Source organism: Lytechinus variegatus, chromosome 2 (assembly GCF_018143015.1).
Source record: "Lytechinus variegatus isolate NC3 chromosome 2, Lvar_3.0, whole genome shotgun sequence".
In the NCBI taxonomy this organism is placed as follows: domain Eukaryota; kingdom Metazoa; phylum Echinodermata; class Echinoidea; order Temnopleuroida; family Toxopneustidae; genus Lytechinus; species Lytechinus variegatus.
In genome coordinates this window covers 9,793,973-10,007,763 of record NC_054741.1, presented here as the reverse complement: position 1 = coordinate 10,007,763, position 213,791 = coordinate 9,793,973, and the positions used below count along the sequence as shown (strand labels likewise).

The 213,791-nt window shown below is 36.0% G+C and overlaps 7 protein-coding genes and 1 long non-coding RNA gene across 11 annotated transcripts; 4 read left to right on the top strand and 4 right to left on the bottom strand.

Annotated features, from left to right (window-relative positions):
- Positions 1-10,692: 10,692 nt before the first annotated feature.
- LOC121407276 lies at positions 10,693-60,392 on the bottom strand. The gene is made up of 23 exons (XM_041598255.1): positions 60,204-60,392; positions 45,907-46,254; positions 45,365-45,526; positions 43,861-44,359; positions 40,554-41,098; positions 39,216-39,248; positions 32,210-33,130; positions 31,260-31,644; positions 30,526-30,885; positions 29,861-30,148; positions 29,291-29,445; positions 24,172-24,359; positions 22,618-22,729; positions 19,966-20,166; positions 18,949-19,149; positions 18,049-18,222; positions 17,337-17,435; positions 16,702-16,909; positions 15,947-16,065; positions 15,138-15,251; positions 14,147-14,301; positions 12,863-13,031; positions 10,693-11,864 (listed from the first exon to the last, which is right to left on the bottom strand). The coding sequence occupies exons 2-23, from the start codon at positions 46,207-46,209 to the stop codon at positions 11,811-11,813; spliced, it is 5,445 nt and encodes a 1,814-aa protein (XP_041454189.1). The 5' UTR covers positions 46,210-46,254; positions 60,204-60,392; the 3' UTR covers positions 10,693-11,810.
- A 12,316-nt stretch (positions 60,393-72,708) lies between these two features.
- On the top strand, positions 72,709-103,442 carry LOC121407274 (glutathione synthetase-like). 2 transcript variants are annotated; one of them, XM_041598254.1, is made up of 11 exons: positions 72,709-72,785; positions 76,788-77,095; positions 81,032-81,107; positions 85,291-85,436; positions 86,486-86,602; positions 88,162-88,326; positions 89,248-89,317; positions 92,075-92,266; positions 93,272-93,353; positions 94,655-94,850; positions 103,065-103,442. In XM_041598254.1, the coding sequence occupies exons 2-11, from the start codon at positions 76,809-76,811 to the stop codon at positions 103,186-103,188; spliced, it is 1,455 nt and encodes a 484-aa protein (XP_041454188.1). In that variant the 5' UTR covers positions 72,709-72,785; positions 76,788-76,808; the 3' UTR covers positions 103,189-103,442. The 2 variants fall into 2 exon arrangements, with proteins under 2 accessions (XP_041454188.1, XP_041454187.1); XM_041598253.1 differs by lacking the exon at positions 72,709-72,785 and adding an exon at positions 75,646-76,077.
- Positions 103,443-112,056: 8,614 nt separating this feature from the next.
- Positions 112,057-134,173, bottom strand: LOC121407272 (glutathione synthetase-like). Its single transcript, XM_041598252.1, has 10 exons — positions 133,784-134,173; positions 120,129-120,204; positions 119,471-119,619; positions 118,385-118,507; positions 117,708-117,875; positions 117,129-117,198; positions 116,309-116,500; positions 114,870-114,951; positions 114,238-114,430; positions 112,057-113,818 (listed from the first exon to the last, which is right to left on the bottom strand). Exons 1-10 carry the CDS (start codon positions 134,044-134,046, stop codon positions 113,668-113,670), a joined length of 1,467 nt encoding a protein of 488 aa, XP_041454186.1. The 5' UTR covers positions 134,047-134,173; the 3' UTR covers positions 112,057-113,667.
- LOC121407273 lies at positions 121,105-128,298 on the bottom strand. The gene is made up of 4 exons (XR_005968900.1): positions 128,235-128,298; positions 126,835-126,981; positions 125,746-125,870; positions 121,105-124,376 (listed from the first exon to the last, which is right to left on the bottom strand). It is a non-coding gene; the product is annotated as an uncharacterized LOC121407273 (long non-coding RNA).
- Positions 134,174-138,340: 4,167 nt separating the features above from the next.
- LOC121407271 (glutathione synthetase-like) lies at positions 138,341-166,593 on the bottom strand. The gene is made up of 11 exons (XM_041598251.1): positions 166,511-166,593; positions 153,405-153,704; positions 151,674-151,749; positions 149,711-149,862; positions 146,651-146,773; positions 146,017-146,184; positions 144,891-144,960; positions 143,882-144,073; positions 142,961-143,042; positions 142,124-142,316; positions 138,341-141,829 (listed from the first exon to the last, which is right to left on the bottom strand). The coding sequence occupies exons 2-11, from the start codon at positions 153,668-153,670 to the stop codon at positions 141,655-141,657; spliced, it is 1,497 nt and encodes a 498-aa protein (XP_041454185.1). The 5' UTR covers positions 153,671-153,704; positions 166,511-166,593; the 3' UTR covers positions 138,341-141,654.
- A 2,427-nt stretch (positions 166,594-169,020) lies between these two features.
- Positions 169,021-178,082, top strand: LOC121407270. Its single transcript, XM_041598250.1, has 2 exons — positions 169,021-169,157; positions 175,208-178,082. The coding sequence occupies exon 2, from the start codon at positions 175,340-175,342 to the stop codon at positions 176,978-176,980; it is 1,641 nt and encodes a 546-aa protein (XP_041454184.1). The 5' UTR covers positions 169,021-169,157; positions 175,208-175,339; the 3' UTR covers positions 176,981-178,082.
- An 8,605-nt stretch (positions 178,083-186,687) lies between these two features.
- Positions 186,688-197,562, top strand: LOC121407268 (zinc finger protein 616-like). Of its 2 annotated transcripts, XM_041598249.1 has the most exons (4): positions 186,688-186,790; positions 189,444-189,924; positions 193,139-196,789; positions 196,830-197,562. In XM_041598249.1, exons 2-3 carry the CDS (start codon positions 189,522-189,524, stop codon positions 196,759-196,761), a joined length of 4,026 nt encoding a protein of 1,341 aa, XP_041454183.1. In that variant the 5' UTR covers positions 186,688-186,790; positions 189,444-189,521; the 3' UTR covers positions 196,762-196,789; positions 196,830-197,562. The 2 variants fall into 2 exon arrangements, with proteins under 2 accessions (XP_041454183.1, XP_041454182.1); XM_041598248.1 differs by having other exon boundaries at positions 193,139-197,562.
- A 4,578-nt stretch (positions 197,563-202,140) lies between these two features.
- LOC121407267 lies at positions 202,141-211,235 on the top strand. Of its 2 annotated transcripts, none has more exons than XM_041598246.1 (2): positions 202,141-202,329; positions 207,388-211,235. In XM_041598246.1, the coding sequence occupies exon 2, from the start codon at positions 207,541-207,543 to the stop codon at positions 208,222-208,224; it is 684 nt and encodes a 227-aa protein (XP_041454180.1). In that variant the 5' UTR covers positions 202,141-202,329; positions 207,388-207,540; the 3' UTR covers positions 208,225-211,235. The 2 variants fall into 2 exon arrangements, with proteins under 2 accessions (XP_041454180.1, XP_041454181.1); XM_041598247.1 differs by lacking the exon at positions 202,141-202,329 and adding an exon at positions 203,007-203,187.
- The last annotated feature ends 2,556 nt before the right edge of the window (positions 211,236-213,791 follow it).

Sequence of the window (213,791 nt, the reverse complement as noted above, 5' to 3'; positions counted from 1 at the left end):
TGGTTTTGTACCACAGTATAATTGAAACCTCTTGAGAATGCAGGCCAGAGAGTTTGTATGAATTTCTTTTATACCAAACAATTTGGGGAAACTTATGATTAAAAGAATTAAAGAGACAAAGTCACATTTTACCGGTATTTAGGGAATTAACTGCATTGGTTGGCGATTATGAAGATTTTTGTGGCTCTATGGTTCGAGTATGAAACCCATTGGAGGCACATTAGATAAGAATGTGAGAGTTCAGCTTTTAAAATTAATTTTCTACTTTTCAACTTTTGTGTGAAAATCATTTGTACTGAAGGTAAAATGGCTTGAACCTTGATGTCGGTATAAGGAAAGAAAATATTCCCTCTCCATCCCTGCAAAGGGTAGTCTCTTCCTGCTTTTGAACATTTTACTGATGGCATTTTTTCAAAGTGAAAGCAGGAAAATAAGGTATTCATGATAGTTTCAGAACCCCCCCCCCCTATTTGGTAGCAAATAACATTTCACCAAAAGCTAAAATAAGACTGATAATTTACATTTACATGAACAGAAATAAATTTCAGTAATGTATCATACATGTTCAGCTACATACATATTATATCACAAATGTTTTGCAAATGTCCTTTGATTTTGATAGGTATTACAATTAGGCCCCCCTCCCAAAAAAAAATGTTTGCTGTAATCCAACCGACTTTTGCAAAATTTTATATCTTTATTCAAATTTAACCACCTCCCCCCCCAAAAAAAAATTTATAGACTGAACCCAATTTTTATTGACTTGCCTCTTTATTTTCAACCCTATCTAGGCCGGGGTATTTTGGGAGTTCATATGGCCGGGGGGGGGGGGGGGGCTCCCAGGCCCCCCCTAAGATCTCAGCCGTTGACCGCGCGATCGCACCGAAAATTGGCACGCGGGTTGCCTGGGACATAATCTACAAGATTGCATAGTATTTCATGCGAATCGCTATTAGTGCTTATGCTAATTTATGCGTAATTAGTATGCAAAATCATACTTTTTCCTCTAACTCCCTAAAAATATCTCCAAATGTACTTATTTTTGGTATAGAAACTCTTTGTGGTGTTCTTAGCAAGTGTACATGAAAAAAATAGCGATATCAAATCATTTTCTTATGTATTATATTGTTTTTTGCAATTTATGTATTTGTTTTTTTTACTTTTTGTTATTGTTTTTTCAATGAAATTTGTTGGGGACTCTTCTGTGATCATTAAAAGCATAAAATAAATGTGCAAATCAAAAATAATCATACATTTATGAATTTTGGTTGAAAACACAATTTGCATTGACTTTGTACACAAAATCATGTTTTTGAGCAATTTTCGGTCTGACATAATGTTGCGTAATTTCGGAACCATGTACCCGGGCAATGCAAAGTTGGTCTCAAAAGTTGCGCAAGACTTGGAAGTATAACGTCAGTGAGCGGCGCGGTCAAAAAATTTTGCGCTGCAAAAATATTGCGTGATAGGCCTAGATAGGGTTAAGTGGCAAAAGGCCAAAAAAAAAGAGAAAAACCTGACTGACCCATCTTTTTTACATCCATTACAGCAATCAAACACTTATGTTAGCTTTTAATCACTCAATCCTTCCTCTTTACAACTCAGCCCCCCAAAATTAAAAAAAAAATTGAGGCAATATTAAAACAGAGAATATTATTCTGATTTGTTTTTGTTTTTTTTTCTTTTCTGGTTAAGTTTTTTTTCAAATATTTTATTCTGTTCCTGTAAATCAATAAACACAAATAGCAACACCTGCAGATACCATTTCACAGTAATTTACAAACTGTTAATTAAAACTTAATAAAGTAAATAAAATATGGAAATTAACTTGGCAAACAATGTAATATAACAGTCTACAACTACTTATCAACACTTAGAATACAAGTACATGTATATGCGAATTATGATATCCTACACTAGTTTGAATTTTGATTAACACACAAACTAATATAGAGTGCTACAAAAAAATTGTTGAGCTATACACATGAAGCTTTGCACTAATACACTATCCTATCGTGGGTACATCTAGTAAAGTAGGTTAAAATGCATAAATCTAAATCAAATCAAAGACATTACAAGGGGAAGACAGGACACTTTAGTTATTTTTTCGCTTATGGGGAAGGGTGCCCACTAGCGTCGAGTAAGTAAACCTCTAAAGGCAAGCGGCTGTGTATAAAACATAGAGGGGGTTTGGAAAAGGGCACAGGGGCGGGGCACGAGGATAATTCCACCTTTTCTCTCCAAGAAACCTTGAGATATATTCATTTCTAATTTTAGAAAAAAAAAACTTGAAAAAAATCTTAGAATGTCAAAAAGGGGGAAAAATAATCACCTATTCCTTCACCCCTCCACCATTTTCCTTACATGTTTTGTACACAACCAACAGTGGCGATACATGGATGTCTTAGTCTACTCACTCAATGCTGCTGGGCGCTCTTCCCAAGCATTTCACAGTGCGCTTTGACTGCCCCGTTTTTCCCTTGCACTGAAATGGTCTACCAAAATGTGTATAAATTAATATTTGAGATCTCAATCTAACCTAAATGATGTGACCAAGTGGACCCATTTTCTCTCTCCAATGGCTGCCAAATAATAATGTGTTAAATTTTAGTATATGATTCATGATTTGGGGGAAGTATTATGAATAGTTCATGGACTTAACTTTTCACATGGAACTTAAAAATCCAAAACTAGTTCATGCGTGAAGTGTACCCGATATGTAGGTAATGTAATGTATGTATGGAAGCATCATGGTGTAGTGGTTCGAAATCTTGCCTTGAAATCAGAGTGTCATGTGTTTGAATCCCACCACGGCCTAGCATCTTTTGGCAAGGCATCAATCCACACTTTGCCACTCTTGCCACTCCAGGTGTTAAATGATTTTACCTGGATGCGAAAGTCTATGTAGCATGCCTAGCAATTGAGTCTCGGACTTCTTGTTGAAATGCTCCCCAGAGAATGGAGAAATTACATAGATTGTGTATAGGCGTGCCAGGATCCGATCCGAAAAATCAGAAGTGTTCACACGTTTTCAGAATGTTTGGTGCCGTATATGAGAGTTGACTGAGATTTCCATGTTTTCATAAAAACCATTTCCCAAATCATATATTTTCTTTCTTTGGCAGCCATTTCAAGAGTTTTGGCACACACGGTATTATGGTTGGACATCTTCTAAAAAAAATAATTGACATCCTAAGATTAATAGTTTAGCTTAGGTTCATTATCTAATTAGATAGCAAGTGAACTTCAACTCTGAAGAAAATAAGATGGGATGAGAGTAGTTGTTGTCGACTGATGCTGGCCTATACTCCAATCCAATGCTAGATTTTGATGATGCCATTAGAAATCTGTGAATAATAACTCAATATATTATTAGGTATAAATGAAAGTATACAGAATTGATTAATCATGTACATGTGCATACTACCAGTAATTAGAAATAGTTTATAATAGCAGAGACCTGTGTAATGAACCAAAAATACTGAGAAGGCCAGGCATGGTGTATCAGCCAAAATTTGGTTGCGAGTGAAGTGACAAGCAAAAATTTTGGCATTTCTTATAGCGAAAATCTAATTTAGTGATAGATTTTGACATAATATTCAAAAAGTAATGTCATATTTCACCCTTCTCTCTTCCTTTTCTCTTTTTGTGTATTGGTCATGAATTTTTATTTATTTTTTTGGGGGGGATCCATGGCCCTCCCAATCTGTATGCCAGTGCTGATAACTAAATCCTAAACTACAAATATGTGAATTCTCGTCGTTTATCGTAAATAAATAAGGTAATAAACCTTGGTTTATATACTAAATTTTTTGTTTTAAATGCCTCTTGTCTACAAATAGAGGTTTTATCCTAAGAAAAAATTCTTTTCAAAATTCATGAAATTTTCAATTAAAGTTTAAAATATATCAAATAAAGATAAAAACCTAACATTCCAAATATGTCCACCCATTTCTCAAATGAGATTCTTCTCCCTAATGAATACCTTGGAGAATAAATTGAAACTAAACTACATTCAAATATCTTCTAATCAAGTGGGAAAGGGGGAAAACATTTTTACACACTTACCTGTAAATGGTTGGGGTTGATACATGATTGGTATTTCATTTACAAATTAATTAAATTTATAGGCGAAACAGCCCTGTACTTCTTATACGGGTCAAACTATGTATACTTAAAGATTCATTATGTACTACTAAACTATTTGCAATAACATGAAAAAATATCTAGTTTCATGACAGTTTCTGAAATCATATGTAACAAAGACACTAAACTTTTTTAATAAGCCCCCTTATTTGCGGTATTGCCCATAAATACAAAATCACAGAAATCTCTCGCACTTATACTCCAGCTCTTCTTTTCATTATGCTACAGCTACATGTATGAAACTAAAACTACAAAGCACTATAAACTAAAAATAAGCCATGAGTGGATCTATGTGAACTACAAAACACAACAATATTTGAATATACAATTCATACACAAACAAAATTGATAGAATATACTTTTTAAGAAGTTTTAACGAGATCATGAATACACAGAAACTAATGTGTGAGCGTCAGATTTTTTATGAAGCATCTATGAAACTACATCTACCAAGCACTACAGAATCAAAGACTACATGTACATATATAGATAGCAAATATAGTTTGAAGCAGAAAATAAATGATTTTAACAATGAAAGAAATAATACCATAGCACCCCAGATGCAATGATGGAGGTTATTAAGACCTTGGTCACATTTGTTCTACGGCAGCCGTACAGCGAGTCAAATACAGCCGTTTTAACATTTGTTTGTACCAGTTACATATAGGTGGTTTTAGTAAAAATGCATAAAACAGCTGATTTCGACTCGCTGTATGGCCGCCGTAGAGCAAATGTGAACATGGTATTAATCACTTTCCATTTTTTCTTTGTTAATAAACATATACATTATCTATGAAGTGCTAAAATATTAGTGTACCCTGCATCTTTAGAGTTGTGGACAATTCATTCACATGCTTCACATTTTACATATAAACAAAATCAAATTTGATATTTTACATCTGATAATAGCTAAATCAAAATAACATCTTGATAAATGGCAATTTACACATCTTGAAAATTGTAGTTAAACTCAAGGGAAATATTATATTACAAACTAATTCATGTTTTATGCAAAGAATCATTAGACACTTGTAAATTATTGAAAATATTAGCTAATGTCAGATTTGCATTGAAAATAAATGCTTTTATGAAGGATAAGGAAGCCTTAGGTTAATAGCACAGGTTTATGCGGTGTATCCATATATTTGTGGGATATATATATTTTGTAGTACATAAATGCATGGTAAATATGATGCAATATGATTTTTTATTAAAAGCTGTATGGGACTTAATTAAATGCACAGAAATAAGTCTCCTTCTCCAAGCCATTAATCACCCCCCCCCCCAAAAAAAAAAAGATAAATAAATAATAAAAAATAAAAAAAATACATGTTTAGAGCTTTGAAAAATTAGATGAAAAAATGGAATTGGAAAGCACTCTTCCAGCAACCAGCTATTTGCCATAGACTGAACTAAAATAGAATACTAGTATGATCACATCCCATTATTTTTTGATAAAAAAACAAATTTCAATTTACCCATCTGGGTTCAGTAACAGTTTTCACAGCAGAATCTTTTCATAAATACAGTATAATTTTACAAGATTAACATCATTCAGCATACCATTATGTCTGATGAAAGACACACAAAACATAAACCATCCTATATTACAGTACCGCAGTACTACGGATGGTTCCTTTATCACTGCAACACGAATGATATTGGCCCTGTAAAAAAAATACCTTCTAACAACGCCATCTAGCTCCGTCTAACCATTTTTTTCATGATGGTGTTAGACGTTGAAAATTCAAATTGAACAGGTCTATAAAGTATTTCAAAATTGCTGTCTACCAATATCTAGATATTTCTATAAATAATAATAATATATGTGATTTGTAATGCACCAAATCCACTCGGTAGAATGCCCAAGGCGCAGTGAAAGAAGAAAGAAAGAACGAAAGAGAACAGGTACAAATATAATAGTAATAGATCCAGGAACAATTAAGAGTAAGAGGCATTAAATAGACGAGTCTTAAGGTAACATTGAAAAGTATCAATGGACGTGCATTCATGGATTGTCAGGGGAAGACCATTCCATAGAACAGGGCCAGCATGCGCAAAAGCCCGAGCCCCCCATGTCTTAATGGATTTAGGAATAACTAGGGAACCAGAGTTTGATGAACGTAGGGACCTGATTGGAGTGTATATGCTGATTAGATTAATATTGTCAGTTGAAGAACATATGTACATAAAAATTTGAATAAAAACATACTTGTATCTCAGACAGTATCGTATTAGACAATAATACATATTTAGATTTTTCAGACTGAACGCTCAGTGTTATCATGAAGATATCATCGTAATGGAGAAGTGCACTGAACACTGGTTTCAATTTTTAAAAAGTCAATAAAACAGCATTCAGATTTAAATACCTATTCATTCTGTTGGAAGGCTAATATAGCAAATATGTCTTTTCAATCTTTACAGGTCATCACAACCCATCTGTCATTCAGAAATCATGGAGCACAAATACCTGATAAAATATGCATATATATACTAATGAAATATATCATAATTCATAATAATAAGAATACATGACATAATTGACTAAAATGTTATGTTTACGGTCAGGTGTTAGTTGCATATTATCACTCTAAAGGCACAATTAGTTTTATGCTGGGCTTGTAATCATAATGTACTCAAATACTGAGATTTTTTTCAAGTACTGTCAAAATAATCATACTCATACAACACTTTTACTTATTAATAGGCTTATGGCTTTAAGATATACCTTCATTTGAAACAAAGTTATGTATACAGAAAAATACAACTTATACATGAGAACATACAAAAATAAAGATTTTTTTTCTATTCTGGGTGAATCAACTATAGTACAATGACTATTAAAGTTTATATAGAAAATAAATTTGATGCATTCTCAAACTTACAACAAAATTGTTGAACAGATGTACGACATATTGCACAAAATAGATTTTGGTACTTGATGTTTTTTCCTCTTTTTCTTGTATTTAATCTTTTTTCTGGCTTTCAGAAAGCCTAATTTTGTTTTTTTTTGTTCAGGATTTTTTTTTTTTTTTTTTATTTGTTTATTTATTTTTTATTATTTGCTTTCTAGAGTAAAGCCTACTTTTTCTTTTTTCTTTTTATTCATGGGGAGTTTTTCCAATTATTTTTTTTCTACTGATTTTTCTAGATTTTTTTTTCTTTTTCTTCCACACATATATATTTTTGTGTATCTAGCTGTTTTCCACATTTTTTTTAGTAATGGATAATAGAGTTATATACATGTATATGCATGATGCAATGGCACTAATACCCCTTTACAAGTACTAGAGAGGAACATTATGAAATATGAATACAAAAAAAAGAGTAAACTTGTCACTTCTTGCTTTACACATGAAAAGTGAATGAGAAAGTATGAAATATACAACATATAATTTTTCTATTTTTTTTGTCTTGAAAAAAAAAACAAAGTATCATGATGTTCACAAGATGTATATGGTGGTCTTGGTATTTACATTCACATGTGAACAAGGAGCTTGAAGCAATATTTGGAAACACATTGGCATGCATATCATTTGCTCTCTCCCATTGATTGGTAAGTTAATGAGTCATTTAGAGACATCCTTAGTCACATGGTCAAAGTCCTGAGCAAAATTATTCAATTCAACCTACGTTTTCTCCTCATCAAGCATAAAACATCTCCCATTTTATGTTTTTTTTTCTCAAACTCTTACCCTGAGCATTTTATGCAAGAGTCCTCTGTTTGAAATCCAAGTAAAAATTAAGCTGTTTACATGACCATTTTAGTGGTCAATCTTCTGTTTTAGAGACAATACATTTTGGTCATTTGTGAAACTAGGTCTAATGAGACCATGAAAATGAGTATTTACAAATATATAGTAATATGTCCATTCCATAGGAAATAAATGTTTCTTTATAAGAAAGGGAGATATATATCATATTACCCTCAATGATCAAAATTAGATGGTTCCACCTTTGTATGTATGTACAGGTTACACATGCTTTGAGTGTTCTCTTTATGAGATCAATTCCAGATATCAAATGAATCATTTTCAGTCATGTTATGTACAGTCTTTTGGAATTTGCCAATTTTCCATAACACATGAAACAAATTGTTCTATATACAAATTTACACTTGACATAACTTTCACAGTGTGTGACTTAACACTGTCACATGTTCTATACATCGTACTTTGCAGATATTCTATATGTTCATTCAATTATAAGCAGAAAATTGACATGTTCGATATAAAAATAAAAATAATCTAGTATAATAAAAAAAATACAATAAAATAGGATATAATAGAGGAAAATGGCATAATAATAATTCAATAACATTTAAATGTAATGTATACAACTAATAACTATTTGTATATATTTAACTCTTGCATTTTATCTTGTTTATGCAAGATTTAGGTTATAATAAGTACTTGCAGCATATTGACATATTTGTTGTGGCAAATTTCTCATAATTAAAAAGTTTGATCTATAGTGATACACAAAACATAAAACAAACTAATATTAAGAAAAAACAATGATACAAATATAAATCTCTAGAGCTCTAGTTGACAAAATCAAGGCCAATTCTTGTACATTGAAGAAAGTGGGGATCATGATTATAGACTATTGCATTGTAGTGTGATGTGTTCAGGCAGTATAACATGAAAATGATTGGCAAGAATCAACTTTTAAGACAAAAGTTTGAAATAAAACCACAGAAATATTGCAGGAAACAAGTTTCGTCCATGAATGTAATGAAGAGGCACATAAAAAATAAAAATAAAAACTGCAACCGACGCAGGACAATAATTTTCATAAAATCAAGTAAACGTAAGTAGTCCACTGTTATCAGTGGCTTGTAAATGTGACTGAAATACATGTATGCATTTCATTTTTATGTATAGAGCATATGAAGGAGTATACACATAAGCCTTAATGGGTGAAAAAATACCATACATCCAATTTCTTGGCATGATGAAAATACATTTATGTTGAACTGAAATTCATTAATGAAAGAGATAAGGGAAACTATCAACCAGATTGCCAATGTCAAAAAGATTACCATTTATGATGTAAAGACATTATTGGTATGTCCCCAGAAAACAGGTTCATAAATGGTTTGTTTCTTTACAATGTGAAACTCATTAAGAGGTTGAATGATCAGAATAGGGGAATTATCCACCAAATTTCTGATAATTTTCTGACAGCTTGTCATTTCTTTCAAAAGAGCACAATTCCTGTAAGACTTCAGCCTTTACCTCTTATTTAGAAGTAAAAGTCCCATTCATGTGCCATGTTGAATTTCCATGACAACCCCGTATATACAAATATCAATAAAATAAACACGGCTTCTTTGAAAGGAAGCACATAGATACATGAATCATTTTAAAACTTATGTCATTAATAACATGGCTTCTTCAGCAATCAATGTACATCATATCAGAAAATTGTATTGTTTTTCTCTCATTCAAATTCAAGTATACTTTTTTTCTTTCATAAATGATTAATTCAAGAATTTTAGACAAAATATTCAAGCATACACTTGACAAATTCTAAACGGTGTATAACACAATCATTTTTTTTTTATTTTGTCTCGTTTTGATTAATTGGATGGAAAAGGTAAGTGCAATCTACCGGTAGTTAAAAAAAAAAGAAAAGAAAAAGTCAGGTTATGTATAGAGCAAATATTAACATCACATACCCTAGTGACTTCTCCATTAACATCAACTCATCACTAAAGAGTATGTCTTGATTTATAAAACATGTATATATCCAAGTCACGTGAGTGTATACCAAGTGTTCATTATGTTGGATATCAGTGTATGTCTTTAATATTTCATAATAGTTCTATAAAAAGCACAATTAGAGGAAAATATTTTGTTTGCATTTCATGGAAAGAATAGGTTTTTGTTCTGATTACAGAATACAGTGTCTTAACAGTTTTTTTTTGTTGATCTATTTCATTTCATATTTATAAAGACACATATTTTAATTTTCTATAGCACAAAAACCATGAAAGCTTGCTAGAGAAACTGATAAAATGAAGTGATGATTGTCATCATACAAATCGCTTTTATAATTGTTTCTTTAGTTCCTCTGATGAATTTCATTAAAAAAACAATTATTAATTTATCACACCTTGTTTTTACTGATTCAAATTCCTGACTCTGATTTAAGATGTTTCTGTTGAATGAGTTTATGGTAAGATGAGCACATCTTTACAATATTAATGATATATTATAGTATTATAAAGAATAGCTATCAGTCCTGTTAAAAGTGGTTTATAGCCACTTTCTGTTGTTAAATTGAGATAAAATATAAATCTCAAATGATGATATTATACTTCACATATATTTTTTTGTGATAATCAAAGATAAAACTCTGTACATTTTCAAATTAAATTGTGGAAATTGAGATGATTATCTTATACAACTACATGTACTTTCTTCTACCCTCTGAAAGTAGAGATCACTGGACTGGCAGTCATCAAAGACCGTCTGTCTAGCATGATTTTCTTTTTCTCATTATCCTTGTTAGTGTCATTCTCAGATCCGCCTTGAATGACCCCATTTTTCCAGTCCCATTATGTTGGAATCATTCCCATTCTCCATATCCACCTCAGACCATTAGCATAAAGTCCCCAAATTTCTGTGTTCTAAAATGCAACCTCTGTGCCCTTCACAAAACATGTGATAATGTAATTGTAGGCCTAGAAAGTGAAATCTCAGCATAATGTTAATTTTCTATCATAGGCCTATACAAACAAGCACAGCAGTATGCAGATAAAGCTTTGTGAACAAAGTCTAACAACCCATTAGATATGTAGATTTCATTGGTAGATTTTACACTGATACATAGTTTTTTGTTGCATTGGATTTTGCTTTGATTTTCACTGCATTTTCTAAAATTAAATTTTTGGTATGAAAAATTGTGTTTCCATGGAATTCCTTGAATTCTGTGCTTGGCTAGAAATTCCATGAAAATGTTATATTCAGTATGTCAGGAATCTGGGGACTTTGTTCCTTATGATATTTTTCTCCTCTAGCTTCTCTAAAGTTATTCATCTTTCTAGTGCATCCCTTGAACATCACAATCCTCAATTCTGCTCAATCCGGCACCTTCTGGAACTCTCCTCTTTTCCAAAAATATCTTTCATGCTCTCCCTAACCCCGTACTTTCATCCATTTTTCTCCAGTGATGATCTAGCATCTTCTGACGATTAATAATCTTCCCTTCCTTCCCTATACATGTAAGCCCGCTGATCCCCATCACTTCCACAGCTTCTAGACCACTCCATCTTCTTCCCACGAACCTCCTCTGTTCCCTCTAGTCCGAGCCTTCATCACCCCTACCACCACTCCCCAGCTGCCTCCGATTGTCCCCAAGCTCTTCCCCATCTCCTCAGCATCACTGAAACTCACCAACAATCGTCCATGAATCCTTCCTCCAGCTTCATCTTTGCATGCAGAGTGCATGCACTCCATGCATTCCTAGAGCAATCCAACAGGAATGTCATGGGCTCTTCCACTATTCCTCTCTCCTCCCTGCCATCTTGAAAGTGTAATGAAAGTTGCATTCCACTTCCAAGATCACCTATTTTCTTCATCTTTGCTTCCATTTTTCTTTTCCCTTCTTGTGCTTCTCTCTTTCTTCACTGCAGAATGTTGTTTTCCTTTCCTTCATCTTGCTCTGTCTCTGGATAATTTTTTCAAAGGAAGTTTAGTTTGCACCTCCTTAAGAAAAAATAAAAAATAAAAACAATTCATATTAGCCAATTTTTTATATAGCGCTTTTCCCAGAACGGCTCAAAGCGCTTTACAGCATATAATTACCCTGGTCATTGGATTAAATTCAATCCCGCACACAAAGTGCACAATTTCCACTCCCTGGGGAGCATTCCTTGCATTCATCGAAGCCTCATTATGGCGCTGGCAAATTCAAACATACAATATCTTTTGCATCCTACCAAGTACCCATTTAGCACCTGGGTCAAGAGTGGCAAAGTGTGGATTAAAGCCTTGCCAGAGGACGCTACACCGTGTTAGGATTCGAACACATGACCCTCTGTTTACAAGGCGAGAGTCAGAACCACTTCACCACAGCTCTTCCATATTGCAAATATATCCAATTTGTTTGGTGCTCGATGTACTCCTGTCCTGTGTTACAAATGCTAGGCCAGGCAACTGATTCCGGCCCTCACATCTTATTGAGGAAATCCTACCTACTGCCTGTACCCATTTACCGGTACCCTACCTGGACTTAGTGCAGCAATGTGTATAGGAATATTTTACTTTTTTCATTCACAAGGAAATCGCTTTTATGGAGCGTTTCTTTATTAAAGATGAAAAATCAAATGCAATGTGTTTTTTTTCAAGATGAAATCACTCAATACAAAATACTCACTAGAAAGCTCACTAGATAAAAGTTTTTATGTCTGTCTAGATATAGCTTTGCAATTGCAAACTTTCTGCACTAACTCCTGCTTTAAATAATTATTGATGGCTAAGAGTGTTTTCTGAGGCATGGGGGGGTGTTTGTTTTTCTACGGGGGTAGTTAAAGATAATGCATTTATCATAAATATTACAATGTCCTTCGTATATGGCTTTCAGCCTATAACAAAATGGATTTTAAACTTGAAATACATACATACCCATGCCTAGAAAACAAATCTAACATTATTTTGTAGATCTACATGTAGAGAAATGACATCTAAAATCTCATAACACATACCTGAAAGAGACGCCTCCTATAATCAGGATCTGCTTCCCCTGGCCGCCTAATTGGAACTGCTTTCTCTTCACGGTTCAAAATGGCCTCTAGCTGTGCAATTGGGAAATTCTTGGCAGGATCAATGTTTTTGCCATTGATCAATCCAACCAGGTACTCAATGTAGTGAATCCTTGAAGAGACAAATGAAAAATCATTTCATAATAGGAACAAAAATATATATTTTACAGATAATGCCAATTTGAAGAATGTGTTCTGATAACAAAAACATTAAAATCCTATGACTTCCTTCTTTAAACCTGTTTTTGATGAAACATTATGCTTGTTCTTCTTCCAGTCTTATCCTAGCTTGATTTTTATAGGTGACCCAAACATCAAATTCAATTGAATATGTAGATAAAAAGCAAACAAGCATCTAACACTGAAAGCTTACAAATTCATGAAATCTATGAGTTACATCTTTTCTCATAAAAAAACATGATAATCACAATGCAGGCAATGTGGATATGAGCGAGTCAAACTATTTCATTACATGGCATTTCAAATTGAACAAGTTTAAAATGTAAAAAATAAAACAGTAATGAGAACGAATGATTTCTACAGATCCGTAAATAAATTCAAAGCAATAAAATGGTTGCTAAAATGCATCTTCCTACTTCAATGGTCATATATTTATTTTATCATGTCCATTGCATTGTACCGTTATCACGACCAAAAAAGAAAAATCTAACATATGTCAGGTACAACGCTATTACTATCGAAAAAATTAATCTGAAACCCTCTTATCTTGTCAATATTTATAGTTTATTTATGTTTATACCATGATGGTAAGAGGCTACTATGCATTTTAGTTTGCCATGTTACGGCAAATTTCATACTGTATATTGCATATTGTTGGTATGTTATGATGAAATGCCTAAAATACAAATGTCCTGAGAAAACCACTAAATATATATGAATCTGAAAATAGATCTGTAAAAGTGTTATGTAAATTTCAGAATAGTAAGAATTTCTACAGCCTCATCAAATATGCAGTAAAAATAAAGCTACTACTGTATCACATTTCAAATTGGGGGGGGGGGGGGTTGAGACAAGACTTACTTCAGAAATATATAACTTTCTTTTCTTCTTCAATGGTAAAACAATTCTTTACTTGTTTCTTTTAATTACACAATTTATTTCTCATCTGTAATTAATCTCTTAAGTTTTGAATAACTAAATGGAGGAAGACAATTTCCCTTTCAATTCTTTGATATAACAGTGGAGAAAAGGAAGAATTTGACCAACCTGCAGAGACCAGCATTCCCGGGTGTGACATTCCTCCCGCACTTATTATCTTCTAGGCCATTAGGTCCTTCCTTCTGCTCCTGGACTCCACATTTCCCCTCCTCGTTCTCGTCAGCTCCTTGTGGGGGCTCCTTGTTGAACTCCACTCCTTCATCCTAAGAAAATATATCAGCCATCTCAATAAATTGCATGGATCCTTCTCAAAATTATTAACATTCAAAATATCTGAATATAACCATCTCTGTGCCCATGTGAATTACTAGTACTACTACTTGTCTTCTTCTACCACCACCACCACTACTTCTACTACTTCTACTACTTCTACTGCTGCTGCTGCTACTAACAACTACTACTGCTACTACTACTACTACTACTACTGCTACTACTGCCTACTGCCTACTACTACTACTACTACTACTACTACTACTACTACTACTACTACTACTACTACTACTACTACTACTACTACTACTACTACTACTACTACTACTACTACTACTACTACTACTACTACTACTACTACTACTACTACTACTACTACTACTACTACTACTACTACTACTACTACTACTACTACTACTACTACTACTACTACTACTACTACTACTACTACTACTACTACTACTACTACTACTACTACTACTACTACTACTACTACTACTACTACTACTACTACTACTACTACTACTACTACTACTACTACTACTACTACTACTACTACTACTACTACTACTACTACTACTACTTCTACTACTACTACTACTACTACTACTACTACTACTACTACTACTACTACTTCTACTACTACTACTACTTCTACTACTAGTACTACTACTTCTACTAATTTGATTACTACTGCTACTACTACTACTACCAAAACTACCACCTGCTGCTGCTGAAACTACCACCACTACTCTACAACAAAAACTGAACTACTTGACTGCCATTTTCTTTGGATGGGAGAGGGAAATGGGGGAGGAATGACACTCACTTCAAGAATATTTTGGAGATAAGCGATTTCCTCATCCCGGAGATAGAACAGACAGTCTCTTGGATGGTGAGCATGGAGACCCTTGTTGAGACAGGAAGCAAACTTGGCACAAGCCTGAAAAAAAATAGGTCAAAAGTACCATTAATATGCATAGTTCCACTCATACAGATGATCAATAGCAAGCAAAGCATTTCCAAAGGTGAAAGTCTAGGGAAAACCACCATGTTCAAAATGACGTGGATAAAGATAAAAATATCTCTCATTTTCTTTTTCTTTCCAAAGAGAAACTGAGAAGGATAGTTTACAAGAAAGAAATAGTTTTTCTAATTGCCTGGAACCTAGAGGTGATTATTTGCTATATATTCCACATCTGAAATTATTCTAAAGAAATTTCTCTAGATGAAAAGACCTAGTGGCCTAAATCTTATAGTGTGAGTCATGCTCATTCACCCTTATCTTCAAGTATAGTGACCATATTGCACAGTACAATACACCTTTATGTAGCACATGCATACTAAAAATAGTCATAAATCAAGTGAAGTATCAAAGCTATCGATCGTAGATATTTAGAAGAATTCTGAACATAGAACATTTTCAGTTCTTTTCAGAATGTAGCTTAACATGGTACAAAAAAAATAAAGATATTACAAGTCACATAAATGATATCTTGCTAATTTGGAGCAGAAGAACACATTTTTTACAACTAATGAAAACAGATTTTCAAAGTCAAAACTATCAACACAAAAAACAACACTCGACTGCAGAACAATTGTGTTCTTTCACAATACATGCGCATCATTTGAACTTACTTCTCCTCTTTTGATTGGTTGATTGCATCCACAGCAGAATTCAAATGTACATTGTGGACATTTAAAATGCATACATCCTCCCTTGGCCAGCTCATACCTCATCTTACAACGAGGGCACTCTGAACAGACAAAGATGAACGAATATACAATATATAGTACTGTCACTATCAACACTGAATGCAACAGCAGAAACAATGACTGATCATTCTTGTATAAATTGCAGATCATATTATTAGGAGTCATAAGTGGATCCTTGTAATAGTGATATTTTTGCACGGGCTCAAGTGGCCAGGAAATTTATTTTGCAGAATGTGTAAATAAACTGATGACCAGGGATGAAGTCATATATGAATTATTATGACTTTGTTCCTTGTTTGGGATGAGGATGGTTCATCACAATATAGGATCAATATCACTATTTTGAAAAAAATATACATGTATAATACACTTCATTTTGCATCACCATAAGAATAATTACTCATACATGGTGTGCCTCCGAAACAGTCAAAACATCCTCCCTTGTGGATGCCTTGGGCATGTAAGAACTGTTTCACCAGTACCTTTTACCAAGTAATTCTTACTAATATCCACACTGATGTGCAAATTTGTATACTAACAGCTCCATGAGCATCCAAAGATGTTTGGATATAATAACCATAGTTTTGACTCTGGCCACTGACATTATTGGTGCATTACAAAAACATAAAACCTGTTAAGGGAACAATACCACTGAACAGAGACAAATCTGAACTTACCAATGCCGTTTTCATTAAGATGAGCAGCCAGACCCTGTGCTTGTAGATCAGGGTCGTTGTTCTCCTTCCATTGCTGGAAGGCCTCACAACTGATTCCCTCATGCTGTTCCATCCATTGCTTCCTGCAGACGAAACAGGTCAGTTTGTTGCATTCCGGGCATCGCATCTTGCGCCTGTCTGGTGCTCCGTTGATAAAGCCAGAATTGCACTGCAAGAGAGATACAGTGAATTCACAGAGTTACAAATATTTTGTGTGATTCTGATGACGAACATATATTGATGCTGATGGAAGTAAACAGTCTGTTACACAGTGGACGTTGCATCTTGATGAAACCAGAATGTTAAAGGACAAGAATCAATATCATATTGATAACAGAGAAATACAAGTAGTTTGTTCTGACAGCTGCCCTTCAAAAGAATAATATTGCTCTGTACACATATTAGCAGTTAGCACACTCTTTCTAAAATAAAGGGGTGATCGGTCAGTATTTCACAACAAATCAAATTTCAGTTGCTTTACTAGCTTTTTACGCTCATGACACTATCCCTAATTGCTTGACAACCACATGGTCGCAACTGTACTTTATCACCGATTTTAAAAATAAGAAAAAATACAGAGTAGAGATATGACTCACATGAGCACACCAGCAGAAATTTTTATCCTGCATCAGGTTCCAGTCCCGTAGCTTCCTCTGGAACAGCTCAAACACTTCAGCAGTCAGCATCTCCCGTAGCTGAAAATATACAATTAGTAGCAAATAGGGATCGTACATGGTGCAGTTGATAATACACAGTGCAACAAACTTTCACTCAAAATACTAGCCTTATACAGTGCATCAAACTCATGTTCTTCAGGGACTGACACATGCAAGTTATATCTAATCATATCATGAAAAACAGTTCCACAAAGTTTTAATCAATCATAAAGCAATATTCTGAGTATGTGGAATACACAATCATTTTTTTTTTTTCATTTCTATATGTCAATTATCTGGGTAGCATTTTTATAATATACTGGATATAAAACCAGCTTAGTCCACACGTTTTTGGAGAGCGTCATTTGTGGATTATCTTTATATCATGAATACTGAACGAGGGTGAAAAAAATAGCAGTCAATAAAAGAGTAAACTAAAGTCAGATTAATTTTTATGGGAACACCGCCAATTGACTTGTGCTCACCAAGGTACAGTAGAAGATAAAGAATGGTTTGTATCAGTAGTCTTATCAAGGGTGGCTAAATATGATACGAAACACACAAAAAAAGCTATTTGACTTGTCAGCATTAAAGGTATTCAAATAACTAAATGATTATAAAAGAATGTATATATTCCTGAAAATATGCTCACAAGTATATCCAGGAATGAAAAATAATTTGCTGCCACCGCAGGATCATCTAGGTCAGGTTGGTCACATGTCGGACATTTTCCTTTCATGATACTCTGGTCCTTGGCAATGATCTCAAAATGTTGGATGACACAATCCCGACACATCATGCACTGGCAATTGATCAAGGATATCAGCTGAAAAAAAATAATTAGCATTTGCAAAATTACAATGGGTGGTAAAACCCCTGAAATTGTTCTTAGGGAAAGCCCCTAAAGACGATTATAGAGAAAGTTCCTGAATTGACTTCATACAAAATAGGAGAAACAGAGTATAGGCAAAGGGGGAGAGAAGGGAAAGTCTACCTTCAGGACACCGTTCCTAAATGACATCTCTTCTAAGTACAAAATGTTAACTGGTCGAGTTTTCCGAGACCCAAGAGAGATGAAGAATAAACAGAGTCATGGGATAAAAAGTAACAGGAAAACGGGAATATGGGATAGGCACGGGGAGGAAGGGTGATAGACAGAGCAAGACAAATAAAGTGAGACAGACAGAGACTGAGAAAGAGACACACAAAGAAGGGGAGAGGGGCAGGGCAGCGTCTTATGCAGGTCACTTGAAGTTTAAATCATACGAGAGAGTATATTGAGAAGATAAGATGGGGTAGAAGTTCATGAGAAGGGGTAATAAGAATTAGGAAGCTAAGAAATAATGAGTGACGAGCAAAAGGAAAAAAGGAGGGAGACCGTGAAATTGATATTACAATAGGAGGAAGACAAATAGAATGGAGGTCATGGGAAACAGCATGAGAAATGACTTTTTTTTGTAATTTAATTATTAACAATTTGCTCCCTTCCCTAATACTCAGACACAAACTAAAGTGTTCTTGACATAAAACCCCAAATATTAGAAATTCTGACCTTGTTTCTTGGTAAATCATCAAAGCAAACAGAACATTGCTGCTTCAAGAACTCTTCTGAACGTCGAATATCTCCGCATTCCTCTGCAGCTGTCACCACGTCGTCCACTGAAAACTCTTTGCGTATGATCAGCTTAGCCGCGGTCTGGGCGCGGCCCCAGCTGCGCATGTTATATTCAACCATCAACATCCTGATAGAGCGCTGTCAACAGGTACAATGGAGGTAACGATGATGATTAATAACTTTAAACAACTTACCAAGCAAACATATAGGACACTACAGCATAAATACTTTGTCAGATAGTCTTTCAATGATCGCATCAAATGTCAATAAGGTAACTATTGAAAGACAACTTCCTGACTAAATAAAAGAGTAATAATTTCAAAATTACTGACAGTTCCAGGTTTATAACAGAACAAGTTACTTTGAAAAAGTCAAAGTCCCTTTTGGCGACAAGAATTCTTATGCTGGAATGGGAGACTTAGACCGGAAAAGATGCGAAGAGGGATTCCAGATGCCAAAATAGTCTCTTAACCAGATGACTAATATATTCAGTAATTCCCATTGGCTTTGTACAGTGACAACCCGATTCCAGGAGGCAATGTCTTAACCGGTTGAATACTGAATTATGGAACTCCCCTACGCATTGTACAGAAACAAGCCAGATCCAGTATGCAATGGGTTAACCTTTCTTATTTGTAATCCAAGTATGCTTTGTACAGGAGCCACACTGTTCAGTATAGTATACAATATGGCATCCAAAATCAACATGAAAATAGCATAAATCATCCAGAATATTCAATGCAGTGTAAGATGCTTTAAAACTTAGGACAAGGGGGTGTTTTGCAAATAGATAAGTGTGACTTAGATGTAACACACAATCTTATTGTTTAATATGCAGTAGTGCCCATCCTCTTTGTGATTTGACCAATGCGGTGCTGCAGTCTATACCACGCACAACTGGGATTTCAGGTCACACTTAAATCTTGTGAAACACCACCCAGAGGTTGAGCTCACATCGTCATTTTTGATGGCCTGTTGGAAGTATTCATTGTCATCTCCATGCATTGGCTTCCAGACCCTGTCTGCATACTCAGCCATTGCCTTGGCCTGGAGGGCATCAAGGGCCTTCTCAGGATCACCCCGAACATCGGCCTGCTTCAAAATGGCAACAATGTCATCCACGGAGTAGCAACCAACTTCTTGGATTTCTAGGATCTATGGAAGTGCACAAAGATAACGGTTCAGAATTAGAATCATTGTCATTATCATTATCATTTTTTTGTGTAGAGAGGAAATGGATGCCTAAATCCTTTGCCAATTTTGCACTTTTTCTCTGCTAACAAGGATACGTATAACTTTTATCTGTGCTCATCCTTTTCTGTATAGGTTTTGTCGTCATATTAGTATTTTATCCAAAATTTTGAAAAACATCTTGAAAAACTTTCATCTATCAGCTATCATTCTTAAGATATACGATATGTAACTGTTATTTCTATTGATACTGTACATTTATACTAAGTACTGCCCTTCATAGACAGTAATGAGGCATGACCTGGACTTATCTGAATCTTTATTATGTCTTGTATATGTATGTATGAGCTTTGTACACTTCTTTCCTTTATTATGATCCCAATAATGTGATATCAAATCAAATCATAATTGCTTGAAATTAAGGGGGAAAGTTTGGGTCTAAAAAAAATTATGGTACAAGTCTAAAAGGAAGGATAACATTACATGTAATTTTCGAATTCTTCAGTTCCATTATGTGACATGGCTCTGTATTACGCAACATGAAATTTCATGATATCTGTGTTCTGGCAAGGGTACAAGGTTACGTGCTTCGCTGTGGCAATCAAAGATCAATGTTTCAAGATTCGGTATAAGCCACATCCTGAACAAACTTCTTATTTAATAAAGAGTTATGATAATGATACCAACCACATGTAAACATAGTATATGCAAAGAAAATCCTATTCCTATCCTAGTTACAAATCTTTAAGGAACTATGTGAGGATGATAACAAGGGGATATACTGTAACTCAAGCTATCAATATATCACAAGTCATCAACCTCCTGATTTAGTACTAAAGTTCATATCTGTTGTCCTCTTATCTACTCTTCATTGTTTGTTCGATTGTAAATATGTAACTTAGCATTAACACAACATGTCACATGAGCTATGTATCATGATTACTGCAATGTTACGTATAAAATAACTGTAAAGTCGGTAATGTTGGTAATCAATTCTTGCAAGAATTTCCTAAAAGTAAATATGGATTTTATATCACTAGTGGTTTTTATCAAACACTAGTGCTGGTTGATATTTTGATATTAAAAAAAATCAATTTGATATTGAAAAAATATTGAATATTCGATATGATTATGTTGATATACTATCATGGTAACACAATATGACCAAAATATTGTTTACAAAAAGCTTATCATGATATTGACCAAAAACCCTGCTCTGTATTGTTTTAAATCAACTCTGATCATCATGAGTTGGTACTCGAATGCCTGTTCTTCATGTACAAGCACCAATGGAAGCCTCAGTCTATGCCACAGAACCTCAAACTTTATAGTTTATCAGAGGTTAAACTTTATACAGGGTATAGTCATAACATACACTTCCTGTCATCTGGCCAAACTTTGCTGGGGAATATTTCAACATCACACAAACCATCGAGGAAATGCTCCAACTGTGCTCAGTTTGGAGCTATACAGGAAGATTTTCAATCTAGAGATAACAAATACATCTATCTATCTAAAACTTGACTAAATTTCCTGGATTTGATACCAAACTTCCTGAATTAATAGTTTGCACAATCGTACAGTAGAGTGAAGCTACAACAGAACCATACCTCATTCAGAAGCCTGTTTCATAAACTTTGTCACAAATTTGAATTGAAAATTAAAAGCTACTGAAATCCTTCCATCTGATTGGCTAATTTTAAATTTGTTAGAAAATTTGGGCATTTGCTTTTATAATGAGTCTTCATAAAACAGGACCCAGATGTGATCAATTTTTCATTGTTTAAAGTTGCAGCCCCGGTATTATTCATTTGTGTTTCATCTATAGTTATGCATAACAAAACACCGACAATTAATACAGAATGGCTTTAAAAGTTAGAAATTGAACGTATTACACTTTATAGTCAATCAGTCTTGAGCTTTCATTTGGAGTAAAGATGAAAAAAAAACCCTCTCTTTAAAAGTTGTATCTTTGGGGCTCAGCCAACCATTCACTGAATTATCACATCAAATCAAATCACACACATTCCTTTGACTGCATCAGGCATTACTCGCCGAGTGATAGTGATATCAGAGATGGGGAGGAATATAGCATAAAACATCAATTGTCATATATAGAGATTCAGCTATGGATGACGTACACATCTGTCACCAGGGGAGAGTTTTGTGAAACACTTGACAGAGATTTTAATTCAAACATTTCCTATGAGCCAATCAGATGCAAGGATTTCAGTAGCTTATAACATATAATCAGTGAAAATCACTGACCATTTGTTTTATGAAAAGCTCCTCAGGTGTCCAAATCCCCATGAAAGCTAACTCTACAAAGTCTTTTATATTGGCCATTGTCTTTGTGTCAATATAATGCTGTGATGAAACTAATGGTATCCTTGAATCATCAATGTTAAGACTTACCCTTTCCTGTATCGTCTGAGTGCAGTCTTTGACAGCTTCCTGTATGTTTCCGGAGCAATCCTCAAGGCACTTCTCTGCTGACTCCACACTCAACTGGACAAGATCAATTATCCTATGATTGGAAAAAGTTTACAGGGAATATCAATTTTCAGACACAAATTACTCAAATAGGGGTTAAAGTGATTATATTTCATTATTTCAAACATAATTCCACATTTTTACTTCTAAAGCAATAGTATAATTCTATGTTTCTACATTTACTTCAAAAGCTGCATATTATTCTTCTTTTTTTACTTCAAAGTAGCATCTGATTCAATTTCTTTACTTCATAAGTGTCATATGATTTCATGTTTTTACTCCAAAAGATGCATATGATTCAATGTTTTTCACATGATGTACACACACATGTGTTAAAATTACCATTAAGAGCACAGGATACGAAATATGATTTTGATAGAATTAGGATAGAACGGATAAAGATAGGAGTAAAATGATTCAAACACCAATATAGAGAATTTGAGGTCATACTGACATCAGCAACAAGCGGCTTTTGCTTATAAGCTAATGCATGATATGTGCCCCATACTTCTACGGTGTAACCCCATACCTTTAAGAAATGCTATGGAATTATAAAATCTGAATTTTTTTTTTTTCATAATTAGAGAGTGTTTAGAGTACATTTTCTGGAAGTGCGATTTTGTAAATTGTTAAACTAGACTACCAAGATACTTCCTATGCAGTTATAACAGCTGCTGAATCTTAAGAATTTTATTTAAAACAAGGCAAAAGCGATTTTGTGTCTTGCCCACTTATGAAAATAACCAGAAATATCATGATTTGTGAGGGCACGCAACAGAATTGTATCAAAACTTCTTTGTGAAATGACTGGAATGAAATAGCACTTGTCATAGTGTGACCTCCGACTGCAGCATATCATGCAGGTCCGCAAAGTCCATCTACCTTCCAAGTTTGGTTGAAAAGCGACCTACGGTTGCGGAGTTAGGTGTCATAAGAGTCTTGCATGTAAACTTTAATGTTGACCTCAAAATGAACTTTGACTATACCATGTGACCTCCCAACACAATAGCATGCAGGTCTCCTAAGTACATCTACCATCCAAATTTGGTTGAAAAGTGATTTACAGTTGCAGAGTTATGTGTCATAAGAGGGTCTTGCAAAGAAACTTTAACGTTGACCTAAAAATGACCTTTGACCTTACCATGTGACCTTCAATGGCAGCATAACATGCAGGTCCCCCAAGTCCATCTACCATCCAAGTTTGGTTTAAAAGTGACTTACAGTTGTGGAGTTATGTGTCATAAGGTTTGTGAATGACGGACAATACTAAGTCTCGCCTTAACCTCTGGTGTACGAGACAAAAAAACAGAATTATTATGAGATTAGTTTGGTAGTATGCCTATGTAAATTGTAAACCAACACAGATAATGATATTATCATTATCTGTGTTAGTTTATAGCGAAAAAACATTAATATCAATTATATATTGAAAACAAAAAATTATTTCACTTGCCTTTTGCAGAGTGTTATACATACCTTTTGTCGACATCCACTTCAAGATTTTCCTTGAGTTCCTGGGTAGCCTTTTGTGCAAGATCATTGACAACATTTGTCCAGTTTGCATCAATCCAGGCTATCGGGTCAGCAAGGTCATCGCCTTGTTCCTCCATCATGTAGAGGGCGCACTTGATGCGTCCAGGAAGTATTCCTTGAGATTCAGCCTCCTGTGCATGTGAGAGAGAAAGAAAGATGCATACAGTCTTCATGAATAGCCATTCTACAAGTGTAGTTCTGGGTGTAGTGCTTAGTCCCCTATAATCCTGGACATAAGTAGAAGAAATATACTTCATCTGAATCATCCTACTAATTAAGATTGGAAAAATAAGCACTAAACCGAACACAGTTGAACACAGCTGATGCAGCTGACAATTCTATATGAATCATTCAGCTCTTAACAGTTCTACATCTGGTGTTTGCTCTGTTGGTCATTCTGGTGTTAAGTCCTAGATCTCATCAGCCTCAGGCCAGTTGTGAAGGGATTCAGGCAATGCTTCATGATGCAAAAAGTGATTTTCACTGACTAATTTGTTCTGGGCCAATCAGATGCAAGGATATCAGTAGCTTATAACAGATGTCAGTGAAAATCACTGACATTTTGTTTCATGAAATGTTTCGCTGGCATGGAAAGTCATGTCCGTTCTGTTAGTTAATATTACATGAGCATAACTTACCACAATGCTCATTAACATTAAAACTGATAATTGCTATCTCTTACATTTCATCCCATTTGAACTTCACAGGCAAACCTATTAATATCAGAGAATGTGTAGAGTTCTGATGGGATAATGAATGCAGTAATGTAACTTGCAACATGCAATGAATGAAACTAAAGCATTCAAACCTTGCATCGCCATGTTGTTAAAGAAGCAAAAACATAAAAAAATGAAAATCGATCATGTGTGGGAGAGCTTTAAATTTTGTTCATTGATAAGGACGTCTTTAAAGACTTCTCGAGACAAATAACTTCACTTTCGTTCTCCATTTCAATTAAAGCAGAGATAGATAAAGAGAAAGGAGTAATCATAATAATCATGTTAAGTTGTTAGTAATCACTGCAAACCAATGAAAAAGAGAAGTGCAATTTCCTTGTAGAAATTCATAAAGGCTCTGAATTAACCTTTATACAGACAATATAATTACACTGTATATAATCATTCTGTAATTCTATAATTTTGACAGATGTTGTTTCAATTGAGTAACAGTAGAGGATATCTTGGGGCTGCACGATACGATTGTAATATTGAATTATTGAAGACTTTGAATTGAAAAGACATTACCTTATAGCCACACTTATATAAACTAGCTCATAGTGAATTCAGTTACAGCAGGCTATGTACCCACATATCCCCAACACACCAGAGCCCATAGGAAAGGGTCTTACAAGTTTTGACACTTAATACCCCCCCACAAAAAAAAAAAGTAGCAAACAAGGAATGTTGATTTAATTGATCATTTATTGATGGGGACACAATGTTTCAACTTACTAATGTATTTTCTATTTCTGGGATAAATGAATCCCTAAATAGTGATATCGTGCAGCTAATGAAGATCTCATTCCTCTTTTGTTATCTTACGATATGAATCACATGTTTTATGGCCATCAAATTAAAAGCACAATTTAATGTCCATAATGTAAACTACAGGTGCAGTACTATGCTAAGTGCTGTGACCCATTTACCCACAGGAATGTGCTCTATAGCAATAATATACAGTCAACCTTTCATAATCGGAAGTACTTTCTTGGACTTACCTTTGACATGCAATTGCCACTTGATATAATTCTCTAGTCCTGAATGGTGTTATAACCCATTCTAAGTGGTCCAATCTTACATCAGGGCCCCATCTTACAAAGAGTTACGATTGATCCAATCAATCACAACTATGGAAAGCCAGCATCAACATCTAAATTACTTGTTTCTTCAAGATATGATGTATATTATTACATTCACTGTATTCTTGACAATTCAGTATGCTTCTCTTTGTTTTCAAAGGAAATTGTTCCAATTTCCTAGAGAAAAATTAATGACATTGATGGTTTTCCATATAGTTGAGGTTGATCGGATCAATCGTAACTCTTTGTAAGACGGGCCCCTGGACAACCCATCCAACTAAAAATTTAGTGATTTGTCAGATGGACCATACCTACTTTGGTCTAAACATGTTGCAAGGTGAAGGATTACAAATTTCAATTGTAATTGATCAATATTAGAGGTAGGGGAGTCAGAACATCAATCAAAATGTCAATTCTGATACTTGTGATTGATGTTAGGTCCCTAAGTTGATCCGGGATTTAATGCAAGTCTCTTCAAGCACCCTATTTGGCTATCTCATTAGACAAAGTGGCCAGTCTTTATAAATCAGGTGGGCATTAGACAAAATGAGGAATTTTCTGTACAGAAAGGCAATCATAGCATTTGGAAAGGTTGACTGTACATGATCTTTTACTAACAGAAGGAACTGGTCGCAAAGTAGAGATAGATGATAATAGCGAGAAAATAGAGATAAAAAAGGATGAACAAAGAAGAACAGGAATGAAATATGAGAACCGAATGAAGAAAACTAGGAATGGTATTTCAGTTTCACAAATTTTGAAGTCCAACTTAAAGTTGCTCTTAAATTGCTAGTAGTAGCATGAGGTATATCCCAATCATCTCACTGGTGTGGGGTCAGGTACGACGCGACTCAAAAGAATCAAGCACAAATCCAAATTTTCGCTTCTGATTTGTTGAAAGTCAAGTTGCGTTTGATTTTCTAGAGTTGCGTTTGATTGCAACTTAATTGCGACAGGCCCGAGAGGACATGAAGACATCAATGAGAATATGAGTCTAATACCATGTGAGAATTAGCATGACTTTAAAGTCTCACTTTAGTGGTACTCAAAAGTTGATGAAAGAATTGACAATTTATGTAAAGAAAGATGGCAAGATGATGGACAAGGAAGACACCTATAGCAGACCTGCCAACCTCTGGGAATGAAATACTGTATTCTGTGTTAAAAAAAATGTATTTTTCCCCCAAAAATGTGTATTTCACTCAAGCAGCATGCAAGCTAAAATGCGCACTGCTCTTGCAGATGAAAATAAAACATTGAAACATGTGTATATCTCACCCTGGTTTTAACAACATGATTAAAAAAAAGGTTACCTAAAATTACATTGATCTAATAACCATATTTGTGTAAGTTGTATGAAATAGAGACATTTATAGAGATGATTTTCTCAATAACTTACGATTTTGTAAAAAAAATATATATATTTTTTTAAAGAAAAAAAGTACTAAATATGCCAAAAACGTACTGGTTGGCAGATCTGCTATAGGAGTTCAGAAGGATAATTATTTTGTTAATAGAAAGATATGATAATAGAGTAACAAGAAAACAGACCAAATGGGTGGATTAGAAAGAGATGCTTGATAAAGAAATGTTTTGGGACAGAAATATGTATAAGAAGAGATGACAGTTACAGATGAGAACAAAAATTATAAATCAAAAGTCAACATAAATTTAAAAATAATCACTGGAGAGAAACTCTCAATAAGCAATGCAGATTCACACAATTATGTTTGCTTCTGGATATATACTTGCACTTATGAAATATACTCCTACCTGACATATGGACATTGCACCCCTATAAATGGGAAGGGTGCAAATTACAAACAAAAATTAAAGAATATTAAGAGTAAAAGGGCACAGAAAATACAAATATCACAAAATAAAACATTCTAGGCTTTTTCACTCCAAATATATTCAAATGAACAGCAATCAATAGAATGGTACGAATTACATCAGACAATTCTGAAAAATTTCATTAATAGTTTTCGAGCTTTTTGCCAAGTTTCATAAAATGCACATAAAGGAATAAGTATCAAAAACTTTTGTTCTCTGATTTTCACCAAAGAAATATTGAAGTGAAATGTAGAAAATTTAATAAATATTTGAATTGAAAGTCAAAACAGAGCTAGAATAGTAGAAATTGATATATCTACACAGTACACAAAAGATTATGAGGAAATCTAGATTTGAAATAATGGAATCATGAAATGAGGGACAGTTATTTATGAAAATAATCATTAAAGATGCCAGCCAGTATTATAAAGGGTAAGATGCTTCAAAAAGATGCATGCCACTTCATTCTAAAATAAGAATAATGTTGTGTATATGGAACACATGATATTACAATCAATAAATAGTCTTTGCAAGTTAGAATATGAGATATAAAATCTAGCTTCACCCTACCCCCACCTGCCTCACTTCCCTTCCCCTTCCTGCACATTAGAAGAAGGCTGCACATGGATCTATGTTCTTTGGGATTATTCATTTGTGTGGCACATATTTTGCTATAGCAATCTAAAGCACATACCAGCTCAGCAACAATATTTATGTGCAAGCTTCTTGTAGTTGTATAAACGACATATTATTTTGTTTTTCAGACATTTTGGTGCTTTTGCCGTAGATAACACATTTTACGACACTGACTACATGTACATTGTATCTCAAAACGTGTACATGTGAAGACGTACCAGGACACAGAAAAGTACCATCCTTGCATCCATTCCAATTTACACATCGAAGTACATTTTATAGCCCTTACCAAACAACCAACACCTATTCTCCCATATACCATATCCCTCCTCCAAGAGCAATATTCAGTCAAGATAAGCTCACTTTCATGCATGATTCATGGAAGTATCAAGAACAGATCAGGGGTTTGTAACACAAAGGTTAGCAATCATTGCACAAGGTTTACGATTGATTTCATTGATCATAATTTACGTTCAATCATGAAAATCAAGCATACGATCAAAGGCTAACCTTTTTGTTACAGGACCCAGGATGGCAAAACTGAGATTCTGCATGTGAAATAAGACCAAAGCTACATCCACCAACAAAGTCGTAAGACTTTGATAAATCAAGGAAGCATGCAAAATTGCACAATAATTCTCTCTATGTACCAAGTACAATGACATCTCATTTGACCCCCCCCCCCAACACGCTACACTGTAAACATATTCAATAGAACAAAACCGCAAGTTGCAAAAGAAGACATTTTCTGCATCACATCAATCCATAGGGTTTAAGCTTGGAAACAATACCTACCCTCAGCTCAGCAATGAGTTTTAACGACGCTGTGCGCTTCTCTTCATATTTCATCTTGACCTCATCCTTTACATGAGACAGATCGCCAAAACTAGTGGCATGCGACAACTGCTGCTGTAGGCTCTCTTCAAAGGTGTCAAAATGGTGAGTATATTCTGTAAAGATAGTAACGATTTGTTGGTCCACTTATTTTCCCTCTTTTAAAACACATTTTGACAATCAAATTCAGGTTACAGGCACTACTACATGTTTATTAAGCATCAGGTATACAGACGGGTCAGGTCGGAAATCTTTCCTTCCCTATTCCGATAGTGTCTTACCAGTCTGAAACTCTAATTCTGATAGACTAACGTCGGGAACTTGAACACATTACAAACCAATAAATAAATAATAATATACTTTTATGATACCATCATAAAAATTCCTTAATCTATGTTCTAAGTATAGATCACCATAGCTGGCAAAGGCAGATGCATTATTTAGAAATGAATTGGAATAGCAACATGTACTTTGACGGGGGGATTTACTAAACTAAAGATAGGTTTTGAGATTGACACATGGGTAACACACCTGAGTATGTCCTGATCTTCTCTCCAAGGCGCATACAATCGATTTGGTCCAAAACGTTGGCGAGACACTCCCTGTGGTCTATCTCAGGTTTTTGTTCTATCCAGTCCTGGAGCATCTTGACCGTTCCTTCCCGGGGTGACCCCATGGCCGCTTGCTGCTGGTAGCGAGATATAGCTGCCATACCAAACCCTAGATACATCCCAAGCTTCCTGATATTGGAAGCATTCAAAGAGTCAGCCAACTCCTGCAACTCCATGTCTGTGATGCCTCTACGTTGCTTGGTTACATCTGCAAAAACAATACAGTGAATGGTAACAAAAGTCACACCCATGATATTACCACAAGGGATGTAAACTAAGGCTTTCCCAATCCCCTATTGCACTGTTTATAGAGAAATTTGAGGATTAGTATTGGAAAAACATTGAGGAAATCCAAGCAATCACATGGTTAAGACTTTTATTAAGTTATCTTCAGTGATGTGTGTCTTAAAAAAAAGGCAATTAATCTTCATTCATTTCAATTTTAGCTATGCATACTGAATACACATCTTATGGTCTAGAAGTCAAACCTGACAGCTATTGACAAAGATATGGGTCCATATTCAATCTAAATGATATGATCATTGTAAGGATTATCTAGATATGGTTCTTGGAAACAAACTTTACCATTTGGTATTGGAACAGGCTCAGATAAGGTCAGACCACCTAATTCAGAATGAATCAGGGCACTGTTCAACTCTCGGCGCTGACCTGAGGTCCGCATTTTCCAATCCTGCAGCATATTACATACGGCATGATATGAATCCATCCTGTTATACTGCATGAGGGATCGTACTTTCTGATATGAGAACCCAAGATTGAACCCAAGCTCATGTGTCTTTGAGACTGGAATCATCCTTGCTAGCTGCATGAGTTCTTTATCAGAGACTGCATCAGGAGACATTCCACTGGGCGCGGACATTCTGCTTGGTCGAATTGACATGTCACCCATGGTCTTTGGTCTGGGAGAAGATACCAAGGGTTCATCTGCATATGAGATGAAAAGTGATGTTAGAGATTTCGGGAGAATACAAATGGATAGTGGCACCATGCGTACACACAGTGACATGATTTCTTCAAGTTTACACATTTATTATTTGGTGGGAGAAAGCAAGAACTGACAACACTTTCAAAGTTACAAAGGAGGATGAACCTGAGGGAGTTTTAATCCCCTTCAAGGATTTCAAGTGCAATTGCCCATTCATGCTTTACTTCTGTTTTTTTTCAATTAAGTTTTAAGGATTGGCTTTAAAATCATTTTTAATTCAAGCACAACCACCTACATAACATGTTTAATCAAATAGTAAAATAAAGAAACCATCATCCCGCTGTTCATTTCTCTTGAAAATGTGAGATCTTACCTTGAATAAATCTGTTTTCGTCGAGGAACTTAACATAGGTGCGTAGTCCTGCATTCAACAAGACCTGCTTCAGCTTTGGTCTTTGCTCCTGACCCCTCACATCACCTGTCCACATCTTCAGCATTTCAAAGGTGGCTCCCCCAATAATGCCCCTTGGATCCTTCACTTGAAGTCTGCTCAATTCGTCGTGAGAAAACCCCAGTTCAATTCCAAGCTTGGTGAAGTAACTGGTCGGGATTGCCTGGGCGATCTCCAGGAGGTCGGTATCTGAGAGTGGCTTGGACTTTGCAACTGTTTTCTTTGGTTCCTGAATGGCCAACTCGGTTTGGGAGCTTTCAGGTTTGCTGTGGAATTCTTGTTTGGCCTGCCGTTTCTCAGCCAACATCTTTTTTTTGTTTACAGGAAACAAGTGTATTGAGATAAATAATGAAATTTCAGGTTATAAACTAAGTTTTTATATTACAGAAGTCTAATATGCCATCAAACAGGAATGAGAGTGTCTGAATTTGTAGCCTCCTAGTAGGGATTTATGCCTTATGTACTGAAAGGCTGAATGTTATTTACATATTTTTTTTATTCATCTATTTATATAAAATGGTTTTATGAACAGAAAATTATAGTGAAAAAAAACACCTTGTCTCATGTAGCCAACTGGCCGAATCGTAAATTTTATTCAGAGTGAAACATAAAAAACTTTTTCAATATAAGGTTTGTCAGTGGTTTCATAGCTGTTGCGACTTATAATTTTTATGTCATTTCATTTCAACATTTCAACTCATTGGCAGGCATATGCTTGATATGGGGCACAAAACTTTCTTTGAGCCTCGATCCTATTCTGAAACCTACCATCACAAAGGGAAGCACAATTTAAAATCAACAATTGTAACCAGATATAAAATCACACTGAAGTAAATACAAGGTATCACACCCTAAAATTAATCTAATCTTACCTCAGCCTCTAGCTGCTGAAAATACTCTGCATTCTTTAGCCTAGTTTCTGCTTTAGTAAGAGGTTGGACCTTCACTTCAGGATTTGAGTGTTCAGATTTTGTTTCCTTTGGTTTCTGCTTTTGCTGGAGCTTAGCATTTGGGAAGGATGTTTTGTCACACATTTCACAGATGTTTGATTCCATGTTAGTGTTGAGGAAAGTGCAGTGTTGACAGGTCCATCCTTCTTCTTGATCACCCTGGTCAATGTCTCTGGAGTTCTGCGCCTGTGGTTCAGCAGCATCTGGAAACTTTTGTCTGATCTCTACAGGATTGACCGATGTAGTCGTGTTGCCTTCTGAAATCACAGAGGAAACAACCTTACCTTGAGGTACCAATGTATTTGCAGCCCCTGCTGATCCTACAGCAACTGCAGCACCACTTTGAACACCTTGCGGACTTGTGCCAGGAGTGACTGATGACTGACCTTGAAGTGCATTCAACTTCCTCTCTAACTCTTCATGCTTCTTTGTGAGTTCTTGCTCTTCTCGCAACAATGCTGCTTTCTTACCCGGATCCATTTCACTTTCTCTGAGACCTCGCACACTGAATAATTTCTCCATGGTAGTAATGTCTTCAGCAGTAATCTTGCCAAGTTCTTCTTGGAACCTGGCTTCTTGAACAGCTCCAGATGAACCCTGTGGTGCCATTCCTCCACCTTGTAAACGAGGTATGAATTCACCGGGTGATTCCTTAGTTTGGGGTGTATTGTGTCCTAGCTCAGTATGGACACCCGAATCCACAGTGGCCTTTCCCACTGGCTGAAGATACCTGTCACGAGGAGGTGCTCTGAGATCCAGATCTTCCTCGCTGTTGATGAAAGAGGCATCATCACAAACTACCCCAGGGGCTGAATAGTAGCTTGATACCATTGAACCAAGGTCCTTGAAGAGACGGTCAAAAAATCATCATTTTATAAAAAGAAATCAAAATCTTGAATAAAGTATAATCACTCACTTGGTTCAATGTAAGAAAATCCATATAAGGTTATTTCATGAAATTTTGGTCTCTTTCAATGCGTGAAGTGTTTTTATACTCCCCAAAACGAGTAAACTGTTAAGGGATTCAATTTTCATAATTCATGTCAGTTGTAATTCATCGTAAATTGAATTGGCCTACATTAAATAAATACATAGATCAAACGAATACAATCCTCGCAGGGAGGGGATGGTGGCATATGTTAACCCTTCTGTCTATCTGTCTGTCTGTGTGTCCTTGTAGTAATTGCCTGATTTTAGTTTTATACATTCATACCAAACTTGAAAACTTGTGCATTATCTACGGGTTAGAATCACTCATACAAGCAATGGAATCCAGTCACAACAATGGGCAAAAAGAAGGGGTCTAGACCAGTCTGGGTGGTTTAATCCTAAGTCCTGGGGCCAGTTGCATGATTGAAATAACTTCGCCACCTAATAGTAACTACCATGGTAACAATGCTAAATAACCAATCAGAATCATGGATTCCAGGGAAGATACAATTAGATGGCAAAGTTACTATTTAAAGGTCAAATCCACCTCATAAAAATGTTGATTTTAATAAATAGAGAAAAATCAGGCAAGCAAAATGCTGAAAATTTCATCAAAATCGGATGTAAAATAAGAAAGTTATGACATTTTAAAGTTTCCCTTATTTTCAACAAAATAGTTATATGAACGAGCCAGTTACATCCAAATTAGAGAGTCGATGACATCATTCACTCACAATTTCTTTTGTTTTTTATTGTTTGAATTATACAATATTTCAATTTTTATGAATTTGATGATTAGGACCTCATTGCCTGAAGCACAAAATGTTAAAATAATGCAATTCCACTTGTTCAGGGAGGAATTAAACTTCATTTCACATGATAATGACAATAAAATAAAAATATTTCACATTTTATATAATAAAATACAAAGGAAATACTGTAGTGAGTGAGTGATGTCATCAACTCTCTCATTTGGATGTAACTGGCTCGTTCATATAACTATTTTGTTGAAAATAAGCGAAACTTTAAAATGCCATAACTTTCTTATTTTACATCTGATTTTGATGAAATTTTCAGTGTTATGCTTGTTGAATTTTTCTCTTATTATTCAAATCAAGTTTTTGTTGGGGTGGACCGTGGACTTGTCCTTTAAGCAACAGACCCCAGACTTTAAGCTGACAAAATGTGTCATATTCAATATTCATCTAAAAGATTGTCTTCAATATTGAAAGTTGAAATGCAAAGTAAATTCATACCCTCAGAAGATTCCTATTCCCTTTTCATTGCTTTAAGAAATAACAGAATTAATTTCATAGCAGGATTACATTAATCTAGCTCTGACTTTTGGCAAGGCTACTAAGTAGAGCAAGAATGAACCTTAACAATGTGTACTAGAGTTTTAACAAATTTATCACATATGCTAAATTAGAATCTGCATGATGAATATTGCAAAAATTTGGCTTCGTCACATGAGAAATTTAAGATCATTTTAACATGTGATTAAATCAAACAATGCCAACAATCAACAGCAGAATGGCAAACAACCGTTTCAGATCAATATTTGACTTTTATATACAATTTCCTTATTCTACAGTATATTAGACCATCGAAGCACGAAGGCATTGTGGTGTGCAGTACAGACTTTTCAATGCAATATAAACTGGTGGCAATTAATATGACTAAAATAGCTCATCAAGGAGATGATAGCAGCCGTCATTTCCTCAATTACTATTTATCATCCTATCTTAACTTCATTTCATCACAAAATCACTACAGGTTTTCAATTTATTAATGACATAGGGGAACAAAGGCTGTAGTAAGAGGTCAAATTTTTAAGGTAGAAAATTTCTGTTAGAACTGTGCTACTATACTAAAAAAAATATTAATTATTGACCTAAATGGATTATTAAAAAAATGGAACCTATAAATAACCAATGGCATCTCCATGAATATTAGGGTTATTTAACAAATAGGGGGACAAAGGCTGTAGTAAGAGGTCAAATTTTTAAGGTAGAAAATTTCTGTTAGAACTGTGCTACTATACTAAAAAAAATATCAATTATTGACCTAAATGGATTATTAAAAAATTGTACCTATAAATAACCAATGGCATCTCCATGAATATTAGGGTTATTTAACAAATAAACAAATAGATATAAAAATATAGTATAGGGTACTTTAAAAATATTACAGAGCACTCAATTAATTGCAAAATATATTTCAAATCATACCAATTAATGCCATGAGGAGAACATGCAATATTAGTGGAAATTCTTAAAGGGGGTATCCCTTCAGAAACTAAAATGTGAATGTTTGTTTAATAAATGTAATGGTCAGATGATCTACTAGAAAACCAGGATGTTAATAGGATGCAATTATTATTTTGCTATTTTGCAATCATGTTTCTGGTAAGAATGCTTGAAGTGTGGCTGATCAAATTTGTTTCCATTTTTGTGGGTGTACCTATATTACAAGACAACCAAAATATTGCATTGTGGGTGCTATTCAAAGTGGCTGTGGCGAAATACCCTTTAAAGCACTAAATGCTTGAACCCAAATCAAATATGGTTATATGATCACACAACAGCTATATGGCCATGAATAAAGACTATAGACTCATACAGCCAATTATACAGCCATAATACAATTCTTAGAAAAAGATAACTCAAGTCTGATTGATACCACACATACTTGTAGTTTCCTTTCTCATTATTTATTTTCAGTATCATACAAACTTCATGATACTTCAGGCAGTTTCATTTTCTACAAAGCTCTTGAGCTGTTTGATACAAATCAACTTTGATCAAGATTAACAAAAACTAATGTTGTGCACATTTGGTGTAACAGAAGCTTCATTTCTTCAATTCAGGGTGAATTGATATCAATGGAGATACTGTAAATAAAGTATTTTAATGTGAATAATGATGATTTTCCTACATTTAAAGATGTAATAATTATAATTCAGGTACTCTCAGCATGATGAAAACATTAACCCACTCAACAACATTTCATTTTAGCCATTTGATTTAAATTAAACACCATACATGTTCATTTTTCAACTGGGTGTGAGTCAAAATAAAACTGAAACAAAATAATTTTACATGTTTCTGAAAATAATCATTGAATAATGATAGAGTACTACAATTTGATGCTTTTGGACCATATGGTTGTAATTTAACATTCTCTAACAATTTTGAATTTCAAATGTAACAAGTATGAGTAACTATTCTCATGCCTGAGCGAAATGATGTGTATTGCACTATATGTTGTAAAAGACAATGATGTGGATTGTGGATCCTTATCATTTGATAAATCATTCTCACCTCAAAACCATGACTGGCCAATAAAATTAGTCGATACGGGGTTTAGTTTTCTGTGACGTGCCATGTGGATGTACGAGATTAAGGAATTTTGGGAGCACTGCGCATGCGCGAAGTAATCTGTGACGAGCCTTCTCGTTCACTGACCAAATCTGTGACTCGTATTTGAGGGTTTTGACGTTCGGTGTCATAATGCTCGAACAAGCGCTAGTTCGTACATGATGACGTCATCCCAGCTTGGCAAAAATGAATGAAACCGCATCAACACTCGAGTTTCGTTGATTCCGCAGGGCTGGTAAACTGCAAATTACTGCTTGTTACCAGCTTTTCCATTACATTTAGTGTGTCCTGTTTTCAGACACTACATATCCGATAGGTAATTGATGTTTTATTTCCAAACAACCGTGTTTTTTCGGCTTTTTGCGCAAGAGTGCAAATGTTGCACCCACAGTCACCCCACTGGTTCGTAGCGTGATGCTACGCCTGATTCTCTGGCCAAGCATCGGCCCACGGCCCGCTCGCTATCACGCTGGTATATGCTGTGGCGTGGTACGGGTACGTCGACTTAAATCGAAACTGTTTTCATCAATGTACGAACGTGATACTGAACGAGCGGTGTCACCTCTTCCGGTGAACTAGGAATACGTTGCAGTCGCAGACAATCTAAAGCCCCTTAATAGCACCAGCCAGTCATTAGCAACTTTTTCCTGTTAGCTTCAATAAATGACTGGCGACATGATAGATTTCAACCAATCCCTTCAATTTGGATCCATACCTCCATTTTATAATGTAAACTTTGAAACCACCTGTCAATGTAAATAATAAGAACAATGGCAAAAGTTCCCCCCCCTCCGGGGCATTATGTTACTTCAGGCTATCCATTGTCTGGATGTGATGATTTATTTGCAAAGGCTGTAAACTTTTTTTCTAAAGATTCATGAATGCACATTAACATGTATCCAAAGTACAGAGGCAACAAAATAAAATAAAACCACCCCTTTGTCAAGAGCTACACTGTAGTGCTATTATCTGATTTTTGCCTGTGCTATTGAGAAGAGGGTAAATCTATCAAATTATTGGCAGCAGAGCCAGAACAAGAAGTGGAATATGGAATAAAAATCTTATCTATGATAAACCATATGTTATCTGATCTCCATTGCGCAATTTCCCTCATGCCTCAACATAATAGAATGCAACATATGCAATATCACAGGTCCAAAGTCCAACAAACATGTTAACAAATTATATTGCAAATCTAAAGTGCAACACAGTGCCATTATATCAGCGGATTTCTTTATCTACACTTCAGGCATTCTTCAAATGGTACTCATAGGATAAATATTTCACTTTTTATTTGAAAACTTCCCACATATTGGTCATGTGATGATTGTAAAACACTTGAGTATCAAAGCCTTATACTTCTCAAAATCTCCTAAAATACAAGGCCTCAATATCTACTGACAAAAAAAATACTAAAAATAGAAAATATTATAGTGATATGACACAACAATTTTGATTGTGCATATTCTTTTTATTTTTTTTAACTGTTAAAAACCAATTTGAACAAAAAAAAAACCATGTGCAGATAAAAAAATTACTACCAATCATTACAATATGTCACAAATTCCTGTAAGCACCGTCAGGCAGAAAACTTTTGTCTAGATACAAATATTAACAAAAGATTGTTTTGTCATGCATGACATAGTTCAATCTCAAGGCAGCTTTGAATAGTTCTAAGGGAATGAGTTTGCCATTATTCTTTATTCTTCCCCCGCCAAAAGCCCCATGTAACAGGAGTGGTACAGACATTCAGAGGGGATATATGTTTGGAATGATCTTTGAACGCATTTCATTTTTTATCTTTTTTCGCCTTCTTATCTTTACCAACACTCTAAACTGCTATAGAAGTTTATATAAACAAAGCATCAACACTACGATCACATTCAATGATTGCCAAACCTCAAAACCTTGTAAAAACAAGTCTTTAAACTTAAAAAGGTCTTTAAACTTAAATTAGGGAATTTTAATTTTCAACAGCTAGCTACTTCCTTATTATGTATAGTCTGGTCAATATACAACCAAATTACCTATACCCAAAACAAATTGCAACAAATGGTTTTTCAACAGTTTTTGGTAATCTTTGACCCTTTTTTGGACATAATAAAAAGCTACCAAAATCTGTGACCAGGAAAGTGGTTATTTTCAATATATTTTCCAAGATTGCCTACATTTACTGATTATCTCATTATCCACCTCAGAAATCTTATTTTGGTACATATTCAATGGTCTTGATACAGTTTAGAGTGAATATAAGCAGTCCAGGGTACCTGAAAAATCAAAGATGGCGCCAAAATAACTGCAGTAGGCTTTAAAATGCACAATTCATCTATTACTTAAGTAGCTTTAATTTGATTTCTATGCAATAGGTTTAAGGGTGAAGTTGTACATTGGGACAAGTTACAAGGACAGCCAGTGGTCTAGTAGGTTCAAAAATCCTGGATGGCTTCCAAATTGATTCTAAAATGGCTGCTGATACTCACAGTGGACCTAGGTCATTTCATATCAGCCTGGGAGATATGATTTTGGTGTCTAAACCCTTGTTTCAAGGGTCAAATAATACATTAGGAAAGTTACAAGGACAGTTGAAACCATATATTGATCTGACTAGTATAACTTACCTGATTGCTAGGCAAATTTCCTGGTTGAATAGTCTAGACAAATAATATTTTTAAAAAGAAATAGAAAGAAAATCAACACATTAATGTACATATCAGGAAAGAATATTACTGTTACTCTAAAGTTTAAACAAAAATCCTTGATTGAGAAATTTATTGATTTATTTTCACACTCTCTGAGATTTTTCCTCAGTGTTCTATTGGTTTTGGAATTTTCTTTGCAGACTCACAATATTCACCAAGATAGATAATCATGCAAAAATGAACTACTTAACATTCTACAATGCCCCACATTTCAACTTTCCACAAATTTATGACAGGGGCCGCGGAATTAATTTCAAAGTGTGTGTGTGGGGGGGGGGGGTTACCATGCAGAAAATCACAATCATATGGTAATTTTTATGTTTTTGTACATGGCTTCCACGGCCCCTGTATGATATTTTGATATATTGAACATGATACTTTTTACTCTCATTAAATTGCATTTCGAAGGAAGTTCGTGTATTTCTTTGTAAATTTCCAGTATTATCAGAGTGTTGCAGTGATAACAAGGAAACTTTTTGGGGTAAATAAGTCAAAATGTATTATATTTACTATTGAAATAATAATCCCCTTCCAGTACTAGTCACTCTAAACCAGGAAACAAGCATTTTCATTTACTTTTTGGCTGAGAAACCAAGCACAACTGAAACTGTACATAATTGTTCTAAATAAGGAAACTTATTATACAAGATTCTGTTTTTAAAATAAATCATATTCCCAACAAGTAGTAATAAGCACTGTGGTAACTTGATTGTTAACATCAAAACATGTATTACAGACAAATTTTGATCCAAAATAAGATCTGTTATCTCACTGACAACAAACCTAACTTTGAAGAACTCATTTCCAAAATCATGAAACTCAAAATCAACAGGATAACGATATCCCACAAATTAATTTTCATAAGACATCAAATTGAGTTTACAATTATTATAACTCTGCAAATCAATGGCAAATACCTTGGTGACATTTCTAATCAACCAATCAAATAAAACAATTCTATGTTTGTTACCATTAATAATGATAAAACAAATATGCAAGGGGATCCAAAAAAGACAGCCAAAAATGGGTGCAATTGTGTTCAGTGCGGAGGACAAATAAAATAATATATTTGACCAATTTGGAGAAAATAATCATAAGGAGAAAAAAAATATTGCTCGATTTTAAAATGTTAGTTGAAGTGAGATTGATTCTCTCTGTGGTCCAGTTCTTTTGTTATGGTCAACTCTTACTAGACTTTCTTGTTTGGTTCTATGGATTTTTTTTAAATTTCAAATTCCTCAAGATTGATATACATGCCTGTGTTACATCCTGTCTAATGTGATTCTTTCTGTGTTGATTGCTGTGTCGCTTATCATCGCATTCCAGGCAGTATGTCTCCCCACACGATGTGCATCTCTTCTTTCCTGGCTTTGTCCCGCAAAAGTCACAGTTCACCAAAGAAGTTTCTGCTATGAGCTTCTTGCCCTGTAGGAATGGTGGCGAGTCTGATGGGTCATTGGTCCTGGCTGGTCCATTTGTCTTTCTGGACAACGGTTCTTCTGGAAGAGGAGATAAGTTATCTGTCCTTGCAGCACTGCCTCCTGGCAGATGGGCCTTCCTGATGGCTGCCTTATCAATGACTACAGGAAGCACACGTGCTCTGGAGTCTGCAGCAGGCTCTGATGCCTTTGGATATTCACCAAGTTCTTCCAGAATGATTGGCTCTCGTTTGTGGCCCTGTCTCTGAGGATGTTTGTGCCATAGCTCATCACATCGCTGACACCGAGGCTGGGAGCACACATTGCATCTCATGTTTGCCGGGTTCTGCTTGCAGATACCGCATTTTGTCAACTTGATATTCACTTGAAGATCAAACCAACAGCAAGAAAATGGTTAGATCAAGAAGTTAAATGCCGCAATTGAGTATGAAACGCAGGAGTTTATGGAAATGAGCATCTGGAGATGGAGTTATGATCTAATTCTGTTACAAAATGAACTCTTTAAAATCAAGAATATTCTATGCATGCTCCAAAATTATTTTTTGTATCATGAACAATGCCTTGTGAGCTGAATTGAGAAAAATAATCTTTTTTTTCCTTCTTGTATAAATCTTCAGGATTCTTTGTAATGCTGTAAAGTCTTCTTTTCTTCTGTTCTCTCACAGCAGCTCCTCTTCAAGTGTTTCTTCTTTTTTACAAGATCTTCTTTATAATTCTCATTCTTTGGAAAGTTTTCAACATGTCATTTCCACTATTTGAGTATATTTCCTCTTTATCATAAAATATGATCTGTTTTTAGTTTATCCTTCAGTCTAAGTTTATTCTTGGACACTTTACATGTAGTTACACATCTGCTTGGAGTAGAGGTTGAAAAGTCCACGCAAGGGTTATTTTCACGTTCACGAGTCTCGCTTGATTTGGCAATCAATAGAATATGCAATATGATATTTTTAACCTTAGATGACCTCTGATCTTATCATCCTCATGAATATACATGTGATATTACCCAAGGATGATTTATATCAAATGTAAACACAATTGATACAGTTCGTAAATAAAGAATTGAGAGGAAGTTGAACAATTTAGAATTGTAAAAAGGATGGACAAGACCTCATATTATTTGACCTTTTAACCCCTAGATGAAATTTGACACCATATTCCTCAACAACACACATGTGGCATTACCCAGGAATCATTTGTACCAAGTTTAAACACAATTGATGCAGAAATAAAGAAATGAGATTTAAGTCGAACAAAAACTTTGTAACAGATCGACTAACAGATTTACAGACCAACGGGAACGGTGATCAATAGATCTCTGCCCAACTTCGTTCAGGCGAGACAAAAAACTCAAGGGTACAAACATTAAGCTAAATGTTTTATTAAGTTAACATAATGTATAGAGTTACAAGTATACAGTGTTCATGATTTGTGAATCAAAATGAAAAGATGATGAATCATAATGTGCAAAAACATATGTAATTAACCACACTAATGACCACAAAACCCAATGTTTATTTACACGAGGCCTCAATAGAAATAGAAGACAATGTATACGACTTGAGTAGAAACTAAATGCACTCTGATCAAATGACCTGCCCAGGGGCAGAAATGTTGCCTACTGATTGCAACAGTCCTTTACAAATCCAAGATTAAATCAAGATATTACTAAATCTGTCAGTGACATTTGAACAAACTTGGAAGATCCATTCAAACAACAAAATATTTCAGTTTTTCAAAGTTTGATCTATGCCTGCATACGTGCAAGTCTACTAAAATCAATCCTGTTACAAAGCACAAAGGAAAAAAAATAACAACATGTTATGGTAGAGTGACTGTGATTATGAATAAGCCATAAATATTAGGTTAAATTTGTTATAAAACAAGATGTGTAAAAAAGTTAAAACATTGTTAAAACCAAATAAACTTTTCAAAGCACACACATTTTGGACAATTCTATCTTAAATGATTTAAAAAGAAAATGGCTACAACCCCCCAAAACAACAATAAAACACTTTCATTTCAAAAATAAAAAAATGACAGTAAATTACAAATTAATAAAATAACATAGAGTGCTTCAAACGAACAATGCATTATTGAAAAAAATCACAAACAAACATCAAACCAATAAAGAGTAAAATAATCAATGACCCACAACCCAGAGCTTCTAGAGATTTGTAGTAGGGCAGACATTTACAATTGAAAACACAGATAATCGATGTAATCAATTGTAAAAGAAAAATCATCAGTGCAATCAATCACTCAACTATATGTTTACAAGGTAATGTTAAATAACAAACACACGTGTTAGAAACTGCATACACTACCCGTACACTGATATCATTATTATTAGTTATCTAGATTAGATGTGGACTTTCCTTAGTATGAAATGCAAAATTTCTTCAGTGTTCTTTAAAATTGTGCTAACCTATAAATGTATGACTAAATTTCCATTGCTGCACTGTACTGTAATTTGTATATGGATTTTGCCCTGATTTTTCTTGATTTTCACTGTATTTTAAAATTTCAAAATTTGCTGGTTTGAAAAATTGTGTTTTCCACAAACTTGGCAAATATTGTGTTCTTAAATCCTGTGACTTTTTTCTGTTTTTTAAAAGCAGAAAACTGGGGACATTATTACCCTTAATAATCAATTACCAAACATACGAACATTCAATTATGGTACATTTCCCCTTTTCACTCACCAAATTAAAGTTGGGTATGAATGATTAATTTTCATGAGTTATAAAATTGAAAATAAATACCTCATCTAGGCCTAGGGTAAATAAACAAATAATTACCTTGGGGTGAAAAATTAAATGTACAATGTAACCACACTACGTTTTAAAACCAACACCCGCTTCCCTCAAAAAAAAACAAACCATTTACTGAGTGATCAAAAGGTAGTCCCAGTTACATACAGTATATATGCATGAACTATTAAACTGCAATTTATGAAATCTAGTGTACATAACATGTTTTTACAGCTAGCAAGAACAACATGAAATTGATGAGTATGCCTAAAATATAGTGATTTAGTGGGAATTAGTGGGAACTTATACAACTGTTTCTGTTGTTGAATATGTATGCATTCACATTTAACAAACAATTTTGAAACAAATTACCTTGGTTGTAAAATGGCATTGATTGGGATGGTGGTGGTGGCAATATGGTTTTCCCTGATACATCATCAATGCTAGACTGCTTCTCTTGTCCAACACTTGCAGTCAAAACTTTAGGTAAGTCCTCAGGTTCGCGCACTGGGTAACTACTTTTAACATGTGAAATAGCTGCACTTCTTTTTGTCTGTTGCATTATGGGCTCATCTGGAAGCGAATTCTTAGAGCTGTAGCTTCCATGACTTGGATGGGTGATGAGAACATGTTTATTAGGGTAGTTGAACGTTTGTGTCCTATTGGGATATTGCGTAAACCAATTGCCAATTCTTCTTGGGAATGGATGTTTGCCCGTAATGTACAAATCAATTTCAAAGTATGCAATTGCCAAATCTGCAGCGACCTTTGCAACAGTTTCAGTATTTGGAGAAAGTGATGCATCTGGGTAGCTCAGTCCATAGCTCATTTCTTTTGTGTACCCATAGAGAGATAGTATTTTTTGGTGACCCTGGAGATATTTAATAGATTAATAAAATAGATAAAATGCATGATGAACAGCAAAGGAAACACATAGGGGCAACGGGTGATTTTGCCCTTTCACAGCCTGAATCGCCCCTAAAATTCCCTGAATGAAAGCATTTTTGGCAACCATAATTTTTGACAATTAAGGTACTATTACACCCACATAAGAAAATAGCACCCAGATAATGACTGAATTCCCATCCTGATGATGAATCATACACATTATGTGATACAGTCATATCCAATAAATTATGTAAATCAGGATATTTCTGTACAGACTATGAAACAGGATCATTCACACATTTCATTCTCATTGTATGAATACATTTGAGCCTGTGTGAAAATGATACCTTAACAATCATCTTTTCTGATGAAATTTTTTTACAGGGTATTTTTTCTCACATACAGAAGTATACATCAATTGTATGAATCGAAATGTGCATCAAACAATGCATTTCATTCAAAATTTCTGTTGGTTTCCAGTGCTTTGGTATAAATATAAAGCTATCCATTCATAATTCATCTTGAATTTTATTTGTTCAAATTATTACAAATGTTCTTTACATCTTAAAGGTATATTTTCCTGGCATTCAAGAAGGCTATCATGATTTTGTTACGTGCTACACTCGCAAATTAATTTGTATGCATTTGTCAACGATCAGCAAGTCTCATAGCACACTACATATACGCTGTGCTGCTTTCTGCTACATTGGCACTGGCCCAAACATCTCCTGACATCACCTCACTGTTCACACAGCAGGAGTTGGAGCCAGCATGCCAGGATGTTCAAACAGCAGCCGAAGCATTCGCGGACTAATCATATTTTGAGCATTCAGAACATGGCATCTGCGTTAATGTCATATAAATTTAATGTTGGCGTCAATGAGTACTTTTTCCACATGCAGTGCATAGGTACGTCAGACAGCGCCCTCTTGAATCTCGGAAACGTATACCTTAAACAGGTACAAGTATGAAAGTCCTATGAACTCACCTTCAGGATTGAAACTCTTGAGCTGTACATTGGATTGTCGAAGCTGATCACTCTCCAAGTTGAGCTTGATGTAACATCAGGTTTTAATAGGTTTACACCATATCGAAAGAGAATCCCAATAGCATCTTTCAATGCACGCATTTGGACAGTATCTGTACATGCCTGTAAGTGACAAAATGATAACATGATCTCATTGTCACCTGGTAATGGTTGTGTATTGTTTTTTTATTACTAGGCTAGCCCACAACTTTGTTTTGAGGTTTTTGAAATAGACTACAAAGTCTGTCTGTTTCATTTATAATTCAACAAAATTTGGATTTGAATCCAGCCCATCCAGGCCCTTTGATCTGTGAGTATTATGGATTAAACCACATAGTCATACGACTGAGCTACGAGGCAGCCTTGAGCATTTCTTAAATGCATATCAAATGGATTTTATTACAAGTATTTACTATTCTTGACTGAATTACACAGACCATCAAATTAACTTTTCCACACTACTGCAATTTGACATTTAAACAGATGAAATAAATTGAACTAACCTCTTCATTTTGTAACAATATTTCCGGTACAGGCACAATCATATAAACCAACATCAAGCTTGAATCTTTCCAATCCAATTGAATAATTTCCAAACACAGAGTCTCGAACATCATGACTAACACAACTCTAATCGTCCTGTTCTTGGAATCATTTTCAATTTTTTGCTCTAGTTTGTAGTGAAGATCAACTATTCTCTGATCCATGAATGTGTTATCAGGATAAGATGAGCTACCTTTCCTTGGTAGCGGAGACCGGAGTGGCACACGACTGTTATAGTCATATCCATATCCTTGATTTGCCATGGTAATGTTCCAGATTCTTTACAATGGTATTTTCAGATTTCTTAGCTTGAAAAAAAAAGGAAAATGAGAAACAGATATTAGACAAGGCTCGACATTAGCGGTGGCCCGGTGGCCCGGGGCCACCAAAAATTCTTCTCGGGCAACCATTATTGAAAAATGTTAAGTTTTGGTGGCCCGAATCGGGCAACCAATAATTTTCAAAGAAGTAGCGCAATTTTTCTCCCGATTTTGCATGCATTTATCAACTTTCTACAGTTCAAATTGCAAGTCAATTCGTAATGCGCCTTTTTTGTTAATCTACACACAAATACACACACACAGATTGCACAGTCATGACAGTATGTAGGCCTACCGCTAGCATACAGTAACTATTATTCAGCCGGCCGTGCCGGCTGTCTGGCTGAGCTTTGCATGCGTGAAACCACTGCAGCTGGCTGTGCACTAGCAGACTATTCAGACTCAGGGAGCTGCGATGCGAAATGTTACTGCTAAGAAATCTTCCCCAGAACTTTGAAAATCTACGTCAAAGTCACATTTTACACCAATGAAATGCCCTTCTACTGTCCATATTACTGAAACCTGATAATTTGCAAGCATTAAAAGGAGGAATTATGACCTCTCTTTTGACTCAAAAAGACCGATTTCCAAATGCATTAATACACATAGGTGAGTACATCACAGTCCCACATGTGCATTTGTATGTATGTTGATATTTGGTTTATTTTCGAAGCTGTCTTGAATAGACAGCTTCTTTCTTTCTTGTTTATAAATGACTTCTTAAACCACTCTTAAGGAAGTAAATATCTTGGGAAGGCATTTTATTGATATGAAATGTGAATTTTTTCCATCATTTTGTCAAATATAGGGAAGGAATATTCTCACTGTTTTTTCCAGATAACTTGCCGTTTTCTTATTTTTTTCTGTCATTTTTTTACAGTGATTAAACCACTTATACCCCTTCCCATTGAATATGCCTGATTAAAGAACATGTTTCTACTGAATAATGATAATTTTCCCCATTTTTTCTGATAATTTTGTCTTATTCATTTTTCTTACATTTTCTTTTTTTTTCAATTTTTTTTCCTGTTCTTTGTTTTTTCTTACTTCATTTTTTTGTCTTATTTCACTTATTCATTTTTACAATTTTTGCTTTTTTTTTCAATATACTATTCTAAAAATTATTTTTGTTTATTTCCCCCTTTTATACATTGTTCTAATTCTGCAGCATATTTTCTGTGATTTTCTCCTGCTATAATATGCTGGAAAAGAGAAAATAAACTGGATTTGGGGCCTGCATTTAGGTTTTACGATCAAAAAGGAAGGAAAAATCATTGTTTTGTAAATCAATCTGAGTTTGCTATATGCACTATTTACTTTACCATTATGAGTGTGTGTCTATACGGAGATTAAAAGTCCACACAACCTGGGAGCAACACAATTCTTTTATTCTCTTTCAATCATTTCATATTCACAATGATACATTGTAGAACAATTTATATATTACCACAAAATAAGCAAAGTAAAATAACAGCAAGCACGATTTATATACAAGATGTACAAAGAATAGTGGTACGTGGTAGTGACTGCAGAATATTTCAGTTTGTTTTATTCATTTTTAATTAATGTTTTTCTTTATATTTTTCGGGCCACCAAACTTTACTAATGGGCCACCAAAAAAAATTATTTGAAGGTTTTGGTGGCCCGAATGGGCCACCACCAAAAAAAGTTAATGTGGAGCCTTGTATTAGATGTAAAAAAAAAACATGTCCACCATGTAATGACAGTCCCCTCCCCCCCCCCTAACTTCAATTAATTGTTATGTTTATAAAAATCATATAAAAATGGGACAGGGGGTAGCCTAAATAGTGAAAGGCAAGGAGTTGATGGTTGAATATGTCAAATGAATAAAATCTAACTAATTGTTTGAGTTATGGAGGCTCACTTTAATGTGTCCATTTATACAGCGCAGTTACTATGTGCATCTATACTCAACTGCAGTTCAATACCTGGTATCATTACCTTGTTGAGCCGCCATATCTGTGCTAAAGCATCAAATAATTAATCTTTCTGCGTACCCATTCACCTCACCTGGGTCGAGTGCAGCACATTGTGGGTAAATTTTGTGACAGAAAACATGCCATGGCTGGGATTCAAACCCACGTCCCTTTGATTCAAAGACAAGAGCCGTAACAACAAGACCAAAACGCGCACATAAACACTAAGATTACAATAAGGATGATATTAACCATCTAAACAAATCATAACATAACCCTAAGTCCAAGGCCAACAAGAGACTATCATCTGCACATAAAATCAAGAAAAAAAAAAAAAAAGGTTACTCTTTATGGGCACAATCATATACCATAATCTAAACACATTTCTGAAAAATCATACTTTACAACCATTATAAATTCACCATCTTGTTTGAGCTCCCTTGCAAAATTCCAGTTATAGCTCTCAGTGGACATTTCAGTAACTGTGAGGAGCACAAGGTATAATGTAGGTTAAAACTAGTCAAGGGCAATATATTGAATATTTCAATACTACACTCTAGGCTATCTGCAAACACATTGTAAAAGAATCACATGACCTGTCATAGTTATGGTGTACATACATGTACATGGTACCTGCACTTTTTTCTTTTCTTTACACTGCAAATCTATCATGCACAATATTTCAAAACACAAATCAATCATTGCATATAAATATCCATGACTTGCAACAGCTGGAGCAAGTCCACCGAGCATCATGTTGGCTTACGACATGCCCCGGACGACGTGCACCAAGGTGACCAGATGTCCCATATTTCCCGGGATCCAAGCCTTGAAATAAGCGGGTGCTGAGCACAAATTCGCGCTCATAATGCCATCAATTGCGCCCATAAAGCCCCCAAATCATCAAAATTTGACGACCGGGCGCAAATATTTTCCAGGTAATTGCGCCCGCCGTGAGTGAGCAGTGAAGCCGTATCATACATGTAATTTAAATATCTGTAAAGACAAAATCAAGTAACTTTTAATTTATGATAAACACAGTTTAAAATTGCCAAGTGCGTCTTTTTTCTGTACCATAAAAAGTGAGCTACGTTCATCTTTTTTTCCTGTAATACATGTGCGCGATTGCTTCCGGTAGCGGTTTTTCCATACTTCACCATGTGCAATTTCTAATGCTCACATTTCCAGTTGGGATATCACAATTCTGCGATATAGTAATTCGAATTGCACAGGAGATAAATCCCTGTTCACAGCACATACGATGTGCGAGTCTTTTATCCTCACAGTCGTCGACCTTGCTTGTCAAAATGGAGCCTTAATAATCCAAAATCACTTGGCTTATAGTTCTAACACTACAATGTTAGTATCCATGCTCTTAATCGATCATGGCATTGGATTGTAAAGTTGCTCTGAAATTTACTCTAGGCCTACAATAAAGTTTTTCAACATGTACATTACTGTGAGATGGATAAAGAATAAAAAGACCCAAAATTTACAACTGCAATTTTTAAGAATTTCAATTCTTGTATCATATAGACGACTGTTTTCATGGAGATGACAGATGGAAAATTAAGAGCCTAGAAAAAATTGGGTAACTTATGGTCGATAATGTAAATTAGTATTCGCAATCACAAGTACGACCACTGTTGTGTAAAATTGCAATAGTAATGTTTTCAAATCGGCAGTAGGCCTACATTTATATGTGAAGGAATACGTACGGGTAGTGTTGTATAATGGGGGGACCTAAAGGCTGCACACTTTGTTTACAAACGATAAATACTATGGCATTTTTAATATTTGAAAAGATTGTCTTGGTGTTATTTGTTGTAAATATTCTAAAGATCATTAACCAAGAAGAAAATATCACAGAAGTCCTACCGTATATTTCGAACACCTTGATATCGCCGCCCGAGGTAAGGAGGGGTACGTAAGCTCTTAAAAGCTACATACTCAATTTCTAAAATATATTCATATTATTGTAGGAAAATATGAAATTTAAATGACTTCAAAATTCGAAACAGATGCTGTTTTTCTGCATTTTAGTGATTTCTTGCAGCCTTTTAGGAAAAATTGAATAGGAAATCAATCGTCACACTGCAGTCACGTCACCGTTCCACACACAGAATGAGCATTTGACATTAATAGCATTAAAAACTGCATGTGCGATGACAGCCGATGAGTGGTGTGTAGCTTTAGGACCCCCTACCATAAATTGATGGTGTACTCATAGTTAAAGGTCATCACCTGTTCAAAGACAAAGTAACTTGGTAAATAGTTGGTTAATTAATAGTTGGATCAGCTCAGCAGGAGAAACAAAAAGGCCAGTATACCGTAGTAAAGATCTAACATTATATCGAAAAGAGTAAAGAAATGTTTAACAACCTCTAGACCAAAAGCTCCAGTCTCTGTATTTTGTTTGTTCGGCTGAACTGCATTGGCTCCACTCACCATTGTCAGAAATTGTTAAATAAATCCCCAGAAACGATGGTTATTCCTGTCTAAACAACCTCCTCCTCCAAACAAAAGATGGATCTCACATCTCTGTTCTCAGGTGTCTGATCTCAATTAACAGCATCTCTAAGTTAACTTATTCTCTTTGCCCACCCCCCTAACTCCCGAAATTGAAAACTGGTAGTCTATTCCCTATATTCATGCCATGGTATTGTTGGAATTCAAGTTGTCAGGACAGTAGCTAACCTTATTATGATCAGGCACTGGCAGAATAGCAGATGGCGCTAGCCGATAGTCTAGACCTACATGTAATTGTATTACCGGACACTATCATGATTCCGGACGTGCATATTACTGAGTGCGAAAACAATTTCGTACCGTTAGACTTGAACCGCAAATCAATTTCACAGAGCAATACAGTACATAAAACAAGATTGGAAAAACAAGGCGAAAAATCCAACTTTTACCTTATTTATCTCTTAAATGATAGAAAATGCTTAAAAAATAATATAACCTAGTTTTGCATTAAAGGGATGGTCCGGGCTGAAAATAAGTATCTTAATACATAGAGTAGAATTCACTGAGCAGAATGCCGAAAATTTCATCAAAATCGGATAAAAGTAATAAAGTTATTGAAGTTTAAAGTTTAGCAATATTTTGTGAAAACAGTCCTCATGAATATTCATTAGGTGGGCTGATGATGTCACATCTCCACTTTCCGTTTTATGTTATTACATAAAATCATAATTTTTTCATTATTTCATACTTGTGTGAATAATGTCTCCCCTATAATAAAATAAGTTGCAGCAATAAATATCTAATGCACTAAATCAGTTGTCAATCCAATTTTTCTAGTTCTTGGAGGAAAAAATTTTAATAAACCTAATTTCATATAATAAAATACAAAAGAACAAGTGGAGATGTGACATCATCAGCCCACCTAATGAATATTCATGACGACCTTTTTCACAAAATATTGCTAAACTGTAAAATTTAATAACTTTGTTTCTTGTTATCCGATTTTGATGAAATTTTCGGCATTTTGCTCAGTGACTTATCCTCTATTTATTATGCTATATATACTTTCTGCCCGGACCATCCCTTTAACAGTTAATACATTTTCTGATGGAAATAAAGGCCTGATCTGCCGAATTTCAATCTCCTCCGCTCCTTCGATCAAATGTTCAGGTGTGGTGTATTGTGGGTGATCATCGACGCCTAAGGTAACCCGTGCGCAAGGTTTACCATGATTATTAGAGCCGTCGACGATCGACAGCACATCGATAGAACTTAAGTTGATGGGCATCACGATACGAACAAGCATAATAATATTGGAAAGTGCTATGGAACATAGAGCTAACAAGAAAAAAAAAAATTAGCAAACACAAATTTCTTACCAACATCTGCTCAGATTCGATATGAAAAAGCAAACAAAAACTTAGAATTTATGCATGATATGATATATGAAGAAAAAAAAAATCACACAAATTCTTTCTTACATCATTATGATGAAGAATATCTTTACCCATCCAGCGCGCATCCGGAATCATGATGTAATTTGTCACAACAAAAATAATAGTTTTTTTTCGTGGAGGGATATACATTGAAATTTTTCTTGTATTTCCTCTACGTCATTTTTAAAGCACTGAATAAAGGTTTGATTGATTTTATTTGGCAAGTTACCATAACATATATATATACAGTAGCATTAAAACAACAGGCTTGCACAGGATGACCCACGAAAGCTTATTTCCAATGGGGTCCTCGACATACTGAATTAAGATAATAAAATGGTAAAATTATACTATTTACATATAAAAAAAATGAAAAAAAAATCAGAATGTACTATTACCAATAAATAAGATATTTAGAAAATATATACAAGAATATAACGAAGAAGAAGAAAAGAAGGAGAAGGAGGTGGAATAGAAGAAAAAAGGGGGAAAGGAGGAGGAGACAGAAGAAAAGGATGAGGAAGAAAAATAATTTATAAGGAGAAGAAAAATGTTCAGCAAAAACAGCAACAAACAATAAAAACACGACTTCAGAGGAGAATAGAAGGAAGAGATAAAAGAAATAGAAAGAATAGAAGAAAGGAAATATCGAAATTTCAATCAAACTATGTAAAATAGATATTATACCTGGTAGAAAAGAGAAAAGAACGTGGACAGTATTCAGGCTAAATCAACTGTATAACATATGATTTGCATCTTCTCTTTGACTCTCAATTGAAAAATATTCTTTAATTTCCTCTTAAAATGCAAAAAGTTTCCTATTTTCTTTATATCATTGGGAAGGGAATTCCAATGTTTAATAGTGCTCATTGTAATAAAAGTAATTACCAATACTACCAAACATTTTAGGTAGGCAAAAGTTGAAATGGCTGTTTCTTGTATTACAGTTATGTAATTCGATATTAAACTAGATTAAAGTTTGATCCAATATAATGATTTGATCTATTGTGATAGATTTTATGCACATGGTGCAAAATAAGCTGTTTTGATCTTTTTTGACTTCAAGAAAACCTGCTCCAGAGAGTTTGGTGTAGCCAACATGGGTTCTGGGACCAGAACAGTTCATGAATCTAACCATTTTATTCTGTATAATTTTCAACTTCTTTTTATTGAGTTCGCTTATGCCACTAAACCAAGCAGGATTAGCATAGTCAAATAAACTCTGAATAAGAGCAAAACAGAGAATACGCCTTGCTTTCTGATCCATACAACTTTGATACCTGTACAGAAATTTCAAACGGCATTCGCCTTTTTTACGATTGATTCTACTAAAGATGAAAATGAAAGGGAGCTAGTCAACTCAATGCCCCGGGGGGCCACTTCCAGTGACGAGTGGATACCATGCGCGACCATGGGGTCTCGAAAAGCACCCTAAACACGTAATTTCAATATTCTGAAAATGCACCCCTTAACAAGTATTGGCATGTGAAACCCTACCCTTAACAAGTATTGGAAACAAAATGATACTCTTGGCAAATATTTCCTGAAATGAACCCCTATTAAAGTACAGGAATGTTTTATTGTTATGTCACGGGTCCTTCGGTCGTCGGTTTTACCTTTTATATACACATCATTTGGTTTAGTACGACCCCACCTTTTACACCTCGCGCAAATCGGACTCTAAACACGTAGTGTTGGGGCAAAAAGGACATCCTTTATAAAACATTTTGATTTTGTTTTATCATCCCCACAAATATGACCCTAAACACATAATTTTCATAGCGAAATAGATATCTTTTTTCATTATTTTTGTGTTTTTGACACCCTTATCACATTACGTACGTAACGTGCCCTATCTTGAAAAAGACATCCTTTTTACATGTTTTTTTGGTCGCGCATGGTATCCACTCGTCAATGTAAGTGCCCCCCCCCCCCCCCGGGCTCAATGCCTAAATACTTTACAGATTCTTTTCTCTGAATTATCTTATTATTGTATGATACTTTAAATTCAAATGAAGTTTTATAATTACTTTTAGAACAAAATAGAATGCTCTCGGTTTTGCCTAAGTGTAAAGATAATCTATTATCAGTCATCCAATCGACACATGTAGACAGCTGTTCGCTAAATTTTTCCTCAACAAATTTTGGGTTGGAATTTGAACAAAGTAGTACACTATCATCTGCATACAGTAATAATTTACAGTCAGCTTTTATACAAATAAACATGTCATTAATATAATTTGAAAATAGAAATGGGCCTAAAATACTTCCCTGTGGAACTCCATATGTTATAGGCATAATTTTGGTCTTTGGAACGAAAAATCAAGAATAGCCACTACTTGATGTCGATTCAACAAGTAGGATTTTGAACCATGCTACAGTAGCCTGGTTAAAACCCATTATTTGTAATTTTTTCAATAAGATGCCATGATTAACTGTATCAAATGCTTTTTGAAGATCTGGGAGTACCATCCCAACGAATTGTCCCTTAGAAATATTAGTTCTCCTGTTCATAAGAAGATAAAACTGCTATTGAAAACTATAGACCTATCAGTGTTTTAAACATAGTATCCAAAATTCTAGAAAACGCGATATGTGTTCAGGTCGAAAAATATTTTTTTTTAAATGATATGATTTACGAATATCAGTCTGGTTTTCGACATGACTATTCGACTGAGACATGCCTTATTCACTTGACTGATTGGAGTTACTTTTGTAATTTTCATATCCTCTGGGATAGTGCTAGTAAAGATAAATAGATTTATCAAGAAATTTAATGGTTTGTACAAACTCTTTGCTCCTTCTAGAAATTTAGCAGGTATCAAATCTAACCCAGTGCTTTTTGATACATTTAATTTAAACAACTCATTAAAATTGCATAATGAATTGATCACTAACAGGTAATAATTCAAATTTATCTTGGCTTATGCCTTTTTTTCATAAAATTCACGAAAGTTCTCACTGTCTGCTCTGAGAATGTCTTTGCGAGATGGAAGTTTATCTACCAACGGAGCTGCGACATTTGTAAAATAGGAATGAATTCATTGGAAATAGTTATCTTATTTCTCTGTCAATTGAAACAACTAATTCTTGGTCCTTTCTATTTTTCTTTTTTCATTCCAAAATTTTTAGATTCTGCCAAAGTCTTTTCGAATCATTTTTATTTTCTTCTATTTTATTTTGTAGGTATTCTAATTTGGCCTTTTTCACCTCTCTTTGAACCATATTTCTTAATTTCTTGTATCTTTTGGAAAGCGTGTCATAATCCTCATCGCTTAGATTTTTCTTCATTTTTTTATACGCCACATTTCTTTCTCGAATAAGAGAAGTTATCTTTAGTCATCCAGTTTTCTGATCTCTGTTTAATTCTAATCCGTTTTTGAGGCGCTATCATATTCAATGTTGAAATAAAAGTATTTTGAAAAACTGACCAAGCCTTATTTACGTCAGTGCATTGGGTTAAATCTGACCAATCAACGTCAGACAGTTTAAGATTGAAAGATTCTTCGCTATATTTTTTCAACGATCTAATATCAGTGGTTCTGTGAACACCTATAGCCAGCCTAATTTTCTTTCGTGTACAGAAAGTAAAAGAATGGTCACTTATACCAAGATCAATAACACCACTTTAACTTATTTTTTGTTTGTTATTACAAATAACATGGTCCAATAAAGAAAAACATGTGTGTGTGACACAGGTGGCATCTTTGATGAGTTGGCTAAATCCATGAAGACTCAATAAGTCATATTTTGTAGCCAGTGGAGATTTCTGAAAAAAAAAACATTCATATCACCTAAAACTATAATTTCATCATCTTTCTTTCATGTATCGATAATACTTGACATCTTCTCAATAAATTGATTGCTTTTCGGAGGCTTATAAATGACGCCATAATAATAGGTTTTGATCTTGGTAGAAGTAAATTAATCCACAGTGATTCAAAATCACCTGTACTTAAAACATCTATGATATTGCATGCAATATCATTTCTGACATAAAAACATACACTACCCCTAGAACCTGATAATCTATCATTGCATATTATTACTTTGTATCCATCTATATTGATTTCTTCATCCTTCACCGAGTCATTTAGCCATGTTTCTGTGAAAGCAATGACTGCAAGATTCTTTCTCTTAAATAGAATTCGAAGTTCTGAAAATTTTGGTAGAATAGATCTAACATTTAGATGTACAAAGTGAAGACCTTTTACAGCAAATATCTTTTTAAAATCTTAAATACCCTTTTTAGACAGGCTAAAATTTCCTTAACCCCGTACTATTGGTGGGGCTAAATGGCAATTTAGCCCCACCTATAGTACGGGGTTAAGCTTAGCCCACTTTCGTTTTACACAGCGTTTTTGGAAAGTGGGCTAACCCCACCTATAGTACGGGATTATTTGGCCCTGCAAAAAAGCAGGGTTATCCCACCAATTGCGGTGCTAAGAGCAATAGTACGGGGTTAAGATCGCATGTGTAAAACGAAAGTGGGCTAAGCTTAACCCCGTACTATTTGGCCCCACCTATAGTTCGGGGTTAAGGAAATTGTAGCGTGTGTAAAAAGTGTACGAGTGAAGCACTTGTACTACGAATGATCGACAAAAACCACTAGTCCGGGTTAGCGAGTTTCGTGTGTAAAAAGCAAGCATTCCTTATCCGGGTTAGCAATAACAATTTGGCATAAGTGAAAAGGAAAAAAATAGTACGGGGTTAAGGATAGTACGGGGTTAGCGATAGTCCGGGGTTAAGAAAATCCTGTGTAAAAAGGGCAAAAGTAAACTTGAATCCTTCGAGATTTTTTGGTGGAAATTTGGCTCTGGAATGTTTTTCGGGTACCCGAATTTCTTTCTCACAGTTCACAGTATCGTAATCGTCAAATGAAGATTCACAGAAAGATGGTTAAAAAACAAGTTGAACAAAACCATTCTTCATCGGGGCTCAAATATAATTTTTAAATTTGAATATATTTTTAGGCTTATTTCTTGACAGTGAATATTACAAGTGAAACAAAGAAGGCCACACCGATTTGATTTTACTGGTTTTCGGTGTCCGGTAATCAAGCATATACTGCCATTTGTAAGGTTATATTGGTTAAGAATATGAAAAGTGCACTACGCCTCTCCAAGGTGAATATATCGCACACACACAGTGCAACTTAGTAGCAGAACCAAAAGGATGACGAAGCTGTACAGGGGGGCATAGCCTGGCCTAGACAGCTGGCAGCCGTCTGTTTCGAGGAGTTTTTTTCCATTTTTTTTTTTATTTCTCCTCGTACACAGGCGGCTCGCTATCGTGCAGCCACCATTAGGGGACTTGCAATGCAAAATCCCCCCGTTGGGGCTCTTCAATTTTTGTCTATATAATAAAAATTTTGAAAATTAATGCGACCAAAATGCAAATTAATATTCCCTCTTGGCATTGCCAAAAAACTGAAAAAAATCAAGTTAAAAGGAACAAAAACAGTGACTTACCTCGGCTGCCGCGCAAATTCACTTCCCCGTTTTATCCGATCTTAAGTACATAAACATATGGCCATTGAGTCCCCTTTACAGATCGCGCTAGAACTTCGGTCTCTGTATTTGGTGAGTGAAGCCAACGGAATTCAGCTGAACAACCAACATAACAGAGACTGAAGCTTTTGGTCTAATCCTGGCCCTGGTGTATGGTTGGAACTACCCCTTATTGACCACCTAATCTTCTAAGCGAAAATATCTGCAAAAATATTCATCAATTTTATCAAGTTTTTGTCTCATTTGTGCAGAAAATTAAGCACATCAGATTCTCACGTTTCGCTCGGCGACTGCGATTCAATCTGCGTATATATCGACGAACAACGAATACGACAATTTTACATTTGCTCATTTGCACCCGTCTTTTGAAATCGACCACCTGAGGTACACAAAGTTTACGGCCGATTCTTGTCGCGGTGGCAAAATATCTTTACTCTTTCAAATCAGTTCTATGATTTCAACATGCTAACTGATCATCTCACTACTTCTACTGCAAGCTCCGGCACATGATTCGATGATTGACGACGGATATTTGTTCTAAAGCCGCTTCCTATCGGATTTGGGGGTTTTTCAGCAGGGTTTGGGTCTGGTCGATACAATTTTGTTTAATTCTACTAAAGTTTTACTTTTTGTTGCATCTTTTTTTCTCGTAAAATTGATTATTACTGTTTCAATGGACACTGCACCTACTCTCCTGCACGTATCGTTTGTAATACACAATAATTTCAACGTGTGCAAGGTGGTCGGTTTCAAAAGAGGTGGTCGATATAATGTGGTAGTCTCACTATCACCTTACATGTAAATCATGATCGATATCGATGGAATAGCGCCGTCATCTAAAACCAACCAACCAATCTAATAGTATACCTAACCCAGGGAAAAAAACAAAAAGTTCTCTCCTTCTACCCCAGTCTCGATCGGCCATTTTGTTACGATTCATGACAATGGCCAATCGAGACAGGGTAGAACTAGAAGTAGGAGAGAACTTTTTGTTTTTTTGAGGTTCCAGTCTGTCTGTGCCCAGATGTCAGGAAACTGCCACTCGTTAGACCTTCATCCATATAATCGTGGTAAGTGCATAATTTCTATTTTCACAATTCATTTGGAAAAATATTTAGACCATAAATCACGCTAGTTCCGTGAGTACGGTCAAATGCACGGTAAGCCCCTGGCCTGGGTTATAACTTATAGTATACGGTAACCCAGGGAACTCCCGCCCACGTAGTGGGCGGGAGCCCAGGAGCTTACCATGTAATTGACCATACTCACGGGACTAGCGTGAAGTATGGTCAAAATAATTCTCCGAATAAATAGTTAAAATATAAATTAAGCACTTACCACGATTATATGCATGAAGGTCTAACGAGTGCAGTGGCAGTTTCCTGACATCTGGGCGCAAACTGGAACCTCAAAAAAACCGAAAATTTCTCTCCTTCCACTCCAGTCTCGATCGGCCATTTTGTTACGATTCATCACAAAATGGCCGATCGAGACGGGGTAGGAGAGAACTTTTTGTTTTTTTGAGGTTCCAGTTTGTGCCCAGATGTCAGGAAACTGCCACTCGTTAGACCTTCATTCATATACCGTAATCGTGGTAAGTGCTTAATTTCTATTTCAACTATTTATTCGGAGAATTATTTTGACTTCACGCTAGTCCCGTGAGTATGGTCAATTAGGCTACAAGGTAAGCTCCTGGGCTACGGTACGTTACTGTGTCTTTAATACGACTTGTACCGGTAGGCGGTATTATTATTAACTAGGCAGTGTATACAGCCACACGCGTGTGTCTTTACCATCCAGCCACACGCGTGTGGTTATATCCAGAACACCTATCTGTGGATACCGCCACACGCCGCCAGTAATAACAGTAAAACACGTACCGCGGTATGTAGGTCTGACCGTCTATATCACGATCAAAATAACCTCATTTCTTCATTAAATTCTTACATTCTAAACTCCTTTGATTTCTTTAAATCGTTTCAATTTCATTCTCACCGTCTTCTTTCCTTGCTTTTCTTGTCTTGTTACAAAAGGCCGCCTGTTAAATAGCAAATTTCCACACTTTTTCTACTTGTGTTGATTCTACTGAATCTAGGCTATGTACGTACGAAACCCAAACTGTGTATGTCTACTACTGCGCTGCGCTAACGCTGTATGGGTCTGCCACCGCGAAGGAAGCCAGAATCGACACAAGTAGAAAAAGAGAATTTGCTGTTAAACAGACGACCGTTTGTAACAAGACAAGAAAAGCAAGGAGAGAAGACGGTGAGAATGAAATTGAAACGATCTAAGGATATCAAAGGGGTTTAGAATGTAAGAATTTAATGAAGAAATGAGGTTATTTTGATCGTGATATAGACGGTCAGACATACCGTACGTGTTTTACTGTTATTACTGGCGGCGTGTGGCGGTATCCACAGATATGTGTTCTGGATATAACCACACGCGTGTGGCTGGATGGTAAAGACACACGCGTGTGGCTGTATACACTGCCTATTTTCTATTAACTATTACTAGGCCTACTGTACATGCTGTAGGGCCTAAGTCAAGTGTAAACGTTAAGAATAAGACTTTAGTAGGCCTACCGTAATGTTTTGTTATCCAACTTCGTAGCTAGGCCCGGCCAACGTCTGGTTCACAATTGTCATGATTATCCCTCGACTATCTCGATATACCAAAGTTTCTATGTAAATGCAGGAATCAAGCTATATAAGTATAACTTTTTTCTAAGGTCGTTATTTTTAGAGTTGCGATGTCCGGATTCGAGGAAACAAACACAATGCGCTTGCGCAGAAAAGTAAAATTTTAAACTCCCAAAATCGGGGAATCCCCACGCTGATCGACATGTCGATATAATATAGACCATGGACAGACTAGTCCACGTCCTGGACGATTTTTACTGATTGGGCAACACACACACGCCCGGGCCCACACCCTCCACTGATTCACTTACCCCCAGTGATTCACCTTACCCACTGATTCACTTTCCCCGAAATATGACTATTCAGGGTGTGTGTATGCGTGTACTGTTATGGGGTTGTAGTGTGCTGGGTGTTTGGTAGTCGTGTCGTACAAAATAACAACAGTCCAGGAGGTGGACTATGTATAGACCAGCCCGGGGCTCCTAAACAAGTTGTTGCCATGACCCCGGGGAAAAAGCTAGAGGGAAAAAAACATACATACAGTGGCCTCACTACGGGGGGGCACGTACCCCCCTCCCCAATCGGCTGACTAAAAAAAAAAAGAAAAAGAAACGGGGAAAAGGAGAAAAAGAGGGAGAAAAGAAGAGAAACGTAGTGGCAAAGAATACATTATTGTTCACTATAATGTTGTAGTACTAGTATATCATAATTATGTTATGTTACACTGGCGTAAATCCCGGGGGATGGGGGGTATATCCCGCCGTATATCCCCCGCCCCCCCCCTGCTTTTTACGAGGGAAATTAAAATAAAAATCACAAGAGCTAGATAATTGTTTTATTGGTGAAAATTCTTTCTAAAATACAAATAACACAATATTATTGAATCATAAAATGCAAATAAAGAGCAAGTTCACCATTTCCAAACGAAATACTTATGTCCTAGCTTATCATAACATTGAAGAGAAACCCCCGAATCGATCTTCCAATTCATCAATGTTTGGGTCTTTGGGAAGGGATTAAGATGGAATGGTAAAAAAAAATTGAATGTATAATCTCTCATAAAATCATTAAACCATCATGGGGTAAATATTTGATATATATGCACATATACAGTGACGTAACTACGGGGGCGGGGCATGATGGGGACACATGCCCCCCCCCCCCCCATCGGCTGACAAAAAAACGGGGAAAAGGGGAAAAGAGGGGAAAAGGAAGAGAAACGTAGTGGGAAAGAAGAAAATATTTTTCATCATAATTATTAGCGAACCAGTCCGCTACGGTTTTTGGTTATCAAATAATGCAGTAAACGTAGATGGCGCTATAGTTTTTATGTCAATATAAACGGTAATTATATTTCCTATTAGCACTTGAGTTATATTGTTATCCCGGGGGGGCCACTTACATTGACGAATGGATACCATGCGCGACCAAAAAAACACGTAAAAAGGATGTCCTTTTCACGATAGTGCACGTTACGTACGTAACGTGAAAAGGGTGTCAAAAACACAAAAATAATGAAAAAAGGTATCTATTTCGCTAATAAAATTACGTGTTTAGGGTCGAATTGGCGGGAATGATAAAACAAAATTAAAATGTTTTATAAAGGATGTCTTTTTTGCCCCAACACTTCGTGTTTAGAGTCCTATTTGCGCGAGGTGTCAAAAGTGGGGTCGTACTAAACCAAATAAGGTAAAGCCGACGACCGAAGGACCCGTAACAATAAAACATTCCTGTACTTGTTTAGGGGTTCATTTCAGGGAATATTTGCCAAGAGTATCGTTTTGTTTCCAATACTTGTTAAAAGGGTAGGTTTTCACACGCCAATACTTGTTAAGGGGTGCATTTTCAGAATATGGAAATTACGTGTTTAGGGTGCCTTTCGAGACCCCATGGTCGCGCATGGTATCCACTCGTGAATGGAACTGGCCCCTCCGGGATTGTTATATGCTTCTTTTACATGACTAAAAAAGTGATTGCCCCATGTCAAGGTCTTCGTATATGTGAAACATTTCCTGTCCGTGATTACGTTCGCATTAGTTGATTGGTGAGATATGTCTGCTCTTCATGAATTCCTAAAATCAGTCCTTGAAATGTCCCTTCTTCTCAGTGATCTGAATATCAAAAATTTTCAGCTCGCACTTCGCGCTCGCATCATTTGGTTCATGAAATATGTATGGTCCTAGTTAATTCCTACAAAAAAAACCTTAGAATGCCCCACTTCAAGTCTGAATTATCTAAATTTTCAGCTCGCGCTCGCAATATTTGATAAGTAAGATGCGTATGATAATCATGATTGCAATGACTAGAAAAAGTGTTTCATGTGTTCAGATGTAATCCTAATAAAATCAGCAAGCTCTTGGCACTCGCATTAGATGACTATGGTGAGATATGCATACTCTTAAAGGATTCCTGAAATATATTCATTAAAATCTTGCTGTTTGGGATCAAAATATGCGAAAAATTTCAGCTCGTGCTTCCCGCTCGCATTGTTTAGCGAGACAGGTACCTATCATGATTACACAAATTTGATTATAATGTTCCTTTTTAGGTGTGAATATAAAAACTTCAGCTTGCGCTTCGCGCTCGCATTATTTGATCAGTGAGATATATATCCGTTTAATGACATTGCCCTTAAAATTTCTCTATTAGGTCAGTATAACTGGCAACTGAGCGCGCCAAAAAATATGCTGGTGCCCCCCCCCCCCCATTCCTTGACCCACGGTACGCCACTGTGGACATATCAATGACAATTCCTTGCATATCTAAAAACATGATTGCAATTCAGTCATCCCCCCATCAACACGGATTTACGCCAGTGTTATGTTATGTTACGTTACATAAGAAACTTTTTTTTCATAACTTTATGAAACATAATTTTCTCAGAGCCCACGTCTTCATATTCATTGTTCCTGGTTCTCGCATTTGTCTGTTTACCGAGGTATATAATCATGTTATACTAAAACCTCCCGTTTTCAAGTCACTATACACCGAACTGCCAAATATACTTTCCTCGCACTTCGAGTTATTATTATTTTATGTACAAAAGTATGCTTCTTTTTCATGACTACTTAAAGTGATTGCCCCATTTTAAGGTCTTAATATAAACATTTCCTGTCCGTGCTTACGTTCGCAGTAGTGGATTGGTGAAACATGTCTGCTCTCCATGAATTCCTAGAACTAGTCCTTAAAATGTCCCTTTTTCTAATCTGAATATCAAAGATTTGATTAGTGAGATGGGTATGTTAATCATGATTACACGTGCTTTACGTGCATGTTTAGATGTAATTCTAACAAAACCAGCAACCGCTTATTGGCACTCGCATTAGATGACTGTGGTGAGAGGTGTATACACTTAATGGTATCCTAAAATATAGTCCTTAAAATCTTCCTGTTTGGGGGTCAATATTTACGAAAATTTCAGCTAGCGCTTCGCGCTCGCATTATTTAGCGAGACAGGTACGTATTATGATTACAAAAGATTGATTTTAATGTTCCTTTTTAGGTCTGAATATCAAAAATTTTAAGCTCATGCTTCGCGCTCCAATCATTTGACCATGCAGTGAGAGACATGTAATGGCACTGTCCTTAAAATGTCTCTATTCTTAGGTCAGTATACCTGGCAATTGGGCGCGCTTCGCGCGCTCACTTAATGACTCAAAGTTTTTTTCTGGTGCCCCCCAATGCCGTGACCCACGGTACGCCACTGCATACATACGTTTGACCCTGCGATTGACCATTGACCAGTCTTTCAAAACTACCCCTTTTTGGACAATTTGTGGTTTTTGATACCCAAAACTACCCCTTTTTGGAAAATTTGTGTTTTTGATACCTTAACGAGTGCACTTTTTCACTCTTATTCAGGAACCACCCCCTTTTTTCTTACAGAACATCCCTGATTTTTTTTACCCTTTCATCCTAGCTCCCACTCCTCCATGTACACATTAACTGCTGCATGCACTCCTCACACAAGTTTTATATTAAAGGTCAAGTCCGCCCCAGAAAAATGTTGATTTGAATCAATAGAGAAAAATTACACAAGAATAAGGCTGAAAATTTCATCAAAATCGGGTGTAAAATAAGAAAGTTATATGACAGTTTAACGTTTCGCTTATTTTTCACAAAACAGTTTTATGCAAAATTCGGCAGCATTTAAACAAGAGAGTCGATGATGTCCCTCACTCACTATTTCACTATTTCTTTTTTTTATTGTTTGAATTTTTTATTTTCATACAGATTTGACAATATGGACAAGCTTAGCTGAACCACAACACGTTAAACAATTAGAATTCCCAATGTTTAGGGAAGAAGAAAACTTGTTTCACCTTCTTATGAGGAGAAAATTTGAATATTTCACATTTCATATGATAAAATGCAAAATAAATAGTGAGAGAGTGACGTCATCAGTTCCCTCATTTGCATACCGACAGGATGTGCATATAACTGTTTTGTGAAATTAAGTGAAACTTCAAAATGTCATAACTTTTATTTTACATCCGATTTTAATGACATTTTCAGCGTTATGTTTGTTCGATTTTTCTCTTTGTGTTTAAATAAACTTTTTGTTGGGATGGACTTGTCCTTTAAATCACTCCACCATATTCATGCAGCTTTCTTCACTCCCCCCCCCCCCCTCTCTCTCTCTCTCTTTTCACCTCTGTCATCTTTTCTGATTTACATGTTGATGCCGCTTAGATAGTAATTTGCATATAATTTGATTATAAAGTCCATATATATCTTTTATTTGTATATAATGTGATAGATCTATACTTTGGAGCATTGTGGCCCTGTGGATTAGTCTCCGGACTTCGAAACAAGAGAGTTGTGAGTTCGAATTCCAGCACTGGCGTAATTTGCTTAGGCAAGACATTTATCCAAATATTGTGCTGCACTCGATCGACCCAGGTGTGGTGAATGGGTACTAGCTCGGTAGGATTTATTCCTCGAACGCTTCAGCGCCTATTAATGATGGCTCAGCTCAGCAACGGCCAGGGTAATAATACCACTGAAGTATCAAGTCGTAATTGAGTCATAGGCACAAAATTATCTGCGCTATATAAATTTATTTGAATTTATATGAATATTGATGTGCCTTAACTAATTTTCATGGAATGTTACCAAGAATTCAACAAGGCTCTGAGTCGAATATATATATATATATATATATATATATATATATATATATATATAGAGGAAAAAATGACTACGAAGTGGTCGTTGCTCCTTGCTTCTCCATTTAATCAAGCTTTCGATCAATGCATGATCTTCCTCAGGACTATAAATGTATAAACAAAGTACAAATACAATACAATAATATAATAATACAATATGATGGCCACTAAAATAATCTAAACATGCTTCACGGTTACTTATAATTATTAATTATTTTACACTATATAAACAAGAGAACATATATATATATATATATATATACAGAGATTTATTATAAATGTATACATGTGTAGGAGTCAACATATCTGAGGAATTATAAACAAGAGAACATATTATATGATATAAAAGGACTTATTTTGACAAATACCAGATAAAGATATATATTTATAGAAAGAGATATTTATGTAATATATATAGATTTGTTATAAATGTGCCAACATATCTAAGGAAATGCAGACAGAAAACATGTTATATGATAAGAGACTTATTTTGACAATTGCCGTATAATTGTATATATACAGAGAGAAATATTTATTATAAAAGATTGTATGTGTATAGGAGTCTCTGTATAAATAAATCTCTGTATATATATATATATATATATATGTTCTCTTGTTTATATAGTGTAAAATAATTAATAATTATAAGTAACCGTGAAGCATGTTTAGATTATTTTAGTGGCCATCATATTGTATTATTATATTATTGTATTGTATTTGTACTTTGTTTATAATATTTATAGTCCTGAGGAAGATCATGCATTGATCGAAAGCTTGATTAAATGGAGAAGCAAGGAGCAACGACCACTTCGTAGTCATTTTTTCCTCTATATTGACCCTCACCACTATGAATGACCGCCAGTGTTACGAGGCTTTTGGAAAATTTCTTCCGCTATATATATATATATATATATATATATATATATATATATATATATATAAACGATATTGGCCCGAAAGTTCTCAACATATGCATGCTGCCGGATAAGAGCAGACAAAAATTGTCTGCTCTGTTGAAGAGTCCTAGAATGGAAGGCTCATTCCAGCCCAGCCTAATTTTCATACCCTTTGTTTCAGTGGGCAGTGCTCGCTCAAGCATGAATAGTTTTCCAACTTTTAGGTGTCATTTCATTTGAAAGTTGACTTTATTGGCTTCCATATACAATTGATTTGCCCCAAAATTGATATTTTTTTTTATTTGGCAGCCATTTAAAAAGTGCAGAGACTCCAACCCCATACACCTTCTGATCTGAAGTTTCTCCCGCCTGGATCCCCAAGCAACAGTAGCGTACCTAGAATTTTCCAAAGGGGGGGGGGCGGCAAATTCTTCCGCCAAAAAAAATTACCAATCCTCCCCCCCCCCAAAAAAAAAGGTCTTCAACCACAAATATAAGGATTTTGTACCAGAAAAAAAATTGACAAGCAAAAAAAAAAGAAAGGTCTTCAAGTTCAATTATGCCTCGTCAGGAGGGGGGGGGGGGCAGGATACGTCCCTTGCATGGGTTGTGACTCGTCAGGGGGGCAGTCTGCCCCCTTTGCCCCCCCCCCCGTAGGTACGCTATAGTGCCAAGCAAACTTCAACTTGATTTGCGCGCGCCTAGCGCACATCATGAGCGCGAAGTCCCTTGAGGCCGGGGTGTAGCTTTATAGGGTCCAAGATGCTCTCCCGTGCTATCTCAGGCTTATTTTCAATATTTGATAAGTAAATAAAAATCCAATGATTCAAACCATACATTTTGGCTTTATAAAACTTAATATCATTATTCACGCATGCATATGAAATTGATAAGCATCTACAAAACCATACATTTTTACGATATGTTTATTCGTATCAACCAGTAAAGACCACTAGCGTACCACTAGGGGGGGGGGGGCAGTCACAACCCATGCAAAGGACGTTCCCCCCCCCCCCCGACCGGCTTGAAGACACTTTTTCTGGTACGAAATCCTTTATTTGTGATTGAAGACCTTTTTAGATAATCCTCTGTGGCCAGGTCCCTATGCAAGTCCTTTATGAAACGGGCCCCTGATGATAATTTCTGGAGTAAGATTGCTTAAAGTTGGTTATCAGCAATTACACTGCTTCTCTATAATTAGGCCTATTTCACATAACCAAAATGGAGGAATTTCCTCACTTTTTTTCTTTCTAATGATATATATAGTCATCAATTCATGTCATGTCATGTTATCAATTCTTTATATGCAACGGAGGAGGCGCTAACTCTATGGATGATGCTATTATGATGGCTCGCGCCTGCTTAACGAGCTTGCGCACAGCTTTGACGCTCTATATACTTATAGCCCAGGATAGAGAGGCATAACCTTGTTTTTTCATATATACAATATTTTTTAATGGTTTCTTGTCAATTCGAGGTTGCTGATTACGAATCTGAATGATGCTACTCGTGTAACTTTGAGCATTTTCCGCAAATTGGCAAAATCCAATATGGCCGCCAAAATATGCAAATTACCCATGAAAATCATAAAATTACCCGCACATTGGTTATAAAATATATTATTTGCGTTGCAGGAGTGAAATACTCTCTAAAAAAAAACATTTTTGACAAAATATTTATTTCTTGATATTCAAAATGGCTGTCACAGACCTCTGTATACCCTATCATGTACTGAGTAGGGAAATCAATTTTTCACAAAAATGATCAATAAACTGCAAGTACTTGTGATCTATATATGGACGAAGTAATATATGAAAATCATCACTGCTAGCATGATAATCATTTATTATGTCATGGGAAAATTGCTGTATTTAATATTCAAAATAGCTGCCACTGGCCCAAATAGTATTATTTTCTATGAAGGGGCCAACAGAAATCGCAAGAGTGAGCACTAAAATGCATATTATTACGAGAAACGAGTGGAATACTGACTAAAAACACAATTGCTAACAAAATATATTATTCATTATGCCATGTATGATTGTGATAAATGCTATATTTTGATATTCAAAATGCCCGCCAAAGGCCCTCAGTATTATGTACAATGATAAAGAGGACCAAAGAAATCACAAGAGTGAGCACTCAAATGCATGTATTTATGAAGAATAAATGTAATACTGTCTAAAAAACCGAAATATATCATTCAGGTTTAAAGTTGTGTTTAATACTGTAATTTGACTTTCAAAATGGCTGCCATAGACATTGATTGTATTATGTGTACAATGCGATCTAGGAAATAATTTTTCACACGACTGAGCACCATAAATGCACGTAATTATGATATATGAGTAAAATGTTGTCTGAAAGCATAATTTCTAACATTATCAGTTCTTCTGCCAGGTAGGTGATTAATACTGTATTTTGAAAGTCAAAATGGCCGCTACAGCCCCCAATTATGTACAATGCGAATGGGGACAAATGATTTTAACAGATTTTGGCTTTGCTTGAATGACTAAATGGTTTTGTATGAGTGAAATATTGTCTGAAAACATGATTACTAACGAAATATATCATATCATCTAAAATTTAAATTCAAATGGCCGCCATACCCCCTTTTGTGAAAATTATATGTCCTCATTCAAATTGTACATAATACAATAAGGACCCATGGCGGCCATTTTCCATTTCAGAATGCAGCACTTATCACCTTAAATGCACCGGATATGATATACCTCGTTAAGAACCATGGTTTTAGACAATATTTCACTCTTACATCACTCTTATATGCAATACTTATAGTCAAGCAAAGCCAACGGTCCAGATTATATGTCCCAAATTACAATGTACAATACTTTTAGGACCTAGGGCAGCCATTTTTGAATTTCAAAGTACAGCATTTATTACCTCCATGACCAATAAGTGATGTATTTATTTAGAAATCATGTTTAAGACAATATTTTTACACATACATCACAGTTACATGAATTTAATGATTCTCACTATTGTAAAAAGTAGATTCCCTATATACGCATGTAGCATAATAGTTAGGGCTTGTATCAGCTATTTTGAATGTCAAAATACAGTATTTATCACTTACATGGCAGAAGAAATGCTACATTTCATAAAATCATGTTTTCAAATAATAATTTATCATACAACAGGATTTTATGGATTTCATAGTCAAGTAAATCCAGATTCTTACAAAATACATGTCTCCGATATAAGTAATACTATTAGGGCCTATTGTGGCCATTTTGAATTTCACAATACAGCATTTGTCTCATGCATGTTTTGCTAGAAAACATGTTTCAGACATTATTTTACTCTGTGATCACAATTACATGATTTTTTTAGTTCTTACTCTTGTGGAAATTAATTTCTCCAATCGCATTGTAGATAATGTATAATGGGTCTATGGCGGCCATTTTGAATGTCAAAATACAGCATTTATCACATAAATTGCATTTATATTTCGTTAAAATTGTATTTTTAGCCAGTATTCCACTCGCTTATCTTAATACTAGTGCTCACTCTTGTGATTTTCTTTTGTCCCCATCAGCATTGTACATACTGTCCTGGCGTTTGGTGGCTCTTTGAATATTAAAATGCTTCATTTATTACATACATGACATAACAAAATAATGATACATTTTGTTGGCAATTATGTTTTCATCCATTAATTCACACACAAAAAAATCACAATTACGTGCATTTAGTGCTCACTTTTGTGAAATTTAGTTTTCCCCATTCATATTGTACATAATATAAAGAATACATGTGTCTATGGCGGCCATTTTGAATATCTAGAAACTATTTTTTTTGTCAAAAATAGTTTTTTCAGAGAGTGTTTCACTCCTGCAACGCAAATAAATATATTTTACAACCAATGTGAGGTAATTTTATGATTTTCATGGGTAATTTGCATATTTTGGCGGCCATATTGGATTTTGCCAATTTGTAGAAAATGCTGAAGGTTACACGAGTGGCATCATTCAGATTCGTAATCAGCACCCTCGAATTGACAAGAAAACATAAAAAAATATTGTATATATGAAAAAACAAGGTTTGGTCAATTTTCTATGGGGCATATAGACCAATTTCACAACGTGAGAGGGCAGCAGACTGGTCGCCATGCTGCGGTGGGCGAATCAACTTTTATAGTACACAAGTCAATAGGGTATTTGGTACATTCGTTCGATTTTTTTTTTATTTTGGACCAATTGAGCAGATTTCTTGTAAGATTCACAATGAGCATTAATCGGAGAAGTTCAGGTCGCAGCTGTGCTGTGTTCAATTGCCACAACAATTGGAGAAAGCTTCAGGATTGGAAGCAAAGTGAATGTGAAATTCACTCGCCTTGGACTCATGAAGCCTGTTTGTGTGTGAAGCCGTACTCCCTGCATAGGTTTCCAGGCCGTGATGAAGGAATGCGTCGCCAGTAGCCCTCTCTTCCCCTTCCTCCTTTCTCCTTCCTCTCTGTTTTATTCTCTTGCCTTGCTCCCTCCTTTTGGATACTTATAGGCCTGCATAAAATGTGGTGGTGGTGGTGGTGGTTTTTTTGTGGGGGGGGGGGAGGGGGGATTTATTTGATCATGCTTAGATGGAAATATCAGTCCCTCTCTCCCTCTCCCTCTCTATCTCACACTATCTCTCTCTCTCTCCCTCTCACTATCCCCTTCTCTGTATTACAACATCCCCTCTCCCCCCCCCCCTTTCTCACACACTCTCTCGCTAGCCCCCCCTCTCTCTCTCTCTCACTACCCCCCCCCCCCCTTTCTCACTATTCCCCTCTCCCCTCTCACTATCCCCCTCCTCTCACACATACTCCCTCTCCCCTCTCTCATCCTCTCTCTCTCTCTCTCTCACTCTATGTCTCGTTCACTCTCCCGCTACTCTAACACAATTTACTAGCAACAAGAAGTGAGCTCCCTGATGAAAACCAACAGCGATTCTTGGTCATCATCAACTCACTTTTACTGACAAAACTAAGGGGAAAAAGTATAATAGCCAAAGTGCAAAAATTTATCATACCTTCGTCGGTCAGATATGGCCATTGTCTTACATCGTCTACCCAGGTGTCCATGCTTTATTTTATTGATTTACGATGAAGTTAATGACACAATATCAGAGCTTATCTGTAATCTTTCATTGAATTTGTACACAGAGCCAATCGCGGTCAGCGCACTTGCCCACCGCAGCAATGGCGTCGCCGATAGAGGGCCAAATACATAAACGGCCGTGAAATTGGTCTATATCCTGGACTATTACCTTGAAATCGGCTTGGATATGAAAATCTAATTCCAGTTTTTAAACAGGTGTTTGGGCAGGAGAAAGACCATTTTAAGGGGAAGAAAATACAAGCGGGAGAAACAGAGCCTGTGCGGGAGACATTAAATCTCAAGCGGGAGAACGGGAGATTTGGGGAAAACGGCCTTTCGGCGGGATATCTCCCGCCGAAAGCGGGAGAGATGGAGTCTCTCAAAGTGTATATTTTTGGGGGGACGCAGTGTATTCGGTTCTCTTTCATTTCCGAAGTTCTCTTTTTCTCCTTTTCCCCCGGGGGTTTGTTGTTGTTGTTGAAATTCTACGGGAGTGCTCCCGCATGCAGCTAGCCCCCATCTGATTTCATTGCCTTAGACAGCAATCTGCTTCCATTAAAAATGTTAAACTTGATTCCTGAACCATTTTCACCCCCACTTTATATACTCTGCCCCCCCGGGGGGGGGGGGGGCACTTCCATTCACGAGTGGATATACCATGCGCGACCATGGGGTCTCGAAAAGCACCCTAAACACGTAATTTCCATATTCTGAAAATGCACCCCTTAACAAGTATTGGCGTGTGAAACCCTACCCTTAACAAGTATTGGAAACAAAACGATACTCTTGGCAAATAGTCCCTGAAATGAACCCCTAACCAAGTACAGGAATGTTCATTGTTACGGGTCCTTCGGTCGTCGGCTACTCCCCACCTTCTTCACCTCGCGCATATCGGACTCTAAACACGTAGTGTTGGGGCAAAAAGGACATCCTTTATAAAACATTTTGATTTTGTTTTATCATCCCCGCAAATTCGACCCAAAACACGTAATTTTCCTAGCGAAATAGATACCCTTTTTTCATTATTTTTGTGTTTTTGACACCCTTATCACGTTACGTACGTAACGTGCCCTATCGTGAAAAAGACATCCTTTTTACGTGTTTTTTTGGTCGCGCATGTATCCACTCGTCAATGTAAGTGGCCCCCCCGGGGTCGGGACTCGGGGCCGTCGTTTTCCCCCATATACCGCGTAGCCTGCCCCCCCCCCCCCTTCCTAGGCTATAGGGGCTAGGCCCTAAACGCGAGTGGGATCGGACCGTACTTATATATACAGCGTTTCGTGATTACGTCACTGAGCTGCATGATCAGTCACATAGCATAGACCAATCCATCGGCCGTCTGGACTCCACTGCTACATATCGGTATGAAAATCGTATAATTTTATTTCATTAGGTCATTAATTATTTATCGGAAAGGATGTGCCTGCGAGTTTTAACAAAATAAATAATTTTCGCATTTGCGGCCTGTCTTCGGTCTTAATAATAACTTCTTATTTGGAAAATTTGTAGTGTACGGTCCCGCCTGCTTATATTCACGTTTGTTTTTGTAATTGTATTTTTAAATGACAAATTGACATGAGCAGGGGCGGTATTCTGAAAACCGTGTTATTAGCACGAAAACGGTGATACTGTTAGCTAACATGATTGGTTTTCTGAAAATGATGTTGGCATGAAAAACAGCTGGCAGCCGTCTGATTCGAGGATTTTTTAAACATTTTTAATTTTGAAAACAATTTCTCCTTGACGGCTCGATCGCTAGCGCTAGTATCGTGCAGCCACCATTAGGGGGTTAACAATGCAAAATCGCCCTGACGGGGCTCATTGATTTTTGTCTTTATTTCTTAGAAATATGTAAAAAAAGAACTGTATGAAAATACAGACTATTATTATTCCATTTTGGCCTGAAGCTCACCATAACGGGAAAAATAAATTTGAAATACAAGGGGAAAAACCACTTGTTCACTGCTACCACCCCGCCTGTGGGGAATCTACAGGTAGGACTATGGTATGCCAATGTTGTACAGAGCACACACATTAAAAAATCATTAAAATATCACTTTTGTGACCAAAATTACTAATTTCCATACAGTTGCAATTTATTTTTCATTAGTAACTTGTGAATAATTTTTGTATTCACCAGAGCGCTCAAAAAATGAATTTGGGGCATATTTTTTGGTACGCCCTCTATTGGTGGAAAGTAATATGGCAAGAAAATTTTCATTTTTTGATCTCTATTTTTAATTAAGAAAAAAATAATTGAAAGAATCAAATTTAAATAAGAGTTACGTTGTATGAATAATAGGTGTAATGGAGACTGTCAGTGTAAAAAAATCAAGCATTTGCCCCAAAGAAAAAGAGAAAATAAGCCAAACATTGCCACCCTTATTTTGCCACACATGGAGATATAAGTGAGAACAAGGTTATATCATAACCTTGTTCATTGAATGAGTGGGAAAAACAGTGATTTACTTCGGCTGTCGCGCGACTTCACTTCCCTTTTTTATCCGAACTTAATAGATAAACATATGGCCATTGAGTCCCTGTACAAATCGAGCTAGAACTTCGGTCTCTATTTGGTGAGTGGAGCCAGCGGTGGCGAGGAAGATAACACAAAATTTGGTATTCTGAAAATGGTGTTGGCTAAAATTTTGTTCAAAGATAACACATGATTTAAAGAACAAGTCCACCTCAACAAAAAATTGATTTGAAAAAAATTGAAAAATCCAACAAACATAACACTGAAAATTTCATCAGAATCATATGTAAAATAAGAAAGTTATGACATTTTAAAGTTTCGCTTAATTTCACAAAACAGTTATATTCACACCCTGGTTGGTATGCAAATGAGGAGACTGATGACGTCATCCACTCACTATTTTGTATTTTATTATATGAAATATGAAACATTCTAATTTTCTCCCCATTGTCCAGTGAAGCAATGATTAATTTCTCCATGAAATTTGGAATTAGCATTGTTTAATACTATATGATTCAGTCAAGTCGCTCCCTTTGGTCAGATCTGTAAAAAATGAAACATTGTATAATTCAAACAATAAAGAACAGAACAGAGAATTTAGCCAAGAGGGGGTTGAACCAAGGCCTGTTCAGACTTTCTGTACAATTTGCTTCATTGAGCGGGTATACTGAGAAAGGTTCAATAATGCACATTAAATGCTCACTGCCAAACTTACTGAATCATGGCAACAACCATACGTACATGTATAGTGCCCTTTGCCAAAAAAAAAGCATTTATTTTTGTTCATTTCTCATTGAATGTGTTGAACCAAGTGCAATAATACACAAAATCTGCATTGTCCATGGTTTTATCCCATAAACATTTTATTCTTTAACATGTATTAAGAGCTGAAGAACCTGTGTTCTTATTCTTAGCAAAACTACTAAGAACTGCCAAATACTAATTTCAGGTTGATTGTACTAAAAGAAATGATTTAGATAAATTTGCAACTCTTTCCGTAAAAGTCACAGCTTTGCCAATCAATGCTTTAAACAGTCAAAAGTCTCCAACCATGGCTCAAATAACAAAGGAGGTTTAAACAAACAAAAATGTAGTTTCTTTAACACATGACTTTCGGTCTTTGGCTTGAAAATCAAGAATTTCTCTTTACAAAATGTGAGTCTCTGAGTCATGGAATTCTTCCACACTGATCCTCATTTCATGTTTGAAAAGGAACACTAACTTTGCAGTATTAGCTATACAAAGGCAGTTCCTCAACTTGGACCAAACCAGTCAGCAGGAGCTAAATACCCTACATGAGAAGATGCAGAAAACAGCATCTTCACCATGACTTATATAGTCTATATGAATCATATTTTGACTGGATTTAATTATGAAATAGAAGTTAATGTTTTTAGTTTTAAAATGAATGATTGTGAAAATGATTTCAGTGTAAGGGTTGTATTTTTTCTCGTTTCAACTTCGTATCAGAAATTTTTGTTTAATATTTTTTTTAAACCTGATTTAGATTTTGAAAAATCTGATTTAAATCAAATAAATCTGATTTTTTTTATTAAAAAAAATAAAAAATCGCCAGCCCGGCTTTCAGTCTCCTCTCAAAGCAAAGATTGTGAATGGAATGGATTTGGCGTGTTGCTCTACGTAGTACTTTTTCTATTTTGGAGATATCCTTTTTTTAAACCTGGATGCCACATTGTAGCGAAGTACTCGAGGCTAGGCCTTATGATTGATTTGTACGAATGCATTCTATCTAAGGTAGAGAAAGTACGCTTGATGATTCCAAGCTTGCAATTTGCAGTTCACTATTCACATGCTGTGAAAATGTCATCTGCCGGTCAAAGGTTAAACTCAGATCAGATTCTACTTCAACAGAAGGGATAGGTTAACTCATGTCTGTCATGTAATAGTTGAAGCAAGGATTTTTTCTACTGGAATGAATGACCTTGCACTTCTCTTGGTTCAATGGTAATTGCCATTTGAGAGATCATTCCATGAGTCTTGTCAAGTCTGTCTGCAGGTCTTCGGCATCAGCCTTAGAGTGAACTGGTGCAAAAATGTTGATATCGTCTGCAAAGGGTGACCTTCCCCTTTAACTTCTGTAACTTGGAGTCTGGGAGCACCATCAAAGGCGGCAGAGCTCCAACGTCTGATAAGAGACAATAATCCCAAGGGTAAAAGGTAGCAAAATTGATTTGGTGATGGGTTGGAGCCTCTAGATGATTGTCTGAAGAATAGATGTAACTTCTATGTTTTTTTACTCTTCTTTGATTAAAAAACAAACATTTTACCCGCTGTGATCCATGACACTTTCCCTGATCAGGTGCCTAACCTCTGATACCTTTGGTGGCGAAAATCTACCCGAGTTACATGTAGATCTTCTTAAGCCTCTGCCAGGCTCCAGGACAATATTCTGACTAAATATTCATGACACCTACGACCGACCCTGTCTGCCTGTCATATCTTTTCATTCCTAATGCAGTACCATCACATGTCTCTAATTGGCAAAATATTTACATGCATAAAAACAGGATATTATGAAAATCATCTTAGAATTCCAATAAATGTTAAGCTGGCTAAAATAAATCAATATTTCTATGCACAGAACTATCAAAAGAGGAAAAATTATATATTTGCAACAATCAATTAGAAATTGTAAAATTATTGAATTAAGGAATACTGGTAATCTGCCACTTCTTTGGACCCCCCCCCCCACCTGTTGTGGCCACCATAAGTTATAATGCTCTAAAGTTTGTTTCCTCTCTTGATGCTGATTTTTGAAGAGGCATCCATCCCTACACATTGTTTCCATCTTAGAGAACTTTTTTTTCTTGAGATTTATCTTTTGCTTCTAATGAAAATAATGGTATTGTTAATGCTTTTATTTACAGAGAAAACAAGGTGTGAACAATATGTCTGATCCATCACTGGACCCCATCATGCCATTGCCCTTAGACCAGGCACTTCTGAAAGATATACAGGACCAAGCCAGGGACTTTGCATTAAGCCATGGTGTGGTCATGAGGATGCCCCACCGACCAGAAAGGTCAGAGGTCATCTGTCATGCTCCCTACACACTCATCCCTTCTCCATTTCCAAGGGTGTTCTTTGAGAAGGCAAAGAGACTTCAGGTGGCCGTTAATTTGCTTTTGTACAAAGTTAGTCAGAACAGAGAGTTCTTAACAAGAACGTTGTCAAGGTAAGAAGGATCTTATATTATCAATGGAAAAGCTCACCCTTATATTAATGAAAAGAATGAGAGCAGCATTTGATGGTTTGGAAAAAAATTATCAAAGAAGTCATAACAAAGTTATGGATTTTTTAAATTTTGAGATGTGAAAATTAAAGTTCTTGTATGGTATATGGAAAGATATTTTCAGTCAATCATGCACACAGAATTAATATTGCATGGCCAGGCTCTCAACTTTTTCCTTGGTTGTCAGGGCAAGCTATACAATGTTTTTAGGTTGCCAAATGGCATTTTAGGTGGTCATAGTGTTTATTGTACACAGAGCATGCAAACCATTCATAACAAACCCCTTTGAAATGTTGCCTGCTTCAGCAAAATCTCCATATCATGCTCGGTTTGCACTAAAGCTTTGTCGAGAAATTACAGATCTTATGAAATTGTTTAATATACTAGCCAATTATAGATCTGCCAATTTATATTGCTCAGCCACTGGGAGCATTCCAAGGTTTTAAATCCAAGTGCACGGAATGTAGAATTTGAGAGAAAAGGGGGTGGGGAGGTGGGAATATCGCTCTCTTTAAGGTGTTTGTTATGCCCTCACAGACGAAGTCCGGAAGGAGCATTAAGCGGTGCCCCTGTCCATCCGTCCGTCCTTCCATCCGTCCCCCACTTGGTTTCTGCGCAATAACTTGAAAAATATTTGATGGATTTTAAAAAATGTTGGTGTGTAGGTAGATGACACCAAAATACAGACTAACATCGAACTTGGAATCCGTAGGTCAAAGGTCACAGCGTATTAAATATGCGAGTTGGTTTCCGCATGATCATTTATGAGATATTCAACAAATTAAAAAAATTTAGGTGCATAAGTAGATGACACCAAAAAATAGACCAAGTTCGAATTCAGAGTCTGCAGGTCAAAGGTCACAGCTCATTAAATATGCAAGTTTGTTTCTGCATGATAACTTATGAAATATTAAATGTATTTTTAAAAAAAATTTGGTGTGTAGGTAGATGACACCAAAATACAGGCTATGTTCAAATTCAGAGTCCGCAGGTCAAAGGTCACAGCTCATAAATATGCAAGCTCAAAGGCCACAGCTCATTAAATATGTGAGTTGGTTTCCGGATTATAACTTCTGAAATATTCAGCGGATTTAAAACAATTTGAGTGTGTAGGTAGACGACTTCAAAATACAGGCTAAGTTTGAATCCACGGGTTAAAGTTCACGGCTCATCTTATATGCGAGTTTGTTTCCACATGACTTTGGAAAATATTCGCCTGATGTCGAAAATGTTTGATGTCTGGGTAGATGACACCAAAATACAGTCAGGTCACATCAAATGATGTCATATCTTCTGTCAGAGATTATAATGGAAAGGGTGAGTCTTTAGGTCAAAGGTCACATATCCATATTGGTTTCTGCATGATATTAAGTTCAATCATAATGAATGAATTTCTGATTGTATCCTTTGGAATGTACATTAAAGGACAAGTCCACTCCAACAAAAACTTGATTTGAATAAAAAGAGAAAAAATTAAACAAGCATAACTCTGCAAATTTCGTCAAAATCGGATGTAAAATAAGAAAGTTATGACATTTTAAAGTTTCGCTTATTTTTAACAAAACAGTTATATGAACGAGCCAGTTACATCCAAATGAGAGAGTCGATGATGTCACTCACTATTTCTTTTGTTTTTTATTGTTTGAAATATGAAATATTTTGATTTTCTTGTCATTGTCATGTGAAATGAAGTTTCATTTCTCCCTGAACATGTGGAATTCCATTATTTTAACATTTTGTGCTACAGGCAAGGAGGTCCTAATCATCAAATTCATAAAAATTGAAATATTGTATAATTCAAACAATAAAAAACAAAAGAAATAGTGAGTGAGTGACATCATCGACTCTCTCATTTGGATGTAACTGGCTCGTTCATATAACTATTTTGTTAAAAATAAGCGAAACTTTGAAATGTCATAACTTTCTTATCTTACATCCGATTTTGATGAAATCTTCAGCATTGTGCTTGTCTGATTTTTCTCTATTGATTCAAATCAACATTTTTCTGAGGTGGACTTGACCTTTAAATTTCTGATTTTTTTTTTTTTCAGAGGGAATTTTCTCCTAATTCTCTTGCTGATAGGTCTGTTTACTAAAGTAAAATTCAGAATATATTATGCATACTATTTAAACAAAATTTCTTCTTGAAAACAAGGAAGTTTGCCTGGGGCCTTCCAGACATACCAACAAACAATGCTTTCGACTGGATCAGAAGTATTATAGCTTGGTACATGAACTAACACAGTGTAGCTTACTGGGTTTCTAGGGGAAAAAATGAAATCCATATTTTTTTAACAGGCCTGTTGAGACATTCCTTGAAAAGTGTTTACAACAGTCTAACAAATTGGAACAGAAATTATTTCAATGGTTTGGGCTTTTTTCATATATTCATGTTGAGTCCTGACAAATCTGAGTGGTGGTAAAAAAAAAAAATATCTGCCCTTTTATTTTGCTTTTGACCAATAATTATGGAGTTAGTCCCTGGACTTTGTGTGGGTGCTGTAATAAGGGAATCCCCAGTGTAGCAGTCCACTTGCACATCCTAAACTTTGCTTAGAACAGAAGGAGGGACCTGTGGGTTTCAGTGATTCAGTTCACTTTTTGCCACCAAGGCACTTACCTTGCCATTGAGTTTCTTTCAGACTCTTTCATACTGAATTGTATATGTCATTTATCAGAAGTCAAACATTTTCTGTGGTCGTGTGAAACTTGAAATGTCTTTATTCCCACAGTCTGTATTAGTATAAAAAGCATTTTTGAAGCTTTTTAGTTTTCATTCAAACTGTAAAAAATATTTGTAGTCGAGTGGAAACTGTGAGTCACCAAACTAAACCACTCTGGGTTCAAAGATCTCTGAGTGCTATTATGGCCATAATTTACAAGGAATTTACCTTCAAAACTTTGACCCAGATGAGGTTTAAGTGGTTACCTGGTTGGAGACCTTGTTTAAATGTTGAAAACCTCTAAGGACATGCAACTATGTCATTATGGAGTTGATTGTTAAAAGAATAGAGTGGCATATTGTGCATCATATGAGTCAGTTCTTTATTTTATTCATAAATCTATAAAACTTCTTTAACGAGTTATAATATTAACAAGTAATTGATATTAGCTATGTGCTGTTTATATGATGATCTTGCCTACATTTTTCTATTATAGAGGAAGAAGGTGGGCAATAGGTGGTTGAGCCGTGGTGTAGTGGTTCTGACTCTCGCCTTGTAAATGGAGGGTCGTGTGTTCGAATCCCACCGCGGTCTAACGTCCTTTGGCAAGACGTTAATCCACACTTTGTAACTCTCGACCCAGGTGCTAAATGGGTACCCGGTAGGATGCGAAAGATATGTTTGAATTTGCCAGCGCCATAATGAGGTTGCGATGAATGCTCCCCAGGGAGTGGAAATTGTGGACTTTTCGCGCGGGATTGAAATTAATCCAATGACCGGGGTAATAATATGCTGTAAAGCGCTTTGGGCCATTCTGGGAAAAGGGCTATATAAAAATTGGCTATTATTATTAATACAGATAAAAGTGTAAGTTTTGCATAAGAGAACACAATTAAGTTTATGAACATAAGGAATAAAGAGAGTGACCCAAATAAAATGTGAGAGAAAGGGGGAAAGAAAATATCATGGCGAACAAACAATATACACACCTAGAGAAATAGATAAATGCTCGAGTCGATTTACAATAGTAGTTGCCAGGTCAGGTGGGTGTATCGTGGGTGTAGTGAATTCATTTGGAAAAAATTTTGTTATTTAGAAGAAAAAAATGAATAACATCGTACATGGCTTTAACAAAGATTTTCATTAAAATTACAAAAAATCTGTAATGACTAGTGACTTAGGGGTTTTAATTTTGTTTATTTTGTTTCTTTTGCAGAACAATAGAAGGGGATGATTTCACAGGCAGACTATTCAAGATATATCAACAAGTACATGAGGAAAAGGCAACGAAAGTAAGTAATATCCACATGATCTCTAACATTTTCCTGTTGTACTGTCATTTTTATTTGCACATACGGGAAAAGAAAAAAATGTACAAAATATGAGTTAAACGAAATTAATGATGGTGACTTTTATCTGCCTTTTCTTTTTCAGGCTTTTTAAGTCTATGTTTTATAGGTCAATCACTTTTTTACTTTGATATAATTTGCCTTATTGACAAATGTTATGTTACTAATGTTATTATGACATACTTATTGGGAACGTAGCCATGTTTAACCCATGTGGAATTTATTACAAAAATTAAAAAAAATATCAGAAAGTTGTAAGGTAATGATAGTAATATTGGGTTCTTAAATTCTCATGTCTGTTATGTGCATACATGTATATGTGAATGTCTGCAGAAAGGGGGAGGAGAGGGATTATGCATGACTTGCAAGTTTTTAGCAAATAATTACTGTTCTTTTTCAGTTATTTTATTTTTCAGTACTCAAAGTACATTCCACTTTATTGCCAATGTCTAGTAGACTTAGACATATTATAATTCTTACAAGATTGAAAACTGATGAAAGATATTTCTTAGAAAAACAATCTGGAATTCCATTTGATACGTCTCATTCCATTCAGTTGTAAAGTTAACTAGGAGCTTACAATGATACACACCCATGACATAGTCATAAGAATGTTATTCTAGAATGACATCATAATTGAGAAGTTATGGATGGATGACATGTTTGGAGGAAGAAGTCATGCCTTTAATATGGTAATCTGAATTGAGTGGGTGTATGGATAAGAAAATGTCATGCGGCCTTGCCCCCTCTGGGAGTAAACTGGAAGGGCTACCCCTCGTTCATGGTTCAGGAGACAGAGATATTGACATTGTAGTAGTTTCTAAAATGTGAACTGAAAATGAAAGCCGCATTTTATTGTGAGCTGCATATTCAGCGGTGACACTATATACTTGCCAGCTAAGCCAGCTAACAGTAACAATACTAAACCGATGATCAATATCTCATACTGTTCATGGTTGATGAATGATTAACTATGATGTTGTGTTCACATCTGCCACATGCCTGATGAACAATTTCATCTAAAGAAAAGTTCCCCAACAACTCATTATTGTATTTGAGCAGGTGCACTGTCTCTCTAAGTACTATTAATTATTCTTTTTATTTTGGGTTATCAAGTATATTTATGACGATTTCTATGCATTACAAGTACATGGTACACACTGCAAAATGAAGGAACTGAACTGTTCAAAAGTAGTTGTAAAGCAATGTTTGGAATCTGTCAAACTTCAAGAAATTATCAAATAGATAGATTTGTTTAAAAAATGAGAAAGTTGCGATTTTCCAAAATTCTTTTTTTTTCATTATTGATACTTTGATTTGTATTACATGTATGTACAGACTTCAGATCTTTTTTATCTGTTCAGAACTCTTATTTTCCAATTTTGATTTTGTTTTCTATATTTTACGGTTTACCTGAGTATTCATATAATTATGGTACATGATATAATAAATAGAAAGAGACCTCACCAGGAAGAAACAGAGATTTCACTTTATGTTTGATAATCAGATAGATACATGTAGAGTGTACCAATCCAAGATAAATTTCTTGTAAATTCTAAAACTGAACATGAATCAAACTTATACTCACCTGGTCAGCTCTGGACTCTCCTCCCGAAAAAAAAATCAAATTTTTCACAATTTTCACTCGACTGTTTGAAACTCACTTGGACTAGAGGACTCGCAACCTTTGAATGTATTTTTCAGCCAGTCTGTATGGTAACATGATGCTGTGAATCATTTTTACTCATCAACTGAATATCTTGTAGAAATCAATGGATGCATGTCTTTCAATTTGAGAGCAGCAAATGAGTAATGTGACAAAATTGAGAGCTGTTTGGTTATTGTGCAATATCATTTTATCAAATTACAATATATGGGAGCCATGGTGAAATCCTTTGAAATGGGTTTAAAGGGTAACTCAACCCTAATAGATTTTTTATTTTATTTTTTTAATATAAAAAGCAGATATTGATCCTATCACATTTATCACATGGGAACAAGTTTAACTTTCATGGGGAATTATTTAGATATTATGCAAATTCATGACCGTATTTTGTCTGTCTTTATCAATACAGGAAAGTAACTTAAGTTGAAATTTGTGTTGGAATTTAGAAAAAGGCATAACAATGCTGATTCATTGTCTCTTTTTTTTCTTCAAATTTAGTAATTCTGTTTTTAGTATTTTGCCTCTTTCACACAAATTATCTTTAATCAAGTTGGATATTCATGGCAGGAGGTCATTGGTTTATTGCACATAGTTGCTTGTTATACAAAGACAGAAAGACTAGATAATGCATGGGGAAAACCCAGGCAAATTTTGGAAGGGTAGTCTCCTGAGAGGCTCCGGAGCCAGAGCCGATCAAGGGGGAATAGAAAGTAGGGGAGGGGGAAGAATGGAGGGGGGGGAGATACTTGTACATGTAGATCATAGAGGATTGTTAAAAGATAGGGGAAGCCTTGGTAAGATGAGCCATTTTTGCTTTTTGGATAATCTGGTAGTTATAAGTACCATACTTTGAAATTTAATGTTTGGGAAACATTTTTTACCTATAATATTTAACATTGTACCCCCACGCTAAAAGTCACTGTCATCTTTGGAAAAAAAGTCAAATGGCTCAGCTTGCTTTACCCATGGGGTAAGTTGAGCCACAAAAACTACATGTATGTGCAAAAGTACAAAAGGTATGGGACGAGAATCAGCATGGCAATTTTTTAAGAAGTCTTTTCACTTGCTAATTCTCTAAAAATACGAACATCCTCAAAAAGTAAAACAACAATCATGTGGATTTGGTCCTTTCTGCCTACATATCAATGGCTTTTTAATGTTTATAATATCATGTAAAAGACCATGACAAGAAGGAGGATCCATACCGATTATCAATAGTGCTCTTATGTCCTTATTATATTTAAAGATGTGTGTGGGTAAAAAGCATTTATCTATTTCACACCTTTATTACTATTTTGACTGAAATTTGTATTTTTCTCTCTGAAAAATTACCTTTTGTTTCAACGTTGAAAAAAATGCAGTTGGGTTATGGGTTATGCAATGGGTCATCAATATAGATTGTATGGCACCACCACAATGTCTGACTCGTTTATTATTGGCCTGAGGTGGCGGCTCAACTTACCCCGCCTTCCCCTACTCAAAACATACTGAAGAGATATACATAGGAAAAAATCTTTCAAAATCATGAAATTCTGTAAATTTTTTTCAATTTTTTTTCATAAACTTGATATTGGTAAGAATTTTGGTGTTCTTTGAAGAATGATAATGGTGATTCTAGTGCTCTTGACATATCACTGATTCTAAGACCCTGTTCTCTTTACCATCCTAAAACTACTTTGCTGGAAACTAGATTAATGTGTAATGAGAATGCCCAAAGTGGTCTGGAAAGTATTCTTCCAAACCGGTTTGGAAAACCACATCAGGATGTAGTTTTTAAGATCGCTTTGCCCTGTTAAACTGGTTTTTAGCTTAAGCGAGGACACAACCGTTCTTCGGGAAGCAATCGCCGTACATTTTGAGTGTGCTACTCTAAACGACAGGTGTAGAAAGTCTACACTGTGGTTTCAAATTTTATGTGAAACATGTCACCTCAGTTTTTCCATAGCAACAAGACTGTTTTTTTTTATACTTTAAGTTTAAACTGCTTTTGGGTGATTGGATGGGAGTGCTAGCAAAACAATCTTTCAAACTGGTTTCCTGTAAACTAGTTTTAGAAAGTATAGTGAGAATGTGGTCGAAGTCCACAATTATTATGTTTTGGACTACACTTGTCAAGAATATCATTTTTATATAGTGAAATGTAAATGCTGAATAAATTCAGCTTTCAATATAGATTGTCAATTTGTTATTCATTGGTAAATTAAAATTTCAAGGTTTGCAATTTCTTTTTTCATCATTTTATAACTTGTGAATTTTCTATTCAGAGGCTTGAAATTCTGCTATTTATTATTAGGTCATTTGGTGGCGGAAGTTCAAATATTTCTTTCATAAAATTTTGAAGCTTGTTATTCTGTAGTTTATACATATATTTTCCTGGTTTATTTATCTACAGCCTATAAAATAAAAAAGATTCATAACATCTGAAGCTTTTCTATTGATATTGATTTTTTTTATTTACAGGATATTGAATTGGGTCTGTTAAGAACAGATTACATGCTTGATACTGCTAGGGGAGAGTCTGGTAATTTAGCGCTTTCCATGGTTGAAATGAACACAATAGCTGCTTCGTTTGCTGCCCTCGCTGGCAATGTTGCATCATTACATAGGTTAGTCAATGGTGCTGACATTTCATGGGTTTTTTTTGGGGGGGGGGTCATTTATTTTATTTCAAATTCAATTCTGATTAAAAAATACAATAAATCAAAGTTAAAATACAGATTACTGTGTAATATTGAGGAATAGTATTAATTAAAATGACTGCAAGTAAAAAAAAGGATAAACAGGAGGAAAATGAAAATATGGGGGAGCAAGCATAGGCCAATGGCATTTCAAAGGCCGGACTTCAGAAACGGTAACTGAATAATTATAATTGTGAGAGGGACAAAAAGAGAAGTTTATGAAAGAGAATTTCTATTACTTTTCCAATCAACTTTATAAATCACTGTGTAATATTGAGGAATAGGTACAAGTATGAATTATGAAGTATGAATCCTAGCTTAGCCGGGTAATATAGGAGCGCCTTGAGCACCTAAAGAGGTGGATATGTGCGCAATATAAATTCCCTATATTATTATTATTATATTATAAATAATTTACACTGACCTACGCCTCATAATCAAGGTTTAGCAATTGATTACAGAACAGATTTTTTTTTAAATAATGGTCTTCCCATGCCAGTAGAGTCCCCTGTGCGCTGTATCACAAATGTTTGTAATCAACCACATAATTAATATTGTCCAGTCATGACCATGGTTTCATGCATGTAGTAAACCTGTTAAAATTTGTCTTTCTAATTTGCAATTGATGACAACCAGTGGAATCCTTGATGACAACCTTTATGCAATGGTTTCCAGGTTTCATGATATTTAGCTTAAAACTAAGCAAAAATTGTTCCAACATTCAGTTCACCCCAATTTATTAAAAAAAGGTTCTCTGCAAGTTTCAAATTTTCATTAGGAATGAACAAAAGTAGGAAAATTATTTTGTTTCTGCCTACACTAATATAGAAAGATAACTTCATGATGAGTATTAAATAACTTACTCTTGTATAATGAAAATCAAATTGACAATAAAGTATACTGCTTTGATTTTGAAGTGTAAAGTTAATACTAAAGTTGATAATAATTAATATCAAACTATATCATCTTTGTTTCAGATTTCTTCTAGGGTTATGTCACAAAGATTTTGAGCCTTCATGTATACCAGATAATCAAGCAATTGAAGGTTTGGCTGAAGCCATTGTCAAAGCATTCCACCTCTATGGTCAACCTAGGTGAGTTTTAAATTAAGTTACAATCAAAGGCCTGTATTATGAATTCGGCTTCAATTCAAACTCCGGTCTAAAGTTGTGGTTTAACTATGGAAAGCCACATGCGACAGGTATCTCAGACTATAAGGCCCGAATTCACAAAGGTGGTTTTGAAAACCCACGGTTGAGTCCATGGTTTATGCAGATTTCCTGTATAAATTACGCTTAATTTAGCGCATATCGGGCGCGTGTATAAAACATGTCCAATGCTGACGCGCGCTTTCGTCACAGTGCGCCAAATTGACGCCTGTTACCATGGTTATCTACGCTATTTTATTCATGAGTCCACTGTTTGAAGAGTGGACTCATGAATAAAAACATTGGACTAATGAATAAAATAGCGTAGATAACCACGGCAACAGGCGTCAATTTAGCGCACTGTGACAAAAGCGCGCATCGGCACTGGACATTTTTTACACACGCGCCCGATACGCGCTAAATTAAGCGTAATTTATACAGGAAATCTGCATAAACCATGGACTCAACCGTGGGTTTTCAAAACCACCTTTGTGAATTCGGGCCTAAAAGTCTTTTGTGTCAGCTTATTTGACACTCAAAGCATTCATAACTGGTCAGACTTGGAATAATTATATGAAATGGTTCTCTCTATCATTAAAACATGATCGATGAGCCAATTAAAGATTGGAAAACATATAATGTAAATGCAGTTTTGAATTTTTTTGCTTCCCATAATTTTAACACAGAGTAGGACCATGGGCCTAAGTTAATCCGGATTTCGGAACACAGGCCAGAATGTCAAAATTCTTGTGAATGCTGCCTTGTATGATTATGTACATTCTGCACTCCCTATGGAATATTATAGCTGGTCGTGTGAGACACACACAATGCTGGGGCTAACCACAGTGACTTGCATATTTTCAAGTTACCACCGAGGAAGATTGGAGCTAAATGTAGACAAATATTCTGACAAAGGAATTTAGAGCTTCAGTGGAATTTGAACCCTGGACTTTGTGATTCAAAGTCAAAGGAATTATCTGCAACTTTTCTAGATTGACATTGAAACTTTGAGTGACATGGGCTAAAATCCTGAACCACTTATTACAGTTAGTGGTTTATTTCCCAGAATGCATTATTTCAACTGTACATTTATACTTACTACATGTGAACATAATTATGAAGGAAAGAATCCTACCTTTTTCATCATTTTTTTGCAATGGGAAGACAAGATTGTAATGGTAGTCTTGTGTTTGATGAAAAAAAAGGGATAAAATTGCCATAATGTCTTTCTTATTCTTTAATTGTTTTTTATCATTTTACCAGGACTTGAAATATTTTTTTCAGTTATTTGTTGTGTAAACACTTGAAGAAGTATAGTGTGATTTTGCTCAGAGGGGGGGGTACCCCTTTAGGAATCATGTTATTTCTTTTCTTTCTGCTCTTGTTCTCTTTTATACATAGTGCCTCAGTAATGTTCATCGTCACATCCAAAGAACCCAACTTCTTTGATCAAATGTTCCTGGATTATTTATTTCCTTTCTGCTCTTGTTCTCTTTTGTACATAGTGCCTCAGTAGTGTTTATCGTCACATCCAAAGAACCCAACATCTTTGATCAAAGGTTCCTGGAATATGCAATCACAAAGTGCGACCACAGGGTAAAGGTCATCAGGAGAACACTGGGTGACATCGGTCAAAGGGGTCAACTCACCAAGGACAGGAGGTTATTCATGTGAGTTTTAAGGCTTAAAGGTTAGAGTGGGCAGGGGAGTATTTTTCCTGATATTCAAGTCTATTTTTTTCTTGCATCCTGTGAAAAGATGTGTTTGAGAGCTGCACCCTTTAGAAATTTCAAGCTTAGCAACCCCCCCCCTTTAAAGAAGGTTATCCATATTTTGTTGCCAATTAGCTTCTTTGTCCTCTTACACAAAGGCTAACTATTGATCAAAGAACAATTGTATCGACCCCCATGTGCATTCAATTGTGAAAATCCATCAAACGATCAATCACTATTCATTGTGTTACAGGACCCCAGAAGTGGGTATTAATATGGTATCACAGAGTTTGTTCCTGTGCCAATTGCTCTGGGCTTAACCTTTAAAGAGCTGGGTCTCGCATCCGGGGGGGGGGGGGGGCAGAATCCACCTCCCCGGGCCTTTTAGGGTTAATTTTGTCGAAGATGTGGGGTTAGGGTTGCAATGGGGTTTTATGTTAGGTTTAGGGTAGGGTAAACTGTTAAACCCATGGTTGAAGTTGGTCTTATTTGAATACCCGCCTAGATGTAAACGATCAGATCTCACACATGTCTATATTTATATATAAATTAATGAAGATTAGTGTTTTTCTTTCATAAAAGAAAAACACTTGCCGATGATGATACAGCTGACAGATACAAATCTTCATTAATTTTTGGTCTCTGTGTGAAGATGGTCTCCAGGGTGGAGAAAGTGGTTGTTTTGATGAGATTTCAATTTAGATGTGATTTCTTTTTCATAACGCCATGCATCCTCAGCATAGTTGATGATACGAAGTGTTAATAAAATGCATTACATGTAGATGCTCACTTCTGTATGCTCCCGTTATGAAACCGATAATGTATAAATGTAATAGATCTTTGATGAAATTCATTACCAGTATTTTTCTTTTCTTTCAGAGATGGTTCAGAGGTTGGAGTTTTGTACTACCGATCATGCTATGTCCCCACTCATTTTCATTCAGAATATGTAAGTAAAGGATTACTTTAGAACTACAAATTAAGACAAATACCTATTGGGACCCTTTTCATATACAGTTGCATTGACATCAAACCAAAAGTCATGATGACATGAGTGATTAAAAACAAATTGAAGAAAGGATACCAAAAATTTGCTTGGTTAAAAAGAAAATTACTTGTCTAAAAAGTGCAATATCTGGTCTGTAATTTTATTCCTCAATGGTCAAGAAATAACGAAGTTCTGTTTCTTTGAAATAATGGTTGTTGCGCCTCCCTCATAAAACAAGAGGATGGAGACCTTCAAATTTTGTTGATAACGTATGTAGGGATACAAATAATTTATCACATGATTTACCAACTACCATGTCAGATTGCAAAATCTGGCGTACCACTATTCATTCTTGGATGCATCTAATTTGTAGGTTAGTGTATTTCCTTAATTTCATTAAAACAATGTTTTCACGGAACTCCCACAGTAGCTGTTGCACAGTTAACCAAAATTTTATGCATGGCTGATTGTCAACATAACAGAGTGTTGAGTCTAAAGACTTACTGTTAGCATGTAAAACCTTTTCAGTTTATAAAATTATTGGAATTTAAGCAGGGCGCGACAAACCCGCTTGCCCGATTGCCCGGGGCAAGTGAAAATGACGTGCGGGCAAGCACCTCTCAAAGTCAATTGCCCGATCGGGCAAGTGGTTGTTGCGTCTTTTTTTTTCTGTACCGTACCTCGTTTTTCCATAAATCATCCAAAATCCACACTCAAAATCATGAATAAGCCTTAAAAAATAGGAGTAGCGCCGTTTCAAATTCCGAAATTGCGTTATTTTTTCTGTACCACGTATTTCCATACATGGTACGGTGTGGTACCAGGTATGAAAAAAATCAACGCAATGGCCGGGAAACAGTTGAATGTAGTATAGGGGTCCATTATGACTACCACCATGTGCAATTTCTAATGCACATTTTCCCCCTTCCGATATCACAATTCTGTGATAAAATAATTAGAACTACACAGGAAATAAATCACAGAGTCTAGTAACTTCGCATTGGTGAGTTGTCATGTCATTCGGCTTTGCTTTTCAAAACGGCCTATTAACATCCAAAATAACTTGCCGTATTTGTTAATTATAACTTAGAATTCATTTGTTTCCCTTTTTGAGGGATGAGGTAAATATCAGACAATAAATCATCAAACAAAGCTCCATCTATTTTACAAGGCCGGCGGGAGGCTCACACACGTGCGCATACTAGCTAGCCAGTCTGAGCTCTGTCTCTCTGCCAGAGCTCTGGGGGACAATTCGCTCAGTAAAGGCCACAATGATGGTGATTTTCTGTTTCAGACAGAGTTTACATTTCGGGTATATTATTCAAAACTTCCAATAAAGTTTGATGATTTCTTCATTGTCATGTATATTTAAGTTATTAATGAATACATTCTCACCAAATTTAGACTCCCCCATAGAGAAATGCAATTTTCGTAGAAGTCTGCGTTTTCAAAGAACTTCAGGAAAAGTTAGGGTATGTGGGCCTTTATTACACGGCCGAGTACAGGTTATTGTACTGGAAAAGGCGAAGTAGAAATTAGATATTGAATTCATTTATATCAAAGTTCAACTCACAGTCACACCCACACAAACACACGCGCGCGCACACACACACACACACACAAGATTCTAAGCATAGTGAAAAAAAATACTTAAAAATCATACAATATTAAACAATGTTACTAATAATTCATTAATAAGTGAACAGGTATTCCTCAAAATAGAAAAAAAGTAGCATGTGAAAACATGTAGATAAAATTATTGACCGAGTGGAACATCATAAAATGATGAAGAAAAGACTTGATGGTTTCCAACTAATTTTTTTTTTTCAAGGAAATATGGAAAATAAATGACCATTTCATGGATTTTAAGATTCAAAATGTGAAATTTTAGCCACTCCACTTTTGATGATAAAATAATTTTTTCCGAGTCAATAAAGAGCTGAACATTTTTCACTGGCTTTCTTTATAGTTTCCAACTATGGTAAATGAAAGCAATTCTAAGGAAATATGTTACGCAGGTAGCCATTTCATGGATTTAAAGATGCAAAATATGAAATTTTAGCAACTTTTGTTGAAGGGTTTTTAAAACCTTAAATACCCATAAAATATCGATTTTTTTTTCTCCAAAATAAACGTAAAGACTCAGGCCTACGTTGCTGAAAATATCCTTTTCAATGTGTGTTCTTTTATACTGGACATGATTCTCAATTGTTATTTTGTATACCTTAATAAAAAATAAAAGTAGTGCTGTCATAATGAAAAAATTATTTAAAAAATTGGGCAAGCAGTTTTTTCTATCGGGCAAGCAAATTTTTTCACCACTTGCCCAACAGGGCAAGTGACGAAAAAAAATTTTGTAGAGGCCTGTTTAAGCATTATTTCAAATAAACAAAACTTTGGTATTTCCTGACCATTATCTGTGATTGAGGTATCAAATATGGAACTTTTTAGACATGTGATTTTCTTTTAAAACTCAGATACCACCGTCCAAGTGACTCGTACATGAATGAGGACTTATCTTAAGTTATATCAAATGAAAGAGGAGGAGTCTCTGAGCTTTACAATCATTATTGTATTTGTGATTTAGTTATGATAAAATCACATATGTTTCTTGGTTACATTTTTTGGGGATGTATGTTAACTGTATGTACTTTGGCTGCTATTTGCATTTTGTTTTCAATGAACCATTTCAGTCAAATCAATTCCATCAATTGACAGGAATGGAATGGCAAGCTGATGGGAGAACGGTCTAGAGCTGTGGTCTGTCCGTCAATCTCTTGGCATCTCGTTGGAACTAAGAAGGTCCAGCAGGAACTGGCCAAGCCGGGTGTCCTAGAACAGTTTGTCGATGACAAGGAGATGGCAGATTTCATTAGGTCCTCGTTTGCAGGCCAGTACACATTGGATCTGGTTAGTAGTTCTTGGTTTTCTATATATGTTCATCTATTCCTTTCAAGATGGGATTTGATACATTTTATAGAAGGGGAAGCAATTACTGTTCTGTAAAATGGAAATAATACATTATTTTAATTAATATAACAGACCAGGGTTGTAAGTCCATTTTAATATTTGGATTAAGAAAAAAAAAATTCTTTTTATTTCATTCTAATTTTTTGGGTGGACTTGGCTGTTAAATCTTATTTAATTCAGTTCCGAGCAGTTTACTGACGTTAGCAGAATCCCAGTAGATGTGAGCTATCCAGGACTTTTGTTCATAGATTTACATCCAATTTATAATTAGTATATTCAACTTATATGCAATAAAATAAAAAGTTTTAGTGAAATTCTACCAAAAAAACATGTTAATTATGTCTTTCTGTGTTTATGCGAACATAACATTGAAAAAAAAATGTTACTACAGCCAAATTATTACTATTAATTTATTATTATTTTATTTATTATATTAATTATTATTACGTACAAGTCCAGGTTGGGTGGAAAGCCTGCAGGCTACAGTAATTTGTTTTACTTTTTTCTTTCCCAGGCATTCTGGACTTGTACTGTAAAAATCCTTGCTCCTTTCCTCTTTTATGCTCATGTATTTGCTTTGTAACTTGTTCCTTGTTGAAATGCCGAATAAAATAATTCCTATCACAATCATGCAGTCCATCACTGAGATCTGTCTCACCAGGACGATAATAAAAACACCTTTATTAGGACTACGCTATTTTGCTATTAAGCTGATTCATTGTTCATTCCTGGAATGTTTTCATTATTTTGAGTACCAAATATTACGATGATAAATCAAAATTTTTAAGATAGAGACAAGAAATTCGTGCAGTGTCACATTCCATATGTAGCTTTGAATAGATGACCTTAGGTTTAAATCACAGTTTAAAAGTGAGCTTATGTTCATGAAAGCAGGTCATTCTGAAAAGGTAATTAAGATTGTAATTGTCTTTCCTGTCTTCCTAGACACCAGAGGGTGATGAAGCTGCCCTCAGAGGGATTGAAAACCCAAAGAAATATGTCATGAAACCACAACGAGAGGGCGGAGGTACGTACACCATATTATTTATGATTGGTCTAATCAATTTGAAGGAAGAATACCTAAAATTCGCTTGGCGGGCGGTATATGATTTTCAAAAAGAAAATCACATGTCTAAAAAGTTCAATATCTGCTATTTTTGATATGTAAATCAGACAGTGTATCAGACAGTAGTTCACTGTATAATATTCTTGGAATTCAAGCATTATTTCAATTAAACAGAACTTATCTGTGATTGAGGTTTCAAATTAAACAGCAGATATTAGACTATTTAGACATGTGATTTTCTTTTTGAAACTCAGACACCACCTGCCAAGTGACTTGTGCATGAATGAGGAAGTGCACCATTTTATTCATGATTGGTCTCAATTCACTTTGTCTTAACTCTTTTGGTCTATGCTTCATTTTGTCGAACTTGCCCTTGGTCTTCTATTCAGAAGGTCTCATGACCACTTGGTGAAATTTCCAGCCTGATGATCACTACATCTAATTTCTAGATAAATGGCCACTGGGTTTTATTTTCAGTCATATGACAAATTCATCTATTGCCAGATGTTCTCATGAATGTTTTATGTTAAAGTCTTATCATGACCTCGTCTGATTACTAGTTTGTCTAATAACCATTATTTTTTATAGTTGACAGGAAAATTAGCTCACACTTCTTTGTAAGATATGGAGTTAGCCAATTGTATGTTATAAATACATGTACATGTATCTAAATAGGAAAGATGCTTTATAGAGAAGAATGAAAGGATAAACCTGAAAAGGTGATTAAAAGCCACCAAACACCTTGCGACTAGTCTGCAATCCTATATTGGAACAAATCGCATTTTCATTATTTTCTGAAAATATGGATGCGTAGTATCTTTCTATTTGAGGTTCAAATTAATTTTCAGAATATTGATATCTTCATTAATATTTTGGATAATTGCAAGCCTTTATTCTGGAGGAAGGTAAAATTTGTTTCAAAACATAGCCTATCGTAGGATTTATCTGATATCATTGTAATTAGATATTATTAGATATTGAATTTTCTTTTATTTAACCGAAAAGGACAGTTATGCCATGTTCTTGAACAAAAGTGTACAATGTGATGATTTAGAATTTGCAGAGTGAGATCTTCTATATTTAGAGATTTGGCACAAATGTTAAAATGCTTTATTCCAAAATCGGGTGGCAGACCAATCATAAGGTGTGCAGCATCCTCAATGGAGAAGTATTAGGAGAGTAGATGAGATGATTACCTTGCAAGAAACCACCAGGTGACGTAAGAGAATACTGATTTCACATCAATATTTCTCAAACATCAGGTAATAACATCTATGATGACGAGGTGCGCACCATGCTTGAAAAGTTGGCCGGCCAACAAGAGAGGGAGGGCTATATCTTGATGGATCGCATCCTACCCCCCATCCATCAGAACTACCTGCAGCCATGTGGGGGATTCGACGACATCAAACTCTCAAAGGTCATGAGTGAGCTTGGAATATTTGGAACGTTCATAAGGTAAGGATGTATTTCTTCATTTTGCTTGAACCGAATCGTCATTGGCATATTCACCTTATTGAAATATGATACCCAAAACATCATTACATCCCAAAATCATGTGCAAACATGATCAGGGTAAAGCAGGAGTTTATTGGCTTGCCCTATGGCTCCATCATGGATCTGATTTGATGTTATATTTTTCGAGTCAAGGAAAGGATTCTAGAAGCATCAATAAGTTCAGTCTACATATTTTTGTAGTCTAACATTAAATGAAATTTAAAAAAATCAAACTTTCAAAGTCAATGAAAAAGGGAATTTTTCGGTGTTTTCTTGGTACATGTAGGTTCCAACTAAATCAGGATTCTTGCAAGGAATTATGGACAATAGATGGGTATTTCAATGATGTAAAGATGTAAAATTTGAATTTTCAGCAATGAGATGAGTAGAGAATTTTCTGAAAAAGCATTTTCTAGCATATTGTCAAATGGTTGACAATGGAGCAAAATGGGTTACTTTTTAATAGGGGTCATTTGGACAATGATTAAACAGTTTGATAGCCCTGCTTATGCCTTCAAATTTTCTCTCTCTTCAGCAAAGTAGTGCAATCCCTTTCATTGTTCAATTACTCAATGAGAGTAAAAGCACTTGGTTGAAGTATCCTCATCTAATCACGTATTGTTTATAATCTAATCAAAACTTGCAATTCTCAGGATGGCCTGGTTTAAAGCTAATTCAGGTTTATTGCAGTGATAAATAATTGAAGGAAAAGGCTTCAAAATCTTTATTACATATTATCATACCAAGAGAGATACAGATCAAGTAAAATCTGGGCCCTGTTGTACAAAAAGTTACGATTGATCTGATCAATTTAACTCTATGGAAGTCCATCAGTGTCATAATTTTTCTACAAAAATTTGCACAATGTCCTTTTTATGCAAAGAGAAGTGCAGTGAATTTTCTAGAAAACAATGAATGCATGAATATACATCATAGCTAGAAAATGAACAAACATGCATAATAGATGTTGACGTTGCTTGCCGTCCATAGTTGCGATTGATGGGATCAATCATAACTCTTTGCACAACAGGGCCCTGACATACAGCTCATTCCTGTGAAATTATGTAATCTAGGTTTTACTGTCAGTTGCACTGAAATTACCAACACAGATAAGCTCACATTAGCACATTTTATATAGCTTGAAAAAAGATTGACTATCTGATAGAGTTCCCAGTTTATTTGCTTATCACCCCATGGGTACTTACCAAAATAATTTTTACTTATTGTTTTCATTCATAGAAACATTTATACAAACACTCGGCATATGGTTAGATTGGTTGTCATGTTATGGAATTCATGTTTAAAGTGAGATAAGGAAGTACAAGTATATACATGTAAAAAAAATATGTAGGACAATATGAGATATATTTACAAAGCAATGTTTGATTTACAATCAAATGTATAACAAACAAATGTATAAATACTTGAATGAATCGAACATTTTAGCGCATAATCAGTACGGGTTTCGACCAAATTTTTCAACTTGTCATGCTTTGTTGAATATGACAGAAGATCTAAATAAAGCAATTGATACAGGTCATGTCATTGGTTTAGTAACATTAGACCTGGAAAAGGCATTTGACATGGTATCCTATGAAATCCTTTTAAAGGAAATGAAATGTTATGGTTTCGATGACACTGTTCTCAAATGGATAAAGCATTATTTTTACCTTAGAAAACAGGTTACAATTATCAATGGAAATAGGTCGAAAGAATCTTTTGTAACATGCGGTGTGGCTCAAGGGAGCATTCTTGGCCCATTGATGTTTATTGTCTACATGAATGATATTCCTCGTGTCACCAAGTACAGCACAATGTCGCTTTATGCTGATGACACGTGTTTGTATTTAGCATCCAAAGACCCTATTCAGTTACAAACAATGCTAAATTCTGACTTGCAGTCTATTCATAATTGGTTGTTGCATAACGAACTCTTGCTAAATGTTAAAAAGTGTAAGGTCATGTTATTAGGTACAAGACACAGACTAAAATCGTTTAGAGATGTTTTCTTTCACATAAATGGTCAACCATTGGAGGTTGTCGATGAATGCAAGTATTTAGGCATTGTGATAGATAAACATTTGTCCTGGAAAGGCCAAATAGACAATGTCAAGTCTAAATTGCTTCGAAGTTTTTTTATGCTCAGAAGAGCAAGACCGTACATTGATGAACAAACTGCGATGATTCTTTATCAAACAATGATACACCCGCATTTTGATTACTGCAACATCATATGGATGCATCCAAACTCCCAACTGTTAAAAAGATTACAAATAATCCAGAACAGAGCCTTGCGTACTGTGTTACAAGTAGATTTCCAATATAATATAGTTGAACTATTCAAGAGGATTAAGGTTGACTGTCTAAATGTTAAAATAAAAAAGGACTTAGTAACTCTAATTTTCAAACTTTTAAATAATCTAGCACCAGTTCTTATTTGTTCCAGACTATGTACCAAAACGAGCTCATATTCACTAAGAAATATTGAAAGAACCCTAGTTTTAGATAAACCCAACACAAATATTTTGAAATTAAGTACACTGTATAATGCATCGCATATTTTCAATGAACTTCCTCAACTGGTCCGGAATGAAGTAACTCTTTCTTCTTTTACCCGAAGCATATCAAATTTATTTCCCATGACATTTTAGCTTTATCATTAAACTACATGTGTGTATATTTTTTGGTGGTTTAGGGGGGGGTTGCGTGTGTGTAATTAAGTTGCAAAATATGTTATTCTAATGTCACTTTGCTTTTATTATTCACTCATGTATAAATTTGTTTTTGTTGTTTTTATATTATTGTACTATGTTCTACGGACTTGCTGAAAAACAGCCTGACGGCTGATAGCAGGTTTTTTACCGTATGTAAATAAATAAAACAAACAAACAAAAACAAACAATGATGTCTTTAAGATAACAGGGGAAAAGTGTTAACTTTAACAGCTGAAATGCACAACAACCATTAAAGATACATTCAAGTTGTAACAATTTCAATGTAATGTAAAAGTACCAGGGCCCCGTTTTATAAAGAGTTATGATTGATCCAATCAATCGTAACTCTATGTAGGAAATTTGCACAATGTCCTTCGTAAACAAAGAGAAGCACAGTGAATTTTCAAGAAAACAATGAATGCATGACTATGCATCACAGTTAGAAAATATTTTGAACAAACATGAATAATACATGTTGATGTTGCGGGTGGATCGATCTTAAATCTTTGTAAGATGGGGCCCAGATCTAGATCTACAACAAATTAACATTGGTTTCACAGACTTTCTCATGAAATCAGTGTTTGCTGCAAATACTGTCATTCATCTCTACACTCTTCATGAGCTACTAATACAACAACTTATCAGAGATATCCAGTTTTGTATTGGCATCTGTAGTAGCAGACACCATATTTATACTGTTTATATCTAAGCTGCAACACCTTACATGTTATAAAAGTGTACTATACAGTGTGTCTTGACAAATTCATGTCAAAGGTGTCATCATGTGCTTTTATGTGAAAATGTGGAAGTGATGTGAATTGCAAGATAATTTTTTTTTTCATAGAAAGGATCCTGCAGAATAGTTTTATGAATTGCATGATTCAGTCATATGGCTTAATGATACCATTCATTGAGAAACCTTCATATTCTGAGCTAATCTTTCTATCCTTCCAAACCGCTGTCAATGTAAAAACTGGAAGAAAATATTTGTTAGCTCCCACATATACCATTCCCTTATAAAACAACAATCATGCATTATTTCAATACCGATCTTCATCTAGCACCAAGTTTTCTACAGATGCGTACTGGTCCTCGGCTTCCTTTAGGATCGTCTTGTAGGCTTCGTAAGCCACCATGGCTGCATGAAGCCCGTACAAGGTGGTGAATGGTTCTAGTAGGGTGCCTACGGCATTTCCTGCATTCTCACCATAAAATGCACACTGTAGGTACCAGTTCTTCATGATGATGCTCTCACACAGCCAGCGGGCTCCGTTGCATAAGGATATGTTGATGAGCATCACCAAGGTCCACTTGATTTCGCAAATGTTTGTCATGTGAATCCCTTGCACCTGCAGTATGAAAGCTGTCATCAGCCATATCATGATGATGATCGCCAGGGAGTAGACGATAGCGTAGATGGACAGTGCCGTTAGGTGACTCAGGTTGGGTTCTGATTCATCACCAAGGAGTAGTCCGCAGCCAGCTGCAAGTCGCATGATAGAATGACAGAAGATTCCACAAGAACACAGCAAGAGTAAGATATCATGGGATTCCGCTTTCCTTGGGGAAATGGAAGTGTATGTCTCTTGGGAGTGACGCGAGACGTATGACTGATGCATGCGTAAGATAAAGAAAGGAAGAATAAATACAAAGTCTATGCTCCACACTATCTCTGCTTTATATTGAGGGTTTTCTTTGAAAGGGTCAACCAGATCACTGTAAAAAATTACAATGACATATAGACTAGAGAATAATGTGGTGAGTATCCAGGTCCTCCTCAAGCACTTGTGGAGGTCTTGGATTGACGGATGCAGGAAGGTGTTCTGATGAACCTTGCAACGTATCATGTAAGCTCTGCAATGGAAGAGGTTGTTCTTGATAAGTTGAATACAGTTATCACCTTGGAAGATATCTGTTTGAGGCATACTGGCAGAGGCAAGAGGTAACGAAGCCCTGCGCACAAAAGATAACCATATATGCCACAGAATACAAAGAGCGATTATGGCACATTCTGCATTAAATGGCGTCAACATGAGAACCGCTCTTTGCTCTATTTTCGCATAAGTGCCATTCAGTTCGCATGGTTCACCTGGTAAACTGTAGGGAGACTTCAAGAGCGCACTTACTGGGTTCGCTATCTTAAAGATAGAAATCCATGCTGCTCCGGACACAAACAATACCACAGTGAAGACATTCTCAATGGTTGTGGCAAACACTGCATCATAGTAATTTACAGCAAACTGCATTGATACAGGTATCAAGGTGATTAGTACTAAGCTTTGGAGAGTTGAGCTTGCCATTGATATTTTACTAACGTTTTTCCCTTGGAGATGAAGGAAACAGGTTATACTGGAAATTAAACCCAAAGCTGTACCAAGTGATGTGAAGATCAATAATACTCCATACATTATCAAGAAAGATCTGTTTCTCTTGCAGTCCATGAAACTATTCTGGGGAAGTTCAGATGGAATGGTGTCCAGAGCTGACTGCTGGTTTGTGTCAAATGGATTAAAGCTTGATGAACATTGAAGATTTTCTTCAGAAGAGAACACAGGGCTCAAGGAGCCATCTGAAATTTGAGGACTGCTTGGTCGAACTGATAGCATGGGAGAGGTTTGTCTGCCAGTGCGATGTCTAGGACTTTGGAAAACAGTATTTTCATTAAGATTACTGCTGTTCAGGCGTAGCATTTGGACAACAGGTGACCTGTGGGAAGATCTGCTTGTGGACAAACCAAGGATTGCTGCGCAATGGGTGCATCGCAGTGGCCAGAAGATTGTCTGGTTTTTATGATGTTTCCCTTTGTCCTTTACAAATCTGAACAGCTGCACAATGATCATCAAGGTAATGATAGTCAAGCTTAACTTGCCGGTGATGTAGAGCACCTGAGGTGGCGCTTCAGGACCCAAGGGAAGAAGAGACATGAAGGTGATACCAACCCCAGTACTCGCTACCAAGCATAGGGATAATAGACCACTCTTATCTGTGTCGCTATTGAGCATTTTGCCTAGCCACCCACAAGACATTGTCCTCAGAATTCTCACTGTTAGGTCTCTAATATCTTGCAATATGGCTGTGATCTTGGCACTGTCTGCAGGGTTCACGCTGTAGGTACAATCTTGGAGACCAACTTCTGATCACCTTTCTGTTCAGCTTATTATGTCAGTTTGATGTGGTTCTTTCTATTTCCAGCAAGTGTTAATGAAGTAGTTATTATAGGAGTTTGCAATGAAAACTCTTGAGGAATTGAGTGAAACTAAAATGAAAGCCCTTTCTTGATTATACAGCTTTTATTTGTGCTTTAGTATTGTAACAATTTTTTTTTTATGTTTGTAGTAATGGTGAGTTGTTGTGTTGTCAACTAAAACTGTGGACAACCTCAAACTCTGCTGATTGAAACTGAGAGAAATTTGCCCTTTTTAGAGGTGCAATTTGCAGCTCTCATGTTCAATGGAGTGGAAGAAAAGGAAAAAGTTAACGAGGCATAATTGGTTTGGAAAGTAATACACACCACGTTTAATTGAATCTGAAGTACATTGCAGTACCATTTAAAGGCCAAATGATAATAATAATAATTAATTCCCATTAAGCACTTTTTCAAAAGTTACAAAGCACTGTACAAATGACAAAACAAATACAATCAGTGAAAACTTATACCAAACCTACGCAAAATGAAACACTACTTGCAATATATTAAACATGTTAAAACAAATGAGATTTAAGCATATTCTTAAACACATAAATAGAAGAACATTGTCTAAGTTTACGGAGTAATCTATTCCAATATTTTGGGGTAAACACAGAAAATGACCTATCACCTACTGATTTGAATTTCGGGGGATGTGAAGAGGGATATGTGATGATGATCAAGTGTTTGATTGGCAAACTGTTAGGAGGTCTGACAGGTATGGTGGAGCTTGATCATTAAGACATTTGAATGTGATAGTCAGAGACTTATGCTCAATTCAATTTTTTTACTTTCAGCCAATGTAACTCTCTTATCAGGGGGGTTGTCTGTGTATATGATGGTTGACAGTAAATGACCCTTGCTGCTCAATTCATTTTTTTTTCATACCAAATACACATATATGCATCAATGAGTTTGATAAAAGTGCAATGTATAAAGACTGCAGATTTCATCAGGTTTAGATGTTGGGTGTGAAAAAAATTACTGCATAATGTGCATTTATAAGTTTTCCATTTTGTTATAAAGCAGTGATACATGTGCAGTATTTAGTTTCAGTGATGTACGCATGTATCATTGTAAGCAAGCCAATGATGTCAGGCAAACACTCAATATCAGATACTTCATTTTTTTTTAACTTATAAAATTTTTATTATAAAAAAAATCTCTCCATTGTAAGTTAATCATTTACAATGAAACTGCATTTTATGTTCCATGAGGGGGTTCAACCATTTTTCAAGTTATGGAAACTTAAATAGTATTAATTACATGTAAGAAATGTGTGTGATGTCATTGTCTCATTCATTTTTTCATACCAAACATGTCATGTGACTTGTACCATTGTATTATGAAAACAATTCAAAAACGTAAATGTTAATTTCTTATTTCACACCAGATTTTGGTAAATATTTCCCCTTTACCTTTGGTTCTCTTTATCTCTATTTATTCAAATCAGTTAAATGTTCGGGGTGAGACTTTGCCTTTAAACATAAAGCTCTTATGATCATGTTAATGTAGCAATGGAGAAACTAATTGAGCTCTTTTAGTTTCCAATGTAATATATAACCTCGAACACCTCTTGCTCCTTTATTTTTTTATCGAGCAGAGGCATTTCCTCTGTTTTAAATCATGAAAGTTTAGCTTATCGCTCCAGCTATAATTAAAGTATTAAAGATTGTTCACACACGGGAGATTACAGACAATTAATACTAATGCATGCCAATTTTAATTTGCATAGAAACTTATGTTAGAAAATGTGTTCACCCTCAGATTAGTTTGAAATAGGTAATAAATAATGCAAAAGATATTCTGATGAGCTTTCTTCTGAAATCTTGTATCCTTAAAAATCCAGATTCACAACTACATGCACCTTGGTTTTGAAGTTGATATTTCAAATTCTTATTGCTCATCTTTGAGTGAACACTTTAATATCATATTAGGTAGCAAAATAAAGAAAATCTGAATTTTAATTTCATCATGATGTAAATGGAATACCACAGATAATTTGTTGGAAAAATAATTGGTAAATTCTGGTTTCTTTTTTCTGAGAATCACTTTATGATACAATACATTTTTTCATTTAGAACACAAATTCTGTACTACTCCTCTCTCACTCCCTTTATCATACCATTATATGTATATAGCATAGGTTGGGCCTTTGTGTAAATCATTGTTTTAAAACCACCAAAGAAGCTTTCATGTATAACAAAAAGACCTATTAAATAAGTATATTTCTTTTCAATTATTTTCTTTTTCTTTTCATATCTTGTTTGACAGTCATAACGGTGATGTTGTGCTGAATGAGAGCAAGGGTCATCTCCTTCGGACCAAGAGCACCGATGAGAATGAAGGGGGCGTGGCTTCAGGATCATCCTGTATAGACAGTCCTTTCTTAACTTGATGCTCGATGGTCACCTAGATTATCCAGGTTCCTGTTCAGTATTTCTTGATGGTCACACGATTCGTTCACCAAAATCACATTGAATCATAAGTATATAGCACGTGTGTATTGCATTTCATTTAATTTCTCCGACCTGAAATTGAACAAATTTTTCACCCAGTCATTATTCAGGGGTACTCCAGGCTGAAAATAATATGATTTGAAGAGATGAATAAAAACCAGACAATCAAAACATTAAAAAAATGTTCAAAATTGGAAAAAGAATAACAAGGTTATGAAATGTTAAAATTTTGCATTATTCCGTTGAAACAGGCATGTCTTCATGAAACTGATGATGTCATATCCCCATTCTTTGTATGTTATTATATAAAATTTGGTTTATTCAATTTTTTTCCTCTAAGAACTTAAGAAATTAGATTGACAACTGATTGAGTGCATTAAATATTCATTGCAGCAACTTATTTAATTACATGGGAGACACATCATCGCACATGTATCAAATAATGAAACAATTATGATTTCTTGTAAAACCACAAGAAAAAGGAAAGTGGGGAGGTGACACCATCAGTCAATCTAATGAATATTTATGATGATGTGCATGAATTATAACTGTTTTCACAACATATTGCTAAACCTAAAAATTCAATTTTTTGTTATAAGATTTTTATCCAAATTTTAAGCATTTTTCTCTGTGAATTTAACTCTTTATTTAGATGTAAATACTTCCAGCCTGGAGTACCCCTTGAGGCATCTTTATGATTATGGTTTCTGAATGACTTGTTATAAAATACTAAATGATGATGTCACGATCATTTATCACATCATAGCCATGGGCCCAAACAAGAAATCCTTTAGGAAGTCAGTGGGTTAGAGCCAGAGACTAATATTAGAGACATTGCAATCTGAGACCCCTTGGTTGGTATTCTGAAAGTTAGTTTTATCTTGTATCTTATTTTAGTACCAGAGTGAACAGAAATGAAGGATGCCTTAGTTTAATATTACACATTTTGAGTTGCTTGCACCAGAATATTTTGATGGGGGGGGATGCCCTAAAGATGATGTCACTTTTTTTCAATTGACTGATTAGAGTAACATGGCCTTAAGTTATCTTTTTATATAATTTTTGTCCTCTCTTTATGCTTCTCCTTTTTTCATCTTTATTGTGTGTTTTCTTTATTAAGAAAATCATAGGGGGCAGTCCTGTCCCCCTTGTGGCACTGTCCATGTGATGAATGGCTGTGACATCACACTTCTGTAATTTACAACATACTCCTTAATTAAAATTGCTAACAGGTTGTGTTGGTTGGAATATAAGCAGGGTTTGAGCAGGTGTATACCTTATTTACATTGCTATAAACTTCAATGACCAGGGGCCCATATAGCAACAATTGGTTATATGGCTGCTCTTTTTTTATGATTGATTCATCATTATATTCAGTTAATCATATTAGTCAAATGTGCAATCTATCACTAAGTTTTGTGATACATACCCCACAAGTAATGTATGGATTGATGACATTGATCATTATGTGCAGTTAATCATGCAGATCAATTGTGTGATTGATCACTAAGATATGTGATTCATCACCCAGAAGTAATGTGGTATGGAGGATTTTCTATGAATAATCACATTGATCATCATGTGGATTTACTCATCTATGCAATCAAGTGCTTAGTTTTGTGATACGTACCCTAGGAGCCATGTGATGTTTTGTGTGGCATTGTACACATATCAGAACATGCATGTCAAAGGCTATATTTCAGTGTGATTTGGCGAAACTAAGTCCTAAGAAGGAGCAGTTTCACAGAGCGTTAAGTGTGACATAAATTCATGCTTGCACAAAACTGTGCATATTAATGTGTAATCTGAACATGATCTAAACATTGCAGTGATTTGTTACATATGTAACTGGGAATTTCAGTGTTACTGCCAATTAAAGCATGATTATAAATCACACTTGACTCTTTGTGAAAAAGCCCCATTGTTTCATTGAAATGCTGCCTCTTTGTGCTTCCAAATATGATTTCTTCAATGTTGTTTTATCTCTAACCTCATATAAAAGACAGTATTATAACCTTGCTTATTAGTCCCACAATTTTCCATTTTTTGCAAATCAATTTATTAACAAATCATTGTTATGATAGAGAGATGGAAGGAGGGAGTGTCATCATAGCGGGAGAGTCAGTAACTCTTCTTAAGAGGGAGAATGCTGACTGGAATAAATAATTATGATCAGACTAAAAATAGCTTGATAGAGCGAGAGTCAGTAAACCTTTATAAGAGGGAAATTGTTTACTGCAATAAATGATGAGAATCAGACTAAAAAATAGCTTGACTGGGTATGATCAAGTTTAAAGGTTGTTACCTCAGTGGAAACCAAGCACAAATTACATGTAGTTAGTATTATAAAAACTATCTGGCCGCATCAAACTCTAAGCGATTTTTTTTATACTGGGCCACAGGATGGTCTGGCCAGAAAGAATCTTTAGTTATATATTGTTTGTAGTTGGAATTAAGATGTGTAATCACTAAATATATGTGTTGGAATCACTACAAACAATATACATATATATATGTGTGTAAAGAGCGTCCCAGAAAAAACGAGACCGAGATTAAGCGATGATTTATCATAACTTATTCACAAATACAATAGACAAATGACCTACCAATGTAAAGCTTAGAATGTCCTCTTTTATCTGATATTACTGAGATTATTCCTCATTCACGCATGAGTAAGCAAAAACAATTTGAAGAAAGGATGCCAAAAAACTCGTTTGGCTGGGAGTATCTTTATTCTAAAAAGAAAATCATATGCCTAAAAAGTTCAATATCTGCTCTTTTATTTGATACCTTAATCACAAAAAATGGTCACGAAGTAAAAAAGTTATGTTCCCTAAAAACAATGCTTGTATTTCCATAATTTCATTAAATACATGTGTTGTCACCAGTTTCCCACAGAAGCTATCGTATGGTTAACAAAGACTTAATGCATAGCTGATCATCAACAAAATGGAGTGTCGAGTGAGTTTGAACGCTAGCCTATAAAACCTCTTCTTCATTTTATGAAATTATTGAATTTCAAGCCTTATTTCAAATAGCCAGAACTTTGTTATTTCTTGAACATTTTCTCTAATTGAGGAATCAAATTAAAGAGGAGATATTGAACTTTTTAAGAATGTGGTTTTCTTTTTGAAACCCAGATACAACCTGCCAAATGACTTTTTGGTATCCCCTCTTCAAATTGTTTTTGCTCACTGATGAAAGAGGTGATTCTAAGTTTTACATTGGTAGGTCATTTGTCTATTGTATTTGTGAATAAGTTATGATAAATCTCGGTTTCGTTTTTTGTGGGATGCACTGTAGGCAAGGCTCGACATTAGCGGTGGCCCGGGGCCACCAAAAATTCATCTCGGGCAACCATTATTGAAAAAATGTTAAGTTTTGGTGGCCCGAATCGGGCAACCAATAATTTTCAAAGTAGCACAATTTTTCTCCCGATTTTGCGTGCATTTATCAACTTTCTACAGTTCAAATTGCAAGTCAATTCGTCATGCGCCATTTTTGTTAATCTACACACAAATACACACACACACAAAGATTGCACAGTCATGACAGTATGTATAGTAGGCCTACCGCTAGCATACAGTAACTATTATTCAGCCGGCTGTCTGGCTGAGCTTTGCATGTGTTAAACCACTGCAGCTAGCTGGCTAGCTGTGCACTAGCAGACTATTCAGACTCAGGGAGCTGCGATGCGAAATGTTACTGCTAAGAAATCTTCCCCAGAACTTTGAAAATCTACGTCAAAGTCACATTTTACACCAATGAAATGCCCTTCTACAGTCCATATTACTGAAACCTGATAATTTGCAAGCATTAAAAGGAGGAATTATGACCTCTCTTTTGACTCAAAAAGACCGATTTCCAAATGCATTAATACACATAAAACACATAGGTGAGTACATCACAGTCCCACATGTGCATTTGTATGTATGTTGATATTTGGTTTATTTTCGAAGCTGTCTTGAATAGACAGCTTCTTTCTTTCCTGTTTATAAATGACTTCTGAAACCACTCTTAAGGAAGTAAATACTTTGGGAAGGCATTTTATTGATATGAAATGTGAATTTTTCCATCATTTTGTCAAATATAGGGAAGGAATTTTCTCACTGTTTTTTCCAGATAACTTGCCGTTTTCTTATTTTTTCTGTCATTTTTTTACAGTGATTAAACCATTTATACCCCTTCCCATTGAATATGCCTGATTAAAGAACATGTTTCTACTGAATAATAATAATTTTCCCCATTTTTTCTGATAATTTTGTCTTATTCATTTTTCTTACATTTTCTTTCGTGTTTTTCTCAATTTTTTTTCCTGTTCTTTGTTTTTGTTTACTTCATTTTTTTATTTGTCTTATTTCACTTATTCATTTTTACATTTTTTTTTTCAATATACTATTCTAAATTTTTTTTTTTTATTTCCCCCTTTTATACATTGTTCTAATTCTGCAGCATATTTTCTGTGATTTTCTCCTGATATAATATGCTGGAAAAGAGAAAATAAACTGGATTTGTGGACTTCATAATCTAGGTTTTACGATAAAAAAGGAAGGAAAAATCATTGTTATGTAAATCAATCTGAGTTTGCTATATGCACTACTAGTATTTATTTACTTTACCCTTATGAGTGTGTGTCTATACGGAGATTAAAAGTCCACACAACCTGGGAGCAATACAATTCTTTTATTCTCTTTCAATCATTTCATATTCACAATGATAGAACAATTTATATTACCACAAAATAAGCAAAGTAAAATAACAGCAAGCACGATTTACATACAAGATGTACAAAGAATAGTGGTATGTGGTAGTGACTGCAGAATAATTTTAAGTTTGTTTTATTCATTTTTAATTAATGTTTTTTTCTTTATATTTTTCGGGCCACCAAACTTTACTAATGGGCCACCAAAAAAAATTATTTGAAGGTTTTGGTGGCCCGAACGGGCCACCAGCAAAAAAAGTTAATGTGGAGCCTTGCTGTAGGCCTATATATATATATATACTAGTTAAATTATGAAACTGGACGCATTAACATCATTATGTCATTGTTTTTGCTTTTATTGAACTGTTTCTCAGTTATACATGATTTGTTATTAATGACAAAAATTAATATCTTCTTGTTATTCATGAAAATGTTTTTTTACCATTTATTTAATTGCCAAGTTAATGCATAGGCTTACATCTCTATGAAGTGACAAGAATTGAATGACATACAACTGTAATAGATGATTTGTATTCAGTAATCTCAAATGTAATCTTTATCTCTGAGTGTTTGGTTAGAATTGCCAAAATATTTGTCAGTGAATAATTCTTTGATAAAAATGCATAATTAAGGAAAATAGCTCATTCCTTATCATTTCTTTATTTTAATTTTAACAAAAAATATTTTGCATATATTTATTCAAGTATATGTGTAAACATTGTTCCTTGCATAACTGAAAACTTCTTTATGATTTTTTTGTGTGTCTATACTTTTTGTTATTCATTTACAAAAGAATTAATAATTGAGAAAGAGCAAATATAAAATAGCCTTCATATAAGACTTACAACAAAATATTACATAAGTAAAGGTACAGCTTGAAACATAGACATATTTTTTTTTATTTTTAAAAAAGAAAGACAATAATTATATACAAATCTCATATGGGGCATTGCAAGAAACATACATCCAAATCTAGTGTAAGTGCCTAAATGCAAATCTTTAATTAAAAGCAAATTTGTAGTTGATTCCCATTAATTTTTAAACCCATCATGCTTGATTGTATGTTAGTTTATTGCAAAGCCTTGTTGATCTGAAACAACTGAACAAGATTTTAAAGTTTTAAAGGTAACATTCTTTTCGTACAACCCTAGTGAAGACTAATTTCCTTCAATTAGTATACAAATAATGCATGCAGCTGAGTGCGTTAGTGGAAATGCAGACCACGCGAGATTTCCTTAGATAGATGCTGCACTGTGAACGAGCTGCTTGCGTCGAGTGCCCAGTGTGCATCATCTGAAGAAACCGAGATTTCTCTGCATTTACTTTTACGCATGACAGAGCGAGTGCATTATTTGTTTTATAAAATAGCAACACAGAAACAAATTTTTAAAAAGTTACAGTACAGTTCTTTTGGACTTCTACCGCACTGGTTTGCTCAAGCGTGCAATATAAATTTTTGTTGCGCACCTTTTGCACTACCGTGCAGTGCACCAAAAAAGTTGGATGTCATGTGACGTGTATTGGCCAATCACGATGCTTAAAAATACAGAGCTATTTTATAAAAATTAATATATAAACCACTGTTATGTTTGAAAAACAAATAAAGTGTATCACAACCACCACTCTGTTGCTCAGATGACAACAAATTATTTTTTTTAAATTTGTTGAATTAAAAGTAAGACATTTACTGTAAATCCTTACTGTACAATATTTGAAAAATATGGAATAGTTATTATGTGGTAAAGTATCATATGTGATAGCAAGTGTATTATATGATACAAATTTTATAATGTGATACCATGTGTATCATGTGATGAGATCATTTTTGTATAAGAATGTTATCATGTTTTTAATGGAAAACAGTACTTCTCAACTACATGTGTATTGATAATATTTTCTAATAGTATTTTGACTGAAAAAGCACAATGTACTGCACAGAAATTACGATTTCGCTTTTTGTTTCTCTAATTATTTAACCCGGTCACATAAAAAACTTAATTTTTTTAAATTTAATTTCAATTTTAATTTATTTTAAGAACTTTGCCATTATGATAACTAACGTAGAAACTGAAAGTTTGATTGGCTGCTGAGCCCTGTTACCATGGAAGTTGCTTTAATGTAACGTTACCATAATACAAGTTTTTATGCAATGCAACTCATTTCAAGTGAAATTTTTGAGTAACTGATTTGCCCGGGGGGGCCACTTACATTGACGACTGGATACCATGCACGACCAAAAAAACACGTAAAAAGGATGTCTTTTTCATGATAGGGCACGTTACGTACGTAACGTGATAAGGGTGTCAAAAACACAAAAATAATGAAAAAAGGGTATCTATTTCGCTAGGAAAATTACGTGTTTAGGGTCGAATTTGCGGGGATGATAAAACAAAATTAAAATGTTTTATAAAGGATGTATTTTTTGTCCCAAAACTTCGTGTTTATAGAGTCCGATTTGCGCGAGGTGTAGAAGGTGGGGTCGTACTAAACCAAATAAGGTAAAGCCGACGACCGAAGGACCCGTAACAATAAAACATTCCTGTACTTGTTTAGGGGTTCATTTCAGGGAATTTGCCAAGAGTATCGTTTTGTTTCCAATACTTGTTAAGGGTAGGGTTTCACACGCCAATACTTGTTAAGGGGTGCATTTTCAGAATATGGAAATTACGTATTTAGGGTGCTTTTCGAGACCCCATGGTCACGCATGGTATCCACTCGTGAATGGAAGTGGCCCCCCGGGCTGATTTGATATTCATGATTAACCATTTATGATTTATGATCGAAATAAATTTCAAAGACCAAGTTCATTATGTAACATGCTGACATCAAAATAAACTTTGTCATGTTATTCAACATGTTTCAAGGGAAAACACTTTTACATTCTTACTGGAATGTTTGATTTTATTTGTTTATTCAAACAATTTGATATTAGAATGGACTTGGGCCTGTTTGAAAATTGTAATTTCTTACCATTATTTCCATCATGGTCTGATTCTGTTACTTCTGTGCAAATATTTTATAATTACTATTGGGAGTCTTTATATTGTATTTGATTAACTTCTAATATGTATATCTGATTCATAGAGTTATGAATAAAACATGATATATTTACTTAACATACTGATTCTCTTAAGTTGTCTAAGTTATCATCTAGTGTCTTCACTGTGTTTGATATATCAGTTACACAAGTGATGTAACTCATTAAGGGCGTAGGCTGCTTTGAGCATGGGGGTGAAACTAAAGTGGTATGGGGGTGCACATCTTGGGGAGGTAGAACTTAAGGTTGGAAAAGCAGCTATTGATTGCAGCAGAAAAATTTATTTTGCTTGCCAGTGTCGGAAATCCTCTGTCTCAGCGGGAGGGTGCGCATGCACCCAGTGCTTGACCACTTTTTTTTTTAAACTTCTCAAAACAATTTTTAAACAATCTGTTGATGTCGACAAGTGCATGATTTGTAATGTAGGTGTGAGATGGACAAAGAGATGAATAGAAGAAAGATGATTATGATTTGGAAAAGGATAAGAGGAAGATAAAGATAAAGAAATACACTGAATGAGAACGGAGAAGATGAAGAGGAATAAAGTGGAGGCAAAGATGGAGGCTTGACAGAATCTTTTACCCTTTTTATACAGGCTAAAATTTCCTTAACCCCGTACTATAGGTGGGGCTAAATTGCCATTTAGCCCCACCTATAGTACGGGGTTAAGCTTAGCCCACTTTCTTTTTACACAGCATTTTTGCAAAGTGGGCTAACCCCACTTTTATAGTACGGGATTATTTGGCCCTGCAAAAAAGCAGAGTTATCCCAGCAATTGCGGTGCTAGAGCGATAGTACGGGGTTAAGATCGCTAGTGTAAAACGAAAGTGGGCTAAGCTTAACCCCGTACTATAGGTGGGGCTATATGGCAATTTAGCCCCATCTATAGTACGGGGTTAAGGAAATTTTAGCGTGTGTAAAAAGTGTACGAGTGAAGTACTTGTACTACAAATGATCGACAAAAACCACTAGTCCGGGGTTAGCAAGTTTCGAGTGCGAAAAGCAAGCATTCCTTATCCGGGGTTACCAATCACAATTTGGCATGTGTGAAAAGGAAAAAAAATAGTACGGGGTTAAGGATAGTCCGGGGCTAAGAAAATCCTGTGTAAAAAGGGTATTTGTCAAAGTGTACCAAGCCCGAGATATCAATGTTTCTCTCTCATTGAAGATAAGACTTTGTTTCCTTAAACATGCACTCTGACAACGAACAAAGCATTTGGGAATCGAATCAACCACAGGCTTGGTTTCTGTTCACGAGAAATATCTAAATCTATTCAAAATAATTAGACTTTATGTGAAAATAAACTGAAAAGAATGTATTGATTTTGATTTTGTCTCCCATCAAGCTTGAAATAGAGTCAATAATGTGGTCCCAACAGTTGTTGAACCATACCCATCTATTACAATACTATACAATTGATAAATAGTATTAAAACGATAATAACAGACTATTCTACCCACTTCAGCTAAAAACTACCAGCGGGCCCTGTTGAACATGATAATGTTATCATTAATATCATAATTCATCATACATGATGATCAAACACTGGAACAGTAAAGTCTTTGTCTTTCACAAGGGAATGTATACAGCATGTTTTGTTTTTGGAGGTATTAATTGATTCTTTGGTAACATAATATTCTTTCTGCATGTTTTCCTAACTGGAATAGACTAAATCATTAAATGATTACTCTTCTGCACTAAAATGTGCTTTCAAAGTCTGAATGCATGTTGGAACTAGTTAGGGTAGTCCCTGTAAAAAGACAGTGGGACTTGAGACCTTCCTTGATGACTTCTGAGCTGCCCTCAGAATCCTTGGGTAATATCACATGTGTGTTAATGAGAATGATGGGGTCAAAGGTCATCATGGGGTCAGAAGGTTAAGTTTTGTTCAACTTGCTCTCACTTCTGTATTTTTGCATCAGTTGTGTTTACACTAAGTAAAAATGATCCTTTTGTAATTCCTAATTTGATTCTAGAAGATAATTGAGTCAAAGGTCACCTAGGGGTCAAAAGGGCAAGTTTTTGTTCAACTTGCTCTCATTTCTTCATAAATTATGATCACAGAGTACAAATGATCCTTTGGTAATACCACATGTGTGTTCATGAGGACAACTTCATCTATGGGTCAAAAGGTCATATGATATGAGGTCATATGTCCAGCCCTTTATCAAGTTTTGGTTAAACTTGCTTGTATTTCCTTATTTTTTGCATTAGTTGCATTTTCACTTGGTACAAATTAATCATCACTGGGTGATACCACATGCTTTGTTCTGAGGATCATTAGGTCAAAAAGTCATCTAGGGGTCAAAGATCATATTGCATATTTCATTGATTGCAAAATCAGGCAAGACTTGTCTATGAGTTGGAACTATTCCATTGAGCCAGTTTTCACTGGAAAAAAAACGCTGTTTAAGATTTCAGGCACGTCTAGCAACTATCATTTAAACTTTTGTTTAAAACTTTAGACAAGTTGTTACAACTTATAATCAGAACGTTTGTAAAAAATATAAAACTCAGGTTGTTTAAAATTTTGAACAATAGTTGTTAGAGTGATGGGCTTAAACAATGTGCTTGAAATTTAAGACTACTTTGGGAAACTCTTATGGATGTAGTGACCAAACTCAGTCAAAGATAGTGTATGTGTCCACGAAGTGAGTCTATTAATTTCATGATTCTGTCTACTCCATTTGCACAACTTGGGGAGGAACAGATAGATAAGGTGTGTCCAGGAATCCAGTTCCGGTCATAAGCCCTCCTTCGTTCAGGCTGATGTCTCTGGCTCGGTAGAGATATCCAGTTGTCTTATTGAAGACCACTTCATCGTTATGGCTGCAACAAAATTGAGAAACTGTTAACCTCTGAAGTAAACACTTTCAGAGTTCATTGAAATATAAACCACATCAACATTTTTAAAGTTAGAGATTGTATCTTATCAAACCTGGTGTTTTTTTATTTCAAAATCAAGAGGTTGAAGTCATCCTTTTTAAAGGTATCTCCATTTGTTTCTTACCATCAAAACCCTGCTTCATGACGACAAACATGACAAAGGTTTTATAATTTCATTTTAAAATACAAGTTTGAACTTTTCAGTACTTCTTTGTATTTTTTTAAATCTTTCTTTCATCGAGGAATAAGTTGTGGGAGCCCTTTTTTTATATAAAATCAAAATGATCAGTATTTTTCTATAATTGTAGGTCTGAGCTTGATGTTCCTGTTTAGAGAGTTTTTTTTCCACCGATTATACCTACCTCACTAATGTTCCGAAGGGACCAAATTCACTAGCCACTTTCCCAAGTTGAATATCCGCGTTTCCATACTTCATGCAATAATTCAGATTGACTGGCGGATTGAACTTGTCCATCAGCATGTAGGCTGCCCTCTCTGGTGTTCTGCCAAGCTTTTCTAAGGCTTGCTTTATCTCCTCACCGAACAGATTATTTCCTGAATATACAAAATCCATGTTATGTGAAGGAAAAGAACACTACATTTTTAGTGGAGTATTGATACAAATTAAATAAGTTGTATGGTTCTTGGCCATTAATCAGAAGACAATTTACTCTAATACTCATTTGATATGAAATTGTGAAGAGCCTTTAACTGTTGTAGATCGATATCACACTATATATAAAAGCCTTTTCAAAAAAAACATAAGTGCACACCTACTTACCAATTACGCATACAGCATTTTGATTTATTTGAAAGCAAGGGCATAGGTACCGCGGCCGGGGATCGAACCCCGGAGTTCCCATGTATAGCCTGGCGCCTTAGACCAGTCAGCCACGGCACCTCCACCTGCCACCTTCAATGCCCTTGCTTTCAAATGTTATCATTATTAAAAGGTACGAAATAATATAAGTCAATAAAGACGTTAAATAATTACCTCCACCTTCCCTCTGTGGCTTCATAACATACTTCATTGGGTTTGCAATAGCATTCTTTGCCGCTTCGTCACCATCAGGTGTCTACATGAAAAAGATTGGGAAATGCTTCTATCAATTATATGGATGATGTTGGCGACACTATGAGGTAATTTTACAATTTAATAAAAATAATATTGGTCATATAAGATTTTAGCTGTAAAACTGAATTGGTGAAAACAGAACACTTCATGTCTGACGTTCGGTCCTTTGGGTGTAAATAAGATTTCTCATCATGCTTTTTAGAGTGAGGAGATATTTTTATATAACTTTCCAAATGTCACACTGCGCTCTAAAACATATTTTTGGGTAAATGCTCCTTGAGGGTAATCATGTGTCCAACCAACATTAGGCATTTCTTTTTTGGGCATTTTTATTTACCCAGTGTGATGAATTTTTTCCCATTCTAATAAGTAACTTCTGTTTATTTTTTTTAACCTTACTGGAATATGCTTCCCGCATTTGGTAAAATACTGCCCAAAATTGGTTAGACAAAGAATTACTCTCATGCTGGTTACAATTTTACCCAATATTTTTTTACAGTGTGACATTAACCCTCTCCCTGGAAAGTATTGCTGCTATATACTATTTGTAAACTATAATAAACCGTTGCCACGCTCACTGATAGACGAACCCACACCAACATCTTCCACTTGGAAGATGCTTTTGTTTTTGTCAATCCAAGGTAACAAACTATTCCCACACTCGACCCACCCACACCCACAACATCACCTTGGAACATATCACTGCTTGATTGCATTAATTAGTCTTCCAAAAGGAATTGCCCTACCCACGAATAGACACATCCACATTACCACTTTGAACGCATTGAATTCAAGGTTTAACCTGCCATACTTACCAACAGCCATACTAAAGTATACACTCACACCTATTCAATCCAAGATAATAAACATTTGCCACACGACACCCACACATACACATCTCCCCCTCAGAATACATTGCTTCAAATGAAACAGTCAATCCATTAATCCATCACCCCCTTGGAAGGTATTTCTGCTATTGTATTAGCTAATTAATCCAAGGTAGGCCCATTACCATGCCCACCGATAGACTACCCACACCCATAAACACATCACAACTTGGAAGGTATTAATTCAAAGGTAATAAAACAACTGCCTCGTTCACAAATATATACACACCAACATCATCACATCTGAAGATATTACCGTCACATTAGTTCATCCAAAGTATTTCCTTGAAAGGTAATAACATATTTTACCACGCCCACTGATAGACACACCCACATCTTCCCTTCGGGAATATATTTCTCCTAAAGAATTATTAAATCCCTTCAGTTAATAAACCATTAATACGCCCACCAATAGACTTGCCCACGCCTTTCCCTTGTACAGAAAAAATGTTGGGGTGCGGAAAAACTTACTAGATCCAGCGTGTAATGTCCTGAGAAAACGCTCCGTATATTGTCCACCCTCTCCTTTCCATCGATAAAGTTTTCGACGGAGCCAGGCTCGGCGAGTACTTGTTGAATCTTTTTGGTCCCAGCTAGCTGTTCGGACACAGAAGGACATACAGCAGCCCTGGATCGCTCACCTAACAACCTCGCCTTCCACTCCTTGGGGAGATTGAATATAATGAGACCATGATATTATTGATAATAATCACATTGCTTTTAAAAAGGATAGCGCTTATCAAATGGGTATGATTCAAAGTGTCTGACGGATTTCACCTTTTCCACCAGATTTTAGCTTAATTGAATACAGTATATGCTCAATCCCCACTCCCTGGGGAATATCTTAGCATTGAGCAGTCAAGCCATTGTATATTTTCGGAGTAATGTGTTTCAATGCAGCTTACACAATCAAATCATATCAAATCATATCAAATCAAATCAAATCGTGTTTCCACAATAATATTAAGAAGAAAACCAAATTTTTTAAGACAGACGTCCTCGATGTGATATTTCCATGAAATAAGTTCATACCTAATCCTGCATGATGAAGGATAATGAAGCTCTCGGAAATTTACAATTTTGATGAAAATAGAGAGCAGTAATTAAAAAAAAAGAGAAATGAGAAAAAATGAGAGGAAACCTCATGAGGTAGACAAAATTTTTTCATCTTTTTAAATAAAGTGATCCGTTTAACATCTATACCCACACCAATAAAAGACAATACCTAACTAACATTATCTTTTTCAATAATTGGCATAGAAAAGTAAACAAAATCTTATGGCAAACCTACCAATTCTGTCGGATAATCGATGGGTGAGTATCCAGTTCGATAGTACAGAATTGCAACTTCCATATCATCTCTACAAAAGAAACAAGATGACAGTCATTTTCTAATACGAGGATACTTTCGGCTTTCGTGGTGCGTTGCAACGAGGAAAACAATGATACTTATGGCTTTCATGGTGCGTTGCAACTTGCAAGATACTTTTTTTCAAATTGAGTGTAGGGCCCCCCAAAAAAGCTGAATGAGGAGTTGTAAGAACATTGCCAGTTATGCCAGTTGAAGAAGTCACTACAAATTCCTATTAAATGAAATTGTGTTCAATTTATGGACTATGACGATTAATCAAACGAATAAATTGTGTTCAATTTATGGACTGACGATTAATCAAACGAATAAATTGTGTTCAATTTATGGACTGACGATTAATCAAACGAATGAATTGTGTTTAATTTATGGACTGACGATGGATTTGGAATTGAACCTATAGGCCTATAAGATTCTTACAACGGATACAATACATTAAGGGTTTCTTGGGTTCAGCCAACATATTTCATATTTTAGTTGTCTGATGACACAGAAACTCACATGAATAATCTTCTTTCGTCTCCCCGTAGTTCGGCTCGTTCGCCTATCTCTGGTAGTGTCCTTCTAATGACCTTCACCCGATCATCCAGGTCCTTGATACCATACTCCATCCATCTCTGATCAAATTTGTTGCTCTCTTCCGGTCGTACAACAAATAGTATGACTGCTCTATTCATGAAAGGGGAAAGGGTAAACATGTTTATGCGCATACATTCATTCAGTGTGTGACAAAAATGATTCCTTGCTCAAGGTATCTTGACCTGGAATCAAACCGCAGACCAGACTTAATAGAATTACACTCGGGCATACAACACACCTTCGCAATTATGACAATGTTAATAGAAAGACCATTAAAGATGAAGCAAGAAGCTAACATTTCTTTTTTTTCATTCATTTTTTACTACCATCATGTCGAAGACAATTCGAGGAAACTGGTGATTTCCGGAACTCATTTGTTTCAGGTCTATACTGAAGATATGAAATCATTAACTATACTAGGAAGAAAAATATTCCATAATTCATCAAACCATCACCCTCAGTTAATAGGTTCATTCGTGTTTTAATTTGATTAATCGTCCTCATCGTTCAAAGTCCAGACAATATATTTTTTGGTGAGAGTATCAATATAACATTAAATCTAATATTCATTCATAATATATTGTCCTCTAATCACTTACTTTGTTTCTCCGTATAATCGCCACGTGGTCACCATCCCATCAGCTACTCCTTCCATTCCGTAGTTACCCGGTACACGATCTAATACCTTCTCTCTACTCATACCAAGCTGCTCTAAACTAAACCTTTATTAAGAACAAAGTAAGAAAAAGGTGAAAAGCATGTGTGATTATTTTTAAGAGGACTGCAGAGCAATATTTTTTTGGTACGAAATTATTATATTTTTGAACAAGTAAACTTACTATATTGAAAACAAAACTGGAGGAACACTTCACATAATTTTTATTTCATTTTCATAATCATGATGGGCCTACATTGAATTATTTGCAAACAAATAAAGAAATAAAATCAGGATGACAATCACAAATGTGCATGATTGGAGAACGTACAATTAATTCTGGAGAATCGTAATGTTTATGCATTTCAGCTGATCAGTTTTGTCGTTATAAATTCACTTGTTGACTTTGATACTGTCTGCCTGACAGAATGACCGAAAAAAACCCCAGAATGACTGAAAGCATGTCTTAGTTGATTAATCAGATACTAAGTTAGTCACTTAATTAATGAGTTAGTTAAATAGTTAGTCAATTGATAAGTCAGTCGGTTGGTAAGTTAGGCAAATAAGTTTTAAGTTAGTCATTTACTAAGATATTCACTTACTAGATAATTTATTAGTTACTAAGTTAGTCAGTTAAAAATAAGTTAATTATTTTGTCGTTTAGTCAATAATATTTAAAAAAAAGTTAATCGGTTGGTAAGTTTGGCAATCATTGTTTAAGTTGGTGTTTTACTAAGTTAGTCCCCTAGTTAATTAACTAGATAATAAGTTAGTCGGCTGGTAAAATAGTCAATTAGTTAATCAATATGTTCCTCAATTCATAAGTTATTCATTTAATGTGTCAGTCGGTTAGTTAATCAATTAATAGGTTACTCATTTTGATTAATTTTTGTGTATATCAGCTTTATTCGATATGAAAACAAAAGTGAAATAATATTCCTAAATTCCATTGCATATTCCATTTAATTCCAATTAATCTAAACTTATTTCTAATCGTTCCAATCCATTCGATAATAATCCACTTCCTTACCTATGTACATCTACTAATCTTGTACTAAGAGCTGGACACCCTGCAGCTATGGTGTTAATCTCAACCATGGATAGGTCCAGGAAAGGTTCGCCATCTTTCTCCTTGCAATCCACCATATAGTCCGTCCGGTTGATACAAAGTCTTAAAGGCTTTATTTAAAGAAAAATAATTATAATTTTACTTTAAATCCGATAATCTCAATTAGGCCTATTTGGAATTCGTTTGGAAAGCATATGATAATACTATAGTAATAGCTAACATCCCGCTCCGGGATATTCTCCATCTTAAAAAAATAAACTCCATTCATTAATACAATGACTGCACCATTAGGATCCAGTTCTCATCCCTTCGAAAATTTTAAACCTTTAACAAAATTTTAAATTGGAAAAGAAAATCATCTGACGCTATATATTGTATAGTGTTTGAGAAAGAAATTGATTAATGTATATTGGTGATAAGCTCCTTTAATTACTTTTTTTTTCATGAATACATTTTAAACCTACAATATATTAATCATATAATTTTAGACTTGCATTAGATTTCTTTTTTGGCCCATCCCATTTAATTCAATTCCATTTCAAATATACCATTCATTTCCATTTTCCTATTTTCATTTGTACATCTAAGATAAAATGATAATGACATTGACTCCACTCACCTTTTTGTATCCTTCTCTTTCAACTTGTTGATGCATTTCATATAGGCGCCTTGTGAATTCATCAACGGGGAATACACTGGGGAAGATGGATAAAATCGACACCGTTTTTACGAACCGGCCTGGAGGCCCATTTTGCGGATAGAATGAGTTTCGAGATAAATGCGTTTAAAGTTTATACTTTGTTTCTTCGCTATTTTCATCGGGTAAAAGTAAATAATATCTGTTAATTTTGGATTTCAGGAAAGAACACTATCAAAGAATTCATGTGATATGATTTTTTTATCGATATAACCCATTTGTTAATGAATAATAATGCCTCATTCGTCCAAGCCCGTTCGTAAAAACGATAAAGTTGAAATCCCCACTGAAGCCCGTTACCACGAACTGGCTTCGCACAGTGCGGAGCCGCGTCTTCACAGTGCAATGTGACAAATGTCGTTTTTACGAACCGGCCTGGATGATGCGCGCTCGACGCACCGTACGCGCTCGTCATATGCTTGTGTAATAAAGATTGCAGCGCGCGCCAAGCGTTGCTTTGAATACCCTTTCCAAAATTAATATTAGACCTACTTCTCATTTTTGCGGCTATTCGGTGTACTATTTCAATCCAATTCATATTGGGAATTAAATACAAACAAAACCAGCCCCGGTTATTGTACAATATAACCTTATTGGCAAGAATAAAATTGAGATAATTATGGTACATTATCAACTATGATGGGTATTAACTAGAAGATGATACATTCCAGGTGATTGTCACAATATGAACTATATTGTCCAATAACCGGGGCTGGTTTTGTTTGTATTTAATTCCCAATATGAATTGGATTGAAATAGTACACCAAATGGTTCCATGACATTTGCTCCTGCGACATTGTTCCGCTATAAATTCCACACACTAATCGAATAACTAGCTTCAACCCTGGATTTAACACTATACCCTATCATAAACCTAACCCTAAATCTAACATAAAACCCTATTGCTACCCTAACCCTATATCTTAGACTAAATAAAACCCGGAGCAATTGTCGCAGGAGCAAATGTCGTTTCACCGCCAATGGTTCCATTCCTGGACAAAATGTCCATCACCCTTTCCATATTCTGCATTATATACACGTTTCCTTTGTGCTCTGCCTTCCATCTGCATATCCTATATCTCAACTTAATTTCAATTCAGAACTCTACCCCCCCCCGCTAATTTCTCCCAATTTTGTTTATTCCCTACAGTCATGACAGTAGCTCTTCTCTCTTTACTTAGATGCCCCTTTCTCGACTCTGTAGATGTTTTCTCCCTTTTCTCCTCACCTATTCACATCCTTCTCTTCCATTCTCTCATGAATCATTTCTATCACCCCTCATTTTTTCTCATTCCAGTCTTTCCTTTTCTGTCCCGACGGTCAATCACTCCCCATCCCAATTCCTGTTTTCTGCTCCCCTCCTCTTCTCCTGTATAACCCCAGTCTTTTCCTATCCCTCACCCTCTTTCCTCTTTTCCTGATATCCCTTGATCCATCTGTCAACCTTTGTTTCAGGACAACTCTCTTCCTCTTCATAGCCCCCTCTTTACCTCCTCAACCCCTCTACCTGTTCATTTGCCCTCTCTTTATCACCTTATTCATAATCATCCCCTCTCTTTTTCCTGACTGCTGTGTCCCTCTCCATTTCATTCACCCTCTCTTTTGGTGATGCATAACAACTAAACTATCCTTTTTTTTCTTTCTAAATTTACTATTAGGAAAATTCAAGTAAATTCTAAAACCTTTGAATAAAAGATGAAAATACACCTTTAATTGAAATTCCAAACATAGACAACACAAGATCATAGAAATTTGTTTCAATTATATCAAATGTTAATAGAAAGGATACACAATGAAAATACTCATTAAAAATTCATATACATGTAGATAATATACCTGCATTTACAAAAACCATGTCAACATCCACAATGAGACATATAAAAGTACATCTTCATTTTCTTTAACATTAACTAATTCATCAGTCTCCTATATACCAACTTTACATTAAATGTACTTCAGGAAATTACACCAATTTGGTTAAGTTTTATAACTGAGATTCTTATAAGAAAATTAAAAGAAGCACTTCATATAAACATAAAACTCACATCTTATCAATTAGATTAAAAATGCCCCTGCCTAACAAAGAAAAACACCCCACATTATCACCCTCATTGCCATTGACACAAGGATATATCTGTGTACATATTTGAATGTACAACGTATGACAGCGTACTGCATTTGAAAACCTGTTTTTCAATAAATTTGTTTTATAAGTCTATATTATCAAAATGCACTTTTATTATTTGCATACAGTATAAACATTTATGATTTTATTTCTCTTACCTGGATAAAAGTTTATTCTCTTCTGTTTAATGAATATCTTAATAATCGACTGCAGGTTTGATTATTCAAATACAAAAATGGCAACAATCATTTCCATTTATTTTGTAAACTCACTTAAGAAGGTGAAAGATAAACCATTTTATGAACACATATTATTACTAAGCTTCCAGTTGAACATTTTTAAACATTAAACACTAATCTTAAAACATTAACCATTTTTAAAAATAAATCAAACTCCATGCATCACTATGTACAGTAAATTGATCACACTATGTACAGTAAATTGTACATAATACACAAATGCATGATGGTGTCCTAGAATGTTCTCACCATGTTCTGTGTAATCTAAAAAATCTCTTGCCTCTTACTGCCATTTTCTTTTGTGTGTGTTGTAATGTTACAGTGTCTGTTCAAAATTATAAGTTTAGCAGAAAGATTTGCATGCCCATTATTCTATTTTGTTTTCAAATCAAGTTCCAAAGTGGTTCCATATTGAAAAAAATGTCTTTTTAATAACCAGTTTAGAATCTTTCAGACGTGTACACCAATTTAAATTTAAACTGACCATTAATACATGAAACCCAAAGGGTCATAATCTCATTTCTAACAAACAACACCTTTTTTAAATAAATACAAAACAATAATAGATAATCTCAGAGTTTAACAAATAAAAACAAATGAAAATATTTCATGAATTGCAAACTAGTCTTGAAAGACGGATCGTGAGTAGTCATTATACTATTTGGCAAGTACATGGCAGAGGATAATATATAGAATTTCAAGCATGAATATATTACGATCTGTTCAAAGCACCATAAATAAAATCAAGCAACATCAAGACTGTTAATTGTACTGCAGTGGATTTGATTGCAAATAAAATATGACAAGAAAAATCAGATCTGTAGCAAGTTGTGTCTGCAAAACTTTAATTGTAAAAATGACACTTATTTCATAACCTGAGTTTCAAAATTTGTTGTGAAAAGAAACATGCGATAAAAATATTTGCATGAATTTTTTCCCAACACACATATGCAATTGTGACATTTATTCCTAAATGAGAACATAAACCAGTTTAGGAAATCAAGTAGCTATTTCATCATATTAGGTTAAAACAAAAACCCACACTTCAAGCAAACTGCATTTTGACAGTCTTTCTAACAACATATGTATTCTGATCTAAGCTATTGTTTAAATATCGGAGTCTTTCATATTTGCTAAATTTAACAAATTTGTACACTTGCTCTGGACAAAAAAATACTTCTTACAGTCTTGACAGAAAATACAATCTCACAGTTAATCTGTTGTACATGTATTGTTTTGAGCTTTGGTCTACCTAAAGTGTCCTTCTTGGTGTCTAAATGCAAAAAGAATTTACCAATTGCCCTTGACAGAAAATACCATCTCACAGGCAATCTGTTATACATGTATTCTTTTTTGAGCTTTGGTCTACCTAAAGTGTCCTTCTTGGTCTCTAAATGCAACAAGAATTTACCAATTGCCCTTGACAGAAATTCACAGTTAATCTGTTATACATGTATTCTGTTTTGAGCTTTGGTCTACCTAACTGTCCTTCTCTGGAATGAAAACATTTTAGACCATATCACGTGCTCTTTACAGACAATACAATATACCAGTCCAAATAAGAACTGATATATTGTGTTTTGAGCTTTGGTCTCTGAAGCAACAAGAGTAGTTATCACATGCTCTTGACAGTAAATACAATATCAGAGTTATTGTGAAGACTGATGTTTACTGTCTTGAGATCTCTCTATCAATATCCCAAAGGAAAACAAGTTCAGTCAAACCACAAGAAATGTATACCTTTATCAGAAGAGATCGTGATTTTCCTTCATCTTCAAAAGTGGAGTCTCCAAAAATCTCTGAAACCTGCAATTGAGTAAGCAAAAAAAAAAGAAAGAAACAAAAGATTATTGAATTTACTTGTTTAGAGCAATACAGTGCAATGTGTCATTAAAACATTATCTACACATATATTATTTCAAAGTTACATTAAAAATCATAACTCATTAAGCAAGTTGAGGTGCTTAGTGTGGCAGCATACGATAGAAGGCCTGATATTCAGGATGAGCAATGACTGCTGTTTCACCAATGCAGAGGGTCATTAAGTCTGTGTACTTTCCTTGGGAGAGCTTGGGGTTTCCATTTCTGCAGCATTTAATTTACGCCATTTTGCATAGTAATGAAAATGGAGAATACTTGTTTTGCTCAATTTGGATGCAAGCAAAGTTGCCAATATTGATAAATTGACAATTGAATATAATTATGAATAATTTTTTAAATTCTATTTTACTACTTACTGTTCTTTTTGCCTTATAAGCTGAACAGCTTGACAAATCAAGTTTGTAAATTTTTACTGATAATCAAATAGAGATAGATATGTTCTATTATCAAAAGGTACTTAGACCTATATATAAACATTAATGAAAGCCACTTTTTTGGGGGGAAGGGGGAACTTAATATACATTCGGTATATAAAGTGTGGAGACTAACATTTCTATATCAAAAAATAAGGTAAATATAACCATTCCAAACCTTCCGTCCATCATTCTTCATTCCTTTGTCATCATTTGATAATTGAGGTCAATACAAAACATTTCAAAGATTCATTTTTGCAATATGTGACTACAACTTCAAACTTAATATCAATACTTGCATGAATGATTCCTCGGGCTGGCCTGGGCTATTCACACTTAATAGAGCTTGATTATGCACCACAGACATTTGTTCAGAATCCGCCATTATTCCCCTATACAGTGTGATGTTCTAAAAGACCCTCTTTTAAATCTTTCACTTCTTCCATCTTCATGTGTTCCAGGATGACCTACATACATGTACTTCTTATGACCTACATACATGTACTTCTTATGAAAACTACACTGCCCAACTTTGGCAAAAGGAAGTAAGTGACACATCAGTCAAATTTGAGTTATTGTTGTTTCTGAAACACCCTTTGTATGCTGCACATTCAGGCAAAATTTGGGGAAGAAATGATTGTTCTATGGTAAGATATTGAAGAAAATATGCTGTTAAATTGCATGGATGCCCATGTAAATGACCAACACACATTGCTCATTTCCAACAAATAATACTTTTGTAACTTGATTCCTTTTGCCAAAGTACAGCAGTTCAGATTTCATCCAATTGGCCAACATCCTTCTGGTGAAGATTAGTTTAATGGTTCTCAAATTTAGAAAATCTTGATCAACACAAATGAGTACAAAATAAAATCACTTACATCTTTCACTCCTGGAATGCTTCAATTTATGGAATTTCAGTAGTAGCCCTTCACCAGACAGTCAGACACTGAGCATCTCGTCCCCAGTAGAATGAACAATTGGAATAGAAAGTAACAGTCCACCACTGAAAAGAAATATGAAAAAAAAAAAAATTTGACAACTTTTCAGCAACTTTCTAATATTACTTAGTCATGGAACATTGGGGGAGTAGTGATTCGGACTCTCGTCTCTCAACCAGAAGGTCATGGGTTTGAATCCCAGCCATTGCATGTTTTTCTTTAGCAAGAAATTAACCCACATTGTGCTGCACTCAATCCAGGTGAGGCGAATGGGTACCCGGCAGGAATACACTGAGTGCTGGAAGGCAGCTCATGCTAAAGCTCAGAAGTGGTATTGGTGCTGTTTGATTTCAGTGCGACAATGGATACAATTGATTACTTTTACAAAGAACGAGGACTTATTTTGTAATCAGAGGAACTGTTATTCCCATATAGTATTGATAAGTAACTGGCAAATGTTTTTCTTTGCATGATCAATTTATAAGTCATGCCTTAAACAGGCTTATTTTTGTTTATATTTTTATACATATTTCTCTCTACTATAAAGCGGATAGAGAAACATGTTTTTTATATAGCATACTACAAAAAACGAGGAGATTGGTGGGGCTAAGAGGGGCCTTAGCACCACCAATTCCCCGGGGTTAAGCTTAGCCCACTTTGGTTTCCCACTGCATTTTATGAAAGGAGGCTAGCATGGTAAAGAATATTGTACTATCTAGCCCTGCTAAAAAGCAGGTTTAGCCTGATTATTGTAGTGCTAAGCAATGCAGTGTGAAACTGAACAGGGCTAAGGAAAAAGGTGCTAAGCATTATCACAGATAAACATACAAAAAATGTTCAAAAACAAGTCTGTTATTTCTTCGAGTGAGAGTTTGAATTCTATTCCAAAAGGAAATTTACATTATTTTCCTTTCAAACCCCTACCCCCCCCCTCCCCCAAGTGTAATTTGGACATTGTACAATGTCAATTCTCCCATATTGATGTGGAAGTAAAGACAATAGCCAAATCTTTGTTGATGAAATACTCACCAGATGCGTTTGAAGAGGTAAGAATCTGTTCACTCTTAAAATCAGGCAACAGCTCTGGAAATCACCAAACAATGAACGGCGAATTAACTGTCGAAGGTATGGTTTGATGAGACACCCATTGGTCTACCTGAAAGCAACAGTTTCCAGCTGAAATACAAAGAGTATTTATAAGCATTTAGGCCTAAACTCTTAGCATTTAGAAGATATATTTATTCCTTTGCTATCTAACTTTAGTCTGTAGATCTCACATTAGACTAATAATGACAGTTAGGCACAACTTTAGGCCTACTATCCCACTCCAAGTACCAATGGGGTCCGAATATACATGTACGGACCTCATAGGTGACAATAGCACATGAACGGGTCGATGAATTCACCCGCGGTAACACACTGTGTTGGCGAGTGGCGACACAGCTTGTGGCGGGGTAAGCTGTCTAACTTAGATCTCTAAATCTACGACTAGTGACTTTAATTTTTTCTCTCTTTTTAGTTCTGCACTTTTTTGAGTGAAATTAGATCTAGTTAATGTCTAGACTGTCTAGATAGATCTATCACAAATTATATCTAAAGTGAAAATTTTGATGAAATATCTTGGTGCTTGAGTGTGAATAGGTCTAACTTAACCATTGTAACTGTTAGATTTAACTTAAAGTTCGAGAATCTACATGTAGATCTACTACCACTGCCAGCTTTTTTTCTGGCAATGTTCCCTAGAATTTATTATCCTACAGAGTGGAGTAGCCTAGATCTAGTGTGAATCATTGCCAGTTAATAATACATAGGCCTACATAAGGTTACATAAGGTTCAGTTCTGGATGCAGGATCTCCTGTTCCAGGGCTGCAAACTCTCACTCATTTAGAGTGAGACTCACTCATTTTGGTCTTTTCTCACTCTCAAATTTAGTTCATTTGCATGTGTTTCTATTGATCTCACTCATTTTGACCCCAAAATATATCATTGGCCTATGGGAGTCTCACTCTAAACTATTTTAGTATTTATCCGATGTTGGCAGCCCTGACTAGAGGTCAACGTCTATCGAGGCTAGATCAGCATAATTCTAACAGCAAGTAGATCTTACTTAGTCAGGAGACTTCTAAAGAGTAAAAATCATTCACTAACATGGGCTTACTCTTTAGAAGTCTCCTGACTAAGTCGATCTAGGCCTAGCTCTGTAGACACATATTCTACCGTTACTGCTTCATAGTAACACAGATTAGTACGCATGGGGCTGGACTATAAAAAAACTTAATGTCAGTTATTTAAGTGGTTTAATTTTCGTCTTATTTTGATGATTTTTAAACAGAAAATTGTTTGATTTTGATCACAAGTATTAAAAGATAACTACCAGCTATATTTCTCCAAATGTTTCCTTTTTAAATAAGAAAAATAAACAACTTACCTGATGCAAGTTTGAACAAGCTGACGCCTCAGGCCAGATCGTAAAAACGAAGTTTCAGCAAACAGATCAGACGATGCGAGTCGGCGAGCTTGCTGCGGCGCGCGTATCAAGCCGGTTCGTAAAAACGGCATTCGTCCATTCTCATGAACCCAGAGCGTCTCATGACGTCAAAAATGACGTAACGAAATGGTTTTAAGACCTACAAATTTGTGAAATAAAAGATATTTTACTATTGAGTCGAAATACTAAAAAAAGTCATTTTATATTTTTTCATCGATTTTGGCTCCCAGGCCGGTTCGTAAAAACGGTGACGAAATGATGAAACAGTCGAAGGTTTGATTTCAAAATTCTCTAAATCATTTAACAATATATACCACCCCCAATGGTGTCGATCCGTGACGTCATACTATTCAGGTTGGGGGGTAAACAATAGATCACCCCCTTGAACAATAGATTCACAACATAAATCGACATCCATGCCACCCCCCCCCCCCCCCATTTGTAGTAGACCGATAGCTCATGCGGTACTAGACTAAAAAGTAGCCCAATGCTCTTAGACATATAGGGATAAAGTTATTTTTTTTGAAAATTTCTGTCGAAATGATACTTGTAATTTTCATCAAAGAAAGTCATATATTCATGTGTCTTTTTGGATTTTAAATCTTCAAAGGAAGATGATCATAATTATATGACACATTTTGCATAGGCATATCACCTCTTGTGATTCTAGTCTTATAATATGTGTTATTTATGAATCAAAATGATAATGAGATAATCAAAATAGTATTATGAACCTTGGAACACGCATGGCTGAATTTACATTTAAAGTTCAAAGGATAAGCTTTAATAAAAACAAATAAAGTTCAATAAGGCGGACACAGGCCTACTAAAAAACAATTACAATGTTCAAATTTTTATCACTTTGTAATAAATGACAACCAGTGCATGTGTTCCTGATAAGGATTGTTTTTTTATAAGGCTTTCATCCTTTAGCGATAGCTGCAAGACGGACCCATCCCAACCCTCTTTCTCTCTACACACACACACAAAACCTCACCCACACACCCTCACACACGCCATCCACACAATTTTCCATTCCTTACATAATAAAAAAGAAGGGAAATAAGAAAGATAGGTGAAATGAGACGAAGATGGAACGACAACTAAAACAGTAACCATAATAATTATTTTCTTTTAAAAAGAACAAAATTCACCTTTGAGCCGTTTTGCCCCCCCCCCCCTCCACACCATTAAACTACATTGGCGCCTTCCATGAGCGATACTGAGATCAACGATGAGATTTCTGCTGAACCCATAATCAACTTATTTCAAATAGTAACTCATGTTACGGATGGCTGGCGTATGCTACTTAACAGTCTTTAATTGTGAATATATATACATTTATTATATTCCTACGTCCGCACGGCCGTTCCGTATTGACTCATTTGCACTTCGCAATTCGTGCCTTGGCAATGATCAAACATCAATAATATTCTTTACAAATAGAAACTACATGAGCAAACACCCTCAGAAAAATGTATGCATGAAGTAGACTACATATCAGGAAATATCCTTTGTCATGCTTGTACAGAATCGTACGTAGACACAGAGAGTACGTTCATCTCCATGACAATAATGTAAGGAGCTACGAGGGAGAGGGGGTGAATGGAAATCAAGTAATAATAATAATAATAATGATAAAAAAAAGAATGGCTTCATGCAAATGCAGGTTTTGAGAAAAGAATAATATGGTTATCGATTTTTAAGTTTAAGTCATGTGAAAATCTATTTCATAACATACGATTTTGAGGGAAAATTGAAAATAATCAACATGTCCATCCTATATCATCATGCAAACATGCTTATAATTATTATTATCAAAAAGTTACAATTAATCAATAATCATTGAATATGAATACAATTTTTCTTCTCAAAATCCTGCCCCCCAAAATCACCCTTTTTTATGGGGGCAATTTTTTGCAAACACTTTACAGAACCGGTGTGTTGGCTCAATTTGGTAGAATCCGTCTCACAACCGGGAGGCCGGGGGTTCAAACCCCGGCCGCGTCAGACCAAAAGACGTTAAAAGATGGGAGTTGCTGCTACCCTGTTTGGCGTTCAACGATTAAAGGGATAGAGCCTCGTCGATCTGGCGCTGCACAGCGGCTGCCGGGCCCACGATCAATGGGCAATGAACATTTTCGGAGTATTTCTTTTCATATCTATTTCGAACAATAAATTATGGATTTTTATTTTTTTTCGATATCTATTCCTTATTTTTGTCAAAACCACCTTAATAGAGGCATAGATGCGGGGTCTACATGCCTTTGTTCCCATGGTATCTATTTCTATTGAAATTTTATCTTTTTCGTACTATTCAAAACTTATGCGCAGTCATGTATGCGTATGCATCGAATGAATATATTTTGAAAATGGTATGAGAACTATATACCCATTTGACCATAGCATAATGACAATAGGTAATACTATGCATTGTTGTTTCCGACTGCTCACAGCAGGCTCTGCCTATTATTCGTCCAGCCGCGTTTGCTGGGTCTATTTTGTTAGGTGGGGGCCCGGGGTGGGGGCTATTACCTCAACTGGAGTGATTTTGATTGATGAAACAGTGGTATTGTATTATTTCAAAACCAAATTATCTCTTGTCATGCTCCTTTTTCTTCTATTTTTATTCATCCCCTTCTTTTTCCCTTCGTATTTTCCATCTTGATTTATTCATTATTCGAAAAATAATGATCATCCCCTCCTTCACCCCTAACAGTACCACCCCTCAATACTGCATGAGCAATTTTATTATTTTACTGAGGCAGGATTTGTTTCCATGATACAAATAATCCATAACCTAAACCGCTGATAAGAACTAATAATATAATCAATTGGTTTTATCGCTTTTAGTGTAGATTAATTATCGCGTCCTTGTTTTGTGGGTTTTTTTTTAAATCCTATCATGCCTATTGTGACATCCATGAAATTACGAAATTCGAATGTGGTCTTGAAAAAAATTCAATGATGGAAAGGGTGAATCAAGGATCTCATTCACAGGAAGGGGAGCCGACAGTCGATTGTTTTTTCCAGCGATATTTTGTTTAAAACTAAAAAGATCGTTACTGCGACAAGGACTTCTCAAAGAGAAATATAGAAATGCCCTATCCCCCCGCCCCGATTCGCGCCCTAAGGTATCTGTGATGAATTTACAGAGATGAACATAATACGAAATGGGTCAGTCATTATGTCAAAAACTATTAACAGATTTGTTATGAAGTTTGATAATTATGCTGCAGCCACTTTCCCCTACAAGACAGTGTCCACACGTCAAGTCGAAATGGAAGTTTTCGGTAATTCTGCACGAGCCCTATATTGGACAGGAAGAACAAAAAAAAATGGGACTTTGAGACAAGAAATATTATTGAAAAAATACAGACCATATATCGGTAGGCTTGTTGATGAAGTTACATGTAATTCGAATCTTTCGATGGTTCTTTTTCAAGGAACATGGTAACGGTGGATTCATTGAACACGATTATATCAGGTGAATTGATTATATTGATGAAAACAGCTTTCTTCTGATCTTTTGTACCTATATATTCTTCAATCCATCATTTCCGTACTACATCCATCACAATAACATTATGATTTTTTCTCGTTCTTGCATTAATACTCATACCTACAAACCTGTGTTTTAACTTATTTTTTGAGGAATCCACGCTCAACAAGCCCTGCTTTTGAGTGGATCCCTCCATTTCCTCAACATTTATTTAAATAGTAAAGATGAATAAAAGAATATGCAAAATGCTTTATCATGAATAGTCTACATTTATTATTATGATTATCTAGTTCATTGTAAATATCATTATTAATATGGTTATATTGTTTAGTGTCTATTGTAAATGTCTATTTATCTATGTCTTGTCATACTGTATATACATGTATATTCATTTATATCTTTGTAATGATTTTTTCTACTGTTAAATTGACTTGAGTTGAAATGAAAATAAACCAAACTGAAACTGAAACTGAATTCTAAGGATAGATAAGTAAATAAACAAATATATTGGAATCGAATTACTAATATTGTTGTTGCTATATCTGGGAAATTTCCGAGTTATCTTTCAAGTTGTAAAGATATTTTTTTGCAAAAGTGTGCATGGAATTTGAATGTTCAATCATTCACAACAAAAACTGTGGCGTTAACCAGTGTACAGAGGACCACACCAGTTATTTTACACCGGTGTTGAATTGGTGGTGTTAGTTTTACACCTATAGGTGTTATTTCAACACATTTGGTTGTTAAATTTACACTCTTTGGTGTTATGTTCAATCTTTAGGGTGTAATTTAACACCTCAGGATGTGGTCCTCTGATCTATTAATACCAATTGGTGTCAGTTTTAACATCACAGTTTTTACAGTGTGCATGGTATGCATGTATTTTCTACCCCCTCTCTTTTTTACTGCATATGGGCTGGACTTCTAAGATCCATGAAAGATCTTTAATGCCAGTCCACACTCGAAGCCTGTTTTGTAAACTATTTACTGTATTATCATTTCGTTACTTTGTTTTGTTCTTTCTTGTCATTATGTATTTCTTATCTACCTGTATATATTTTATCGAGTGAAATGAATGAATTGAAATGAACAATCACGAACACAAAATACAATCATTACTATACAAAATACAATTCAAAATAATTACATTGTTATCACAATGGTAAATAGGAACAAATTTACATTAGTTTTTGCTACAAGCCTCTGGTAAGCTTCTTGGTCATGATTTCAAGAACAACCATTGTTTAACAAGGTTGAATCAAATTAATTTTGAATATGATAGTTACAAAAATAAGTCAACCATAACGCATAACAGCTTCATAACTGCTTGTCGCGTGTGATGGTCAGTGTATAGCCTTTCGGGACATTGAGGTATATCATATCAGTAAGGTTTAGTAATTAATTAATTGCGTGTTTATGACAAAGGAGGAGGTTTCCTGGCCTTACACTCTTATAACAAATCAGTCAAATTGACTAGACCAGTAGTCAGCTGGGAGCAACTGATATGGCAATCCGCTGATATTCACATTTCTGACATATCATTCTAGTCAGAAATCTGTTCTAGTAAAATATGACTAGAAAATAGTCAAATATAACTAGAAAATAGTCAAATATGACTAGAATAACAGTTGCACCCAGCTGACCCTATAACTAGTTATTTTTAACTGATTTGTTTTTAGAGTGTAAAAGACCAAATGATTTACTGTACACCTCCCCACATGGCGTACAGGGAAGCTGCATGCATGGGGCCATGGACCCTTCAAAATGTTCACGACCATGAAGAAAAAAGGAGACAAAGAAAGAAAAGGAAAAGATTTTCTAAATATTTATTTTATCAAAATTTGGCACGAAAGAAGACTTTTGTATAAAGAATGTTTATGTTTTTTTCTTTCGCTCGCTCGCAGCTCTTTGCCCCACACGCGACGTTTTGACCCAACAAGATTTTCCGATTATTACTTCACTGCAGCTCCTAGTAGTAAATACATACCTTTTAAGAGCTGCTTTGAGGAAACCATCGTCTTTGCTGATCCCCAGCATAAGAAGATTGATGTCGGTCTGTAACTGCATTGCTTTGTTGTAGAGAAGTCTTGGGAAGGTGGATGGGAGCAGCGTAATGGGTCCATGTACCGTCTGCTTGGAAGGACGGAACAGTACCCCCATGGCATACGCCCGATCCTTCATGTCTTCAATTAATTCCTCTAATTTCTCTTTTGATATTGGAAGCTCAATCGCCGGCTGAAATTCGACCATTTTTGCAGATATTCCAGAAAGCCTCTGTGGAAAACATAATACGACATGGGAACTGTATAGGGATATATATCTCTATGCTCGCATCGCTGTGGATAGCAGACGACACAGGTGAGTGGGCCGTGTGCACAAATACATGTACCGTGTGCACTTTTCCCCCATCACGATCACACGGTACTACACTCCGCTATTGCCGTGATTGGCGAATCGAGAATGATCTTTGCACCAAGTCCCAAAGTCTCCAATTTCCATATTATACGCACTATGCATATGAATACTGTTCCACTGAAAATTATGATTTCTAGAACGGCGACTTTGTGGAAGGTGCCGTGTGCAAAACCCCAGGAAAGGAAAACGATCGAATTTAGACATCCATAAGCTGGATGAAATCCACCAGCTGGATGAAATCCACGTCCTGAATCAAAGGAAAAGCTATTCAAACACATTTAACAATATATGGGGCCATACAAACGCGTCCTAAGGAGCACAGTCACTGAAAAACTCCATGCATGCGCACACGCAATAGAAAAGAGTGCTGGTGTTTTAAGGGTAGTGTGGAACTTGTTTTGGGCGCCCTGACCTTTTGGAGTACTTTTTTTGGCCTCTAAAGAGCGTTGTAGCAGCTCTATCCAACTAAGTTTATATCGATGGTTGATATACTCACTGGCTGTTTCTTTCTTTCAACGACTACAAATACCCTTGTTTAGTGAGCTTTAATTTGCTTGCGATCCATCATGATTTTTATGTTTTTATCATTGTCAGCTTAATTCGTCATTTTTTTCTCAACTATTTTCTTCTCTCATTCTTCTTTTTATTTCAAATCATCTTCACAATCACATGCAGTTTAGATTCCCCATTAAGTCATAAGCCTACAAATATTAATGTTTCTCGCTTTTTGTCGATCCGTTTCGATGATTGGCCGGCCGCCTGGGCCGCAGAACGGTTTTTAAAATGGGGCTGATCATGATGCAAAAAATCACAAACCTATTGTCATTTTTACGTTTTTGTACACAAATTTGGAAAAAAAAGTGGGGGAGGGGGATCCCAGCCCCCCCCCACTTCCGTGGCCCCTGGTTTGTTAGTTTATGCCATCGACATAAAAAAATTGTATATAGCTCGTTAATTGTGCATGCTACCGCACACACGATCTTGAAGCTACAAACAGGAAAGTGTCAGTACTCAATGCATGTACACACGTACGCAAGATAAAAGAGTGTGGAACTTTGTGTGCGCTTTACCCTTTTGAGTACTCTCGGCCTCAAAACTGAGAGCGAGGTTTGTAACTCTATCCAGTTTTTGTGACATCGATGGTTTATGCGCTTAAAGTAGTTACCACAGTAACAGTCTACAACCTCTCGCTAAATCCGACCTGAGAACACTGTAACATAACTGGGTGGCTTCTTTCCGAGGAAATATAATAGTGCGTTTACAATGGATTATGAAATAAGCCAAACACATACGTGTTGCTATGTCGGTGCGGATGTGAGGCTTACACAATTCATGCAATTAGAACAAAACTAAAGTTGGTCTCAAGATAACATAATTATATGCAATCATTACATCTCCGGATACATCTTACTATGGAATAGTTATGAATGGCTTCAAAATTAGGAGTATCACAGATATTTCTTTTTTAATACACATTACATTAGCATATTACCCAGAAAGGGTGTGGGGCGGAGATCCATTGGATCTAGTGCCCCTGCTCTGTACGTTTAACTTCACTTCTATCACTTCTTCGTCTATTTCTTATTCAGGACAGCAGATGCGTATAATGAGCCAAATATATTGATGCTTGGGCACAGCATATTAAAAAAAAGCGGAGAGCCAGTGAAACTTGTTGCCTTTGGAAGCCTATATCCATAGGCAACAAGTTTCGCTGGCTCTGGCCCAAAAGATAAGCCTGTCAACACCTTTGTATTTACCATCTTATCTCATCCATGTTCCAATGTCCAATAACATTGGAGTACATGACTTTATGTTCTTTGTTATTTACTTGTAATGCATTGATTTACTGTTGTTGTCTCAATTGAAGCGAAATAAATATTCATAAGTTCATTCATTCAATTAAAAACATGTATGTTATAGATTTTAACAGAATATCAATAGAATTATATAATTTCTACACTTTCCTTTTCTCATTTTCCTTCTTGTTTGTGGAACTTGGGGTCCAGCCCCCCCCCCCCCTCCCTCCCTACCATCTCATTCAGTGCAGCACATGTTCCTACACAATTGGGACTCGTTTGTGTGTATTTTTCTTATCGCAGTTGAACTTAGACAAATAGAGAAGTTGTATAATACAGTGCAGACGATCATTTGTAGACCTGCAAAAGCTTTGAAAGGGGAGAGCGAGTCGGAAGGGAGAGGGGTCGACAGAAGAGGAGGAGTTCGACGATGACGACGGCGGCAATGATGACGATGGTGATGAATGATGACGATAATGATGTTGATGATGGTGTTGGTGATGATGATGGCGATGACGAGGATTAATGATGATGGTGATGATGATGATGAATGATGATGATGATGAATGATGACGATAATGATGTTGATGATGGTGTTGGTGATGATGATGGCGATGACGAGGATTAATGATGATGTTGATGACGATTATGATGAATAATGATGATGATAAATGATGACGACGACGACGATGATGATGATGATAGTGGTGGTGGTGGTAGTGACGATAAATGATTATAATGATGATTATACAGATGATGATGAATAATGACGATGATGATGATGATGATGAAAGATGATGAAAGATCATGAAGAAGAAGTAAAGGGCTCGAAAAGAGGCTTTGATTACTTAAACAAATTACTTCTGTTTGCATAATCATTAATTTTATTTAAGGGACAAGGTCAAATAAGACGCAGAGGGGAAATAGTGTGGACTATAGACTGATTTGTGGGACTAAAATCAAACTCCATGTCAGATCAAATATGATCATACACTGAAAGAACCTGCGAAATAGCCTTTAATAATTGTCAGGTCAATGACTCCTTTCTTCAGGTTTCTACTGTTTACTTTAACAATATTGCTTCCTGATAAGTGGGGCAATAATCGGCAATTAGACTTGCAATAAAAGAGTTTGAATTATTTATACACGAAGGATCGTGGCGAACTAGCGACAAGATTTCCTATTTTCAATGGCGAAATTGAAATTTTTTTAAGAGTAGAAATGTTAACTGAGAACGAGGGAACACTTGCTCTTATAAATACGTAGTTATAGATAAACTTCGTTGTTGATTTACCACTAGCCCGGAATCCTGTAGTATTGAAACCAGAAAAGTATCAAAACAACACCACTTTGGAATCAAGCCGATGCTGTTTTAATAATAATTGCATGTCTTTTATAAACACCTATCTGGCGTTGTTTAACACTTCTCTGGGGTAGGACCACACACTCTAAAAAATGAAGTGCTAATTCAGCTCTTAAAGAGCGTGTATAGTGACTGCACTTCGGAGTGCTGATTTTTCTCGTTCAAATTTGAACTAGACAAATCAGCACTCCGAAGTGCAATCACTATACACGCTCTTTAAGAGCTGCATAAATTAGCACTTCATTTTTTAGAGTGCACCCTGATGTGTTACACCATAGAGATTTAACATAACACTAAAGAGTGTAAAAGAAACAGCCAAAGGTGTTGAACTAGCACCAGAAATTTAAGATATTAGATAAATGACTGGTGCGGTGCTCGTTGTACACCAATCAACACTACAGCTTTTGCTGTGTAATTATTTTTTTCTGTTCGGTTCAGATTCATTTATTTTCGCTCAGCATAAAAAAATGAAATATGTACAGGAATGATAAATGATATTAGAGAAGAAAGGAAACTACAGAAAAGTATGTAAAAAAAAACCTGTCAATAGAAGTTCCCAATAGATTGAATTAAAATTGAATGTATATGGAGCGCTGTGGCCCGGTGGATTAGTATTCGGACTTTGAAAAAAAAAATGGGGTTCCAATTTTTTTATTCCAGCGTTTATCTCTACACCATCGAATCATGTTATGAATAGTACAAAATATCACAGATGCACAGATTTATTAAGGGTTTTGAAATGAAAAAAGGGTCGTGAAAGAATGAAGGGATTTCAATTTTGTTATTCCAGCATTTATCTCTACACCATTGATTCGATCACGTGACCTGAGACAGCGAGGTACTAACAGTATACTAAAGAAATGACACGTAAAACACATTAAACCCGTAGATAAAAAAAAGGCACCACATCGTTTTGTTTTTATTTACCAAGTCCTTTGTACAAAAAAAAACAATTGTAAACACTTCAAAATACCACAAAAATATACATTTAATATTTTGCATATTTTCAAGCACATAGTGCTTATATAATGAATGAAGAAATTGATAAAGTAATTTAATTTCTACAATATTTTAAGCTATATACAATTCAGGTGATACCACATTTAGATAGGTATATGACACTAACCTACAACTCAGAGCAAAGATACATTAAATGAGTTTAAAAAAACAAAAAACAGCATGAAAGTTGCTCGTATCGGAAACAAAAATACATCAAATTTTGTGTTTCAAAGGCACAGCTGAAAAGTATCTCTTTCGGACAAAGTTTGTATAAAAACATTTCCAATACATAAGGCAAAATATTGTCATTTTTCTGAAATTAGATAATTGACTTTCAAAGATATTTTCTTCGTAAGTATTCGTTACTCATAAACGAAATGACCAAATTTGATGACTGTGACTTGACTCCTACTTCCTAATTCAGCGACTCGCAAAACTTCAATTAGGCCTAACCACGTGATTTACGTTTAGCCAATCATACTACATGTATTATGTGGAACATAATATATCTTCAATGAAATATTTAGGCCTACTGATATCGTATTGCAAATACAAATATGCCTTTAGGGACCGATATTTCCTCACATAGACTCGCAGGGAATCACACACCATGCGCGCGCGCACACACACAAGTAGCAAAAAACATAATAGTACTTCAGCATTATACGTCAATAGTAATATTAAGGTTGCCGCCATATCTCTATGGTTACCACACACCTTACGATTGGTCTGCGACCCGATATTGGAATATTTAAACGTAGTATAACTGGAGGCTGATATTTAGACATGGAATATCTTACTGTGTAATGTTCTAAATCATCTTACGAATACATAAAAAAGCAAATTTTAATATCTAGTCGTAATGACGTCATAGCAATCGTACGACTGGCTACAATTTGATACTAATTTGGCCTTGACTCCAATATAAAGGCTTGCAATTATCAAAAATTGTTATATAAGTATTGTTTCAGTTAATTACGACCACAAATGAAAGATCCTTTTCAATCACATTTTCAGAAAATGAGCAAAATGCGATTGGTTCCCAAATCGGATCGTGGACCAGTGGTATAAGATATGCGGTGTCCTCCAGGCTATTATGCATTCCTGATAGGCACATTATTCTCGGCTATTCGACCCCTATTATAGCCATCCCACACTACAGACTCCTGCTGATGTTTGGGGCTCATAAATAGTACTGTCTGTGCAATATTAATTTCATGACATGCCGCATAATTCAATCAATAGTCCCTGATGAAGTAGATGAACAAATCTATTTAAAATGTACAGTATTCTGTTCATACAACATGAAATAAAACTTCATATCAAGGCCCGTATTCTGAAGTCCAGATTAACTAAGACCATGGTATAGCACTTGTTATATCTATTTTTTTTCAGAGCTTTAATTGAGAATAAATCTATTCTTTTCATCACCCCCGAAGTGACCGCCAAAATTTGCTGTCAAATTTAATATTTCATGTTTGCGACCAGATTTTAAATTAACCCTATAAGATCAGAATACGGACCTAAGTGCCTTCTATTTGATATTTCTACTTAACGTATAACAGATTCATGTTTTAATCGAAAATAACAGTCTTAAACATTAAATGTAGATTAACAATAGCATATCATGTAAACTTACTCTGCAGTTACAAAAAGCATATAAGAAACACGTAACTTCGAAGAAATAACAATGTGATAACATTTACAACACGAAAAGTTGTACATTGAATTTTTTCTCTCTCATCAATCATAATCTATATTATGAAAAATAAAAAAAAACAAAGAATTCGGATATTTCACAAAATTTAGAGGCTTACTTTCTGGACATAAAGCTGTACTTATTTCTCACAAATGTTATTCGTCTTCCAACATAATTTTACGCTTCAGACTAATTAACTTGAAGTAAAGAAAAAATATATACTCATTCATATCTATCTGCCTAATTGCCTCTTTTTTACTATTCGTTACACGACATAATATTCATAGCCTGAGATAGATCAAAGTTACCATGATTAAAATAATTGAAATTCTTATCATATAAAACGTATTTTTGAATAAAATATAACAACCGCGCGCCGACAATATAATGTTCTTAAAACTCACTTATATTATTGCACTGGTGAGTATGCTGTTAGATATTAGTATTAAATTTCAAAAAGAGGTGTATAACATTAATTTAGTATTAAAATATGACGAGTATAGGGGTATATATATACTTTTTTTTCTTGTTTGCGTATATAGATGGCAATAATCGATGGCCGTAATATTCTTCTGTAACACGTTTTATTTTCCTATAAATTTACATGTATAATGTTGTCGTCTTCTTTCAAAACCAAACCGATCTATACAAAATTATGCAATCATTTTCTTCAGCCTGAGAACTAAATTATTTTTCCTACATCTTCGCCGCGGCGGCGTCAGAATTAGGGATATTCCGTAAGGGACAATGCAGTTCCAGTGTAAGCTCTCTATTTTTTTTCAGGGGAGATTTGAAAAAAAAGACGACTTAATACGCGCTGAAGGCATTTACTGTGTTTGTAGCACCACAACGTTTTTTTTATTATAATAGCCCTGACATACGATGCAATGATTTTTTTCTCTGAATTATTCTAAATATAAGTCTATCTATTTTCCTGAAATGCATATCGGAGAATGGTATTGTACATGACGATGGTCTACATCGTATTATGAGCATCAAAAGATGTCTTGCATGCGGGCATAGCCTACAAAGGCTGCGTGGAGATCGTAAATACATCGTACATAATGTCGATTCTCTCAGCCTCTGCGAATAGATTACACGATACCATACGTTTTTGTGCCAAGATCTATAAATGGAGCTCGGTGCTGTAGAATTACAATCTCTTCATGCCCCAAGGAAGGTCTGCACTAATCGTATGAACACCTTACGATTAGTGCAGAGTCCTTTCATTGTCCCAACAAGCTGCGTTCAAGCTATGCCAAATCGCTCCGGTGGCGCAACAACTGACAAATAAAAATATACAATATATATTCTGTTTAATTTTATACATATATACTGTATATATATATATATATATATGTATATATATTGGGAATTTCTTCTCGAGAAAACTTAGATGGCAAGATACCTGGAAGGGAGGAAGAAGCCTGTGAAATCATACGATAATCTAAGAGCCGGACTCAACATCTCTCTATAAGGACAGCTAAATACTTAATATTAATTTGGAAAATTAGTAGATTACTATAGTAGACGAGTGGGAGTTGTACCCTCCAAGAATTTAATCTTCAAGGTTGAAGTTTGTGAGTTTAATGTTCACCAAATCCATTCTGGGTTGCTGAAGGACAGATGACCTCTGCAGATGATAGATAGGGTGTGTCTAGGAACCCTGTCCCGACCATCAACCCTCCCTCATCGAGTTTAATGTCTTTAGTACGGTACAGGTATCCGGTTGTCTTGTTGAACACCACTTCATTGTTGTAACTGTAAGAAAATGTGGATTACGATCAATTGCGAGTATGGTAAATTGGACAAGTAACCAGAAAGATATCAGTTCATTTTGTGTACTGTCAATCAATACGGGGGGGGGGGGGGCAAACAGTGTTTTATCATATACTCTCTTTCAACCCCCCAACCCCTCTTTCCTTTTTGGTATTACATGAAAATCAGAAAACTATCTTAACAGGTGCCCATTGCATAAGCAGTTGCAACCAAACAAAACTTGAATTTTGCAACAGGCCCTTGAACCATTTCAATTCCCATAACTTGTTTTCCTACCTTACTAAAGTTCCGAAAGGACCAAACTCGCTGGCCACAGTCATGAGTTCTAGATCCGAGCTTCCGCACTTCATGCAATAGTTATGATTGACCGGAGAGTTGAACCTGTCCATTAGCATGTATGCCGCCCTCTCCGGGGATCCACGAAGCTTCTCCAGCGCTTCCTTCATCTTTTCCCCGAACAAATTATTACCTGCACCAAATAAATAGCGCAGGAAATTGTTGGTCGGTGAACATTCTTTTATCTGTTCCTTCATAAAAAGCCAAGCATTTGGAGGAAATCAACAGATGCCTACTTAACAGATGGAACTATCTATCATAATTCTGTTTTTCTAATTGATTACAACGTCTCTCCACTCAACCTCCACTCCCGTTCTCGACATTCTCTTCCCCGATGATTCTTGGCCTATCTCTATTCCCCTCTACGCCCCTCTCTAAAGAACCATTTACGAGGCTTTGACACCTTTTAAGACTAACCAAAGTAGCTAGATTTTCTCAGGAAGGAGCAATTATCAACAATTCTTGCAAACATTAAGTCTTATCAATGGTCCTGGATAAGCCCTCTCGACTTCGATGTCGAGATGAAAAGGGAAATCGGACTACCAAAGCGAGCCATTCAATATCGCTTGTCAGATTTTTGGCGTCCGATACTAATCTCTGACCCAAAATTATAATCAAGAACGTATTTCATGTCAAACTTAAGACACCAGAACGAATATTCTTCTTCAAATTATGAATTTAAACTATACCCACAGGTTCCAGAAGATGTACTGCCTTCTATATTCTCATGCTAAAGTCACAACGGAATGGGTTTTGCCTAAATGACAATGTTATTACCTCCTCCTTCTCTCTGTGGTTTCATGACGTATTTCATCGGGTTTGCAATCGCTCTCTCAGCTGCTTCATCACCAGCAGGTGTCTGTGAATAGAACAAAAGATTGAATTGTTTATCTAAAAAACAGAAAATAGATTTTGCATTCCGTCTTGAAAAAAAAAATATATCAAGTCTCTAGAAATGCCGCCGGTGATTACATATCATGGACCGAATTCGTAATGGATGTTTATATATTTTGGAGTGGTTTCTCAGCGGTGATAGTGATTTTTTTCAGACTATTTCTGCTTCATTTTTTTCAACTTCAAGGTATTGATTTTTTAATTTATTCAAAGAAATAACTTAAGTGAATAACTTTCAAATAACATCCAATGTTCAATTCTATTTATTTCGTGGATTTTGAATGAATCTATTTTGACGATGGTCATAGTGACAAAACCAAATGGCATTGAGAATTAATCATTAAATCGGAATGAGGGTTTGAAAATAAATCGTAAGGATTCAAATTCAATCCAGAGTTCCTCAGGATAGTAACCACTGGAAATATCATCGCTGTGAATTATCATTGTCATCTTCATTAGCATCAGCATCATCATCATCGCTTTAATATTCATTTTAATCTTCATCTTCTTCATCATCATCAGCTCTTCCGCCATTGTCTTCACCATACACAGTCATCATCACCATCATATTCACCATTATCTAAATTCATCAACACTATTATCATAATTATTAACCATCATCATCATCATCATCATTCCTTAAAAAGCTGTGTGCGCTATGAACGCCTAGCTTAGCCGGGTAATATAGGAGCGCCTTGAGCACCTAACAAGGTGGATATGTGCGCAATATAAATACCCTATATTATTATTATCATCATCACCATCATCACCATCAAGATGATAATACATCTCCTGGTTACTTACAAGATCTAGAGTATAGTGTCCTGTAAATATGCTTCGCACATCATCGACTCTCTGTTTTCCTTTGACGAAGAGTTCGATAGATCCAGGGTCGTAAAGAACTTGTTGAATCTTTTTGGTCCCAGCCAACTGCATAGCCACAGAGGGACACACGGCTGCCCTCGACTTTTCACCAAGTAACCTGGCATTCCACTCCTAGAACAGAAATTTGAAACAAATCACAAATTTCATATTTTAAAGATATCCTTCTTCCAATAATGAATTCAATTAAATAATAAAGAAGCCCTAGGTGGGTGACTCATAACTCTGTTCGTATGTTAAAAGCGACTTTAAGAACGACCGGTGAAGCGCACTTAAAGGATAAATAATGACCAATGAACATTTAATGGTGAATATATTTTGCCACAAGAAAGGATCACCAATCGTTTTTAAAGTCTCTTACGAACATCCTTATGAAACGGCCCCGGGAAACCATGACAGACACACACATTAAAGTTTTGTTCACATCTACTTTAGATTATGAAAAGGTAATAACGGCTTTTTTTAATGAAATATCTTCGATTAAAACTTACATGTTTTGAAGGAATGTTGAATAGAACTAGTGCATCAATCTGTGTAAATGACACCATTCATTTTTACCTACCGACACATTCTATCCTTACCACCATAACATCATATTAACTATAAATACCACCACGACCATCCGTATGACCATCATTATCACTATCACCACCACCATCATCACCATCATCATCACCATCATTAGCAGCATCATCATCATCACCACCATCACTATCAACATCATCATCACCATTACCATCAACACATCATCATCAGCGCCATAATTATCATCATCATCATCATCACCATCATCATCATCATCACATCATCATGGAACCACCAAATGGAGATAATGCTGGTGCTGGTCATAAGGATGAAAATGTTGATGAGGAGGAAATCATCACTTTGAAAAATAATCATCACCAACCAGAAAAAAATAAACAAATCATACCAGTTCTGTCGGATAGTCTATCGGTGAATATCCTGTTCGAAAATAGAGTATCGCAACTTCCATACCATCTCTGCAAAGAAAAAGAAGCATAAGATAGTATAGACGACACCGACGCGCGAACATCCGAACGCAGAGAACTAAAAAAAAAAAAAAAATGAAGACAATTAACTTCTTTGAGAGCCCATTAAAAGTAAACTTCCCAAACTCCATAATAAATTACGTGTTAATTGTCGCCTTTAATCATCTGCGATGTGGATATATATTGATTTTGTTTCCACTTTCTGGCACACGAACAGAGTTATCATTCACTCGAGTGAGCAAAATAAGATACATATTTGTTGATAAATATGAATTAAACAACCTCAGAAGTTTGCATGAAATAGAACCAATCGACGTATGTATTTTTTTCGCTCCACTTTTAAAGCCCTGGTCCCAACCGGGTCAAACATGCAAGTGCGTGCTTGTCTACTTGCAAAAACGTGGACAATTTTTGGGGGATCCGTAGAACTAGTGAGTATACCGCCTTCGTAAGGATTTCTCCGCAATCAGACACGACGTAGTCCCTTTACTACATGAGGAATGTTCGCTAGTTATGGATTCATTCCCAGTACAGGTGGTGTTCGTGCCCTCTACTGCCAACGTTTATCGCACCTGCAAGCACTTCCAACTTTCGAGTGAGCAAGGACACCGTGCGTCTACAGCAGGTCTAAGTACAGCCTCCGAACGATAACGAGGTAATCGAATGGAGATCGTAATTGTGGTTATAAGCACAGAACGCAACCGCTCACGGCCGTGGGAGTGACGTGCGTTGATGTATTCTCTCTCCCTACTCTTGCCACTCTCTCCTCCCCTTTTTTTCAGAAAAATGTGGCGGCCGTGGCCCCCCCCCCCCCAAAAAAAAAACCACATACGGACTAAAAACACGCAAAGTGGGTTGGGACCAAGTCTTTAAGGAATTTAGTAGGGTGCTTTTCAGATCCCCTTTGTTCAACAGTTCAAGGTTTATACATTGTGTACAGTAAAGTCTTTTATCAAACCGATTGTATGTCATTGGTGGTCTAGTGTCTGGTTCGTCTCTGTGACTTTGTCATGGGGGGGGGGGGCGGATGAATAAGGACAAACTCACATGAATAATCTTCTTTCGTCTCCCCGTAGTTCGGCTCGTTCGCCTATCTCTGGTAGTGTCCTTCTAATGACCTTCACCCGATCATCCAGGTCATTGATACCATACTCCATCCATCTCTGATCAAATTTGTTGCTCTCTTCCGGTCGTACAACAAATACTATAACGGCTCTATTCATGAAATTGGCGAACAGGAAAGAAGGAAGATCGCAGAGAAATAATACCATTAAAAAATGGTAATGATGTTGATGACGGTGATGCTAATGATAAAAAAGTTCATTAATTTGAGAAACGTCATTGGCTTCAAAATGGCAATTCGATTCCTATCACCAAATTCTGGTTTGTCAAGTCTACGATCTAGCATTAAGGTATATAAGGATGGTTTGATAACGTGATGCACAATCGAAATACCAACATGAAATCTAAATAACTGAACTCTTGCCTTCGATGTTTGCTTCCATGGAAACATTCGTTTTAATTGCTTGAAATATGTTTAATGTTACCATTGTATTTATAACTTATAAAAATGAGGCCAGATTAAACTTGTCTCGCATCTGATCCCGTTTCTTTATTACATTTTTTTGGCGAGGAGAGTGGATATTTTCCAGCTAAGTAGAGAAGAATGTTGTTAACTTACTTTGTTTCTCCGTATAATCGCCACGTGGTCACCATCCCATCAGCTACACCTTCCATTCCGTAGTTACCCGGTACACGATCTAATACCTTCTCTCTACTCATACCAAGCTGCTCTAAACTAAACCTTCAATTAAAGAAATAATTACAAGAAAAATAGCACATTAACAGCAACGACAATGACAACAATGGTAAAGATAATTTAAAGAAGAATAATGATACTACTGTTATGATTACTAATACTGATGATGATGATGATGATAAATCATAGAAAGAAATAATTATCAGACTTTCCGAAATAAATAGATTCTTTTGTATGAATTAATTATGCAAAGTTACGCATAAATCATACTTTTTGCTCTAATTTCCCCCTAAAATGCTAATTTGGGGTTTGAATATTTTTTGTACCATTTCTAACAATTATAAATGAAAAAAAATCGGGTTTAAAATAATGAATTTCTAAGGTATTTTATTATTATTTTATGAATTTCTTATGTATTTCTTTGCTTTTCGACATTTTGTTTTTCTTTGCTTTTTTCGACAATTATATAGCACAACCTTTTTGAAGCATATTGAGCAAAAATCAATTCATTTCAGCTAATGAAAGTATGAATAATTATGAACAACATGAGAAAAATCAATTTACATTGACTTTGTTCAGAAAATCACGTTTTAGAGCCATTTTGGTCTGACGTGCACATAACGGTGCGTAATTTTGCAACCATATACACGGGCATCATAAATTTGGTCCCAAAAGATGCGCAACACTTCAAAGTAAAAAGTCAGCGAGTGACACAGTCGAAAAATTTCGCGCAGCGGATTGGTTACGGAAAATCTCGAAGGGGGTTGATTCAACAACCACCCCCCCCCCCCCCCTCGGCGGTTTAGGGTTAAAAAATATAGTAATTTCGAATCCAAGTAATTTATTTATCTATTCATTTATATTTGATATAGATATATTATTTATCGGGGGCAAATAGAGGCGGAATGTGGTTATCTCTCTTCTACATTTGGTGCCAACATCAACTCCTATCCTCTGCTTACAAAAAGAATCCTAGTTCTCCCACTGGGGCAGTTAGTTCATTCATGATTTGATTATACTCATATCATCTGTCGCGTTGAGACATGGTGACCCATAAAAGATGATAGATTTCAACAGATGGCTACATTTCGTAATGTCTGCAGCAGGGATGTTGTTTTGCTTGGTGCCTTAATTTTGATGCTAAGCTCCATGATGCTACCTTTGTCATTTTTACAATAACCTCCTCCCCTTCAGTCTTAGGACCCATATCTTTCCAATGCATACATTTACATAAATTCATATGGAATCGATTATGGTGATAATGACACAATGCTCCTCAGTCTCCCACCATGTAAAACAAAGATCACACTAGGTGACCGTGCCTTTATCAGTGCTGCACCCAAACTCTGGAATAGTCTCCCTTCCTCAATAAGAAATGCATCCTCTGTCAACTTATTTAAAACCAAACTGAAATCCCACCTCTTTCAAGAGAGTTTTTTTCATAAAGAAGTCACTTTTCATGTTTTTGGTTATGTATTTTGTAGAAATAATTAATCTTTACTTATTTTTCTTCGATTAATTTAGCGAACTTAATTTTACTTTTAAAATTTTTGCGTATCCTGTTAATAATTGTTTTTCTGCTTATCTGTTATGTATTGTAATGCGCAGTTGAGTATATCCAAATAGAAATTGCGCAATATAAATTTACAATTATTATTATTATTATAATGAAATGGCCTTACGTGATCAATTCAAAAAGAAAAGGGAAGAAAAAAGTTTTAAAAAAACAGAGTGTCGCAATCCAGATCTGATCAAATTCCTGTAGAAATAAAACCCGTAAAGTTTTAAAGACTATACGATAACATATAATTCATTTATCGTTTATATCATTAGCTACCGTTCAATCAAATATTTTGTTTGTAATAGCTGGCCCCTTCATTTTTTAAACATTAATGGGTTTATACATGTCCTCATTATGCTTTATTCAGTTATCAAAGTCTTTCTCCTCCAATCGTCACAAATGATAATAACTGGATTATGTAGAACATTTTTTTTTACTGTTGTTGACTTGTCAATAAATATAGAAAATTCAGCATAGGGAAAAACACAAAGAAAACTTACATATTCATATAGTTGTAATAGAAAGTATCAAATAATAAGAATAAGTATATAGCCCATCATCTTTGATATATACGAAAAGTAAAGGTCGATTTGGACATTCCAACACGGGGCAGGAGGTGGGTGGACGCCATAAATACCCCCAGTGGTGTATAGTAAGAGATATTGAGGCATTCTATAGAAAATTGGGAAATATGCTTGGCATCTTCGTGCGATCATATATGATTCTCTTGTTCCGACAAGGCAGCAGGAGCGGACTTTAAAGGTATACCATGTTGAGATATGACAACATTTATCACACATCTCTGTAGTATTAGTGGTAGCAGATATTCTTTGTAGTCACCAGCGAAGGAGTGGGGTGGGGCTGAGCACCCCGTGCTGACATACTTTTTTTCCTTTGTTGTTGCCAGAATTTGAGTATTTTTACGGGATGTGCTTCTCGAGAGGGGATGAACACTTAACTGTTTTTGCTTATATTTCTTTTAACGGAACGTGCTCCCGGAAATGACGATGGCCTTTTGGGCTTCCATCACATTTCTTTTCAATCCATGCCATTTCACTTCATTTCATTTCACTCACTTACTTAAAATGTCATTCCCTGAAATTTAATTCCATTTCATTCCATTTCATTCTAATCCATTCCATGTCATTTCATTAAGTTCTATTTCCTTTCATGTCATTTCACTTCATTTCTCTCCATGACATTCCACGTGACTCCATTTCATTACATTACTTACATTCATTTCAGTTCAATTCAGTTCAGTTCCTTTCACTTCCTTTTATTTCTTTCCATTCCATTCATTTCATTCTATTCCATTCCATTACATTTTATTTCATTCCATTTCATGTCATCTCATTTCATTTCAACTTATTTCATTTCATCCCATTTCATTCCATTCAATTCTATTCAATATCCATATTTACCTATGTACATCTACTAATCTTGTACTAAGAGCTGGACACCCTGCTGCTATAGTGTTAATCTCAACCATGGATAGGTCCAGGAAAGACTCTTCATCGTCCTCCTTACAACAGTCTAGCATATAATCGGTCCGGTTGATGCATAAAGTTACTGGCTGTCATGAAAAAAAATATCAAGAGGAAATTTTACCAATCATTATGACTTTTATTATCGTTGTTAGGATTATTGTAATTTGTATCTATGTAGGATTACTTTTACATTATTATCTTTATCTTCATTATTACCGTTAGTGTCGAGGACCTTATTCATGGGAATATAATGGAAATCGATAACGGTTTGGGTTATGATTGGGGCTGAGGCACCGATCTGAGGCAGGAGACGAATGACCCCCCCCCCCCCAACAAGTGGCGTACAGATGGGGGGGGGGCTTGGGGCGCTTGCCCAAAAATGTCTAAATTCATTACGAAATTGGATTTTTGTAATAAAAATGTTCACATTTTTTTCTCGGTCGCTTCGCTCGCATCCCTCAAATTTTTTGGCTCATTGTGCAATTGCCCCAACGATAATATCAGGGTGAAAACGTCTATTTCCCCTTCCCCAAATAATTTTGACAACTTGAAAAAAAATCGTAATATGTAATTAATGTAGATATAAATATATTTTTCGAACCATGAACCATATAAAACCATTAAATGTATACCCCCCCTCCTAAACATGGATCAACACCCCTCGGTCAGGTAAGAGTTTTGAAGATCATTTTCATTGAGCACCTAGTGTTTGAAATCTTTATAAATATGGAATTAATATTTTGATAAATGGGTGTGGGAAACAGGTCATGAAATAACCATGGAGATGCATATTTTACGTCCATGGATCAACTTTTGTCCCCGTTTCGTCGCTACAAAAAAAACTGCCATAGTTGGACAATATAGCATAACTCTAATCTCCCTCATCAACACAAATTTCAACCCACTCATAACCAGAGTTTCACGCTGTCAGCAAACGTTCTGAACTATCTGTCCAGAATAAACCGATATGTCCAATGGTCCGAGTCGGATCTGTCATGGAGAATTAGCTTGGCAAGTCAACAAGGGGCGGAGGCCAAAAACAAACTGACAATTTCACATTACAGACATGGATGGTCTGTCAATTACCTGTTGACATAGCACATTTTGCAACCTATTGCTAACCGTCATTGACTGTTTTTAAAGGCACAGTTGATTCCCCGCGCGTGCCAAATGGCCGCACTATCATGACTTCGGCTCAAGAAATATAAGCTTCGGCATTGGCGGCGGAAGCCAAAAATTTTAGGAGGGGACATGCAACCCAAAAAATTTTGACAAGCAAAAAAAAAGGGTTCTCAACCCAAAAATTTTAGGGGGGACGTAGGAAAATAAATTGACAAGCAAGCAAAAAAAAAAAAAAAAAAAAAAAACAACAAATTTAGGGGGGGGGACCGTCCCCCCCTCCTCAAATTTAGGGGGGGGACACGTCCCCCCCGCTTCCGCCGCCTATGAGCTTAGGCATCTTCGGAGATTAGGCATCTTCGGAGATTAATTATCAACGGCTAAAAAGTGTGATTAATCTTAGTATTATATTAATATCGCATTAAAGAACAGAACAACACAACAATATAATAGAATCATGGGGGAAGAATTTCAGCGTCCATCGATTACCTTTGGTTCTATTCCATTCCTGTGATTCTCTTCATTTATGCTATTTTACTCTGATCTATGTCGTTACTATCTTGCAAGCACTGCCTTACGTTTATATTGCAATTAATGAATGAAATAAAGAATCTATAACCAAAGTTCCCGAAGGACAAAATATAAGGAAAGATACTTGAGTGACACATAATTATGAAGAAAGCAAAAGATACACAAAAGGAATTAAAAGAAAATAGATATGTCCACGAGTAGGATACTTCAATGTAAAAATAAAAGGAAGTTCATGAGAAATACATGCCTTGAAGCAGCCTTCCTTTTTAACTTGTAAATGCATCTCATAAAGCCGTCTTGTGAACTCGTCAACAGGAACAACACTGCCAATTACACAAACATATTTTAATAGCTTTCGTTATCCATTCACTGCCTATAAAGAGATATATGAAATAAAGGCGTATATTTTTAATATACAGCGTGACAGGGATGTGGTCGAAACCGGCCTCATGGACAAAATTTGCCGACCTTGGTGTCGGTCTTGACCCGAGTCATGCGTTCAAGGTATTTGGAATGGAAGACTGGCCGCCAAAGAATGATTAACAATCAACAATGTCATAGTAGACTTGATAAAGTTTTTTTTTATGGAAGGATTTTAAATCATGTGCAATGTAGCCACTCTATATGCAAGAAACGATTTGATATCAACTATAAATAATAATAGAAACAATGATAATTATAATAATAATGATAATATACACTTACTGTTGTAATTTAAATAAAATGCCCAATTAATGAGGAATGGTTGAAGTCAAATCGTGCATTTGACTACATACTGCATAGATATATCTGAGCATCACAAAAAAGTATAATAATCAAAATGGCTTCACACTTTAACGAAATAGTTTGCAGCAAAATATAGGGAGCTGTAGTAAATGCCATTGCAAAATTCCTTTTGAATTAAATGAATCAAAGAACTATCATAAAAGAAAAAATATTTTGCTATTAATTACTGCAATTACTGCACCCTCTCCAGGACAGCGTGTACGCTTTTTGGGAGAGTACTTCTTCAAGGTTCAAGGCAACTCGTATACAGGATTATATTTGCACTCACGCATGTAGCGCAAATCAAATTTTTACATCACAACAATGTCTCCTAATGATCCAAGTGTATTCCACATACCAGATTTTTTTAAATATATCAAATTATTTTGGGGAAACACTCTTTCAGGACACGAGATATTTGTGGTCTGGACATGTGTTTACCCCTTGAAATTTGTGATTTGTTTCGTGTAAAAAAATCTGACTCATTCTGTATATTATCGTTATTATTACTATTATTCTGATTGGAACATGATTTTTTAAACTAAATATTCATAGCTTTAGGGAGGTTTTCATGAAGAGTTTCATTCAGCGAATTTTCACTAATTAGTTCCAAGCCAATCAGATGCTAGGAGCAGCTGAGATTTCCAGTAGTGTAGAACACCTGTCAGTATATTTCCTCAAAACAATGACTCCAAATGGGATAAGCATTTGAAGTTACCATGGATTCCTAACAGATTGAAAAGGACTTTAATGAGTGAAATGACGTAAAAGGGCAATCCTGTATATATGTATTCTATTACCACGAATATTTTCTGTTCAAAGAATGTAAAACATGATATTTGCTCATCGTGGCACTGTGATATCGCAGCTTTAGAAGCTGATGAACAATCATGATAAAATGCGAGATCGACTCACCGTTAAAATCAAATTAAGATGTTCTACAAGTATACATGGTTCAAACCTGAAAAGAAAAATATATAGGCCTAAAAGGCAGGCCTGACATCACATCTCTCACTGTATCACTGTATAATCAGACCATTGTTTAAATTAATGTGATTCATTTCTTATGTTAATAGAGGTGCTGAGCATTATCACAGCACCCCCAGTAACAATAGATAATCCTCCGTGGATAGGTCCATGGGCTTTTCAATACATTTGCACTTGATAGTTCATGATTATTATTTTACGCATTCATTTTAGAATGTAGTCCTACCTTTTAAGTGCTGCATATAGGAATTCATCGTCTTTGCTGATCCCCAGCATAAGGAGATTAATATCAGTCTGTAGTTGCATTGCCTTATTGTAGAGAAGTCTCGGGAAGGTGGATGGGAGCAGCGTAATGGGTCCATGTATCGTCCGGTGTTTGGAGGGGCGGATTAGTACCCCCATCGCATATGCCCGATCCTTCATGTCCTCCGCTAACTCTTCCAGTTCATCCGTCGAGAGCGGTAGCTCAACCGCAGGGTGTAGCTCCACCATTCTTGTTGATATCTACTCCACTTGCCAAAGACTCCTAGAAGAGTTAAATAATACGATTGGATATTGGAAGGGGAGTGAGATGGTAAATAGCCTGCGTTTGAATTAATATGCCGAGAAGAAGATACCATACTCGAGAAGCGAGACGACACGTGAATGCACACAAATAACATTCAACACCGTGATGAAAGGTTACTTGAATCACTTGTATTGATTTCACGAGAGTGGAACCAAGTCAAGGTTCCATGCAGGCTGGACCCAGGTCTGGGCGCCACCCAAAACACCGTAAAGACTTTTAATCTGGACTTTCCGCATTAGGAGGAGACCCTCTACTACACACCAATTCCTTTCAGAGGATAGTTTTGTCGATAGTTGGTGGACCGGGACAGCGTCGGTAGCTCTTGACTCTGGACAACATTATAATTACAATTGTTCCTCAGCGGATATAATGCTGTCCCAGTCCACAAACTTTCGAGAAAAGCCTCTCTGCTCTCCATATTGAGTTTAATTGCATTTTCAAAGGAATCGATGTGTTGTAGAGAGTTTCACCGTAGTAAAGGCGAAAACTCCCATTTTGTTGTTGTTGTTCTTCTTTTTGTTTGTTTTATTTCCTTCTCTTCTTCTGCCCCCTTCCTCATTAAAAAAGAGATACGGATGGATCACTCCATTCAGAGCCAATATTATGATTGCTTTGTACTTTCTTAAGTGACTCACATTACTATTCTTTGCAAGTTTATCTGTTTTGTGGGTTTGTAGCATGTTTTTAAATATCTGAATACTATTTTAATTAATGACAATGTCAGTTTTCCTATTTTTCAAACACTTTGCAATAGCTGCGGTTTGAGAAAAATCGATAGGGGTGCCCTCTTCTGATTATTGCACCCCCTCCCTCCCGCCCTTAATGTCATCTTGGCAGCCTATATACCTATTTCCATTGCTCGTACACGTAAATCATTCTCCATGTGGGAGTCCCCGATAGTGATGGCATCTTAGTTATGCGTCATCGTGTGACCATTCTTCTTCAGCATCTCTGTGGATGTTTTCACACAGCTGGTAAGAACAGTACCGTCTCGTGTGTAAGTTATCGTAATTACATACAATGTACCAGGGAGTTGGGTCTATAATATACTCCCTGAATGTACCGTCTTATTAGGCGTCGCAGCACAGCCGTGTTCACACGGCTGACGTAATACGACGCCGGGGCCAATAAGAAATGAAAGTGGACATAGCCTAGATATCATCCGAATATCATCAGTATTTAACAAGCTCCACAGCACAAAAATAGATCAGTGTTGTAAATGAATAGGTTTTGTATCTCTGTTTGTAGAGATGTGCCATGATATAATTTTCCATACCAGGGTCCATGCAGCAACACAATAATTGATTGTACATTGTACAATCAATCGTTAAAATGTTCTACAATCATTGCTATGCTTTGTGTTGCGAAGGTCATCCGGTCTCCTATTTTAATTATTCGCGGTCCGCCCCAAGAGAGTAATTAGGCCCATTTTGATTCACTCGGAAACTCTGGCAGAGATACTCTGCGCTCAGTCATGCTGACTTATCACCTCCCTCGTCCAGCCCACCGCTTCTCCCGTAACCCCGCTGAATCATTTCCATATCCATCCCATGTGCTTGTACTGCATCTCAAAGGCCAAGAGGTCAATCGGCTCACAATGTTCACATCAGGATCTGATATCCGAGCAAGGTCGGATAGCATACACATCACATGACATGGATCGTTCTGTGGCGCCAACCAGGCTTTGAATGGATTCTTAGGCCCATATTCTCCCTTGTTCTGACTTAATTTCACTTGTCAAGGCAAATCATCCTGACTATCAGGGGGAAATCGCCCCTTTCGGACGATATAAAAATAGAATAATAGTGTGTACTTATGTCGAGATTAACAGCCTCTATACTATTACGCTATAAAGTCAAATAAATTAGTATCAGCCCAATGGAAATTAAGTGAAACCTTTCAACCAAATATTCACAAAAAACAGCATATGCATCTTCGCCTGAATAATAATTATGATAGCCCTTGTTCTCAACTATTTTTCGCGTAACACACGTTACGCGCCTGTCCTGTGACGGGACTAAATATGTACGCCTTTTCTTATGCACGCGTGATCAACAAACCTCGACTCGGGAGGCATATACAGATGTTCTGTCTGTTCATGCTTTAGAAGAAAAGGGGATTTACAACAAACAAAACAATGAATGAATGAATGAATGAATATATAAATAAATAATGAGGGCAATCAGCTTACCTGAAGTTGATATCACAACGTAAGTATAAAATAGCCTTTAAAAATGAGAGGTTCTCGATTTCAGATCTCCAAGATGTTTACGGTCTTATCCTCTCGAGACCATGCTGTCTCCAGATCAATAAGACTAATCTATAACACACACACACCCACAAACACACAACCTAGCTTCTTCCCGGATGTCATCAGCGCTGCCCCCTCGCCTTGGTCTGGCTGCTGGGTACACGAATGCCTGGCCGATGCCAACATGGAATGGGAACCATGCGACGGGATTGCATGCTGTTCGTTACAAAGTGACCTTAGGCGCTGTGGAAGATAGATGATGGGGGTAATATCACTCCTCCTTGTTATGTACTGGCGGCACCGAGAAGAGGTCAAAGGGGTGGGATGCCCTCCTCCTGGCTACCGATGCATTCCTCCCATCGTTACGCAACAATTAGGCCCTATTCCACGCGACATGATGATCATTTTAAGCTTGTTTTATGCGTGTGTGCCTTATTTTTCATATTATTATCCTTTAAAGAGTATGTCTCAAAATATATTGATTTGTTTTCTTTAACTGATTTATTATTTACTATTCTATTATTCTTGAACGCCCAAAGTCCCCATGAAACAAACTGGCCTCGAAATATAAAACCTGTACTAGGCTGTTCCTCGATTTGGCTATCCTTTGATGTGCCCCACAGAAATGGTACCTACTGGTAGGCTATAAAATCCATCACGATTCGTTAGCCTACATCCTCCATAATTAAAAAAAAAAACCTGAATATACATTTTGAGTACTCTTGTGAACATGGCCCCATATCGATAACTCCGTATGGAGACGTGCAGTCTTCTACTCTTCTTACGTTACTCGATCCCCTTGGCTTTCGCCGGGGGCTTTCGATACCCTTCCCCGCCTCCCCCACCTCCTCCTCATAGGCTTCCTTTCTGAATAGTCTCCAGGCACAGACCCTTGTTGTTCACATATATAATACAGAGTCTGAAGCAAGGGGACTATAGATATTAATAGATTCACTATGTACCACGGCTGACAAAACAGTCTTTGGAGTCTATACTTCACTTCAGACCTGATAATGGTTAGCCTCTTGTCGAGGCCCTAGCGGAGTGCTTCCAGAGCGAAGCGATCCGCAAAGCGAATTAGGGTATCCCTCGCTTTGCTCGGGAAGCAACCGCCAGGGCCTCGACAAGAGGTTAGATAATGGTTAAAGTGTCAAATATGAGTGTGCTTGCAGACTACTTTCTGAATGTGTTGATATCTCTTCCGCTATGTCTACTATCTCTTGTTCTCTCTCCCACTTCACCTCTTTTTACCTCCCGACTTTTTTCTAATCTCTTCTCCTTCCGCTCACGATCCCTCTAGTCTGCTGGGCAAACCCTTCACTCGAAATAAGGGTCTGAATGTGCAGCCTATACTCATGCCTTGTGTACTGAAGGCTTTCTCGCTCAAGTTTTGTATGTGCTAGTCTTTGCGTGGAGGCACACTTGTTGAACGAATTTCCAATGAGGGTCTGTGCCTGCAGACTACGATCCCTCTCCATCCATTGAGCTACTAACAGTAGCTTCACCTATATCCCCCTGCACCCATGCACACAAGCCCCAACGTAAACACACGCGCGCACTCTCCCACCTACCCCAAAACACACGAACCCACACACGCTAGATAAGAGTTTTGATAGCAGCTATATTTATATATCACGAGATAATTTATGTCTGGTTGTTAAACGTAGGAGATATTCAAAGAAGTTTGTGACATATAGAATTTCATTTCATCAACAGATGGCGAACACAAAAAAGCCTACGCGAGAATCGAGACGAGATATCCGTAATTTCTTTTTACAACAAAATTATTTAAATACTACAAAATGGCAATTTACAAATTACTTTGTCAAGCATGAACGCGCGTATCATGATTAGAGAGACATTCACAGAGATGATGATACCTGCGATCTTTGCGTTTCTCAAGTTGAGATGACGGGCAGAATATATATAAAATTGGAAGAATTTATCAACAATATTAATGCTAAACTCAAATTAAGGTAAATGGAATCTAACAAAAAAAATTAAATCATACATGGAAAGAACTTGTACATGATTACCCCTGTTACCTGATACTTCTTAGAGCTTGTATTGACAATGTCCTTACTCTTCCAGAGCACTTACGTACCGTCCTCAAACAATGAATGGAGTCATCCGCGGTGGGTCTTTATTACGACTTTGCGAAGATGCGTGGATGGACTCAGTTTTCTTCATTCTTGTATTGTGAATATTCCTATCCTACTCCGTGACTAAAACAAAATTGAGACCTTCAAAGATCTCAAAAGATCCTTGCTCACAGATACGAATACACACATATGTGACTCGCTCTTATGGCGAGCCGTTTTAACATTAAATCCTATTCTTGATATCAAGAATTAACATTGCTCAACTATACAAAACCATTTCTAAATATCAAAAATTCCATTTCTTGATATCAAGAATTATCATTGCTTGACTACACAAACCATTTCTTGATATCAAGAATTATCATTGCTTGACTACACAAACCATTTCTTGATATCAAGAATTACCATTGCTTGACTACACAAACCATTTCTTGATATCAAGAATTATCATTGCTTGACTACACAAACAATTTCTTGATATCAAGAATTATCATTGCTTGACTACACAAACAATTTCTTGATATCAAGAATTACCATTGCTTGACTACACAAACCATTTCTTGATATCAAGAATTACCATTGCTTAACTACACAAACCATTTCTTGATATCAAGAATTACCATTGCTTGACTACACAAAACCATTTCTTGATATCAAGAATTATCATTGCTTGACTACACAAACCATTTCTTGATATCAAGAATTATCATTGCTTGACTACACAAAACCATTTCTTGATATCAAGAATTATCTTTGCTTGACTACACAAACCATTTCTTGATATCAAGAATTATCATTGCTTGACTACACAAACCATTTCTTGATATCAAGAATTATCATTGCTTGACTACACAAAACCATTTCTTGATATCAAGAATTATCATTGCTTGACTACACAAAACCATTTCTTGATATCAAGAATTATCTTTGCTTGACTACACAAACCATTTCTTGATATCAAGAATTATCATTGCTTGACTACACAAACCATTTCTTGATATCAAGAATTATCATTGCTTGACTACACAAAACCATTTCTTGATATCAAGAATTATCATTGCTTGACTACACAAACCATTTCTTGATATCAAGAATTACTATTGCTTGACTACACAAAACCATTTCTTGATATCAAGAATTATCATTGCTTGACTACACAAACCATTTCTTGATATCAAGAATTATCATTGCTTGACTACACAAAACCATTTCTTGATATCAAGAATTACCATTGCTTGACTACACAAACCATTTCTTGATATCAAGAATTACCATTGCTTAACTACACAAACCATTTCTTGATATCAAGAATTACCATTGCTTGACTACACAAAACCATTTCTTGATATCAAGAATTATCATTGCTTGACTACACAAACCATTTCTTGATATCAAGAATTATCATTGCTTGACTACACAAAACCATTTCTTGATATCAAGAATTATCATTGCTTGACTACACAAACCATTTCTTGATATCAAGAATTATCATTGCTTGACTACACAAAACCATTTCTTGATATCAAGAATTACCATTGCTTGACTACACAAACCATTTCTTGATATCAAGAATTACCATTGCTTAACTACACAAACCATTTCTTGATATCAAGAATTACCATTGCTTGACTACACAAACCATTTCTTGATATCAAGAATTACCATTGCTTAACTACACAAACCATTTCTTGATATCAAGAATTACCATTGCTTGACTACACAAAACCATTTCTTGATATCAAGAATTATCATTGCTTGACTACACAAACCATTTCTTGATATCAAGAATTATCATTGCTTGACTACACAAAACCATTTCTTGATATCAAGAATTATCTTTGCTTGACTACACAAACCATTTCTTGATATCAAGAATTATCATTGCTTGACTACACAAACCATTTCTTGATATCAAGAATTATCATTGCTTGACTACACAAAACCATTTCTTGATATCAAGAATTATCATTGCTTGACTACACAAAACCATTTCTTGATATCAAGAATTATCTTTGCTTGACTACACAAACCATTTCTTGATATCAAGAATTATCATTGCTTGACTACACAAACCATTTCTTGATATCAAGAATTATCATTGCTTGACTACACAAAACCATTTCTTGATATCAAGAATTATCATTGCTTGACTACACAAACCATTTCTTGATATCAAGAATTACTATTGCTTGACTACACAAAACCATTTCTTGATATCAAGAATTATCATTGCTTGACTACACAAACCATTTCTTGATATCAAGAATTATCATTGCTTGACTACACAAAACCATTTCTTGATATCAAGAATTACCATTGCTTGACTACACAAACCATTTCTTGATATCAAGAATTACCATTGCTTAACTACACAAACCATTTCTTGATATCAAGAATTACCATTGCTTGACTACACAAAACCATTTCTTGATATCAAGAATTATCATTGCTTGACTACACAAACCATTTCTTGATATCAAGAATTATCATTGCTTGACTACACAAAACCATTTCTTGATATCAAGAATTAACATTGCTTGACTACACAAACCATTTCTTGATATCAAGAATTACCATTGCTTAACTACACAAACCATTTCTTGATATCAAGAATTATCATTGCTTGACTACACAAACAATTTCTTGATATCAAGAATTATCATTGCTTGACTACACAAACAATTTCTTGATATCAAGAATTATCATTGCTTGACTACACAAACCATTTCTTGATATCAAGAATTATCATTGCTTGACTACACAAAACCATTTCTTGATATCAAGAATTCGATTTCTTGATATCAACACTTACCATTGCTTAACTTGACAAAACAATTTATTGATATCAAGAACTGAATCCTATCAGAATTAAATATTAAAACAGCTTGCCATACGCTCTCTCCCTCTTCTCCTTCATCCATGACGTTAGTTTATCTAATCTCCCACCTAAGCCAATAATGTGGATTTGGACTATCAAAGTTAAATAGACTATATACCTGTTTACACGTGCCTTATCTGTACCATGTCTTTCCCATCTTTTCAACAGTAAACATGGTAAATGATGGATGATAACCAATGACATCTATCCCTTGTGATTCAGTCTTCACAGACAATGTTATGTAAATACTTTGAAATATGATTTTGCAATTCCCTTCAATGCTTACTACATATTCTGTTTGAGTGTTTGTAAAGATTGCGGCTAAATTTCCGACTTCTCATTTTTCGCCTTTATCGTGTGCCCCGTCAACGAGTCCACGTATAGGCCTAATATAATTTTTGATAGTTTGTTGTCATCCGTTAAAACATGTTTCTCGAATTAATCTCATCGAAACCTGAAACTTGAAAGGCATTGCAAAATAAATGAACAGTGTAATTATTCGAGCTATAGTAGACCTATTTCTTTGGAAGTGACAATAAAGTTATTCATATATATAGCTCTGTTCTAATCATGAATAGGCCTACCAAGAATTCGTCCTTGCAAGTGAGGATTGAAATAACTACATTAACTCTATATTGTTACCTGCTTATTTTGCTTATTTCTATGCTCACTTAACTTTAAACAAGTGGAGCACCTCTGGCAGTCTCACCTGCATTACATATAGCAACAGTGCTGCACTTTAAAAACTAAGATAATTTTTCACAAAAAACATTATTCATATAATAATACAATACTACGTTCATTGACCCTAAATAGCAATTGACCTTGATCATGTGACCAAAGACTTGATTACCCCTATGTCCACATGTCATAAACTATATCCATAAACATGGCCAAAGTGCATTGACCTTAAATGACATTTGACTTTGGTCATGCGACCTGAAACTCGCACGAGATGTTCAGTGATACTTAATTAATCTTACGTCCAAGTTTTATGAACTAGATACATACACTTTCAGAGTTATGATTTTTTTTAAACAAATACCCCCACATGGCCAAAGTTCTTTGACCTTAAATTACCTTTGACCTTAGTCATGTGGACTAAAACTCTCACAGGATGTTCAGTGATAATTGATTACTTTTATGTCCATGTTTTATGAACTAGAACAATACACTTGGGGAGCTATGATGGTAATTCAACAAATGCCCCCAGCATGGTAAAAGTTCATTGACCTTTAATGACCTTTGACCTTCGTCATGTGACTTGAAACTCAGACAGGATGTTCAGTAATATTTGATTACCTTTATGACCAAGTTTATTGAACTAGGTCCATATACTTTCGAAATTATGACGAAATGTCAAAAACTTAACCTTAGGTTAAGATTTTGATGTTGATTCCCCAACATGGTCCAAGTTCATTGACCCTAAGTAAATAACCTTTGACCTCGGTCATGTAACCTGAAACTCAGGCAGAATGTTCAGTAAACTTTATTAACCTTATGTCCAAGTTTCGTGAACTAGGTCCATATACTTTCTAAGTTATGCTGTTATTAAAAAAACTTAGCCTAAGGTAAGGATTTAGTGTTGACGCCGCCGCCGTGGTCGGAAAAGCTGCTTTGCAGGTGAAATGGTGAATGTCAACAATACAAAGTTAACTGTTATATAATATGAATGCATAATTATGAAAGACGATTCCTTAACTACACCTGATTAAAAAGTTATTGATCCTATTTCAAGGGAAAGTTACATTTTGTGCAGTTTAATAAAATAACAGAGAGCTCTCCTAAAAGGCAAAATCATTTAAGAAAACGAGGCCAGCACGCCGTAAATGGTGTGCCACATGGCCCCAGTTCCAAGCCCTTGGTTACAATCTTTGTGCAGAAATTTGCAAGTTGATGTGCACGTGGGTGCAAAAACACGCGCGATGTTGTGACCACTGACCTCTAGTTGTTGTGTGGACATAATTTCAAAATTAAAGTTCAAGTACACCCCAGAAAAAAAATGATTGGAATCAATACAGAAAATCAACAAAGCACCATGTTGAAAATTGTCAAAATCGAAAGTAAAGTAACAAAGTTATGACATTTAAAAGTTTTGATGATCTTTTAAAAAAGGTTATATGCAAAAGTCAGTGATAATGACTCACTATTTTGGGGGGTTATTTTAATTAAAGAATATTTCAATTTTCACAGATTTGACAATTATCTTGATTGAACCACAAAATGTTTAACATACAATGGTGTTGAAGGGTAAGTTCACCCTGATAAAAATCTTATAATAAAAATAACAGAAAAATAATAATAAATATTGCCAAAGGTTTACATAAAATGGTTTTACAGTATACCTTTAGTAAATCATTTCACGCCCGATCATAAAAAGAAAACAAAAATAAGTCACCAGGAACCATTATCAAAATAAAATTCATGCATTTTATATTACATAACATAATGGGCAGCTGCTCGTTTATGACGTCACAAATCCAAAACTTAAAATTCTAATAACTTTCTTAATCTTCAACGGATTTTCCTCAAACCTTCACCAATTTCTTCTGCTATTTGTACAACAAACTTTTCTTTAGGTTGAACTTCCCCTTTAATGCTCAATCTATTAGTATTACAATAACACCACCACTTGTTCAGATTTGGTCAGGCAAAAGTTTTCCGATAATTAGCATAGTTTGTATCAAATGAGGTCTGGGTCTCTTCTAAATATCTGCCTCTTATTTCGTCTCTACGGTTCTTCAAGGCATTTACGTCATTAAAGTTTTAAGTTAAAACTGCAATTAAGCTGGTTTTGTGACCTTGTCGAGGTTTCGTGTCATTTTCGAGAGCAAGTGTGACTACGTCTCTGACTGTGAGGCGATCGAGGAGTGGAGCTCCCATCCATCCGCCCCTCCACAGTGGAGGGGCGGATGGATGGGAGGAGCATATGGAAATAGTCTGAGAATGAAGCATATTAGGCCGGGGGCCGTTTCATAAAGCTGTTCGTAAGTTAAGAGCGACTTTAAGAACGACTGGTGATCCTTTCTTGGGGTAAGTGATATACACAAAAACCTTCATTGGCGAGGGTTTTGCTCGTAAGAAAGTGCCACCAGTCGTTCTTAAAGTCGCTCTTAACTTGCGAACAGCTTTATGAAACAAACACCCACCTGGTCAAATTGCAAACTATACAAGTGGTATTTCATGTACAGAGAGGAATGAAACATTGTTTCACATGATGAGAAAGTAAAAATATATCATATTACAAAATACCAAAGAAATATTGAGTGTGTGGTGTCATCGATCTCCTCATTTGATAAACCAGGATATGCTCACAATGAAATGAAATTAAGCTTAACTTCAAAATGTGGTAAATTTCATATTTAAAAAAAAATAATAATCTAGTTCCATTCGAGTTCAATGTATAGTTGCACTAGAGGAAAAATAAACGCATCCAGTCACTTCTGGGTCATGGGTGACCGAGGTCATAAATACGGATCATATCAGTATTGTTCGATCAGCAACATGCATCAGTGCAAAAGAGAGTTAGGGAGATAGTGGTCATTGTTTGAGTCAAAGGAAGGAAGGAAATGGTCAGTTACCTACCTGTCTGCTAATCTAATGTATTTCTAATCTAAAATATTTCAAACAATCTTTGCGTTGGTTTAATGTAACCGCAAAAATTCCTGATTTTTTTCATTACTCTGTTTTATTCATAATCACAGAGTTAATATTATGTTGTCCCTGATTCCTGTGAGAAAATTCAATTAAATTGAGAACTAAATGGAGTACAGTATGTTTCTATTCAGAAACCTACCATCTTTATTGTTAGGCTAGCATGTTCACATATTACACTATACGATATGTTAGGCAAACGGTGGAACACTCCCGTGACCTACAACCGCCGTCAATGCACACGAGCTTGATGGGCACTCACAATCAAGGTCACAAGGTCAAGCCTTAGTCTTGGGCATCAGACACATTATTCATATTCAACTGAAATTACTGAACATAATTTTGGCTGATTTGGGGGCCACGATACTGCCCCCCCCCCCCGTATTCATTTTTTTTGTAGACATGGTATGAGTGAGTGGTTTTATGCATGATCAGAGTAGGCCTACCCCCCCCCCCCGCCCATAAACCCCAAATCGAAGCAATAATTGAAAATGTTTCATTTTGTTGATGTTGTTGTTGGAAGCCCTTCCCCTTATGGGCACTGGTCTGCTGGGGCACCCCCAAGATTTTCCTCGGCCTCGAGCTCGGCGGGGGTGCTGCGTTGGAAGGATCATGTCTAAAAATTGAAAAATGTAAGCAAAATCCAATCACCTTAAGTTTTTAGTGAAACCTTCTTTTTTTCGTTTTCTTTTCAAATTTACATCAGCACAACAACTATAAAATAATAATAAAAGAAATTGTTCCCAGGGCCCTGGTCAGATCGTACAGTCCCATAGTGCTCTGAACCCGGGGCTCTGAGGTCAAAAGCTTCCACTGTCCACGTTCACTCAGCCGAAAACTGCTAATTGTGTACCGGCTTGTGTACAATACAATATATTACAATTGACACGAAACATACAAGGATATATATACATATACTTAGATGTAGGTCCTACTGGTTTTTCCAATTTACCCAGACAGACCCTAGTAGTACGTACCACACTAGACCCTAGCTCGCACAACCTGTATAACATGTATAACGGTCCATGGCCTAATGGTCAGCTGGCCGGCTAATGGGCCCGGAGTGGGTATGTGCCGCGGAGGGGACCCCCATTTTCACACTCAAATTTCCGTTCCAAGGCATAGCATTTTTGCCTTGTTGAGAACAAGAACAAAGAAAGCCGCTCCAAGGCATAGCATTTTCTTCTTATCGAGAAAAGAGAAGAGAGAAATCCGCTCCAGAGCAGCGCATACTTTTCGTTACGCCGCTCCGATCGCATTGAATGAGCTGCAATTTTGGTGAAAAGCGGCCGCAGAGCTCCCCGGCGGAGGCCGCGCTAGCTGCATCATGCACGCATGACCGTTTCGTAGGGATGCATACGCGCTCACACGCTGGCGATCCGTTCCAAGGACCCCCGTTTTCACAAACATTTGTCGTTCCGATGCCCGTTCCGAGGACCCTCCTTTTTACAATAAGCCCGCTCCAAGGCCCCCGTTTTTTGTCTCGCCCGCGGCACACCCCCACCACTTTTTTGGTCGAGTGCCCCCCCCCCCGGGCTAATGGGTTCATAATCATGCATGTATGCCTGTTGATGCAAACAGGGTTATGGAGATGATTTCTGCGAAGCGTTTCATTGGTTTTTGGAAGGTTGCATGGGCCACTGGTTTAACTTTAAGTACGGTACGGGCTACTACTAGAAACACCTGGATTGTTTCATGATTAATTATCAGCTAAATGCCCGGGCTAAATGACAGCATTATAATACAAGGGGACGTTGCGTTGCGTGCATGCAAGCGTATAACATGCTTAATGACGTTGAGAAATCGGACAATTTATATATAATATTGTGAAATTTCTCAATAATTCCCTGGTACATGCGGGGGTACACATAGCACTAACCTCTTTCTGTCCAAAGAGAGGTGATATCCCGGGGGTGATATCTCCTTGATCTCTCTTGCCGCATGTACGTAGTGTTTAGCTGTTGAGAGCTTGCACAGGACAACTTTCCAGGATTCAAGAGATGGGGTCGATATAGGTGGCAGCTTGGTCCAGTTCGATCACGAATGACTTCTTATCCTGAAACCCTGATGACCATATGTGCGTAGGCCCTTCAACCCATTCATGTTTGCTACGTGTGGACACCCACGTGTGATCATCGTCGTCCGCGTGCGCGGGATCAAAGTCTGGGAGCGTATACCGTGTCTAGGGTAGCGACTAGACTCCGAACCCTAATTGGACTTCGTATAGTCTTCTCCTTCAGACTGTACAAAATGCACCATGCGCAAACCATCGGTTTACGCATGCATTAACACGTTATCATGGTGTTATAGACACAAATGGTTAATTCAATTCAATTCCATTTATTTTCTCTTTCAATCTTTTTACAGTTACAATGATAATTCAATAAACATATATTTACAAAATATTACATTTAAATCATTTCTATAATACAATAATACTATGAAATCGAAAGAGGAGACCAACTAAAAAGCAGAGCTTGTAGGGTGAAGGTCCCCCTTTCATAAATACATTTTATGAATTAAAGATAAGATAAAATAAAAAAATAAACAAAATGAAGAGTAAATAAATGATAATAATAATAAATGATCCAGTATACACTGTATACAGACATCTTAAATAAACACATTTACATATCAAGTTCTGAATTACATTACATTAATTCAGATTAAATCTGTGATCATTTTTTTACCAACCTGAATCTTTTGAAATCATTAAAATATTAATAGGCATATTATAGATTACCCTGTAATGACTGAATAACCGTGGAATAACCGACCTGCGATGGGATACTGACTCGACTCCTTAAAGGGGAATCAAACTCAACTAAAAAGTTGTTTTTAGAGAAAGAAGAAAAATCAGACAAGTACTTATTGAAAGTTTGAACAATATTTCGGGACAAACAATAAAAAGTTAACAATATTTAAAAGTTGTAAAATCTTTAATTCTTTTGAATTTGGTCACTCTGCTTTTCTTATTTAGCCCTTTTCAACCAACATTTTAATTAAAATATAATTATTCATTGCATATCACGATGAAGTCAATATTTGACACTAATAAGCAAAGTTAATGAACATCAGTGTGTAAAGAGCCAAACAATATTTTTAGGACTGAGGATAGATATAGTGTGACGCGTGGAATAAAAATGTGAGAACGAGTGAAGCGAGAGAGCAAAAATGTCGTCATTTTTATTACAAAAATCAATTTTTGTGATAGAATTTGACACAATATTCATGAAATTGTTTCATATTACACCCTTCTCTCTTTCCATTTCTTTTTTTTTCTTGGTCGTGAATTTTTATGGGGGAGGGGCAAGAGCCCCCCCATCTCTACATCACCGATGAACATGAAGTATTGGTACCAACATTATATTTGATTTTGTTTAAGAAAATAAAAAAGAATTAAACATCGATTCCATCACTTCAATACAGTATACGAAAATAGTATAGTATATGAAATTAAGAATTATCGACAAACACAGGTGTCGATCATGGGGGGGGGGGGGCAATGAAAGAATTAAGGGGGAATTAATTTGTCCACCTCTCCAAAAAAAAAGGACAACTTGAAAATTCATAATATGCATATATATATATATATATATATATATATATATATATATATATATATATATATATATATATGTGTGTGTGTGTGTGTTTAAAAAACATTGGAACTTTAAACTTAGCATAAAATACTACAAAATTGTCGATTTGTCTGCGCGCTCCGCGCTCAATTGATTTGATTGCTCATTTTGATTGTATTTCGTTTTAATTTTGCCCCCATCAAAAACCTGTATGTCAAACATGATCGACAAAGGACATATAATTGCAAAAGCCTGTGCCACTTGCCATCAACATGGATCATCAGCAGTCAAGTCGTTACCATAATCTAAAAAATAGCAATGTTCATATATTTACAATCACAGTGTGTCTCAGAGCTGATCTCAAGCTGTTATACATACGACAGATTCGAACAGAAGTATACTCTTGCTTATTCACGGTTTTAACATAGTGAAAATGAATTAATTTCCTATTTCCTAATCAGATTTTGACAAAATGATACACCTTTCATTCAGATGTTTGTTAGTAACAAAGAAACTTGATACATAATGATATTATTCAACTTTAACTGCATGGTGACATTAAAAAAAGACTGAGAATCTATTTTATCACCAAAGAAGTTTCGCTGTGCGTTAAGTCATTTGTTGCTATTACAGAAAAACTTTATGAGACACAGTGACTGGCCTGACCCCTTTACATTTTCTCAAACGGGAAAGTCAGACTAAATGTACTATCGACCGCCCCTGCCCGTACAAACAAAAGAAGCATCCGAAAGAATTATATCGATTTTTTTACCCCTCTCGTTTTTCCGCAATTATATTCTGTATATAGTGTAGGTCTAGGCCTATAGGTCGCATAATATAGGCATTCATGCTCATTGTCAGACAACTAGTGTTAATAAAATTCATTTTTAATTCAACTAACTTCATTTGCATTTTGGATGATCAACAAAAGTTTTGTATGACAGGGTACGTATGGCGTTTTATATCAACTTTCTTTACCAATAACAACTTTAAAAAGTCGTTCCTTTCTTGAATAAATATCTCTGTTGTGTTCGTGCTTTTTCACCCTTTGCCGGAATTATAACATTTGAATTATAATGATGGGGGTGATGACTTTGAGGATGATGTTGATGAGGATGATGACTTTGAGGATGATTAACAACAACATTTAGAGAGTCATTTAATCTGTAAAAAAATCATTAACACGTCCTTACATGTCTATAGACACTATAGGGCAAAGACACATTATGTTGCTAAATCACTATAATATTCATTTTCAAGGGAAGTAGTCTCGGCCGGTACTTCCTCAGTAGTCAGGAGGCCGATTGAGAAACAATAGATATTTTGCACGTAACTTGGGCCGAGGGCAAGGCCGGTATGATGTGGACACGAGGCCGGCCTTGACTACATCCCCTTCCATTCTCTTTCCTTATTTTCATGACATTATCCCATACCCTACATTCTAAAAGAAAGAACATTCTAGTATTTCTGAAATGAAAATTATATTTCGCTGCTATTATGTGAGTTGTAATTAATGTTGCGGCTTTTCTTTGGACAAGTCCACCCAAACAAAAAACAGCAAATCAACAAGCATAACACTGATTTTTTAAATCAAAATCGGATATAAAACAAGAAAGTTATGGCATTTTTAAATTTCACTTAATTTCACAAAATAGTTGTATGCACATCCTGGTCGGTATGCAAATGAGGGGACTGATAACGTCATCCACTCACTATTTCTTTTGTATTTTATAATGTGAAATGTGGAATATTCTAATTTTCCCCTCGATGTCATGTGAAAGAAAGTTTTATTCTTCTTTGAACATGTGGAATTGCCATTGTTTTAACATTTTATGGTTCAGTCAAGTTTGTCCCTATTGTTAAATTTGTAAAAATTGAAATATTGTATAATTCAAACAATAAAACAAAGTGAGTGATGGACGTGATCAACTCTCTCTTTTACATGTCACTGTCTTGTTCATGTAACTATTTTGTGAAAAATAAGTGAAACGTTAAGATTTCATAACATTCTTATTAATTTTTACAGCCGATTTTGATGAGATTTTCAGCGTTATGCTTGTTGAATTTTTCTTTATTGATTCAAACCGACATTTTTCTGCATGATGGGGTGGACTTGACCTTTAATTGTATTAGATTGCATATAATTTTTTATGGACATTAGATTTGTTATGAGTTTGATGCCCTTTCTTCTGCTTCTCATCCTCCTCCTCCTTTTGTCTTCTTCTTCTTCTATCTCTTGAATTCTTCCTCTTTTTCGCGATGTTATCAAATTAAACAAAATAATTAAGTGAATACAAAAATCTGCTGGTTGAGTTGATGCAAAAGCTGGATTGTTTCGCAATATTGTTTCATGATTTTCAACTTCCAATCGAAATATCTCTTTTTTCTCACGGTTACTTTATACAATGGATCAGTCAACCATTATCTGTAAGTTTCTTCTTTTGATGAGGGGGTCATAGGTTCGAAACTATTTGATGTACTTTAAAGTAGGTTTACATAAATATGGCGTGCTGTGGTTTCCTTGAGCAGGAAATTTTCTCACATTGTGCTTCACTTAACCCAGGTAAGGTGAATGGGTTCAGGGCAGGATTAAGTCCTTGAATGTACTGAGTGCTGGAGACGGCAGCTCGAGCGAAAGTTGGTGTGATAATGTCCTATTAATAGTGCGCCTCGAAATAGACTATTACTTGATAGACATGATAGAGGGCTTTGTATATATTCCAAGCATTTGATATTAATATGTTTGTGTTCAAACTGACTCTGTGCATGTAAACATATATGAATATAAACATGTTTTTGTGTTTTTTTTAAATAAATCATCAATATACAAAATATGTTCACATCATATCACATCGTTATATATACAAGCGTGTGTATTGTGTTTTAGGGAGAGTGTTTACTTTGTCCAAAGTTGGTTTACGTTGACATTTTCCTTCTAAGAATATGTTTTAAAAATAAAATAATTATAAAATGGAGGGGGTATATGCACTCAAGGGAAAGATAAAAAAACACTTATGCGATATAATTATAATACCAATTTTTGCGACTTATTTCTTAATTTCGTTAAAATAGAGCATCCATGTTAAGTTTCTGTCAACTCTGTAAATAATCTAATTATTAAACATAAATTCTAAAATATGAGTTGTTTCATACGACATTTTGTTAGAATATGAAATATTTGTATCATCTTCATACAGAATAGGAAACACGCTGGGCGAACATGAAATGAATAGATGGGTGGCCAAGTGGAGACCCTTGTGGTTTTCCACAAACAGTATCCTACTGTTGTCTAGATTTCGGATTAATAATAAACGTAACGTAACGTTTTAATACTCCGGGTATTCAATTCACTTTAAAAAAGAGAGTGAACACACTTGTCGAAACGTCATGGTGTATACTTTACACTATTCTTCTTTGCCATGGAAATCTTCAGAAGTTACATCCGATATACGCTATGCTATAAGGTCGAAACCTAATAAAATAAATTTTTAATTCAATATAGATTTGATCACTTGAAAAAAATACGGTTTATTCATTAAAAAAGTGTTTATTCTGTCGTTTGAAGGAGTAACCTGTCATATCGCCTTTTTGTGTTATCATGAATTAGACATGTAAGTTATCGTAAGTTTGCGCCCTTGATACCCCCAGCCCCCTCCAAAAAAGAAGGTGAATGCACCAAAACTATAGATACTTTTAATGGCAGTTTTTTTAAATTAGGTCTGTCGTTTTTATTACTCGCATGATTGATCTAAGTAAATGTATCATTTCACGCTATATGAACATTTTGTAACCACCTTTATTGAAGGCATACAGTCAGGATCCAGAGTTTGCAGCTCATAAAATTTGTTATAATTAATTTAAAATAATTCTTACATACTTCTGAGGGTGACCAGTAGGTGCATCAGGCATCCGCTAGCACGAATATTTGTTCCAGGTGCCTATATATAATATACACCTATTGCTACGCCAAAACCGAGTTCTCCCGAATATTGTTCTGGAACAAATCTCGATTTAGCGCAGAATCTCAAAGAATAATTGACTTGAAGCAATTTTGTCCATTCCGAATAAAGCCGTATGCCACCAGAATAGTGGCAAGGATCGAGGCCATAGGTGCCCAGAATCGAGCCGAATATGACCCGATTGGTCCGATTACGGTCGAATGATGACCCGAATGTTCACCCGAACATGCCGAATCGGCATTGCTAATCGGCCAAATGCGCCGAGATTGGATCATTACGCCCCTGATGATACGAATAGGTCCGAATATGCCCCGATTACTCCACATGCCCCCCCCCCAATCAAGCCAAATGTCATCCGAATATATCTCAAATGTGGCCCAAATGAAATTTGTTGTGGTCACATTCGGGATTTCAAAACGAGCCGAATGTCATCCGAATATAATTATTATCTCAAATGTGGCCCGAATGATATTTGTTGTGGTCACATTCGGGATTTCAAGACGAGCCGAATTCCTCAGCGAATGTGGTGTCCGAATCCCTCCCGATTTTTTTTTTTTTTGCATTCGAGGAGGGAGAACAGAATACTCCCGAAACCATCCAAATTCGAGCCTTTGGATATATTCGCAGCTGATTCGGTTCCGGAGTAACCCTTACTGGACAGGCCTTCCGAATTCTGCTCGGGACAGGGGTACTTTAACATGAGCCTGAACAAAATAACAGAATAACAGGAGCCGCCGAACAATTTTGAATGGGGAGCAGACGAAATCACAATCAGAGATGGTCGTTGCTATTTCATTTTTCACTTGTTTAATATTTAAAAGGGGTGTTTCAGCACCCACACCGTCCCCATTCCATTACCACTAGAATAAAACAAGTGACAAATAGGCCTACTCATCAAATTCACTTACTTTTAAGTGTGGAAATCTCAATCTCGACGAATTGTATAGGATCACGAAAGAGATGACGATCACGGCAATGAATGTCACTATCTCGACATAAGTCGTAATCTTAAATCGATTGAATGAGCGGACTGGATCAAACTTTACCAATATCCGGCAATAAATGCAATTTCAAATGATTACTTTTCCCACGACGTCTGACTTTTATTTCATATAAATTGTATCATGAGATATTTGTTTTGTTTTTTGACGTAAGTTGCATTGACCCCAAGGTATATAGATTCGCAACGATGCACTCTGACAATCATATAAATATCAATAGATATAAGAATATCGTCAGACTCAGTTGAAAAAGGATTCCACTGCGTTTTATTTTCTCAGAGACTCAATTCTTATGTAAAGTGGAAACTAAAGTTAGAATATTTCAAGGTCATTGGTATCTGCATTTATTTTGTTCTATTAGTTACGGATAATTCATTATATGAATAACCAATGGTTCATGTCATCTAGGTCAAAAAGTCATGGGCAAGTTGGTTGAAGGATGGTTACGTTTTTTCATAGGCATTAATATTCAGTTACATTTTGATCGAGAGGCTTTTCAAGAAAAAAATGTGCATTAAGACTTTATCCAATTGCGATGTCAAGAAAAGATTCTTGTTAGTAAAGAAAGGACCTACCGTTTGACATCTTATCCGAAGTGTAATTAAATACTTTGGAGAACGATGACACGACATTTGCTCCGGCGACAATTACTCTGGGCTTTATTTCGTCATCTATATTCTAGGGAGACAATGTCCTGTCCCTCGGGTATGCCGGCGCTTATGTGTGCATTTTTTTTTTACTTTAACGCCCTCATTGTCAAATCTCCTTCAAACAATAAGACTTTTAATTTGGGGGCTTTTTGGTTTGTTTTATTTGAAGGCCTACCATTAAGGGCCCTTTTGAAATAGATTTCCAGTTAAACGCCGCCACTTGTAAAAACTAATTAATTCTTTTTACATTGGGTCACTGTTTAGCGAAATCATTAAAAATTGAAAATTTCTTTCAGGACTACATACGAAACAAACTCAAACTGAACAATATCATGATGTCTATACCATTTCGCGTGCAGAGTAGTAACGAAGCCACAATAAAAAGATTTACCAGTTGGTCGTGCATGCACAGAAAATAATATAACAATTAGTTGACAAATTTCGCATTCATGGTCACAAATACAGAATAAGCATCATTCTTTGTGACTTTTAAAATGATTTACGTCACAAATTCCTCAACAAAAAGATAAATAATATACAACAAGAAATTACATTGTGTACAGCCATTGGTCGATATGACCGTGTTTACTTTTTTTACGGTTAGCAGATCTTTAGAGAATGCTAAATGACCGTAAAGGATCCTGAATCGAATTTGACATGTTCGAATGATTTCATGGAATTCAAAAGGGTTTATTTTGGAGTCCAGCATACTTAAACTGAAGTGAAGTGAACTGAATTGAATTAATTAACTATATTATTAGAATTAAGAAATCCATCATGGGACGAAGAAAAAGAAGAAGAAAAATAAAAATAATAATAAGAAGTAGTAGTAGTAGCAGTAGTAGAAGAAGAAGAAAGAGGGAAAAATAAATAACTAAATAAATAAATATAACATCAACTGCAAATTTCGAGCTTGAAATATTACATATTTCGCTTATGACAGAAGCATTTTTTTTTTGGGGGGGGGGTGACCCTGCCTCTGCTTCTTGGTGGCCATGCTCCCTCGCAGTAATTGAAACTTGCGCTTTTTTATCGGCTGGCAACCGGGGATGCTTTAACTTGTCTTGGAAGCCCTTTCACTCACAAATCTGTTCTTTGGCACATAAAACTCATGTTCCACACAATTCTAATATATCATATCAAAAATCTTAATAGCAAATCACATTAAAATGGTGCAACCAGATAATCCACCAATCAAAAAGGTTTATAATGCTGATCAGTGTGGTACATTCCCCTTATTATTGGTATTTTTTTCATATCTGACTACTGCAAAAGCATGACTAAGAAATTGTAGGAAACCAACAAAATAACTAATCACCATAAGTGTATCGGTATATAATAATGCAATTTTTTTTATAACTGTTCTCTCTCCATTTGCTATACAGGGTCTCCTATATCTACTGTAGGATCATTGATAGGACAAACAAGATACATGAATATCTTATTCAAGATGGCATCACTAGAGGGAGAAGCGAAGTCCTTATGAATGGTTGAGGACTTCGGCCAGGGTGACGACCATGCGTATGACGGAGATCGTCCGATTCTTCTTCGTCCTCGTCATCTCCTCCATGAGCATGACGGTCCTCTGTCAGTTCTACCTTCTCTACCAGAAGAACTACCAGGACATCAGCTTCGGAAGCAGGCAACTCAAAGGTGTGGAGCAGAATGGAAAGGTCCTTGAGAGGGCGTTCCTCAAGCAGGTGTACCAACTGAAGGAAGGGGACATATCGGAGCTTCTTTCGCATCGATTGCAGCAGCGAGATGAATCCTCCGATGACCGGAAATATGGCTATGTCGAGCCTGTTGTCCAGAGATTACACAACACCGGTAGGAATGACAACACTACTGACGCATCCAGGAAGATATTGAGAAACAACTCAATGATCCTGCCAGGAGATAGAGATGAGATCGGGAGAAAGTTCTATGCCAGGTTTGCCCAGGAGCTGGAGACCAAGCAAAAGATCCTTGCAGTTTCGCCGACAATGTCGAAGGTTCAACGAATCAACACCTATGCAGAAGCCTACAAGAAATACAATATCTCGTCTAAGAAGGGCACGGTGGTTGCCAAAAATAAGCGAGGAGAAACCAAGGTCTTGGTGACGCGCCCTCATCCCTCACCTACCAATGCAACATATCTGGGACCGATGTTGGATTTCGGTGTGGACTTTGAAGAAACTGATGACTCCGGAGAACTGGTCCCTGGATATAAACGGATGGTTCATCCAAAAGGACACCATAGAGAAAGGTTAAAGAAGGTCGAAGACATAAAGACTCCTGGCATTTTAAATTCAACTATTTGGAAATCGTATATAGACTTGCATGAGTACAGGTACATCTTAAACCCGAAGCAAAAATGCCTCACAGACGAAGGGACATTCAAGCGTGTATCCTTGCTAATGATTGTTGCATCAGCGCCGAAGAATTTCGAACGTCGTGACGCAATAAGACGAAGTTGGGGTATGGCAGGACGGAGCACCGACATGCATATTGAAACCGTATTCCTTGTAGGTGCTGTGTCAAGTAGGGAGGTCACTGATGACCTCAGTCGCGAACTCGTCAACTACGGCGACATCGTGCAGGAGGACTTCGTTGATTCCTACCTAAACCTGACTATCAAGACCGTGATGGGTCTTAAGTGGGCCAGCAGGTACTGCCAGAATGCCAAGTTCGTGATGAAGACCGACGATGACATGGCAGTCAACACGATCAAGATGCTAATTTACCTGCGAACAGCGCCCTCACGGAACTTTGTGGCCGGCAAGGCCGCCTTCAACTTTGATATCATACGAGACGTGTATAATAAATTCTACGTGCCATATTCTGTAACGAAGGATGATAAGTATCCACCATATTGTATCGGGATAGGGTATGTAATATCAATGGACGTGGTTCACAAAGCCTATATTGCCGCACTTCAGACACCACTCTTCCCCTGGGAGGACGTCTTCTTTGGGCTTTGTCTTCGACGGATCGGGGTGATCCCGACCATGATCAAAGGTTTCATGGGAGGAGGGTTCTTCGATGATGCCAAGGGAGGCATCCTGAAGACGGATCATACCTCACTAAATCGTTTAAGATCCTCTTACGTCATACATGACCTCACTGTGAAGCAGCTTGGAATGGTTTGGGGCCAGTGGGCTGGGTTAGCTCATTCGTAACAGCTACGGCCGAAAAAAACACGCGCCAATGGCCCATATTCTGAACTGGGGTTTAACTTAAACTCTGGTTTAAAGTTGTAGTTTAACTACGGATAGCCAATTAAAATAGTATAATTTAAATTTGTCAGCTCATTTGACACTCAAATCATTCATAAATGACTTGGAATGATTATTGAAATAGTTCTATTCATCAATGAAACTTATGTCAGTAGTCAAATAAAGATAGGAAACATAAATGCAATTTTGAAATTTGTTTGCTTCCCATAATTTTAGCACGGAGTTAGACCATGGCGGATAAGTCTAACTGGACTTCCGAATACGGGCCATTAACAAGGAAGCACACCATCTTAAGATGAGTAAATAGTCACATAGAAAGATATCACCTAGAGCAGGTCACATTGGAGTGTCCTTACACGACATCTCGTTTTTCGTGATTTATTCAAATGAAATCATCGTTCAGTATAGAAGAAGAGACTGTCGCATCATGTTTTTCAAGTGTATAATAAATATGTCATTATTTTATAGTTTAATCAATATATCAATAATGCACATTATGTAGTGCAAAAAGAAGCTTTCTTTGAGCACTTTCGAAGTATACTAATTAACAACGTCTAATTAATGGACTCATTAATGTGACAATAACATGATCATATCGAACTGGCCTAAATCATCATTCCGACCCAGTCTATATCGTTAAATATTCTTCGTTTATTTCAACATTCCCGGTCCATTTTAATAATTTATGATCGGCCTATTTCAATATTCTGGCCCGTCACCTTTTACAATGTTTTTACAATATGATTGTATCTTAAATACAAACATTTTGTTTTTTCCATGATTTCATCGACTTCAAACAATAATGATGATCGCACAATGTCACCTTTTTTCTATAATGATATGAATGTCCTGAATTATCAAATAGTTTATTTCGTTTTCTAATTCGGTAGCGTTCATCAAGAATCCTGGAGCCTTGCTTGTGCAGAGTATTTTCACTGTTCGCAATTGATTGATGATTTACCATGTTCCAAGGGGAAATCGTTGATATTAAAATATATGATGAATATGTGACGTCATCGGCTTTCCTCGTTAAATGATAAAGTTTTTACAATACCTTAAATGAGGTGCCTACAACTATTTACTTTTAAAAATACAAAAAAAAATCAAGAGTGAAAATTATTTTAAAAATGATAAGAAAACCCTGATGGTAGGAAATTAGGAATGACAGCAACAAACTGATGGAGTGGAGGCTAGATAGAGGCAATGAGGGACAGAGAGGGATAGGGAGAGAGAGGGGTGTGGGGGGAGGGGAGAGAGAGAAGGGGAGGGGGAGTAGTCCAGTGGCGTAGCTACGGGGGGGGGCCTAGGGGCACGTCCCCCCTGAGATTTGGTGTGCCCCCCCTGAAAAAAAATTGGCAGAGCAAAAAAAGGAATAGAAGAAGAAAGATAGAAGAAAAAAAGGAAAATAAGAAGAGGAAGACGAGTTAATGAAAAAATGTGAGGGGAAGACTTGAAAAAAAAATCAATCTTTCATGTTACTAAATAAAATTGTTGCTTGCGCTTCGCGCCAAAATTGCCTGTTCGATGAGATTCATATCTTGCTCAATATGCTGATATGGAGCAAGTTTTGAAGTCAATATAAACATATTTTAGCTCGGACATCGAGCTTTCATTATTATTTACAAATTTAAGTGCTATGTAAAATGTCCGTTTTATGGTCTACATAATATTATGAGCATTTTTAAGCTCACGCTGCGTGGTCACATTGTACGTTTGATTTGCCAAGTTCCTATTGTCTACGTGTATTCCATAATGTTCTATTAAGCAACTGTATTCAGAATGCCCATATTCTTGGTCTAAATCTAAAACATGCGCGATAGCCTGCATGTTCTTTATTTAAAATGTACTTAAATTATCCAGTTTCACATCAGAATATCAATAATTGTCTGCTCAAGCTTCACGATCGCATCATTAATGATGTATATAGAGTGTCCCGCTTTTCGGTCTAAAATCTCAATTTTCTTCCTCTCGCGCTTTGCGCTCGAATCAGTTGTATAGTTACATACCTATCCCATTTATCAATATAAAAAGTGCTTAGAATAACCATTTTTAGGACAGAATGTCAAAAAAAATGCTCGCGCTTCGCGGTCGCATTAATTGTAATATATACCGTCTTCGTGGTTAACTGTAAGCAGTCCTTAACATGTCCCTTTTCGATAATGCTAGAAATTTCTGCTCGCTAGACGTTCGCAGTAACCATCTAGATACATACGAATCTTGTTCGAATATTAGATTTTCAGGACAAAATACATGTACATGAAAAAAAAAAATCGCTCGCGCTTCGCGCTCGCAGTTTTTATAAGGCTTATGAGATTATTTTATGTTTATGTTGTTTTATAAGAATAAAACTAAGAAGTGACTGATCGGGGAAAATAAAGGTGAAGATAATTTCGGGCCCCGTCCCCTATTGGCGAAAGTCGGATCCGCCCATGTGACACATACACACACACACACCGGACAAAAATGGTGCCCCCCCCACTGAAAAAGCAAGGACCCCAGTGCCCCCAGGAAAAAATTCTAGCTACGCCACTGGAGTAGTCTGCTATGCAGACTCTGAATGGCTCATATGGTGGGTTCTCTGTGCGCGCTGATGCTGGTTTGCGAACCAGCCTGAATTAATGGCGAGCGAAGCGAGTCTGCTATGCAGACTCGTTGAATAAGCTGCGGTACACACAGTGCAGATGTGGGTTTACATTTGTAGATTAGAGGGGGAGTGGGAGAAGCGAAAGGGAAAACAACATGGAAAATAAAATTATATTTCTAAGTGAAACATTAATCATGTATCTTATACATAGCCAGTGGCGTAACTACGGGGGGGGGGGGGGCATGGGGGGCACGTGCCCCCCCCCCCCCATCGGCTGACAAAAAAAAACGGGGAAAAGGAGAAAAAGTGGGAGAAAGGAAGAGAAACGTAGTGGGAAAGAAGACATTATTGTTCATTATAATGTTATATCATATCATAATTATGTTATGTTATATTACATAAGAAACATTTTTTTTTCATAACCTTATGAGACATAATTTGCACAGGGCCTATGTCTTCATTGTTCCTGGTGCTCGCATTGTCTGTTTACCGAGAAATATAATATATACTAAAACCTCCCGTTTGCAAGTCAACATACACCAAACTGCCAAATATATTGCCTTGCCGACTTCGAGTTTAATATTATTGTTTTATGTACAATAGTATGCTTCTTTTTCATGACTACTTATAGTGATTGCCCCATTTTAAGGTATTGATATAAAACATTTCCTGTCCGTGCTTACGTTCGCAGTAGTGGATTGGTGAAATATGTCTGCTCTCCATGAATTCCTAGAATCAGTCCTTAAAATGTCCTTTTTTCTAATCTGAATATCAAAAATTTTTAGCTCGCACTTCGCGCTCGCATCATTTGGTTAGTAAACTATGTATGGTCTTCGTGGATTCCTACAAACAAGCCTTAAAATGCCCCTCTTCAGTTCTGAATTTCCTAAATTTTCAGCTGGCGCTTCGCGCTCACAAGATTTGATTAGTGAGATGGGTATGTTAATCATGATTACAAGTGCTTTATGTGCATGTTTAGATGCAATTCTAACAAAATAAGCAAGCGCTTATTGGCACTCGAATTAGATTACTACGGTGAGATGTGTATAATCTTAATGGATTCCCAAAATATAGTCCTAAAAATCTTCCTATTTGGGGGTCAATATTTACAAAAAAAATTCTGCTCGCGCTTCGCGCTCGCATTATTTAGCGAGACAAGTACGTATCATGATTACAATGTCCTTTTTAGGTCTGAATATTAAAAAATTTAAGCTCGCGCTTCGCGCTCGCATTATTTGACCAGTGAGAGACATTTCCGTTTGATGGCACTGTCCTTAATAATAATAATAATAATAAATAATGATTGATTAATGAATAGGTTAACATGTCTATTCTGATAAAATACCTTAAGTGCATACATGTTACGAATATAATATCTTTAAAACAGATAATTACACGAGAGAGAGAGGGCTCTAGGGCGGTATGAGCTTGAGGATAGAGGACATAGGGAGGTGCAGTGGCGAGAGGTCTAAGGAGTCTGGCTAAGAGGCTATACATAGAAAGTCCGGGGTTCGATCCCCGGCCGCGGCACCAATGCCCGTGAACAAGGCATTTGATGCACAATTCTCTTTTATCCTGCTTTCAAGTAAATGGAAATACTATATGCATTATTGATAACTAGGTGTGTTCTTGTTTAAAAAATACAAGTATATATTTTCATCATTAAGGTGACGAACAAGATATTTAATATTATAATCCTGCTTTATAAACGTATAAAATAATTTAATTCAATGAGTTTTCATGCGGGGTTGTCATTTTTGCAAACAGTCTGCTTGTGATGACAACACTCCTGCAAATGTTTTATGTAACAATTATTTGGTAGTAGATCATATTTGTTTAGCATATAATATTTTCTCTATGATTCATGCCAAAAACAGAAACTGTTTGTTATGAAAAGGAAAATGTAGGTACATACGAAATGTTGTGAGCAAGGCATTTGATGCACAATTCTCTTTTATCCTGCTTTCAAGTAAAGAAAACGATAATAAATCAAATGAAATATTATACAACACGTGCAATACTTACCATTCAGAGATACGATTGGTTTATAGAGATGTATATTAGTATACTAATATATATTTCCAACATTTTCAACCTGATATGTAATAATCTTGAATGTAATTTGTGTACAGGGATACTTAAAATATGTTTTGTTATTTATATGTCAAAATGTACAAAACAAACTGTAATTGTTGAAAATGGAAATAAACGAAATGAAATAAAGTATATATATTTCTATGGATTGGATCGACCCAGTCAAATCACAATACAAGAGAGAGAAAATGCAGTAGACCGAGTGGGGCAAGGCAATATAGAAAGATAACAATGCTCTGAGAGTCTCAGGTAAAAAAAAGGAGGAGGAGGGGGGGGGGATTACGCAATCTCGACGGGGACGGATTCTACAACATAGTAAATCTATTGTCAATAGCCCTTCATGACAAAGCAGTCTTTGTCGAAAATCGGTGGAGCAAAGCAGCAGTTTCGTCGTGGACTCAGGACAAACAGCTTATTTTCTCTTTTTTTGTAAGTTCAGAGTCTTACGACGATCAGCTGTGCCGTTTCAAAAATTTTCGACAAAGAACTCTCAGCTGCTCATTGCGATTTAACGGGCATTTTCAATAGATTTTCTTTCTTGTAGAAACCGTCCCCACCGCTTTTGCTAAAACTTAAACGAGTGCCGTGTCGTGTCGGAATGTGCCTTGGATCACGATGCCCTTACTCCTTAGTTTATAAATTCAGAGGAGTACGCTGTACAAAGTGGTCTAGCGCCATCTGTTGTTGAAAACATTATAATGTAACGACTTCGCACAATGGTGCAGTCACAAACTGAAGTGCAAAAGTCGGTGTTTCGTTAATAAAAAGAAGAATTTGAATTGTTTTTAAATTGAAAGATGGTCGATTGATTGATTGATTAGTCGAGTGATTGATTATTGGTCACATTGGTTGATCATCATCATTCATTCAATTCAATATACACTGATTTTAGTCCATTTTCGAGAAAATAGGATTTTATCTTCCGATGGTCAATGGTTGGTTGATCGAATGAAATTTGAATCAAAACTAATTAATTCCCTTCTCACGAGAAAACCATGCAGCATGAACACTGGCCTATTATACGAAGGGTTAGTTAAAGGAGTACTCCAGGCTGAAAATGATATTATTTGGACAGATTAAGAAAAAATACACAACAAAACACTGAAAATTATTTTGATCGAAATCGGACAAGGAATAACAAAGTTATGGCATTTTAATAATTTGCATTATTCCAATTAAACATTTTTAGGCATGTCTTTATGATTATTTAATGAGCAAACTGATGATGTCATATTTCCACTTGTCTTTTTGTAAAGTTATTATATAAAATTAGGTTTATTCAATTATTTTTCCTTCAAGAACCAAAGATATTTGATTAAGTGCATTCAACTTATTTCATTATGGGAGACACAATTGTATTAAAAAATGAAACAATTATGATTTCAAGTAATAAAATAAGAACAAGGAAATTGGGGATGTGACATCATCAGCCTATCTAATGAATATTTATGTTGACGTGCATATAAAAAATTATATTGGCAAATTTTAGAATTCAATAACTTCGCTATTTGTTGTATTTATGATATTTTTGTCAGCATTTTGCTCTGTGAATTTTATTATGATATTTATGTATACACAGATATTTTCGGCCCGGAGCATCCCTTTAGGACATTTATGAAAGGATAAGTCCACCCCAACAAAAACAAATAAAATGAGAAAAATCAAACAAGCATAACACTGAAAATTTCATCAAAATCGGATGTAAAATAAAAAAAGTTCTTACCATCTAACATTTCCCTTGTTTTTCACATAATTTCACAAAACAGTTTTCCTGGTCGCAAATAAGGGGACTGATGACGTCACCCTCGCACTACTTCTTTTGTATTTTATTATGAAATATTCTAATTTTTCTCCTTATTGTCATGTGAAACAAAGTTTCATTCCTCCTAAACATGTGGTATTGTTTTAACCTTGTATATATGGTTCAGTCTGAAAGTTGCATCCTTATTGTCAAATCTGTACAAACTGAAATATTGTATAATTCAAACAATAAAAAAAAACAAAAGAAATAGCGAGTGAGGGACATCATCGACTTTCTGTCACTGAATTCACTCTTCTTTGAAAAATAAGGGAAACTTTGAAATGACATATAACTTTTTCATTTTGATTCTGATTTTGATTAAATTTTCAGCATTATGCCTGTTGGATTTTTCTATATTGATTCAAATCAATATTTTTCTGGGGTGGACTTGACCTTTAATTACAAGAATAAATAAGAACTCAACGACTAAAGGGGCAGTTACAGGGTGTTAACATGCGCCCCTATAGTTTTTAAAGGTCAAGTCCACCTCAGAAAAATGTTGATTTGAATCAATAGAATAAAAAAATCAGACAAGCACAATGCTTAAAATTTCATCAAAATCGGATGTAAAATAAGAAAGTTATGACATTCAAAGTTTCACTTATTTTCAACAAAATAGTTATATGAACAAGCCAGTTACATCCAAATGAGAGAGTCGATGATGTCACTCACTCACTATTTCTTTTGTTTTTTATTGTTTGAATTATACAATATTTCCATTTTTACGAATTTGACGATTAGGGCCTCCTTGCCTGAAGCACAAAATGTATGATAGAATTCCACGTGTTCGGGGAGGAATGAAACTTCATTTCACATGACAATGACGAGAAAATAAAAATATTTCATATTTCATATAGGCCTAATAAAATACCAAAAAAAAAATAGTGAGTGAGTGATGTCATCAACTCTCTCATTTGGGCTCGTTCATATTTTGTTGAAAATAAGCGAAACTTTCAAATGCCATAACTTTCTTATTTTACATCCGATTTTGATGAAATTTTCAGTGTTATGCTTGTTGAATTTTTCTCTTTTTATTCAAATCAAGTTTTTGTTGGGATGGACTTGTCCTTTAAGTAGTGCCAACAGGAAGGAAAAATGTCAGAGATATAGAGAGGGGGAGGTGGAAATAAAGAAGAAAAGAGTCTAGTCTCTACTACGAATGATGAATAAAAATGACATCATCTTATACAAAAATGGGTAAAAGCGCTCCATGAGGGTAATTACGTGAGCAATCATAGGCGGATCCAGCTTTTGGCGAAAGGGGGGGCGCACTGCCGAGCGGCGCACATATTTTTGCACTTCACCGGCGCCATAAAAGAAAATGTTGAAAAAGAAAAGGGGTAATGCCTGACCCTGTCAAAACACGCACACGCACACACACACACATGCATATATATATATATATATATATATATGACTCATATCATATAGATAACATGACTCATGAGATAGAGACACATATTTCACCGACAAATTAATGCGAGCGCGAAGCGCGAGCTGAAATTTTTAAAGTATACTGACCTGAAAACAGGAAAAAGGTGCCTGTTTAGGACTGTTTGTAGTAACTCATGAGGAGGATACATATCTCACTACACAGATAATGCGAGTGCCGAGGGCGAGCTGAAATTTACTTATATTCTGACCAGAAAGCTTGGTATTCTAAGCATTCTTGGTACCAATGATTAAGATGGGTATCTAAAAAAAAATGCGAGCGCGAAGCGCGAGCTTAAAATTTTGATATTTCGATCTGAAAACATTACAGTTTAATGTACGTTTTAATAAAGAACAAGATTATATCCAACAAAAGATTATTGCAAATCGAAGCGGGAGTTCTTTTGAGGTTCAGAACTAAAAACGGGACATTCTATTCACCTATTTAATCATGAAAAGTATGGGGTTTTGCTACAGAAATGATGCGAGCGCGAAGCGCGAGCTGAAAAATTTTATGTTCCAATCTGATAATTTGAGCACGATTTTTAATAAAGAACGAGTTGTGTAGCTCAATCTCGTTTGCTGATTTCTGTGTAACATTACCATCTTATTGTTTTTGCACATTCGGAATTATTGGGGGAGGGCAAAACGATCATTCTTGACCGCGGCGCCGATCTAGATTTGGTTAGCAATAGGCCCTTCTTCATTATTCTACCGGCGTTTATTTATTGAAATCAGGGGACGCTGATCATTCTTGACCGGCGCCGATTTAAATTTAGGTGGCGCCGGTTAAGACAAAGGCAGCGCCGATTTGTCTTGACCGGCGCCGATTTAAACAAGTAGTACTGATTATTTTTACCGACGTTACGTAAGATTCAGGCAGCGGCAATCCATAATCGACTGGCGCCGATCTAGAACCAGGAGGCGCCGATTATTCTTGACTGGCGCCGATTTTTAACCAGGTGGTGCTGATTATTCTTGACCAGCCCCGATTTAGATATAGGTGGCGCTGATTATCCTTGATCGGCGCCGGTTAAGAACTCAGGCAGCGCCGATTTTTCTTTACCGGCGCCGATTTATAACCAGATGACGCCGATTGTTCTTGTCCAGCGTCGATTTAGATTAAGGTGGCGCTGATTATTCTTGATTGGCGCCAGTTATATGCAGGCAGCGCACTGCTACCGGCGAAGTTGTTGGGAAAAGGGTAGTTAAAAGAAAAAATAAGGAAGATGATATGATTACGCTTTGCTGGGGATAGTCTTTCCTTTACTGTTGCTAATGTTATATCAGTGTATAATTTTTTTTAAGCAGCGCCTTTTCCCTTTCTTTCCTTTATTTTTAATTTTTCAAGCGGCGCCTTTTCTTTCTTTTACTTTTTTTTATTTTCTTTATTTTGAGCGGCGCCTTCGGCGCCGCTCAAATATTAGGGGGGGCGCGCGCACCCTGCGCACCCCCCCTGGATCCGCCGATATGGCAATCAACATTTGACGTCATCTGAAATTTAATTGCAATCCCTGTATGAAGATGAGGCAACCATGGCAAGGCATTCATTCGTCCCAAAACAAATGAAAAACTAAGAATTGTATATCCAAAGACAACATTTAATTTTGATGATTCAATCATATCACAGCCCCGATCACACTAAAAATTAGGTCTGAAAATATTTTTATTTGGCAAAAATTTTTGCACGATGGCGAAACAAAATTAGGCTAGTGCCCTCTACGATGTGAATTTAGCTGCACAAATTGGAATATGGCGGTATCAGCGCTGTCATTCCTTCGCAAGGATCAGAAATCAAAAGAATTATCTGAGAAAGCTCCAAAACCAACAGGTTCCACGTTAGGTAAACATTTGTTACCCGACATTTATTTTTTTTCTCTGTAAGATTTTGAATATGTAATAATTTGTATGTGGATGGATATATTTGATTTGCTGTTGTTTAACGTTGTCACTAGATTGGCATTTGCATTCTCCGACTCTGTCCAGAATTCAGTCTACCTCAGCTGCACTACCGCCGGCCAGGCCAGGCATGGTGGCCAGGCGCGGGCGGCCAGGCCCATGGTTAGGGTCGGGGGCGCGCTTAGCCTGGACTCCTGGAGCTCATGCATGGAGAGTAATACCTCCAGCAAAGTTTGTGCAGGCTCCACTCCACTTCATGCTAGTACACTAGCTAGACAGCTGGCAGCCGTCTGTTTCGAGGAGTTTTTTAAACATTTTTTTAAATTTCTCCTCGTGCACAGACGGCTCGCTATCGTGCAGCCACCATCATGACCATTAGGGGACTTGCAATGCAAAATCCCCCCGTTGGGGCTCTTCAATTTCTGTCTTTAATGAATAAAAAAATTGACAATTATTGCGACCAAAATGCAAATTAAAAAAAGGGTGAAAAATCAAGTTAAAAGGAACTAAAACAGTGACTTACCTCGACTGTCACGCAAATTCACTTCCCCGTTTTGTCCGATCTTAAGTATGATGGGGGGACCTAAAGCTACGCACTTTGTTTACAAACGATAGAAACTATGCCAATTTTAATATTTGAACAAATTATCTGTCGCTAACTTGTGGCAAATATTCTAAAGATCATTAAGCAAGAACAAAATATCACAAAACTCACTAATACGAAAATCCCGCCGTGTTTTCCGAACACCTCTTGAATTCGCCGCCCGATGTTAGAAGGGGTCCTAAAGCTACGCACTCGATTTATCATGCAGAAAAATAGAATTTCCTGTGCCTCAATTTCTAAAATATGTTCATACTATTATAGGATAATATGAAATTAAAGAGAATATAGCTCAAAAATTCAAAACAGTTGTGGGTGTTCTCTGCATTTAGAGATTTACTGCAGCCTCTGTAGAAAAAATTGAATAGGAATCGTTCGTGACTCTGTAGTCACAATTCCACACAAAGTGCGCATTTGCCATTAAAAACTGCATGCGCGATGAGTGGTGCGTAGCTTTAGGACCCGCGCAGCTTTAGGACCCCCTACCATACATAAACATATGGCCATTGAGTCCCCTGTACAGATCGCGCTAGAACTTCGGTCTCTGTATTTGGTGAGTGAAGCCAACGGAGTTCAGCTGAACAACCAACATAACAGAGTACCGACAATGACCGAAGCTTTTGGTCTACACCTAACCCAGGCCCAGGGAGCGCCGGAACGCGTAGTGGTCCGGCGCCCAGCCCAGGAGCTTACAGTGTATTTACCCATACTCACGGGACAAGGGTAGATTATGGTCAAAATATCGAGTAAGATAAACCCCAGTCTCGATCGGCCATTTTGTTATGATTCACAACAAAAACGGCCAATCGAGACTGGGGAGAAGGAGAGAACTTTTCAGTTTTTTGAGGTTTCAGTCTGTGCCTCGACGTCAGGATTCTACCACTCGTTAGACCTTCATCCATAAGATCGGTGTTAGTGCATAATTTCTGTTTTCACAATTTATCTTGCTAGATGTTTTGACCATAATCTACCCTTGTCCCAAGAGTATGGGTAAATACACGGTAAGCTCCTGGGCGCTCCCTGGGTTACACCCCACCTAGATCTACCCAAACTTCGGGACGGTTAACTCGATCGGATATTCTGAGTGACAAAGATGGTATCAAAAAAAGTTTAAAAGTAAAATTTATAAAAAAATATGAGAAAGAAAAATAGCTTAATTTCTTACTCTTCACCCATATTTCACTCCATGTCCATCCTCCTGTATCCTCAAAATTGGTGATTTTGGGTCAGTATCTATTTCCTCACATGTATTATTCACTGCCGATTTCAAAACATCGCATGCGATAGGTTGCAGGTCAATTTATGCTGTTTGACCTGCGACCTATCGCATGCGATGTTTTGAAATTGTGTTTTGAACTTGCCCCATTTGTTTTACAATTACATCAGCCAAATCTAATAAATAGCTAGACAGCTGTCTGTTTCGAGGATTTTTTTAACATTTAAAAAAAAAAATTCTCGTACACAGACGGCTCGCTATCGTGCAGCCACCATTAGAGGACTTGCAATGCAAAATCCCCCCATCGGGGCTCTTCAATTTTTGTCTTTAATGAATAAAAATTGTGAAAATTATTGCGACCTAAATGTAAATTAATATTCCCTCTTGGCATTAATTGCAAAAAAACAGAAAATTCAAATTAAAAGGAACAAAAACAGTGACTTACCTCGGCTGTCGCGCATATTCACTTCCCCGTTTTATCCGATCTTAAGTACATAAACATATGGCCATTGAGTCCCCTGTACAGATCGCGCTAGAACTTCGGTCTTTGTATTTGGTGAGTGAAGCCATCGGAGTTCTGCTGAACAACCGAAATAACAGTGACCGAAGCTCTTGGTCTAATAAATAGCATGCTTCATTAAGAGAATGGTTGTAATTTTAAAAATATCCATACAAAAAAAATACTTTTTTTTATGTTGATTGTTCAATGAAACTATAATTGAATATGTTGCTCCTATTAGAGACAGAGTTACTCAATACCCTTATTTCATTCTTTCATAGATTTTCCAGAGTCCATTGATGATCAGGCACTTTGACAGATTTTGGTAAACATCACAAAAGAAATCCCAAGCAACCAAGATGAAGAGCAGAAAGAGAGGACGACCTCCTGCAGACTCTTCTGACAAGCCTGCAGCTAAAAAGGCTGCAATCAATTCCCCCACTCAAGGAAAGACCAGAGCCACTTCCAAAACAGTGCAGAAGCCTACGGTAAAGAAGACAGTGGTAATCAAGAAAGTTTCGGCTCCCGCGAGGAGCAAGAAATCTAAACAGACGGAGTCCAGCCGGGTAAACCAGAAGAAACATGCTCCAAATAAAAAGAAAACTCTTCCAATCAAGTTCAGTGGAGCCACGGGGAAGTCCTCGAGTGCAGAATCTGCTGAGAGAAGAGACCAAACAAAGCAGGATGAAGCAACTACTGAATTATTATCTGAGCCATCAATTGAAATGGAAGATGAACACAATTACAGCAAAGATCCTAGAGGTTTGTACTGTCGTACATTTGACTGTATTTAATAACAATGGACAAATGTTTTCATCGAAATGTCTCATGTATTTGGCAATTGATTGAGAATGTAAATTGATTCCTGTTGATGAAAAGAGCGGTTTCACAAAGTTATTCACATGCCTGTAGATCTTTAACTAGGATATGACAAAGCCAAGTATTTGTGTTTCAATCACATAAGCATAAAATTGAAGCATGTGCATGTACATTAGAACACAGAAGGGAGACCTTTGAAAGACCAAAATTTGGAAAGGTTTTACAGCAGTCTCCAAGATAAATGAAATTTGTCATTTTCTGTGGAATGGCTCCAAAAGACTCCTCAAATAACTCAGAAAAAGTGTTTGATACTTCTTTTAATACTGGGCTTAGACTAGTCCTATAGAGATATAGATATTTTTCAATGGTCTTTCAGAGATCTTTTATGCAACAAGCGACCGCGTAGCCAGGATTTCATTTTGGAGGGGCAGTAATGCACACAAAGGGAGGGGGAGTTTCCCCCTCCCGCGCAAAGCTTTCGGTGTTTCATAAATTAAAATGAAAAGGAGCCGTCTCTCTTGTCTGTAGTACCTATATCACCTCCAATTTAGTTGACTATAGTGTGATTTTGAACCTTGTTTTCAAAAGTGATTGTGAACGCACAAAAAGGGGATAAAATGGAGAAAATTAAAATAATAATTACATGGAGAGCTAAAAAGATATATCAAGTTTTTTTCCAAAGATAAGGGTCCTCTGATTTAAAGGAATGCTTCCCTTGGAAAGATTTTATTACAAACAATCTTTAATTCGCAAAACAGAGGAGAAAAAGGTTATATGCTGGGATGAAGATATTCCTTCCCGCCCTGAGCAATGAAACTCTGAAATTTCAAAGGGCGGACGTTTCATCAAATACATATCTCTTACACCCCATCGGCTTTAATTCTATTGATTTCTAAGATTATTGAACTTCATTACAAGGAAAAAAGTGCGCAAAAAGTTGAAACTTCTGTGATTTATCCAAATTATATAAACGCCGGCTTTACCTTATTTGGTTTAGTACAACCCCAGCTTCTACATCTCATGCGAATCGGACTCTGAACACGAAGTGTTGGGGCAAAAAGGACATCCTTTATAAAACATTTTAATTTTGTTTTTTCATCCCCGCAAATTCGACCCTAAACACGTAATTTTCCTAGGGAAATAGATACCCTTTTTTCATTATTTTTGTGTTTTTGACACCCTTATCACGTTACGTATGTAACGTGCCATATCGTGAAAAAGCCATCCTTTTTACATGTTTTTTTGGTCGCGCATGGTATCCACTCTTCAATGTAAGTGGCCCCCCGGGCTAATTCCATGCCCTAATGTCTGAATGTATATATTTGAGCTTTAACTGGCAAGAAACAATATATAGCTGAGGTGGAAAAACAGGGTTAGAGAAAAGGTGAGGGGATACAGAGGAGAACTGCAATATTGTCATTTAACCGCGTGCAGCGCGGAAGCATAATTCATATATTTTAATTTAGAGCAAGAGTGAAGGAGTTTCTCTTTTTTGAAAAAATAAAGAATGAAAAAAAGATAAGAAAAACCCACAAAGCTACCTTTCTTCCCTTCCTCCCTTCGCTTTTCCTTTTCTCCTCTCTTTTTTCACTTTTTTTTTCTTTTTAGGGACGTTTTTTCCTCTGAAAGATCAAGCAATGGTCTTACAGTGGTCTTTCAGAGATCTTGCTCTTTGTGAAATGAACGTTTAAAGGACAAGTCCACCCCAACAAAAAGTTGTGTATTTAATAAAAAGAGAAAAATCGTAACAACAATAACAACTAAAATTTTCATCAAAATCGGATTTAGAATAAGAAAGGTTATAAAATTTCTAAGTTTTGCTTAATTTCACAAGACAGTTACACAATCCTGTTTCATATGCAAATGAGGTGAGTGATGACATCACTCATTATTTCTTTTGTTTTTCATTATATGAAGTATGGAATGTTTCCAGTTTCTCCTCATTGTCATGTGTTATTTCTCCATGAACATGTGGAATTATCTTTTTTCTGCAAAGCAGAGCGAGACTATAGGCGACGCTTTTCTGATGGCAGCGGCTTCGTTAACATTGAAATCTTAGCCAAGGTTAAGATTTTGAAATGTCATCACAAGTAATAATAACGTTGAAAGTATATGGACCTAGTTCATAAAACTTGGACATAAGGATGATGGTGTATCACTTAATATTTTAATATTCTGCCTTAGTTTTGGGTCACATGACCAAGGTCAAAGGTCATTCAGGGTCAACGAACTTTGGTCATGTTGGGGGTAATTTTTTAATTGCCATCATAACTTTGTTTATGAATTTAGTTCTTGAAATTTGGAGATGAGAGTAATGGTGTGTCACTGAGCATCTTGCGTGAGTTTGGCATGACTAAGTTCGAAGTTGATATAGGGTCAATGAACTTTAGCTATGTTGGGGGTATTGTTAAATTGCTGTCATAATTTGAAAGTTAATGGATCTAGTTCATGAAACAAGGACGAGAAGGTAGTCAAGTATCACTTATCGTTTTACACAATTCTTACTTGTACGTCACATGGTCAAGGTCAAAGGTCACTTGGGACAAATGAATATATTGTAATATCATATATTTTTAAATTATTTAGTAGTTATTTCCAATATCAGCACTGCTGCCATATTGAATTGCGAAATGGAAGCGAGACTGCCAGAGGCATTCCACTTGTTTATGATATATATTTCTTTTGGTTTTTGACTAAGTTTTTTTTCTTTGTTTTGATTTTTGGGGGGGGTTGCCAAATTTACTTAGAAACTTGATGAAGCATAAGAGTGCTAAAATCAATTTATTTCAGCTGATGAATAAGAATAAAAAATGAATAAGACTTGTAAACACCATTTTTATTAACTTAACAAAATTACTGTTTGGAGCAATTTTGAGCCGTGCCATGCATTTACAAATTATAATAGAATTATGAAACAATAATTATTTTATAGTAGTTTGCAAAGTCAGCACTGCTGCTATATTGAATTGTGTGATTCAGGTGAGACTGCCAGAGGCATTCCACTTGTTTTGTAACACAACTATTTCTGCAACAGGCCCCAGCAAAGTTGCCTTATTTTTATGAAACAAATGTCTGAACAAAACTAGAAACATTGTGCAAGTTCTACTGTACTCTTATTAAACCATTATATATTTTTATATCTCTTTTTTCTTTTCAGATGAACTGATGAAATTGAACCTGCTGATTTATGCCTGCCCTGTATGCAAGAAATATTCCTTTGATCCTCAGCAGATGACCAATCATGCAAGGACAGCACATGAGGGCAAAGTTGGTGTTATGCTTATGTTGCCGCTTCCAGACGTCAAGTTACCCAAAATTGCATCCCCACAAAAACAGCAAGTATTAGCATCACCTCCGCTGACCAGGGTTGTAAGCCCGACTGCAGAGGGAAACAAGACAATGTATGGCTGCGACAAGTGTGATAGACAGTTTGATCGTGCTAGACAGATGAATATGCACAGATGCCTCCAGATGAGCAAGAGGAAGTCATCGCCCCGCAGGGGAGAGGAAAGTACATTATCAAAATCTCCTAGTAGAGCAGAAGAAATGTTAACGCTAATGACTCCCAAAGAGAACAAGAAAGAGTCAGAATCAGAAACAGTCACATCTCACCTTGTCATTGTTGAGAATGAAGCGACAAACTCTGATAAAATTAAAGAAAGTGGGGTGGAAGATGGGAAGAAAATTCCCCCCATACCTCCCAAGACGGCTACTGATCTTGTTGACACTGAATCTCCACAGCAGTTTGGAGACAGCCCTACCAAAGTAAGGAGCTTTGAAGAGGATCCCATGGATAATGGCATTGATGATGATGGTGATGATGATGATGGTATACCACCTACACTAGGTGTCCATCTAAGTAAAGACATACCACCAGAGGACAGACCTGGCACATGGAAACTCTGCAAAAGAAAACATGTGACAGGGTGGAAGTGGGAAGCACAGAAAGTGACTGATGAAGAGATGAAGCAGATAGCTGAACAGGAAAATGAGAAAAGGGAAATGGACATGATTGAGAAGGAGAAGAATGAAAAGGAGAAGAGCGAAATGGAGAGAAATAAGGAGGAGAGTGGAAAGGAGGACAGTGAAAAGGTAGAAGGTGAAAAAGAGGAGAGCAAGAAAGAGGAGGATGAAAAGGAGAGTGGAAAGGAGAAGAGCAAAGAGGATAAGAGCATAGAGGAGAATAGTGAAGTTGAAGAGACCCACAATCAGATAGATAAGATAGGCAGTCAGGTAAATATTCCTTCTACAGTATTGGGAGAAGATGATGATTATGAATTTTGTGAAGATGATTATGTAGAGGATAACGATGATGATGAACCTGTTCCATTTATACACAACCCAGAAGTGGGAAAGAAAATTGACCCTGATTCATTAATTGGCAAGTACAAAGCGCTATCCGATATACTAGACGATGATATGATGAAACAGTGGGCTAACAAGGATCCTCCTACAGTTGATGAGTTAAACAAATATATCAAAAAAGTACACGGTGGACTACAGAGTCCTAATGGGGAAGCTCTTGATTTTTTCATGTGTCTTATATGTCGCAAGGTGTTCAAGACTAAGAATGTTATGACTCCTCATATATTTTCTCACATCGGATATCGTCCTTACATGTGTGTGCAGTGCGGATACAGTTCTACTCACAAACGTGGCTGGACAACTCACATACAGAAACATAATGATCATGAACTCAAATGCTGGCATGGCCAATGTGTTTATGTTGGGAAGGATGCAGAGGATCTGGATGAGCATAGGAAGACCCACGCTCCATCCTTACGTTGCATTCTTTGCGATGTTAAGTTCAAAGGTCAAAGCACCATGCTTGGTCATCTGTACATCAGCCATCGGGAGGAAATCAGGGAAGGAAAAGGGAAAGAATTCTACACATTAATGGCCACAGCTGGGCGAGCAAAGAGTCAGATTGTTCTATTTGAGTGTGATATTTGTGGACAGAAGTGCAAGACAAAGAAAAGCTACTACACTCATATAAGAACGAATCATGCCCAGCAATCTGGCTCAAAGAAAGCTAAAGGACGAAAGAATAAAAATGGAGAAAAAAAGAAGAGGAAGAGGATGAAGAAGCGCTCATCTTCCCGCAACTGTCCTATGTGTGGAATGGCATTTGAAGGTGAAGTAAAATTGACACGTCACTTGAACACGCATCCTTTTATCTACCGTTGCTCTATGTGTGAAGAGAAGTTCTTGACATATGGCGCACTTAATGAGCATGTTGGGTTCCACAGGGCTGATCAGGAAGGAGAGTTCAACCCTCAAGACAAAATCAATGAGAGTCTACGAAGGAGTATCTACTTGGCTGGGCAGATGGATAAAGCACTGGAAGCAGACAAGGTGCAATGGGCGCAGCGCAGAACTGGAGCAGAAGCACCTAAGAGTGCGATGACAGGCTCCATCTTTGATGATTTAATGTCAAAGATCAGTATTCCTACTGAAATTGTAAGCAAAGAAGAACTAGAGGAAGTTGGGGAAGACTTTGTCAATCTGAATTACAAAAAACTGACTCCTTCCATATTACGATATATACATTTACGCTTTGGGAATGTTGAATGTGGAGTTTGTGGGAAACTCTTCCCAAAGGTTGGACTATGTAAGGATCATACTAAGAAGCATACAAAGGTAAAGGACTGCAAATGCCCCCATTGTGATTTTCAAGGTAAAAATAAGAAAGCTCTTGAAAGTCATTTGGCCAGGGTCCACAATGAAGGTGAATCGTTCCATTGTCCTAAATGTGATACCAACATAATAGGTGCTGATCTTTACAAGCATCATATGAGGAGACATGCTAAAGAAGACTCTGGACCTTACACGTGCACTTGGTGCAACACAGTTGAAGAGAAAAGGGAGGATATGAAGAACCATATCATGAACACGCACCCTATGATGCCATTGGCTGAGAGTACTAAGATAATGGGACAAGGGGTTGTCATCCACAGAGAGAAGGGAGCCCCTTTCTTGGTGTGTGAGGTGTGTAATGAAACCTTCCGCCGTATTTGTGATCTTCGCCGTCACATGTGGAAACATTCTTCTGTGAAGCGATTTACCTGTGATCTTTGTGACTATGGCTCTGACAAGCGTGGAAACATCATAAGCCACATGAGGAAACACTCCACTGAGAAGCAAGCAGCCTGCCATGTCTGTGGGAAGATGTACAAGACAATGCAAAGCCTGAAGCTCCATGTCCAAACTGCCCACCTGAAGTTGAAGCCACACAAATGTGACCTCTGTGATTATGCTGCTGCCCAGCCAGTCCATTTACGTCGGCATGTTGTCCTCCACCACAACACTGGAGAGCGCCGTCGATTCCGATGCGCCATCTGTCCCGACTACAGGGCAACTGATCTGCAGGTTGTGAAACGACACTACCAGAAGAAGCATCCCAGTCAGAAGATGAACCTCTCCAAATGCTGTCCACCTGATGCATTCAACCCATCCACTATGAAGAAAGACAAACACCAGGTTATCCAGGTGGTACCATCTGTACCTTCTCTGAATGAAACACCCGCTGTCAATCATGACACACCGATGCCGCCCGAGTCAACTCAAGAGATGGACCATGAGCAAGTGAACCAATCTCATGAAATGGATCCTGCTATAGTTGAAGTACAGACAGAACAACATCAAGAAATTCCTCAAGACATGACAGTTGAGGTAATTCTCCCAGAGGATCAAGGGCAGCTGATTGATATCAATTCTTCTCTTCCAGATGTTATCAATGCTTTAGCTTCACTTCAAGATTCTGAAATCATCACTCAGTAATACCCAAGTCAATTCCAAAAAATTCTAAACTCAACAAAGACTGATTTACAATAAAACATCAAATTTATAATACTACACAGTCAATCCAACAAAATCTATTCTAAACTAAACAATGACAAATTGAAGAAAAAAAATTATGTGCGTGTTCATCAAAGTGCTGTTGGTTTGGCAATGTGAGTCAATTATGACACTAGTCACAACACTAAAATGATATGACTCTTTGCATCCTTCAAGTTAAGTCCTCACTAAATATTACAAATATTGCAAATGATCAAACATAATCAGCTATGTCAAAGACATGAAGGTGAAACCTTCTTAAAGATTGTAGAAAGACTGGTGTAGTAGAAGAATATTGATAAGCAATGCAATAGATTGTTAATGTTGGATAATTAGAAATATGCAGGAAACATTCTTCATTGAATGTCAATTTAGTGAAAATCTAAGACAATCTTGATTTTGAAAACCCATAAAAATTATACACAAGACACAGATAAATAATTGAGAACCTTCTTAAAAAGCCGAGGTTGTTATTAATTAAAAATAATCTCTATGCAGTATTGATCAAAGAGTATGAAATGATATACAAAGATAAAACTGACACAGAAATGCTGTTACTTTCAGTTGCTGTTAGAAATTTACTGAATATGATGTAAAGAAGTGAAAAAAGAGAATGCTTTTTTATTATTTTGTTGTTGCTACCCTTGGAGTACACAAATGGTGCCTGTCCATGCTGCATTGATTGAGCTGAAATGAGTCAAATCAACTGGGGTAAAAGTGTCAGTTTGTTTGGTTTGACTGGGTCTTAGATGCAGAAGGCTTGAGTTATTTGAAACATAAATACCCTGAAACAAAGAGCTCAATGATTGATTGTAGGCTGAAATTTTATGATTGATCATACACAATAGTCAATGCAATTGATTGTGGAAATCGGCACTACAATCAATCACTGAGCTTTATGTTACAGAGTCCAGAAGAATCCAACCCTACAGATGAGAGTCAGAATCTAGCCATGCACAACATTTAGCTTTTTGTTAACGAGAGTTGAACAGGAGAAGCTTGTCCTATACTTGCAGTTTACTTTTTGTTTAAATTAACCCTGAACATGCCAGATAGTTGTTGCTGTTTGGGACTTGTGTGTTTTAAGCAGTGCCAATTCTCCATTGTTACTCCTTTATCAAGTATAAACCTATATTATCATTGCACCTCAAAAAGATGATGGTTTTGTTTGTTTTGTTATGTTAATGGAACTTATTTAACCATTCTTACTTTTTATTCATCAAGAAGATCATAAGTAGTGTGTGTACTTTTGAACGTAATCTGTATGTTTTATATCACTTGGTCATGCTGTTTGGATTTCTAATAATGCAAATTTTATTCACATTTTAATGATATGTCATTGGCAATAATGTGGAGCATTGTGGCCCAGAGGATTAGTCTCCTGACTTTGAAACAGATGGTCTTGGGTTCAAATTCCAGCCATGGTGTAATTTCCTTTGGCAAGAAAGTCATCCACATTGTGCTGCACTCAACCCTGGTGAGGTGAATGTGTACCTGGCAGGAATTAGCTCCTTGAAATGCCTCCACACTGTAAAGGGCTGCGGGGCTAAAGGCAGGGTAATGATATCTAAGTCCTTTGCAAGTGCATAGGGGTGTTTTCTTATAATGTGATTTGCTCTGTACACGAACAGCGTTATTATTATTATTAATGCAAAATTTTTAGTCTGTTTGAAGTTGGTTTCGCTGATGTTACTGCATTATGAGAAAGCTGCTCCAGTATCAGGTGAAATGTGACAATGCCATTTTAACTTATATCAACCACAAATACAGTACTGGGCCCTGAAACACAAAGATAAGCGATCAATCGCTAAATGGACTTACTGCTCAATAACAATGTTGCATTCACATTTATTTCGAAATACTGACCAGGAATCAATCAGAAGTGTTCTTTCATATTTGCTATTCATCGCTAAGCTTTGTGTTACGGGCCCCAGGTGTACAATGTCATATCAAGGAATTATTCAACCATTGCAGAAGACAAATTCCTTCAAGTAGGTGAATTGGTGGAACCTATTCAATAGTCTTGATAAAAACAATGGGTTGATGGTGGATTATAGTGAATTTGTGCATAAATTTGATGAGAAATGCTATATATATCAATATCTATATTTGTATGCTCATGTAAATATTTTTTGTATAAATAGGACACAGTAATGAACTGTTTTTCAATTGATCATTAGTCTGTGTTCTTCGTTTTCAGTTAGAGATTACCTAGTTTGTTAATTTTCTGATAAAATTGCTTATTGTAAATGATTTTACAAATATTCCCAAAGTGTAACTCAATGAATGTTTTTTTTCCTGAGTATGTGTGAAGCTGTGAGCTTTGCTCCCCTATACAGTAGGAAAATTTACAGGAAATGGGTTTAAAATGGAGCATTTCAAGCGAATACATCCCCACCTTCTTCGTTGATGAAAATACATTACAACATCACAATTTACTTCTATGGGAATTGCCTCCTTTTGAAATGAGATAGCTTTCTTGTTGAGACAATTATATAAAAAATATTTATCTACATTCAATTTCAAATAGTGCATCTTTGATGATATTTTCAATCTGCCCCCACTTGAGGTTTATGACTCTATAAAGATATGTTTACAATTTTTAAGTATATTGTGTTACATATATTTTGTTAAGTTTATATTCAGTCATTTTACAGGCTACATTTAAGTTTCAATATCACTTTAGAACATTTAATTTGCAATATGTTGGGTTGGTACAATTCTTGGTTGTTGATATGTGACATCATGTTATTCAGGTACATGTAGATGGGGGCAGGGTGGCACAGTTATTACCCCCCCCCCCCTGACTACATGTTTGCTGCTTCACACCATGCAATGAGTACAATCAGTCTTGAATGTATTCAGAGGAAAGATGTTACTTTGCCAAAACGTTAAAAAAATAATAATTCTCTTTATTTTCATTTTGAAAGTTTATGTTATATTTTTCCATATTCAAAACTTTGGGTTAATCCTTTGTGATTTAAACTTTACTTTCATCTGATGTTCCTAATAGCAATAAAATTATGAAGTGTTCGTTTAGATTTTAACTTCAAGGAATACCCATCATTGTTCTACATGGCCTGCACTGTTAAAAAAGAGACATTTTAAAAAAGAGCCTTGTTTGGGTCAGACCTCCTTTCAGATGTAGAATTATTTGTAAATGGTGTCAAACTATGACATTGACTTGAGTAGTTTGCTGTAATTCAAAAAATTGTACAAAGCTTTCCATGATCATTCCAAGTTTTGCCTTTTTGATGTGTTCCTCAATTTGCTCTTCAGAGCAGGCACTGAATATTGTTTCATTTAAAAAGCTATTTTGCAAGGATATCTTGTGATGAAAATGGGTGTCATTACAATGTATTTTTGATTAAATGACCCAATACTATTTCTTGCAGTTATTTTAATTGTAATCATTTTTTATTGAATTAGTGTATGCTTGATTGATCCAAATTGTGCGTGAAATGCACATTTTTATGCCTCTGTCCACCAAATAACAAGGGCTGTACATAGATTGAGCCGATGAGTATCAAACTCACTATTCCTGGTTACACTTCATAATTCCGAAGGTTCGTAATTCCGAATGTTCTTTATTCCGAAGGTTCGTAATTCCGAAACATGTAAATTGCCTATACCTCGATGTTCGTTAATCCGAAAACGTAAAAGGTTTCATTAGTCCGAACATTTGTGGTGTTATTCTGAAGGTTTGATAATCCAAAAACGAAATAAGGTTCGATGTTCCAAAGGTTCGTTAATCCGAAAACGAAATAAGGTTGTTCCGAAGGTTCGTTAGTCTGAAAACGAAATAAGGTTCATTAATCATTTCGTTTTCGGATTAACAAACCTCATTTCGTTTTCGGATTAACGAACCTCACTTCGTTTTTGGACTAACAAACCTTCAGAATAACCAAGCTTCGGAATTATGAATGTATGCGCTATTCTTAATGTACATATTGAGTAGATCATAAACAAAATTTTATAAAAATAATGCAATTTCATATTCAGTTTATTATATTTCCATACAGTTTATGGTAAAGCTATTAGTTGTTTCATGATATACAGTTTTGATGGTTTTACACCACACCAGTAAAGATTCAAACCTGAAATATTACACAGTGAACAAGGAAAGTAGGTATGAAAACAAAATTAAAGGTGACTGCTAGCTTTCTTTTGCTTACTAGTATTTATATTTTGAGCAAATTTTCATGTATAGATGGACATACAGTAAAATGATTGTTGACTTTAATTTGAATTTTAACAAATTTGGGGGTCCTCAATACTATATTCCTTAATTTGCATTACCATCCATTCTTGAAATGTAGATGATAGTGATAATGATGTTGATGATGATGATAATTACGATTGTGATGATGATTATAATGAATTTGATGCTGATGATGATAATGGTGATTATAGTGATGATCGATGATGGTGATGATGATGATGGTGATGAAGATGGTAATGATAATGAGAATGATTGTGGCGACTATGGTGACAGAGATGATGATGATGATTATGGTGCCAGGGTATTTTGATCCGGAATTGTGATGTGGGCTGTGAATATGGGGGAGTGGGTGGTCCTCATGCCAATTAAATGAAATGTGACATTTTTATTTAATGATGGGTAATGGTTTGGAGACATTTCTTTTCCCACACTATCTTTTGACTTTAATACTTGAATTGTGGGGGTAGGTGCCCCCCCCCCCTCTCGCCCCATCCCTGGATGGTGAAGATAACATTGGTGAATCGAAAGGAGATGAACCCGGGAGATGATGAATGGGTTGAAAGAGACCGGGAAAGAGAGAAGTGAAAGAGAAATCCAAATTGTTTAAAAAAATGGAAGAGGGTGGAATGAAATCAAGTTTTGATTGTTTGGGAAAAACATTTTGATTGTGAAGTTAATAGATGTGGTAACCTTTTGCCCCGCGACCTTACCTAGTTTTTTGGCTTATTTCTTCTTCCACATTTGGCCTATCCCCTTGTTCATATTTTTCTTGTAAAGTTTTTCTCGTTTCCGTCTCAGTATTTTTTAATTTTTCCCATCTTTTTCTTCTGTTTCTCTTCTTTGCCCTCTTCTATTCTTCTTTCTCTATTTTTCAATTTTCTCCTAATTGTTCTTCCTTCTTTTCATTTCTTTCACCTCTTCTATTCTTCTCGTCCCCGGTCTCATCCCTTTTTTCTGCCCTGTCTCGTCTGTCTGTCAACGCTCGTAAACATTGCGTAACACCCTTTTTTCGCGGCATTCCCGTTTGCGTGTGGTGGGTGTGTATCAGATTGTGTGTCCCACTCACAAGTACGTTACATTCAGCGCTGTATTCATGTACCGTACAGTGGTACTACACACACAATCGGCTAGCTCCGTTGATTGCACAATACCCCTGGAAAAACGAGCGTGTGTTGTTTTGAATTGGATCGGGGCGATGTGTACAGATTTGCATAGACGATGCAGAACTGACACGTACCGCTGGCTTGCGGCGAAGGGAAACGGTGATAAAACACTCTCTATATAGTGAGGTAAGATCAAATATAATTGCAGTTTTCAACTTATATGCAATTTAAGATATTCTTTATCATCCTGTACAAATTTGATGTGATTTAATGAGTTTAAGTACGAGAAATATGACATCAACCACTCCCAACTTTGTAAGCAATTGATTGAATTGTGTCGGTGCAGTGCTAAGGCTAAGCCACTGCAATGCAGACTACACTAATAGTACTAGCTACTCGCTATCAGTCCAGTCAAGTGCAGACTAGATTAATATTAGACTAGATACTAGGTCTTACTGTTTCTGTTAGATCTAGTCAGTTTTTTCGCGCCTGTAATAATTTAAGTTAAGAGAAAGCTCTATTTTGTATGTTATGTGATGAAAATTATGGAAAGGATTTTTTTGGGAAAACCCTACTTTAAGTTTGATCAAGACCTTGTCTTTTCTGTTGGACATGATGATTGCGCAATGTGATCACTACAACTGATGATGATGATTGCGCAATATGATCACCACAACTTAAAGCAGATTCAATCATCAATGTATGATCCGTATCATGATCACACACTGCCTTGCCTTGGTACGTTATATAAGGTACACTGTAATTTCTCTTGGAACTCAAGAGGGCATTGTTGGACATTTTATATGCTGCAGATGGTGTCAGCTGCCCTTGAACACCATAGTTACATGTATCCAATGCTTTTTGCAGATGCCATGTTCTGTTTATCTGAACTCTGAAGATTCTCAGTTCGCGCATGCTTTCGGCTGCTTTGGACAGTTTGGGAAGATCCCGGCAGGATGGCGCCACCTTCTGCTTTGTGAATTGACGTCAGCAGATGTGCTGGCCAGCACTGATGAAGCCAAAACGCAGCGTACATAGTGTATAGTGAGTGATTGTATTACAGAATGCACGTATTTACGCATCAGAAAATAATTTCAATTCTCTAAAAATCTTTGCAACATAGCCTAGGCCTGCATGTACTTCAAGAGGGAATTTGAATTGAAAAATTATGTTAATATACACACTTTCAAAATCTTTTTTCTCAAAATAACAGAATATGGCCATAATAGCTCGTTGTGAATAAAACATTGATTTTTTGCAGATGTTTGTATGGTGGAAGCTTACAGGCCACAGAACAGGTTTAGAATTCAGGGGGGATGAATATGCATAAAACTTTATTAAGAAATAATTTGATTGTCATTTTCACTTTCTTTTTTTTATAATAGCCTCCCCCTGGTTCTGCAGCCATTAGCTTAAATGTAAATCTGTGTTTGTCGCTTGAAATACAGAAAATGTTGAAAATTTCATTGAATCTGATAAGTTCATAGAAATTTTGTCTACGGGCTTTAGTGTGAAATCAATATTTTAGGGAAATGCAGTGCACCTTTTTTTTATGGGACTATGGTCATGTGTCATGAGGTCGCCCCCTTTTGCGTTACATGGTGATTTTTGCTTTCGCGACGCACTTTCAACTTTAAAAACATTTATCTGACAAAGTATACACCCTATGATAGCAAAAGTATACATTTTCTGAAAGGAAATTGCACAAGGAATCCAAATCTGCACTCAAAAATAGCATTAGGTGTAAGGCAACAGTTTTACATGGATTTAAATAGGGAAATTCTGAAATTTTTTTTAATCTCATGGTTTTTGTCATAAAATTTTGTGTAGTCCCCCTATGACAAAAATAATGCTATATTATGACATAACACATTCAGACCTTTCTAACAATATAATTGTGTAGGGTTCATGTTCAATTAATGACCTGAAAATTGACCCCGACTTTAGCCAAAAAAAATCATGCGTACTTTCAGGAATCGTATGCTACATGTGTATATATATCAAGTGTTATGATGCTTGCAATACCAACATTTGTTGGGTTTTCTTTGCCTTGTACATCAGAATTTATAAGTTATTAACATTTTAAAAGGAATTGATGGTACACGTAGGTACATAAACAATTCAAAGGAAAAGTAAGAATTGAAATGCAAGTTACATGTACACAATTTGCTTACCGAGGCTCTTATTACAATGATCTGCCAAGTGATGATGACATGCAAGAGACAATGTCTATAGGTTCAGGAGTAAAGACTGAAACAAGTTTGCAGATGCTGTATGTACAAACATACATAAATTTATATGACTACTGCAGCTTCATGAAAGAAGTTTCTAAAGTGCAATTGCACACATTATATCCACATAGTCTGTGTTTGATAGTTTAAAGCCATGGCGGGTTTTGATGAGTTCAAAGCCAAAATATAGTATGCAGTCCTTTGGTATGATAGCATTTGAGGTAGGTTATATCCATTTGACCATTTCACACAGACACTTATTGTTTAATGTCAGTGTGTGTGTATTTAGTGAAATATGTATACATGAATGTGTAATAAGACATCAGTGAAGATGTACAAACTTGGTGCTTTTAAGAAAATAATGCTAAACCTAAAATTCGTAACACATTGTCTGGATGTTTGAAGGTCATTGACCTGTGTCAGTTAATAATTTGGATGATTTGCCTTAATACTGAGCAGTATTTTCATCCCCTCAGAATTGTAGGAAGTGTTTGTTTTTTTGTAATTGATGCAAGTTTAGTGCTAACAATAACTGTTATTCAAATATGTGTCAGTCTGGAAGAAATGTCAAAATTAAGACATTGCAAATTTATCAGATTTTTATGTTTCAAACTTATCACACAGGTCTATGACATGGCCAAACCTACTTTTCAATCATTAGACAGTAAAGTAGAGTATGTTAGCTTTAATTTGATACCAAGTTTGTAGGTTTAGGCCAAGTTTTGACAAAAATATTGATGTTTTCCCCAAAATTGCACCAAAAATTGCGTTTTCCCATTGACTTTGTACAGGCGGCGCCGCTTCTGGCACCACCCCTCATCACCTCTGGTGTCCTGACTTTTGAGAGCTATAACTCAAGTTAACTATAAAGTCCACAACAATGAAACTTTCCAGGCTATTGCCTTATTAATTCAGCTTTAAAATGATACTAAATTTATTGGAATAGCCTCTATGGTTTTGAAAATAATTAAGAATTACTATAGCACGAAGCCAAAATGTGTAACAGCACCACCCTTTTTTGGGGGGCGAGCTCATGACGCATGACCCTATCTAAATCATGGCACAGGAAAGAAATAAAAAAGGCACCAACATATCTAGGGCCAAATTGAAGCCCCTGTCCTTAATTATAGACTTTGTTTGACCCATGAAAGAGAACATTTCACCCATCCACAATGTAAATTGACTTTCAAGAAACTGTAATAATGTACAGTGTAAGCCCCAGTCAGTTTCCCAAGAGGTGCATATTACTGTTGTGGAAAGTGTCAGATTTTGTTTGATTGACCTGTGACAGACTGACAGGTCATCTTGTTTCAATTTCTTGTGATCAGAAAAAAATTGGAATAAGATTCACATTCACAAGAGTGTTCAGCTCAGCAGGTCAATTATTGACTCCTGTCTGGTAGACAATAACCTTCTGTAACATTTTATATTGGCCCTTGTTTCAAGCAAGTTTTAGACCAGATTATGCAATATGTATTATTATGCAATATGTATTACCCCGGCATGTACCTCAATTTCTCTCAAGTCATGCAGATTTCTGCAGTCTCAAAACATTAGAATTAGTCCTTCATTCATAAAGAATTTGGTATGGTCATGTGATGCTTAGATTACTCTCTTTTTCAGACCCTGATTTTAGTTCTTTATTTACAAATTGCCACTGAAATATAGCCTTTTGACAATGCCTTGTGACTTGGCTATATTACTCGTCAAGTAGTGGCTGAGGTGAGACTAGCAGTCCGTGATGGGAGTAAATATTCTTTTAGAACGCAAATGCCGTTAAAATAAACACCAACCAAGTTTACATGTATAGAGAAACCAGGTTTAATGTGTGATTGAGTCTTCATTCTGTTTTTGGCATTTGATAAACATCATAAAAGAGACACTGGCCTTGTATAAAGGCTAGCTCAAATGCTGCTCAGGGAGCATTTCATGAAAGGACTTGTCAGTCATTTTATCCAACAGTTGCTATGGTAATAGTGCCTCTCAGCCAATCATAATCAAAGGAATTTGTCAGATCTGACAACTTGTCAGATGAAAATGTTGATGAAACGCTCCCCAGAAGGTGCTCAGGCTCAGCCCAGCTCTAAAGACCCCCCTCCCCTTTGCAACATAGCCATTTGCATGCACAGCTAGATCATGGAGGCAGTGCTCTTGCACCCAAATTTTGCACCCATAATCCGTGCAATCTTCCCCGCAGCCCTATGCGTACCAATAATGTCAGAGATGTACTCTCGTAACTTCATTTATATTTAATAACTTGTAATGTTATGTAATTTAAAAGATTCATCATTCAGATTATTGTGAATTAGACAATCAGTGAGGAGTTTGTTTTTTCACCAATGCTATAATAATTGAAATACCATAGAAGTAGTGAATTTGTGTCATCACAAACTTTCATTTACATACATGTACATGACTCCAGACCAGGATTTATGTGCAACACTGTTATGTGGACATCAGTGAAACTGAACATGCCATTAATTATTTTACACCTTAAATGTGTACTTTGGGCTGAAATTAATTTTATCTAACCTAAATAAATCATGAAGTAAAAAACAACAAGCAGAATGTGGAAAATTCCATCAAAATCTAATAACAAATAAAAAAAAATTAATTGAATTTTCAAATGTAGCAATATTTGGTAAATATCAGTTATATTGCATGCCATTGTGAATATTCAATCGGTGGGTTGATGATATCATGTCCTGACTTTCCTTGTCGTATGTTATAGGAAATCTTAAAGTTATTTCATACTTTCATGGTCTGTGAGTGTGATCTCCATTTTCCTTGTTACAAAATAAAGTTTCTGCATTGATTATCTTACATTAAAGTTGTTGATGTTGATCCAATGTTTTTAATTCCTCACTTCAGTTCATCCGCTGAAACCCAAAGGGAGACAGATTCCATAAAGGCATTGAAGTTGTTAAGACTTTCATTCCTGTTCAATTTTCCAAGGACTTTCTTTTATTGTTTGAATTCTTAATTCATTTGTTTTTTCATTGATCATTTTCAGGTTTTTCTTCGGTTTCTGGTAGCATCACAGCCATCACCATGGCCTCCCTGTAAAGCGGTGTGGTAAATTAGCTTCCTACCATCCCGTGCGGAATACAGATCAGCCACAGTGAATAGCTATCTGCATCACAGTCAGCCTTGTAGACCCTAAGATATGGCATCATCAGTTAAGTCCTCTCCATTGCTTGGACGCAACATCAAGCAAGAGGCTGTTGTACATGTGATCTGCAAGTCTCCACCCAGAGAATTGTCAGCAAGTAGCGACTCCTCATTTGTACCACCTGTAGCAGGCAAAGAGGTAGTTATTGTCACTGAAGACATGCCATCGACGAGCAACTCACCATCAGGACAGGAGACTGGCCAATCAAAAAACATGTGTCCTGACTCTACGGGCATCGACTCGGTCAAAGATGATCGCAAGGCTGGCGGCGGGAAGGTAGGAAGCGGTTCCAAGAAGAAGATGTGCGAGAAGGACAGCGAGGAGTACAAGCGCCGCAGGGAGCGCAACAATGAGGCAGTGCGGAAAAGTCGGCTGAAGAGCCGGCAGAAGGCCAGCGAGACGGAGATGCGGGTGACGGAGCTGAAGAAGGAGAATGCAGACCTGGAGCAGAGGGTCACCTTGCTCCACAAGGAGCTGGAGCTACTGAAGGACCTGTTCCTGACTCATGCTAATGAGCTCCCAGATCCTAGTACCACCTTTGGGCTCTTCAGTGCTAACCCAAACCTGGGATCTAGTTCTCCTAACCCAGCCCTCTCTCGTGTTGTCCTTAAAACTGATACTGTGACTGTGTCCTTGTCCTGTAAGAATGTCCCAGAGAGCATCACTACCACAACATGACCTACATTTGACCTTTTGCCAACAAGGTAGTAAAATTTGTGTAAATAATATTGGTTACATTTATCCATTGGATCCATTTTTAAGAAAGGCTTGTAGTGCTAAGCACTTTTAATAGATTAACATTGCATGTATTATGTCGTATTTGCTTTTGGGAAGTCAAATCACTTCACTGTGATTTACATTGTTGCTGAATATTGTTAGAAATTGCAAATATTGAAGAGCTTGAGATGGGTGAAATTTTTCAGTTTTGCTAAATTTGTACAAAACAGTGATGTGCGCATCAACTTTCATATGAATATAAAGCGATGGCATCACACGTTCACTTTTTCTAGAATAAGAAAAAAAAATATTTTAGATATTTCAATTTTTCCTATCGTAAAATTTGGTTTGGTTACTCGTATAATCATCATTATCATAATTTATTGTGATGTGGTGGAGATATTTAGCTATCAAATCTATAAGATTTGATATTTTTTATGTAAATGGGATGACATCAATGTGACATCTTTGTTCCCTTTTTTTGCATAATGACTAGAATATGTATGTACATGTGATAGTTCCATGAAAAATAAGCAGTATAAAAAGGTCATAATTTTGTTATGTTGCATCCTTTCATTATGATATCTTCAGTTCTATGCTTGTCCGATTTTATCTCCATGTATTTGTTTTCGGTCTGTTGTTAAGGAGAACTTGTGTAAAAGTAAATATGATGTCGGTGGAAGGTAATGAAAGACAGAATGGTAAAAGGAAAGGTTTTCTAAGGACCTTGTCAACTCAATAATAACCAATTTTATATAAAGTTGTGTTAAGTCAGGAAGCATGGATCTTGTTTAGTAGCTCAATTCATGTACTGTTATTTGATTTAAAGTATCATCCACATGATCGATAGAAGTCAACTCACTTCGGGTTAAGGGCAAACCAATCATGCTGATAGTCCTTAAATAGGAGAAGTTCATAATTCAAGAGTGCTTTCTTTTATTCAATTGCCATGATCTGTAAATGGCATATTGTCTGATCTGGCACACTTTTTTTCTACAAAACTGGCATTATTTTCTGCTAATTTGGCTACCTAAGTTTTAAGCCATGATATTATGTTTACAAAAAAAAAATGCCTTGTGGCCCCTGCAGTTTGGGGGGGGGGGGCTTGAAAGTCTGTATTACAGGCAAGCTGTCCTACTGGACGTGTCAGTCACGTATCAGGTGTTCTGATATAGGCCCTTGGGTTTTAGTCATACTGTCTACTTGTGATATTTAACATAATCGTTAATTTTTGTAAAATTTGCAATTCCCGTTAATTTTTTTTTGGAAGATTTTGGAAATATTAGGTATTCAGAATATGGTAAGTCAACATGTTTTTTTCTCTCTACAACATAGTTTACAAGACTACATCATATTGCATTCTAGGTTATCAACAATTGACTACATATGTATTTCAGTAATTTAGGAAATTGAGCTGATGCTATTGGAAGTGATGGTTATAATTAATATTTGGACAATGAAAATTAGAATAATCTTCATTTTTTTTGCTTGCACACCTGTCTGTCCGCCATCATCTTGTTCATGTTTATGTATATAGAAAAAAAGACCCTGTCACACTCTGCTATTTAACTATATTGGACTTTCTAATTTCTTCTGCTGGGATACAGAAGTACTTGACAGATTGGTCTAGCTTTCAACGTGTTCAAATTTGAATTTTTTGTTTTATGTTAGTGTCAGCATATAATGTGCTGGTCAATATTCAGTGTCTGAGACACATAATTGTAAAATGGCAGTTTGTGACAGTCTTACTCTTAAAGTTAGATGATAAGGTTTATTATTGAAAAGGTTTTCAGATTCCAACACTTAATGCTGCATCGTGATGAATTTGGAAGGTATCTTGCAATTTTCCAATGATTTTGTATAATAACAGTTTATAAACCATGCTTTAAGTTCAAGCAATTCCCACAAGATTCATGTCTGTTGTTTCTACAGTATTTCCTGTCACTTTTATTTCATTTTGATTAATTTACATATGCAATTTGATAGCTTAATATCTAGATGAATGCACTCTTGTCGAATGATATGGATTAACCCCCCGCCCTCCCATAAGGATATTTACATATCTGTATAATAGAAGATGATGTGATGGTCTGGTCATAATGTATGCTTTGTTTGAACACCTAGCTCCAATCTGAAACTTGGTAATATAATAATGTTTATCAATATCACATTTGCCCAGTTATTCAAGTTTTGCATTGTATCTATAACTGTATTTGTACCAATTTCATCATAAGTGAGTGCACTCCCTATGGATATGTTGATTAATAATAGTGCATATTACATTACCAATATCATCTAGCATTTCTATGTGCTTCCAAAGGAATTTGGATATTATTACCCTGGCATAACTTTTTCTGCAGCTTCTTTCAGAATTTAAATGCAACATTGTCATACTAAATGATGATGTCTTGTCATGGCTTATAGACAGAAATCAAACTAATCTTTTGGTGAAGTGCTGCACAGAAAAGTTTGTTTCTTTTGGACGGAAGGGGGTGTACTAATTTCTGATTGATGCTGTAACACAAACTTCTCCAACTTCCATCAAACCTGTCTAAGACCTCCCAACTGATCCAAGGAATAAATAAAAAAATGGCCACTACAGACAGTTGGCCTTTATGGACAGGATCTACAACATATTCCTTTCAAATTGGAGACAATTTTGGTGGCCACTGGTCACTAAACACCAAATTTCACTTTAGAAAGTGTGGCTGCTAAGACAGGTTTGACTGTTCTTTGTGTTTACTTATTTACTTTGATACATGCATACAGAGATCATTTATTAAATCAATCAATGCAAAGAATGAGTGTTATTATTTGTACAAATGAAAATGTAAAAAGATAGTCTTTGCCAATAATGTGCTAATTGTATGTAGGTATTATTGATAATATAGCTTCTTGAAAGTTGTCCGCTCCAGTGTACAGGTTATTATTTGTGTAAATATCTTTAAAGATTAAAGTGCATTTACCCAGTATCTCTCTTGATTTACCCTTGCTATGTTTTTTTTTTGTTGTTGCTGTTGTAATCATTGATTCTGAAGAGTTTGTTGAAAGTGGAAACTTAAATGGATGATAAACATGCCTGTATCAATTCGTCATCGGTTTCACAAACCGTCTCAAGAGGATTTCAGCAGACAGAAGCAATTAATTTTGAGATGTATGGAGGATTTCAACTATATCATTGATTTTATGCCATCATGGTAGGACAATGATGCCCTACTTTGGCAAAAGGAAGCAAGTTACAAAAGTATCATTTGTTGTAAATGAGCAATGCGTGATCGTCATTTACATAGCGTAAATGCAATCTAACTTCCCAAAATTTTGCAAGGACGTGAAACATACAAAGGGTGTTACAGAAACAACAATAACTCAAATTTGACTGATGTGTCACTTGTTCCTTTTGCCAAAGTTGGGCAGAAATAATGAATGTGATGAGATTCTGACATTTTATAATATAAACACATTCTACATTCTATTTCAAATATTTATTTGTGTAGTTTTAATTTTGGCATGTTCGGACACAAAAGCCTTGAACTAAAATCTCATCTGTAGGCCGATCATCTAGAATAAAAGCAATTGTTAGAAATAATTCTGTTGGTCGGAAAGCTATTGGCAATATTATTTCATGTGAAGTTTCTGGAATATGAATCGTTCCGATCGCTTTGCATAATGTGTGTGATTGGTTTATATAGTCTATCAGATAATCACCATTACTAACCTAAAGGGATGCTCTGAGCTGAAAATATTTATAGCTAGATAAAAAAAAGTAAAATTCACAAAGTATAATGTTGAAAATTTCATCAAAATCGGGTAACAAATTTGAAAGTTATTGATTATTTTGGTGAAACAGTTCTAGGCATGTCTTTATGAATATTCATTACATGGGCTGATGATGTCACACCGCCACTTTTCTTTTTCTTATGTTATTACATGAAGTCATAATTGTTTCCCTTTTTTCATAAGTGTAAATGATGTGTCTCCATTATGAAATAAGATGCAGCAAGAAATAACTAATGCACTTAATAAGTTGGCAATTCAATTGTTATAGATCTTGTTGGAAAATTTTGATTAAACTTAATTTCTTATACAAAAGAACAAGTGGTGATATGACATCATCAGGGTCCACCTAATGAATACTCATGAAGACATGCTTAGAACGGTTTCAGGAGAATAATGCAAATTTTGACAATTTAAATTCAATAACTTTGATATTTGTTATCCAATTTTGATGAAATTTTCAGCATTTTGCTCTGAATTTTACTTTATTTATAAAGATATGAATATTTTCAGCCAGGAGTATCCTTTTAACATATAGATGAATAGGTGCCCAAGGTGTAAGTTCCTCTGTCTGTTGCAGTAAATGTCCCTATAGCATAGCTTTTAAGATTGGGTCCTCAACGACCAGTGACTGACTAGTGGATAAGCAAATAGCATTTTCCCGCTTATTTGCTTGGACAAGCAATAACGGTCGTCACTCCAACACAGACCCAAGATTTTTTTTATTCATTCATTCCTTTAATATATATATATATATATATATTTTTTTTTTTTTTTTCTGGGGGGAAGGGAGATGACTTGAATGTGGCATATTTTTGTTTCTTAAATTATAGCCTCGTATTTACACCCTTCTTCATCCTGTTTCTTCAGGGTTCTTAATAATTTTTCACTACTTGAAAATCACAAGGATGATCATAATTAAAATAGTGAAATCTAATGTGATGTTTACTAGATTTTAATAAAATGGCATCATCTTACCGTCTTGCATACGTTTTTTTATCCCCCCCCCCCATGGCCCTCAAGCCCTCATCAGTTTGCAAGTAATACAAAACGTTGTGTTTAAGAATTGATTCTTATCACGTACATGAGTAGGGATTACAAAAGAAAATTGTTGGCCCTTTTGTTTATGTGGAAGAATACAACTCTAAAGAAAAGTAAAAATATAATCTGTAAAAGTTTAAATGAATTGTCAGTAATAAATAGATAAATACTGTAGTGCAGAGCCTGGGTGAGACATTTGCAGCTCGTTTTGCTCCCCTGTCCCCCAATGCTCATGATGGCTCGGGATTATTTTCTCCCCCTCCATAATTATTTACCGATCATCATTAACATGAACAGTTCTGTTGAACCACTTCATACACAAATGTGAAAATAAGTGACGTAATGAGCAGAAATGTTTGAGGGGCCAAACATCGTGTATGTCGCCAAATTTCTCAAAAGTTTCAATTAAGCAAAGCAAATTTTGTGATAGATTTTAACATAATGTAAGGAAAATTATATCAAATTTCACCCATTTGTCGATCCTTTCTATTTTATTTATTAGTCTCTTTTGTTGTGAAAAGTTTGGAATCCATGGCCCCCGCGAGCTCCCAATCAGTACGCCGATCTGGGGCCACGTTGCATAAAGAGTTACAACTGTTAAAAATTTGTCATGATGGCCTCAGCAGCCAATCAAAATCACCATGGTATAGTTGCCAAAATGGCAAAGTTACAACAGATCTAACTCTTTATGAAACGGGCCCCCGGGTGATAAT

Coding starts and splice junctions, on each gene's coding strand:
- LOC121407276 (XM_041598255.1), bottom strand. CDS start 46,209: ATGGCAAATCAAGGATATGGATATGACTATAACAGTCGTGTGCCACTC. Junction 39,249..40,553: donor TTAGACAGGATGTAACACAG/GCATGTATATCA, acceptor TTATTTGTCTAG/ACTATTCAACCAGGAAATTT. Junction 31,645..32,209: donor TTCAGCAGCTAGAGGCTGAG/GTAAGATTAGAT, acceptor AACAAAAAAAAG/ATGTTGGCTGAGAAACGGCA.
- LOC121407274 (XM_041598254.1), top strand. CDS start 76,809: ATGTCTGATCCATCACTGGACCCCATCATGCCATTGCCCTTAGACCAG. Junction 92,267..93,271: donor GCCAGTACACATTGGATCTG/GTTAGTAGTTCT, acceptor CTGTCTTCCTAG/ACACCAGAGGGTGATGAAGC. Junction 94,851..103,064: donor ATATTTGGAACGTTCATAAG/GTAAGGATGTAT, acceptor CTTGTTTGACAG/TCATAACGGTGATGTTGTGC.
- LOC121407272 (XM_041598252.1), bottom strand. CDS start 134,046: ATGGTCGAATTTCAGCCGGCGATTGAGCTTCCAATATCAAAAGAGAAA. Junction 119,620..120,128: donor AAAGAGAAGGATACAAAAAG/GTGAGTGGAGTC, acceptor CTTTAAATAAAG/CCTTTAAGACTTTGTATCAA. Junction 114,431..114,869: donor GCCACAGAGGGAAGGTGGAG/GTAATTATTTAA, acceptor TTGTATATTCAG/GAAATAATCTGTTCGGTGAG.
- LOC121407271 (XM_041598251.1), bottom strand. CDS start 153,670: ATGGTGGAGCTACACCCTGCGGTTGAGCTACCGCTCTCGACGGATGAA. Junction 149,863..151,673: donor AAAAGGAAGGCTGCTTCAAG/GCATGTATTTCT, acceptor TTTTCATGACAG/CCAGTAACTTTATGCATCAA. Junction 144,074..144,890: donor TAGACTATCCGACAGAACTG/GTATGATTTGTT, acceptor TTTCTGTTCTAG/GAGTGGAATGCCAGGTTACT.
- LOC121407270 (XM_041598250.1), top strand. CDS start 175,340: ATGCGTATGACGGAGATCGTCCGATTCTTCTTCGTCCTCGTCATCTCC.
- LOC121407268 (XM_041598249.1), top strand. CDS start 189,522: ATGAAGAGCAGAAAGAGAGGACGACCTCCTGCAGACTCTTCTGACAAG. Junction 189,925..193,138: donor TTACAGCAAAGATCCTAGAG/GTTTGTACTGTC, acceptor TTTTCTTTTCAG/ATGAACTGATGAAATTGAAC.
- LOC121407267 (XM_041598246.1), top strand. CDS start 207,541: ATGGCATCATCAGTTAAGTCCTCTCCATTGCTTGGACGCAACATCAAG.